General features: G+C 38.5%; 5 protein-coding genes and 1 long non-coding RNA gene across 10 annotated transcripts in view; 3 read left to right on the top strand and 3 right to left on the bottom strand.

The window, feature by feature from the left end:
• Positions 1-19,181, top strand: part of LOC120525909 (guanylyl cyclase-activating protein 1-like) — a 34,528-nt gene extending 15,347 nt beyond the window's left edge. The window contains exons 2-5 of one of the 2 annotated variants that reach the window (XM_039748591.1): positions 1,340-1,460; positions 15,710-15,859; positions 17,363-17,453; positions 18,958-19,181. In XM_039748591.1, the coding sequence (XP_039604525.1) occupies positions 1,340-1,460; positions 15,710-15,859; positions 17,363-17,453; positions 18,958-19,103 (508 nt within the window). In that variant the 3' untranslated portion in view covers positions 19,104-19,181. Of the gene's footprint in view, positions 1-1,339; positions 1,461-1,685; positions 1,881-15,709; positions 15,860-17,362; positions 17,454-18,957 lie in introns of those variants that run through there. The other variant, XM_039748590.1, reaches the window with a different exon arrangement.
• A 66,169-nt stretch (positions 19,182-85,350) lies between these two features.
• On the bottom strand, positions 85,351-105,054 carry guca1b (guanylate cyclase activator 1B). Its single transcript, XM_039749993.1, has 4 exons — positions 104,854-105,054; positions 104,572-104,721; positions 94,999-95,110; positions 85,351-85,483 (listed from the first exon to the last, which is right to left on the bottom strand). The coding sequence occupies exons 1-4, from the start codon at positions 105,052-105,054 to the stop codon at positions 85,356-85,358; spliced, it is 591 nt and encodes a 196-aa protein (XP_039605927.1). The 3' UTR covers positions 85,351-85,355.
• A 12,550-nt stretch (positions 105,055-117,604) lies between these two features.
• LOC120525906 lies at positions 117,605-120,254 on the bottom strand. Its single transcript, XR_005633042.1, has 3 exons — positions 119,425-120,254; positions 118,642-118,776; positions 117,605-117,644 (listed from the first exon to the last, which is right to left on the bottom strand). It is a non-coding gene; the product is annotated as an uncharacterized LOC120525906 (long non-coding RNA).
• A 41-nt stretch (positions 120,255-120,295) lies between these two features.
• Positions 120,296-145,044, top strand: irf6 (interferon regulatory factor 6). Its single transcript, XM_039748586.1, has 8 exons — positions 120,296-120,496; positions 126,346-126,522; positions 127,347-127,542; positions 131,456-131,542; positions 131,627-131,758; positions 142,675-143,067; positions 143,720-143,838; positions 144,581-145,044. Exons 2-8 carry the CDS (start codon positions 126,346-126,348, stop codon positions 144,800-144,802), a joined length of 1,326 nt encoding a protein of 441 aa, XP_039604520.1. The 5' UTR covers positions 120,296-120,496; the 3' UTR covers positions 144,803-145,044.
• A 13,020-nt stretch (positions 145,045-158,064) lies between these two features.
• On the top strand, positions 158,065-201,927 carry c3h1orf74 (chromosome 3 C1orf74 homolog). Of its 3 annotated transcripts, XR_005633040.1 has the most exons (4): positions 158,065-158,188; positions 161,692-161,794; positions 198,243-198,355; positions 201,789-201,927. XR_005633040.1 is itself a non-coding variant. In XM_039748585.1 (2 exons), the coding sequence occupies exon 2, from the start codon at positions 161,870-161,872 to the stop codon at positions 162,686-162,688; it is 819 nt and encodes a 272-aa protein (XP_039604519.1). In that variant the 5' UTR covers positions 158,065-158,188; positions 161,692-161,869; the 3' UTR covers positions 162,689-164,470. The 3 variants fall into 3 exon arrangements, 1 of the variants encoding a protein (XP_039604519.1); XR_005633041.1 differs by lacking the exon at positions 198,243-198,355; XM_039748585.1 differs by lacking the exons at positions 198,243-198,355; positions 201,789-201,927 and having other exon boundaries at positions 161,692-164,470.
• On the bottom strand, positions 164,882-264,416 carry LOC120525902 (TRAF3-interacting JNK-activating modulator). 2 transcript variants are annotated; one of them, XM_039748583.1, is made up of 15 exons: positions 264,187-264,416; positions 236,662-237,208; positions 235,147-235,282; positions 228,014-228,077; positions 226,487-226,514; positions 225,214-225,243; positions 220,984-221,079; positions 191,806-191,877; positions 191,580-191,720; positions 182,223-182,360; positions 177,398-177,533; positions 175,934-175,996; positions 173,754-173,878; positions 166,557-166,670; positions 164,882-165,433 (listed from the first exon to the last, which is right to left on the bottom strand). In XM_039748583.1, the coding sequence occupies exons 2-15, from the start codon at positions 237,037-237,039 to the stop codon at positions 165,290-165,292; spliced, it is 1,665 nt and encodes a 554-aa protein (XP_039604517.1). In that variant the 5' UTR covers positions 237,040-237,208; positions 264,187-264,416; the 3' UTR covers positions 164,882-165,289. The 2 variants fall into 2 exon arrangements, with proteins under 2 accessions (XP_039604517.1, XP_039604518.1); XM_039748584.1 differs by lacking the exon at positions 264,187-264,416 and adding an exon at positions 254,093-254,111.
• Positions 264,417-265,731: the final 1,315 nt, after the last annotated feature.

Genomic DNA, 265,731 nt, shown 5'->3' with positions numbered 1-265,731 from the left:
TAAATACCTTACCTCAAAACTTATGTCCTTCTTAACTGAAAAAATCTTATAACATATTTGTCATAGAACTATGCAGTGTATCTGCCTAATCATGATACTTAGTCATCTTGACGATGTAAACCGATGGACTTTTAAAATTGATCTTAAGAACTATTGAGCTCTTTCACTCCTAACTATACCCTTTATAGTACAGTTAATACTTTGTGTTAGACATTCAAGTAGGAATCTTGTGTTAATGTCAATAACACCTTACTTAAACCAGTACATAATTAGATAAAGATTAACAACAGAATTTAACCAATCACACACAGAGAGTCATAATGAACTGCATAACACAAATCTGGTTTGTTGATTTGGCCATACACTCAGAAATGGCTTATAAAATATATACTGCTAAGGCTTACAGTCAGTACCATTTTATACATACATGTGTGACATAAGCAGAGTACATTTTTGGTTTTCATTTGAGGTTGCAAGGTGTCATATCTCCAATACAAATCCTGACTTTCATGGAAAGGATATAGACACATAGCAAACGTTTGAAGAGGATCCCAGTTCTGAGAGTTGAAAGTGGTATCTCCACTAATTTGTGAATATGACCTCCTCTACATCTTTAACCAATGTTGTGAGAGTGGAGTAAGAGCCAGCACACCCAAATATGAGGTCATGGTCTTCTCTCCTAGAAAAGACATTTCTGTATATTTTAAGGTGAAGGGAGGTCAGCTGTTTGTGGTGGAGATCTTATTATAAATTCCCTGGGAAATCCTACAAAAGTGAAAGCAGAAGGGATTATGAGATTGAGCAGTCAATTAGGACAGCAGCTGCAAGTCTGAGGATGTCATATTAAACTATAGTGATGAAAGTACAGATACTTTTAGGATGGCTCTCATGGTTTACTGTTGAACCATAGACCCACGCATGGATTTTGGGGGAAGGATGAAGATGTTGGTAATCTGAGAAGACCTTGGAATTGAATTGTTGAATTCTGAGGACCAATAATTCTTTCTTTCTTTCTTTCTTTCTTTCTTTCTTTCTTTCTTTCTTTCTTTCTTTCTTTCTTACTTTCTTTTGTTTCTTATTATGTATCATGCAGAATTACACCTTCATTGCCACTTGATTTTCTCTACCTTTATTTCTGCTCACTGACCCTTCATTACTATTTGGCTGAATGCTCAACAGTCAACTGTAAACATTTTTGTAACACTTGCAACATTTTTTTTTCACCACAGTGAATGTTGAATATGCCACGTAATAATGGATTACTGGATTTGCAGAACTAAAAATAATCTTTGCTTTGCAGTCTCTTTAATCCTATCGACTTTCTTTTTTTATCCAACAGAGCTATAATTGGAAAGCCAGAGCGGAAAAAAAACAGAAATTCCTCTATTTATTTGCAAATCATGACATATGGTGGATGTGGATTGGCTGCCGAAAGCTTTGACGTGGTTCAAATATCCCAGGTAAGCAGGAGGTGGGGGACTTTTTTCATCTACAAGGTATTGATGGGATAAGTAAGCAGAGTTCAGGGATGTTTCCCTTTTTAGATCTCTATCTTTAAGGCAGACAGAAAAGCATTTTGTGGAGTTGCTTCATCTTAGGTCATTGAGCTCTTGCTTTACTCCTTGAGTGCGCACACTTCGCACAAGGTGTCGGCTTCATTTGAGTGGTTCACTTAGTATTTAACAATGGGAGGCAATGGATCGACCATTGAAGAGCTCACCGCCTGCGAGATCCACCAGTGGTACAAGAAGTTCATGACAGAATGCCCCTCTGGACAACTGACCCTCTATGAGTTCAAACAGTTTTTTGGACTGAAAAACCTCTCACCAGCTGCCACTGCATATGTCGAACAGATGTTTGAGACATTTGACATGAATAAGGTAAGCGGTGACTGTTCTTCTCTATATAAGATGGTCTGAAAAGAAATGATATGCTTGGAAAGAACTGTAAAGTAGGCGATACAGTCAAAAGAGACTAAAATGTACCTATCAGCAAGAAAAGTTCAAAGTAAAAGACAGAGAGGTTTGTAAAAAAATTGAACCTAAGATTCTAGTATTATATTATTGGATAGATAGATAGATAGATAGATAGATAGATAGATAGATAGATAGATAGATAGATAGATAGATAGATAGATAGATAGATAGATAGATAGATAGATAGATTCCAGAGAACAGTGTGATGAAATGAGCTGGTCACTAAAGGTACTCAAGGAGAAAATATCTTAAAGAAGATGTGCAGCATGAGTCATAATGGGTTATAATTTTGCTGTCTTTCTCATTCCTGCCATGGTTTCTACTGAGTCAAATGTCAGTTCCATGATGCAGCTGGCCTTCTTGGTCTATTTATTCAGGCATCCGGACACTGAGGATTGTTTGAACAACAGCTTTTCAGCCATGTTGAAAGACCTGAAACCTGGGTTTTTTTGTGTGACATGTCTTCGTTGATCACCATTTAGGATATTGGAGGAAAACTGTTTGCAAGTGCTTTTGAATTTTTATATATAGAAAAATTAAGAATATTGCCTAACATGTTATAAATATACTTTGGTATCATATTATATTTCTAGAAAATAAAATAATACAGCATAAAAACGCATCTTAATGCAATATTTTCACGAATTATATGATTTTTTTGAAAATCCTAATAGTTGTTTAATACATTTTAGTGTATTTCACAAAGTTCAATGTCTTTCTTCTCAAGGATGATGAATAAATCATCACTTTATTTCACAACCAATTTTACATTTGTTATATGCTGTGACCCAGGCGAGTCATTTTACAGTTACCAATAACTACCTGCAAAAGTTAAGAGATGGTGAAATTAAAAAAGTATAACAAAACATTGAAATAAGACTAAAAAGTATAAATATCTTGGTAAGACCTTAACAAAGGCTTCTTTTGGTCTTCATACCTCTTTTTAAACATTATTAGACATGTTATTCATCTCTGTTCAGTCTAGCGTGATGGTAAAATAATTTGTTAATGTGAAGGATTCACAGGTCTTACACTAAATATGTAATTTCAAGAGAACTGTGTCTCAGGTAAGCCACCTCAGACCACTCTGATGTTTTGTTGGTAGGTCACATTACAGAGGTGAATACACACTTTACTGCTGCGTTGTAAGTGTTATGAAGGCCAAAAGAAGTGTTTGTTAAGATCTTGTTATATAAGAGTAAATGAGTACGCATGAGATGCATTTTTTCAGTACCTACACTAAAGTGTTACCAATATCTCTCATTTTTTAGGACTATGTGGGACAATATTATTTCTATAAAAGACAAATTATAATATTAGATACTGTTGTTAATTCTCCTTTATGTATTGTAAATAAAACATAAATAAGGTAAAAATTGTAAGAAGGACAAGGTAGAAATTAGAACTACAATGCTGCTGACTTGCAGTGAGATATACTTTCTGCACTCTTTTGCATCCACTGTACTAAGATGGCACTTTCTGACTAATAATCACGACATCATCTCGGTTTGGTCAATCAGGAACATGTAGCTTATTATACAATCAAACTGTCAAACATGCAACTCTAAGTGGGCCCTGTATGGATAAGTGTTTGTGAACACTTTCTTAATTGCCCCTTTCTAGATCCTTGTATGCATCCAGTAATATCAATAAAGGCTCCTAATCATCAGTTATAATAAATAGGCTTAGACAATAAGGGAATGAATGAGAAAAGGCAGAATATGAAGCAAAGATGCAAAGAAAAGAGATGCGAATGACCAAGAGGACACTGTCGATTGACCAGTTCATCAAAGTCATGTTTGTTTTATCTGCGATTAGACAATATAAACAAAAGAATAATAAAAATATATCTCCCAAATCCCCTGCAGCCAAGACACTGCCAATTACCCTAAAATCTTCAAGTAATCAATAAAACGTAATTCCTTACAGCATACCCTGGCCTTGACCTAGTGTCCTTAGCAGATTTTCAAGCAAGGACATGCTTTTATGAATCCCGTAAAACATATTAGACTTGTTTGTAACTTATTTTTACATAACTTAAGTCAAATTAACTAAAGGCAGGTAGGTCTACTAGTCTTGTATTATATATAAAAAAAAAAAACATTTTCTTCCACATGTGGAGGACAACAGGACAACATCTGGTTTGGGCTTGAAGAGCAGAGGATGATGGGTGCATGATCAGATGCATTGTGAAGCAGGTGCAGGCAATTGGATCCTGTGTGAGGGCAAAGATGATGTGGATGATGATGAAGGTAATTGCCGATAATATGAGAAGAATGGGTTTAACTCTAGGAAATGCTTAGGATTGAGGTTAGTGGAAAGAAACCATGTGGGGTCAACTGACCAAAACAGAAATTGACTGATAGACCACTGATAATGCTAATGATAATTAAGGTTAATACAGTATACTATAATGGACTGCCATTGCACCCAGTGCTACTGGCATAGACCTTGTCTTCCAAATCTGAAATGGCTCTAGATAATTGATATATAAACATATTTATATTTAATTATATGGTTATAAAAGACTAGACTAGGGCAGAGGCCACTGTTCTTTGTGACACAGAACATCAACTGCAGTCCAAATAAGATTTCCATCTCCATCTACAATACTTGGTGGGCTGACAGAGTCTAAGTGAGTAAGAATCTATAATGAATAAGCTAAATCTAACTAGATGACTGATGAAGTATTTGCATTAGTGATGCAAATTGGATCAGAGTGTGATCTCTAAGAGTCACGCCCAAGGACATAAAGTCTATAGTTGGTACATTGCCCAGTTCTCCCTTAGCTTACATGTAACTCTAGTAGAAAAGGTGGGCACAGATTACAAATTCCATGAGCCAAGTGTCTAAGTTTCTGCATGTCCATGGTTCAGGTCACGTCTTGTTTGCACTCAAGACTTTCTCTTGAATTCTGAGGATTGATTATATATGCACCTGGGTGGGAACATGGTTTGATGAAACTAAAATATATTATATTATTATTAATATTTAATATATCCTAGCCCTGTAATTTGAATGTCATGCTCCCAAATGCAAAAATTCTTAACCATGTGTATTGTGAATCACAGAGGAGCAGCTGACATACACTGGAGATCAATGGTTGGGATAACCATGAGGAGAAGTCTGACAGCTGCTCTGTGTTGCTCACTGACACAGACGTTTAGCATCAGTTTTCCAAGCTGTTGGAGTTTCCAGACAAGCAAAAAGGGACATGGAACTCAGACAAACAGATTGGCATGATGTGCTTTGCTTTTATGACACACAGATTGGCAGATCTGGAAAAATTGTAAATCAGAGGCTGGCCTGGGCTACACAGGGAAAGCAATTTTGAACCCCTGTTGTACTTTTGTCTGGGAATTATTGCCTGCCTTGTGTAATGTATATTCAGTTCCTGACCTTAATACACTGCGGTGGGCTGGCACCCTGCCTGGGGTTTGTTTCCTGCCTTGCGCCCTGTGTTGGCTGGGATTGTCTCCAGCAGACCCCCGTGACCCTGTAGTTAGGATATAGTGGGTTGGAAAATGAATGGATGGACCTTAGTAGATCTTAGTCTAGGTCAGGGACAGGATAGCGGTTGCAAGCTAGATCTTTTATAGTCTGTTTCAGGCCACAATTATCAACTTCACTTTCCCACTAAATGGTCTATTAAGTCTCACCATTTAGTCTTTGGGCTGTGGGTGATATCGGTCACAGACACAAGCATGGCAGGTAAGGGCCACACACAAGACATTTGAGATAGGTATGAGTCTGGAATGTGAGCACTAAGAGGTGATAATAATAATAATATTTTTTTACATTGATATAGCACTTTTCTCACTACTCAAAGCACTCATGCCCTTATGAAACCAACAACTTCATTACAATTGGCAAATAGTTTTTTGCTGCCATATGCTGAAAACACCACTGAAATGGCCCTTAAAGTGTCTTCCTACATCTTGTACATGCTGCTTGAATTTGTTAGTTAAAAGACATTATATGCTAGTATCTGTGTTTTCTTTTATTAAGTGGCTTATTAAGAAAGACAACACATTCATTTTTCATGTTCAAATGTTTTTTAAAAGCAAAGTATTGAGATTTTTAAGAAATATGGCAGGATAATGATATTCTTCTGAAACCCCCTTAATCCAAATGAGAAAGAGAGTGGACATTTTGGGGCAGCAATGTGAAAAAATACAAACCAATCTGGACCAGGCTCTAATTCATACAGACAGGGGAAGGACTGGGATTTGAAGCCATGATGATTCTCTGTATTTATTGGAATGTCTCCAAGCTACAAGGAGAAGCACAGTCTAGTCACCCAGTCCATTCTCTCTACTTGCTTGCATCTCAGTGGTCATCTGTGATGGTGGTGGGCTAAGGGTTCTTTGCTGAATGTATAGCAAATAATTGTCACTTTGGATGAAAAAATATTAGATAATACATTTGAAATAAAATGTTTGTCTGTCTGTATGTTCCCTATACAACCCTACACCCACATTTAGACCACATTTTGCATAATTACTTTCTGGGACCATACGGATAAAGACTTTTGACCCTGGGTTTCCCAGAGTTTGTTTTTTGCCAACTGCTTGCTCAAGGGAAATGAAACATTCAACTACAAACTGTCCACTTTGAACTAACAGGACAAACTCAGATATGACATCATTCATGGGTACAACCACAATTCTTGAATCTAATCGGATCCAAAACTAACAAATTATTGACTCACAAGAGCAGAAACATGATAGAAAGGGCAAGTGTGGATGATGAAAGGGACAACTAGCAATAATAACAGGGTGACCATTTAAAAACACATAAACCTTTGCTTTCTTTTATTACCCATTCTACAAATATACCTGAGCAGCTCCTGATACTTTGGCTAGTATGTATAGTTTTTCAGTTTTAAGGTCGTTGTCCTGCCAGCCAACTGAGTACAAGCCAGGCCAGGAGAAACCAATGCATACACCTACCCTACTAGGAAAGTTCAATTTTGCCAGTCAACCAAATACACACATCTTTGTGGTGCAGGAAGAAACAAAAGCACCAGGAGAAAATCCACACAGACATAGGGAGAATGGCTTAACAAGGGCAAGAGGTGTAAGAAAGCTCTACAAACCACAGTGTCCTCATGCCATCAGTACATACGTTTTTGGAATGGTAAATTCATACATGACTCTGCGCATGTATTTTCACTAGATGGCAGCAATGTTTCCTTTTTATTTCATAATATTTCATAACATTCTCAAACCTTTGTAATCCAATTTAGGGTCACAGGGGATCAGAACCTATCCTGGCAGTGCTCAGTGCAAGTCAGGAGGCAGCTCCAAGATGGCCCAACATACATGCACACACTGACACTCACATTGGGCCAAACAAACTGATAACCACATCTTTGAGGACATGGGAGGAAAACTGCAATATGTGAAATAAAAGCAGAATATGGAAGACCTACACAAATAATGGTACTTCAGTTTCTGCCCACTTACCAAAAATGTATGACTGACACCATCAGAATATAATTCACCTACCTTCCGCCCAGTCATAATAAAGTGAATTCAGATAATGGATGGATGCTTTGTGTAATTTGAATAAGTTGACTTCTAAACATTTACAGTTAGACCATTAATTAGTATTGGTGAAATAAAAAAGGAATGATTTGTACCAAACTAAAGTAATAATAGAAGTATAGCTCCTTAACTGTATACATTTATCATCATGTAATTTTCTTATGTAAATTGTGGTGTAGGAACTTGTTACATGTGTCACCGGTCAGTAACGTCTTTAGAGGTTTCTAAAGCTGTGGCTGTCTTTTCTGGGTGTTTGTGTGTACACTGTGGCTTGGAACATCATGGCAGCCTTCTAATTTAAGAATAATGTTGGATTAAGAAATCATGTAATAATCACAAGGGAAATATTTCTTAAACAATACAAAGCAAGGAATTTCAGAAATCAGCTTTAGAATCATTCAATCATTTTGATTTGGTTTTGCTTTCATGATTTGGTTTTTTGATAATATAACCTTGCTTGAGATCTGTCTGGCAGTAATCCCTATTTCTCATACATAAAGTTAAATTTACTTATTTTTAATTGTACTGGTCAATCCAGTCAACAAACTATCTACTTGTCCTACACATTCCACCAACCATCCTACCAAACATAAGATAACTGTCCTTTTCATTTCCCAGTGTCTCTCTGTCTCACCTTCTCTCTCTAAATCCCTGCCACATGAGCCTTTACCCTATCCCGTTCTTCTATTTCTAATCTCAGATTGGCTCAAGCATCCTCACTCTATGGTAAATTTTATAGATGCCCACATGATCTATAAAGCACAGTGCCATGAGGATTCTAGAACCACTGCCCACCCAAGCCCACTCATTTGTAGAGACAGGAGTTGTTAACCAGTTTTGTCCACCTGTCTCCTTTAGGTTTATTCATGTGGGGTATGTCATGTATTTCAGCTATCTCCTTGTCCCCTAGCTACCCTGTTTACCCACACTAACACTTGGAGGATCCCTGTGTTAATGGCATCCTCTTTAAATGATCCCTGTCAGGTTTTTCTCTTGTCCTATGAGTTATTAGTGTCTATATACATCTGGAGGCACATTACACTATCAATCAAATGATTTTAACTTTACAAAGCAATATTAGCAGTATGCATATTATACAGTCATATGAAAAAGTTTGGGAACCCCTTTTAGTTCTTTGGATTTTTGTTTATCATTGACTGAGCTTTCAAAGTAGCAACTTCCTTTTAATATATAACATGGCTTATGGAAACAGTAGTATTTTAGCAGTGACATTAAGTTTATTGGATTAACAGAAAATATGCATCATAACAAAATTAGACAGGTGCATAGATTTGGGCACCCCAACAGAGATATTACATCAATACTTAGTTGAGCCTCCTTTTGCAAATATAACAGCCTCTAGACACCTCCTATAGCCTTTAATGAGTGTCTGGATTCTGGATGGAGGTATTTTTGACCATTCTTCCATACAAAATCTCTCCAGTTCAGTTAAATTTGATGGCTGCTGAGCATGGACAGCCTGCTTTAAATCACCCCATAGATTTTCGATGATATTCAAGTCAGGGGACTGTGACGGCCATTCCAATATCCAACCCCTTTGTAACTTCAACTTTGTGACTGATGCTTGAACATTATCCTGAAGAATTTGTTGATATCGGGTTGAATTCATCCGAGTCCCAGTCCCTGAACTAGCCACACAGCCCCACAGTATGATGGAACCTCCACCAAATTTGACAGTAGGTAGCAGGTGGTTTTCCTGGAATGCGATGTTCTTTTTCCGTCACGCAAAACGCTTTTTGTTATGACCAAATATCTCAACTTTTGTCTCATCAGTCCAAAGCACTTTGTTCCAAAATGAATCTGGCTTGTCTAAATGAGCATTTGTATACAACAAGCAGCTCTGTTTGTGGCGTGAGTGCAGAAAGGGCTTCTTCCTCATCACCCTGCCATACAGATGTTCTTTGTGCAAATTGTGCTGAATTGTAGAACAACGTACAGATACACCATCTGCAGCAAGATGTTCTTGCAGGTCTTTGGAGGTGATCTGTGGGTTGTCTGTAACCATTCTCACAGTCCTGTGCATATGCCGCCCCTGTATTTTTCTTGGCCTGCCAGACCTGGGTTTAACAGCAACTGTGCTTGTGGCCTTCCATTTCCTGATTACATTCCTTACAGTTGAAACTGACAGTTTAAACTTCTGAGATAGTTTTTGTAGCCTTCTCCTAAATCATGAGACTGAACAGTCTTTGTTGTCAGATCTTTTGAGAGTTGTTTCGAGGATCCCATGCTGTCACTCTTCAGAGGAGAGTCAAAGGGAAGCACAACTTGCAATTGACCACCTTAAATACCTTTCCTCATGATTGGACACACCTGTCTTTGAAGTTCAAGGCTTAACGAGCTAATCCAACCAATTTGGTGTTGCAAGTAATCAGTATTGAGCAGTTACATGCATTCAAATCAGCAAAATTACAAGGGGACCCACATTTTTGCACAGCCAGTTTTTCATATTGGATTTAATTTCATACAACTAAGTACTGCTTCACTAAAAATCTTTGTTCGGAAAACACCCCAGCACTCAGATGTTCCTAGGAAATGAAAGACATACCACTGTTATCTTTTTTGTTGACAGTAGAGTGAATTATTATGCAGGCTGAGATGGGTTCCCCAATCTTTTTCATATGACTGTAAGATGAATGGACAACAAGCCTACAAATACCAATGCAAACTGAGGCTTGTTGGTAGCAAAAAAATAAATGAAACTAAGGTACAGGTAGAAACAAGAATCCAGTATGTACAGACACAAGGAGGGATTTGCAAAGGACCTGATTATAACCTGATTATAATTCTTGTTTTAAGAATTAATCTTGTCTCCTCTTTGGTGTTATCATTATGTATGGTCATTACTCGCCATAACCTCCTGCTGGGTTTAAAAATTTTAACAGCTTGTCAAACAGAATTAGTTAGTTAATTTTCAAAGTCTTTCAGGATGAGGAGGAGGAAGGAGCTGGGGACTCATTGTAGGGACCTTTTGGGATCTCACCCATACTGCACTCAAATGTTCTGGATTTATTTTAATATTGACCAGGGCTAATCTTTAAACTACAGTTTGTAAAATTAATCAATATTTAAATTTAATATCTTACCAAAAGATCTCATTGCTAACCATGAGAACAGTAGCATCATCATTGTTTTAGCTTTAATTCAGGTGAAACTGATAAGTGAACTGCTTTTGCTTGTCAGAGCCACTTGAGATTTTCTTGAAAGATGATCAAGTGGAAGGACTGAAGAGGTAGAAATACTTGAGGACATCTACCATTCACACTTTGCTTTCAAACAATGAGAAAGGAAAACAGGAGAGCAAACAACAGAAGCTGAATGAATTACCTGCTCTTAAAAGCCAATATTTCTATGAGCAAACAGATGCAGTAATAGAAATTTATTTTCTGCAATCTTAACCCTTATTCCTAAGGGATCGGGATCTTTGTTATAAATGAGACACCAAACCTTTCAGACATACATTTTATTATTTAAAGGAATTAAATCAGACATTAATATGACAGTCCAACATTTATGTGCCCATTACTGCTGTTGAGATACTATACTCAGGCTTCATTTATCATACTACTTTGTTTTGACAGATACAATAAATCTGCTTTTCCATTAAAATTTTAGATTGCTAGGGAAAGTGACAGAAGATGGATAAAGAAAGTGGCATTGGTAGCACATTGTCAAGGTTAGGATGAAGCATTATGGGCGCTATGTATCAGGCATTCCTGGCTCATTAGTAATGTCAGTAATTATTTTATGTATTTATTATTAGTTTTGTGTACTTATTAAGATTTAAATAAATAAGCACTTCAATTTCAGGGGGCAGAGGGTGTAGACTAAAGTCCACATCTAGGGACTTAAAATTTAAACTTTGATTTAACTTTGCCTAAACTGCACAGTTGTAGAACTTTTGTAATTATTGTTTTTTTCATAGATAGATAGATAGATAGATAGATAGATAGATAGATAGATAGATAGATAGATAGATAGATAGATAGATATTTACTTACAACTTTGTTTGTCCCCTTGGAGAAATTTGGCTTTTTAAAGATGCTCTTTAAATAAATAAATGATAATAGGTAGATGAATAATAAAATAAATAAATACACACACACACACACTTTGCTCTAAACACACACATCAGAATGACTATTAAGCAAGAAAATTCAAAATAAAGAAATGCTCTGATCTGACACAGTCCCAGTGAGGCATTATACAGACGTTTTGCTGTCGTTATAAAGGAGCCCCAGTGGTGTTTTTTTGACACACTTCTGCTGAATTATTGGTTTGGTCCTCATTGCTACTGTGTCAGAGAGAGGGTGGGAAGCATTGTTCATAATGACACTCAGTTTTGTTTTAATTCTGTCCTTTGCTATTACCTCTAGGCAGTGCCCTAGGCCAAGCTTATTAGTGTGCCAACCGACTGTTCGGTCCCTAACCTGTGCAGCTGGGTTTTTCCCCCCCTTATGATCTGAACCCTAGACAAATTACTAATTCACCTTAATGGTGGCACCAGCCCTTCCTCCAAGAAGAGAATAACCCAATATTGTACATAAAACCTACTTGATATTGCAGCTCCACAACCTCAGTTGTACACTTAACCTGTTAGTCAAGACAGAATTATATCTTCTTGAACTCTCTCAAGTCAACAGTCAACAGTCTGCTCTGACAGAATGGAAATTCAAAGGGAAAAAGTTCAAAATACAGTAAATCTATGATCATCTGGATAAGCCATTAACGTGCTCTGATTATGTAATAAAGAGTAAGAGGCTGAAGAGCACCTCTTTGAATATTCTATAACTCACTTTGACCTTTTCCTAAGTCTGGGCTGCAGTCTCTAAGTGGCTCAGCTATTTTGGTTTAATCAGGATTTAGAGCTCAGAATGAGGATAAAGACTGAGAAAAGCAGATTAGACCCATAAGCCCAGATACTCAATGAGATGCTAGGAAACTTTGGGGAAAACAAAGGCTTCCGTTTAGAAATCATCTCATAAAAGCATCTGCAATCATTATACTCAATTTGTTTGCAAACTTCAGTTTGGATTAAATATTGTAATAAGCATTTCTTTCTTTTTCATTTACTTGCTTTATAGTCATTCTGATGTGTGTGTTTCGAGCAAAGAGTGTGTGTATATTCTATCTAATAATAATAATAATAATAATAATAATAATAATAATAATTCATTACATTTATATAGTGCTTTTCTCAGTACTCAAAGCACTATCCACACAGGGAGGAACCGGGAAGCGAACCACAATCTTCCATCTATCTATCTATCTATCTATCTATCTATCTATCTATCTATCTATCTATCTATACAGTGCCTTTCCTATCTCTACCAATCTATTCTATTAAATGGACATGAGCCTGTATTATAATATATGTGTAAAATTAAACTTACTGCTTAAAAATTACAATTTTATTTTCAGATAGACATATACTTTTCTGCACAAATAATAGGAAATGTTCACTTTTTATATTGTTTATCAAGAAAAGCATCCTTATGGTATAATTTTTACAAAATATAGAAAGGGCCTATGCACAAAGAAATCTGATTAATTTCCAAAAATATATTGTCCCAATTTTGCTAACTTTCACAGAGGCAACCTTTCCACAAAGAACATAAAAATGGTCCTGGTAAAGGGCAAATTAAATTAAAATATTGAATTTTAACTTTGGAGTTATTGACACATTTTAATGCCTGCCTTTTCAAATATTGGATCTTCATGTTGCCACAGGTCTGTATGACTAAACAGCTGCAAATAAGTTGCTTACTTTAGCATCATCAGCCTAATTAAATGAGCAGAAGGTCGACAATGTAGAAGAGAACAGCAAAAAACACCATTTAAATGCATCTCTCCTGAGAACTTTATATGGATTTCTAGCAGACTGAAAGCACTTTTTTTTTAACAATCACACAGCAGTCCATGCAGCATGAAACATAAGAACATAGGAAATTTGACAAACAAGAGGAGACCATTCTGATCATCAAGGCTGTTTGTTTAAATAATAGCTAAGCTGTCCGCATATCTCATTCTGATTCTTCTTAAAGGTTGTCAAGATTTAGTGTTAAACTACACGTCTCAGTAGTTTGTTCCAGATTCCCATAGCTCTTTGAGAAAAGAAGCACTTCCTGGCCTCAGTCCTCAGTGCACATCCTCTTAATTTTCACTGGTGTCCTCAAAAGGCAGGCATGTCCTCTTTAAACAGATTTAGCTCAAGGCCAAGCACAGAGCTCTCCCTGCACAAACACAGGCACCAAATACACGTGAGGAAGCCACGAAATCAAACTTACTCAATTAAATGCTGGTGATTGGGACTACAGATTTTCTTCAAATGTGGTCATATGATAACGGGATATCTATAGATATGGGAATTTGAAATTTTAATTTGAATAATGTTTAGAAAGAAAGAATAAAATGCAGCACCTTATGTGGCCCTTCCAGCAAAAGGCCCAATAAAGCCACCCCAGTTGGCTCCTCAAGGTACGGACAAATGTCTATGTATCTGTACAGCATTATCAATGAGGAATTTTTCATTTTTGGATATGTTTTAAAAAAAGGAACATAACTCAGCTTCCTTTTACACATTTAAAACAACATCCAAAAAAGTACAGAGATTCTTACCTGAAATATGAAATTGAAACTGCTATATAAAAAGGGATTTTGACAGTTTCTGTTTGACTCATCAGTTCATCAATCCATCCAGTTTCTGGACTTGCTTATTCCAACGCTGAATGCCTTAGTTCAGGTGCATTAACAAGCCATAAAAGGATTTTCATTGGTATTACTCAGTGCTATAAAATTGATATTTCTTGCTATTTAAGAATAAAACTTTGTTTTTTGAACACTTTTTAAATGAAATGTGAAAAAGAGCCTTCCCAGGAATTTTTATGTGTGATAAAGTAGCACATTAAAAAACATGCTGCATAAAATAAATGTTGTTTATCCTTTTTTGTGTTTTACAATGATTTTTTAGAAAATATTTCTAAATGTACTTTCTCAATTTCTTTTTACATTTAATAAATTTGCAAAAAACTCAAGTAAACTTTTTTCACGTTGTCATTATGGGGTGTTGTGTGTAGAATTCTGAGGAAAAAAAATTATTTAATCCATTTTGGAATAAGGCTGTAACATAACAAAATGTGGAAAAAGTGATGCGCTGTGAATACTTTCCAGATGCACTGTAGATAGATAGATAGATAGATAGATAGATAGATAGATAGATAGCCCATAGATAGATAGATAGATAGATAGATAGATTTGTGAAATTTATAGCAAATACTACTCTAGCTTTTGTATGACACAACAGAGTGACAAATAAGACTAGGCAACATTTGACAATCTTCAGTCAACTTGTATTAGTGATAGCCCATTGTAGCCTCATCTTCCTATTCTTAGGTGACAGAAGTGGAGCTCAATGTATAGCTGCCTGATTCAAAGTCAACTTCTGCACAGCACTGTTGTAAAAAGTTGTTAGTTTTTCGGATTTGTAGCCTTTCTTCTAAGTACACTTATTTTGGCTGTTATCCCCTGAACTATCTAAATAAGAAATCATTATTAGCCATAGAATTCTGGTTAACTACATATTTATTTTTATTTTACCATTTTCTGTTACCTTTAGAGACTATAATGAATGAAAATATCATGAGGGCAGCTGTTCTGGAAATTAAAGTATAATCACATCTGAAAGCAACAGTCATATTGTGATCAGTGTTTCTTTCCCATTACAATGGTTAGTTGAACAACAAATAAACTTCTTGGATATTTCTGCTTGCCATATATATTGAATTGCAGCCACATAATTGGCTTTTTGGTGGAGAAGTTTATTTGTATCAACAATCAGGTGTACCTAATAGATTAGCTATTGGGTGCATGTGCATGCATGTATAAACGTAACATTGTAAACCGTCTAAATCTGCACTCAACAAATGAACAACTATCTTGAATACATACTAACTGGTTATAGTTTCTCTAGATAAAAGACTCTCAACCAACAAATTTGATGGTGGTGAACTTTGGCCTTCTCATCTTCACCAGCCATGATAGTTGCCTTCTGTGCTGGTGCATCCCACAAAATCTTCTCATGAAGAACACTCTCCAATACTAAAATGAAATATGTTTCTCCTGTCCAGAACAGAACCACGTCAATCAAAGAAATATCTTATTTTACAGGATGGCTACATTGATTTCATGGAGTATGTGGCAGCACTCAGCCTGGTCCTGAAGGGGAAAGTAGAGCAGAAGCTACGATGGTATTTCAAGTTGTATGATATTGATGGCAATGGCTGTATTGACCGGGGTGAGCTGCTAAACATCATCAAGGTAAGCATACCTGTCTCCAGCTGTACAGTCTGCAACTGTCTATTTCTGAAACTTAAATGCTTTAGGGTCTATTTTACTTTGTACTGGATACATACAGTGTGATTGAAAACCTCAAGGACACTACTGTATAACTTGGAATGAAAGTGGCCAAAAGAGCCCCAAAATTGTTGTATTTATCCAAAGGCTCAATGCAGAGTTATTTATAGGAGTAGACCCAAAGTGGATTAATCTAGCACACAAAATTGCTACACCACAGTCATCTAACTAGATAGAGGCTCTATTCTTACAGATCTCATAATCAATCACACCTTAAAATTCCACTTAATCCACACTTCCTTTTCAGGTCCTATCCTTCTTCAGTAACAATCTTACTAGCTCTTGGCTCACCCCCTTGGTCCTTTAAACTTCTACCTGTAGATGAGTAACTAAAATCCTGATGCCCTTTTCCATACACCTTACTCCTCTGTTAAATCTGAGGAGCTGCACGTCTAGTGTTGCTTCACCCTAAAGAGTTCCGATCATGGTGATTACTGCTCCTGTCCTATATGGCACTTTCTAGTTATTGGCTATGTCCACATGATTATGTTGTCTTTTAAAACCAGTGTTTTTAAATAAAAATGATCATTAGTGTTACAGCATTTACAAAAGGGTTCTCCCTCCGTACTAAATTGGCCAAAAATTGAGATTTTAAATGTTCACCTACACTGGGCATGTGCTCATGGGCAGAAAAAAAAAGCTGAAGGAATGGTAATGCCACCAGCCACGGGATTTATGGCAAAACTGGAGCAACCAAAAAATGATTTGCCTTTTGCATGTGTATGCAGCATTCAAACTGTACACAACACAATTTAGATGCATACAGGTAAGCAACACAACAAGCATCATGGAAAACAATTCCTCTCTATCAGCTCTGTTGAAATATGGTTTTCTTCCATGAAGGGTGACCAATCAGGGAATGAGATGTTGTATATGAGCAGGATCTAATCAGGGAAGGGCGACGTAATAAGCAAGAACAAATCACTCTGTTTTCACTCTTCTACATTGCAACACCGAGCCTGCATTGTACAACTCTAAAGACCATTTTCCAAAATGAAAATGTACTATTGTGACGTAGCCTTGGTTTACCACCTCATTACCTGATCACACACACAATGATATCTGGAAAAATATACTTGTCATCAGAAATGTTTTCTCTTGATCCCCTCTCCTTTGCATCCACTTAAATACAAATGTCAGACCCTTTTGACCTGATTTTTGGCTTAATGTTGAGGGAAGAAATGTTCTTGTTAGAAGTCATAACTTTTTTTTTCTTCTAAGTCAGATATTTTTGCTTTCTGTGTGGTAAGCAGTATTTCCATGTGGACATAATTTAAATCAATCCTAATGTTCTGAGCATGGGTAGCACACCCTATTAATAAAATTAATGATGGATGTTATATTGTTAGCGTGTACAAAAATCACATTTTTATTAATATTTATTTTTATTTTGTGTTAACTTTCCAGGCAATTCGGGCCATAAATGGTTGCAACCATGAAATGACAGCAGAGCAGTTTACAAACATGGTGTTTGACAAAATTGATATTAACGGAGACGGTATGTAACTGTATAGGAAATCTGTGCCTTTATAAATTTGTGAACCTCATTTAAAGGGATTGTTTATTTACTTTCTGAATTTGCTATTTCTAACAGAGGGTGGTTCACCAGTCCATTAGAGATTATGCTCACTCACACACACATTACACACTGAACCGTTATTATTGAAGTGTATTTTTTACAGTGTTATACGTTGAGTGCTTATTAAGTTAAGTGACCATTTAAAATTGGTCCCTGTGCTAGGTTCATCCAATTCAGGATCCACTTCCAACAGCATTGGGAATAAAGCAGAAACCAACCCTGGACAACGGTGCTATGCCATTACAGAGCCAAATCACACACAACCCCACTGTCACGCTCACACAGGGTCAATTAATTCACTATATAAAAAGGAAGAATAAAACCATGAATCCTACAAGTGTTACGAAGATAAGTATAAATGCCTAGTTTTTTCGTTCAATTAACTTTTCATCACCTACAACCTAATTTCCAAGTTGATCTGGCACAGTTATTAAGTTATTAATTTTCCATCCATCCATCTATCTATTATTGAAACTGTTGCAGTTTAGGCTTAGGAGGAGTTAAAGCCTGTCCTAACAACATCAGACATGAGGCAGGATCCACTCCTAGACAGAAGACCAGTCCACAAACCCACTTTATTCAGTACATTGTCAAGGGGAGTGACAGTTTAGACCGGCTGCATCAAACACAAGACAGAATCTAACATTAGTTAAGGCAACAGTCCATCACAAGGAACACTAACCCCCATACAAGTCCTTGCACAGTCAAAACTGAGCAGGTTTACAGCCACTAAATAACCTAACCTGCAATTCTTTGAGATGTGAAAGGGAACTGCATAGCACAGAGAGAACATTCAAACTCCACAAAGGCAGTGCCCAGGCCAATGGAAATCTGATGTTCTGGTACTGTGAGGCCATAATACTAAATACATCTCCAATGGACTGCCCTATAATGTTTGTGCAGATTTAAATTTGGTTCATTTTTATTTGCAAAAATGTACAATTATCTTTTGAAAAAAAAATCTTATTTTTTCAGAGTAATGGTGTCTAAATGAAAGGAATATAATTTCTTAATACACTCTGACTTGGTTCTAAAAAAGCATAGTTAGATAGATTGATGCTGTACTTTCACCTATTTCTGAGCATTGCAATGCCTTATTATCTGTATTCTTTGTTTTATGAAACCTTCTCTAATTACTTACACAGTTCTGGAGGTGGTTAACTATCAGTAAAATAATACAGCCAAGCCCCATCTGCTTACATGTTACCCTATCCATTAATTACCTAGAAATATTGTAAATATGATGAGCTCAACCAGTAAGGCTTGCCTTAGATTACAATGCCTTTTATCTTCAATATGCAGAAGATTCAGGTGATGTCTAGTGGTGCTGATGTCACCAGACTCCCACGGGTGTCACTGTCCCTGTTTCAGCTGACAGTGAACTGCCTAGAGACTGACATACACACATTTTTTTTACTTATAGGTGAGTTGTCTCTTGAGGAATTCATGGATGGCATCCAGAAAGATGAAGAACTCCTTGACATTCTAACACAAAGCCTGGATCTGACACACATTGTCACTATGATTCAAACTGAGAGTTCAAAAGATGACAAAAAACTTGAGTCCTGAATGGATTCCATATTGTTCATATATATATATATATATATATATATATATATATATATATATAAACTCATATTAATTCAGTAACAGTGGTCTCCTCCATTTGCTTCCTAAAGCAATGATTGTTGATGACTGATTGTAGACAATAAGAATAAAAAAAGCTTTCAAGATGCTTGCAGCTTTGTCAAATATCCAAGTAAAGACTGGTAAACAGCTGGAGGGGACAGTCTAAAACCTTCATACGTTGAAGACAAATATCTGTGTACGTAAATGATAGTGGAGAGGCTTGGACTTCAGTGGAAAGGAGTGCAAGATGTCTTGGATTGGTCATTGGCCAAAAAAATAAATAAAATAACAGGTTTCACACAGTGATGAGCAATGTCCAACTTTGAACTAACCACAAGGTCCAGCATCCCTCAAAAAATCAAACTGAGAGGAAGAACAGAGTTTAGTACTATGAAAAGAAGAAGTAAGAGCAAGAAAAAGGCTGCATATATTACAATCGACCAGTCCTTTGGGATCACATGCAGCAGTATGCCATTACCAAGGTATTAAGATACATAAACAACAACAGTATTAAACAAATACATGAAGATTCCTATATACCACTACCTTTCTTTTAAACTGCATTTTACAATTTTAATTCACACTGCAATAGTCCCAGGCTTTGGATTAGATCTATTATTCGTACACTAACACATTACTAAACTAGAGTATACCTGTATATAACATGTACACAAACACACATGTGTATCCATCCTGCCATTCATTTTCAATGCACACTTGGTCAAATTCAGGATCATGGGAAGTGCGACCTCTCCTGAAGACTATGGTGGTACTTTAGAGGGTCCCAGTTGTATATCTTGTATATTTATGTATCTAAATATATGTTTATTAACATGGATATATATATATATATATATATATATATATATATATATATATATATATATATATATATACACAATATACTGTATATATACATATTGTCTTTTTGCATGACCTTTGGGGGAGTCAGAGCATTGGGTCAACCATTGTATAGTGTCATTGGAGCAATTTTTAGGTGAAGGGCTTGATTGTTGTCAAGCACAGGAATACTCTGGTCACAGAGGAAATGTTTGGGCACCAAATGGGTTGCCCCTTTTAGCATTCATAAGGCTCAGAAACTGAAACGGGCCCTTGATGGCGCGTTGAATAAGGGCAAATGAAATGAAACAAAATACTCAGGTGGGTCTGATCTCTCCAGAATGAGCAGAGGGACCAGAAGGGGTGGAGTCAATTTCCATCCATGGACAGTTTCTCAGTGCTCCTGGAGAAAAAGGAGATAATATCATCAGCGACAGCAACCCCTTGTGTCCTCAAGTGGGTATGCTTACCTCGGGGAATCCATATACATATATATGGATTGTGAATGAGATATATAAGGGCAACAACAAAAGAATATTGAGGCACCAGCAGAGCTACCACCTTTTAATAAATTCATAAACTGCAAGCAAAACAATGCTTGTAGCACCAATCAAAGTAAACAGGATCAGAAGATTTCTGTATTAAATTCCATGCTTGAGATGTCCTCAAGATTGCCAGATCCATAAATGACACCATTGTAAGGACACCACCCACTTTTATATCGTCTGAGGTAGAATGGGCGTAGTGAACTCTGGGTGAGTAGGGGTGGAGCTAAGCATTCTTGATCTTCTTATCTGGGCTAAAGCAGAAATAAAAGATTTGGGGTGGTATTGCTTACCTCCTTAGAGCCAGGATAATGATCCCCAGGTGTGCACATGTAACAGTATGTATACAGTATATACATATACTAAATGAAAAGAGCATTGGGTTCCAGGTGGAGAAAAACATGTCTAATGCAAGAAATGAGTTTTCTGGAAGACAGAAGGTACATTCAGATGATTACTGCTTCAGCCTTCCACAGCAAACATGTTTTAAAACAAGAAAGTCTAGTTATGAGGAAGCCATTCTTACTGCTGAGAGGGTTTTTATGTGGCCAGGACTGGAAGGTGTGGATGTTTACGACAGAGACACAATGTAACTTCTTGTCTTTGTTCAGATATGCCACTTCCACTCTGGAGAGTAGACAGGGAAAGGCTTGACTTCTTGTACATTCATGAAACCTTCCCTCGGTGTACCTTTTAATTCATATAATGTAATATATATATATACAGTAAACTAAGTGAAGTACTGCTTTCATCATTCAATATTCACATACCATGTTTTGCACCCCAAACATATCACATGTTAAGTACTAACTTAATAAACTCGAGTAAATGACAGATCGTTGCTTTCTTGTAGGCCCAGACATTATTTTATAATTGACAACCAGATGCATTATTTAACTCTTAGGGCATCTCTTACATAATAAAAAGATTCTTCACAGGATCACATTCTCATGAAATGGAACCTGAACAGTGAGGTTTTTACAGAGTCCCAGGCCAAACTGTCTCTTGACCCTGTGACCACAACACTGTTTGGTCCCTGAGGTACTGAACAAACAGTGGTCTTATAATTTTTTTTGTCTTGTATTTCCTTTTCCTTGTTGTTATTTGTATCTGACTTTCATAAACTGGGCTTCCCTGTTGCATTTAACTTGAACGCTGACTTAAGATGACCCAATATTAAAAATGTCAGAGCTTTCAAAACTCAGTATACCTTGTATGTACACCAGCTTTGGATATTCTGTCATGGACAAATACTGTATTTGAGTGCCTGCCGTCCTTGTATATTCCGGGTTCACCTCCCTTGTTTTCTGCCCCAAATCCAGGGCCACCACATCCACAGACACAAAAGACTTACTGCCTTGGATATTTCACATTTCTAACCAGGTAACAAAAACTTTATTCTTTAGTCTGAGATGGACTACCAAAAAGAAGGAATAAGACCCTCGTTATTCTGAATGTGGCAGACATAATAACAGGAGGATAAACCAAACATACGTCTGATCTATTACTTTTTCAGTCACAGACCATGAACCTCCCATTTTGCTGTGGACCTGTCCTGGTCCTCCAGTAAGAATGTAACTTTTATATGCTTCTATACATACTTATCTACTTATATATAAATATACTTACATATCATATTATAATGTATTATTATATTTTATGGAATGCATATAAGTTTAATAATAAAAGCTTCAATTAAAGGTGACAGTGAAAACACTAAAGTTAAACTGAGTTCATCAAGTGCTTCACTATTAGTTCAAAAGATCCAACTGCTTTAATCATTCAGATCTCCAGTGGCCATTTGATGAAAAATCGCACTGAAAACATGCACAAGTACCCCCTGCACATCCTTTACAATTAAACATTCTCATTCAGAGAAAACCATGTGTGTGTGGCACATTGAACACTGACTATCTCTGAAATACATATACAGAAATCATCAGGTGTTTAGTTTGTCCAACAATCCACCAAGTATATTTGATTCTGTGGCACTTTATTTGCTTCGTTTCCCTTTGTTCTATAAAGAATGGAATGTAACCTACTGTAAGTCTTTTTATGAATGTGTATATGAATAAAATGGCTGTGCACAACATTCTTTATTTTCTTTTGTCTATTTTTCAAACCAAATCCACCTTTGTGCCAGGCAAATCAGAATCATGAATATTTCTAACCTCACATCTTTGGCATATGTAAAGAAAACAGAGAATCCTTCTGTACACAAAGGGAATGTGCGTACTCTGCATCATCGGAATTCAATTGCAAAAAAACAAAAAAATGAGTAAGGCTATAGCAGATGTTAAGGAACAGGCTCCCTTTGACAAGGTGTTCCTGTTCAAAGCCTCCCTCATGAAACTTTGAGAAAGTACTTTATTCTGATGCCAAGTAAGTGAAACAAAATATCTTCTTTTATACAGATGGCCATTCAAGGTCCAATTACAATCAAACAGAAACTGAGATTAAAAAGGATCAGGAAAGCACAAGCTCTTAAAGGCATAGCAAAGGTCAGAGAAATGGAATTACAACAGAAGGAAGGTTTATATCTATCTATTATGATAGAATAAATGCCCTCTGACTCTCATATCATTTAATTTATGTTAACAGGAAGGGTCATGAGAGGCAGTCACTCTCAGTTAATCAGACGCATAAAGTAACGTGAATGTGAGTACGTACTTGTAGGGCAGTCAGTGTTTCCTATCAAACTTTTTCTGACCTGCTGGTAGACTGTGACTTCTTTATAGTGGTGTTATGGCTTGATCAGCAAATTTCGCCAAAGGATTATTCACAGCAAATTTGCTGTGTTCGCCCTTTTTCGTCTACTTATTTACTGTGTGGTAAAAATTAGGCAGCAGACAGAAAAAGGTTTAGGGATGGCCACCCAGTATATTGAGTTTACAACTAAACTGACTAACAGGTTGAGTCTGGGCTATAAATATGGTGGATAGGGGGAAGAGGTGAAGTCACGACGGCCAGTGGCAGAACTGATGTGGCAGGAAGGTGAATTCTGGGTACCGGAAATGGTGTCATCAGAGTTTGCCAGAAGTGACGTCAGCAGTGGGTGAACTGGTGGTAATGTCATTGAGAGGCAGGGTCTTCGGTTGAACTGAAGAGGAACAAGAGGAGAAAGGATCAGGTGAGTGCGCCAACCCCCGGTGTGGCTGACAAATAACAGTATTTCAGCCTGTAGACGGTCCCCCATTCGCATGTGTGTGACAACTGATAATTCGGCCTAATAATGGATACTACAGGTCTGGAGTTGTTCCTGATAGTTGGGGTCTCAGATCCAAATGGGATGCCACCCTCTGGGTATGTCTCCCGTTTAAGAGCAGGGCTTCTCTGGCTCAGTTGCCCTCATGGGGTAGTTTCTCAGTGCAGGGGAAAAAAGGAGATAAGACTGTTAGCGACAGTGTCCCCTCTCATCCCAGGGTGGACCTACATACCTTAGGTGAGCCTGGAAGGTGACCCTCTGGCATACAGTACTGTATATATGAGTGACAGTGTGTGTATAGTATTGCTATTTACAGATCCCAGTGCTGTCTTTTGGCAAGATAGGCTTGGTTATTGGTTACAGCTTCTGTCTTACTTATTGTTTTCTCTTCTGGCCACTTCCATTAATTCTGTTTGCCCTTCTCAGTGCGATGAATAACACTTTGGGTGTTTAGCCTTAAACTTTTTCTAGACAAAAATCTCTTTGTTCCGTTAGAGTTCAACATGAAAAGCTGCAGAAAACCTTCTTAATTAACACATATGTACTGTACATTTACAGTATACACAGGTTTGCAAGGGTTAGCTTGTATATAATGTGATATCAGTAGGAGTAGCCCAGGAAAAAGCTCTAATTATGGAACTATCATGTTCATATGGGCTAAATGTGCTTTGCTGGTTTTATCTGCTGTTTCATTTTCAACTTAAAATTGTGCTCTAAAGTTAAGCATTTTATATACATTTTAAAAATATCTTGCACTCACTGGTGGTTTACAATAGAGGCTAATGGGGCATGGGGCACCACTGGAGAATAAAGCCTGCAAACATACAGAGGAAGCAGCAAAAGTTTTGAGAAAAGAAAACATACCTTCTGTGCTTCCAAAGGAATTTGAAAATAATTATTTCATCATATTTTCCTCATGGTAAGGAAATGTTTTCTATTCACTTGTGAGAGTTCTCACATCTCTATATATACAAAATCCAACGTCTGTCTGTGTGTATGTCTGTCCGCTTTTCATGAGAGAACTACTTAACAGATTTAGATTGAGTATTTATTTTTGCGAATCCCAGAGAGACGCAATGGGCCGAGGGGCGTATCTTACATCCACTTATTAGTGTATCACGGTGCTCATGTAGTGGCTGGAAGTGCTGCACTGCTGTAAGGATGTAATTCACATGCACTGCATTGTGGGAGGAGGTGAGGTGATGAGTTGAGAGGCAACAGTTTTATAGTTTTATCAACAGAGTTCAGTAGTCCATTTTCCTGCATCAAGAAAATGTTGCCCTGTATGTACTCTTCCCTCACAGGGTGCTACACTCCAAACTCTTTCTGTTCTTTGATTGAATAAATCAGTCATAAGCAGAATACTGGCACATATGTATATCCACTTCAGGCACTGACTACAAGAGATTTGTTTTTAAATCCAAAATCTCGGGTGCCAGGAGCAGTGCACCACCAAATTACAAACCCCTGCTTCTTTCAGGCATCACCTGGTAGCAAATAAATGAGACCACCAGCAGACCCAAAATAACTACAAAATGCTAACACCTTCAATAAATAAAATGGCGACTGAATATTAAACAAGTTTATGGTAAAGAAACAAAAACATTCTGAAAACGATCAAGATAATTACAGTAAGTTGCAAAAACAAGAACATTTGTGAAAGAAACTTTAAAAATCCTAACACTTCTTGCTTTTTCTCTTTTTTTGTTTGTTGCAATTTGACTTGTTTGAGTTTTCATGGTTTTTTTTTTGTTTCTTTCTATGGTAATGCAGTGTTTTGCTTTGCTCTTCATTGCATGAAGGTGTGATACACAGGTATCCTCAACCTTAGCCAACAATACCTGCAGTCTTATAGCCATTACCTAAGGATGAGTAAAAACAAACACAAGAGATTAATGTTCCAACTATAAATGTTTTTATTAAACAGTTCTAACTGTACATTTTAAAAAAAATCTTTAATGTGTTCAATGCCTTCAGTACTTGAACAGTTCCGTAAAGAAATTGATTACCATGGTGCATAAAGCATAATTGAACAATCTTCATTAGAGAGAGAGAGAGGTTGGGTTCATGCACTGACTACAACACATTATACCATTATTAAAAAAGAAGAAACTCTGTTCTTCTTCCCAAAAATAACTAAAATGATCTGTTTCTACTACTCTTTCATAGAGTCAGTCTGGGGCTCAAACAGAAGTCTAAATTCATCCTCAAATATATTGGATTTCCAGATCAAGTAACTAATGAGCTGGAAATGATTACATTCTCAGCTGCTAACCATCTCCTTCTCATCCCAGGGTTTGCTCTATTCTCCCGCTCAGAAATGGTGCTTTTTAAACTTAGGACCCATCGTATAACCCAGCGACTTTATCACTCTCATCTATCCAAACATGTATCCTGACGTAAGGTAATTTAGATGCATGTTTTGCAACATTGTCATCCCACGCAATCCGAAGCCCCACCAGTCATACACACCACATCCACCTGTAGCCCATGAGTCCCAGCACTGTTAAGCACAAGCCCACGCAAGATCAATGAAACCCTGCAACACCCAAGCATTCACAACTTCTCAGACAGAATCTGCGGTGAAAACGGTGAGCATCTTGCCACTTAAAACCAATGTTAGTAAAGGTGTTTTTTTAACTTAACAAAGGAAGTATCTGCTAATGTTCTGATTACACCACAATACTCCTTTTCACTTTCTCATCTACATAGTATAGAGAAAGTATAGGAATCGTGAAAAAATTTGACCTTGAGATTTTAATGAATCTTGACGTTATAGACCTTCCTGAGTCCGAAAATATAATTTTTGAAATTATATCTGTCTTTATATCTGTATGTAACCACAATAACTTGAAAACGCTTTGGCCTAGGTCAATGAGATTTTATACACCTGCATTAAATCAAAAATAAGGAATCCTGTCAACTTTTGGGCCACTTCCAGCAACCGGAAGTGGTTACTTTAACTGAACACTGAATTTTCAAGTAAACAATGGTTATAATTACAGATTGATGATTCAAATTTTGTTTAGACATATATAATGATAGAAAGCAAACAGATATGAAATTTGAGGAAAATTACTCAACCGGAAGTACTATTTTATTTAAACAACCATACAAATTTTTTGTTTCATGGAAATATAAATGTGCACACGATATTAAAAACTTATTTTAAATATAACACATTTTCTTTCAATAACTATTGTTAATTTTATTTTAATCTATACATCAGCAATTTAACAATAACGTGTAAACATTGAACATACTATGTAAACATAAAGATGTAATAGGAACAATAAGCTGCTATGTCCCTGTCGTGTTCCTGGTAATACATTTAACTTTATGATTTTATTTTATTTCCACCATCATTATCATAATTAAATGTAGCTAGATGCAACTTTACCTATAGCAATTTATTTCAACAAATATTATATAATTAGCCAACCCGCGGCGTACCATACGCCGCATAATCAGGCTGATTTTTTAATGATTTTTAAGCACAGGGAGAACATTAACATTTGAAAAATCGGTAATGTAATAAATCAGCAAGAAAAGCAACATTGTAACAATGTACGGAACGAACCAACACACAATCACCCGTGACTGAAAACTGGCGGGCCGCCATCGCGCCTTCTCCTCCCAGACAGAGGGATGGGAGTGGACGACGCTCAGGCGCAGAGGGTGGAACGGAAGGAGAGGAAAAGGATGTCTATTCCGCTCCCTCCGTCATGCTAGTCTGCTGATTTCTCGTTCAGTATGCACTGTCTGCTCATGTGCCCACCTCCAACTCGTCACTTGAGTCGTTGTCGTCTTTGCACAGACCAGATGCACCTGTGACTCACGTAGACTTTTCATTGCTCTGTGCGGTTTTGGCTGCTTTTCTATATATAATTCACCAAGACACCCGACCACGGTAGTAGCGAGGTGGGAGGGGGGTGTGTACAATGGGTAGGGACGTAAGCAGTGGGAGCGTATGAGTTGCACTTAGTTGGAGTTCTACGGTTTGCAGCCCGAATGGGGTTCAACGGCTTACCCACGCCTCTCTGTGCCGGGTAGACACACACTCAATCTCATGCATAATTATGTATTGAATGCTAAACACTTCTGGAAAGACATGGTTGTCTAAAACGGGTTGGTGTGAGAACACCAATCACTGTTGTCCCTCCTCTGATTTTCTTCTTCCATCTTCCAGAGGACTGTTGAAATAAGGAGTGTTGGTGGGCAGGGAAACGTCTTCTGTGTTCCTGCAGGAGCATCTAAGAAGACGCATGTTTGTTGCGGATGTGAATTGCTGTATGTAGCGTGTAAAACAGTTTGCTATGGTGCACGCGGTTGTCCGTCGTAACCGAAAACTCGGTTTTTAAAGACTGCGTACTTCTTTGTGTTTTAACCTCAGTTGTAAAGGATTGTTTTAAGGATCCCATGGGATACCCCTCGCAAACTGTTTTACACGCTGCATATGGCGATTCACCTCCGCGAGAAACATGCCTCTATAAACAGTCAACGTGGCTCGGAGGTACATGTGGCCTCTACAACAGACAAATATAAATGACACCGTTTTTTCTGTGTCGTCGCGTCCGAGTTGGTGGGCGTGGCTCTGCGAGTTGTCGTCGTATCCAATGGTCTTGGAGTTGGTGGGCATGGCTCCTTCCTGCGTGCGCCATAGGTGTCTTACTTGTCGGCGGCTTAGTGAATCCACGCCCCTTCCAGCGTGCTTTCCATGGGTGTCTTGCCTTAGTGAATTATATATATAGATACAAACACATTTTCTATGTTTTTAGGTGACTATGACTCTTTTAACTTTGCACATAATCTAGGTAATGCATATGTAATCATGGAAAAATTCCACCACCATTTTCTAAATCCCTGTGTGAAAATAGAAATTTAATATAAAGTTTGATTTTAAGTAGAGATAAATGATTGTGGATCATTATTATCAATTAGTTATGATGAGAAACAAAGACATATGATATTTGAGAAATATTGCACACCTAGAAGTAGTGCTGATGACCTTTTCCTTCATCTAAGTACATGATAAAGTCGAGGGGAGCACGCGCCCGATATTCAGTTAGTGTGTGGGATTGATGGGTTTCACAAGAAGCTTTTTTATAAAACGACCTTTGGCAGAAAGATGGAGTCTACTTCTGTGTTTTATAAATCATAAAGTTTTTCATTTTGTTTTCACTGTTATTCTGCATAACCCTGTGAGAAAAGTAGCTCTTGGATCTGCCAGGTGAAACACTGAAAAAGTTTTTTGTGACCACATTTGTGGTCATTGATGCAAAGTCCTTAATTCTTCCACCATGAATTAAAACTAATACATTAAGAAAACACTTAAAGATTTTGTTTAATCCACAAATTTGGATACCAGCACTGACTTTTATACTGCCATGACGATGATGTCTCAATCCATGAACATCTGGTTGAATTTCCTAACAACATTTTTGCAACCACCTTCTCTGTAAAAGACTTTTATTGGCTAACTAAAAAGATTACAAGCTTTCGAGGCAACTCAGGCCCCTTCTTCAAACATTTTAATAATAACGTAACATGATTGACAATGTAATTGTTTTGACATCTTGCCTGAAGAAATGGCCTGAGTTGCCTCGAAAGCTTGCATATTGGGTAACACTTTATAATAACTGCAAACTATGAAGCATTAGTTAAGCATGACTAAATACTTTGTTCATCACTTAGAAAGCATCACTTCCACATGAATTGGCATTAGCAACCACTTTATAAATGCGGTAACACTTTATAATAACTGCACACTATGAAAAAGTGGTTGCTAATGCCAATTAATGTGGAAGCGATGCTTTCTAAATGATGAACAAAGTATTTAGTCATGCTTAATTAATGCTTCATAGTGTGCAGTTATTATAAAGTGGTACCGCATATTGTAATCTTTTTAGTTAGCCAATAAAAGGTGTAATTTTGCTTGGCTTTTCTCTACATTGATGATGGACGGATTAAAAGGCAGAAGTCTACGTGACCATCATCATCATCAAGCCCTTCCGTGAGAATCCTAAATCCAAAGAGGACTGTTTCATTTATGTTAGGTAGAATGCCCAGAGGGGACTGGGCGGTCTCATGGTCTGGAATCCCTACAGATTTTATTTTTTCTCCAGCCGTTTGGAGTTTTTTTGTTTTTTCTGTCCCCCCTGGCCATTGAACCTTACTCTTATTCGATGTTAATTAATGTTGATTTATTTTGTTTTATAATTGTGTCTTTCATTTTTCTATTCTTTAATATGTAAAGCACTTTGAGCTACTGTTTGTATGAAAATGTGCTATATAAATAAATGTTGTTGTTGTTGTTGTCTACATTCATAATGGCTAATATGGTACAACACCCTAGTACTGTAAAAGACATAAAATATTTTAAATTATTCCAAAGCAGGATCCTATCTTGAAATAAAAACAAGAATTGGATTCTGCACTTCAAAGATTAAATAACAGCACATAAGCATTGTAAAATAAACACAGGGAAACAAGAAAAAGGTTTGGGGGTCCACCCATATATTTGAATCAGGTGACTGCAAAAGAAGGTTTTTACAGACATGAGCTCAAACCAGAACTGAATATGGTGACAAAATGGTTGACATATATATATGGCAGAAAGGAAGTGATGTAATAGCCGGGTGGAATCCTGGGAACAGGAAATAACATCAGGGTAAGGTGGGATCCTGAATACCAGAAGAGGAAGTGATGGAGGTCTGTAAAAATGAGGTGGGCTCTTCTGTTCGTCTGCATGGGAAAATAAGAAAGAGTTAGAGGGCAGCATCAACCCCTGGTCTGGTGGGAAAATACAATTATTAGAGCCCACAAACTGCTTCATTTGCTCAGGTGTGTGACAGCATCTTTAAAATAAGCTTGAGAAAATGTGAAAAAATTAAAACAAAACCAGTTTATACATTACAATACAATACAATTTATTTTTGTATAGCCCAAAATCACACAGGAAGTGCCGCAATGGGCTTTAACATGCCCTGCCTCTTGACAGCGCCCCAGCCTTGACTCTCTAAAAAGACAAGAAAAAACTCCCAAAAAAAACCCTTGTAGGGAAAAAATGGAAGAAACCTCGGGAAAGGCAGTTCAAAGAGAGACCCCTTTCCAGGTAGGTTGGGCATGCAGTGGGTGTCAAAAGAAGGGGGTCAATACAATACAATGCACAGAACAGAACAAATCCTCAAAACAGTATATAAATAAAAATTCAACAGAATTTAACAGTAGATAATATCCCATAATATGATTTGGATATGTTTAGAGACCTGGAGACCTCATCCATCAAGCTGCCTCCCCCATTTGGCCATTCCACTGCTGAACAGAGCTGGGCCAGCCAATCTAATGAAAAGACCACTCTTTCCCGATGATTCCTGTGATCCTCCATCAGGGATATCTTTACCTTAGGCAGGCAAAACAACTTGGCAGGTGGGCCGTGGCACCAAGTGCCACATTTGAGTACCAACAAGTACGGGGACAAGCAAGAATTAGTCAACATAAAAGCAAAAAAACACAAAGAGTGGGCAGAGGCATGGTTCACAACGCAAGAGGGACAACTTCTCACAAATGTCCTTCCTTTACTTCTCTGGCTCCTCCCTTCTTGTGACTACAGTGCAATTATTGATGCTCAGTCACAGAGAGAGAAGGGAAGAGTTAGGGGCAAGCAACACACAAAATGAGGATGCCTAGACCCCATCTTGACAGGGCTAGAGCACGTCAGATATCAAGAGCTCTTTTGTGGCGTATTTACTCGTACTAAATTTCAGTACATTTATATCCTCAGATGAACCAATTTATGTAAGGTACACAAATGGAAATGAAATGGCATGTTCTTTATTAATGTTAATATCAAAACCATCCCCACAAGACACATAAAACCTGAGATTACAGTAAATATTCATGGCAGCACTCTCAAATTTGCTGCAGGGTCTGGCACAGCCCCGGCTTTCTACTTTTTTTTTGTAATTGGAACGCTGCCTGCTTTTTCACTTTGTTCTGAAACATTACACCTTCCTAACAGGCCTGCAGAACATAAAATGAATACTCTCTGTTCAGACTCCATTAAAGTTTGCAACAGTAAGAGCTTTGGAATTTCTTTTATGACATAACAGTACTATTGAATCCTTGGTACAAGACAGCTCCCAGTCCTTGCCTCCGATAAGGGGGCTGTTAATCAAGCTGGAATAAAACTAAAATCAGACAAGGAGGAAACCAAGATGACATGAAGATGTGAGCACAACTTTGTAGTCCTTGACGAACAACCCAGAACACCAATCACAGTAAGGAGGTGGACAACAAAATGCACAAAATGAAAGCATCTTACATGAGAAAGTAGCAGTAAAGATGACATATGACAGGGTAGCTGAAATGCATATAATGTGAGTCACCCTTCAATCGTAACACAAGCTTTTTATTCCCATTTCATTAGAGAGAAAATTCATGTGGACCACTCAGCCAGGGCCTGGAAAATCAAGCAGGCTTTGCCTTTGTTGTTGTGCAGTGCAATGCAGACCAAAGACTAAGCAGCCATGAAAAGGAATGGGAGCTGAAACTGAAATTCACTAAACTGTGTATTGAGGGAAAGTCTGTAAACCTAAAAGACTAAAGATGTATCCCTTTAATTACCTGTAGAAATAAGAAAACCATATAATAACAGTAATTGCAACCATCCTTTATCAAAACTGATTAAATTACTCTCTCAGAATGAGAGTGTAAAAAGAAGAAAAGATCAAGCACTGATGTGCATGGGTCTTCTCTGTGTACTCCTGCTGGCCCTTGGGTCACTCCTTGACTTCAGCTTTGTTTAACAACTTCATTTGGCTACCTTTCCACTCTTACACATTGTCATATCTTGTCATCATTTTCTCAGCACCAATTTTGGTTTTCCCTTTTGTATTGTAATGCAAATATGTGTATAACAGGCTTTCGTTATACACTAAATTTCCATTTTTTACCTGAAAAGTCTCCAAGACTTAATCATCTTCGACAGGAGCTGCTAAGTCCAAAACCTTAGTTGCAGTGTCCACCAGGGCCATCTTAATGTATTATGTGCACAATGGGCACCGGCTGGGGGCTGCAGGAACATAGGGACCCATGATGGTTCTGATGCCTACGTATGTTTCTGTTTTGATATCAAAACAGGGGCCCCAGTGCCCTACTTTGCCCAGGAGCCTATGATGCTGTTAAGATAGCTCTGGAGTCATAACTCTTGCACATCACTCTTAACATGTTTCATGGGTTTGGCTTCTTTGAGCCTGTCAAGCCGCCACTGCTTTGGCTGACCACCAAGGTATTCCCTTGTTTTGGCTAAGGTTGTAGGCAGTTTTTGTCACTGTGGTGTTCACTGCAAGCAACATGGCTGTGAACACCACAGTGTTCATGTCTGTTCATGCCAGTGTTCATGCCTGTTGTATCTTCTCAGTGATCAGTGCCACATCGATATTCATAACTCAGTCTCATTTAGTTAAGTTCAGCATCTTATGTAGTATTCTCATCTACATTGTGTGGACGGCCTATTCATGACCTTTTTGTTGTTGGTCAGCATTCCGTACCGCAAATCACTACCAGGTTCACGACCATCTTAGAAATTTTCACCTTGATGTATTCAGGCATCTTCTTATCACACAGTTTCCCATTTCCTGGGAGCATTGGAGCCAGGCTATGTTGACCCACACCCATGCGTTGTGGATCATCTTACTATCTGATCCCATCTGCGAAGTCCAAAATCTTCAGCCAAAATGGGTAAGATTAGTAAAGAACTTGAAGTAGAGGCAATGATCACAAGTACTCAGATATGTCTTTTTCAAGTAAAGTAGGTACAACAAGAAGCAGGACAAATATCATATTCTCTTCTTTAGTCTGATTGAGAGAGAAAAACACTCAACATAAAAATGCAAACTATGTAGACTATCACAAAAGATTTTAACTGCAACTGTGAGATGAAAATTAAACCTGATGCTTTTTCCAAATATAACACCATGGTTATTTACAAAGGTGGGCAATTGTAGGATTCAAAATTTGAGAAAGAATTTAGGCAAAATAAATTGTGCAAACAAAACTGTGCAAATAAAAAAAGCAGCAAAAATTTAAAATTGTTATACACCTAAATTTTAATCTTAAACTACACTGCTAAGAATTTCTTTTTTAAGTTTTTAACATATCTGTGTTTACCTGTTGGCAAGTTTCAACTGACCCAACATTTGAGTGTGGGTGCGTGCACGAGTGTGCCCAGTGAAGTCCATGATTGGTTCTCACTTCACGCCCAGAGATGCCCATCAACCCTGAACTGGATAATGGATGAAGAAATGCCACTGTTTTCTTGTATGTTTCTTGTATAGATAGTGTGGTACATGGCCGGCTTGTCATCCCGGCCAATTCCCCCAGGCCGCCAGATGGAGCCCTCCCTGCAGTATGGAGGTTCCCCGAAGACCAGCAGGGAATCATGGATTATGTAGTTTTTATACACAACCTTGATGGATACCACAGGGGCCGCAAGAGGGAGCTGCAGGGAGGACTGAAGACTTATTTTTTGCCCTATAACCCGGAAATGCGTCAAAGGAAAAGCGACAGGCTTCCGGGGTGAAGAAAAGAACGTTTTACCTGAACTGAAGTGATACAGGATCACATGGACTGGGGATTGGGAACACTTCCGGGTCAGGGAATATAAAAGGACTGTGGGAGCTCCCAGACGGTGAGCTGAGCTGGGTGGTAGGAGGGCAACGCGTCTCGTAGTTGGAGGATTGTATTTGTGATTAGTGTTTGGTTATTTAAGAGTATAGTGGAGGAGAGGGTGCTTTGTGCACTGTGGTGAATTAATAAAGTCATATTTTGGACTTTTATCTGGTGTCTGGAGTCATGGACAGGGTTTCAAGGGAGCGATAACGTCCCCTATCTGTCACAATAGATAGATATTAAAGGCACTTCACAATACAGTGGATATAGCAGTGTTAATGTTTATGATGCAGCATCTACTAGAATGACAAATGCAATGCATTTTATTACTAAATACATTTGTGTTGCACCACCTGTTGAAATGACAGACACAGTAACTGGATAGACACAGAGACATTTTTTATTAAGGTCAAAAACCAACAGAACCAAAGCCATTCTTTCAATTTTGTAGTTAAAAAAAATTATTCAAGGAGGAAGCGAGGAGTATGAGGAACAATAAAGGCAAGCTAGAATATACATGCAGTAAACCAGCAAATGCTTTGAATTTTTGAATACATTTTTCTGATGCTTATATGTATTATGAGATTGCTAGCCTCCCAAAAGCAACAAAGATTACTTAGTAATTTGGAAATTGTACTGTTTATATTAAATAGGCCGATCTCAAACAAATCTAACCAGGGAAATTCCCAAACACTATAATCTAGCAAATATTTTCCGCTTTATAAAAAAAATGATCAGGCTGATTCAAATAACTATAGGCCAGTAAGCTTATCAAGCATTACAAATAGTAGAAGTAATTTTAAAGAAAAGATCAAACAGCATACTGTATGTCTAAAATAGGAGTGTAGGCAAACGGCTGACATGGGTACAGACAGGGAAAGTAATACGCTGGAATTCTTATGAGGAAGTCAAAAGAAAAATAAGAGGTGCATAGAATATTATCTATCTTGATTTTCAGAAGGCTTTTAATAAAGTACCACATGGAAGGTTTGTGACTAAACTAAAAGAAGTAGAAATTTAAGGTGTGGTGTGTAGGTGGGTGAGGTGAAGTTTGTCTGTGGGTCTGTGGTGGACCAGAGTAGATGTAGTATATTGTCAAGAATAATGCAGCTCAGACTGTATCAGTATAGATGTGTGCATTTGGAAAGCCAAATGGCTGCAGAGTGTTTAATGGGGGATTGGCAGATTTCTCATTCATATGCTCAAATGCAATTGGCACGGTCATCCCTCATTAGTGCTCTGTGCTTCTTTAGGGAAGCATCTACACACACAAGGCTATAAGAAAAGGTGTATGTAGGTATGAAAGTGGGTGATAATGAAAAAGAAAGTCAACAAAGCAAAAAATTGTGGAAAAGAGAGGAATGAAGGAATCGGGCCCCCAAGGCAGTACAATGGAAAGGAGGAGAGTGGCCATGGACGCCCCGTGTTGAAGCGAGAAGAGCAGCACTCCAGGGGAGGATGAAACCTTGTTGAGTGGCCAAAGCAATAAAGATTGTGGGCTCCAGAGGTCCCGTGGGTACTGATGGAGGTGGCAGGATGAATGAGCTTGGCTTGATGTGTGTCCAAGCAGACACCAAAGGAAATGGTTGGAACAGGAGCCAGATGGTAGACTGCATTCTTCAAGGTCTCAGCCTAGCTGAGCATACTGATGAGTGATCAGGAGAGACAAGAGTAAGAGAGAGAACACTGGGAACGAGATTGATATGCCAGTTCTGACGGTGTTTATTTATTGAACTTCCTTAAAATCACCACTATTGGTTTTACAGAATTTTTATTGTAGACTTGAAGCAAAACACTTTTGGATACTTTCTGCCTTTCTTAATTGTATGAATATATTTGCTCTCTGCACTATGTGCTTTACACCATCAACTAGATGTTGTGTCTTAACTTGCACTAGTCAATTCTCAGTTATAGCTATGGAGACGGAAGAGACCAATTGCTGCATGGACAAGGGGGAATCAAAATGAGGACAAAGTTGGATCAAACACAAAAAACAAAAGGTTATAAGTTAGGGGAACCTTTTCAGAGTGGGGTGATGTTAAAAGTGGTGTCTCTCAGGGATCATTGCTGGGGCTGCTTCTCTTCTTAATATACATTAAACGACCTGGATAAGAATATAAGCTGGTTCAGTCTGAAGATAATGCCAAAGTACACAGAAGGGGAGCTATTGAAGAATCAGCCAAATAGTTGCAGAGGAGCCTGATCAACATACAGGCTGGGCAGATTTGTGACAGAGGAAATATAATGTAAAAAAATGAAATTTATTACACATGGGAAGTAAAAATGCTAGATTTGACTATACAATGAGAGATCAGAAAATTGAAAGTGCACCATATGAAAAGGATCTAATAGTCATATGGGATCATCTCTATTTACATCAAGACAGTGTATAGAAGCAATTAGGAAGGCTAACAGGATGTTAGGTCATACAGTGCAGTGTTTCGAGCATAAATGAAAGGAGGGTATACTTAAACTACATAGCACACTTGTGAGGCCACACTTGGAGAACTGTGTATAGTTCTGATTTCCATCTTTCAAAAAAGACTTAGCAACACTAAAGAAAGTCCAAAGTCGTCTGATTGTGGGACTGAGAAGTATGAGCTATGAGGAGAGATAAAAGGGTTGAACCTTTTCTTTTTGGACAAACAGAGATTAAGGGGTGACATGATTGAAGTGTGCCATATGTAGCACAACTCCTAGTCAGTTCTTTGGTCTAGTCATGTCTGGACTTCTGGAAAGAGCCAAGCAGATGACTCAAAATACAATGGCAGATCCTGTGTGCAACCAGCTGAGATGGACAAACATCACTCCTCTTTTCAGGTTGCTACACTGACTCTCTTATGGCATATATTATGTTCAAATTTTTAATGCTCCTTCTCACCCACTCAAGATTGCTAGCAAACAGTATCTGGTTATGGCACTTCTGTGTGGCAACAAATCTCAAATCAGACTCTTTTCATGTGTTGCTTCTAACTGGTGGAATGAGCTGTCCACGTCTACTGGCACCCGCAATGTGTTTAACCAGCATTTGAAAACTCTTGTTCTGTGAACATCTGTCTAGTTGATAATGGCTTTAATAGGTTTTTATAACTAAGGAAGGATTAACTATAGTTGTTTCTGTCTGCTTTGAACTCTTTTGATTAATTTTGTAACTTTGTCCTGTAACACTTGCTCCAAACAGTCCCCAGATTTTTATTTGATTATGTTGACCACTTTTGTAAGCCTGTTTGGATAAAAGCATCTGCTAAGCAAATAAATGTAAATGCAAGCATTTAAAATTAGGAATGGGATTAGTACAGTGGATCCCAGCTGTTGCGTTAAAATTAATTCTTTAATAAGAACACAGGGACACTGTGGGAAACCTATTAAAGGTGGATCTCACACAAACTTGAGAAAGTTTTTCTTCACACAAAGAACTACAGATGCATGAAATAAGTTATCATGTAGTGTGGTGGAGTGTAGGACTTGATTTGATGTTATTTTCAAGATTCAGGATAACAGAATAAGATTGGTAAGATTGGTATCACAGTCCCAATGTTCTAAAGCTAAGGGAGGCCTAAGAACCTTGGATGCTTCCAAGTCTCCTTGTCTGTTCTGTCAAAACCAAACTAGAAGCCTGATGCAAAAGACACACCCATGTAAAACCACCAGAAATTCATAGTGGAACTCCATCTACAAAGAAAGAAGGACCCACAAAGATCTAGTGGTTTCACTTAGGCCTCTATTAATGAGACTTCAAAACAGTGATGGTGCTGGAGTATGGCCATCTATTGTTTAAGCTTTACTGTTGTGAGTCAAGGTTCTACCTGCCTCGAATCTAATTATGTTCAAATTTTTTTTTGTATAATTTGTGGTGTGATCATGGTTTTGGAAGCTCTTTAAAAACTTGGCGTATTGTATTGTTGTTCTGACAACGGCATTTTGCGTTTCTAAATCAGAGGTGGTTACCATCATTTTGTGACTTTCCATCCATGGCTGTGACCATATTGTTTGCAATCATTATGTCCATTGATGGTCCTGTGACATGGACACAATGAGACAATGTCGTAATTATTGTCCTGCCTATAAAAGATGGTGGTGTCCAGTTCCTGACATCTGTACATTGCATCTCATTCTCAGATCATTCTTTACTTGTTATCATTAGAGGTAGTCACTAGAGCATTCCATCAAGACTTTTTTGGCACCGTATTCAGGTTTCAACCTTTGGTTAGTGGTTCTGGCTTGTTCTTTTGTAGCTATTTGTTTTCACAGTATTTTCACTCTTGCCAGTTTTTCAACTTCATTTTGCCAAACCCTCAATTTGTTCATTTCCTTGTCTCAACATTTCGGTTAATCTCATGATATTCTTAATACATACTTACGGCAGGTAAAAGTGATTCATTTCTGAGGTTTGGCTCATACACATTTGTTTTGTTTGAATGTTCTAAATTAATTTAAGGAGCCACCCAATTCTGGTATGAGTGTGTAAAGATACCTATCTTGAACACACTCTAAGTGCGCAAAATTAATAAACAAAATTGCTTAGAGATCTTTATATAGACAACATCTTATGAACACTTACATTCCAAATTTAACTTTCCAGCAACACATTTCTTTCACTATCTTCAAATTAGAAACTTTGTTAATCAGAACCTGCCCGATTTCCCTCATCTTGCACCTTTCTCTGTGCTGGAAAAAATATTGCTCAGTTTTGAGGACTCAGACAGCATTTCTGCAATATATAAAATTATTTTACAGTCCCTCCCTTTCAAAGATCCAAGAGGACAATGGGAAAAAGATTTATCACTCAACAGTTCAGAAAAGGAGTGGAAAGTAGCAATGCAGAGAATTTACTCAAGCTCCATATGTGCAAAAAATACAATTATTCAACTCATAATTATATATCGAGCACATCTGTCTCACTTAAAACTGTCCAAAATGTTTCCAGGGCAAGGTCCAAACTGCAAACGCTGCAATCAAGTCCCAGCCTCACTGGGTCACATGTTTTGGGCCTGCACCAGATTAACACCATTCTGGGCAAAAATTTTTAAGTGCCTTTCAGACAACCTTGGACTCACAATCCCTCCTAATCCATTAATAGCTGTGTTTGGTGTTCTTCCAGATGGGTTTAAACCGGAGAAGGACAAACAAACTGATTGCTTTTACTACACTATTGGCACACAGACTTATTTTGCTAAACTGGAAGAATCCTAACTCTCCTCTTTTAAGTCAGTGGGTAACTGATGTTTTATACTATCTGAATTTGGAAAAAATCTAATTCTCAGTTAGAGGATCTGTGCAGAACTTTTTCAAAACGTGGCAGGATCTAATCAATAATATTTTAGAATGAGCTCTTAAAGCACTGAGGAAATAGATTCTCTTCCCATTTCTTTTTCTTCTCCATTTATCTTTATCTGCCTATTAAACTCATCAATTTATGTATTTTTACAAGCTTTTACTCCATTGGTCATGCTCTCTTTCTCAGGGGTGGGGGCTGGTTTGTTTTTAATCCTATTTTTTGTAAAAATTGATCTATCTGTATGAAATACAGACTCTGTCAGAAACATTTGTGCTTGAAGTGCACTATTTCCATAAGAAAACACAAAGTTTTCTTAATACGTCTGCCATCTGACTTTCCATTCACATTCTGAGTACTCCTATCCATCCTTATTTCTAATGCAGTGTGACGAAAGCTGCATAAATAATGCAGGGAGTTTATATTATATTATATTATATTATATTATATTATATTATATTATATTATATTATATTATATTATACAATTTCTGAGTGTTTTTAAATGTTCAAATACAGATCACATTTCAGTTGCATTTGTACACATCAGTACACATTAAATCATAATAAAAGAACAATGTTGGTATAACATTTTCAGCAAGATATACTTTCTATTAAAAGTCTAATAATTTCTGAAAAATCTCTATTTAATTTCAATGTACTGTAAGGTTCTACTATCTGTAAATTCAAATATCATAAAGATATATATATTCTCATTTGTATGCTGCCTTATTGCACCTTACTGTTTATTGCACTTTAATGTACTAGTTCCATCCACTGTCTAATGCATCTTACTTTACTATTTGCACTATCTGGTTAGATGCTAAACTGTGTTTCGTTGTACCAGTACAATGACAATAAAGTTAAATCTAATCTAATCTAATCTAATCCAAATGTGTGTTCCAAATACACACTTTCAAGATTTTTTTTTCTTTGAACTTCTGTAAAAACAATATTTGTAATCTTGCGAGTCCCAATATGATGAATCTTTTAAATGAGGTCAGTGAGACATGTGTTTAATGACTTTGTACCATAATTCAGGATAGGTTTCTCTGTTTGGAATTTCAGCACAGACAAAATGATCAACATCATCATCAGTTAATGTTTTTGTTACAAAGTAACCAAAAAATGCATGCTCACTAAACTTCATTTTTGAAATTCTCAAGATTCTTTATTTGTCACATGCATAGTTTTACAGGACAACACGCAGTGAAATGCATCCTGATCCGCTTATCAAAAACTGTGCAAAGTTACAAGAATATCAATTAACAAAAAGTCATAGATTGAAAGATAACAGTATTGTAGAACATAATAAATAAGTAAAATTATGTGAATAAAGTAGAATTAAGTGTTAAGGTGCAATAGTGTAGTGATTATTGTGCAAAACCAAAGTTAGACTGGTGCATAGTTAAATGAGGCAGGTTGTTTGTTTGCGCTACTGCGATTTTTACTTTCTTTTTTATATTTTCTAATTTTCCTACTTTCATATCTGTTGTGTCTACAAAGTACACTGTTTCTCACTTGCTAGAATGCTCTTTCATTTTTCTAGTCTAGAAAACACAACAACCGAAGATGCATGCTATTCTCACACATGCGCAAAAACATATGCATTCACTTTCCATGCGCATATACAATTAACCTTACAAACATCATGTTATCTAACAATATCCTTTAACTTTCTCCACATGTGTATAGCACCGTTTTTTTAATTTTGAGCCTTTCTAATTTTACTGCTTTCATAATCTCTAACCTGCTCTGCATGTGTTTAGCGCCAACGTTTGTAAACGTCTTTATGAAGTTCTACTTTGTCTTTTACTCTCTGTCTTTTAATTCTGAGCCGGATCGGAGGTGCTTTTTTATCCAGTTCCACTTGTTCCGGGCTGATAATTACTTTCTTTATTTTCTGAATTTGCACCTTGATTATTCTTTTTTGCTCTTTTTTCTCTCCAACGCTTTTAAATCTCTTTTCTCTGCGCTGCTTTCTTCTTCGCTTAGATGTCGATATTTCATTTAGAACGTATGTCCTTTATATGTGCTGAGAGCCCTGAATCTGTGTGTGCTCAAATCCTTTAGAAGACTGAATGTTTTGCTGACTCTTGACTTATTTGATATTGATTATAAGTAGGGCGTGTCTTGCAAGAATCTCATGTTCCACGTCATCGCGAGACAGTCCAGGCACAAAGTCTCATGTTTAAGGTCACCGGCGAGATGCTCTGTGGCCATGGGTCTCTTTTCTCCGCGCTTTTCTTTCTTATTTGTTTAGTCGTCATCATTTCATTTCTACCTTATTCATTTCTACCATACTGACCTTATACACTTTATATGCACTGAGAGCCCTGGAGCTGTGTGAGCTGCGTGACTGCCTTTACACTACTGATTTGTTTTTTCTGCCCGTAGTCTTATTTGTTGATATTGCTTGTAAGTAGGGTGTGTCTTGCAAGAATCTCGTTCTATGTTCCCGTGAGACGCAAGTCTCTTTCGTCTCGTGGGACTTTTAAATGTCTTCTGAGAAGATCACGTATCGTAGCCTTGCTTTTGCTGTCTAGGACAGGATTGCTTTTTATAATAGAGAGATTTAATATAATCTATACTAATAAAAGGCAAAGCCCTCACTGAATCACTCACTCCCTCACTCATCACTAATTCTTCAACTTCCCATGTAGGTAGAAGGCTGAAATTTGGCAGGCTCATTCCTTACAGCTTACTTACAAAGGTTGGGCAGGTTTCATTGCGAAATTCTACGTGTAACGGTCATAACTGGAACCTATTTTTCTCCATATACTGTAATAGACTGCAGCTTCATATTAAAGCATTTAACCAATCACATTTCAGCCATCATTTGTTCCCAGGCAAAGAGGCTTTCATTATCCATTGTGCAGGCTGTCTATGAACTTAATTTAAGGAGCGTGTCTACAAACTTAATTTAAACTTACGGTTTACACCATGCTTTGTTTCCACAGTAGCTGCACTTATCAATATGCTTGTATGCGTCACTCGCTTGATATTCTTTTTCTGCCTTCTCAATTGTGTAAAGCATCTTTTCTTCAGCGTTCTTTGGAGCTCTGCCTTGTTCTCTACGTACTGCGGTCACAGTCAGTTCACGTGATTACGTGGGAGGCGTGATGATGCGAGACACAACTCCGCCTCCCACGGCCACCGAGCTGCAGTCTATTACAGTATATGGGCGACAAAATAGCTTCCAGTTATGTCCATTACGCGTAGAATTTCGAAATGAAACATGCCCAACTTTTGTAAGTAAGCTGTAAGGAATGAGCCTGCCACATTTCAGCCTTCTACCTACACGGGAAGTTGGAGAATTAGTGATGAGTCAGTGAGTGAGTGAGTGAGTCAGTCAGTCAGTGAGGGCTTTGCCTTTTATTAGTATATATATATGACAGCAACACTCATAACAGTGACAAAACAATTACATTGACAATCATGTTACATTATTTTTAAAATGTTTCCTTTTCTTTTCCATTACTTCTTTAACACACTACTTCTCCGCTGCGAAGCACGGGTATTTTTCTAGTCTATACTAATAAAAGGCAAAGCCCTCACTGACTGACTGACTGACTCACTCATCACTAATTCTCCAACTTCCCGTGTAGGTAGAAGGCTGAAATTTGGCAGGCTCATTCCTTACAGCTTACTTACAAAAGTTAAGCAGATTTAATTTCGAAATTCTATGCATAATGGTCATAACTGGAACCTACTTACGTACATATATACGGCCATAGCCTGCAGCTCAGTCGCCGTGTGAGGCGGAGTTGCGTCCCGCATCATCACACCTCCCACGTAATTGAGTGCCTGCCCATATAAGGCCGTCCGTCAGCAGCAATCCAATAGACACGCTGCCACGAAATATTCGCGGGTGAAGGACTGTGCTTATGCAAACAAAGATGAGATGGTCAGGGATAGAGTAGTGTTTGGCACAAACTCAGGGAAAGTGCGAGAGAAACATTTAAGTGCCGGGTCTTAGCTAACATTAAATAAAGCCGTGGACATCGCAAGATCGCAAGAAATAGCACAAGCACAGCTGAGAACCTTTGATGCATGTACTCTGAGCGGCTCACATGAACTGACTGTGAACGCAGTACGCAGAGAACAAGCAAGAGCTCCAAAGAGTGCTGAACAAAAAATGCATTACACAATTGAGAAGGCAGCAAAAGAATATGAAGCGAGTGACGCATACAAGCATATTCATAAGTGTAGCTACTGCGGAAACAAAGCACACAGTGGAAAAAGTCAATGTCTAGCTAAAGGAAGACAGTGTAAAAAATGTGGTAAATTGAACCAATTCGCTATAGTTTGCAGGACTGGGAAAGGTAAACCCGTACATGCAGTGTGTGATGTCTCAGATAAAGAGGAAGACGAGCTGTTTATTGATGCAGTAAGAAAGGAACCCTTTGAGGACATATCAATAGGAAAGCACGATGTAAAGCTTAAGTTTAAATTAAGTTCATTGACATGCTGCAGCCGGCATGTGTCATGTCTACAACAAATACGATATTCGCGAGATACAAGTTTAATGAGAAGACGCAGGGGATAAACGAGACTTTTGATCACTTTGTAACGGAGTTAAAATTGCTGGTGAAGGAGTGTGCTTATGCAAACGAAGATGAGATGGTCAGGGATAGAATAGTGTTTGGCACAAACTCAACAAAAGTGCGAGAGAAACTTTTAAGTGCCGGGTCTGAGCTAACATTAAATGAAGCCGTGGACATCGCAAGATCACACGAGACAGCACAAGCAAAGCTGAGAACCTTCGAAGCATGTTTTTCAAGCGGCTCACGTGAACTGACTGTGAACGTAGCACGCAGACAAGAAGCAAGAGCTCCAAAGAGTGCTAAACAAAAAACGCATTACACAATTGAGACGGCAGCAATAGAATATGAAGTGACTGACGCATACACGCATATTCTTAAGTTCACCTACTCCGGAAACAAACCACACGGTGGAAAAAGTCAATGTCTAGCTAAAGGAAGACAATGTAAAAAATGTGGTAAATTGCACCACTTTGCTAAAGTTTGCAGGACTGGGAAAGGTAAACCTGTGTGATGTCTCAGATAAAGAGGAAGACGAGCTGCTTATTGATGCAGTAAGAAAGGAACAACGCTCTGAAGCTGAACAAGCCTTTGTAGACATATCAATAGGAAAGCAAGGTGTAAAGCTTAAGTTTAAATTAAGTTCATAGACATGCTGCCGCTAAATATTCGCAGGCAAATCCACAACTTAATATCAGGAATGCCTGTTAAACATCTTAGATTCACGAGTACCGATTTGGGTAGTGAACACTTCGATGAATGAAACCTGTTGTTATCTTTACAACGGTTGACAACGAAGATGAGATGGTCAGGGATATTACGTTATTTTTAAAATGTTTACTTGTCTTTTTCATAACTTCTTTAACACACTACTTCTCCGCTGCAAAGCGCGGGTATTTTGCTAATATAATATAATATAATATAATATAATATAATATAATATAATATAATATATCCTGCTGTCTCCTTCAATGTGTTTAAGATGTGCTTGAAGACTCTCTTTTTTTGTGACTTTAATGACTTCAATAGGTTCTTACAACTAAGGAAGTGTATGCAACTTGCATTTTGTTTTGAGCTTTTCATTTGGGATGATCGATTTTGTAACACTTGTCCTCAAACAGTACCCAAAACTAATTTTTACTTGATTATATTAGACTCTTTGAGATGTTGCTATTGATAATAGTGTCTGCTGAGTAAATAAATGTAAATGTAATTAAATAATAAGATATCCACCAAGCTCAAAAATCAATGAGCAATTTTATATTGTTTAATTTTAATTGTTTCTTATTACGTGCACTTCCAAATTATGAGCCAACCATGCTAATCAAATTATAAAGGCAGGAACACAAGTGGAACCTACTTATGGGGAAATTTCACACAAATCTGAGTGAGTTTGTAAAGCACTTTGAGCTACATTTTTTTGTATGAATATGTGCTATATAAATAAATGTTGATTGATTGATTGATTGAACAGTTTGATTAACTCTCTTTTAAAGCAGTAAGTTTCCCAGGAGGCTGTGGGGGTTTTAATCCAGGCTTGCTCCAAGCAATTAGATAGAGTAAATGAACAAGCAGGAGTAAAGGTTACTCTTAAAATTATTTGCCACTGCTGTACTGCCAAGTTGCTTACCTGCCTATGTAAAATTAATCTCTGATAAAGGAGCACTGAAATCATCAGGTAGAAGGGTTGTTTCATTAGATATATCTGGCCCAGCACTGACTCAGGTGTGGAAAGTCCAGCAGAGAGGAAGTGGCTTGTTGGCTAAGGTCTCCAGGACTCTGAACAAATTTGTATCCTCATATGTGATAGTTCTGTATTTAGTGAGTAATATAATGTATTCTTGCATTTTCTTATGTAGTTTGTACTATTGCATTGTATTCTTTTGGAGGCAATGATAATTTGGCCATCTAGCCCTGTGAAGAGGATTACTTGTGTTCTGTTTTGTGTACTGTATTTGCCCCTTTTTTTGACACCCATTGTACATCCAGTCTGCCTGGAAAGGAGTCGCTCTCTGAATTGCCTTTCCCAAGACTTCTCTCCATTTAATTTCAATACAAGGGCCTCTTTTTGGGAGGCTGTCGAAAAACAAGGCCTGTTAAGGTCCATTGCGGCACTAGTTGTTTGATTTTGGGTTATGCAAAAATAAATTGTTGGTGTTGCAGGAGTACGTTTGCAGATGTTTCACATCCTGTGTTTAGGAGACTCGTTTAACGCCTTGTAATTATCATCCCGATAACTTTAAAAGAAAAGAACATTTTAGAGTATGGAAGAACATCCAGGAGAGCATTATACAACTGAAGAGAAACACTCATGGTTCATGTTCTGTGATTAATACAAACTTGCTTTTGAGAGTCTTTCAGTGTGTTTTGAATATGACATATAATTATTCCTTAAATAAAGAGGTAGTATAAATGGTCTACGGCAGTAAGTTGAGCCTGTTTCCAGTGAGAGTTGGACTCAGCCAGGGCTGCCCTTTGTCACCGATTCTGTTCATGACTTTTATGGACAGAATTTCTAGGCGCAGCCAGGGTGTTGAGGGGGTCTGGTTTGGTGGACTCAGGATTGGGTCATTGCTTTTATCAGATGATGTTGTCCTGTTTGCTTCATCAGGCTGTGATCTTTAGCTGTTTCTGAATCGGTTCGCCACTGAGTTTGAAGCGGCTGGGATGGGAATCAGCACCACCAAATCCGAGACCATGGTCCTCAGTTGGAAAAGGGTGGATTGCCCTCTCAGGGTTGGGAGAGAGATCCTTCCCCAAGTGGAGGAGTTCAAGTATCTTGGGGTCTTGTTCACGAGTGAGGAAAAAATGGAGCGTGAGATTGACAGGCGGATCAGTGCAGCGTCCGCAGTGATGCAGGCTCTGTATCGGTCTGTCGTGGTGAAAAAGGAGCTGAGCGTAAGGCAAAGCTCTCAGTTTACCAGTCGGTCTACGTTCCTACCTTCACCTATGGTCATGAGCTATGGGTAGTGACCGAAAGAACGAGATCGCGAATAGAAGCGGCTGAAATGAGTTTCCTCCACAGCGTGTCTGGGCTTTCCCTTAAAGATAGGGTGAGAAGCTCAGTCATCCGATAGGAGTTCAGAGTAGAGCCGCTGCTCCTCCGCATCGAGAGGAGTCAGATGAGGTGGCTCAGGCATCTGATCAGTATGCCTCCTGGACGCCTCCCTAGGGAGTTGTTCCGGGCACGTCCAACCGGAAGGAGGCCCCGGGGAAGACCCAGGACACGCTGGAGGGACTGTGTCTCCCAGCTGGCCGGAGAATGCCTTGGGATTCTCCCAGGAGAGCTAGAAGAAGTGGCCGGGGAGAGGGAAGTCTGGGCCTTCCTGCTCAAGTTGCTGCCCCAGCGACCCGACCTCGCATAAGCGGAAGAGGATGGATGGATGGATGGATGGATGGATGGTGGATAGTATAAATGGGCACAGCATGAATAACTTTGAGTATGTTTTGAGATGAACTGACATCCTGTCCTTGCTTGATTCTTATCATGCATGTGATCCTGTAACATGGGTACCAACACCAACATCTGAGATGTTCAGTGAATAAATTTATGGATGTATCACTCCCTCTCCTTTATCAATACTCATACACAAAATTAAGAATAAAAGAACCATTTTTACTACTGAACATTTTGCTCCCTTTCTACCCAGAACCACATTTTAACAATAGAACTCAAACTGTAAATTTGCATATCTAAACAAAGATGTAATTGCAGCATAAGTAAAAATAATTAATCAAATGTACTCATTCAGATGGCAATCATAAAAAAAATCTAAGTGAACCATAACTGAAAACGTCATAATACAAAGTGTACAGAAAAATGCATTGTGCACTAATAATATAATGTAAATGTTTAGATAAGTACCATGCAAGCATCCATAATTATGACAATCATGACAGCAGGAGGTCAAGAAATCTGAAAGGGAAAATGCAAACAAAGCTGCAGGTAAGGAAGTGGTTTGAATCAAGCAGCTGTTCTTGTCATGAATCAACTTAACATAATATATATAAAAGACAGACAAATACTGAGCAGAGGTAAAAACATTAGAACAATCTAAGTAAGAACAGGCCATTCAGCCCAACAAAGATTACCAGCCCAATCCACTTAATTCTATTAAAATAGCATCAAGTTGAGTCCCTAAAGCCTTACTGTCTACCACACAACTTGGTGGCTTATTCCATGTGTCTGTGGTTCTCTGTGTAAAGAAAAACTTCCTAATGTTTTTGAGAAATTTACTCTTAACATGCTTCCAACTGTATCCTCATGTTCTTGATGAACTCATTTTAAAATAACAGTCTCGATCCACTGTACTAATTCCCTTCATAATTTTAAACACTTCAATCATGTCTTCTCTTATTCATCTTATGCTTAAGCTGAAAAGTCTCAGCTCTGTCAAACTTTTCTCATAATTCATCCTCTGCAGCCCTGGAAGCAGCCTAGTTGCTCTTCTCTGGACCTTTTCCTGCACAGTTATGTCCTTTTTGTAGCCCAAAGACCAATACTGAAAACAGTACTCCAGATGAGGCCTCATCAGTGTATTATAAAGGTTGAGAATAACCTCCTTGGACTTGTACTCCACACATTGTGCTATATAACCTAATATTCTGTTTTCTTTTGTAATGGCTTCTGAACACTGTCTGGTAGTTGATAGTGTCTTGTCCACTTCTACTCCTAAATCCTTCTCATAAGGTATACTTTTGATTTTCACACCTACAATTGTGTATTCGAATCCAACACTGTTACTTCCTATGTGTAATACTTTACAGTTACTTACATTAAATTTCATTTGACAATCGCCTCAAGCCTGTATGCTGTCCAAGTCCCTCTGTAATGATTCAACAGATTCTAGATTATCTGCCAATCCACCTATCTTGGTATCATCTACAAACTTAACCAGCTTGTTACTTATATTCCTATCCAAATCATTTATATTTCTGTAAAATGGTAGCAGCCGTAATACTGACCCCTGAGGGACACCATTCTTAACGTCAGCCAATTCTAATAGGATTCCTCGCACCATAACCCTCTGCTTCCTGTGTCTGAGCCAATTCTGCACCCATCTACATACCACACCCTGAAGTCCCACTTCTTTTAGTTTGTGGCACCTTATCAAATGCTTTCTGAAAGTTAAGATAAATAATATCATATGCTCCACTTTGACCATATTCTTTTGTTGCTTCCTCATAGAATTCCAGCATGTTAGTAAAACATGACCTCCCTCTTCTAAACTTATGCTGAATGCTCAGTAAGACTGTTCTTGCCATGTGTTTCTCAGTCTTTCCCTTATAATTCTTTCCATTAATTTACAAAGAAAAGCAAAGCAAGCAAGTTCCACCGATTTTATTTAAACAGTTAATATATTAATTAGCGGCTTAATCATTTTGAAAACATGACAGGCTCAAATAGGCTACAGATAACAGCCAAGCAGCAAAAAGTGAGGAGTGATGGAGAGGAAAATGGTCGTTTGCACAGACAATACAAAGGCCTCAGACCTTAACATCTAATGGGCCTTCCAATAACATATGGCATTGATTCTGTAAGGCTGAAATCTCATATCACAGTATGCAACGTTACTGGTGCAGCAGAGTAGCAATTATGTTGCATTAGTTGCACACAGTCGGACAGTGCTGGAGTTTCAAGTATACAGTATTGCCTGTGTCCTTGTTTTAGTTTATTTCAAGATAACCACCAGCATAAAGTGATTGATAAATCAATACCAAATTGTGCAGTGAATATACAATACAGTAAAAATAGCATAATTAAGAGTAAAAATTACGAGTTAGACAAAGTTTCAGATTTTACATTTAACAACACAAAAAGAAAGAAATTTTCAGCCTAAATTTGAGCAAGTGAGTAACAGATATCACATGTGAAAAGAGGGCACTTCAAATCAGGCAGCTGGGCAGCAAAGCTTTATGTTTGTGTTGTTGGCTTCAGAGGATCCCTGCTATTGCATAAGCTTATATGGGATAAAAAGCTTAGGCGAGTATTCTGGTCATTTTAATTTCAGAGATTTGTTACATTAGTGGCTCAGCCTTAAAGATGGTCATGAAAGGTTACGTGGCTCTAGACTTCAAACTTCAGAAGGAGCAAACTAACTAAAATGGTCACTGTTAATACTTCACTTGTAATAAATATTGCGAATAGAGCTGATGTAATTCAGTCAAGAGCAGTGATGGTACAGCAAAGCATCTCTACACTTGACATAAAGTGTTGTTTTGGAATGTTAGATGTTATGAAAAATAATTGCACAAACATATAAAGAAGAGTTGGGCCACCACCTGGTAACTGTTATGTTATGTTATGGTAAATGGTAGTTGTTTTAAGGCTAAGCAAAAATAACAAGACATTAAATGACGGGATGGGGTCATTTGGACCAGAACAGAGTTAAAGATGGATCTTGTGATCATATTATTGTTCTTCATTTGGGTCTCCATCCTTTGTCTTCAGCTCATTAGGTCATTGCCTGTATTTCACTGAAATATTTCCATTGTATGCCATTCATATAATTCACCATAAGAAGTCAAACAAAAATCACGCAAGAATTAATAACCCAGCATTTATTATTTACTGCATATTATCAGAATTAACCATTAAGCATTTCCAATCAAGAGAAGAAAAGGTTCCACCATAAAATCAACAGAGGGACATCAGAAAAAGAGAGACACCACTAGTAACTTTCATCACGGGAGGAATGCCACCGCAGTGGGGTATTTCTCAGGAAAGTTAAGATATATCCCAGTTACTGGCATCAGGAGTCAGTGATCTCAATAAAGATCTGATATGACAAAAAATGTGGTTACAAAAAGATAAAATCTAACCAGCGATGTGAACAAAGACCTCCACAAAGTGAGTTAGTTTGGATCACCCCAGAGGTTTGGCTATATCTTCTTCTACCCTCCTGCTCTTCCTAATTCCAGGAATGACCTTTGATATTTCGTACTAAACCCTCTCTTTTCAGCTTTACCATCTCCTTTTGAACCAATTGGCATCAGTTTTAATAAACAGAAATGATATTCTATTATTATTGCTCAAATAATTGCTTATATACTGAAAGTTAATAAGAGTCAGGACCAGCATTATAATTTGCTGTGCAGCATCCTGAATGGGAGGCCAAGTGTAAATTGTCCTAACAAGGATGCTATAGTGTTGAAAAATGGGAAGGTACTCAGAGGTAATGTTTCCACAAAAGAGTTTATTATGGGAGACTCTAAGTGGAGAGAGAAAAGAGAGTCTGGGAGCATTTGCTGATTACAGCACTTAACAGCACTCACCAATTTATATAAAATAATATCTATCCCCCTACACAAGTAATTGGTAGCATGAAGTCTTACCAATTGCTGAGATCTCTAAGACTTACACTGTACAGGCCTTTGAAGGGTTGCCTAGCCCTTCATGGTAGACTGAGATTCAGGATTGTGGGGGCACCTAGTGGATTGGGGGTGAGGAATGCTACAGGAAATTCCTGACCCAGAAAATGGTTCATGTCAGACATCCAGAAGTAGCTCTCTGAGAAGTCTTTAATGCCCTTCAGGAGCCTGGAGTTGAGCGTGGAGTGTTGGCAAGAGATGGCCTGGTAGGAAGTAACAAAAAATATTGTAGTTTGTGAGGGGGAAAGAGATAGAGAGCATGGCAGAATGGGAGAATGGGAATGTGGACCACCAACCCTATAGAGCAAGTCAGGATTCCCACTGTGTTTAGATGTGACTGGAGGGGCTCTAGTTTAGGCATTTTGTTGTACTGTATTATTGTTGTCATTCCTTTCTCAATACTTGCCCTTTGTGAATTTATATATGTTTAACAAGACACTTCTTCATTACCTGGTTTCAGTTACGTTACTCTGGACTTGTGGTGAGCTTGAGAGTGACCCCTATACTGTATATGATTTTAAAACCCCAGGAGACAATGTACTCTTACATCGTTTACATTTTTCCATATGGCATTTAAAATATACCGTAGATATATAGAAGTTGTCAAACAAAGTGTCCCCTTAACTCCTTGTGCAGTCATCCATTCTTTGCTTTACCTTGGATTATCAACTGGGTCGGCCCAGATAACAATGTCATAAGAGGCTACAGCTCCAGACACAATGTTTTTGAACTCTTCGGCCCTGCCACGTCTAGTGTCAGCCCTGTATATTTTGTGACGTCTCTTGTCCAATTGGATTTTGCTCATCTCCACCTTTGCCCTACTATGTTGGGAGGGCTTAGAGGGAATTCAGGGATTAATTCTGGTCTACAGAAACTAAAAATACAAAAGGACAATTCTTCTGAGTAGGTTTTGCTACTGACTTATTGTTTCCACATGGTGTGCCAAGACACTGCGTGAGCAGTAAACAACCTTAGCCTTGACATCAAAAGGATAGCCTAGCTCTAGGAATACATTTTTAACCCTCATAGTCTCTGCTAAGAGGAGCAGCTTCAGTACAAAGCAATGGATATTCTTATATTATTATCTTGTGGAGCATGGTGCATATAATTTCTGTGCAGGATCTGAACATAATTCTCAACCAGATGATTATTTGTGAACATCTGCATGTTTTCTCATTTTATTCTGCATTATTAAAGCCCTTATGATATGGCATTCTACTACAAAAAGCAGGATTGGATAATGGATAAATATGATTCTTTAATCTAGTGAGGTTTCATCTGCTGTCATCATAGGTTAATGTAATAATGCACATATTCATCTGTTTCAATTCATTTTTTTTTTTCAATTTTACTGTCCCAATGGGAGAATTTGGCTTGTCAGGAATTTGTACAGAAAAACTGCAATGCAACATTAAAAACACATCAACAAAGACAACAGAAATCAAATATAAACTAAGCACAAATAACTAAATGTAGCAGTGAGCATAATGCTTATGGTATTGCATTAGATCAGGAGTGCCTACACTTTTTCAGCTTGCGAGCTGCTTTTAAAATGACCAGGTTGAAATGATCTACCTACATTAAAAATGCTATATATATATATATATATATATATATATATATATATATATATATATATATATATATATATATATATATATATATATATATATATATATATATATATATATATACAGTGGTGTGAAAACTATTTGCCCCTTCCTGATTTCTTATTCTTTTGCATGTTTGTCACACAAAATGTTTCTAATCATCAAACACATTTAACCATTAGTCACATATAACACAAGTAAACACAAAATGCAGTTTTTAAATGAATGTTTTTATTATTTAGGGAGAAAAAAAATCTAAACCTACATGGCCCTGTGTGAAAAAGTAATTGCCCTTTGTTAAAAAATAACCTAACTGTGGTGTATCACACCTGAGTTCAATTTCCGTAGCCACCCCAGGCCTGATTACTGCCACACCTGTTTCAATCAAGAAATCACTTAAATAGGAGCTGCCTGACACAGAGAAGTAGATCAAAAGCACCTCAAAAGCTAGACATCATGCCAAGATCCAAAGAAATTCAGGAAAATGAGAACAGAAGTAATTGAGATCTATCAGTCTGGTAAAGGTTATAAAGCCATTTCTAAAGCTTTGGGACTCCAGCGAACCACAGTGAGAGCCATTATCCACAAATGGCAAAAACATGGAACAGTGGTGAACCTTCCAGGAGTGGCCGGCCGACCAAAAATTACCCCAAGAACGCAGAGACGACTCATCCGAGAGGTCACAAAAGACCCCAGGACAACGTCTAAAGAACTGCAGGCCTCACTTGCCTCAATTAAGGTCAGTGTTCACGACTCCACCATAAGAAAGAGACTGGGCAAAAACGGCCTGCGTGGCAGATTTCCAAGACGCGAAACCACTGTTAAGCAAAAGAACATTAGGGCTCGTCTCAATTTTGCTAAGAAACATCTCAATGATTGCCAAGACTTTTGGGAAAATATCTTGTGGACTGATGAGACAAAAGTTGAACTTTTTGGAAGGCAAATGTCCCGTTACATCTGGCATAAAAGGAACACAGCATTTCAGAAAAAGAACATCATACCAACAGTAAAATATGGTGGTGGTAGTGTGATGATCTGGGGTTGTTTTGCTGCTTCAGGACCTGGAAGGCTTGCTGTGATAGCTGGAACCATGAATTATACTGTCTACCAAAAATCCTTAAGGAGAATGTCCGGCCATCTGTTCGTCAACTCAAGCTGAAGCGATCTTGGGTGCTGCAACAGGACAATGACCCAAAACACACCAGCAAATCCACCTCTGAATGGCTGAAGAAAATCAAAGTGAAGACTTTGGAGTGGCCTAGTCAAAGTCCTGACCTGAATCCAATTGAGATGCTATGGCATGACCTTAAAAAGCCGGTTCATGCTAGAAAACCCTCAAATAAAGCTGAATTACAACAATTCTGCAAAGATGAGTGGGCAAAAACTCCTCCAGAGCTGTAAAAGACTCATTGCAAGTTATCGGCAACGCTTGATTGCAGTTATTGCTGCTAAGGGTGGCCCAACCAGTTATTAGGTTCAGGGGCAATTACTTTTCACACAGGGCCATGTAGGTTTGGATTTTTTTTTCCTAAATAATAAAAACCATCATTTAAAAACTGCATTTTGTGTTTACTTGTGTTATATTTGACTAATGGTTAAATGTGTTTGATGATCAGAAACATTTTGTGTGACAAACATGCAAAAGAATAAGAAATCAGGAAGGGGCAAATAGTTTTCACACCACTGTATATATATATATATAAAACATACATTTCATGTATAAAGTATACTATATATATATATATATATATATATATATATATATATATATATATATATATATATATATATATATATATATATATATATATATATATATATATATATATATATATATATACATATATATATATATATATATATATATATATATATATATATATATATACTGAGTATACTTTATACATGAAATGTATGTTTTCATACCTTGCATAACTGAATAACCTTTATGGCACAATAATAATTCAATACATTTATGGTCACTACAGTATTTGGATTTAATAATAGTCATGTGGGAAAAGGCTGACTCGTATAAATAAATAAGTACAGCCAAATAATGCAGTCAAGGAGCTTTTGAACTCAGCCAAGTGAAAAATGAAGGCTGTCCGATTAACTGCGATTTTATTTCCCTCTCCTTTCTCCTTTCAGATCGCTTTTTGGAAGGACGTCAGTTTCGTAGCTTTTATGAAGAGTTTGAAAGTGCCTTTCCACATTTTTCTTCTTTGAAATAGCAATGATAGATTGACAGATCAGACAAACACACTTCAAATGTGACGTGAGAAAAAAATCCTCTTCCAATTCCATCCATCCCATACCCTCCCCAAACAATTTTTTTTAAATCCTTTCTTTAGTCAATATACAATGCATCCGGAATGTATTCACAGCACGTCACTTTTTCCACATTTTGTTATGTTACAGCCTTATTCCAAAATTGATTAAATACATTTTTTTCCTCAGAATTCTACACACAACACCCCATAATGACAACGTGAAAAAAGTTAACTTTTTGCAGATTTAATAAAAATAAAAAAATTGAGAAATCACATGTACATAAGTTTTCACAGCCTTTGCCATGAAGCTCAAAATTGAGCTCAGGTGCATCCAGTTTCCCCTGATCATCCTTGAGATGTTTCTGTAGCTTAATTGGAGTCCACCTGTGGTAAATTCAGTTGATTGGACATGATTTGGAAAGGCACACACCTGTCTATATAAGGTCCCACAGTTGACAGTTTATGTCAGAGCACAAACCAAGAATGAAGTCAATGAAACTGTCTGTAGACCTCTGAGACAGGATTGTCTCGAGGCACAAATCTGGGGAAGGTTACAGACAAAATTTCTGCTGCTTTGAAGGTCCCAATGAGCACAGTGGCCTCCATCATCCGTAAGTAGAAGAAGTTCGAAACCACCAGGACTCTTCCTAGAGCTGGCCGGCCATCTAAACTTAGCGATCGGGGGAGAAGGGCCTTAGTCAGGGAGGTGACCAAGAACCCGATGGTCACTCTGTCAGAGCTCCAGAGGTCCTCTGTGGAGAGAGGAGAACCTTCCAGAAGGACAACCATCTCTGCAGCAATCCACCAATCAGGCCTGTGTGGTAGAATGGCCAGACGGAAGCCACTCCTTAGTAAAACGCACATGGCAGCCCGCCGGGAGTTTGCCAAAAGGCACCTGAAGGACTCTTAGACCATGAGAAACAAAATTCTCTGGTCTGATGAGACAAAGATTGAACTCTTTGGTGTGAATGCCAGGCGTCACGTTTGGAGGAAAGCAGGCACCGCTCATCACCAGTCCAATACCATCCCTACAGTGAAACATGGTGGTGGCAGCATCACGCTGTGGGGATGTTTTTCAGCAGCAGGAACTGTGATACTAGTCAGGATAAAGGGAAAGATGACTGCAGCAATGTACAGAGACATCCTGGATGAAAACCTGCTCCAGAGTGCTCTTGACCTCAGACTGAGGCGAAGGTTCATCTTTCAGCAGGACAACGACCCTAAGCACACAGCCAAGATATCAAAGGAGTGACTTCAGGACAACTCTGTGAATGTCCTTGAGTGGCCCAGCCAGAGCCCAGACTTGAATCTGATTGAAAATCTCTGGAGAGATCTTAAAATGGCTGTGCACTGACGCTTCCCATCCAACCTTATGGAGCTTGAGAGGTGCTGCAAAGAGGAATGGGAGAAACTGGCCAAGGATAGGTGTGCCAAGCTTGTGGCATCATATTCAAAAAGACTTGAGGCTGTAATTGCTGCCAAAGGTGCATCGACTTAAGTATTGAGCAAAGGCTGGGAATACTTATGTACATGTGATTTCTCAGTTTTTTATTTTTAATAAATTTGCAAAAACCTCAAGTAAACTTTTTTCACGTTGTCATTATGGGGTGTAGTCTGTAGAATTCTGAGGAAAAAATGAATTTAATCAATTTTGGAATAAGGCTGTAACATAAGAAAATCTGGAAAAAGTGATGTGCTGTGAATACTTTCCAGATGCACTGTAAATTGGAAGGTTAACTAGATCACTGAGATAGCCGGAGTTTTGCAGTAGCTTGCACATTTGATCGTGCGTGCAGAATAACAGAAGAAAAGAGATCTCAGACTGACCGCCCTGTATGTCAATCAAGTGGCAAATGCCATAGGGAGGATATATGATAGATTAACGTTTAAAATTTTTTTTTTGAATGCAACGCGATCTACCTGCACTACCTTTACGATCTACCGGTCGATCGTGATCAACGCATTGGGCACCCCTGCATTAGATCATACATGTTACATATAAAAATTTAACCAACATTAGGACTTAACTAATATTTGAGGCAAATGATAACTGTTCACTCCATATGGCAAGTTAAACTTATTTAGAAGATTAATAGCAGATAGTATAAAAGAGTAGTTGAACTAGAGGATTTTTATCCTAGGAACCTTGAACCTGTTACTTGAACGCAACAACTAGAAATGAGAATGTGATGGACGAGTCCTCTCTGACAAAATATAATCTGCTTTTAGTAATACTTGCTTATCAGACAGGTCTGTGAGATTTAACTGTTGAGACCTTTTTACTCTGCAGCTCTATTTTACAATTTGATTTATTTAGTTTTTCTTGCTGACATTATGATTTCTAAACCAGGCCATCAAGTACATACATTACCATTCAAACATTTGGGGTCATCCAACATGTTCATGTTTTTCATCCATCCATCTATTATCCAACCCACTATATCCTAACTACAGGGTCACGGGGGTCTGCTGGAGCCAATCCCAGCCAACACAGGGAGCAAGGCAGGAAACACCCTAGGAAGGGCGCCTGCCCACAACAGATGTTCATGTTTTTCATAGAAATAAATACCTTTTATTAACAAGAAACCATTGAATAGATTTTAAAATAAAGCCAGGGCATTACTAATGTTTATAATGGTTATTGTTACTTGAATGGCTGATTTTTAACTTATTATTCACATAGGGCTGCAAAGTCCCACCATAAGAATGAAAAATCAATAAACAGATATCATTAATATCTATTTGGTTTCTCATAGACAAGAATGAGATCAGAAAGAAATAAACTGGAGACATTGTCTTTTGTCTCACACTTCTCAAATTTTCCACCTGAGAAAAAAATACTCCAGTACTCTTACAAGTGTCTCCTCTTGTGTTTCAGCAGAGATCACAGCAAAGTCACACGATGGGCTCAGATTTTCCAATTAGTGACATTTTATTTGCGATATGCAAGTATTTGCATTGTGTGCTCAGTAATATATTGTAATAAAACACTTTACTGTGATTACAAAACTCAAGTACATGTTTCTGAATAATACTGTTAGTTGCTCTAATTTCTAGTACTGTGGTACAATTAGATCATAGTCATTCTAGAAGAAAAGGCAGGCAGTGTGGCAAAGTGTTTTAAAATCTTGAACTTCCACTTGAAATTCCACTACTGACATTAAAGCAAGTCACTTCATCTGCCTCTGCTCCAATTGGAAAAACAAAAGAAATGCAACCAATTGTATCTCAAATGTAGTAAATCACCTTGGATTAAAGCATCAGTCTAATAATAAATAAAAAATGGGGCTTTGCAGTTGTATGTGAATAATAAATTAAAATCAGTCATTTCAAGCAGTTATAGCCATCATAAACACCACCAATGCCTTGGATATATTAATTTAATTTATAATAAATTAATAATATTGTAAATTAATGTAACAACAACAACAACATTTATTTATATAGCACGTTTTCATACAAACAGTAGCTCAAAGTGCTTTACATATTAAAGAATAGAAAAATGAAAGACACAATAAGAAAACAAAATAAATCAACATTAATTAACATCGAATAAGAGTAAGGTTCAATGGCCAGGGGGGACAGAAAAAACAAAAAAAACTCCAGACGGCTGGAGAAAAAATAAAATCTGTAGGGATTCCAGACCATGAGACTGTCCAGTCCCCTCTGGGCATTCTACCTAACATCAATGAAACAGTCCTCTTTGGATTTAGGGTTCTCACGGAAGGGCTTGATGATGATGATGGTCACGTAGACTTCTGCCTTTTAATCCGTCCATCATTGTTGGAGCATCATGAAGCTTTGAGTAGGTGGTGGTGGCCTACCACAAAGAAACCAGAAAAAGAAACAGAAAAGAGAGTAGGGGTCAGTACGGATTTTAGAGCCACCATGAATAGTTATTTTGAGGAAATTGAACATACAGAGTATCAGGATTAAGTTAAATTAAGATTAAAGTGAAGTTATGAAAAGGCCATGTTAAAGTAATGTGTTTTCAGCAGTGTTTTAAAGTGCTCTACTGTATCAGCCTGGCGAATTCCTATTGGCAGGCTATTCCAGATTTTAGGTGCATAACAGCAGAAGGCCGCCTCACCACTTCTTTTAAGTTTTGTTCTTGGAATTCTAAGGAGACACTCATTTGAGGATCTGAGGTTATGATTTGGAATATAACGTGTCAGACATTCCAATATATAAGATGGGGCGAGATTATTTAAGGCTTTATAAACCATAAGCAGAATTTTAAAGTCAATTCTGAATGACACAGGTAACCAGTGTAGTGACATTAAAACTGGAGAGATGTGCTCAGATTTTCTTTTCCTAGTTAGGATTCTAGCAGCTGCATTCTGCACTCGTTGCAAACGATTTATGTCTTTTTTGGGTAGTCCTGAGAGGAGTGCGTTACAGTAATCTAGTCGACTGAAAACAAACGCGTGAACTAATTTCTCAGCATCTTTCAGTGATATAAGCGGTCTAACTTTACTTATGTTTCTTAAGTGAAAAATGCTGTCCTAGTGATCTGATTAATATGTGATTTAAAATTCAGATTACAGTCAACAATCACACCTAAGCTTTTTGCCTCCATCTTGACTTTTAATCCTAATGTATCCAGTTTATTTCTAATAGCCTCATTGTATCCATTATTGCTGATCACTAAAATTTCAGTTTTCTCTTTATTTAACTTGAGAAAATTACTATTCATCCATTCTGAGATACAAGTCAGACATTCTGTTAGTGAATCAATAGAATCAGGGTCATCAGGAGCTATTGATAAGTACAGCTGTGTGTCATCAGCATAGCTGTGGTAGCTCACGTTGTGCCCTGAGATAATCTGACCTAACGGAAGCATGTAGATTGAGAATAACAGCGGACCCAGGATAGAGCCTTGTGGAACACCATATTGGATATCATGTGTCTTCGAGTTGTAATTCCCACAACTAACAAAAAATTTTCTCCCTGTCAGGTAGGATTCAAACCAATTTAAGACACTGCCAGAGAGGCCCACCCATTGACTAAGGCGATTTCTAAGAATGTTGTGATCAATGGTGTCAAATGCAGCACTCAGATCTAAGAGGATGAGAACAGATAAATGGCCTCTGTCTGCATTTACCCGCAAGTCATTTACTACTTTAACGAGTGCAGTTTCTGTGCTGTGATTTGTTCTAAAACCCGACTGAAATTTATCAAGAATAGCATGTTTATTGAGGTGGTCATTTAACTGCATAATGACTGCCTTCTCCAGAACTTTACTTAAGAAAGGCAGGTTAGAGATGGGTCTAAAATTTTCAAGATCTGAGGGGTCGAGATTATGTTTCTTAAGTAGGGGTTTAACTACAGCAGTCTTAAGACAGTCTGGGAAGACCCCCATATCTAATGACGAATTTACTATGTCAAGAACATTATCAATTAGCACGCCTGATACTTCTTTGAAAAACCTTGTTGGTATCGGGTCAAGGACGCAGGTGGAGGATTTTAATTGAGAGATTATTTTTTGTAAATCAGGTAAATCTATCCTAGTGAAAGAGTTTAATTTGTTTATAACAGGATGCTGGGGTTTAGGAGGATCCTTAGTGTTGGAGGGATATACTATGTTACTTCTAATATCATTAATTTTTTGATTGAAAAATACAGCGACAGCCTCATAGGTTTCACTGGAAGCACTTAGGAGGCATTCCTTTGAGCTACCTGGGTTTAGTAGGCGATCAATTGTAGAAAATAAGACATTACATAATGTAATGGTATCTTGATAATAAAGAGAATACATTTCTATCAAAAGCATAAACTTTTCTGGATGACCTCAAACTTTTGAATGATATTATAAGTAAATGCAAAATAAAAATACAAGATAAAATATAGGGCTCAACATACAAAGACACACCATCCTTAGACCGTAGAAGCACTGTTGTCCATTTTTGCATACAGCTTCTGCTTTTTAAATTAAAAGTGCGTAATAAAGTAAGGAAGCCACTCGAGGTCTAGAAAATTGAGGGCAATTCAACAAAATTCACTACCCATATTGATGGGTATGCCTATAACACTGGATGACAAATTTTGCTTCCTGAAAAAATGTTGTGATTATGATAGACAGTGACAGTGACATGCTGAACACAAGAATAATTTCAGATTGACTGTATCATATAGGATTTTGGAGAAACACAAAAGAAACTTTAATTGAATTTAGTGCATTTAATCATTATTCCATTAGTTCAATTCAGCTACATGTGTTTTATTGCTTATTTTCATTTGTACTCGGTTTTAAGGCATCTAATTCTTGTGTCTAACAACAGTCCACCAGCAGTGATTGATTTCACTTTCTCGGATACTGCTTTTCCAAATTTGCAATGACCTGCTGAAAAATGTTCCCATGTTCCTCACTGACTGCACCAAGATTAGCAGGGAAAAAGTCCCAGAGTGAAAATACAAAATGAATCTTTAATGACAAGTTGTGCTTCATGTTTTGTATGTTCGAAGCTTGTTGTCAGCCAGTTGAATGTAGCCAGGTGCTCTGAAGTTGACAAGAAAATTCTCAACAACATTCTTGAATGTCTTCATTGTGATTTCCCCTGGCTGCACTAACAGATCTTCAAACCATTAGTTGGTTATGACGTATTTGATATGTGGACTAAAAGAAATGCCTTCCTTAATCTTGGCATCAGTTATTTGTGGAAACAACTGTCTCATATTTCAAAATCCTTCACCCTCCTTGTTCATTGCTTCCACGATATTTTTCATTAGTCCAAACCATATATGAAGAAGACTCAAAAATATTTTTGTTGGGTCACCAAATGGTTTATGTGTAACATTTTTCCATCCTGGAATTAAATGTTTACAGAGCAGCCAGTTCTTTTTAATGTAATGAGACTCTTTAGCATGCTTTCCCATTAGTAAATGAAAAAACAGCATTTGGGAGATCCGAGCTGCTTTTCTAGTAGCAGTGCCACTACTTTAGATCACCATAGATCTTCAGTTATAAGAAGATGTCTGTTTATAATATGACAGGAAATTGCAAAAAATAGGCAATTGCAATAAAACAGTATGTGACAGGAAAATTTAGAAGTGATTTTTGTGTTCAGTAAGCCAAAACTCACATTGCGCAATCAAACGGAAATTATTACTCGGTGAAATAATGGAACAGCGAAAAGAGATCGAATATATTGTTTGGATTTAAACTTTAAGTCGGAGACTTGAAGATCGTCTAATTCGTGTTGCCATCACAGAAAAGTAGTGTTTCTTTCCAATGAAGAGGCGTAAAAGATTTGTTGTATGGTGAAATTGAAATCTCGCGAGTAAAAATTTCAAGCCCCGCGAGACAAGAGCTTATACAAAGAGATTTGGAAAAGTCCTGCGCACATTTAAAACATTTACAATCATTTCTCATTTGTATGAATGCTATTGTCAGACACAGTTCGTGTAGAGAGAAGGAAACGACATTCACTGGAGACTTGTAGATTATCTAATTAGTGTTGCCATCAGGGAAAAGTAGTGTTTCTTCCCAATGAAGAGGCCTATCTGTGAGAGTTAAAAGTTTTGTTGTTTGGTGAAAGTGAAATCCACATACGTGAGCGGCAGAGATGCAAAGTTGCTAACGTGTAGCACAGGCAGGGGGGTTTTGCAAGCAAAGCGAGCAGGGGGCAAAGCCCCCTAGTAAGATACAAGAATATGCCCAACATATTATTGAATGTGGGTCTTTATCTTTTGACAGGCCTCTACCTTTTGTGCTGCCCGCAATTTTTTGCGTCACCCAGAAAGGAAACCAGACTATAATCTGTACATAAATATTCTAGAATTTAACTTCTTTTTCTCACATGGTATGTGGTTGTGTTTTTGTTGATTTTATTCTTTTGTAGTAACATGACATTCCCTCTGCTTTACTCAGGTTTAATTCATCATTGGAATTGGGTTGACTCAAACACCAGCTGACCCTGTTCCAATCCAGCTAGGTATTAGCAAAATCCCCAGCATTTAGTATATTATTTAATTTATTAATTGGTTTTCATCTTTACCTACTTATGCCTTTACCAAATTATTATCTCATTAACAATGTAATCCAAAGCCATTTTTTCTTCAGAGTATTTTGGGGAGCCAGAGTCTGTCCTAATAGTCTATCACAGGGTCCAATGTCATAAGCTCCCACACTTGACAAGCCAATTTGGTGACACCAAACAACTTAACATGCTAAACCTTTTGGGATGTTTTATGGTGTGCAAAATATGTATATCTTTTACAAAAATAAATACAAAACAACATGCAGTATAACAATACAAACAAATTATTTTATGTTTGTTCTTAATATCAGCAACATAATGATCATTTTTGTTCTTCTTTTCCTGGCGAGGAGACCAGGCCTTACTATTCCCAGCAATTTCCTGCAGCTGCTCATATGAAAAAAAAACAGAAAAGAGATTCTAGAGTGTGTCCTGGGTGCGCCCTTCACTCATCTCCAAGTGCACATTTGCTTTTATATCTCCAAGAATGACGTCTAGGAAGCATCATAACAACATGCCCAAACTCCCCCAACTGGCTCCACTCAATTCAGAGAAGCAGCAGTTCTGTTATAAGCCCATCCTGTGTTGCTAAACTCCTGTTGTACTCGAGTGAACATCCAGAGCTCGTGAGTTCATTGGTGAAGCTGGAAATGTAGAATGACCAGCAAATTGACATTTTTGTCTGCATACTTAGCTCACACTCCCAGTACAACATTCATAAAATTGCTGCTGCTACACCAGTTCATTGGTCACTCACTACAATCACATCTACAGTCACTCCAAATTACTTGAATCCCATCATTTGAGGCAGCTCCTTGCCACTCTCCTGATGAGAATAAGCTGCACTTTTTCAGAAGAGGAGCATGACCTTTGATCACGAGGTGCAGATTCTCATCCCAAGTGAATCACACTGAGTGTGAGGGTCTAGTGTTATTATAGTTAGATGACAGGTGGGAGTGTTTCGGACCTGGGCGTACTAGGCCTTAGCAAAGGAACTTGTTAGATTTATTGCTTATTAGTATGTAAAATACTTGATATATGTGTTTCCATATTTAAATGTTAGACAGTTTACTAATTTATTGTTATTGTTTTTAGGGCTAGTCTTAGGACAATTGAATTTAAAACCACTGACCTTTCCAGAGTTGTCACCTCCAGTCTTGGAAAATAACAAAGAAACTACAGAAGGCATTACAAAAATATATATTTAAAATATAAAATAATCCTATGTTTATTATACTTCATAAATGTAAAAATAAAAATGAAAAAGTGGATCAATGTTCTACAATCTGCTAACTAGAAGTGTATTAATATCACTTTTTGGCCTTTGCTCACAAGAATTCTGATTGTGTTCTGTCTCCTTCTGACTTGTTTGCGTATCAGCTTCTTTCATTTTATTGTATGGCGTTGAAAAACAGCCATGTTAATTGAGACACAATTGTACCTCATTCTAGCTCTAAAATCAGATTCTTGTCTTCCTTCCAGTTAGAGACAGATCAGTCAACATGCTAGCAGATGTCAACTCCTTCAGGAAAAAGAACTTACCAAGTCTATGAAGTTGGCAGATGGTCATATGTTGGTTGAAGAAAATAGAAGTACCAAAGACAATCCCTCCTTCTTCATATTAGAACATTAGAACATTTTTGAAGAGGGCAGGCCATTAACCTAGCTAAGCTTGGCTATTTTATGTTGACCATACATGTACATTTTAATTCAGACATAGAAAATGGGGGCTATACATGTTCCTAAGCATCAGTGGTCTCTAGGACTGACTTAGGATGGTGAGGGGGACAGAGTATCAGGCCAGCTTGGCAAGACTGATTGTGTTTGGACTTAGAGCCTAAAAGCCATCCACCACATGAAGGCCATAAACTGACTAAACACAGCAATGGGGAGTTGAGTTGTACCTGTGCGCTTTCATTGGAAACTGGTCAAGAAGGGACAGGAAGTTGAATTATATTGGTCTAAAATATGACTGTTTGTTATTATTTTGAACCAGAGGCCATTCTGTACTACAATGCCCCATTAGTTTAAGAATGGTATAAAGCTGGTCATCTTGCCTTTACCTCTCACACACCATCTAGACATGAAGAGAAGACCATGATGAAGACAACTCTATTTTAGCAGCTATATTGAGATAAGGCATATGGCCTGTTTCAATACTCCATTCAAAGGCCATGTGGTAGCAAAGCAAAGTAGAATAAAGGTAAGCCAAGAACCGCCTATGGATGGAAGATGCACTGTTATTTAGGCTGTAAAGGTGTCAATTGCCAATAGTTAAGTAGTATTCTACTACCTTCATTCGTATTGTGGCATTTTTAGCAATAATACCTAATTAAATATGCAACTTAGCTCCTGCCTGTTTCTTTACTCTGTTTAATTGCCTGATTTTACAGATGTAGAAGATAAGATTGGAGGAATTGCTAAAGTAGCTGACTACAGAGTGATAAGTGTACGGGATTTAACACATTTTATTAAGGACTACACAATAAAGAATATTAAAGGGGAAATAGAGTGGCAGTTACTGACATTTTAGGGGAAGAGGGTCTTTTCCAAATTAGAACTGAGTAAATCTTCCATCCATCCATTTTCCAACCTGCTGAATCCGAACACAGGGTCACGGGGGTCTGCTGGAGCCAATCCACGACAACACAGGGCACAAGGCAGGAACCAATCCCAGGCAGGGTGCCAACCCACCGCAGGACTGAGTAAATCTTATCTGAGGTAACTCTGTACTTTGTAATAAATATATATAAAAGTCAATGTGTGTATGTATGTTCCAGCATCACGTCCGAATGGCTGGAGCAATTTTCATGAAACTTGCTACACATGTTCCTCATTGGTCGACTAAAAATACTGTAGGGTGAAATCAGCCGTAAGGTGGGGGGTGATCTTGCAGTCTTGTATGCAAGTTATCATCCAGTTGACATTCGGAATGACCACCAGAGGGCGAACTGGAGGCGACTGCTAGCATTCTTTATGTTTGAGTGCCACCGTGCCCCTGTTGCTTTTGAAATTAAATAGAGTTCTACACGTGGAAGTGTTTGTGTGTCTGTCTGGCCTGGAAGTGAGACGTAAAGTCGGGGTGAGGGCTCCAGCTCCGAGGATATGCAAGCGAGGCCAGTACACCAGCAAAAGGATGCCTCCTAAGAAAGACAGTTGCTTAGCTGCTAATACACACTGTCACAGGAGGCTGGGGGTTAGACCCAGCCGGGAAGCCTAGAAGGACCCGGGAGGTGGTCTTTATGTCCCCGGGCCATGAGGGGGCAACCGCCCTGGATGTTGAGGGGACCACAGAGAAGGAGCAAGGAGGCTCAAGCTCAATGCAGCCCGTGGCCACCACTGGGGGCACCTCGAGCGTCGTGAAGCCCGGGAGATCGACACTTCCGCCACACCTGGGAATGTGGGGGAAGATCCTTCCAGCGACACCCAGAGTGCTTCCGGGTGCAAGGGCAGCACTTCCGTCACACCAGGAAGTGCTGCTGGAAGAGTGTCATCAGGCACCTGGAGCACATCTGGGTGGGAATAAAAGGGGCTGCCTCACTCCAATCAGGAAGCTAGAGTCGGGAGCGGGAGCAGGATGAAGCTCCCGTGAGGAGAGGAAAGGCGGCCCACGGACATTAAGAGAGAGGCCCATGAAGAGGATGATTGGTGCTGGGGGCACTGTGTGTTGTGTGGGACTTTATTTTGTATTTAATAAACGTGTGTTTGGGCAAAGTGCTGGTGTTAGCCTGATGGTGTTCGGACCCGAGCTCACAACAAACGATGCGAGCAGTTTGGCAACATGAATCCTTCTAGCAAAGAAATGCCCAGTGTAGTTCTGACAATTTAAATACTTTCTAGGATCCCGTGCTTTTAACAGCACGGGCTTACACAGTTAGTATATACCAGGCGCAAGACAAGGACATTAGTGAGTCTTTGTTTCTTAATTTATTTTTATTTTTAACATTGTGTTTTTTAAATTATATTATTCTCAAACAATTAAAAAAAACACTAGGGCGAACTGGAGGTGACTGCCAGCATTCTTTATGTTTGAGCACCACCGCACCCCTGTTGCTTTTCAAATTAAATAAAGTTGGCCAGTTCCTAGCATCAACTGGATGATAACATACATACAACACCGCAAGACAAGCACATTAGTGAGTCTTTATCCATCCATCCATTATCCAACCTGCTATATCCTAACCACATGGTCACATGGGTCTGCTGGAGCCAATCCCAGCCAACACAGGGCTGAGGGCAGGAAACAAACCCCGGGCAGGATGCCAGCCCACCGCAGAAAACCCACACAGACACAGGGGGAACATGCAAACTCCACACAGGGAGGACCCGGGAAGCGAACCCAGGTTTATTGTTTGTTCATTTATTTTTATTTTTAAAGTTGTGCTTTTTTTAATTATCCATCCATCCTCTTCCGCTTATCCAAGGTCAGGTCACAGGGGCAGCAGCTTAAGCAGAGATGCCCAGACTTCCCTCTTCCCAGCCACTTCTTCTAGCTCTTCCGGGGGAATCCTGAGGTGTTCCCAGGCCAACCGGGAGACATAGTCCCTCCAGCGTGTCCTGGGTCTTCCCCGGGGCCTCCTCCCGGTTGGATGTGCCCGGAACACCTCACCAGGGAGGCATCCAAGAGGCATCCTGATCAGATGCCCGAGCCACCTCATCTGACTCCTCTCGATGCGGACAAGCAGCGGCTCTACTCTGAGCCCCTCCCAGATGACTGAGCTTCTCACCCTATCTTTAAGGGAAAGCCCAGACACCCTGCGGAGGAAACTCATTTCAGCCGCTTGTATTTGCAATCTCGTTCTTTCGGTCACTGCCCATAGCTCATGACCATAGGTGAGGGTAGGAACATAGATCGACTGCTAAATTGAGATCTTTGCCTTACGTTTCAGCTCCTTTTCACCACAACAGATAGATGCAGAGCCCGCATAACTGCAGACGCTGCACTGATCCGCCTGTTGATCTCACGCTCCATTCTCCCCTCACTCGTGAACAAAACCCCACGATACTTGAACTCCTCCACTTGGGGCAAGATCACGCTCCCAACCCTGAGAAGGCATTCCACCCTTTTCTGGCTGAGGACCATGGTCTCGGATTTGGAGGTGCTGATTCCCAACCCAGCCGCTTCACACTCAGCTGCAAACCAATTCAGAGAGAGCTAAAGATCACGGCCTGATGAAGCAAACAGGACAATATCATCTGCAAAAAGCAGTGACCCAATCCTGAGTCCACCAAACCGGACCCCCTCAACGCCCTGGCTGTGTCTAGAAATTCCGTCCATATAAGTTATGAACAGAAACGGTCTAACTCTCACTGGAAATGGGTTTGACTTACTGCTGGCAATGCGGACCAAGCTCTGACACCGGTTGTACAGGGAGTGAACAGCCCTTACCAGGGGGTCCGGTACCCCATACTCCCAGAGCACTCCCCACAGGATTCCCCAAAGACACAGTCGAACGCCTTTTTCAAGTCCACAAAACACATGTAGACTGGTTGGGCAAATTCCCATGCACCTTCCAGGACCCTGCTAAGGGTGTGAAGCTGGTCCACTGTTCCGCGACCAGGACAAAAACCACACCATTCCTCCTGAATCCGAGGTTCGACTATCTAATGGACCCTCCTCTCCAGGACCCCCGAATAGACTTTTCCAGGGAGGCTGAGGAATGTGATGCCTCTGTAGTTGGAACACCTCCTCCGGTCCCTCTTCTTAAAGAGGGGGACCACCACACCGGTCTGCCAATCCAGAGGCACTGTACCCAATGTCCATGTGATGTTGCAGAGGAGTGTCAACCAGGACAGTCCTACAACATCCAGAGCCTTGAGGAACTCCGGGCATATTTCATCCATCCCCGGGGCCCTGCCACCAAGGAGTTTTTTGACCACCTCGGTGACCTGAGTCCCAGAAATGAGGGAGCCCACCTCCGAGTCCCCAGGCTCTGCTTCCTCATTGGAAGGCATGTTAGTGGAATTGAGGAGGCCTTTGAAGTACTCCCCCCACCGACCCACAACTCGGCCCAGAAGTGAGAGGTAGAGTCGGGGTAAGGGCTTCAGCTCCGAATATATGCAAGCAAGGCCAGCGGGCAGCACACCAGCAAAAGAAAACCTCAGAAGAAAGACAGTCGCTTAGCTGCTAATGTACAAACGATGCGCACACATCAGCAACACAAATCCTCCTAGGAGAGAGATATACTGTAGATATACTGTAAATATAAATATATGTATCTATATATACTGTATATATATTGTCACACACATGTGAGTAGGAGGCAGCTAAAGGGTCTGAGTAAGTGTAATGAAACATCTGACTGGGGGCGGCAGAGTGCACTGACTGTCTTTCTCAGGTCCCTACAGACCTTTCCCAGGAAATTCTGCAAGGTTCCGGCACCTCAGAAGATGTCACTTCCGAAGCCAGCCCCTTTGATGAAGTCACTTCCAAAGCCGGCCCCTTTAATGACGTCACTTCCGAAGCCGGCCCCTTTGCTGACATCAGTTCCTCTCCAAACCTTTAAAGCCTCCATCTTGGGCTACTATAGCCAGTTCTGTTGTGGACTCTGTTCTATGCACATCGTGCTTCAAAAACAAACTTTTGCAGCTGGGAAAAACAATATACGGGAAGCTGCCTCAAACCTTTATGATGTCTTTGGTGTATTATTATTAGCAGTGGCGTAGCTGGCAGGATGAAGTCGCAGAAGAAACCGGGACACAAACATGAAATCAACCAGGTAGGAAAGTACCAAGGCCTAGTTTCTGGGGGGGAGTGAGTTTGGGGGTCAGGAAGGACTCAGTACAGGCTCCGCTCCCCCTTATCAAGCAGGGTCATTTTTGCTAAATCGCTTGTAATTTGACCTCTCCAAATTAGAATCATTACTGTTATTGAACTATCTGGAGTATAAACACATGTTTGGTCTCTTTGTAAAGGTGACATTCTCTAGTTTCACCCTTAGTAGTCAGAATCACTGTAGGTGTGACTGATCAAAAGTTATGCACATTAGAACTCACAGAAAAAATTAATTTTTTTGTTCTCGCCTAAGTTTTTTGTGGAAAATAAAGGCCTCTATAGCTGCAGTAGGTAGGTTGGGGACAGAAACACACTATGTACCAACAGAATAACTTGTTGACTACTCACATTTCAAATTTGAAAAGAATACCTGTAAAAATGACATTTGTACACCAGTTTTTATGTGGGCATGTCCAGGTGCTTTTTAGAGGGACCTATGGTTTATCCATTATCCACATTTTGGAACGTATCGAAAAAGTGCAATAACTTTTGAATGCTTCAACCCACATATATCAATGAGGGCTCTACTGAAAGCTTACGCCTAAAGGAATCTATATCTACATACAGTGTCACACTATTAGTTATGGAAATTCATATTCCATAATAAAAACAATAAAAAATACACATTTCAATATAAAAATAGTCAAAACAAGTCTTATGGGCCAAAAAAATATATATATTTTATTTTATTTTTTTTTTTTTAATAAAATGCCCACAAACTATTTACATTTTTTACAAACTGTTACAACACAGCTCAGCGTTTTTCCATGTGCCACTGATTGTAGCAATCCCTAGCAGGCAGAAAGCACAAGGGCATGTCACATGTCGCTCTCTGCCTCAGACTTCTCCTGGTCTGATTCATCACTGTCACGCCGCGTACATGCCTCTACTATTTCATCGAGAGTGTATTTACGTTTATCTGTACGTTTATCCATATTTAAAATGCGAAAAAACTTGGTGAAATCACAATAAACAACCATGCACCAAGTCTGCAGACTGGCCAAATGCCAGCTTCGCACAGCTCCCTTCGGTTTTGTTTACAAGTTGGCATGGCAAGTTACACATCGGCGTGCTCAGCTGCTCATTGGCTGTAAGTTTGGAGTGTCACTCACAGCATCCAATCAAACTGGTAGATTCTACCAGGGTTTGGAGTTGTGCGTCATCGTTCAGCTGTCTGTGACACTCGGCTATACGAGGCTCCAGTCACCCCCCCAGACCCTTCCTAATTGGCCAACTTAGGTGACAATCAGAAGCTAACACTTCCGTGTAACATGCTTTAGCATGGTTACTGCCGACAGAAACAAATTACGTCTGATATGACCAATAGAAGTGAAAAAAAATGTTGGAGCTAGTCTCAAGTTAAGAAACGTTTTCTGGAGTTTTTGTCCCTTTGAGGATCTATCGTGTGTTTTGGACCTAATCGTTTTACTGGATTATATTCCCTGGAGACTTACGGACAGAATGAGACCAATATTGCTCGAAAATATTGATGTTTGACTTGCAGAGAGCCTTTAAAAGTAGGAAAAGTCAACTCTTAAAAGTATTTACTTCTCTGTAAAAAAGGATTTAGTGTCAGTGCTGTGGTTGTTGTGTGTCAAAATGGTTTATATCATCGGAAAGACCAGACTCTGAGGTTTCATTTGATGTGTAGTATGTCGAGGTGCATGACAGAGGGGCATGCACACATGGCTGTGACGTCGTCCAAGTGTAGTTATGTACCGGGACCGGTACGTGTGCATGGATTATAACTTACCAAAGGGAGAGTGTGAAGGGGACGTACAAACATAGGCTGGATTCTGGGGATGAAACGAAAAGGGCTTATTATGCTCTCTCGGAGGAGAAAGCTAAGCAGCCCATTGGGGCTGAGGTCCCAGATAAATATGGGCTATCCCCAGTCCAGCAGGCAAAAATAATAAAAAACTGGGAATTTGATCCAGAGAGATCAATCCAGGCACAGGCTATGACCATATGGCTAGGGCCATTTGAACTATCCACCTGCCAAATAGTACAGCAGGTAGCCTGCTTTATTTTTTTAAAAAGCCTCCCAAAAAACTTTGCCCAGCCAGACTGGGGAGATTTCCATTCTATGGAAGAGCTTATAAAGCTCATAAAATCATCCATGCCAGTCTCGAAATCTGGGAGAGCAGAACCGTCCTCTAGTGGATTTCCTAGAAATTATGTCCTACAAAATAAGTCTCTTCCACATAAATCAGAGCCTTGTTTGATTCCGGCAGCAACATATATATCGGGTTGTGGAACATGGGGCGGAGGTTTGGAAACTGTTGTTAATCCCACGAACCTACCGGCGGCAGGTTTGTGAATTAGCTCACACCCACCTCCTTGGAGGCCATTAAGCCTCCAAAAAATTTTATAATGGATTAAGCTCAGATTTTATTGGCCGGGAATTAATGAGGAGGTTCACCGTTTTTGTATTTCTTGTCCAGAATGTTAATTACGGCAAATTCCTAGGAGGGACCATGCTCCTCTCGTTCCCGTTCCCTTAGTTGATGTCCCCTTTGAATGAATCAGGGTCGATATTGTAGGACCCTTAGAGCTCTCAGCCTGAGGACATAAATATATATTAGTTCTTGTGGATTATGCGACCCGATATCCGGAAGCTGTTCTCTTGCGCTCAGCTACATCTAAAGCAATCACATGGGAACTAGTAGGAATATTTATGCATGTCGGTATTCCTAAAGAAGTCCTAACAGACCAAGGAACACCTTTTACCTCGGAGACGTTCAGGGAAATGGCCAAGTTACTGAAAATAAAGCACTTAAACACCGCGGTGTACCATCCTCAAACCTATTGGAGAGGTTTAATCAAACTCTCAAACAGATGCTTCGCAAGGTGGTCAGCGGGAATGGGAGGAATTGGGAAAAACTCCTCCCCCTTGTTCTCTTTGCCTATCAGGAAGTCCCACAGGCCTCTACGTGGTTCTCTCCTTTTGAATTGTTATATGGACGACAACCCCAAGGTAAATTGGATATTTTGAAAGAAGGTTGGGAAGGAGAGGCTCTTCCCTCTACAAATCTAACTTTCTCTCTTTCTTTCCTAGGTGACGAAGCGGAAGCGGAAGTAGAAGCAGACAATGGCCGACAGTGAGATAAATCGCGTTGCCATCGTTGTCGAGGAACTCCAGGCACTCGACAAACAGATTCAGAAACTCCTGTCTAGACGAAGGTACCTCAGAGACTTGAAGACTCGGCTGCTGGACAAACCACACCAAACAACCGAAGCCGGCGTAACATCAACCCCACCTCGTGCCGCTCAAGTCCAAGGGCAAGTAAGCTTCACCCCCGCGCCTCGTAGGAACAACGCTGATGAAGACCTCGACGGGTTTCAGCTTTGCAGGCGGGGGTTCAAGGCTAGAACACCTCCAGCGGCACAGGCGAGCATTCAAATCCAGAATCGATTCGACCCTCTCCGCGTCCCCAGTCTGCCTTCAACCCCGGGTGATATAATCGTGGTAGGTGATTCCATTGTATGAAACCTGAATATCACGTGCCCTAATCAAAAATCCTTTGTTTCTTGTTTTCCCGGTGCTCGAGTTCGAGATGTGATGAGGCGGGCGCCGACCTTCTACCAGAAGCACAAGAGGGCAATTGGATCCATCATTCTACATGCCGGCGTAAACGACATAAGGCACCGAGAGTCAGAGGTTCTCAAGGCTGACTTCGCAGCACTAGTTGAAGACACGAAGGAGAGGACCCCATCCGCAAAAATCTTCATCTCGGGTCCACTACCTCTCGTCAGACGATCGCATGAATACTACAGTCGTCTGCTGGGTTTAAACAACTGGCTGAGAGGCTTCTGCGAGAATCAAGACATCGGGTTTATAGACAACTGGGATCTTTTTTGGGAAAGGCCGTGCTTCTTCAAGCGGGATGGACTGCATCCGAATAGATTTGGCGCCCGGGTCCTCTCCGAAAACATCGCTAAGGTAATTCGTCTATCTTGACTGTCTACTTCTACTGCTAACCCCTTACGTAATGCTACTGGTTTGATAGGACATAATGGCTTAACAGAGTCTTCCGTTAAAGTGCACATCATTAATAATCTAATAACAAATCTTAACGCACGTAAAAAATCTAGGCAGTGCGGCAAAACACCAATAATTTAATTGAAATTACTACTTCAGATCAACACTGCATTAAGACTATAAAAACGGATTGTAGATTACATAAAAAGTACACACAGAGCGGCGTTAACAAAAATAACTTAATTTTTGTTCCGATTACCATAACACGCATAAAATTCAGCTCTGCCCTTCAGAAACATTAAATATGGCACTATTAAATGTTAGAGCTTTAACTAACAAGACATTTTTTATAAACGATCTTATTAGTGATAGAAACATTGATTTTATTGCTAAATGAAACATGGCTTAATTCCAATGGGGCGGCAGTTTTAATCGAATCTGCCTCCGGATTACAGTTTTACTCGTGCGACCGCCAGGGAAAAGGGGCGGTTTGGCAAACATTTACTCGAGCGATTAAAATGTAAAGATGTTAGTTTTGGTAAATTTAAGTCCTTTGAGTATCTCGCCGTTGTTATTCATGGAGATTCTCACGTTCTCGTATTATCCGTGTATAGACCTCCTAAATATAACGCGTCTTTCCTTGAGGAATTCTCTGACTTAATGTCAATTTTAGTTACAAACTATGATGCACTCTTAATAGTCGGCGACTTTAACTTTCATGTCGACAATCAGTGTGACCAAAAGGTAAAGGAATTCATGAACCTCCTGGACTCTTTTGATTTGAGGCAGCTCGTAAATCAGCCTACACATAAAGCAGGTCATACGTTAGACTTAGTGATTACTAAAGGACTTAAAGTTGATATAAAGCAGGTCACTGATATCGGTCTATCAGACCATTTCCTTCTACTATTTAATATAGAAATAAAGATAGAAAACGCTCATGAGAAGCATTTTGTTAAAAACGCTTCTTTGACTCATCAGCAGCTTTAAAGCTTACAACTATTCTAAGCAATCAGTCCGTTTATAATGCCAGCTATAATAGCGAGGATAATGTAAATAGTAAAGTGGAAAACTTTAATTCTAAAGTAAGAACTGCTGTTGACATAGTTGCACCTGAAAAGACAGTTAAAAAATCCTCTAGTACTGTTATTCCATGGAAGACCCAAAGAGTGTCTGATTTAAAAAGAACATGTCGTAGAGCTGAGCGTAAATGGAGGAAAACTAAACTAACTATCCACTATGAAATATTAAAAGTTAAAATAACAGAATACAATAACACTGTCCGTCTTGAGAGGCTGCTATTTCTCTAATATTATAAATAACAATGCTAGTAATCCCAGAGTCTTATTTTCAACAATTGACCGTCTGTTAAACCCAGGTAACACAAAGGAATGCCCCAGAATACTTCCAGTGAAACCTGTGAGAACATTGCTGTATTTTTCACTCAAAAAATTAATGATATTAGAGATAACATAGTATATCTCCCCAACACTGCAGAACCTCCAAAGCCCCGGTACTCCGTTATAAACAAATTAAATGCTTTCACCAGGATAGATTTACCTGAATTACATAGTATAATCTCTCAACTGAAACCTCCACCTGCGTCCTTGACCCAATACCAACCAGGTTTTTCAAAGAAATATCAGGCGTCTAATTGACAATATTCTGGACATAGTAAATTGTCATTAGATACGGGGTCTTTCCAGACTGTCTTAAGACTGCTGTAGTTAAACCCCTTCTTAAGAAACATAATCTTGACCCCTCTGCCTTTGAAAATTTTAGACCCATTTCTAACCTGCCCTTCTTAAGTAAAATTTAGAGAAGGCAGTCATTATGCAGTTAAATGACCACCTAAATAAACATGCTATTCTTGATACTTTCAGTCAGGCTTCAGAACAAATCACAGTACAGAAACTGCACTTGTTAAAGTAGTAAATGACTTGGGTAAATGCAGACAGAGGCCATTTATCTGTTCTCATCCTCTTAGATCTGAGTGCTGCATTTGACACCATTGATCATAATATTCTTAGAAATCGCCTTAGTCAATGGGTGGGCCTCTCTGGCAGTGTCTTAAATTGGTTTGAATCCTACCTGGCAGGGAGAAAATTCTTTGTGAGTTGTGGTAATCAAATCTCAAAGACACATGATATCCGATATGGTGTTCCACAAGGCTCTATCCTGGGTCCGCTGTTATTCTCAATCTATATGCTTCCGTTAGGTCAGATTATCTCAGGTTACAATGTGAGCTACCACAGCTATGCTGATGACACACAGCTGTACTTATCTATAGCACCTGATGACTCCGACTCTTCGATACACTAACACAATGTCTTACTGGTATTTCTGAATGGATGAATAGTAATTTTCTCAAACTAAATAAAGAGAAAACTGAAATTTTGGTAATTGGCAATAATGGATTCAGCGAGGTTATCAGAAATAAACTTAATGCACTAGGATTAAAAGTTAAGACGGAAGTAAAAATTTAGGGGTAACCGTTGACTGTAATCTGAATTTTAAATCGCATATTCATCAGACCACTAGGACAGCATTTTTCACTTAAGAAACATAGCTAAAGTTAGACCTCTTATATCATTGAAAGATGCTGAGAAATTAATTCACGCTTTTGTTTTCAGTAGACTAGATTACTGTAACGCACTCCTCTCAGGACTACCCAAAAAAGACATAAATCATTTGCAACGAGTGCAGAATGCAGCTGCTAGAATCCTAACTGGGAAAAGAAAATCCGAACACATTTCTCCAGTTTTGATGTCACTACACTGGTTGCCTGTGTCATTCAGGATTGACTTTAAAATACTGCTTATGGTTTATAAAGCCTTAAATAATCTCGCTCCATCTTATATATCGGAATGCCTGACACGTTATATTCCAAATCGTAACCTTAGATCTTCAAATGAGTGTCTCCTTATAATTCCAAAAGCTAAACTTAAAAGAAGTGGTGAGGCGGCCTTCTGCTGCTATGCACCTAAAATCTGGAATAGCCTGCCAATAGGAATTCGCCAGGCAAATACAGTAGAGCACTTTAAAACACTGCTGAAAACACATTACTTTAACATGGCCTTTTTATAACTTCACTTTAACATAATCCTGATACTCTGTATGTTCAATTCTTCATAATAACTATTCATGGTGGCTCTAAAATCCGTACTGACCCCTACTCTCTTCTGTTTCTTTTCCGGTTTCTTTGTGGTGGCGGCCTGCGCCACCACCTACTCAAAGCATCATGATGCTCCAACAATGATGGACTGAAAGCCAGAAGTCTACGTGACCATCATCATCAGGTCCTTCCATGAAAATATGATGATTTATGTTAGGTAGAATGCCCAGAGGGGACTGGGCGGTCTCTTGGTCTGGAACCCCTACAGATTTTATTTTTTCTCCAGCTTTGGAGTTTTTTGTTTTTCTGTCCACCCTGGCCATCGGACCTTACTCTTATTCTATGTTAATTAATGTTGACTTATGTTTATCTTTTATTGTGTCTTCTATTACTCTATTCATTTTGTAAAGCACTTTGAGCTACATTTTTTTTGTATGAATATGTGCTATATAAATAAATGTTGATTGATTGATTGATTGAAATATTTTGGAATATATCGCACAGTTACACGATAGAGTTGGGAAAATTCGACCTATTTTAAAAAGTCATATGGAAGAGGCACAAGCAGCACAGGCTTGTTATTATGATCGTGGCATGACACTCCGAGAATTACAGCTGGGGGATCGTGTCATGGTATTAGTTCCCACCTTCCATTCTAAATTGCTCGCCCATTGGCAAGGCCCTTATGAAATTAAGGAGAGAAAAGGATTGGTCGACTATTTGGTGAAACAACCTAATCGTAGACCAAGTGAGTGGGTTTATCATGTGAACTTGCTGAAGCCGTGGAAGGAGAGGGAACCAGATCCCTCCTACACTCAGCCCTGCTCATTCTTTGGTCACATAGACAACCTTAATTTCAGTGAGGAATTAATTTATAGACAAAGACGGGATCTGGAATCAGCTATCCTGTCCGTCTCAGTGGTGCTGAGTGAAAAACCTGGAAGGACCTCTCTGATTGCGCACGACATAGTGACTGAACCGGGGGTTATAGTCCGGGAGCACCCCTATAGACTTCCTCAGGCAAAGAAAGCAGAAGTGGAGCTGGAAATCAAGCGGATGCTGGAACTAAGAGTGATTGAGGAAAGTTATAGTCCCTGGTCAGGCCCAGTTGTCTTGATTAGTAAGCCTGACAGCACTTGGAGGTTTTGCAATGACTTCCGTCGGCTTAACCAGGTCTCCCTTTTTGATGCTTATCCCATCCCTCGCGTGGATGACCTCCTCGAGAGACTTGGACAAGCTGAATTTTTAACCAGGCTTGCCATGACAAAGGGGTACTGGCAGATTCCTTTAAGGTCAAGACCGCGTTTAGCACTCCTAGCGGACACTGGCAGTATCATGTTCTACCATTCGGGTTACACAAGGCTCCTGCGACTTTCCAGAGTCTGGTGGACAAAGTGCTCCAACCCCATAATGCATATAGTGCTGCCTATCTGGATGACGTCGTCATCTATTCCAGCACATGGAAGGAACACGTACAGCAGGTCACTGCGGTATTGAGGACACTAGGAGAAGACGGGCTTCGTATTAATCCCAAGCTTTTCTCGGGTTGGCCGGGTACTACCGCCGGTTTGTACCTCGGTTTTCAGAGAGAGCGGCGCCCTTGATTGATCTTACAAAGAAGAGGGCTCCTAATCATGTGGTATGGACTGACAAGTCGGACGCTGCATTTAGTGATTTAAAACAGGCTCTTACTTCAGCACCAATATTAAAAGCTCCTAATTTTTCTCTTCCTTTTATTCTCCAGACGGACAATTCGGACACAGGCCTGTGTGCCATGCTAAGCCAAAGCATCGATGGTGTTTAACACCCCGTCATGTACCTGAGCAGGAAACTGTTGGATCGGGAGACCAGGTATGTAGTGGTGGAAAGGGAAGCCCTAGCAATAAAATGTGTGATTACGCAGTTGAGATACTACCTCTTGGGCCGGGAGTTCACTCTAGTGACGGATCATGCTCCTTTACAGTGGGTAGCCCTTCACAAGGAGTCGAATCCAGGGGTCACTAAGTGGTTTCTTGACCTTCAACCTTACAAGTTTTCGCTAATTCATCGTTAGGGTTCTCTCCATGCCAACGCTAATGTTCTCTCTCGTGCCCACGACCTCTCGGTGCAGGACGCCCAACCCAGTGGGTCTGGGCTGAGGTGGGGGCCTTGTCACACACGTGCAAGTAGGAGGCAGCTAAAGGGTCTGAGTAAGTGTAATAAAACATCTGACCAGGGGGCGGGGAATGCGCTGACTGTCTTTCTCAGTTCCCTACAGACCTTTCCCAGGAAATCCTGCAAGGTTCCGGTGCCTCAGAAGACGTCACTTCCAAGGTGGCCCCTTTGATGACGTCACGAAACAAACTTTTGCAGCTGGGAAAAACAATATACAGGTGGCTGCCCCAAACCTTTATGATGTCTTTGGCGTATTATTATTACTATATATATATATTTATATATATATATATGTGCCGGACAGCCGGGTCCAATGCCCGGTCGGCACGCCCCTGCTACATATGTTCCGGGGGAGCCATCATGGACAGCTCATTACCTCCCCGGACGCTAGGTGGCAGCCTCCTGGCCAATGTTCATTTCCCACTCTCCCACGTGGCTCCCTGGGACATGGAGTCCTCTATAGCCTGGTTGGGAGAGGGGGTGGCCACTAGGGGGCGCTGCCACGACTCAAGAGCCTGGCTGGACGAATCTTCTTCTTGGGGTATAAAACGAGCCAGCCTCCACCACTGAGTAGCCAGAATCGGGAGGAAGAGGACGAGGTTGCCTGGGAGGAGTGGTGGTACCAGAGAGGGAAGAGTATTGCTTGTGCTTTGGGACTGTGTTTGGGCTGTGTGGCATGGGGAAGGCGTGTCACACAGCTGAAGAAAAATAAAAGCCTGTGTGTTTTGTACACGTGCCTCTCGTGGTCTGTGCCGGTCGGGCACTATATAGCGCTTTACAATATATATATATATATATATATATATATATATAAAAGCCAAATACCACTGACTCACTCATCACTAAATCTCCTGAACCATGAGGACTTGGGACTTGAAATTTGGAATGTAGGTTACCCTTGGAATATTAGTTGCTCGCTAAAAAACGGTTTTAAAAATGTCATGGTCCAAGCGCGTTCTGTCTGTATGTCTGTCCACTTTTCACAAGAGAATTACTTAACAGAATTAGATCTGGTTATATTTTTTAATCGGCTTGAACTTTCCGGTTGATTTTGCGATTTTTCTAATCACAGTAAGTACCATAGTTTGCTTGTGGTACTGATGTATTTATGCAAATCCAACAGAGTGGCTGTGGGCTGAGAGCAGGGGGGACTTCCTCATTCATTCTACAGCCTCTGTTTAAGCTGCTCTACCTGTTGCCACGTGTTGGAGTGCACTTTGCCTCCACTTAGCTAGTGATACCTGTTTGTTCAACAGACATTATCATCTACAGACTGTTAAGGAGTAACGTTTGACATTTTAGAGAGAGAGATCAGAGCTCCATGTTGTTTTACAGGGTATCTGCTGATTGCCAGCGATATCACGGGCATGTGCTTTTCTCCCCACGCGGGGAACACTCTCCAGTCACAGCTGAACATGATCCGATATAGTGCCAACGTCTACTGATTTTTAATGTTTGGCCTGTTTCATTAAGTCAATGCATGTGTGTGTGTGTATGTATGTATCTTCCAGCATCACATCCGAATGGCTGGAGCGATTTTCATGACACTTGGTACACATGTTTCTCATCGGTCGACTTAAAATACTGTAGGGTGAAATCAACCCTAACCCACCCCCTTCTGGGTACGGTGGGGGGTGATCTTGCGGTCATGTATGCATGTTATCATCCAGTTGACACTCAAACAGTATTCTTTATATTTGAGTACCACCGTGCCCCTGTTGCTTTTCAAATGAAATAGAGTTGGCTGGTTTTGAGCATCAACTGGATGATTACGTACATAAAAGACAAACACATTAGTGAATCTTCATTGTTTGTTAATTTATTTTTAAAGTTGTGTTTTTTTAATTATATTTTTCTCAAACAATTAAAAAAAAAAACACGTTATTTTCCTCTCGGGCAACACCAGGTATTTCAGCTAGTAATCTATAGAATGTGCTCAAACGTAAAACGTACATTTAAACAAAATACTTTAAAAAGTTAGAGAACAGATGCAAAAACATCATTAGTTTTGTTTTAAAACTTTTAAATAAATTTATATCAAAATATAAGGTAATATTTGAAGACATTGTTTTTAATATGAAGTAGTAGCATATACTCCCTATACTAAATTTAAATATTCTTTAATGCCAGAGGCGCCACCAAAATGGGCAAAATTAGTCCCCACAACTTCTAATGGTGGTCCTGACCATATGCTAGCTGTAAAAATAAATACTGTAGTTCATGAACTGAATTGTGAATTCATGAACTTAATGTAGCAGGAGTACCCAAGAAAGCCCACATAGACAGTGATCAGCCCCAGCAGCTAAATTAAGCCCAATACCCATTAAATTGTTTGAAAATAAGCAATAATAAATATTTTTAGTGTTATTGGTTAATTCTGAAGCATGACATGAGCAGAATCTAGTACTACAATGGTAAAAAAATAGGTCTATAACATGTCTTCCATCCTCAGTTTAGGAGTACACCGCATTTATAGTGTAGATAAAAATAAATACACACAAATAAGTTGAGGGAAGCCAAGTCTAAATAAAGCTGTGTTTATTTACAGTCATGAAATGATAGAAAATTCACTTTAGCCCATACATAACGGGTAGTCTTACTTCTGAAGTTATTTTTCCCTTTTGAATCATTAATTCAGCTTGTAATCCACTGTTAAATTGCACAGTAGTTCCAAAAAAATAACACATCCCGTAAGTTGTGTTCATAATGTCCTCAGCCTGGGACAGATCAGCATCATATCATCCATCCAGGAAGGCTGACTTCATCACATGACAAGGCTGTTGACCTCAGACTGGTGCTGCAAGCCTCCTGCTTAAATAAACATTTCTGAGAAAGAAGCTCTCTCAATGGCAGCCTGTTCCCATGCAAACCAGGATGGCTGCTTTTCATGTCCTGTATGAATTAAAATCAACATTGTCTGACAATAATTCAGGGGAAAGTATAATATAATCATTAAAGAAGCAAAGGTAAGCAAAAAATTAAAAAAACAAAACTGGTAAAATCTGATTGCCCTGCAGATGTCATTAATGTCACCAGCAAGTCTGGGATAATGCAAGAATAATTACTGAGCCTGTAGAGCAGGAAGGTTTTACTTCAAGACAAGACCTCCAGTCATCTCAGAGCAGATGGCGTGTTGTTAAACTAAACCTGCCGGCTATTGGTAAATGATGGCAGAGGACAGCTGCTATGCATGTGTATTTTCTTTTTTAGTTTAGTTAACAGCTTTATCTTAAGTTAGCACACAGTACAATTAAAGGTTAAGTGACTCTTCAGGGTCACAAAAAGGGTGCAGATAAGACTGAGCCTATAATCTTGTGCTTTGCAGTCCGACACCTAAGGCACTATGCCAAATAATTTTTAAAACTTCAGAGTAGCAGCTGCAAAGTTAAGCATTTTTCTTGTATATAGTTTTGGAAATTTGTCATATAAAACATCTTATATTGCATTTGTCCATCCATTTTTGACCCACATAATCCATCAATTTTATATTGCATGTACATACAATATATATTGTATATTTAATGCATTATACTGTATATATATATATATATACATATATATATATATTCATCTATTTTGTACCCACATTATCTAGGTTTAGGGTGATCAGAGGGCTCATTCACCAAGTTAGGGATGCCATTAACCTAAAGCACGCATTTTTGGGATTGGGCAAGAACAAAATGGAGTGCAACATAGATGTGGGGTGAACGCATAAACTGAACACAGTCTCCTAGAGCCGTGAGGCAGCAACACTAACCACTGCTCCACCATGCCTCCCACTATAAATTATAAAGCTTCCACAAGACACACTTTCAAAAATTGAGCAAGTGGCTAAAAGGTTCAGGACGATCCAGGATGTTTGGCAGAATTCTTAAAATGAGAAATATTTTAATACCATGTTTTAATTAACTGGAAAGTAATCTTTTCTTATGTGCCTATTATTGTTAATTTATGAAAACTTAAAGCTATGTAAGTTCAAACTAAAATGTATTGTAGTCTTTGCAGCAAGATTTATAGTGTTGCTCTGCTGCATTATTTTGTTTATATGTATTTCAAATTTCAATCTGGCAGAACTTTGATACATTTACCTGTCTAAATAGAGGAGATATTATTATGTTGCTTTTGATATAGCATCTTAGAAACAACACTTCAAAGATCTGAATTTCCTTAGGTCTGAATATAAGCAACCACCATACTAGGCAAACCAACACAAAAGGCTCATAGTGTAATCTATATTTCAGAAAGAAGCACTTATGCTCTTCTTCTCATTTAAAATATTTTTTGCACGAATCTACAAATGAACATCTTCTTAGCCTTGCAGAAGCCTAACAAGTAGGGATGTGAAGGCTTGTACTAGAGAGCAAGGCCACCAATAAAAACAGAGACTTAATAAGTACATTCCACACTTCTGAAGGAGATCCTTGAATTATTCCAGCTTTCTTTGAGAAGACATAAACAAATATGAACAAGCTGAACATAATCTGGCAAACAATGACAACTTTTCACTATGGATGCTGGCAGATTGAGGATGTCTGTTTTGACAATGCAAATCCCAAGGGGTCTTTAGTGGTGTACAATCTATGGTTTTCAGGCCATACATCTCTAGATTACTGTAGAACTGGCAGCTTTATCTACTTTAAGCTATGTAGACGACCACCTGCCTGCAGACCACCTAGACACACTATCCATCCATCCATCCATTTTCTAACCCGCCGAATCCGAATACAGGGTCACGGGGGTCTGCTGGAGCCAATCCCAGCCAACACAGGGCACAAGGCAGGAACCAATCCAGGGCAGGGTGCCAACCCACCGCAGTAGACACACTAATGAAAGCAATATTAGTTTTCATGACATCTACTCTGGATACTTTCAGGAATTACCATTAAGTAAAGGCCAGCAGGTCATTCCGATTTCCTGAACACATTTTTACAGAAACAAAAGTGAAGCCAACAATTTAACAATGTACAAATAACTTTGTGGTAATCGTCAAGGACTCTAGCTATTCCGCCTCTTTTATAAAGCAGGAATCTTTAATATCTTCATGCATTAAGAGCATGGCTACTCAGCCACCAAACCTTTACGTTTTCATTGTAACCAGTTTGCTAACTCTCGACAGCTAGAGTTGTTTTTCTCTTTCTGCATTTTATTTGTTAGTTTAGAATTAACTAGAAGTATGAAGCTCAGCACAGCTCTCTATTAATGTTACGACAGGTTAGCTTAGATGGATGCCTTTGCTATTGAGCAGATTCTTAAGTATTTTTTGATTCTTCTTCTAAATGGCAGGCAATTTTTATTGAACAGGATCATTTATGAGGGACAATCAATATGCGGTTCCTCTTCAGGGCTTATTACTGCCTTCATATTGACTTCCTGGAAGTCCCTTATTTTAAAATTATATAGCCAGAGTTTATAGCATACATTTCCAAGAGGCATAATAGAACGACAGTTCTTGAGGAGAATTCTTGTTTCCCTAAAAGCAAAGCCATTTGAAACGATTCAAAATCATTTGTATAAATGCAAAACTTAATTGATGCAAAGTAATTTAGTATTTTTTGTTTCATATAATCAAGGAAAACTTTGCAAACATCCACCCATTCATTTTCAGAACATGCATATTATTAAAGGGATGCCAGTCGAGATCTGTACAATCAAAAAGTGAATATAAAACCCAACCCCCATAAGACTGAGGAAAGAAATATTTCAAAATTGAAATGTACTAATATTGTATGTGCAAAACTAATAAATAACAGGCTAGATGTTTTCATAAAGTCTTCAAAAAATATTCCAAAACAATATGTTCAACACGTAGCCTGTAACTTAAATAGGTCCCTTAAGCATTTCCCCAAGGCAGCCTTTGTTAAAATAAAGCACTCTTTCTCCGTTGCTCTGAGATCCAAAAACTTGGATTAACATCCATCTGGAGCATTTTCATCACCCACTTGTCCCGGCGTGCACCATCGATGAATTCATCCAGGGACAGTTGGCCTGTGGACAGAAAAGAGAGTGAAAAATTCAAACCTGTCGCAACTCAGAGGATACTGAAGTGAATGCAGAAACCGTAAGGACACAGAGGGGGTTGTATATTGCATGTTTATTACACATTTGTATTATCCACTTATTTATTTGTTAACCAGCTAAATTCAAATATAAAATGTAAGGTGTACCACTAAAATGCACAAGAACTCCATGTGCACATTATATGTAAGGAAAATTCTTTGTAAATTGTTATTTTACATAGTAAACACCCAAAACTTTGAAGTCAGTCGTGGTTCAGGATCTTTGATCAAAACAAGGTTCACAGATTATTATAGTCTGTTTATGCCTTTCTATGATATAATCAGCAATAGCATGACTCTGTGCTTGGTGTTGCAAAACAACGTAAGTTAGCAATCTGTGCAGTGTTGTTACGGTACAAACTTACCAGACCGTAATGTAGGAGCTTTTAACCTGCCAGATGAGCCTACCCAGCAATCTAACTCTAAATACTGTAGTAATGTAAAATCCACAAAGGAATAGTGTGATGCTGCTGCAAGCCCATTTACAGGTGCATCTCAATAAATTAGAATATCATCGAAAAGTTAATTTATTTCAGTAATTCAATTCAAACAGTGAAACTTATATATTATATAGAATCATTACACACAGAGTCATATATTTCAAGCATTTATTTCTTTTCATTTTGCTGATTATGCCTTATAGCTAATGAAAACCCAAAGTTCAGTATCTCAGAAAATTAGAATATTCTGAAAAGGTTAAATATTGTAGACTCATGGTGTCCCACTCCACTCAGATAATTAACCCAAAACCTGAGCCTTTAAATGGTCTCTCAGTCTGGTTCAGTAGGCCACACAATCATGGGGAAGATTGCCGACTTGAGAGTTGTCCGGAAGACAGTCATTGACACCCTCCACAAGGAGAGGAAGGCACAAAATGTCATTGCTAAAGAAGCTGGCTGCTCACAGAGTGCTGTATCCAAGCATATTAATAGAAAGTTTAATGGAAGGAAGAAATGGGGCAGAAAAGGTGCACAAGCAACAGGGATAACCGCAGCCATGAGAGGATTGTGAAGCACAGCCTATTCAAGAATCTGGGGAAGATTCCCAAGGAGTGGACTGCAGTTGGAGTCAGTGCTTCAAGAGCCAGCACACACAGACACATCTGGGACGTGGGCTACAACTGTCGCAGCATTCCTTGTGTCAAGCCACTCCTGAACCAGAGACAACGTCAGAAGCGTCTTACCTGGGCTATGAAGAAAACGGACTGGACTGTTGCTCAGTGGTCCAAAGTCCTCTTTTTAGATGAAAGTCAATTTTGCATTTCATTTGGAAATCAAGGTCCCAGAGTCTGGTGGAAGACTGGAGATGCACAGAATCCAAGTTGCTTGTGGTCCAGTTTGATGTTTCCTCAGTCAGTGATGATTTGGGGAGCCATGTCATCTGCTGGTGTTGGTCCACTGTGTTTTATCAAGTCCAAAGTCAGTGCAGCCGTCTACCTAGATATTTTAGAGCACTTCATGCTTCCCCCTGCTGACAAGCTTTATGGAGATGCTGATTTCATTTTCCAGAAGGACTTTGCACCTGCCCATTCTGCCAAAAGTACCAATACCTGGTTTAATGACCATGGTATCACTGTGCTTGACTGTCCAGCAAACTCGCCTGACCTAAACCCCATAGAAAATCTAAGGGGTATTGTTAAGAGGAAGATGAGAGACACCAGGCCCAACGATGCAGACAAGCTGAAGGCCGCTATCAAAACACCCTAGGCTCCCATAATACCTCAGCAGTGCCACTGGCTGATCACCTCCATTACACATCACACTGACACAGTAACTTATGCAAATGGAGCCCAAACCAAGTATTGAAGGCATACATGGACATACTTTTCAGTAGGCCAACATTTCTGTATTAAAAATCATTTTTTTATTGGTCTTATGTAATTTTCTAATTTTCTGAGACACTGAATTTTGAGTTTTCATTACCTATATAGCCATAATCAGCAAAATGAAAAGAAATCAACGCTTGAAATATATCACTTTGTGTGTAATGAATCTATATAATACTAGCCATGTGCGCCCAACTACGTTGCGCGTGTTAAAGTTGTCTCTGAAGGGCTAACTGTTTAAACGTGGCTGCCAGTCGTGAACTGGGCCCTTCATCGCACAGCAATATTTTTTATAAGGGAAACAAAATTACAAAAGAAAACCCTTGGATATTGATTCGATAGGAACGGCTACTCGGAATCACTGTCCGAATCGTAATTATTTGGAGGTGTAGGAGCATTTCTGCTTCTGTCTGTTCACAGTCCGTCTCGTTTTCACGACGCTGTCGTTTCTTCTCACGATCTCTTCTCAACCTTTCTCTAATCTCGCAGGTTGCTTTGTGGCAATCCAAAGAGTAAGGCAATATACACGGAGCAATGGTTATAAAAGGGGGACACATAGGTATCCAGGCTCTTTAAAGCATAAGTAGGGATCACTTCACTGACATGTGAGCAAGCCACGGTACAACTGTGAGACGCGCAGCACTCGCCGGCTACAACATAACAGTAATAATTTCCGGAACATGCTGTTACGCTGTCATTCATTTTACCCACTGTCTTTCTTTCATTCATATGTTACGTAGGCACATACCTTTTATCTTCAGCAATCTCATTCTCTAACCAGGCCTCAGGAGCTAACCAGCGTAACACTGTCCAACACCCCTTTTGTTATTCCGGCACATTGTTGACATCCGTGAGTAACAACAACATACTAAACTGGAAGGTGGTCTACGCATGCTTGGAATTCGCGGACAAACAAAGATTAAGATCTACATGAAGATCTCTTTAGTTAATTTAAAGCACAACAATTTGTTTAGTTTGAATTTCTGCGTTTTGAGGTGTGACTGGCGTACTACAGTCTTCAGTAGTATAAGCCTGGAGGAGATTCTTAATGCAATGTCTATGATTTAGCTGTCTCTCTACTGCCATCTAGTGCTTCTTCTTCTAATTCATTCACGGACAAACAAAGATCAAGATCCAAATGAAGATTGTATATAGAGATAGGAGTTTCACTTTTTGAATTGAGTTACTGAAACAAATTAAGTTTTCGATGATATTTTAACTTATTGAGATGCACCTGTATACTGCACAATATTAAAAACCAGCACTGGGAGAGAGTGAAAAGGGCGTATTTGATGGGTGGTCATCAAAAACAGCCATAAAGAGCCTTTTGCTCTTTCAAAGTTCATGTATGCAATTAAGGAGTAAATTAAGGAAGAAGTAAATAGTCATGCACAGAAAATAAAAAAAAATAAAAAGGAGAGCAACAGCATGCCTCATAAAAAGACAAGACGGTCTGCACTGGTGAGTTTCTCCAGACACTTTTCAGTCAAATCTGTGCTCTACACATTTACAGTCTTAACTTTATATAAAGTCAATTCAATGTTCTTCAGTTTTAAATAATGCAGGACATCAGTTCATCATTGTAATACAGTAGGTGGAGTTCATCTTCACCACATAAAAAGAATGAGATGCTAATATTCCTAATCCTCTAACAATGCCCACGGCCAAAAATATTTTAGCTAGAAATCTGTAGTGTTAATTAATGTCGTACTACTCACTACTAGACAATATGAACCAAAATTGGGGAAGAGACCTCTCTATCAATGTCTCAGGTAACAAGTGTGTTGAGGACGCTACTATCCTTCTTAGTTTTATGTTGGAGAAAGGAGCCAAAAGTGTACAACAAGAAAAAAAATGGTTATTATATGTAACAGAAACATGTAAATATGAAAACATCAACATAATCTCATTAGGAACGGTAGGTCCAGTGTCCACTGCAGTACTGATGCAGATTTAGTATACATTCTTCCTGTGACATGTTTTGAAACACTCACCAGTGCACATAAGATTTTTTTGTAATACTTTGTAATTTTTTTGTAATATTTTCTCTGTTGCTTTCACATGGCAGGTTAGACTGTCAGCGCCTGAGCCATATAATAGACACTGCTCATTGTGTTATTGTAGCCTGCCACAGCATAAGTCATAGTGACTTCCACATTAGTGATGGTGGTTTGGTTACAGAGTACCATATGCATCAGTTTTCCTTTGAAGGAAAATCTCAAGCAGTTCAGATGAAGTATAAAAAATGTCCATCACTTTACAGCAACCTTGGGTCTGCCAGTAGCAGCACAGATGATGTAGGGATGCTGTACTAACTGTACTTACCATCCCACTTGGTCCCTTTACCGGTGTTAAGTATTGAGTTTCATATGTATCCAGAACTTGCTTTGCACAGTATATAAAAACTTGAAATGTGCCCATTTGGATGCAGTTAACTGTATCCACACAGCCACCCTTTGTAATACATATGATTTTCTTTATTATTTATATCACAATCGGAACATACACCTTCTGCATATTTTTGACAATCGACTGATACACATCCCACAGTTTATACCATTTCAGTGCTGGGCAATTGGCCTCATGATAGTCATTGTTATTAGTTAAATGCAGGTATTTCAAAATGAGAGAAAAACAACACCCATTCATAACTTTGCTGAAAATGGGTGTCTGCAACAACCAGTTTGTGTACCAGTACTATTTTTGGACTGGTTTCCCACAATACCCTGCAGTATCAGTAGACTAGAAAAACCTAAATATCATCTATGGTGACAAGCTGCCAGCAACTATAACATGCAAATGGTTTTTATTCTGACTTTTACAACATGTTTCATTTCAACAACTGTTTTCTTCACCAGACTATCACTGACAAATCGTAAATAGTCCGGACAAATCATGATCAACAGATATCTTTAGACTGGGGTTACCTGTAAATTGGCAATGAGGAGTTTCAGGATTATCAGCAATAGTATAAAGACAACACCCAACATGAACATCACTGAAATTTGGCAGGTCAGAATCTACTGAACAGGTGTCAGTTTCACCTTTTGTTAAGTCTGATGACCAATTTACAACATCATTACTATCGCTTGATTCAAGCAATGATTCAGTTTCAGTTTATTCCATAACTGACTTTATGAATTTTTGTTTGCTGTTGTGTTTTTAGATTGAAGTCTCCGTCCCCCTCATGAATATTTATTATTTACCATAGTGTTACCATAAAGTATTTATGCTTTTTTGCTTTATAATGTTGTTTCATCAACTAGATGGCAGCAGAATACTGTCCCAAGAGTTATTTGGTCTTAATACTGTAAAGTGGATCATTACACCTTCCCTGAGTGTGGCTTGAGTTTAATCTTATTAAAATAAAAAGATAAGAACAAGTCTTGCTTGGGGATGATTTTAAGGAGGTTAAAGAATGTGCCCAAGGATTTTTGTGGGTATTAGGAAGTAAAAAAATAGGAGATGATTTATGAGTCAAAAACATGGTTGGAAACTAGAATAGGCAAAAGCCAGAAAGATAAATTAACAAAGCATAAACTACCAAAGGGGAAGACAGACTCATAAAACAGTGATCAAGTCAAAACTAAAAAGAAACTTAATGCTAGAGCCTACTTGGAAAAAAAAGCTATTGTTAAGGATTATCCTGTTTGGAATATCAACCAAGTGGTGTTGACCATACTTTGCACTGCTATATTTATACCAGAATTACTGTTGACATCAACGACGCACGTGTTATGAAAACAAAAATGAGAAAATCACAATGCACAATCAAAGCGGCATCAAGTAAATAAAAAAAAAAGATGCTAACCAAAATCAGCACCCTTAGGACATTAACTAAAGTGAACACTCAGGTCACAAAATCAATTCTCCATGTATAGCAACCCTAAAACCAGACAAAAACAGCTTGACGTGGAGCATTCATGTCACCTGATTTTCATGTACGATCCTATAGACCTTACCCATGCCAATGTACAAGTCAGCCCACTCTGGAACCCCTTTTAATAGAACCAAGACATTTTTGAATTTCATATTCATGCTGATGCTCAACCAATACAGACAGAGAAGGCATTGAATTAATGAACACATCTGCTCAAATGTACAGACTTAAGGTATGGTAGATGAAAGGAGGAATGTACCCAAAAAAGAGCTAGCAAAATCAAACGATGGGTAACAGGACCCACATGTTTAATGACAGAATAGGGACAGATGTGCAGCACACCAAGTTTAAGGGGCGTCACTTTCAAGCAGGTGTTTTAAGTAATAAGCTCCATCTTCTGCTCAACCTTAGAAGCAGGATAGGGTGTTTCCCTCCCATCTACATAGTACTTGGCAGAAGCTTCAGCTTTCAAGTGCTCCTGAACCCCAAACCAGAATTACAAAAAACTGGCTACCAACGAATAGGTAAAACCACAATTCAAAATAGGGGACATGAAACCATACTTGCTCTCAAATGGGGAGATTTTCAGAGAAGAATTATAAAATATATTCTGAGATAAATCTGTGAAAAGTAACATATTATACCAGTTGGACTGAAAAGAGTTCTAAAAAATTTCTGTCAGTTTTAATTTGCTCTCTCAGATAACGCATAAACTGTAGTAAGTTTGACCTAAATACCTGTCTTTGAGCAAAAACATTACTGGAACTTAGAAATAAACTGGGGGTTTGGGCTGGTCACAATAACATAGGATGGACTTAGTAGCTAAAACTACTGATGAATAAAACTGTCAAACAGCTTTTTGGTACAGGGATGAGGCTTGCAGGGAACAAAATGAGAAGTTTTCAAAAAGCAATCTATAACCCCTTAAATAGTTGTGTGACCTTCAGACGAAGGTAAGTCTATAATAAAATCCACTGTAATATCCTCCCATGGCTCTAATGGTGATGGAATAGGCTGTAAAAATCCTAACCGAATTCCAGAATGTGATTTTTAGATTGGTTGCACATATCAAAGGCTCTCATAGAGTCTCTAAGACCCCTAATCATATTAGGTCACCAAAAGCATTGTTTGAAAAATTCTAAACATTCAGTGATACTAGGACAACCTGCTTTAGCAGGCATGAACGTTTTTCCGTCAGGTGTAGTAGAGGAGGGGAGGGGAAAGAAGACAAGGAGACTAAAGGGAGTCTTGAAGGAAATTAAGAAGTCTAAACAGAACTGCTTCTATGATTTTTTTCAGGGGGATTATATTTTCAGGGTGAGGGGTAACATCATAGGTTCAGACATTCTAGATAGGCCATTAGCTTTTAAATTGCCTTCACCAGAACAGTGAGTGATGGGAAACTTAAAACATTTAAAAAAGAGATTCACCAAGCTTGATGAGCATCTAGTCATTTAGCCAGTACACTAAATGTTTTTGACAAATGCTAACTTGATAGGCATCTTCACTGGTCAGCTGGCTAGTTCTGCTGAGATGATCATAACTTTTTAGAAAAAGGAGGGATGTAATTAATTTGTATCAGGAAAATCCTGAGACACAATGGCCCCAACACCTAGATTAGATGCATCCACTTCTACTTGAAAAGGTAGAGACATATTGGCACTAAGTGGGTATTATCATAAAAGGAAATCCTGGGATGAGACTTTCTCAGAGATAATTTCAACTCCCGTAAGAGATAATTTCAGGTTTCATGAGACAAGACTTTTTGCCAAGAGATTTTGACAAGTCCCGCCCTCCTCTCAAACATTTACAATCATGCCCACAGTCCACTCACTTCTCATTCGTGTGAATGCTATTGTCAGACACAGTCCCTGCGCTCTCAGCTCCAAGCGGGGTCAGAAATAAAAGACAAAGAGTACAAGACAAAGTAGAACATCGTAAAGAGGTTCAAAAACGTTGGCACGATAGACAAGCAGAACAGGTTAGAGATTATGAAAGTACCAAAATTTGAAAGTCTCAAAAAAGTAATAAATAGTAAATAGTAAAGATTGCATTAGTGCTAACAAACGGAAATTATTACTCGGTCAAATAACAGAACAGCGAAAAGAGATTGAATATATGGACATAGGTGATATGACAGAACTATGTAGATATTGTTAGGCTTTAAACTTTAAGTTGGAGACTTAGATCGTCTAATTTGTGTTGCCATCAGGGAAAAGTAGTGTTTCTCCCATATGAATAGGTCTATCCACGAGAATTAAAAGATTTGTTGTTTGGTGAAAGTGAAATCCATATACTCAAGTGTAGAGACGCGAAGTGGCTGGCGCATAGCACAGGCCAGGGGGTTAGCAAGCAAAGTGAGCAGGGGGTGAAGACCCCTAGTATGGTATTTTATAATGACCAGAGATGGTATTAAATTCTGCATTCCACTCAAAACCCTCCTAAATATGGATTAAGTTGTGCATACTTTGAAACAGTGATTTGATCAAGAAAAGAAGAAATGAATGGCAGGAAGCAATTCTTTTTAACTTAGATTTTATTTATTTCTTGATTGTAAATGCATGAACATAAGCTTCTGATTTTTTTATATACAAAGAAAAAGCCTGCTCCAATTGAACTATGAGATGGGTGTCAGGGTCTGCTATTTTGAATATTTTTGCATCTTGCCTAGGGATGTAAACATTTTCCTCTATTGAAGTTATTTTACCCCGAGGAATCTATTAGTTTAATATAATCTTAAGTAATATTTCTGGTTTCGATTTTCATTTGGGCCATTTTTCACTACCTTTTTAATGATGCTATTGTTTATTCCTGCTGCCAGGACTGTCCAGGAATGGGCGTATCCTCAGCGGTTGTGGTCCTGTCAATCATGAGGCAATGGGATAACAGATCATCTAAAGGTATACTTCTTTATCTGACTACACAGATTCCAAAACCCTTCAAACCTTTTGAAAAATGTTCTTTGTTCGTTTCTCTGCATTTTAAACTTTCTGCAGTCCTTCTGACTTGATTCTTGATTTTGGTGACTGATAGTTATTCTCCTGTTCTGACCCTCACTTCATTTTTTTTTACTTTGTGTTTTTCTTCTGATTGCCCTTTAAAATTCTGTGACTGTTCGGCATAAATTGGGTGAATATAAACTTTGGCAAGATTTATAATGCACATCTTAGGAAGTAAATCAAATTCCATTAAAAAATAAAATAAAAGAAGAAAGTACTAGATTTACAGTGTTATCATGGTTATCACAAAAGGGTGCCTATTAAGCAATTGTTCTCCATCCACTATTGCCACAAGCCGGAATATAAAAAAGGAGATGCCTTTTACTGAAATTAACACTGCAAAATAAGTAAATAATACTGTATGTGTTGATCAGAAAGGTGTAACTAGAGGGAAATACGTAGAAGATGTGGCCAAGGAAGGTTGAGTGGTTGAAGAGATTCTTCACAAGTATTTTATAATCCTAGTAAATTTTAGAAAGACTGAATTGGGAGTAATATATGCAGTGTACTGTGCTGAACAGAATTATACCATGTCTTGAATAGGCTGAGGAAGAAAATATGCTGACTAAGCCTTTCAATTGCCCGAATATCTAATTGTAAATTCTTGATTCCAGTACAATCTCAAATTACCTTCATTTTTTAATCCAACATGACTGCCAATTTTGTCATTGCTGAATCCTATCTTGCATCTGTGTTTTTCATTCATTACAGTATATATGAATACAAGATATTGAGCTTACCATCACCATTTTCATCCACAAGCTGAAATATCCTGTCGACTACCTGGTCTGGAGTCAACAGGTGGCAATCATCTGTGTCAGCATGACAAGCCTTCTTCAGACGATATATGGACTAGAACAGAAAAGAAAAATCTGGTAGGGATACAATATGTACAACATATTACCAGCTTTTCTAAAAATAGTACCAAAGAATAATCTGTTCAACAACAATCTGAAAAGCAACGGACAAGGTTAGTAAAACCATTTTCTCAACAACAATCTGAAAAGCAACGGACAAGGTTAGTAAAACCATTTTCAAAAACACATTGTTGTACATATTTATAAACCATTTCAGAATACAAGATTCAATCATAGTTAGTAGATCATTTACATAATCTATAGAAAGTTGTCTAGTGTAGCTTTATAAATTTATAAATCAAGATAAAACTCATAAGGAAAATTAACACATTTAATTTGTAAAATAAGAGTCGTCCTGAGTCAAGATAGTACCATTAATTTGTGTCACAAAGTCAGTGTTATGTAAGGGCTGTGACTGCTTTATACTTTACACGTCATGCACATTTTAGATGCTTCACAAGAACAAAATGATTATGTGGGAGTGAAAGCAAAGAAGTGTACACATTGTGCATCAATTTTTTTTTTTGTTCTTGCATACTTAAAGACTACTGTTTGCGATCTTTCTGCAAAGAAAAGAAAAGTGATATTTGACAAAACTTAGTGTCTGTAGTGAGCACTCAAAAGGACTGGTCAATGGCATTAGAAACAGTCATAAACCTTTCTTCTGGCTAGCAACTACATTTTGCTATGGGAAGTCCTAAGTGACCAATAGACGGTGTGTGAAGCTAAAACACATCATGATACAGCCAGTCTCTATATTACAAAAACTATGCACTGTAAGGCATGGGTTTAACAAACAGAACAATAATTTCATTAAATCCTTGCATTGCAATGACCAGTGGCTTGAGCTACAGTATGCTGATCTGCACCACTGATAGAACTGGAGAGTTCACAATCATCCTCCTATCAGCAATAGGTGAACTAACAGCAAGTTGAAAGCAGTGATTGGCTTCGCCCTGACCAGCTCAATCTGGTCTTAGGTATGCAGATTTGTGTCTACTTCTTGTTGATAATACAGCATTGTCAAACCCACCTTATCCAGTTCAAAGTCATGCAGGCTGGCAGCATCAGGAGCAAAACAGAAGCCAACCAGTCCATCGCAAGATCAATGCACATACACACTCACACTGAGATAGTTTTAGAATCAATTACCTAAACACACGTCTTTTGAGATATGGGCAGAAATTCAGAGTATGCAGAGGGAAACCCATATATAAATGGAGAAAATGAGCAAAGTCCAAACAGAAACCTGCACTGCACCCAATCAGGCAACATTGGCAGCCACCAGGAAATCACCATCACACACCATTCTCATGCTTAACCTCTGATTTAATAAAAAGTCTGTACCACGGTCCTAACCAATGGTTACAGTCTCTGGGCAATGATCTGTGATTGAGAATTACTTGTGTTCTGTTCTGTGCATTGTATTGTATTACCCACTTTTTTGAAAACCACTGCACACCCAACCTACCTGGAAAGGGGTCTCTCTTTGAACTGCCTTTCCCAAGGTTTCTTCCATTTTTTTCCCTACAAGGGTTTTTTTGGGAGTTTTTCCTTGACTTCTTAGAGAGTCAAGACTGGCTGGGCTGTCAAAAGGCAGGGCCTGTTAAAGCCCGTTGTGGCACTTCTTGTGTGATTTTGGACTATATAAAAATAAATTGTATTGTATTGTATTGTATCTAAAGAATAAGATCACAAGTACAAGTAACTGAATTGAGGTTCCTGCTTGTTGTGCTCCTCGTGAATGGATGAGGTCATCAGCAATACAGGAAAACCCAGAGATAAAACAAACTGCTGCTTCTCTGCTTCAAGGGGAGACCATTGAGGTGGCTTAAATATGTAGTTAGAATGCCCCTTGGTGCCTCCTATGGAGATGTACAAGGCATGGCTCACTGGGGAAAAGCTAGATAGACACAGGATGGAAATGAGGGATTACATCTCTCAGATGGAGTATCTGGAAATTCCCCAGAAGATGTTGGAACAGCACATTTAAGAAATATTAGCCTTGGCCATCCAGCACAATGTTTCTACCATGACATTCTCCAGGATAAGATAAGTAAAAATGATAATTACGATTCATATCAACACAGGTGGCAAGGTAATTAGTGCTGCTGCCTCATAGGAACAGAATCCTAGGACCTTCTAGTTTGAAATTTGCATATTCTTCCAGTGTCTGTGTGGGTTTTCCTCCCAAAAATGTAAATGGTAGGTTGACTAGTGAGTGAGTGTAACTTTTATGTATGCCCTGTGAGTTCAATAGCGCCCAATAACCTTGAATCAGATAACAACATCAGACAAATACCATAGATGTATAGAAGGGAATTCAGTGTCCTTTAAATACACATAAGTATCCTTTTTATTTTCCCTACTTACAGTAAAACCCTATTATTCTGAATTTGATGGGACCTCACTACAATCCAGATTGGTGAAAGTCCAGATCAGCCAGAAGCTGTCTTTTACGTTCCAGGTTTAATTGAAAGGTTTTGATTACTTTCCAATTTTTTTCCAATCAGAAACAGCTTCCTACCCCTAATTCAAGAGTGATCTTCCCCTGTATCAATACGAAAAAGCGCTTTTTTTCCATTGACACTGTGACGCTTTTTTTCTTTTGTTGCCACCTTGTGTTAAGCCAAACCGCCAAAAGTAAATTAATGCATGAAATATACAAGTGCAAGCAGCCAAAATGAGCTTTCTCTGATGGGTGGCTGGATTCGTCCTTAGAGATAGGGTGAGAAGCACACACATCTGGGAGAGGCTCGGAGTAGGCTCTCCACATCAAAAAAAAACAAAATATAGGTGGTTCAGGCATCTGATCCAGATGCCTTCAGGATGCCTCCCAATGGATGTTTCACTGGCAAACAAGCTGGTAGAAGACACAGGGCTTGCTGGGAAGATTATATCTCTTAGATGGCCTGGGAATGCCTTGGAATCCCACGATATGATTTGGCAAGTGTAGCTGGAGAAAGGAAGGCATGGGCTTCACTGCTAAGACTGTTGTCCCCACGACCCAATCTTGTGATGGAAAATGAATAAATGAATGAAATCAAAACACTACAGCAAGTAAAGAACTGAGGTAAGGTGTACATGTGGACAATGCTAGTGGAAGCTGTCAACTGCTTACAATAGCTGAGTGACTGATTTGTGTTGCCAAAGCAGAGGAAAGGGCCTAGTGAGGGCCTCATTTCCAAGAATGCATCATTCATCTCCCTCTGCATTACTGATCATGTACACCACAACATTCATTCTTATCCAGCATACAGACAGTTATACATAAAAATATACATGGATTAGTTGTAGTCCCTTTACTCCTGATCTTCTTGTTTACAATTAAGTTGTTAATATAAACTTAGCTGCGTGAGCTCATACTGGAAAATATATCATACAATTTGTCGAAAACAGCTCAGAAGTTAGATTCCTTCCATTTATTTTTTTTTTCATTAGAATTCTTCCCATTATGGAAAATCCAATCAGGAGTCTGGATTAAGAAGGTTTTGCTGTAGGCCAGAAACACAGAGGTGATGACTAAACCCTTTTTTAGCACATGCTGTTCTGCAAGATGATACAGCAATCATCACAGCTTTACGTAGGGAAAGTCATGTGTTGGACACAAAATGTTTTGTTTAAATGGTTACGTATGATGCATGATGATTACTGATGTCTTTATATTGTATTTTATATTGTATTCTATTGCTTAATTCTTTATTTACTTACTTCTTGTAGCCTGAGAAGCTTTTTTGTAACTGCACACCCTATATATGTTGGATGACTTACAAGTCATCAGGTTCAAATGGCAATAAATATTTTAAACAATGTTTTTGAAGAATTGAAAAAAGACATTTCTGCATAAAGCTTTCAGTTTCAGAAAACATGTGTAATCAGACAATTAGTCTTGAAAGTGCCGGAGTGAACGTTGTCAAAAATGGGTTCTCCAACGCTTCTGGGGCAAGAGGGAGGTAATACAGTTTTCTGCTAGTATCATGATAGTATTGTACCACAGCTGAAATGTCAAGATGGAGGTGACTGAACGGTCAACACACTGTCTAATGGCCAGTCACCAATAAGGAAGGCTTATAACAATGGTTTTGACTTTTTGAAAGCACATGGGGAGAAAACTCTGTACACCACAGGTCCTGTTCTGATTTAAATATCAGGCAAGCTTGGCTCCACAAGACTTGTAAGAATCCTCAAGGGGATCAACAAAAATAAAGCAGAAATACTTGAGGGTAATACCTGTTTCAAACCATTTAGAACCACTAAGCTTTTAAATAATTTAAGACCAGCAGAGGATTTTGTGTGTTTTTAAAGGCTGCTGCACAAAAAGAAATGTGTTTTAGGTTAAATGGGTGCACCAAACGGACTCAGTGTGAGTATTTGGAATGCCATGCCCTGTGAGAGAATGACACCCCATCCTGGATTGGTATTTTTTTTTGCTATTGTCCTACTACTGCCACCCTGTACCCTGAAGCATAAAATCTATTCACTAAATATATGTCTAGATTGATAATCATTAAAGAATTCTCAATGAGGCCCAGGAATTGCTCACAGTATAGCACAGAAAGGCACAGTGATGAACCTGACATCTGAGTTTAGCAATTCTTCAAAGAGTGCAGAAAAATGGTATCACCTCCAATATTATGTTACAAATAAAGATGACCAGAAGGGCATTGATCACTTTTTAAAACAGAATCTTTACTAGCAAGACTCTATCCAGAATGCCTCCATATCTACTGAAATTCAGTTGTTTAGTTAAGCTATACAGTTACTAGGCAATCTTATGCAGAAGAGAATCTTTTAGTTGAGTTATACTATTTGAAACCAAATGTATTTGTTTAAAGTTGGGCAGAGACAGAACACATTTTTGGCACATGTACAGCTATCTTCTGCAATGAATTCTAATTTTCCTTTTCAGCATAAATGTTCACATTTTACCATTTGGCTGTGAGAACATTAAAACAATTTTGACAAGAACAGGCCATTCAGCCTAACAAAGCTCATATCCATCAAATTTCTCCAAAATAATATCAAGTCATCAAGCATCTATGGTTATTTGTGCAAACAATAACTTTCTAATGTTTGTGGAAAATCTAATCTTAACCAGTTTTTAATCTGTGTTGAAGATAAAATTTGAAATTAGACTAAGCTGATGAACTTAATTTAATGTAATAGCTGGAACCCATCATATAAATCCATCCATCCATCCATTTTCCAGCCTGCTGAATCCAAACACAGGGTCACGGGGGTCTGCTGGAGCCAATCCCAGCCAACACAGGGCACAAGGCAGGAACCAATCCTGGGCAGGGTGCCAACCCATCATATAAATGAATTTCATAATTAAAAACACTCAAATATGTCTTTACTAAAACAGAAAAGGCTCATCTTCTTCAGTCTCTCCTCATAGTTCACACCTCACAGTCCTGGGATCAACCCAGTTGCTCTTCTCTCGGCTTTCTTTAATGCTGCTATGTTATTTTTGTAAAATGGAAACCAAAAATGCTCTCCAAATGAAGCCTCACTTATGTATTGTAACTTAAGCATAACCTTCCTTGACATGTACTCTAGACATTGTGCTGTATAACCTAATATCTATTAGACTTCCTAAAGTCTCGATGTAGATAGTGACAAGTCTACTATGACTCCTTTTACCTTTTCATAAGTTGTACTTTCAAGTTTCAGTCCTCCCATCATGTATTCAGATCTAATATTTTGATTTGTGTAATACTTTACATTCAGTTTAATTTGTTACTGTATAGGCTAGCTAAAAAATGAATCTAAACAGTTCATCTTTATGTAGCCTTTCTTTTTGGCCAACAGTAACTTCATGTTGCCTATTCAAGAGTGAAATTAAAAGAAAGTATCAAGACTGGATGTTTACTCACAGAAAAACAAAGAGAGGTATCATTCTCTGTGATTGTGTGGAGAATTAATATTCTCCCCATATTCATTAACTTTAGGTCCATAAGCTCCCTGCAACATTCTCGCATGTGTTTCTAGGTTAATTGACTAACTATTGGCTTGTTATGACTGACTCCATCTTAAACTATCCATCCATCCAACTATCCAGTAAAGGAAATAAATCAGCTCTGGAAGTGGTTAAGAATATAATATAATATAATATAATATAATATAATATAATATAATATAATATAATATAATATAATATGCCCTGTGGTGGGCTGGCGCCCTGCCCGGGGTTTGTTTCCTGCCTTGCACCCTGTGTTGGCTGGGATTGGCTCCAGCAGACCCCCGTGACCCTGTAGTTAGGTTATTTAGATGGACTAAAAGCCAGAAGTCTACATGACCATCATCATCAAGTCCTTCCGTGAGAACCCTAAATCCAAAGAGGACTGTTTCATTTATGTTAGGTAGAATGCCCAGAGGGGACTGGGTGGTCTCATGGTCTGGAATCCCTGCAGATTTTATTTTTTTCTACAGCCGTCTGGAGTTTTTTTTTGTTTTTTTCTGTCCTCCCTGGCCATCGGACCTTATTCTTATTCTATGTTAATTAATGTTGACTTATTTTCTTTTCTTACTGTGTCTTTAATTTTTCTGTTCTTCATTATGTAAAGCATTTTGAGCTACATTTTTGTATGAAAATGTGCTATATAAATAAATGTTGTTGTTGTTGTTGTTAGGTGAACTGGTGATTTTAAATTGGCCCTAGTGTGTGTTTGGTGTGTGTGTGTGTTCACCCTGCAATGGACTGGTGACCTGTCAGGCAAGTTTTGTTCTTGCCTTGCAATCAATGGTGGCTGAGATATGCTTCAGTCACCCTCCACCAACCAGAACCCTGGTTTGGAATAGGCAGGTTAGATAATGACATGACATAATAATACAATATAATATTTAAGGCAGTAGCGGATGGTGTGTCAGCCTCACTGTTGCAGCATTGTGGGTTAAAAACATGTGCGTGGTCTTTGTCTGTGTACAATTTATGGGTTCTCCCAGTGCCCACAGAGTTTTTTCTCTGGGTATTCTCATTTTCCTCCCACATCTTCAAACATGTGTGTGTCAGTTACAAACGGACATTGTGTGAATGTGTCCTGCAATAAAACTAGCACTCTCTTTAGGTGCTAGGGGCTTTCTTGCCTTATGCTTTGTGCTGCAGGGATAGGCTCAAGCCCTCCATGACCCTGAGCTGTAGTTTGACAATGTTAAGATAGATAGATAGATGAGAGCGAATTAGCAATTTTCTAAACACTAAACTTTACATTAACAGTAGGGTAGCCATCAATGTGCAGCATTCACTTGGATGATGTTATGTTATGTTATGTCATTCATACCCCCTTAATCTAATTCAGGATCATGGAGGTTAGAGGTCATTGCTATGATATTATATTATGTGACTTAACAAAACATAACACAAAATATTCAGCCTGCTTAATCTAATTCAGGGTTTCAGGGAGCAGAAGCCTATTCTAACAGCATTGAATACAAGACATGATCCATTACAGGATGGGCTGCCAGTTCATTGTAGTGTATTATAACATACCCCCAAACTCAAATCTGCTTAATCCAATTAAGAGTTGTATGGGGGTCAGAGTCTATCCCAGCATCATCGTTCACTCAGTCGGCATGATATAGCCCTGAGGTTCTATTTTCAAACCTTAGTGGTAAAGATAAGAGATACCTGTCATACCTTAAATCAATAATCATGCAAAGCTAAGAAGCCATATGAGGTAAGTGGTTTCTACCTTGACAATGGATGTTTTAAAGGCATGATGCACAGAGTGTGGACATCAGGCAAACATCAGATCCTTTGACCACATACTTTCTTTGCTATGAACTTCTTCTTGGCAATTGATTACATACTACCATTTCTTTATGCACACTAGTGTTCCTTTGCTAGACCACATTAAAATGAAGGTAAATTGATTTCTGGAGAATAAAAATCTAATGGTGACTGTGTGTGCTTCATAAAGCGATGCATGTTTATATTGCACACTTTTTGATAAGGAATTCCACCACAGTAATGTATGAAGCTACATGCAGCATTGTTGTATATTATTGAGATTTTTCAAAGTGTGATGTACTACAGTTCATTTAGAGAACTGGTAACATGACCATTAAAAAATGGATATAATGTCCTGTTATACTTGTGGTAGTTGCCAGATTTGCCCATTACATACTTCAGACTCGCTTGTCGGGTAGCCTAAAGAATACCTTTTGTATTTTCACATCATCCTCTACATCCACTTATCTATCTGTCAACTTGTCAACTACATTAATTCCTGGGTCGGGACTTTACTGGTTTATCAAAGCTTTGATCTCATTCACAGAGATTACTGACTCCCTGCTTCCATATCTTTTCTGCCTTACTGCATGGGAAGAAGGTCGGGCAGACAATTAGATTAAGTGTCACTTTCTATTCCTGACAATTAGATTACGTTACTTTTCTATTTCTGTTGACTGTGTGGCCTTGGAGCTAATTTACCTTAATGTAGGGGTGCCCACGGTTTTTCGGCTTGCGAGCTACTTTTAAAATGACCAGGTCGAAATGATCTACCTACATTAAAAATCATATATATATATATATATTATATGAGTATACTTTATACATAAAATATATGTTGTTGTACCTTGCATAACTTAATAACCTTTATGGCACAATAATAATTCAATACATTTATAGTAACTACAGTATTTGGATTCAATAATCTTTATGTGGGAAAAGGCTGACTCGCATAAATAAGTACAACCGAATAATGCAGTCAAGGAGGTATCTCTTGGAAGGACTTCTTATGCTTAATGATCAAGTGACTCACCCGGATGATGCTTCAGTGTGTCTGCCTTTGCTTTTGAATTCAGCTGAGTGAAAAATGATGGCTGTCCGATGAACAGCGATTTTAGTTCCCTCTCCTTTCTCTTTCTCAGATCACTTTTCAGAAGGAAGTCAGTTTCATAGTTTTTATGAACAGTTCGAAAGTGCCTTTTCACATTTTCCTTCTTTGAAACAGCAATAATAGATTGACAGATCAGACAAAGCACTTCGATTGTGACATTGTGAGAAAAAAAATCCTCTTCCAATTCCACATCCAGCCCATACCCTCCCCCCAAATTTTTTTTTTTTTTAAATCCCTTCTTTAGTTAATATAAATTGGAAGGCTAACTAGATCAAAGACGGAGTTTTGCAGTAGCTCTCGTGTTTGATCGTGTGTGCGGGATGACCAGTGTGTTAGAAGAGAAGAGATCTCAGACCGGCCGCCCTGTATGTCAATCAAGTGGCAAATGCCATAGGGAACATATATGATAGACTAACGTTTAAAAAATTTTTTTTGAATGCAACGCGATCTACCTGCACTACATTTGCGATGTACTAGTCGATCACGATCAACGTCTTGGGCACCCCGCCTTAGTGGAAAAGAAGTTAAACACTATATCCTTACTAAGAAATTGTTATCATTTCATGGAGTGTTCAATAGCCAGAGACACTGGCCAGTTGCAGATCATTGTACAAACCTCCACAATCTCCAGCAGTTCTGTCTTGTCAATACAGCCATTGCCATCCTTGTCGTACATCTTAAAAGTCCACCTTAGCTTGTGCTCCAGTTTGCCTCTTAACACAAGGTTGAGAGCTGCTACATATTCTAAGAAGTCTATTGTATTATCCTGTAAAGCCAGAAATAAATAAACAAATAAGATGAAATTAAAGAAGTTATGTTAAGCTCTTCTACCTCAGTCATCTGACATTTGTTTCTTATTGCCTATCAACTTTAAAAAATCATGCAATCAAGCTCTTACCCCATTTTTGTCGAAGGCACGGAACATGTTCTCTATATATTCTGATAGCTCCTGGTTCTCTGACACCCCAAAGAAGCCTTTGAATTCATGCATGAAGAGGGTCCCACTGGGACATTCAACCACAAACTTCTTGTACCACTCTTGTAGCTCGGCGACATCAATCTCCACCTTGCTGTTTTCTTCGCTCAGGAGCTGACCCATGGTCAGACAACAAAATGCCACTCTCCAGTTTTTGGATTTTTGCTACTTCTCTGCCTTTTTAAGTGTCCTACTTTGTTAAAAGTAAGGCTTCTTTTCTCCACACTGCTTGAAAAGGAAAAATATTACTCACATTCTTGCAGTCTTTTGTAGAAGCACCACACTTTGCTTTAAAATCATTACTCTTTATCTAGACACAAACTTTACTAGCCTACTCTTATCACTCATCTTCAGCAGACTACCACCTATCTGTTTTTGTTAGACTGATGCCAGGGATTTGATACGTCAGCTGTTATCAGAGTCACTTAGCTGACAATAAGATCATTAGGAGATTCCCTGAGCTGCGTCATGGAGACCTTTGCATTCTCCTCGATGTCTCTCTCCCCCGCCACCTGCACCAAGTTCAAGACTCACCTCTTCCGATGCCAGTGACCCTCTGGCGAGAATCCAGCTCGCTGACATTGCCTTTCTCAGAACAGAACCTTTAAACAATTAGCCATGACTTACCTATCACTGCATCCTTAAATCTTAGGAAAACAAGTGTGGGGGGTTTCCCCTTGCAAGTTCATGTGCGGCCCTTTGTGTTACTGACCTGTTTGATCCATTTCTGTGCCTGTCTCAGAGAGGGTGCATTGAATGTCAAAAACTTTCCACTGTCAACATCAATGTGTCTTACTGTTTCACTTATAACATATGAGCCACTTTCAGAGGTAGCTTCATTCTTAGAAGTCTATTCTCATCCATTGAATCCCATCTTAATTTTTGACTGCTTCACTGCTAATGTACTGTAGACAAATGTGCCTGTTTAATCTTGATCAAGATGCCATTGTAGAATATAGCTGTTTCATCTTTGCATTTATATAAATGTCCTTGTGTCAGATCTGATAATCATTTTCAGGTAAAGGAAGAAGATAGATGAACATTCTAAACGTGATATCTACTCATCTAATATTAAGACTGCTTAATCCAGTTTTTGGCCTTGGATCTACAGCCTATTCCAGGAACACTAGGTGAAATGTGGTATTGTTAGTTAATATTGTGATGATATTTGGCAGGTTAGGGGTGTCAAGATCTCCAGAGGTGAAAAGAAGAAAATGCGTACAGCTTACAAGTTTGAAACTGGCACATTTTAATCAGAATGATTTTGAATGGACCATCTCCCACTTTTGAAATTTGGATGACTTAATGTACAGCATGAAATCATTCCCTGGAAGGCCAGGGTGAGACACAGTGGTTATGAAAAAAGTGTTCCCACATTCAACACATTGCATTTCTTGTCCCTGTAATGACACAAGGATGTACCGTACCACTCCTCGTAATGGCCAATTAAGACATTAAGGGCAGCTATGTTCTTTAAAATAGAACATATTTATTTATAAATATAAGTTTTAAAAATGCAACAAGTGCATATTGGGAAGGAACCATTTATCCATTAACTGCTTAATCCATTTCAGTGTCAAGAGTCTATCCTGACAATACTGGATGGAACCAGCGCTGAACAGAGTGCCAGTTTAAGAATACACATAGACAGGACCATTATAGAGTCCATTATTAACCTGGCACACACATCTTTAGGTTGTGGGTCCAAGCTCAAAGTACCCAGAATGTTGTAACTTTACTATCCAAGAAGGATCATTGGTACAAAATGCAACACTTTTCGGAAAAAAAATAATAAATCCCTATATGCCTTTCTTTAACCTACAAATACAGATAGTTAAGCTCTTTTTACAGGTTAGATGACAACTGAATTTATATGTGTTTGTAAACATTCATCTCCCTTTCTTATTCCAAAATGCATTTAAATTGTGCCCACTCTGCCTCTCTATCAGTAATGTGTTGTCTCCTGCCTACCATCTTTCAATCAGAGTCTCTTCCAGGAATCAAACTTTAGTATTAACCTCCCAAGGATGGTACCTTGTGATCCATACTAACAGAAAAATACATTTATGACCAACGAATTAAAAATGGTACTAGTAGTGGTAGTAGTAGTCATGATATTGTCATGTGTACAGAGTACAGTGAAATTCATACTTGCCTGTTTGACTACCACTCTCTGGCACCAAGTTAAACAGGAACACATGAAAGTCCTTAAGTACATTTTATTTAATAGTAAACATAACCATCTTACCTTACAATTCCAGGAGTTTTACTCCTAACTCTTTAACCATGTATATTGGCCGATTCTTTTTTTTTTTTTTGGACACTATGGGTTGTTTTCTCATGCTGAAGGCATGCCATTTGATGTACTGGCCCAGTTAAGCAATAATGGGTGTTGGCATAATTGTGCTTGTTTTTGAACTGGTGCTTCCATCCCATCCAGGGTGCCTTGTGATCCCATGCTGCCCATATGGTCACTTAGTCCATTGCACAGTGGACCAAATGACTTCAGACAATGGGTGGGTAACTGATTTGTATTTCTGGCTGAGAAGTTCTGCCAAAGCCTTGTGGGTAAGTAAAAGGAGAGCAATCCATGAACAATTCAGCTGATGGCTGACCCTGGAAAGGTACTTGCATTTATGTTTATTATTGAACCAACGTGTCATCTCCTCTAGCCAGCCCACAATCATGACGCCTTACTTTTCAATTCCCAGACTCTGCACATATGTCTGAGCAATGTTACCAATGGGATACAACAAATCATATCCTAGAATACCAGAATGCCTTGGGTGGAATTTAAGAGGTGGTGAAGGCAGCCTGGTGCCCTCAGCTGATGCACTATATTACTAACATAAATCTCCAATAAAGGGTAGGTACGTTTTCCTCAAAAGTTGTTTTAAAGCTTCAGCTAAAGTCATGTAAATATGTTAATAATCAATGAAAATGATAATTAAATTGATCCTACGCCAAGCAACTCTCTCTTGCACATCACTTATCCTTAAAACAAACAGAGAAACATACTGTATCACTTCAATGATGGATAAGTTTACTGTTTAGAATGAGAGAAGCCACTTCAGCAAACATATCCTTAATATTCAGTCTGAGCTATTAAAACAGCAGCACAGTCATGTACTGTACATGTTTCCGTGTACCTGCAGCTTATGCCTCAAAGTGCTGTGTATACAAACAGCAGTATGGCAGTCTGAGCAAACATCGGAAAAAATATTCAATAAACAAAAATGTCTCTTTGAAAAAGTAAATTCAAAATTAAAAGTTAAATAATGCTCCACTATCAAAAAAGTTAACCCAATTCTAGAATGCACCAGGATGTTACACCATGTGTGCACTTTATAACTTGTTTAAAATATAACAGACATTCTGTACTTATTTTGGTACAATTACAATAAGTGGACAAACTACAAAAAAGTTAATATTTTCTGTTATTTAAATAGAGTTAACAGTACTCAAATACTTTTTCATAATTATAAAGTTTTAAACATGTGAATGTAAGTGAGATACAATATACTGTAATGTTACATTTTGAACACCTACCATATTTGACTTGGGATACAATGTAAATATGTAGCAATATGGCAGTGACTCTAAAAATATTGCATTTATGTTTTATGTGTTCACTGGCTGTTCAAACTGTTCTCTATACAGCCTCCAGTTAATCCAAAATGCCGCTGCAAGAATTATTACAAGAACAAGAAAATATGAACACATAACTCCAGTTCTTAAATCCTTACACTGGCTCCCAGTTAAGTTTAGGGCAGATTTCAAAATCCTCCTTTTAACATATAAAGCATTAAATGGCCAAGGTCCGGCTTACTTGTCTGAACTTATCATGACTTACAAACCTGAGCACATTAAGATCTCAAGATGCCGGTCTGCTTAGGATTCCAAGGATTAATAAAATAACAGTGGGAGGTCGAGCTTTTAGTTACAGGGCCCCTAAACTGTGGAATGGTCTTCCTGCTTCTATAAGAGATTCCCCTTCAGTCTCAGCCTTTAAATCCCGGCTGAAGACTCACTACTTCAGTTTAGCATATCCTGACTAGAGCTGCTGATTAACTGTACATACTGCATCTCTGTTGTTAGTCATTAGCACTATAACATAAGTAACATGATAATTATATTTGAATACTAACCCTCACCTATTCTGTTTCTTTTCTCGGTACCCAAATGTGGCAATTGGTGCCACGGCCCACTTGCCAAGTTGTTTGCCTGCCTATGGTAAAGTCATCCCTGATGGAGGATCACAGGAATCATGGGAAAGAGGGGTCCTTTCATCGAGCAACGTTTCAGCCGTGGAATGGCCAAATGGGGAGGCAGCTAGATGGATGAGGTCTCCAGGACTCTAAAATATCCAAACCTAATTATGTCATATCATCTACTGTTAAACCGTACTTCTAAAATTTTTATTATTATGCTGTATTAAGGAATTGTTCTGTTCTGTGTATTGTATTGTATTGACCCCCTACTTTTGACACCCACTGCACGCCCAACCTACCTGGAAAGGGGTCTCTCTTTGAACTGCCTTTCCCGAGGTTTCTTCCATTTTCCCTACAAGGTTTTATTGGGAGTTTTTTCTTGTCTTCTCAGAGAGTCAAGGCTGGGGGGCTGTCAAAAGGCAGGGCCTGTTAAAGCCCATTGCGACACTTCCTGTGTGATTTTGGGCTATACAAAAAATAAACTGTATTGTATTTAATGTTTGGTCTGACTCCTCCCCCATGATGCCCACCCTCAGGATATGGCTCATCTTAAACTAGATAGATACATTTCAACTAATTTAGGTAAAATTTGTTAGGCTTGGGCCCTTTAATTGAAATGGTAGTCTTTCTAAAATTGAAAATACATCCGGTTTTGGGAAGAATGAAACCAATAGAAATCCTGAGATTCCTACTTGCTATTCATAAAACAAATCTACTGCTTAGTTTCTATTAAGTTTAACTTATTTTTATATAGCGATTAATTATATAAGGTTAAACACTGCACAACTGTTAATGACAGAGAAACACAAAACAGATAAATCACTGCTGACCCACATGGATGGCCTCTTGCTGAATCCTGGACTAATCTTCCACATTGAGCCCCTAATCTTCTCTCATCCACCTAAATATAGACCGTATAACAAGGCAATAAATATCTCAGTAAGCTTTGACACCTAGATAGAGACAAAGTCGGCTAGGAAGCCATAGAGCTAATTGGCCAGACAGAGCTATGAAGGTGATCAGAAGCTGAGAGTGAATTTCAAACAAACTTTTTTTCCAAAAGGGTTTGATTATTTTTACATAATCTTTTAGTTTGATCTCATCATTCAGCCACACCTTCTTTTTCTCTTCTAACCCATTTTATGAGTAAAAAGAAGCCACAGCCTAGTCTATTGATAAAAAGCTCAAGGCACCAGCAATGAAAAGGACTGAAGCCCACATGAAAGGGAACAAAAATGCTTATGTATTCACAGTCACAACAGGAGATACAAGCCAACTTCACAATATGCTTTTGATGTTTGTGACAATATTGATGTTTTTGGAGAATAAAAATATAGACAAATGGTGCACATGGAAACTCCATGTAGAGGTCAATACAGTTGGGAACTAAACCAGGATCTTATTTGCTGCTGAGGTAGCAAGTGTACAGTACAGTAGTCATTACTACCTTATCTTTACTTTATATTACACCAATATGCAACTCTATCACAAACTAACATACAATTACAGTCTCAAACCCACTTAAACCAATTCAGGAATGTGGCCTATCAGCTGCACTGGGCAGAAAGCAGGAACCAACTCTGGACGAGCACCAGTTCATTGGAGAGTCCGCTCATGAACACACTCACACTCCCATGGCACCAATCGACCTAACCTTCTAGTAGGGATGTGCAGGGAGGCCATTTATCTTACTTAAATAATTAATAAACAATACTGACACTAGATGGTTATACTACAGTTGTGCTTTTAGGATATCCATATAGTACTGCTGCAGTTGATTTTAAAATGCAAGGTTTAAATATATTTTATTTACAAACACTGTGTTTTGTATTTAAATGAACTGTACAGTTTTTGTTTATTTAAACAGTAAAAATCACGCCACTACAGTAACTTATAGAATATGCTGAAGTATAAGATACTGTTTTCCATTTAAATGAACAATGTGATTTGTTACTTAAACAGAGCAGATTTTCATTTAAATAAATACTTTGGCAAAATCAGTATCCTGTAAATCATATGCAACAAATACATAAAAGGCTGCAAGTTTTCAATGCTTACAAACATAAATTGTGAATATTGTGCCCTGTGTGAGGCTGAAGATAGGGTGAATTTGAATTGCTTGTATTCGACACTAGGTGAAAGATGGTATTGTTAGTTAATATTGTGATGATATTTTGCAGGTTAGGGGTGTCAAGATCTACAGAGGTGAAAAGAAGAAAATGCGTACAGCTTACAAGTTTGAAAGTGGCACATTTTAATCAGAATGATGTTGAATGGACCATCTCCCACTTTTGAAATTTGGATGACTTAATGTACAGCATGAAATCATTCCCTGGAAGGCCAGGGTGAGACACAGTGGTTATGAAAAAAGTGTTCCCACATTCAACACATTGCATTTCTTGTCCCTGTAATGACACAAGGATGTACCGTACCACTCCTCGTAATGGCCAATTAAGACTTAAGGGAAGCTATGTTCTTTAAAAGAGAACATATTTATTTATAAATATAAGTTTTAAAAATGCAACAAGTGCATATTGGGAAGGAACCATTTATCCATTAACTGCTTAATCCATTTCAGTGTCAAGAGTCTATCCTGACAATACTGGATGGAACCAGCGCTGAACAGAGTGCCAGTTTAAGAATACACATAGACAGGAGCATTATAGAGTCCATTATTAACCTGGCACACACATCATTAGGTTTTCATTTAAAAAAATATTTTGCCAAAATCAGTAGCCTGTAAATCATATGCAACAAATACATAAAAGGCTGTAAGTTTTCAATGCTTACAAACATTGTAATTTTCTACTGCCTTTTTGAGGCTGTGCCAACACACAGCCTCTTTAAGATTTTCTGGCTCTATGTTATCATTTGATTTGAAATCAACATATGGACAAACTGTACTTGTTAACTTTGTCTTTTTTTCTATGACAGTTGTGACCAAAGCACTGAACTATGGCTAAGAACGGAAACTATGCAATCATCGTTCAGGAGAACGGTATCTAAAACTCATTTCTGGAGCTTTGGAGAGCTAGCGGAGTGCATGGTCCTGATTCAAGTAGAGTCAGTGATACCTCTAGATTGTTTAATAATGTTTTATATATTTATTCTTTACATACTTATTCATTTTAAACGGGTTCACAAAACAGAGAAACTTTTCATGTGACTTATAAATTTACTGTTTGAAATTTATCTTGAGGGAGGTTATGTCAAGTTGTATAATTTTTATATTTCTTCTTACACTTGTTCGACAGCCACTCCTGATGGTAAAAAGTGAAATACCTGCAGTAATGTGTAATGAAGCAAGTACATGAGATAGGGTGGGGTCAAATGCAGGCTGGGCTGGATGACCAAGTACTACCATATAAAACAGGTATAATCTTAGATGTGTATTTACTGTATTTATTCAGCTTGCTAATTATGACATACTTTATTTGTTTTAATGCAGTAGTAATCATTCATTAATCACCAAACAAGTCATTCCTTACAGTACCATAATGCAGGAGGAGGTCTCGTTATATGGTGACAGTGTGGCTTCTGCTTCCAACCCATCCCATGCTTGCTTCTGTAGCTGCATGGCATCTTCATTCATAGCAGCTCACTTCTCATGCTTCTTCAAGTGGAAAGTAAGTGACATTATGTTTATGTTTGTAAAATTCAAAAATAAGAACAACTTCAGTATTTGACTCCTTATCCTCTTCCAATCCAACCCCAAATGATCGGTCAAACAGACTTAGTAGACAAAAAAAACAAGTACAAAATGAAAAACTTTCCACTGCACCTAAGCAATGATGATCAATAGCTGCCATTGATGTTTATGCATCTATATTTAAAATGCATAAAGTACTACAGTGTTGTATGCAAGGATGGACAAGATCAATATTTGTTTTTTTCAGCTACACTAACTCTAATAACCCTATTTCTCTGTCTTTTTTTTAGTATGTCAACACACCACATTTTGAATGAATCATAAACAATTTAGTTTTTCTTAGACTTAGGGTACAGGCCAGGGAAGCAACTTTTTGAGTATAATCTTCAATATGTTTTGGCAATTTATACTTTGCATCCAGTTGTCCAATCAGAAATCTGAAGGAAGACGGTCAGCCCATCAGTCTTTCACTCACTCACTCACTTTCACACTTAATAGGAAGATCTTCAGTGATTTGTTTAACTTTGAATTTTGAACTCTTTTAATAGTTAACTTTGCACCGTGCAATTACTCTATGCATGTATTATTGTTTATCTTTGTAAGTCAACTTGGAAAAGCATTTGCAAAATAAAGAAAATAATGATTATGATGATGAATGTATGGCATGATGGTGCAGTGGTTAGCTGTGCAGATATGACTCCTATGTCTGGTCATTGTAAATGTAGAGTTTGCATGCTTTCCCTTATCTTCATGACTTTTTGTTCATGTATTCCAGTTTTCCTTCCACATTCCCAATGATTTCTACGGTAGGTTAGTTGTCCGTCTCAAATTGGATCTGCATGAGTGTGACAGTGCAAGTGTGAGTGAGCACTGTTATGGACTAGTGCTCTGTCCAGAGTTGTTTAATTTTGTGCAGTTGATGCCACCGAGATAGCCCCCTTCCCAAGAACAGAATGAATTATGTTTGAGAATGTTATGCTATAATAATAATAATGACCTAAACTAAATGGAAAGCTGCAAATTAGTGCTAACCGTAAGGCCATTTAAGTATGACGTCAAGTAATGAAATTATTTGCACATTTTTATTTTGTTCCATGTTTAAAGAGATGTAACATATATAATCGCTAAGATCTCCTGCCTTCAGCATGTGTATAGCCTCAGAGGCAATCCATAATATTATATAATTAGTAGATATGACTAATTAAATATTCTATAGATACAGTAACTATGGATTATATTAATTCTCAGTTTATCAAAGAACATTGAAACTCCTTTGTTAGCCATGAGAATCACTGGTTGGTCAAAGATAATATTATGTACCTTGAAATGAGAAACAGGAAGCATCTGCATAACAGATTTAAATATTTTTATTGGTAATGGTCACAATGAAGGTTTAAATATTTATTTTATGGTGTTATCAACACTTTCAGCTTATTTTTGTACATATAACGCTGTCATTGATTTATTGCAGTGTGCTATATCAACTTTATTTTCATATAAAAGTTAACATATAGGTAAGACAGTGGACTGGCATCCTGTCTAGGGCTGGTTTCTGCCTTGTGCCTAATGCTGCAAGGATAGGCACTGACACTATTACAACCCTTAATTAGATTCTTAGCATTCTTCTTCCATTTCTCTGTTAACTTCAGTTTATGTAAAATTTCAAGAAAATAAACTTCCAAGTTAGTCTGGTCAACCCACAATTAAGGATCAGAAAATGCTCTCATAAAATATACATGACTTCGTAGTTTTGTGTGAGACCCCAAAACTGGGGTCTGTTACTGGCAATCCTGGAAAGATCAGATGGGCAAACCTGGAGTTACAGCGTAGTGCAAAGAAGACAGAACAGGGAAAACAGGCTTATGAGGAGTTAGCAACAAAAGTTAGATATAAAGTTAATGCTAACACAAGGGACTGTGAGGACCCATGTTCAATCAACATCCTTGATCACTCTAAACCCAAGAGCATATTGCCTAAGTGGAAAAATCTGAAAACACTTCTTTTATATTATACCAGTGTATTGTCTATGGGCAGTGCCCATCAAAGAATGATCTGTCCATTGATTATCATGCAAGTTAATCGAGGTCACAGAGGTTGGCAGCATTTGGTAAAAGTGATGATGTTATAGCAATAAAGTGCTATATGAAATAAAGTGTATTTGATTGTAAAGCGCTTTGAGGTGACAATTAAAGCTAAATGTAAATATTTTATAAGATGTTGTGATAGACGGCTGCACAGTCGGGATGCCTGGGACATGGAAGGACTGGGAGAGCACCAATACGTCCCCTGGGACACGAGAGGGCGACTGCCCTGGGGCGCAGGGGAGCCACAGGATCAGAGCTTGGAGGCTCCACCCAGCTGGGGCACATGGCCACCACCAGGGGACACCCAAAAGTTCCAGGGAATATGGACTGCAGCACTTCCACCACAACAGGAAGTGCTGCTAATCCCAAAGGCAAATACATCCGGTGTGCTTCCGGGTGCTCATGCAGCACTTCAGGGTGTGGCAGAAGCTCGTCAGGAAGCACCTGGAGCACATCCGGGTACTGGATAAAAGGGGCCGCCTCACTCCATTCCGAGAACCGGAGTTGGGAGGTAGTGTGACAGAGCTTTGCGAGAAAGGAGTGGAAGCAGCAGGAAAAGAAGAGTGTAGCAGAGGACTGTGAGAGTTGTGTGCATTGTGCTGTGTCGGAAGAAGAGAAGAACAATAAACATATGTTTTGTCAAAGCTGTCTTAGTGTCTGTTCGTGGTCGAGGCCGGTCTTCGCAGTGAATATCTCTTCATTATAAAAAAAAAATCTTGCGATGATACGAGACCTTTTTCCTGCGACAAGACGTGATCTTTTGAAGAGAGACAGAGAGACACTTTCACGTCCCGCGAGATAGGCAAGTCACATCATACTTAAAGCCTTTGGAAGCAAGTCCTATGATACACATGCAGAGCAGGTTAGAGATAATGGAAGTAGGAAAATTCAAAAGTCTCAAAAAAATGAGAGTAAAGATCGCATTCGTGCAAACAAATGGAAAATATTACTGGGTGAAATAACGGAACAGCGAAAAGAGATCGAACAGTGTTTGAGGCTGTCTGGGGGAGAAGAGAGACAAGGCAGTGAGACAAAACGACAGCTACTGTACAGGCTTTTAAATGTTCCAAGTGCCGCATGACATGCAGATCACGCGGCACACCAGCAGCAGCAAGCCAACAGCTGATGGAGCAAAGAGGAGGTAAAAAAAACAACTGTTATTTGTTTCCCATTGTATCACCATTTAAGAGGGGTTTTGGAGGAGCAATCACATCTCCTTGGGGACGTAGCGCTTGGCGGGGGATGAGAGGTTGGCAAGAGAAGCAAGCAGGGTGTGACGCCCCCTAGTATTTATTAATATCTAAATGTTTTCAGAGACTTCATCCCTTGTTCTTAACACATAACTCTGACACCACAAGATACAAGGCAGGGACCTTTGCTGTAACAGGTTATTCCAGGACACACTCATATTTAGGCATGAACCTAACATGTATGTATATTTTTGAGACGGGATAGGACACACATACGAACAATGGCAGAGCAACAGGGCTTGTAAACAAACTTAGATCCAAGGGGCCATGAGGCAGTAATGTTGATTGCTACACAGCCAAGTCCCCTTCTGAAGCAGTAATATAATTAAGTTGCTTTACAGTAATTTAAATGAAAATTATGAAAGAATAGCTAATTTGGAAAAAAGTGTAGGAGCCTTTAAAAACTGGTCATATAAAATCATCATCAAATGGCAAGCACAAAAACAGACAAGGTCCATAGTGACTTGAAATCACAGAGGTACAATTCTTTATGTTTTAGAGAATAAAGCATGGGCATGTCAAGTGATTTGTTTAGAGTCACACAGTGTGCGGATGGCTGAGATTTGTCTGCCGATAGCAAGTCTAAAACACAACAATTACACCACACTTAATAATATAAACAAAATATACATTTTGATTACTTTTTGAAGTTTAATCCATTTCTGCTTGATGAACAACATAAAATGTTTTTAACAAAGTTTCTAAATGTAATAAAAACAAACTAGCCAACCCGCGGCATACCATACGCCGCATAATCAGGCTGATTTTTTAATGATTTTTAAGCACAGGGAGAAAATTAACATTTGAAAAATCAGTAATGTAACAAATGAGCAAGAAAAGCAACATTGTAACAATGCACGGAACGAACCAACACACAATCGTCCGTGACTGAAAACTGGCGGACCGCCATCGTGCCACTGCCTTGTCCTGCCAGACGGAGGGATACGAGTGCACTGCGCTCAGGCGCGCCACGGCATAACAAACGCTGCATAATTATTTTATTGATAGTTGAACACTTCTGGAAAGACACAGTTCTCTAAAAAGGGAGGTTTTGAGGCTACAACAGAAAGTGAATGAAAAGATGGAACTCTGGAGAGAGCAACATATAATTGTCCGTGAGTGAAGAAGACGCATGTTTGTTGCGGATGCGAATTGCTGTATGTAGCGTGTAAAACAGTTTGCTATGGTGCACGCGGTCATGCGTCGTAACCGAAAACTCGGTTTTTAAAGACTGCTTACTTCATTGTGTTTTAACCTCAGTTGGAAAGGATTGTTTTAAGGATCCCATTGGATACCCCTCGCAAACTGTTTTACACGCTGCATATGGTGATTCACCTCCGTGAGAAACATGCCTCTATGAACAATCAAGGTGGCTCGGAGGTGCCAGGAGTTGGTGGGCGTGGCTCCTTCCTGCGTGCGCCATAGGTGTCTTACTTGTCGGCGGCTCAGTGAATCCACGCCCCTTCCGGCGTGCTTTCCATGGTTGTCTTGCCTTAGTGAATTATATATATAGATTATTCTGTAGACAAAAAAAATATAGTCATTCATTATTCACATCTAAAGTAGTGTAGCACTTCTATTAAATTATAGATGTGCACTAACTACTAATATTGTGCCAACTGTCCTGGTGCAGAACTATCAAAAGTGCTATATAAAATAAAAATGTAGGCTGTAAAATAAATAATATAACATGAAATAAAGACTGGGTGATCTGATGGCTGTACATTTTTAATGAATACTGTTAGGGTTTTAGTTGTCTGACTAACAAACACTTCTGCTGGCATTAACTTGGAATGTGTTGGCACAGTGCCCACTGTAGGCCATTCTCCTTCTCACAAATCCCAGTCCACACCTAACAATATGGAAGGGAATTGCATGAATTCATAATAAAGTGTTTATTAGTGTCTGCAGTAGAAGCCAAAGCAAAGTCTCCTATGAAAAACAGCAGCCTGCTAGATTTGCTGTACATTTTGAAAGAGCTGCACAATTTACGCAGATCTAGATGACACAAGATGATAAAGCAGTATACAGTCATGTTGTCAGAGAGCAATAATTTGCCTGTAGTAGAGTCTAAATTGCTCACAATGCCCTGTGGCAGTTTCAGGGTGTGGTGATGTGTAATTCCCCTGACCCAGCTGTGAATAGGCTCTATTCAGCAAAAGGAAACCAGACACATTCTCCAAATTCACAAAAGTAAGTTGCTTTTTTTCTGGATGTCACTCAATGCTTTTTCATTGTCCAAATCCAGGACTGAACCTTTCATTTTCAGATCATCATTCTCATGCTGAGTCTATTAAACTACTATAAATAAACAATACAGTTATGAAGATCACTACAAATATAAAATGTAGGAGCTTCACACTTGAAAAATGGAATGACAATGTAGATTGTGACACCTGTGAGTATGCCTCAGTCAACCAAAATATGTTTTAGATCTTACCTGTCATATTGAGCATTTCCTACAAAAGCACTTAATGCAACAATATAACAGCTGAAATAAATAACACAATACTTACACTGTCTATGCCGAGTTTCCATGTACCTCCTGTATCCTTACAGGTTCTTGCAGATTTCAAAAGGCATTTAAATTAGATTAACAGGCAACTCATTTGCATCCAGTGCTGTCAGGTTAAACTCCCATGGCCATTACTCTGAATTGGATTAAACAAGATTGATAATGAATAAAGGAGTAGCTGATTACAATGAATGCATTAATCAAAGCCAATATATGAAAGCCAATAGTGCTTTGTTTTCTATAGTGCCTTTCACATGGGACAGAACTTGAAAGAATTTTAACAAATGATTTAGAATCAAGGACTTTAGGAATACATAATCAGAAGAGAATGCATTGAGCTGTGCAAAAATTTAAAAGAAGAAGTACAGACAGCAGGCAGATCCAGGGTAGGAACTAAAATTAGGAATTTTAAAATTTGAAAAAAATAATAGATGTAGTTTTAAATGTACATAAAAAACGTACTAGCATGGTTACCTGGTGCTGTTCAGCATGGAAAAAACTTCAGGAGCGGTCACTAAAGAAATTTTCGCCACAAAGCCAAATTTCATTGTCCAAACCTGACAAGCATAAAAAATGCCTCCTTGGGGCGCTTCTCTAAAAAATGTTGTGGGCATACTCACTTAATAAAGTTTCCCAAGAGGAAATTTTTTGAAGTGAAAAATGACCTGTGGTCTTCCTTTGTCCTCTGTGCAAGAATTTGCAGAGATAGGTCCAATTGTGTGGATTTGACACTAGACAAACAAACACACATTCACATTTCTGCTTTGGACTATTACACACTTACCTTGCAGCTTTAACCAAGGTGACTTAAAAGATCACTAATCCATAGAATTTTCTTACATTTTTAACTTTTGAAGCCCAGGCAGGTTAAGCAAGTTGGAGGCAGGAACTGAACTGGCAGACTTCTTGTTTTGAAATCCAACACCTAGACCTTAAGCCACAATTAATAATATAAAAAATAAAAATTGTGATTGCTTAATTGTTCTGTTTGCTGTATTTTATTTTGTAATTTTACAGTGTTAATTTAGCGTGGGTGTGTGCAAGATGTCTTGTGGCCTGATCAGAATGAATAACTGCCTTAAACTTGATGTTGTCAGAATATGCTTTGACTCACTGCTGTCCTTAACTGAAAAATATATGGGTTCAGATAAGTGGCACAGTGGTTAATGCTGTTGTCCCGCAGCTCCAGGAACCTGGGTTTGAATACCAGCCTTAGTACTGTACAGTCTGTGTGGAGTTTGTATGTTCATCCGATAGTCGTTTGGCGATTTAACCAATTTCCCCATTATTTTTTTTTTTTCAACCTTCGAAAGACATGTAAGTTAGGATCATTTTAAATTGGAATTTATTTGGTAGCCTTGCTGGTTAAGTTCTACTGACTTTGCCACTACACCACATCACCTGGCACTTCTTCAACACTACTTACACTGGTATCAAAATACTGTTACTAATTTTATCATTTTGCATTTTCTCCTCAACGTAGTCACACTCCAATCGTTTATTTTCATGAGTTCTGTGCCGGCTTTCAATGGTTCCTCCCTTTTGTACACCCCTCGAGTGAGCTGTCTGTAAATTTCCCGGATTCTCCAAAGGTGTGTCCTGCGCTCGTGACGTCATCAGAGTACCTGGCCAGCCAGGATACGCCGCTGGCTGAAAACATTGAGAAGAACTCAGCAGTTCTGTTGTAGTTTTGCTGCTAAAGTTGAACACATATTTGCGGAACGTAGCTGGAGTAACTTGCTGAATTAGACCAATACTGTCAAAACGAGTCGGTAGGTACACAGAAGCGGACTTCGAGAACGAAAGGCGACGAGGGTCCAAAATTATCACGAGAAGCTTCCTGTTTTCGAACTAAGGTAACAACAACATCGAGAGACGAGCGGGCGCAAGTTGTGCGGGGAAGTTTCTGTATTTCTAAGTTTGGACTCAGAGTAGAGGTACCTGAAGCTCTCAAGAATGACGTTGGCGGCTGTATCGGGAATCCCGGGGGCATTTAAACATTAGCCACTCATTCAAACTCTTACCGGTGGAATGGACGGAAGCGCCCATTTTTCAACGTCGGCCCCCATATTTAACTCGGGTTTAGATTTTTTTGGTTTAATTGGCAAGAAAATGTGATGATATGACCTTTGAAAGAAACATCGAAGGACGAAAAGCATGACAAAGGCATCGCCGAGGTGTCATTGGGGTCATTGGTTGCCCTTTGGGTTTGACGAACGACAGTAAAGCAGAGCTCACCTCGGTGTAAATAGTTGGTGCGCCCGGCCGTTCCACTGTAGTTTATAAGATTATTTTAATGGTTAAGTAACTCTGATAATCAAACTAAGTCAAACTAGTCAAAATGCCAACCGAAACTCGGCAACAACCTAAGCTCTAACCGGTTGAATTAAAGGCTTGATTGTGGGCAGGAACGATCGTCGTATAACGTGCAGGGGCGGGGCCGTGACTGCGCCATAGCCTATATCATCCACTTTAATAAAAATGGTAGGGTGAACGGATGTTATTACAGTCATTGTGTTTGTTTTTGAGTATTAAAATATTTGTAGTGTTTAAGGGGCTGATTGCAGCTGCCTCTCATTATCCCTTGCCACCAGAGTCATGGTGTGGTTCTGCTGATTAAAGTGCTGCTAGGAGTTTCGGTCAATTTTACCGTTTCCACAGATGCCTTTATGCTTTTGAATTGTGTTAAGTTAGCGGGACAAATTGTTGATTGGTTATACAAAGAACTGTAGTATTGTGAGAAGGTTGAGACGCACATTTTCCGGCATAGTGTGACCTCAATCCATACTTTGTATGGCGAATTTCATTATTGGCACGCACCATCAGCACATTAGAGTTACAGTGAGGTATCAAAGTAAGTCGGAATCAAGTAAGAATCGAGTTGCAAGAATGCAGCATGAGGTTCTGGGAAAGGATTTGATAAGGTGAATCGTAAAGCACTTGCCTAGATTGTGCTTCTGACTATTAATGGAGGAAGATCAGTTTTAGAAAGCAGGCATAAAAATTAGGCTGTCAGCATTCGCTTGCAACTTAAAAAAAGGCAGGCTCAGCGGAAGGGACATAGTTAGAGAATTCCTGAGAGCTGATGTAACTTGCCGGTACTGTAACTGTAGAAATATGAAAGTGTGGATATTTCTGTGCCTGTAAAATTATCGTTGATCATATGCTTTTTTCATGTGCTATATAAATTTAATGCATTTGGTGTCTTGAGTATTTAACCTTTGATTGCATCTCTTCTTTTTACACCCTTTTTCATGGTGAGGGTCGAGCTGTGTGTTTAAATGAGCATGATTTTTGTAGTCAGTCAGTCAGTCAGTCAGTCATTTCCCAACCCGCTACGGGGGTCTGCTGGAGCCAATCCCAGCCAACACAGGGCGCAAGGCAGGAACAAATCCCTGGGCAGGGCACACACACCCACACACCAAGCACAGACTAGGGACAATTTAGGACCGCCAATGCACCTAACCTGCATGTCTTTGGACTGTGGGAGGAAACCGGAGCACCCGGAAGAATCCCACGCAGACATGGGGTGAACATGAAAACTCCACGCAGGGAAGACCCGGGAAGCGAACCCAGGTCTCCTTACTGCGAGGCAGCAGCGCTATGACCCTGTGTGGTGTTAAAGCTTAATAGTCCATAAAGACTGGCTTGAAAGTTATGATTATATCGTATTATGATAAAGATTATAAAAATGTGTATTTGATAAATTAAAATAAAAATATTATAATTAAAGGTCATTGTAATTTATCAATTAACTCATGTAAACAATTAACATGCACTGTTTAGCAAGACTAGTCAAGTAGCCTCCTTAGTTTATTTTTGGAAAAATAAGTCAAAAAAGTTGATTTTTTTTCTGTAAGAAATTTTACTATTGTAACAGAAAAATGAAACTACTGAAATATTAATATAAATATAGTAGTTAAGGTATGTCTAGTGTACACTGTTGCAGATTTAGTACACATCCTTTTTGTGATATGTACTGAAACCATCACCAACACACAGCCCAATTTCGCTGTCAGGACAGTACATGTGTGTCTCTTTTACACACATTTTCACTTGCACACGAGAAAGTAGAATGTCAGTGCCTGATCCACACGACCAAAGCACCCCTTTGTGTGCTTGTAGACTACCACAGTGCAAGGCTTAGTGGCTTCCAAATTTCTCCTGACATGAACTACAGTTGCTGCATTGTGAACAGGGCTTAGGGGGCTAATGTCTTTCTGCTTCATCTCAATCATTTTCCCCTTTTTCCATGCTGCTGCTTGCAACCAACTACATCATTACACAACTGATTTTAAGAGGCATATCACGTTGGTTTGGTCATACAGTCCTATATACATCAGTTTCACTATCTGTGTCGATGTTTGATGGTCAAATCACATCGTCGTCACTGTCACTTGATTCAACCGATGGTTTAGTTTCAGTGTGATCTAAAACTGGCTTTTCAGCTTCCTGTTTACATACCATTGTGTTTTGGTTGAACGTTCCACCCCACTTTTGAATATTGATAAGTTGTCATAGAGTAGCAAAATGCATAAGAATAATTATGATTTTCTGGGTGCATGATTTGTTTTTTCTCCACTAGATGGCAGCAGAATACTGTCCTGAACGTTATTTGGGATTAACACTGTGAAAGCAGATCATTGCCATCACTCCGAGTCTGACTTGGAAATAACTGATGAGGGTGCGAAAGCATGACCATATCACCCCAATCCTGAAAACCCTTCACTGGCTCCCTGTTCCACTCAGAATTGAGTTCAAGGTCGTTCTCCTCACCCATCAGTGCATCTGTGGACATGCCCCCCTTTACTTACAGGAACTCCTTACCCCTCATACCGCCTCACACACTCTCTGCTCTGTACACACTAGCACTCTCCAAGTCCCTAGAACCAAGCTTCGCAGTATAGGTGATAGGGCTTTTTCATCTGTGGCGCCGAGACTGTGGAATGCCCTCCCTGACTACTTGAGAGCCCCACAGTCGACTGATGTTTTAAACAGAATCTAAAAACTCATCTTTTTAGAAATTATTTTGTTAAAGCATACATAGGTTTCCTTGTTTTATTATTTTTGTTTTTTACTCTGTAGCACTTTGAGATTTCTAAAATATGAAGTGCAATAAAAATAAAATGTATTATTATTATTAAACTAACAGAGGCCCAGGATCTTTAAATTGAAAATGTTACCCTATCAGTTTGTGACAGGGGGCAGAGTGGTATACACTCTATACACCTCTAATTGCATGGAACTCATCATTCTATCCCCTTTACCCCACTGTGACCCAAACAAAGGCATAGATATGACAGGATAGTTTATTTAGGCATATTTTATAGTATATTTTATAGAGGTCTGTAATCATAGTGGTTTTGTTAATTGTCTGTTCTTTGCAGCATAATTTCATAACTGTTTCAAACTGGAATTATTTTCACATTTTAAGTCCTGTCCAGCCTTCTTTCCACTATCCATTTTTCATCATATTTAATCAATTTATTGGTTGTGGTGAACAATGGCCAATCCCAGCAGCACTGAGCATAAGGCTGAAAGCAGCTCTAAATATGATGGCAGAATATGGTTGGGTGCACCCACAATTTTTCAGAAGGGGCCAATTTAAACTCACCAGCTAAGATAATCTGCACATTTTTGGGATATGAGTTAAATACCCATGAAGATATATGACAAATATACATGTTCATCATTGATAGAGTCTGGTTTAAAGTCCAACTCATGATTATTTGGAGACTTCTAGGTAAATGGTATTGAGTAAAATATTTTCAAAACTTTATCATCGCTCATCTTGTTTAAGTGTTCACCTGTAGAAAATGCAACACTTGACTGACAATTGGTACAAGCAGGTTCAGGCAAGTGTAGTCTGAGTCTTTTGAAAATGTGTCCACATCCTGTGCTCTAATAGGTGTGCTATTATTCGTGTTTTTTTTACAGTGCACTAAAGAGTGAATGGCACTGAATTAGAGACAACACAATAGTTATTTATTGGGCTATAAAAATATTCTTCAATAATATAATGGAGAAAGTAGGTACAGAAAATGGATTTGATTAAACAGAATAGGTAAGGCAGCAGTGATGATGTGCGTCATGTGACTGTCCCAGCATGACCGTGTTGTTACCGTAGTATATCAGTATTAAAATATTCAGTGCTAAAGGTCATACTCTCATTACTGTTTTTTATGCTAATTTATTACATTGGAAAAAAAAATTATCCCAGGTTATATCTTGAGTTAGAAAATTTTCAGTTTACCTTTTTTTTTTCCTAAAGCAGTTCTTATAAGTAGTGTTTTTTTTTTTTCTCTCAAAGACATTCTTTTTTCCTACACTTCAAGTATTGTTTTTTTTACCCTTAAGGGGATTGATTTTTCGCTTATGGTTTTTGGTGCATTCTGTTATTCAAACACCCTTTTTTAGGTTTCTCCCATGACACTGAATTGGATTAAACAAGCTAGAAAATGTCATGTCATATCATACTTGCAAGAAATTAACTTTAAACCTTTATTTTCTTCTTTTACTTATAAAAAGCATATTCTGTGAGCAGGGTGGCACAGTGCAACAGCCCACAGTCACAGATTCAACTTGATGACTGTCTCTTTGGAGTTTCCTCATTTTATGCATTTGCTCTGGTTACTTTGGTTCCCTGCTACTTCCTTAAAGATGAGGTTGTATTGTTGATTGGCATCTAGTAATATGGGGAAGTGAGTGAGTCCAGCAATTAACTGGAAATTCATACTGGGCTGTTTTATACTTTGGAATACCAGGGCGCTCCAGCTGCCCCGACACAGACAGTCGGAGACACAAATGTTGCACAGCGCATGTTAAATTTACCTAGCGGGAAACGCTTTCTCCCCATTTTCCACTTGTACAGCACAATATCAACAGCAAAGCACAGTCCTTTCACCTCCAGACCTCCTCACAGACTTTGTCCACTTTCTGACGACTCTGGCCATTGAGTAGTGGCAACTGGCCCCTTTTATAGGACACACGGAAGGACTCCAGGTGCCCAACAACCTTCTTCCGGCAGCACTTCCTGGTGTGGTGGAAGTGCTGCCAAACAGGGCCTTGTAAACATCCAGGCACCCCCTGGTGGTGGCCACAGGCACCAGCAAGGTTGACCTTCCATGCTTCAAACCTGTGGCCCCACTGCAAGCCAATGAGGCTCCCGTCTATTGTCCATGGGAGACAGTATCCGGAATAATCCTTTTGTGTCAAAGGCGTACCTGGCTGTCCGCCACACTACATCTTGCCTAATGCAGCTTCATTACCCCTTAATCACTGAATTGGAATAAGAGATTTAAAAACTTTGGGTTTTTTTTTTGCTGTTTTGGATTTTGGTGTCCTTGTTTCTTTCTACTGAAATAGAAAAGCAAACAACTTTCCTGCTATTGTGTGTTCAAGGGTAACATTCCATATTTTATTTTCACCACATGTCTTTTCCATAGAATGTAGTATATTGAAACATAGTTTATCTCTGATCAGTTTCACAAAATTGCAAAGTAAATCAAACCCCTCATACAGTTTTCTGTAACCTTTGACTTTTTCTTGAAGTGTTTATATATGAGCAGAGACTTTGCATTCACCATTTTTGTCTATTATGCATTATTAAGAAATGCAGTAGTACAAGCAGGTGAATGGGCTTAGTTTTTGCAGTTATGTAAAGATTACTTCAAAATGGGTTCTTACTTTTTCTTTTCTGCTTCAGATGATGGCTATTCATCCACGGAGAGTCCGTCTGAAACCATGGCTAGTGGCACAAGTTGACAGCAATGCTTTCCCTGGACTTGTATGGATTGATAGAGAAGCAAAACGTTTTCAGATCCCTTGGAAGCATGCAACCCGACACAGTCCACCACAGGATGAAGAGAACACCATCTTCAAGGTGGGTAATCAGAATTGGACTATATGGTACATTGTTACAGTTCCCGTAAATATTTGGCTGCTAGAGCAAGTTGAAGTTTACTGTGTAATAAACAGTAAATGTTCTCCTACAACATGTATCAAATACCATATGTATTTTAACTCTTCTATCAAAGCTTGCCTTTTTGCTTTCTCCCAGTGTTTTGAAAATGGTAGTCCTGTTGATGACAACTCACAATTTAATTGACAAGTAGTAGTTTGTAGCTCCTTTTCACTCTTGAGATGATTTGGCTAACATTACATACTGTATAATTTTAATTTGGGTTACATGGTAGAACATTCCATGACGTTTTGTTAAGTTTGACAAGAGCGTCCCAGTACATCCACTGATTAAAGGCTATACAGGTATATTTCTCACCAGGCTAAGGGGATTGTGTCTCTTTAGCTTTGAACAGAGAAGGACTACATGAGGATTTGATCCAAGTCTTCTAAATTCTTAAAAGCATAAATGAAGTTGACGAAGCAGAAAACTTTCAACAGTAAATGATGTGCTCAAGAACATTGGAAGAAATTCATGGGATATGCATTCAAGGCTGAAAGCAATCAGCACTTTTCTAAACAGAGGAGTTACGAGAGTCTGGAATAAGTTATTTATGTAGTTGAAAGATTGATGCAGATGGCTTTTAAAAATTAGCTATCAGGACAGCTAACCCAATATACTTGGTGGGCATGAAATAATATGTTATTTTTTCCGTTCCTTTCAGGATTTGATTCCATATTTTAGATCTCACCATTTTTATCATTTTTATTAGATACATTGTAAACAATTTATGTTTACACCTGTAGGCATGGGCTGTGGAAACTGGCAAGTTCCAAGAAGGTGTTGACGAGCCTGATCCAGCTAAGTGGAAAGCCCAGCTTCGCTGTGCCTTGAATAAAAGTCGTGAGTTTAAACTGATATATGATGGAACTAAGGAGGTACCCATGAATCCAGTGAAAATCTATGATGTCTGTGAAATCCCACAGCCTATCAGCAATCCTGGTAAGTTAGACATTTCCTTTGGTGCTAAAATGAGATTGCATTTAAAAGCTTAGAATGGTCTTCTTCTAACTGCTTGAGTTTTTTTTTTTTAATTCTACCTTTCCTAAAACAAAAATAATGCAGCACAGATGTATAGTTTTATTGCACTGCAAGGATAACTAAAGATGTTGTAATGTCATAAGTTCCTCCATTTACTGTTCAAAGCCAAAACTAATTTGATTGTGACACATTTATATCAGATTATATATTGCTGTTTATTACAAACTGCTTTTATAAAAACAAATGAAGATATACAGTAGATTATAGAAATCTTGGTGTCCCTAAACTGATCTTACTGCAAAAAAAAACTTTTCTTTTTATTGCTTAAGGCACACCTGCACTCTTTACCGTCATCTGCTGCTTATTGTAGCTTTACTCCACATTTATCATAGTAGAGAATATAACTAAGGTCATGCACTGGGGCTATGTGCACTTGGGACAGAAATAAATATGGAGATTTTAATTTCATGTTTCATGTCTGTTGGTGGGAAAATGAAATTGGATATCGGTTAGCCCTTTTTTCTCTCTCCCATTCCAAAGACATTTGTGCTTGGTGAACTGACTTTTCTAATTTGCACTTTTACAAGTGTTTATGGGTGTATGCTTGAGTGTCCTATGTTGCAGTGACAGGTGTCCCATTGAAGGTTCAGTCTTTTCGTGATGCTGATGTTCCTAAGATTGACACCAATCCCTTTACCAGTTGAACTGATTTGGGTAGTTCAAAGATGGAAGGATGTCTGCCCGGTGATCTCTTGATATATTTGTTTCTCTGAGTGATGTGTAACATCCTAAGGAATCTTGCGTACAGGCTAGGAGCTGCTAACAAGGCAGCATAAATGCAGCTCTGAAGAATATGTGTGAATCAAAATCTCTCTGACTATTTTTTATGACAGTAGTTTAGAATATTTAATTACAATTTCACTGACTTCCAGTGTATTATTGTCGCTACTAAAGCTGACAGTAAAGTTTTTTATTTGTTTGCGTTTATCTTTTTCCACTTGACATCCAAAACCCTGGTAGGTTAATGCTACTTTTAGTTATATTTTATGCAATACTATTGTTCAGCATTTCTAACAGTGGGCTATTGTCCTATCATTTCATTGTCTTCACCTTGTTAAATACTTTGTATCTAAAAGACGGGAGAGAGTATCTGTATAATCCAACACAAAAGTATGAACAGGAAAACATCTGTCAAATATGAGATTATGTTTAATAGCAGCAACTCCAAAATGAGTCTTTGTTGACAGGTCTTTGATAACTCTTCACACCAGGAATAATATGATATTCAGATTTTTCATAGCAGCCTAAATACATTTCTGTCAAGTTCATTAGGAATCTTTGATAGATAGTAACTTTCCATCTCTTAGCACAGAAAAGGGCTACATGAGGATTTGATCCATATCTTCTAAATTCTCAAAAGTATTAGAAAATTGAGAAGATGTGTGTGTTGTTCATAATGGCCATCAGCTTTGTTTTTTTTCTCTCCTCAAGTACCAAATCCAGCAGGTCAAGCATGCAGCCCATAACTGAGCCTGCCCCTGTAATTAGTTTGTTGATTCAGTAGGCTTCTCTTGAAGTGATGTTACCAACCCAGCACACCACAGTGAAGAAAAATTGCACTGGCTACCCTTGTAGAAAATGTAAAGAATGTCACTACCCAAGTTAAAGTAGCACAGTCTTCTAAGAAAAATAGTCTTCTGTGCCCTTTCTTATATAGTCCATATACAGTGCATCCGGAAAGTATTCACAGCACATCACTTTTTCCACATTTTCTTATATTACAGCCTTATTCCAAAATGGATTAAATTCATTTTTTCAGAATTCTACACACAACACCCCATAATGACAACGTGAAAAAAGTTTACTTGAGGTTTTTGTAAATTTATTAAAAATAAAAAAACTGAGAAATCACATGTACATAAGTATTGGCAGCCTTTGCTCAATACTTTGTCGATGCACTTTTGGCAGCAATTACAGCCTCAAGTCTTTTTGTATGTGATGCCACAAGCTTATCACACCTATCCTTGGCCAGTTTCACCCATTCCTCTTTGCAGCACCTCTCAAGCTCCATCAGGTTGGATGGGAAACGTAGGTGCACAACCATTTTAAGATCTCTCCAGAGATGTTCAATCGGATTCAAGTCTGGGCTCTGGCTGGGCCACTCCAGGACATTCACAGAGTTGTCCTGAGGCCACTCCTTTGATATCTTGGCTGTGTTCTTAAGGTCGTTGTCCTGCTGAAAGATGAACCGTCGCCCCAGTCTGAGGTCAAGAGCGCTCTGGAGCAGGTTTTCATCCAGGATGTCTCTGTGCATTGCTGCAGTCATCTTTTCCTTTATCCTGACTAGTCTCCCAGTTCCTGCCGCTGAAAAACATCCCCACAGCATGATGCTGATACCACCATGCTTCATTGTAGGGATGGTATTGGCCTGGTGATGAGCGGTGTCTGGTTTCCTCCAAACGTGACGTCTGGCATTCACACCAAAGAGTTCAATCTTTGTCTCGCCAGACCAGAGAATTTTGTTTCTCATGATCTGAGAGTCCTTCAGGTGCCTTTTGGCAAAATCCAGCCGGGCTGCCATGTGCCTTTTACTAAGGAGTGGCTTTCGTCTGGCCACTCTACCATACAGGCCTGATTGGTGGATTGCTGCAGAGATGGTTGTAATTCTGGAAGGTTCTTCTTTCTCCACAGAGAACCTCTGTAGCTCTGAAAAGGTGACCATCGGGTTCTTGGTCACCTCCCTGACTAAGGCCCTTCTCCCCCGATTGCTCAGTTTAGATGGCTAGCCAGCTCTAGGAAGAGTCCTGGTGGTTTCAAACTTCTTCCACTTATGGATGAGGCAGGCTACTGTGCTCATTGAGATCTTCAAAGCAACAGAAATTTTTCTGCAACCTTCCCCAGATTTGTGCCTCCAGACATCCTGTCTCAGAGGTCTACAGACAATTCCTTTGACTTCATTCTTGGTTTGTGCTCTGACATGAACTGTCAACTGTGGGACCTTATATAGACAGGTGTGTGCCTTTCCAAATCCTGTCCAATCAACTGAATTTACCACAGGTGAACTCCAATTAAGCTGCAGAAACATCTCAAGGATGATCAGAGGAAACAGGATGCACCTGAGCACAGTTTTGAGCTTCATGGCAAAGGCTGTGAATACTTATGTAAATGTGATTTCTCAGTTTTTTTATTTTTAATAAATTTGCAAAAACCTCAAGTAAAAAGGTGTTGTATGTAGAATTCTGAGGAAAAAAATGAATTTAATCCATTTTGGAATAAGGCTGTAACATAACAAAATGTGGAAAAAGTGATGCGCTGTGAATACTTTCCGGATGCACTGTATGTTACAATGATTCCCCCATTATCTCCAAAGAGCATAAAACAAATTCAGTCACAGTGAGGTTTCTTTTTGCACTCTAAGGAGGGGATCCAAGACTAATCAACCGTTTCTTGAAAGTACAGTAAGTTATGAATGAGACTTTGACAGAGCCTTCATATATTTGCTACATAAGTACTTATATCCAAAGTCCTTTAAGTAGCAGTCAATCCATCCATCCATTATCCAAATCGCTATATCCTAATTACAGGGTCACGGGGGTCTGCAGGAGCTTAAACCCCAGCCAACACAGGGCTTAAGGCAGGAAACAAACCCTGGGCAGGGTGCCAGCCTACCACAGAGCAGTCAGTCTGTTGTATATAATCTCAATTCATAGATTGCTGCAGTAATTGAAAATATATTGATCCTAGATTGTTGACATAAGTGAAAATATTGACTGATGGTTACTGCAATAATTGTAGATATTAATCCCTTTATACAGTTTTAAAATGCTCAAGTTTCAAAAAGCTGATACATCAATACTGTTTACTACATTGACAGGATCTACGGGCTCTGCACCTTGGGAAGATGAGTTAGAGCCGGATGAAGACGATGATGATTTGTCGGGAGCATTAAGGAACATTGCAGGTTTGTTATTTTTGTAGAATTCAACATAACTTCTAAAAATGCTGCACATCAGTCATATATTAAAGCCTTCCTCATTCTTTTCAGGGTCTCCCTTAGACCCAGCCAGTGTTGGAAGCAGTTGTCCTTCCAGAGAGGACGAGCCTGTTAGTATGGAAGAACATTCACCCCTAGATGGTATATTCCCGTCACCTGAGATGTGGATCAGCTCCTTGCCAAGTAAGTTCATAGACTGTTGGGTATGTAGAGTAACAGGTAGAGATAAAGGCTTCACTGTCATTAGAAATACAAGTACTTGCATTTTACTTCTCATTTCCAGTAAGTTATCCTTGTGTATTGTTTGACTTGTTTATATATTAAGCTTATTTTTTATTTGCTTTAATGAAGTGATCTATTGAAAATTCATTAACTAGAAACTTGCCAGAAAGCTTTATTTGTGGCTGTGCAGTTAGAGATCATTAATTACTTATAACAAGCAACAACAACAGAAAAAGTAAATAAATAAATGAATTAAAATCACACTAAATCTTTGTGAGACAACTGCAGTAGAAGGCAGGAGATGATGTTTCAATTACAGTACAAAATGTAATGTTGCTTCAAGGGTTGGCATGATACAGGAAAATGTTTCCTAAAAAAGGGAAACCGTGCACCAAACAGTATATAACTTTGCAATGCTATAGGAAATAACATGTAAACTTGGTATAATAATAGCTGATAGATTGGGGCACAGAGGACAAATGATTGCAGAAATGTGCATCATAAATTGTCTTTGTTGTGTACTATAAACTCCAATTTTTTTGGTGTAAGAAATTCCTGAAGTGACACTTATTTTTTTTATGTAGTTGGTTTTGGTATAAACAAAGGTTTTTAAATACAAATACTTCCTTTGAAAAATTTGTAGTGTTGTACTCTCTACTTTTCAGCCATTTGCAGCTCCTTTATTACATTAGCAGAATAAAAGCTGTTAATATTTAGGCATGTAATTTACCTCTTGGCGGGTATAACAGTTAAAAGTAAAGGTTGACAGCTTTCTTTTGCTGAACCATATGTCTTTTGCATCTAAATTTCTTAATAAAGTTTATCTAATCTAGTGTAGTCTTTTCTCTATTCTAAAATGAACAAAACCAAAGAGAGGAAAAAGAATGAGAAAAAAAAGTGCAATCAACACATAGAAATGTTGTTATAAAGTTGGAGAGGAGGAGTATAGTAGGTAATTGAAATGCAGTTTACGCAGTTGTGAGCAGGCTGGTAAATCTCTGGAAATCAACCATGGTTTCCAGAATTCATGGCATAGTGCCTTATTTAGAAATGAATGCAGTATGACACATTCTATTAAATTCATCTGTACATCCATCTTTTTCCCCAAACATTATTATTCTGTTACAGGATTATGGGGCAGATTTGATATTTAAAGTCTATGGATTAAATACAGCCAAATATAGTGAAACTGCAAAATGTTTTATTGGGAAAAATCACACCGCTTCCTTTTGGCAAAGTAAAATCACCTGTTTAAATGAAATGTGAAAACACTGACAATTTAAAGAATAACCTTAAAGTTTCATAATTCAGTGTTTCAAATGGATTGACTTGCAATTAAAAAAATAGCAGAAATTTAAAATTGCCAGAGAGAACAATACATAAGCAGAGCAGAACACCATCTCCAGTGCATTACCATGGGTTTGTTTGTCACTTTGTGACTTGTGCTGTGAGAAAATCTCTGGTCCCCTGTGATCCTGAATTGGATTATGCAGGTTGAGAATGCAGGTATGATTCATACACTGGAGAAATGATTTGGGCATTCCAGCATACAGGGCTGAGGCTAAATCAGAACTCATTGCTTATGTTTGTACATAAAAGCATACCATCCTAACTACACGTTGCTGAAGGGATTAATTTAGAAAATTCAAGTGCAAATAGTGACACTTAAAAAGTGAAGGACTTTTCTAGAAGACATGATGGCCATTACCCAAGATTAAAAGAGAATTGAACTGCATTTAGGTATTGTAAGTAACATTACTGCAACTTAATTTTGCCTGGCAGCAGTGTATTTAGGTTCTCATTGCAACAAGCCAGATTTGCAGCTAATCACAAGTGTTTGCTTTTTTAAGTGTGGTTGGTTTTCCTTTTGCTCTCCTATCCCACTGATTTATAATTAACCTGCAGTGTAAAGTTCAGCAATGACAGCGGCACTTAGCCGAGGGTAGCACATTCACTCTATGAATTGCTGGTTAATATTTTTCTATTCTGTTTTTTTCCTTCCCTCCCAAAGGAGACTGCATAGTAGCAACTAGATTTTTTGTTATTTTTTATTTATCATTTTTATGGTTCCACTGAGCACACAGAATTGCTCATTAACATACCTGCAGTTAAATCATAAATCTGTTAATAACACATAAAAGCAGTGTAGAGCCGTTATGTAAAGCTTAGAAGATATAAATACAGAATCTGAAACCGTATAATAAAGAGTAAAGAGTATAATCTTAAGATATATTTTTAAAGTTCCATCTTTTACATGCAAAACCAGGGAGGAGTGAATTTTGTGGATTTTAAATATTATCTAGTAATGGCATTAAGTAGCGGATGGGTTGCCAGTTAATTGCATTTTACACACACAAATACACAGTGGTATCCACACTTACTCACAGTTGTGCTGTCTCGGAATCCACAATTAACCTAACCTGCCACCTTGCTTTTGATTAGGTCAGAGGAAAACCCATACAGACATGGAGAAAATGTGCAAACCATTTTTGGAGCATAACTTCACAAAGTATTTTACAAAGTAAAGAAGAGTACAAGTAATAAGACATAAATAACAAGATCATTATGTCAGAATCACAATGTCAGAAATAGGAAGGAAATGAATTTTGCGGAGATGACTGAATAGTAGAAGCTCTGCAGTGGGGACAGAAGATTCATATTGGGGAATATTGGCCTCTTAATTGTCTGTTTGGAATTGGCATAATTTCAATGTGTCTGTGTGGGATTTTGTTTCCCTAAGTACTTGGGTTTTCTTCCAACAACCTAAAAAATGTGTGTGGTTGATTAACTGTTGACTCCAAACTGGCCAAACAAGGGTGTGTAGGCTGTAAACTGCATTAAGCAGATTTTCTACATGAAATAGAAAAAATAATTACAGATATTGCAAGTATAAATACATCTGAGAAAAGGTGAGTTTCTTTTTATTTGTGATGTGAATGTGTCTGTAAATAGAGATTCTTGAGTATTTTATGTAATATCTTGATTCATGTGACCCAAAACCTTTGTAACATGTTAGTCCAAACAGCATTAAGGCATAACACTAGCTAAGTGATAAAAACTAACAAAGATTAAAAAAAAAAAAAACTTCATAAACCTTTTTCAAACTGTTCCAGAAAAGTCTTTCCATATTACTGATATTTCTGTTTCTCTGATTGTCCCCAACCCCACCACTTAATGCTAGTTATTAATGCTGTAGTTGTCATCTGATTACTTGTGCATTATTGTGAAGTTTTTCAGTCTAGCCCCCCAGCCTGGGTCATAAACATGGCCTGTCCCATCTCTGCCCCACTTTTTTGTGTTAACAATACGGCCTTACTATTGACTGTTCAAAACAGCTAAGTGGATTATAAATATCAATAAGAGCACTATAACTTATGTACTGTAATGTCGGGAATGAAGTTACTCTGAGTGGGCATTCATCTGTTTTCCCAAACCCACTTAATCCATTACAAGGCAATTACACCCAAAGGCTATCCTGAAGAGCACTGAAGGAAAGGGATTATAAGACCTGAAAAAATGAGCACAGAAATGAAGAAAACATGCAAACTCCTCACAGATAATGACAGAGTTTTGAATCAACCCCCGCTCCCTGAGGCAGCATCCCTAAACCCATTTAATGGACCGTAGGTCATAAAAATTAAAATTACTGCTGGTCTCTGACAGACTGAGATTTGTTTTCTCTCCATTTTAACATGACGGCCCACATAACGTCTTAACCATATGTGATCAGTATTTGACAAACAGTGAGACAGCCTTATTTTTCTAGATCTCTCTTTGACTCACTATTGAGTGTTGATCATAGTTGATCTCCAAATGTACACTGAAATTGGTTTAGATTAGTGGTCAGTTTGACTCCAGTGGGTGAGGTTATTTCTAGGCCTTATCCTGGAATCACTTGAGTAGTTAATATGTGCTCTGTTTAACTGGTAAATGCATAGAGGCATCTAGTGGCCCTGGTGGGAACTTCACCCCTTTGGAAAAAATTAGTCTTGGAAAACGGCTTCCACGCAGCCTTCTTTCTTGCAGGATGGCTTCTCTGCCTTGGTCTCAAAGTACTCTACCAGACTCCTTCCAGTCTTCCATGGTTTAACTTTCTCTGTTACTGAGGGATCTGTAACATTAGATATGTTTCCAATCCTTTTGTATGCTGGAATGATACTGCATTCTGCCTCATATGGTGCCACCTTCTCTTAGTCTTTGGAGTGTTCCTGTAAGAGTCTTTTTTTTCATGGTTTCCAGATCTATTAGCCTTTGTCAGTCCATAACAGTGTATAGCAAATAGTTTCCTGTTCCACTCTTTGGCCCCAGACATACTCTTCCCCAATCCTGTGCAATAATAGTATTAACCATATCAGATTAGCAAGAACCAATATTAATATGAAAACCTTACCAGATACTTATAATTCATTATGTTATGGTTGTTTTTTTCATTTTTTTAGTCTTTTTAATTAATTTTATCAATGATACGTTTCCGATTTAGATATAAAGGGATTAATAGGGCTTTTCATACCTCTCCCAGACTAGAATTTATGAAACTAGCAGCACTGAAGAATTGACATTGCCAGCAGCCTTAACTTTTAAGACAATTTACTTTTTTTTTTTTGGCCCTCTGCTGGTGAAAAACACATTTTGCAGTGCAAGCATGTGAAATAAACAACAGTAGTGATGTTTCTGTATTCTGTGTTACAGCCCCACCAGATGTGCAAAATAAGTTATAAGCTTTCTGTGGTAATTTTGACTTATTAAAATGTTTAGAACAACCCCCCAACTTTTCATTTTAAGAATTTCTTTCAGTTTTACATCATATACTCAATTACATTTACATAAAAAAGATAATCTGACCTAACGGAAGCATGTAGATTGAGAATAACAGCGGACCCAGGATAGAGCCTTGTGGAACACCATATTGATATCATGTGTCTTCGAGTTGTAATTCCCACAACTAACAAAATATTTTCTCCCTGTCAGGTAGGATTCAAACCAATTTAAGACACTGCCAGAGAGGCCCACCCATTGACTAAGGCGATTTCTAAGAATGTTGTGATCAATGGTGTCAAATGCAGCACTCAGATCTAAGAGGATGAGAACAGATAAATGGCCTCTGTCTGCATTTACCCGCAAGTCATTTATTACTTTAACGAGTGCAGTTGTTTTTGTTTTCTTAGCATTAAAATGAGGACTGGCATTTTTAAATTCATTTAAAGCTTTCCATGTCAGGCTATGTTATGTACTCTGTGATTCCCAGTGAGTTTACATTTAAATACGAGGGCTAGTGTGTAAAAGGGATGGAGTGCGAGTGCTTTAATAGAGAGGGCTACACTATGTACTGTACTATTAAAGCTCAGATTGGTTTTGATGTAATTTATTTTGTATATCACAATTTCTACTGATGAGATAAGAGATTTGTTTGTGTGTGTGTGTGTGTATACTGTGTGTGTATATATATAAAAATATAAAATATATATATATATATATATATATATATATATATATATATATATATATATATATATACTCACACACACACACAATGGGTACGGAAAGTATTCAGACCCCCTTCAATTTTTCACTCTTTGTTATATTGCAGCCATTTGCTAAAATCATTGCCATTCAAGAACAGTCACAGAGTTGTTGTCGATTGCAACTAGTCGTCCTATCCCTGCAGCTGAAAAATACCCACACAGCATGATTCTGCCACCGCCATGCTTCACTGTGGGGACTGTATTGGACAAGTGATGAGCAGTGCCTGGTTGTCTCCACACATACCGCTTAAATTTAAGGCCAAAACGTTCTATCTTGTTATTTCTCACCATCTCAGAGTTCTTCAGGTGTCTTTGAGCAAACTCCATGCGGGCTGTCATGTGTCTTGCCTCTCCTAAGTGTGTGGAGACAACCAGGCACTGCTCATCACTTGTCCAATACAGTCCCCACAGTGAAGCATGGCGGTGGCAGCATCATGCTGTGGGGGTGTTTTTCAGCTGCAGGGACAGGACAACTTGTTGCAATCAAGGGAAAGATGAATACGGCCAAGTACAGGGATATCCTGGACAAAAACCTTCTCCAGAGTGCTAAGGACCTCGGACTGTGCCGAACGTTTTCCTTCCAACAAGACAATGACCCTAAGCACACAGCTAAAATAACGAAGGAGTGGCTTCACAACAACTCTGTGACTGTTCTTGAATGGCCCAGCCAGAGCCCTGACTTAAACCCAATTGAGCATCTCTGGAGAGACCTAAAAATGGCTGTCCACCAACGTTTACCATCCAACCTGACAGAACTGGAGAGGATCTGCAAGGAGAAATGGCAGAGGATCCCCAAATCCAGGTGTGAAAAACTTGCTGCATCTTTCCCAAGAAGACTCATGGCTGTATTAGCTCAAAAGGGTGCTTCTACTAAATACTGAGCAAAGGGTCTGAATACTTAGGACCATGTGATATTTCAGTTTTTCTTTTTTAATAAATCTGCAACAATTTCAAAAATTCTTTTTTTTGTCTGTCAATATGGGGTGCTGTGTGTACATTAATGAGGAAAAAATTAATTTAAATGATTTTAGCAAATGGCTGCAATATAACAGAGTGAAAAATTGAAGGGGGTCTGAATACTTTCCGTACCCACTGTGTGTGTGTGTGTGTGTGTGTGTGTGTGTGTGTGTGTGTGTGTGTGTGTGTGTGTGTGTGTGTGTGTGTATGTATGTATGTATGGCTACTTCCAGCAGGATAATGCACCATGTCACAAAGCTCGAATCATTTCAAATTGGTTTCTTGAACATGACAATGAGTTCACTGTACTAAAATGACCCCCACAGTCACCAGATCTCAACCCAATAGAGCATCTTTGGGATGTGGTGGAACGGAGCTTCGTGCCTTGGATGTGCATCCCACAAATCTCCATCAACTGCAAGATGCTATCCTATCAATATGGGCCAACATTTCTAAAGAATGCTTTCAGCACCTTGTTGAATCAATGCCACGTAGAATTAAGGCAGTTCTGAAAGCGAAAGGGGGTCAAACACCGTATTAGTATGGTGTTCCTAATAATCCTTTAGGTGAGTATATATATATATATATATGAGTTTATTAATATTTCTAGCATCAACAAAGGCGTCACTGTAGTTTTATTTGCTAGGCTTGCCATCACATTCCAATGCCTTGAAGAGTAGTTGTATACCTCCACATAAGCGCCTCCATTTTCGACAACTTTCAGCCACCTTCGGATGCAAGCCTCTCCAACGTTTTGCAGCATCTCTTCCCCAACCTCGCTGCAGGCTGTGCGGATTCTTTCCTAAAGTCGTAACAGGTTACAAGGCTTAGTGGTATACATCTTGCTTTTGTTATAGCCCCACAAAAAAAGCGCAAGGTGTAAGGTCAGAGGAGAGCGGAGCCCATTCAAGGGGACTGATCCACCGGTCAGGAAACAATGTTCAGGAAATCTCTGACTAATCTGGCAAAGCTGGGAGGGGCGCCATGGTTAAGGGTATGGTATGCTTATAGAAACTGCAATGCCTAATTTGCCATATGCTGATGCCCTAAGTCTCTTGAATGATACCTGGAACGAAATAGAATAAAGGAGCTGTAAAGTGACTTTTGGTACACCCTGTATAATAGCTTAGAGTAAAGTGATAAATGGGGGAAAAAATTAAACACTTGTAGAGATCCCATAATTAGGGGATTACACTGAAAACTGAGAACTAAAGTAATATACTTCTTTGGGTTGCTTTAAAACTAGGCAACACTACAGCTGCTTTAAAATATAATTACTGATTACCTAATCATCATGTTCACCTGCTTCTTCAAGATAGACGGGCGAAGTCAGTCCCATTTTAAAATCTAGACACATCAATGGGTGTCCTTTACAGGTACAGTATTTCCAAAAAGCAGACTGCATGTTTTCAGTGCACATGCTGCCTTCTTGTTCCTTTTAGTAGACCTGTTTCAGTGTGTCTCTCTGCACAGATCTAAATGCAAAACCAAACATGCAACTGTTGTCTCATAATACCAAAAAAAAGTCACATGGTCTTGTTGCTTTTATTTTTATAGCCTGCTATAATTAATTTTCTTTTTTCTGTTTGTTTGTTTGTGGTTTTTTTTTTTTTTTAAATAAGCATGCTTTAGTAAAACAATACAAGCATCACATAAACTACAGTAGAATGGTGTGGGAGGGCTGTGGTTTGAATCTAGTGATAACATAAAGATTAAGATTAAGTCAACTGAGGTGGTTTGGGCATGTAGTTTGGACTGATGTGGAGATGTGCTAGCTTTTGTCTTTTGTCTAGTTTGAGAGCTCATTGGAATTCTTAAGGAGGGAATCAATGAAAAAGCTGATAAGGCCAGGTTATTATCTCTCCAACTCTACATATTGACCCTCACCAGGTCATAAATAATTGATCACCATAACAATGTCAGTTCTGTGGAATTTGATTTGGTGACAGTCATGCATACATTGACTTCACTGACAGTAATAAAGATAATACATCAAAGCGAATGTACCTGAGCTGGTTACTAGATACAGTAAATGGAGAGTGAAAAGAAGCTGGACAAGGTGTGATGGGTTGGAAAAGATCGTAATTGTTTATAAGATCTGTCTGCAAAAGCAGTGAATCTATATTAGGGACATTGTGACCACTGTTTTAGAAATGGGGTAAACCATTCTATATAGATATTTCTTATTCTTAGCAGAGACAGGTTACCATATAAAACTGTGGAAGAAGGTTAAAGAATTTTCGATAACAGACTTCTAGTAAATGCCATTTGCTTCTTGTAACACTCTAGAAATCTTTGGCCATGATCCCAAGGCATGTCATTTGACATCATTAAGGCGATAAAATGCAGAAATTGAAGTTTGACATGCTCTCTGTCTTGGTGTTGTCCTTTACCACCTGTTTCCTGTCAGATGAAGATCCAGTATCCAAATTCACCAGAACAGATTGATACTCATATTTACCACTTTGTGAGAAAGGTTGAGTATATTTAAGGAGTAATATATTGAAGTGTTCAGTGACAATGTTCAAGAATGTCATGAATCCTCCTAGGCAAATTAGCAGGAAGTCAAGAACATGTTGGTGAGGAAGGTTGTCGTGAGTCGTTTAGACACATTCATGCAGCATAAACTGGATGTCCTTGGAATAGGTGTTAAAATTGCAATCTTAAAGTTTCGAACTTCTGTATGCTTAACTGAGAGATTACAATTATCTGTGAAAATAGAAGCAAACTGACTAACAAAAAAATGACCTATCCACACAGAGGCAAGATACAGTATTACTACTCTTCTGTGAACAGAGAAGCCACCTTACATCATAGTATATAACATTGTATTCCCAGACCCCCCTAATCCAGTACAAGGTTATAGGGCCTAAAGCCTAAACTGGGAGAAACTAAACTAGAGTACTTGGGAGAAACTAAACTAGAAGTCAGTGCATGTTTTACATCATTTTTATAAATAGTAAAGGGCTGGTAAAAGCAAACACCCAAATATTTATGTTCACTCTGCCTCTTCGTCTTGTTTGCACATTAGGCATGAATTCAAGTCCATTTAGGTTTTCTGGAATTAAGGAGTTTTCTGCAGATGCATTGTGTTTTACTTCATTTTCTGTAAGGAACTGAAGGCCTTGCTTCACACCTTTGCTGCCACAGGTGCTTATTTAATTTTTCATGTTCTTCCTGTATAAGCCTTTCTTACTGCATGCTGAAAAACAAATTTCCTGGATGTAAAGTGAAGTTCATTGGACATAATTTAAAAATTTGTGAAGATAAGCCTGCCAAATGGAATACTTAACAAAGAAAACATATGGTCAACACTGAAGGAAACTGAAAATTGAATGCTGTTCTGTTTGGCAGTGTTTCTCAGACCTCTTGGTAGTCAGTAGTAATTATTTCTGAAAGATCGTATTGCCCTGGTCCTACCATTTCATCATTTTCAGTTCCACTGCACCTACAAGAAGTAACATACAAATTTCTTCCATTTCATTTTTGCTAATTCAGTAACCTAGCAGTTGAAGTTGAAATTAGCATAATGTAAGCAAATGTCTATTTTATTTTTTAAGGTGCATATAAAAAAGATTTACAGGTTTAATAGAAGGTTCTTCCTTTTACACAATTTGGTCCTGGACATTTCGTGACATATCCATAAATTTTAGTCTCTGCTATAAAATTGTGTTAGCCCCTTGTTTTACTTTTCTTCTTCCTGATTATTGTTATAGGGTGGGTTTAAGCCTACACACTTTTTTCCTCACTGTGCACTAGTGAGTGAAGTACTTGAATTTAAAACTAAGTTTGATCTTTATCAGTAGGTGTCCCTAAGCAAATCTCATAACCTGCTTTTGTACAAATTTGAGATGTTGTTCACTGTGCAAAGGCAATATATAAAATAATGCTGATTTGATTTGGAGGCTCTGAGTAGCCTGGGAGAAGCACTGCCTCCTTGCAGTAAAGACACCAGTGTTCACATCTTGGGTCCTTCCTGCATGGAGTTTGCATGTGCTTCCCGTGTTTTCTCCTATAGTACAAAGACATGTAGATTAGGTGATACTAGACCTATGGGTTTGGGGTGTGTGTGTATGTCTGTAATCATAAGTTCACTCTACAATGGAGTGGCTCCCTGTCCAGGGATTGTTCCTGCCTTGCATCCCTTGCTTTCTGGGATAGGCACCAGCTTTCCTGCAAACAATTAACCTTAATAAATTTGAAGAATAAGAAAAAAGAATATGCTCTTACACTGCATGTTCATGTATCTTTTATCTGGCATTATAGAGAATTTATTTTTAAAATATATGTAATTTTTCCATTAACTTAATTAAGCAATATTTTCTCAATATATTTACTAATTTCTGAATAATCAAAATTTTATAAAATAATGAAATATTTTCCAACTTTCTTATACAGTGACTGACTTAGAGGTCCACTTCCAATACAGAGGCAAAGAAGTATGCCCCCCTATCACCGTGAGTAACCCTCAAGGCTGCCGTCTCTTCTATGGGGACCTGGGTCCCATGATAAATCAAGAAGAACTGTTTGGGCCAGTTAGTCTGGAGCAGCTTCGCTTCCCTTCCACGGAACACATCACAAATGACAAGCAGAGGCTCTTCACCAATCGTTTACTAGATGTCATGGACCGAGGGCTAATCTTAGAAGTTAGTGGGCTTGATATCTATGCCATCCGCCTCTGCCAGTGCAAGGTCTACTGGTCTGGGCCCTGTGCCCCCAACTCCAACTCACCAAATCTCATTGAGAGGCAGAGGAAAGTCAAGCTGTTCTGCCTGGAGACCTTCCTTAGTAGTAAGATGTTATGTATTTGTACTTCTGTTCATAGTGTGGGTCCTAATTTTATAAGTTTATCCAGTGTTTAATTGATAGTAAATATAAAGCATTTGCTGTTAGCAGTTTGAATAGTTATCTTGGACAATAATATATGTTTAGCAGAGGTCCAAGTGATTTATTCAGTAAAATGTAATTAGTATGGATATTGCAGCTAAGAAGTAATTCTTGGAGAAATGCAATTTGTGTCCATATTTACCAAGTGCATCATAGATATATGGATGTAAGCCTTTCAGTGTAATTGTTTTGCTGTGAGTATAACTTACTGTACATGAAATAGAAGAGATTAGAGCAATACTCTGACACCTGCCATGATTGCGTCAATAGTCTGAGTGGGGCCAGAATGAAGCCCTACCTGGCTCCTGCCAAACGTTTTCAGTATTAAGATCTGCAAGAGAACAAGGAAATTATGAAATGATTGAAACAGGTTGTATGATACCCCCATACTGGGAAGGAAAAAAAAAACTATTACCAAGTTAATGAAGTTTGAGTGGTAGTTCTATAAAGATAAAAAAGAGTAATTTACCTAACTTTACAGTAACATATGAAGCATTTTGCTCTCACTACAAAGGCACTTTTACCTTTCTATTGTAACTTCATTTCCTTATTCCAGATGTGATCACCCAACAGAAAGGCCAGTTGGACAAACTGCCCCAGTATGAGATTCATCTTTGTTTTGGAGAAGAGTGGCCAGATGGGAGACCTAAAGAGAGAAAGCTGATTACAGTTCAGGTAGAAAAGTCAAATGAAGTGAAATAAATTGCTTTTGTTTATACTGATACATATTTTTAAAAACATTAATGTGCTAGATGTTATGTAAGTAAGACCCCCAAAAGCTGTCTGCATTTCATGAACAGCACTGAAAGGTCACTGCCTTAAGGGACAGAAGGAGCTCTGGTTTCCTCAGTATCCGGCATATTCATCTGGAATCCAAGCACATAAAAAAGGCTTAAGAGAAATGGTATTGTTGGGCATATTGCAACTAAAAGGCCAGTTTGCATCACAGGTCATTCATTTTCAAATGTGAAAACCTACTTCATGCTGGGAATTTGAGTAGGACACTTTGTAAATACTTCTCATGTCCTACAAATTCTTATGTTTTTCAAACTTGTAATGCAATTACTAGGGTTACTTCTGCGACACTGAGATATGGACACTGGCCACTTTGAATCCCCTCATCACATTAAAGTCGGTGCACAGCAAGCACTTCTCTGTGGGGGAGCTCTTTATCTACTTATACCAAATGGGTCAATTGTTAGTAGATTTTACAAGAATGAAAAAAAAACCTAGAAAGACACCTGATCAGATTTTATATAAGCTTTTTTTGTTGTCTATAAAGCTTAAAATCTAATTTACTTTTGATATATAATAATATATATATGAAAGTATTCAGAAAAATATATATATAATTCAATAAACACTTAAACAAACTATTTCCAATTTCCCAATTTTCTATCTCCCTTTCTCTCTTCAGGTTATTCCAGTGGTGGCACGCATCATCACTGAGATGTTTTCTGTGGATTCTATGCGTTCATTTGACAGCGGCAGTGTGCGTCTTCAGATCTCCACCCCAGATATCAAGGACAACATTGTGACCCAACTGAAGCAACTGTACCGCCTTTTGCAAAATCATCAGGGACATGAAAGTTGGCCAGTCCATCCATCTGCCAACATGCATCTCTCTCCCCCACTTTAAACTAGTGAATCCCACAATAGAACAGACTTGTTGCACCACTGTACCTTATAATTAACATGAACACTACAGGGGCAGACTTTTAATTAGTACATTTTAGTTTGCTCTAGTCTGTCTTATTTAACCATAAGAGGTGGTCACTACTTCCTACTGTGAAAAATGAGGAGGCTTTTATGATATTAGACTATTTGACTCAAGCATTTGAGTCATTCATATTGGCAAGCTATAGTCTTGTCCACTTTTGAAGCTGTATATATATATATATATATATACATATATATATATATATATATATATATATATATATATATATATATATATATATATATATATATATATATGTATATATATATATATATATATATATATATATATATATATATATATATATATATATATATATATATATATATATATATATATATATATATATATATATATATATATATATATATATATATATATATATATATATATATATATATATAAAATTATATACACACAGATCTACAGTGCCATGGATAAATCCATTAAATTGCTGCTTGGCTCGAGAAGTACTCTTTGAGTGTACTTTTCAATCTCATCTCTTTAAGAAAAATCATAGTTTATGTTCATAGATTTCATTTTGCAATGTTTACTTATGATTTTTTTTATTAACTTTGACTAATCATGACTAAATGAAGTCATGTTCAGGAGACTTTACAGCAGCTACTCATTTGTGGTATTTGTTTCTGGTGGATATGAAGTCCGTTACTTCATCAGACAATATTGTATGCAGCCTGTTGGTAACCCCATCGGAAAGCTAATTTTAGAGGTATTACATTAGAACATTAGTATAAAAAGAGAAACAATTTTGCTGGGGAAAGGAATAGCTCTTAGAATTGGCATACTTCAAATTAAATGTATAGTGACACTTTTTGTGCCCATCTCATACTGTTGCACAATTGCTTCTCTGTTTAAAAGGCTTGATTCTAGTTAATTTTAATTTATTTTAAAAGGATCACTTTTTTCTGTCCCAGTCACTGTTAAATGTCTAATGGGAAAAATTTAAAGGGGCTCTGTTTTGTCTTATTTTATCATGTATTTTGATGTTTCGATTGTATTTAAGAAATGTTTGCCTGTACAGTCAAATTTTGCTTAATAGTATATTTAAGGTTGTGATAAATTGGGAACAGTAATGCACTTACATATTTTATTTTACTTTTAAACAGTGTAAATGGAGCATTTGAATAACATTGAGCACTCGGGAATGTGTTCACCTCTGTGCCAGTGCTTTTGTTCATAACTTCATTCCTTACTTATCAGTAACACCTTCTAGGTCCTGGCAGAAGTGGCATTACAGGGTTCGCAGCCATTGTATCTCATGGCAGTGAGAAGGAAAAGCCGTATTTCTTTAAGGCAATCTGAGCATATGTTTTAGAAGAACTGTAGACCCCATCCATTGAACAGTCGTGGTATACATGGCTTTACTTTTCTGTGTGTACTCAAAGTTAGAGTGATTACTTTTATGAAAAATATTTGAAATTAAATATTTTAGATGTTATAATTAAAAAATGTATTAAAATAATTGATGTGTGCTATCATTTGCTATAAATGTTATATTGTGTATGTTTAATAATCTACAGGTACAGATACTGTACAGTGTATATATATCTAGTACAACGATTGTATGTGACGTTTTTATGTCACATTTATTTGTCACGCTTTAAATCGGGCTTATTTTAAAAAACCTACATATATGTTTGGTATCATTCTTTTCAGAACTTATCAAACTTTAATGTGATGTTGTTAGATTTTCAGATTCTTATTCTGTTTTTAATTATAAACTAAAATATCACGAAAATCGTGGGTTTTAATATCACGAAAATCGTGGGTTTTAATATCATGAAAGTCGTGGTTTTTAATATCAGGAAAGTCGTGGTTTTTAACTTCAAAAAGTCATTATTATTTCAATAATTTATTTTAATAATTACATAAATGACATTATTTTTGATTGAGTAAGCTTTCTTTCACAGGAACAAACTATTAAAAAAAACTATTCATAACACCAATGTTTGTATTTAGGTGATTTAGTTAGCTGAAGGTCAAGTTACAATGACCCATTGCATACCACTTCAGTTTTCACCTGATTTTTCCTGTTACTTAAATGAGTCATTTTTAAAAAAAAGTTTTTTATCTATAAGAATCTCAGTTAAAATGAAGGGATCATTTATTTAGTCTCTTATAAATACTCGTCGAGCATAGTGGACCTCAGTTTAATGGGAATACTCCAATTGATAAGAGAGTAAATATTTTATTCCCACTTCATGATTTTTGCTCTGTTAAATAATAATTCATTTTTTCTCTTACAAATTTATAGAATTTCTTGATTTTGGGGGTTGGGCCCCGAAGTCGCCAGGGGGCTTGGCCCCCCTAGTGTGTGTGTGTGTGTGTGTGTGTGTGTGTGTGTATTTTATATACATACAGTTGTGCTTGAAAGTTTATGAACCCTTTAGAATTTTCTATATTTCTGCATAAATATCTAAAACATCATCAGATTTTTCACTAAAGTCCTAAAAGTAGATAAAGAGAAACCAGTTAAACAAATGAGACAAAAATATTATACTTGGTCATTTATTTATTAAGGAAAATGATCGAATATCACATATTTGTTAGTGGCAAAAGTATGTGAACCTCTAGGATTAGCAGTTAGTTTGAAGGTGAAATTCGAGTCGGGTGTTTTCAATCAATGGGATGACAATCAGGTGTGAGTGGGCACCTCGTGTTATTTAAAGAACAGGGATCTATCAAAGTCTGCTCTTCACAACACGTTTATGGAAGTGTATCATGGCACGGACAAAGGAGATTTCTGAGGACCTAAGAAAGAGTTGTTGATGCTCATCAGGCTGGAAAAGGTTACAAAACCATCTCTAAAGAGTTTGGACTCCACCAATCCACAGTCAGATAGATTGTGTACAAATGAAGAAATTCAAGACCATTGTTACCCTCCCCAGGAGTGGTCGACCAACAAAAATCACTCCAAGAGCAAGGCATGTAATAGTCAGAGAGGTCACAAAGGAACCCAGGATAACTTCTAAGCAACTGAAGGCCTCTCTCACATTGGCTAATGTTCATGTTCATGATTCCACCATCAGGAGAACACTGAACAACAATGGTGTGCATGGCAGGGTTGCAAGGAGAAAGCCACTGCTCTCCAAAAAAAACATTGCTGCTTGTCTGCAGTTTGCTAAAGATTACGTTGACAAACCAGAAGGCTATTGGAAGAATGTTTTGTGGACAGATGAGACCAAAATAGAACTTTTTGGTTTAAATGAAAAGTGTTCTGGTTGGAGAAAGGAAAACACTGCATTCCAGCATAAGAACCTTATCCTATCTGTGAAATGGGGTGGTGGTAGTATCATGGTTTGGGCCTGTTTTGCTGCATCTGGGCCAGGATGTCTTGCCTTCATTGATGGAACAATGAATTCTGAATTATATCAGAGAATTCTAAAGGAAAATGTCAGGACATCTGTCCATGAACTGAATCTCAAGAGAAGGTGGGTCATGTAGCAAGACAATAACCTAAGCACACAAGTTGTTCTACCAAAGAATTGTTAAAGAAGAATAAAGTTAATGTTTTGGAATGGCCAAGTCAAAGTCCTGACCTTAATCCAATCGAAATGTTATACAAGGACCTGAAGCGAGCAGTTAATGTGAGGAAACCCACCAACAACCCAGAGTTGAAGCTGTTCTGTACGGAGGAATGGGCTAAAATTCCTCCAAGCCGATGTGCAGGAATGATCAAAAGTTACTGGAAATGTTTAGTTGCAGTTATTGCTGCAAAGGGGGGTCACAGCAGATACTGAAAGAAAAGTGTCACATACTTTGCCACTCACAGATATGTAATATTCGATTGTTTTCCTTAATAAATAAATGACCAAGTATAAGATTTTTGACTCATTTGTTTAACTGGTTTCTCTTTATCTACTTTAGAGCTTGAGTGAAAATCTGATGGTTTTAGGTCATATTTATGCAGAAATACAGAAAATTCTAAAGGGTTCACAAACTGTATATATAAAAAAATGCAAAGTTGACTGAGTCATTCACTCGTCAAAAAAAGCACTATTCCCCATTTAATTAAAGAACTGAAATTTGGCAGGGAGGTCCATTTAGGCTGGTGTGTATTGACTAAGAAAAGACAGTTCGATATATCATTATTTAAGGGATACAGCCCACCCCAAATTTATATATATATATATAAATAATAATAATATATATTTTTTTATTTCTTAGTGCTGCTTGGTAGTAAACCTGTAACGAGTGGGGTATTTTTTTTAGCAGCGCATCCTCTTCTCACTTCAGCTATGATTGTGTGGAGAAATTGGGTGTTCAGTTCATGCAAATGAATGCCGCAAGCAGAACACCACCACTGTACAAATTCACACTGTAGTCTCACAGAACAATGGGGCAGACAGCAAGTTAAAATAAAAAAAAAAGGGGTCAGCTTTTCTGCACAGAAAAAACAGGCAAAGGAATGAGCTACTGGAAAAATGAGATGTGAAGTGAATGGAAAAAAGTTAGTGAAAGACCTAGAAGAATTGGTAAGCAAGTGGCACCCCTGGATACACATGGTACACACAGTATATACCCTGTCCTGATTGCTGCTGCTTACACCTCACAATGCAGTATAAAATGCATACAAATTCAAGCCAGACTGGATTTTCACATGCTCTTCTATACATAAACTTCAAAAATGGGGTGGAGGGAAGCGGCTTGGCGGCGAAATACATGCAGTACTGCAGAGATTTAAGGTGTCCCCTTAGAGCAGGGGTCCTCAGTCACTATCCTGGAGAGCCACAGTGGCTGCAGGTTTTCCTTTCAAACAGTTTCAGTCTTAGCTGCTAATGAAATTTGGTATTTAACTATTTGGCTTGTTAATGCTTCCATTCATCCAAGAGAAATTTGAATTGCACTGTAGAGTTTCCTTCTCTAAGAACATCATCCAGGTGTTTTGTGGACCAGAACAGATTTAAACTTTACACTCCTTCCTATTCCCCTTTCCTTTGTTTCTAAACATTTTTTACACAGATACTTCATGGTGCATGTGCACAAGTTTAAAAGGAAGCACGTTAACCAATAAACCAGCAGCTCTCCAGCTATCTGTTTTTCATTTTTAACTAATGTCGGGTTAGGAAAACAGGGAACAATTCAAACTAAAGGGTTCTGAATTGTAACATGCAAGATAACTAAAATTAAACCCAAAAAAATGTATTGCTTTAGTAGTAAATATTTGGGTTCTAATTGAGAAATTGGTTGAAATGAAAACCTTCAGCCACTATGGACCTCCAGGACTGTAATTGAGGACCTCTGATCTACAATGTAACTAAAATTTGTCTTTGATTAATGAAAGCACTAACAAGGCATATATACCGAGTTTCATTATCAGTAAGGACAGAGTTCTAATTAGGAAACTGGCTGGAACGAAAACCTGTAGCCACTGCTGCCCACCAGGATCTTGATTAAGGACCCCTGCCTTAGAGGTTAGACTGTGATGTGCTGCTGTGCTCCAGTTTGCATAGCAGAAACAGAACTGCCAGTGCAGATCACCAACCCACGTCAAGCCCTATGTAAAACACAAGCCGGGTGCAACCACATGCTTTGGTCAGTGTAAATGCATGTGATCCCCCCACTGACAGAACTCGGAAGAAGTGGTCACTGTAGTACTGTTCATGATATTTCTTTTAAGCTCTTTGTATCTGTACAATGTGTAAAATGTTGAGTTCATTCCAAGGGCCACATAAATGTGTAGCCTGTAAACGTCCATGTTGTATGTAATAAAAAGTTATATTAAACAATAATTCATTGTATACTGCTTTTGATCTAAACCCCACAAACTGTTTTAATGGCGCAAGACAACAGTTTAAAGTTTACATTTAAATCTGACTGAAGCAACCAATCTTACAGGATCTACTTACAGGGTGAAATTGTACTTATACCCAAAATTCCTATTATTCCTGTTAATTACTGAACGAATACAGTTTCCTCTCAGATTGTGTTTTGCAACGACCATCAACAAAAGTGAAGTCACAAGGAAAAGCAAGTATTGATCTACAGCAGTAATGTTTTATTCATACAATTTTAGATAGCATGTTCAAGAATAAGGAATAGTATTAGCTGCTGAGTGAAAAAAACAAACATTGTATGCTGAAAAGTATTAAGTTACTTACATAATATAAATATAGCGCAGAGGACACTTTTTCTTTTGCATCTCTTACTAATATGAAAAGTGGTTGCCTCTTACAAGATTTAGATAAAGAATAACGACTGACACTTTCTCCTGCCTGTGTTTTATTGCTTAAATCGGGGCATTCCAGTGAGGGGTGCCTGTTTAAAATAATATTCTTCCACAGTTCGTAACAAGTGGGATACAAATTCACCTTCTACATAGAAATGGAAAACAAATTTAACACTAGGAACTTACATTTTCTCACATTATTATATAAGCTGATAAAAAAAATGGATGAATTGATGAAAAATATCAGCAGCTCATTTCTGATTACAAATGATGTTGATTACCTGATAACAAACTATAATGTGTACTTATTTGATTTTGGTGAGCCTTATTTCTCTAGAAACTATCTCTTCTAATATTAATAGTTGTCTTGCTCTGCAGGTTGCACTTGATGGCCATGACTACTGATTTTACGTTGCCTTCATCAATGAATGACATGTACCAGCTACTGTTATTAGATATATTAATTGTGAAGGATGGCTGGCCGTTTATCCCGGCCAATACCCCCAAGCCGCCAGGTGGAGCCCTCCTTGCAGCATGGAGGTCCCCAGAAGACCAGCAGGGCATTATGGACAATGTGGTTTTTATGCACAGCCCTGCTGGATGCCATGGGGACCACAAGAGGGAGCTGCAGGGAGGACTGAGGACTTCTTTGTGACCTATGACCCGGAAGTTCGTCATAGGAAGAGCGACGGGCTTCCGGGGTGAAGAAAAGAACTTTTACCTGACCCGGAAGTGATTGAGGATCACATGGACTGGGGATTGAGAACACTTCCGGGTCAGGGAGTATAAAAGGACTGTGGGAGCTCCCAGATGGCGAGCTGAGCTGGATGGAAGGGTGGCAATGCGTCTGGGAGCTGGAGGATTGATTTATTGTAGTATTTGTGTGAGTTTAATGAGTATTGTGGTGGAGAGTGTGCTTTGTGCACTGTAGAGATTAAATAAAGTCAAAGATTGGACTTTTACCTGGTGTCTGGAGTCGTGGACAGGGGTTCAAGGGAGTGAGAGCACCCCCTATCGTTCACATAATATAGATATTACCAGAAATAAAAGTGCTTAGATTTGCTTTCATCTGGAAAAAAGTGTTCAATACAATAGTTACAAAACATGATATAAATTTGCAAAAAACTTGGATTTTTTAAATAATGTACACATGTACTATTAAAACATCTCATTTTTTTAGAAGAGAAAAGATTTCCATAGCATGGCACCAGTTGTGGAAATGGGTTTCCCCTGCAGCAGGAAATGACAGCAGGTACAAGAAATAAAAAAGTGTGATAGAACAATACCCAGAAGCTTTTTAAATTTTGGGCAGCTTTATTCATCCACTAGTTATATTTCAAGTAGCAGGACAGGGCAAATGGATTCCCCATAGAATAGCAGTGTCTCAGGTTCCCACATGCTTCATGGAAGCTGGAGTTCGGCACAACCCTGCTGAGTTCCAGGGGTTGCTGCAGGGACTGTGGGGCCCTACTTTGTCGGCTTCCGCCTCACCCAGAAGTGCTTTCAGACCATGCTAACGGGCTACTGGAAGTACTCCCGGGTGCAGGCTAAAAGAAGCCCATTGCCACTCTCCAGGAGCCAGAGTCGGGACGAAGAAGGACAAAGCTTGCTGAAGGACGAGTGGAGTCAAACAGAGTCAGAGGAAGAGAGAAGACTGAAGACAAAGTGCTGAGTGCTTTATAATGTGCTGTGGTGCTTACTTGTACTGTGTTGGAAAGGTGGGCAATGGTTGGAAAGTATTTCCCACAGTTGAATAAAGCTGGTATGCTTATAAACTTGTGTCTACATCTGTGTCAGGTTTGGGGAGCTGGTCTGCCCCCTGCAGGCCTCAGAAGGTACAGTGCTATGCAGAACTGTACTGAATACCTAACTATGAAAATGAGCTCCCTCTGCATTTGTTATTCTACAGCCAGAATAACAAACACAGGGTACCAAAAAAATAAATGTAAGTAATCTGCTAATATTGTAATAATAAATACAGCAATAATTCAACACTTCTAGGATACAAAGGAACTAGCTATGGGAATGTTTAAAAGCAAGAGACTGTAAAAAGGGAAAGTGGATGAGTAAGTTGTTTCACTTCAAACGCTGGCTCCTGCTTAAACATGCTTCTTACTCATACGTGAGACTATTTTTCCAGAAGTCTGCTTTATTTAAGAAGTAGCCACAACATCTAGCAATGTCAAGTCATACAATAATTTAAGAATATTTGCTATCTCTTGCCCTACATGTTCCTTCAGCACCTTTCCTCTGTGTTTGCATGTGTGAACGTCTCTTAACTGGCGCTTCCTTTCTCAAGCGGGTTCCCAAAATGCCTGTCATTATTTCTGAGGTGTCTTTCTCAATTCCTGTCCAGTTTTGTACTTTTATTCCTTGAAGGGGACTCTCTCAGCAAGCTTCCTATGCCTTTACTCCTCCTCATATGTCTCATATTTGCACATCCTCTTTCTTTGCATCACGAAAGCCAAACTGACCAATCAGATTACTCTGAGGGACTGGACACACATACCTTAGTGGTTTATTATATAGAAGATATTTTAACCAAAATACAAATGTGGGATGTTGTGAGCATATGACTGGATACATGAAATTTGGATTATGCAAAATAAGTAATCTGAGATGTGTTTATGGATGTTTTCATGTTATTTGCTGTTGATCAGGCTGGGTCTGTATTGAAGCCTATTATATCAGCAATGTTGTGATCCCCTTTCTCCATGAAAACAGCTTAAATTTTTTTCCTGGCCATCCCTACAAACAATGCAGGGTAGGTAACAGATAAAAAAATATATTTTTATGTGGAATGTTCCTTTAAATGTCTTTTGTACATAGTTGTTGGGTGCCAATAAAGATTATTTTATAACCCCTATTATTACTGATATTTTATTACATTTACGTTATATTTTACAAGTTTGGGTACTAATGAAATCTTGTTAAATAATAAACAAGGGTAAATGAAAACAGTCATTTGAAAATTACATGGAAGTCACAAGGGATAGAAGCGGATGCTATACAACACATTTGTGATGTCTTATGGGTAATCTAATTACAAAGAGTGCACTACTCTGTCGGTAGTCTAGTTCAAGGGTGGGCAAACTACGGCCCGCGGGCCACATCCGGCCCGCCGAAGATTGGTACAAAATTGCCCAAATCAAATCATATCATAATTATGACTGCATTAATTTGACCTTGTCCTGTAATGCCTGGCGTTCCACCAGGTGGCGCATTAGGCGCAGTGATACATTGACTTGGTTTTTGCGGAGCCCGGGTTACTCTCTGTTATTAATCTGCTACTGCTCTGATCCCATTTGCAACAATGAATGGGACAAAGAAATGAAAAGTCGACAGTGAGTGCCGAGTGTTTAATGAGGAATGGACAGCTAAATACTTTTTCACTGAAGTCCGGTCAAAGGCTGTACAGAACAGTATGTCTTATTTGCCAAGAAACCGTTGCAGTTTTAAGGAATACACCATCAGCCGTCACTTATCCACCAAGCATGCTAATTACGCTAACAACCAGTCAACACAAGAACGGACGGCCACCGCTCAGAGGTTGGCAGCTAGTTTGCAGGCTCAGCAAAACACCTTTATCCGACAAATTGCCATCCAAGAATCAAGCACGAAGGCATGTTATGTGCTGGCATTCAAATTAGCAAAGACCAGCAAGCCAGAGTGGGCCATTGGTTGATTTGACATGGAATGACCCAGATCTGCAAAAGCTACAGCCTTGATCTAAAATATGTTTGAGCGGGAACAGCTACTGTATAAAATAGATGACTTGTTTCATCTTTCTGAAAAATGAACATCAGGATGACACATAATTATAAAATCCATTTAGCCACCTGTTACAAGGAAAATATGAGTAAAGAATTTTAAAATTAATTTCCTTGATGGTATTGGGGACAAGGAATAAATGCAAGACAACCCACATGTCACTCAAATTCAGTTTGAAGTAGGAAACCTTCCACTCAACACAAGCTCTGGAAGAGGTATGATCTGAAATGAAAGCATTTCTAGTAAAGAAACTATTACATTTTTATTCATAATGTAGATAACATTAATTAAAAGGTAGTAGTTAAAGTTCCATAACTAAAATGTGCTTTCAACAACAATGTTAATCTATGCAGAAATTCTCATTTGTTACATCCACGCTATTTTGTAAGCAATACTAGGCTGGGTTAAACAGGGTTCCTACTATCCTTGCTGAACAAACAGGCCGTAGCCAAATGGTACTCGATTATGTTTACCTCTTTTGTAAGTCCCTTTGGATAAAAGCGTCTTCAAGCCAATAAATATAAATGTAAAACATGTCATTCTTTTACAAATGGCACTTTGAAAGTCGGAAACGATTTTTCAACAGACCAACCTAAAATGTTTTAGTACAATTGTAGCTCTACCTTGAGCTAAGTAATTTCCTTATACAGGTGATATAAGCTCTTTCTTACGGAAGCGTATTAGGGGCACGGTGAAAAAAAAATACGGACACAGTGAAGAAAAAAAAATCTAAATGTCTAGATTAAAGTCGACATGTTGACTTTATTCTCGATATTTCCACTTTATTCTCGCCATTTATGTTGAGATTAAAGTCGACATTTTCACTTTATTCTAGTATTTTTTTTTATCAGTAGAATGTCGCAAACTAAACTTCATCTTAAAATGAATGTTTAATTTACTAGATTTTCTAAAACCCCGTCATAAATTAATGTAGCACATTAAATGCTTTATATTAAGTGTTCCCCGACCCAGTTGTTAATCTCTATGCGCTTCTTAAACTGACTTCCTCTTGCACTGAGAGGCGCCGGCAGCGATCGCCGCACATTGACTTCATGATATTCCTGCTCTATGAACATTTAAAATACTTGATATGTTCTTCACGATGAAATGCATTAAAGCATGTATTACTGTAAACATGGGTGGCGGGGGGCATGGCGGTGTGGCTGTAGTGCTGCTCCCTTGCATTAAGGGGTCCCCAGGTGTATGTTTAGTGTAGTGAACTTTATGGCAGGTGTGACGAGGCTCCAAAAAACTGGATATATGAATGGGTATCGCACTGGTTTAAACCTCCAGTTCCTATCCTTTTTTTAAAGTTCTGAAAACTCCATCCCAGCAAGCACCGTGCCCCCATATGCTGTAATACATTTTAAGTTCTGAAAACTCTGAGGTCTAGGTTTATAACTTGTTTTAATTTCACAAAGACGTTTATTGTGTGGTGATTGGTTATGTGCAGAAAGAAAAAGCAAGGATAGGAACTGGAGGTTTAATACGCCAGATAGAGACAGCACGGATGCAATAAAGAAAACATGCTCAGAAGAACATCCATTGAATTCTGCGTTCGTGTCTCCGACCACCACATCACGAACCCAACATGTACACGATATTCCAGTTAAACCAGTGTGATACCCGTTCATATACCCAGTTTTTTGGAGCCTCATCACACCTGCCATAAAGTTCACTACACTGAACATACACCTGGGGAACCGTTAATGCAAGGGAGAAGCACTACAGCCACGCCACCGTGCCCCTCGCCATCCATGCTTAATACACGCTTTAATGCATTTAATCGTGAAGAAGATATCAAGTATTTCTCTTAGTATTTTGAATGTTCATAGAGCAGGAATATCATGAAGTCAATGTGCGGCGGTCGCTGACGGTGCCTGTCAGTGCAAGATGAAGTCAGTTTAAGAAGTGCGTAGAGGTTAACAACTGTGTCGGGGAACACTTAATATAAAGCATTTAATGTGCTACATTAATTTATGACAGGGTTTGAGAAAATCTAGTAAATTAAACATTCATTTTAAGATGAAGTTTAGTTTGCGACATTTTACTGACAAAATAAACTACTAGAATAAAGTGGAAATGTCTTTAATTTCGACATAAATGGCGAGAGTCGAGTGGAAATGTCGAGAATAAAGTCAACATGTCGTCTTTAATCTCGACATTTAGATTTTTTTTCTTCACTGTGTCCGTATTTTTTTTTCACCGTGGCCCTAATACGCTTTCTTTAAAACGGAATCAAAATGCGTCTATTAAACATCCATCCATCCATCCATCCATTTTCTAACCCGCCAAATCCAAATACAGGGTCACGGGGGTCTGCTGGAGCCAATCCCAGCCAACACAGGGCACAAGGCAGGAACCAATCCCAGGCAGGGTGCCAACCCACCGCAGGTCTATTAAACATGTAAATTGCTAAATAATACTTAAGATAGTTCTTTTTTATATAATGAAGAGGGAATGATTCCCAAAATGTGAAGAAATTGGCATGGATTTTGACTGTAGCATCTGGCAATCCTGTTGTTAAAGCTACAAAATCATCAGAAATACAAAAATCGCAACGCTCATTAAGAAGTTCAGATATATAAATTATGTATTAATCCCCTCTTTTATAAATAAAGATTTATTTCCCCGATATAGATTCTCTTTGACTCAAATCATTTGGGTATAGGAACGTTTAAATACAGTTTTCCATGAATCGAGTCTCTCCTTGAGAAAATCAGAACGTCTAATTGGGTGCTTTCGATGCTATACATTGATAACAAAATTTTTAAGTTGCTACAAAGAAAACTTACGATCGTCCATCTGTTCTTGTTGTTTCAGACTGGCCTACCCCTACTACAAACCCAGAACTTTAGGTTCCTGGGGGTATGGCCAAGTTCACTAGGGTCCCTGATCTTAAAAATTTAGAGTAGATGCCTAATCTTAAAAACAAGTGGCGTCCGTTTTTAGAACAAGAGCCCGATCGTCGTTACAGGTCCTTAAAAAATCACATACTCATTACAACTCGTAAAGGAAACCGTTTACTGAAACTTGTCAGCATTAAAAGAAATCGTATACGAATAATAATCTAGAATGGTGTGTTACATTAAGCCACAACACACACTGCGTGTTTATTATCATTGTCGTGTTAGATAACACAAGGTGGCACTGGCAGTAGAAAGCTTGGAGAGCCTCGGTGATGAACGGAAATGACCGAATGATTAAAGGGCGGGGATTTGAGGGCATATCCGGTAGTGACAGAGACAAGACGACCTGTTTTCGTCATGTTGCGCGACGGAAGTACTGACAGTGTTTCACGTTTTTTCGTTTTAGCTTCGCAGGAATTTTATTTAATATTTAAGGTAACCATCCGCTCATTTTCTGAAAGTTGTAACTTGTCTGTTCTGTTTTGTTACATGTACTAAACGTCTGTGTCAATGTTAAGTCGTTCAGCTGAATAATAGTTTATTGACTTTGTGCTTTCCAAAGTGAAATGCTTATCCACTTTCATTGCTTTTAACATAGTACAAGTGACTAAAAGACTTTTCTTACGAAGAGCTGAGATATTCAGTTATAGCTGGTATGGCCGGACAAGTGGCACAGTTTCTCTCTCTCTCACACACACACATACTAGGGTTACCACTTTTAATACAAAAAAATAAGGGACGCATACTGCAGCGGGGGCCACATCCCTTGGGGGCCAAGCGCAATTTCATTCTCAAATACGGGACGATTCCGTATTTTAAAGGACGGGTGGCAACCATAACACACACTCTTGTAATTGGTTTGTAATGTGACCAAAGATGAGGTGATGTACTGCATAAACCACAAAGCTGCGTGTCCACAACCGCTATACATAGGGATGGGCGATTAGTGGACGATTCGTTCTTTTTGATCGACTGTTTGCAATGATTCGTGATCATGAACAAATCGATCCAGGTACCTCAACTGGAGTGCTAAAGTGGAAGTGTGTCCTTTCTGCCTGATGTAGTCAGCGTCTTTCGTTAGTGATACGGTCTTCCTATATACGCCAGACTATATATGAATCATAAGAATCGATTCACTTAAACGGGAAGTTGGAAAGAATTGACCCAGTACTGTAAATCGAAATGGCCAACGGACAACACCCTGATCACTGTACGTGATTGCATCAGGTTAATTTTAAAGGTGTATAAGAACATTGTACTAACCTTTTATATTCTGTATACAATTGCACTGGAAGTAATCACATTATATATAAGTATCAGGGAAAAAAACAACTAGGCAAGTGTTATTTGCGCAGTCAGAAACAATAATGCACCATTTCATATTTGAGAAAAGTGGTCCAGTCATTCAGAAGTAAAGATAGGGGTACATTGTTTTCCATGTTTAATTGATAATGGCGAGCAAGTTGCTGCATTTCTCTGTGGTTTTATTTTAAAACTATCGGAGTTACCCATCTGACAGGTGGATTACTACCTCAGAAATTCGGAAAAATAGAGTGACATTTGATTTAAATATTCATTCCACTTTACAATACATACTGATATTTTATTTATGGAAATATTGCAAATTTAATTGAAATAAAAAATGTTATTTATATAAAGTCATCAGCTAAATAAACATCAAATGTCAAGAAACTGCTTCATTATAAACGTTTTGTTTTTGTGTTTCGCAGAGCATATATAAGCAAAGATCTGCTTAACATCACTCGTGAGCAAGCAACATAAAGCTACACATGAGAGAATCAATCTGTTCTTAAATCAGTGCCTGCAATTTCCAGTGTCTCAACTGGTGATTTGGTTATGCTGATTGCAAAGTTAGACATTTAAAAGAGAATCAGAGAATCGCAGGTATTCTTAGGATGAAACTGATTCAACCTGCTCCATCGCCAGTCAATATTTCAGCCACTGTTATGTGGCTGCAGAAATCTATAACTTTCATTGTACAATTTTAAATGGTTATTTTACTGTTCTTGGCTTTCAGAATCCTTATCAGACACAATCTTCTGGCATCAGCAGATCTTGGATTTAAAGTGTCCCTCTTTCTAGAGGGCATATTATTTGAAAATCATTTTAAAAAAAAAAAAAAAAGAAATAGTAGTAGCAAAAAATACTGACAATTTTTACCCAAACATGAATGGCTAGATCTGACGGGGGTATCCCATCAAAACAAATGTTTAACTGTTGAAGTCCATGAGTATGCCCTTGGGAGTATTACTGAGGTAACGGATACATTGCTTTTCAAGCAGGTCTACCTTTAATTCCTAAACTTTCATGACAATATGTTTGTCTGCATCCTAGATTTGGTACTGAAAATTTAAGAATATAATGTGTCGCATAGCAAGATTTCTCAAAGAAACCATCTATAAACCCCTGGAGACTGCAGGCAGAAAAAAGTAGCTTATACTGTGAAAGGAACCAAGGCAAATTTCAATTAGCTGAGTTCAGTCGTTCATGAGTGATGTCCAGACAGACAGGCATTCTCAACTTGATTTATATTGATTTTTACTGCATTATACTGTTACGCGTGAAAGATATTATTTTCCATTTTCCTGTTCAGAGTGTGTAATTGTTACTTTATTGACATGCACATTACATCCATTATTGTATGGCAGTGTGTTAGTTCTTCACCCGGTATATTATTTTGTTACCTAAAATATGTGTTCATTAATAAACTATGAATTTATTTTAAATTATTATATGGGTTCTCTTCACTCCAGAATACTCTTAGAAACCCCCTAAAGTGTAACTAAATTCATTCGGATTAAAAAGTGATGCAAAGCTTCCTATGTTGTTTATACAAAAGTAGTTAGCAAGAAATAGACATTCTTCTATGCATTTTCTTGGACACGTTTATTCCTGTGCTGGGCTACAGGAAGCCAAGTATGGATTACATTTCATTACAAAGTACACTCATACACATAACCTCATTTACTTATTGTAAGGCAATTCAGAGAAGCCGGTTTTCTCAACATATCTGGAAGCAGAGTGAGTGCAAAGGAAATCCAGAAAAACACTAGGGAGAATGTGAAAACTTCTAATGATTACCTGGGCAGAAACTGATCATTGCTTCCTGTATCTGCTGATTGATAGCACTTTCGGTTTCATCCACCATTAGTTATTTTCAGCAGCTTTTGCTAAAACCTGGGCCAAAATTATAAACAGTCTGTTTTTAATAGTACCTCAAAACAAAAACACTGTAGAACTATTAAAATAACAATAATAATAAAAATACCTTGTCTAACTCGGGTAACATGTTCAGGGCTGCAGGTAGGTGATGTCTGTGCCATTACAACCCTGTCACTGAGCAGAGCACCATGAGACACAGACACACCTACTGGCCCGGTTATAATTACAGTACCAACTAATACACATTTTTGGGATGTGGCAAGAAATGCATTGCAGACATAAGAAAAACATGCAACCTTCACACAGGCAGTGACCAGGGCAGTATTTGAACCATCAGCTCTAGAGCTGTCATGAGCTGGTGCCAACAGGTTTTCAAACATGTAACAAAAAGTCTGGAACATATTTGTTGCTTGTATCAGTTGTGGAAGTCACTCTTTTTCATTTTTATATTTTTATTATCACGTGTGTGTATATATGCAGAGTTGTATTGATGTGGATACCTTTCAGCTTTCAAAAATATCACAGTTTGCTTCCTTCATATGTGTAATGATTAAGTGCAAAAAAGCAACATATTTTGTCTACTGTTTTGTAAAGAATATACAGATTTAAAGCAAGGAGCCTGAAGTTGTTTCCAGTAGTTATTCATTTCAATGCATATAATTTTGTTATGAATTTGTTTTACTTAAAGTAATAGATATTAAAGATGCATTGTCACTTATATCCATATATAATGTGTGTCTCTTTCCTTGTGACAGAACAAATCTAATTTGTGATCAGTGTAAATCAAACCTTTTTGTCTACAAACATCAACGTATTTCTGGCAGCACTGAATGGAGTTACGGGTCTGTGGGCAGTGAGGTGAGTGTTCTGCTCTTATGTGACCTTGACACCTTTCTCTTCTTTAGATGATTTTCTTTCTATCTGGCGCATACTATGAATGTGACTGCACCAAGAGACCTTCCAGTTGCAATTTGTCATCAATGTCTGTCTGTGAAGAAGCGTCGCTTGCCTCCTATTGCGTGCCGGAGCCTTGTCACCCAAACTCTTGCCGTGGAAGCTGGGATTAAGCCAGCACTGTTGTATGACAGCAATGGTGCCAGTTCTGAACAAATTCAAGATTATTTACAGAGGCTGCAAGACGCAGGCCTGCTCAGTCAAGATTTGTATGTTTTGGATATTGATGAGAGCATTCTGATAGTTAACTTGGAGTGTATTGTTCGGCATCTGGAAGACATTCTTCACCACTCCCAGGTTGCTCTTGTTGATATTTCCTGTTCCTTGGCCCAGCCAGCAATAGCCTCTTTGGAAGTTATAACATCTGTTCATGGACAGCTTGCAGTTCTCTTGGAGTCATTTAAACTATTAAAGTCTATTCCATCAAGAGAGCAGAAATTGTTTTCTATTGTAAACCTCCGGGATACATTAGGACTTGACTGGAATCTCTGCTCTGTGTTTGGCTTTCTTCTTGGCTACCCCACAGTGTACTGGTTCAACCAAGAGAAGAGCTTTGAGAACAACCTAACAATGGCACCACTGCGAGTCATCAGCCTGTCTGTTTCATGCCCATTCATTGCCGGAAATGTAGACATCCCAATTTACTCATTTAGCTTTCCAGATGCCCTCTGGCCAGCAATGAAAGAAAAGGTAGAAGCCTGGGTCCAGAACAGACGAGACATAATTAGTCAAAGACCAAGTTTTACAAGTATGAATATTTCAACTGAGACGGTCTGCCTTCCAGCAGTGACATTGTAGCAAGGGGTGGTGATCAGTGTAAGTTTTTATTTCCCTTCTTCACCTGGCTGGAAAACTGTAAATGCAGTCTGTAAACAAAAATTAGTATAGATTTGAAAGCTGACTGTAGTTTTAAACTTGAATGACTTGTTTGATTATTTAAATATGGAATGTATAATTTCACTGTAATGTGTCTCTGTGGTTTTCAAGTATTGTTTTAAATACCCAAATTAGAAATGTACTGAACACTGCAATGCTATTTTAGCATAAATGCACAAGACTCAGTAAGCCTGAATATAGCATCTGGGGAAAACGAGGAGTGAACAAAAGGTAACATGTAAAGGTTTGTACCCTAAAGGGGAGAATTACTTTCACTGAGGGGTAAAATCAGCCCAGCAGACTTACTTAAGCAAAACTGCATTTTTACATTTTGCAAAATGTTTTGCAGCCAGCACGTAATAACTATTTATTAATTTGGTGCTTGATTCATTTATTTTCATTGGGAAGTGAATTGGCAGTTTGTGATAGTTTTTTTATTATTAGTAATTACTGCCTTTTAGCATACCTGTACATTGGTTTAGAGTGCCGCATCCAGAAACTTCTTTGGAACTTTTTACAAAAAGCAGGTTAGCAGTAACAGGTGAGAATAATAAAGTGCTGGTTGCTTAAAGAGTGCAGTGGCATATGCCCTTTTTTCTTTTCATCATAAAATAATGTTTTTGGAAGAAACTTGTCAATTAACAGTGTTATTCTTGTATTAGATGGATGGATGGATGAATATTTATTGGTAAATAATTCTTGTTCTCAAAGTAATCTTTTAATAAGTAGTATACACCTTTTAAAAGTGGATTCATTTTCTTGAATATATTGATGCATTCCTTTGCAGTTTGTGTTAGAGACCCACTCAGTGTGGTTTATACCCTCTATCTAATGCAACTCAATTTTAATTAAAATAAATTTAAAGCCTTTAAGCTTTAAGTTTTCTAGGAAATTTAGAGTAGAAACCTGGTGGGCCTAGTTTGGCTGTCTTAATGAGCATTCTGCTTTGTGGTTTCAAAACCACATTGAAAACTTACCATCTAGATGTGAGCAAGCATTATATTGATGCCATTTCATCCATGTTAATTAAGTCTTTTAGCTAAGATATGTCCCTTATTCCAAGAAGAGACTGTATTCAAAAAAGTTAATATAAGCAGTATGGGTCATTCATAATTTATGGCAATATAAAGTTTTTTCCTATTACTAAAATTACACAGAAATAAAAAATCAAATGTATTTAGATGGTGTGGTAACTAATTTTTTAACACAATTTATAGAACCCTCAGTTAATCTTTAATTGTCAAAGGCTGGTATTGGTATTAGTCATCAGGTTTTAGTCCTACCTAAGGTATTTTGTGTGTATGTATGTATGTATATATAATATACGTCCCCCGGGCCACATGAAGGCAGCCACCCTGGTCTGTGTGGGGGCAACGGGAACAGAGCTTGGAAGCTCATCCCTGTTGGGGCCAGGGGGCACCCGGATAATTATGGATCCCCGGAAGGGAGTCCAGGTACACCTGGAGTGCTTCTGGGCACAAGGGCAGCACTTCCGCCACACATCAGGAAGCACCTAGAGCACATCCGGGTGAACTATAAAAGAGGCCACCTCACTCCTTTCAGGAAGCCAGAGTCGGGTGAAAGAAGACGGAGCTTGCAACAGGTGGAGTAACGGCGGCAATAGAAAGTCCAAAGAAATAGAGACTGAACTGAGGGTGGACTGGGGCACTATATTGTGTGCGCATTGTGGATAGCAAAAGTAAAACCTGTGTTTTGGAACATTCTGTGCCTGCCTGTTTGTGCTCGGGTCCAAAGTTCACTATATATATATATATATATAAAGTTCAGACTTACTTTGAGATATGACCAGGATTGCCAGCTGATGGATTAAATTGACAATATATGTGAATATCAAGAAAAAACTGAATTCTGCAGAATTAAAGCTACACACACATATATTGAGGAGACAGACTATACTGTTCCATAGAAAAGATACTATTCATGCTTCAAGATGTCAGAGTTTATGCAGTTCATATAACACTGCATTTCAGTTTTCTCTTTATTTGAAAAAGAACAATTCAGTGTCATACATAGTCTATTTACATCTCATGTAAACAGTGGTTAAAAAAAACACTTCTGCTCTGTAAATTGCACCCTATATGTTTTTTCTGGCTGTTATACTGTAGATTATTCATATAATACAGGACTTCTTAAAGAATTCTTGTCAGTTTATGTAAATGCTGATAAATAAGCATAGGCAGCTACGGATCTTGGGGGTCACTGGGATAAGGCTTTGACTTGGCAGTGATCACACTGACAATTTATTGCTTGCTAAGCAAAGTAAACAGTGTCTGTACAGTCACAGTATATATAACATTTTAAATTGCATATTGTTGTGGAAAGCAAGGCTGGTCTAGTTTATAATCTTCATTTTTAACTACGTTTTCCTCACCACCTCTTTTTATTACTGCCACATCAATCAGTAAATATTCCTTGGACTAAATGTGCTAGTTTCCATCATGATAACTCCTGCTGAATCACCAGGTTCACTGTTGTTCATTCAGTGCTTATTAGAATTAAGGCTCAGGGTAAGAACCATACAGCTTTCATATCAAGAGACTTTAGCCAGTTACTGATGTGGTCGCAAACATCAGGGCAGAAGAAGGACACCGCCACTGCTACAAAGAGAATAGCCATTGGGAGTAAAATCCACTTGCTGCAGCATTTCTGAAAAAGAAATTTGAAAAATGTTAGACTGACAGACTTTCAAAAATACAGCTAGAGGTGTTTCTCTGTGGTCTCCAGTTAAGAGCCTATTGAACTACTGTTCTTGTTTGTCTTGAAGTTTACAGCAGCTTGGTTTACTGTTGGCTTAATAAGCTGGTAGTATATCCTTCCATTTTTCTTTCTCTCCAGATGATGTAATTTACAGTTACAGGAAGATGGAGCCACACATTTACAATTTGTTTGGAATGTGACAGTGTTCATATGAACATAGTGGGAACATTCAGGCTCCATTCAGAGGGCACTCTAGCTTTGAGTTATCCTTGTTCCTGAGCACTCAGACAACAGCAGGTGACATGACTTGATTATGGTCACGTGATGCCAGTAGCCAGAACTAGCTCATCATTGCACAGTGTCACAAGTCACTGCCTTAACCACAATGCCTCATTGCCTGCATTCATAAAGTGGTGCATTTGGGGCAACAACTATCATGACACTAATATTAAATTGGGAAGGTTAGAAAATTGACAGATGGCTGTGTAATTCAAGTATGTATTGATACAACTGTTTATTTGAACCATTAGTCAAGTGGACTGGCTTAAAGTCTAAAGTTCATGATTATAACTGACAATTGACAGATCACTTAAGTTTACACTGTTAATTCTTTTCTTTAATTCATAACTAGGTGCTTACCATATGTCTTTCAATCGTAATATATAAAAGGCAGGAGATTGCACTATATCCATGTAATTGCAAAAAATCTTGCATAGTAGTCTTTTTTTTGTTTTAGCAAACAATCTTAACTGTTGATCAGTGTGGCCAGGATTACTTATTTTGGTTTTCTAAAAATTAACTGTTACAAAATTTACCTCTACATATTTAGGACTTGGAGTGGAAGCATTGAAAGATATAAAACAACATCCAATTGTAAAGCATCATCTAAGCTTGTGTTAGCTTCATTTTACAATAAGATAGGCTTTGTGATGACAATTCTTCCAAGCCTGTATTTTTTCACCAATTAGTTACTGACCTAATCTCGCTTCTCTGTTGCTTTATAATGTAAAATGTAGCTTATCACTGATTCTAAAAGAAAAAGTCTACATTTACTATAATAGGTCCCTCTCACCCGGCTTTTCTTTCTCTGAAAAGTATTCAGCTCTTCTCTACATTGCTGAAGCTTCCTCTGACAGCACTGGTACTCCTCCTCTAGGGCTTCAAGCTCTCCCCGCAACTCGGAGCACTAGGAAGTAAAGAAGAAAATAGGAATGGATACGAGGACAGCAAACAACCTTAAAAGCATCATTTAAAAGCACAAGATAGATTTGACAAGAAAATTTTACACAGTAATTACAAGTTTGTTTCTGCATTCTGCAATTTTCACTTAATTTTGGCTTTCAGTATTTCATAAGACAGGCTCCAGTCCTTAAAAATGCAGTTCTGTGTTCTTACCGCATGGCACCAAATTCTTCTGCATTGTAAATCCACACAAAGTTATGCATGTCCATAATAATTACAAGTTAATATTGTTTTTTGAAAATTTTTTTCTATAGGTGTTGAGCTGTAGACCCTAGACATTTGATTTTCATAAATATTACTCTGTAGAACATTTTACCACACCTTGGAGGCTGTGGCAACAAGTGTTTGATGAACTTTATAATAACAGTGAAATATAGAAACAAGAGTCCTGTTTCTTTCAAGGATTTTTCCTAGTCAAGAGGATCTTGCCAAATATAGCAGGTAATACATTGTTATAAATTAAATATTTGCTGTATAGCTACCATATATTATTGAAATGTAACAGTACAAGGTATTTTTAAGTTTGCTGCCTTAAAGCATAAGATAATAGAAAAAAGTGCACTAATAAATTAGAAGAATTGGCACATGTAGTCATAGTAGGAGGCACATTGTGTTTGGCTTCACAGTAAGTATGTTGGCTTCAGAAGAGAAATTTCAGTTAACAAATGGAAAGCTGTCAACTGAGTTCCATCCAACAGTAAAAAAAAAAAAACTAAAACATGTTAGTGAGGATATGCATGTGTAATCACTTGCCATTTTGAAATGCCAACAATGTTTTTCTCGCAAAAATGGTAGAGAAACACAAATTGAAACCAATGCCAGTCTAATAGTTAACATGTAGTTTGAAGATACCAACATTTTTTATACTGGTATATACCAATGAGCCACTACGTTAAAACCAGCTGCCTAATAATGTGTAGGACAGGTCCCCCCTGTGGAGGCATGGACTCCACAAGTCCTCTGGCCTCTGAAGGTGTCCTGTGATATCTGGCATCAAGATGTTAGCAACAGATCTTTCACTCCCTACAAATTGCAAACTGAAGCCTCCATAGACTGGACTTGTTTTTCTAGCACATCCCACAGATGATCAATCGGATTTAAATCTGGGGAATTTAGAGGCCAAATCAATGTCTTGAACTCATTGTCATGTTCCTCAAACCATTCCTGGATAATTTTTGCAGGTGGAGAGGCAACTTTCTTTAGGTAAATGTTTCCATGAAGGGGTGTATGGAATTTGCATCAATCGTTAGGTAGAAAGTATGTGTCAAAGCAAAACCACATGAATGCCAGGACCCAAGGTTTCCCAACAGAATATTGACCAGATCATCACACTGACTCCTTGCATTCTTCCCATAGTGCATCCCACTGCCATTTATTCCCCAGGTAAATGGCAGACACTCAGCTGACTGTTCACATTATCTAAAAGAAAACATGATTCATCAGACCAGGCCACCTTCTTCCATTGATCCATGAAACAGTTCTGACATGTATGTGTCCATAGTAGGCATTTTTAGTGGGGAATAGGGGTCAACAGATCTGGGGCTACTCTGTACCAATAACAGCAGACTGTGATGCACTGTCTGTTCTGACACCTTTCTCTTTTGGCCAGAATTAAGTTTTTCAACAACGTGATACATTAGCTCTTCTGTAGGATTGAACCAGATGGGCAAGCCTTTGCTCACCACACATATCAATGAGCCTTGGGCACCCATGACCCTGTTGCCGGTTCACTGGTTGTCCTTCCATGGACCACCTTTGGTAGGTACTGCGCAGTGGAAACAACTCACAAGACCTGCCGTTTTGGAGATGTTCTGAGCTGTTCATCCAGCCATCACAATTTGGCCCATATTAAAGACACTCAGATCCTTATGAAGTCAATTCTTCTTGCTTCCAACACATCACCTTCAAGAACTGACTGTTCACTTGCTACCTAATTTATCCCACCCTTTGACTGGTGAAGTTGTAACCTGTCAGTGGTTTCAGTGTGGTGGCTGATCGGTGTAAACTGGGAAAGTTGATAATAATGAGCATACAGTTGTCCTATAAACAAAGCTCAGTTTTGGGGAACATTTATCAAAAGAGTTTGCAAGAGTTTAATTAATATCTGTGCTGGACTTTAATGGTCAAAGCCACAGCAAATTGAATCACTCCCTACCTGCTAAGGAGAGAATTAGTATAATTTCAAATCATATTTATAAACTCCAAAAGTAATAGTATATTGTTAATTTAGTAATTGGCACAAGCTTGCCTGGTTTTACTGCATGGGACTGCACAAATGTAAGTGAAAAATAAACTAAAATCTTAAATCAGTATAATAAAACCTTGCCTCATGTGCAATACTTTATCAACCATGACAGGCCCTCAATTCCCTTAAGTAGTAGTAGTATTCAGAATCGCTCGGCTTGGTTGACAGAATGTCAAGAGTGTTTGGAAAAAGCACTTCTGTGACAATTTTGATGAGATTAAAAAAAGGAGACATTTATTAAAAACATTTGTGGTGAACAATTTCAAAACAACCTGAGGGAAAAAGATGATTTTCATACTCCAGCATGTCCCAGAGTAATAGTAAATCACACAAAATGTTTTTTATTTTTCAGCGTCACTTCAAAGGTTTTTGTTATATTTATGTTAATCTTCAATCAAGAACGATGGGAGTCATCTGTATTTACAGAACATTAATAATAATGATGTATTTGCATTAGCATTTTTCTAAACTCAAAACGCTTTACATAGTCGGTGGGAAACCACTTCAGCCACCACCACTGTAGACTGACTATCATAAACTTCAAAGACCTAAAGGATGGGATTCAGAAGACTTGTAGATACAGTTGTATAGCTATAAAGAAAATATATGAATATGAACACCTGCATATCTGAACCCTGATAAAAATCAGCAAATTAAAACCATTACTGTCATGGGGGTTTACTGTATTTATATGGTAAACTGTATAATATTGTAGGATGAATCACCAGTCCACAAAGGATATCGACACTTCATGCTCCTGGCTACCTTTCAGTCCCTTTAAAGGCTTTGTCAAATTAAAATTATTTTAAAATGAATATGCAAGATTTTGTGTACAAAAATATATGTGAAGTGCCCTACAGCACCAGAGTCCTGGGTTTCATTTTTAGCTGGCCACTGTCTTTTTGTAACTTGCATGTTCTCCAAATGTCAGAGTGGGTTTTTCTTTGGGTATTCCTTCCATATGCCAAAGATGTCTATTAGGTCAATTAGTGACTCTATATTGGTTCAGCGTGAGAAAACAGCATCCCAAGGTTGATTTCTGCCTTGCACATTTAAAATTGCCGGTATTTGCATTTTGCAGGTACTGTATTTTCAGTATTAATCCATTTTGGACCATACATTTTTTCAAAAGTTTTGCTTCCTGAATAATTTTTGGTGATTTTGAGAGACAGCTTTGAGCTGAACACTATTATCATTTTCGATTGGCTGTATCGAACGAGGCCCTCCAACTTGCAGGGAAAACTTGGGGGTTGGTGGCAGGATTGGCACTCTGGCTACTGGAAAAAAAACTCACACTGTTAACAGTGTGTTGCAGAGGTGTCACCCATTGCACGGCTGCACTACAGTCCCCATCCAGGTGGTTTGTCGTGTGGTGGGTGCAGAGAAACGTGAAATGAACTTTTACTTAATTTAGTGTGTTTAACTGCTCAATGATGCTGACATATTGCATTTAGTTCAATTGAGCTAAAAATGTATCCGTGCTGATTTTTCTTTGTACTCCGCATCTGATGCTTCTTATTTCTATGTCCAACAATGGTCAGCCAGCATTGATAGATTCCACTTGTCCAGATCCCGCTTTTCATTCTTTATGAGAGTCTTTAAAATGGCTGTCACATTCGCAAATGATACAACAGCACTTTTTATACAGTATGCTAGCTGCATTCCTAGTAGCAGTGCCACTACTTTTAGGTCACCACGGACATTCCAGTTGTAGTTGTTGTGCTGTGTATGTGTACATATAGTATGAGAGGAAATCACAAAGAGTAAACAACTGCAATAAAACAGGACAGCACAGGGGGAAAAAAAACTGTGATATTTGTGATTAGCAGGCCAGCATCCATAGTGCATTCAGGAAGCAAAATCTTCATTGTCCAGTGTCATATTTGCATGAATGAAGTCCCCACTGAGTATGGAAACAAGTCAAAATTGTAGTTTCTTGCTAATGTACAGAAGTAATTTGTGATTTTGATGAAATTGAGGGCAAATCAATCAATATCACATTTTACTGGTGGTAAACTAAGTGTATCTGCATTGTAAAATAGAGTCACTTAGTGTACAGGTGCCAGTCATAAAATTAGAATATCATGACAAAGTTGATTTATTTCAGTAATTCCATTCAAAAAGTGAAACATGTATATTAGATTTATTCATTACGCACAGACAGATGTATTTCAAATGTTTATTTCTTTTAATTTTGATGATTATAACTGACAACTAATGAAAGTCCCAAATTCAGTATCTCAGAAAATTAGAATATTGTGAAAAGGTTCAATATTGAAGACACCTGGTGCCACACTCTAATCAGCTAATTAACTCAAAACACCTGCAAAAGCCTTTAAATGGTCTCTCAGTCTAGTTCTGTAGGCTACACAATCATGGGGAAGACAGCTGATATGACAGTTGTCCAAAAGATGACCATTGACACCTTGCACAAGGAGGACAAGACACAAAAGGTCATTGCTAAAGAGGCTGGCTGTTCACAGAGCTCTGTGTCCAAGCACATTAATAGAGAGGCGAAGGGAAGGGCAAGATGTGGTAGGAAAAAGTGTAAAGCAATCGGGATAACCGCACCCTGGAGAGTGGTACAAAGTTATGTTCTCTAAATGAAAGTAAATTTTGCATTTCCTTTGGAAATCAAGGTCCCCGAGTCTGGAGGAAGAGAGGAGAGGCACAGAATCCACGTTGCTTGAGGTCCAGGGTAAAGTTTCCACAGTCAGTGATGGTTTGGGGTGCCATGTCATCTGCTGGTGTTGGTCCATTGTGTTTTCTGAGGTCCAAGGTCAACACCGCCGTCTACCAGGAAGTTTTGGAGCACTTCATGCTTCCTGCTGCTGACGAACTTTATGGCGATGCAGATTTCATTTTCCAACAGGACCTGGCACCTGCACAAAGTGCCAAAGCTACCAGTACCTGGTTTAAGGACCATGGTATCCCTGTTCTTGATTGGCCAGCAAACTCGCCTGACCTTAGCCCCATAGAAAATCTGTGGGGTATTGTGAAGAGGAAGATGCAACATGCCAGACCCAACAATTCAGAAGAGCTGAAGTCAACTATCAGAGCAACATGGGCTCTCCTAACACCTGAGGAGACTGATCGACTCCATGCCACGCCGCATTGCTGCAGTAATCCAGGCCAAAGGAGCCCCAACTAAATATTGAGTGCTGTACATGCTCATACTTTTCATGTTCATACCTTTCAGTTGGCCAACATTTCTAAAAATCCTTTTTTTGCATTGGCCTTAATTGATATTCTAATTTTCCGAGATACTGAATTTGAGACTTTCATTAGTTGTCAGTTATAATCATCAAAATTAAAAGAAATAAACATTTGAAATACATCAGTCTGTGTGTAATGAATAAATCTAATATACAAGTTTCACTTTTTGAATGGAATTACTGAAATAAATTAACTTTGTTGTGATATTCTAATTTTATGACCGGCACCTGTATGTCTTTTGTATATAATCTAATGGATGTTATTTTCTCTAGTGATGCTTTGGTGTCCCAGAATGTCATGAACCACCAGTTCTAGTCTAGTTTCAGTCTATTAACCTTTTCAGCTACATTGCCTTTTGAACAACTGCCCTGAGTAGGGTGAGTTCATTCTAGTCTGCTGACGCCGAAGCTTGCCCCAGACCATCAGAAGGAGGCATCAACTACAGTATATATATATATATGTGTGTGTTACATAGTTTACTGTCAAATAATGCAAAGAGTATGCGACACTTGTTTCACCCTTATTTGGTAAGTAACCACCCATACAATGAGATCGGGACTCAGACTACTAATGCTATGAATGTAATTGCTCCGATCTCCAAGCTGTCAAATAAACGAACCACATGCCGTAGTGCAGTGTAAAGAGGCTTTGCCTCTGACACTGATGTCCGAAGTTCGATCCCCGCGAGGGGTGCAGTGGAGTGTGTACATCTGATGAGCCCAAATAAGGGTGAAACACGTGTCGCATACTCTTTGCATTATTTGACAGTAAACTATGTAACATTCTATGATCTGCTCCTCGCAACTAGCATGTTATCACCTTTCTGCTAGGCATGCTTTTGTATATTCATGCACTCTAACTTTAGCAATTTGATTTTTGTAATGGGTGTCTCTCTTACAGGGTCATCACTGTTGAGTGTGCACAACACTGAGACATTTGTACTTGCAAGTGCTAAGCAACGTACATTTGGTGATGTAGTGTTTGGCAACTATAACTGCTCTCTCTTCACCCCTTCCATTTCTTTTTTTTTTGTTAATTTCTATTTAGCCATAAGTCACTTTCTGTCACAAGCTGAAAATGAAGGCTCTGCTCAGAACTTTATCCATTCTCTTGAGCTCTGGTCCCTCTTCTTGTAATTTCAAGCCATTCTGGTAAAATCTCAGTTGATCAGCATTCTAGTATGTCAAGTATTACAAAAGAAGGGAAAACAGGAAATAAAAAAGTACATCCATTTTCCAAGTTCATATTCATAGCTGTTTAATATATCTGAAAACAAAGTAAAGCTGTACAGAAGTGAACTGGATGTTAACACACACTGATTTTACTGTTAATAAAATGAGCGTTACATCTCAAATACAGTAATGCTCCCTAAGTAAACTAATCTAGATATGAAAAATGGTTTACAGTACTCTTCCCCAATACTTCAAGAAATATAAACACATTTGACTCATAATAGTCAGCATTAAAATACTGTAAATTCTGTGAGCCTTTCCGCAATGTCCCCTTTGGCTATTTACGTTGCTTTAGGGATTTATCCCGTCTAGTGTCTCTAAACCTCACTCTTACTTCCTTCTCCTTTGCCGTGAGCTGGGATTCCATCGCCTGAAGTTGGCAGAGGATCTTCTCCTTCTGCATGTCCTTTTCAATTTCACCAGATATCGACGGTTCCTTACGTGCTTTATGGTTCAGAGCTGCATTGCAAAGAAGTAGAAGAAGTATATTAGAAGTGGAGTACTGTACCTGTATAAAGTATTTTCTTATCCATGCTCTCATTTTCTGAAAAGAGTGCTAAATTTGTCTACCTGCATGGCATGAAGATTAAAGCTTTTGGCTCCAGGGTTTGATTCCCAGCCCCATAACAGTGTGTGGCAATTTTCTCTTTGGGTTTTCCACAGATGTGCCTTGTTAATTGCAATGGTGACCCTTAATTGTTTAGATATGGGAGAGTGAGTGTGGTGTGTGCACAGCTGTGTCCTGTGAGGACTACTTTACCATACAGTGCTCCCACCTTGTGCCTACTGCTGCCAGGATAGGCTCCATCAGCCCATATTCTTGAAATGGATTAAGGGCAAACACAGTAACATTATAAGAGAAAGAATAATTATGTAAAAAGAAATGAATTAATACATGTGCAAATGAACAGGACTCTCAGCTAAAACCACTTTAGGTAGCTTTCCTGGATGCACAAGTAGGACTCTGGGATGTTTTATTTATTTTTATTTTTCATGTCAAGAGGCTAAAAGCACCCCCACCTTTTCTTTTTCCCCCTCTTGCATACTGACCAAAATTTCCAAATTATATTTTTTGGCACCCCACTTATAGCCATACCAAGCAGGCTCAAGTTTAAGAAGCTGTCTTAGACATCATGTACTTTGGTTTCTGGCCACAAAAGCGGACATTGCCTATTCTAATAGGCTTTTCGTGAAACACCAGGCCTGTTAAAGCAGATTTAACACGTATGCAGACATCCAGCTGCACTTTTCCCACTTGCATTCCAAGCCAAGTGACTGAACTCCAGCTTGTACCAGGATCTGCCTGGACTTCATCTGATAACAGAGGTGTAAATCAGGAGTGACGTGACATCTTTCCAGAAGCCCCTCTGTAGACCTCTTGAGCCAGAAGGCACAAAATGGATTCGAGAAAGAATAAACAACTTGTAATTCAAGGGATAACAACTAGGATGGACATAATAACTCTATTAGAAGACCCTGATTTTGTAACTGGAAGTGACCTTAATCCAATCAGGTGAAGTTATACATTCCCTTAAAACTCTCTGAACCATCCTGAAGAAGCTCTCTGGGATAATCCCTGGGCACTGACTGAATTCCCTGGGGATTCTCTCAGGAAATGTGCAAAATGACATTCTGAAATTTAAAAAGTTATGAGCCACTCTTAGAGAGTGGAGTCAGACAAATTCTTCTCTTGGTGACCCCGAGAGCTGAGATCCAGTTTGCCAAGCTAAACACTAAACCAGTCTGAATGCTGAAAAGCAGTCGTCACTTCAAGAAGGGAACTTCAGCATCTAAACTCTTACGCCAGAAACTCCTAGACTTTTCCCTAAGTTGTAGACGATACAGCAAAGGGTCTAACTGAGGAGGAAAACACTGCACACTATGGACAAAGTATCATGTAGCAAAGAAAAAGAGTGCACTCCAGCACAACAAGAAACCTCCACGTGAACCCAGAGCAACAATAAAGCAACAACTCCACGCAATATTGGACATCTTTAAATACTTGGTATCATGGCCTATTTTTTGGTGCCGAGATAAAGCAGAACTCTGAACCAGTAAACAGCCAGCCTGTATGTTTGCCTGTCTAGTATGTCTGTGTCCAGTCTTGTATGTCAGTATATATCTCAACGAGAACCCTTGTATTTATTAATAAATTGTATTATTCTGTTCCTTAAAACAAGTATACCTTGATAATAAATCTAAAAGCTAGAGACCCCATCCTATAATAGAGAAAAGGGTATGGTATATGAAGTAGGAGCCTTACTGAATTATTTGAATAATTACTGGTAATACCAAAGACAAAACTGGTAATTAACCAACTTAAAATTCACTCATGTTCCTACATTTAAATTGACTGCCCTTTGGTGGGCAAGTTAAAAATTCTTTTTTAGATCCCACAATGTTAACAGTCATTGTTTGTGGAACTCTTCCTGTACATTTATTTGAATTTCTCATTTAGTTTATCCCTCATTCCCAGATATGCCAGCAACCCAGTCAAGGAAGCCATGTTCTTACTTTGAGCGCTGCTTGCTGCAGACTCCAGCATCACTTGCTGAAGTAACAACTTTCTGTATTCACCTTGAAGAAGAACAAAGAGTGGGATTAGGCACTATGTGTGCAGTTACTCACAAACCAGTTCTGACATTTACTGTATATTCTTTATTTTTCCACTATCAGATCTTAAATCTTCTTCCTTCCTTCACATTACACAACTTCAAGTTGAAGGGGATATCAATCAATCTCATCATCAGAATATGACCATTTATATGGCTAGAAATTGATGTCAAAGTACTCGACTGTGTGATGACTTTCCAGAACATTTTCACATTTGCAAAGAATCTCCTGCTCGCCCCTTTTTCTGACAGCCAGTAGTGTGCTGCCTGATGAAGTTAGTGTTGTACACAGGATGTAACGGTACAGAGAGTTCAGCTGCAATCTTGGCCCTTTTTTCTTTTTTCCATTCTGTCATGGTATGTAAAGCATGAGACATTAGACAGATGAGCCTTTCTTCTATTTGTGAGGTTCAAAACACCTCTGTGCTTATTTTGTCATTGTTGCATTATATGCATTGGACTTCTGGGTAGGTGCTCGTTGGTTGACATTTGTCACGTACACACAGCCCACCCCTACAACATAAGAGAAAATCAAAGGCATGATTCTATCCAGTGAGATACAGACTAGTTTGATTGAGTCACTGAGTATTTCACACTTGTGACTGCTGGTCATGGAAGCACACTGCAACTGCTGCCAGATTGGAAAATCATTCATTGGTCAAGAGTCCTGTCTGCAATTCAGAAGCTCATTTCAGTGTTTTTCCTCCGCATGCACTGCTCTAATATTATGGAGCCTTTTATTTAAAAATACTTTTGTTGAGCATTGTGGCATAGTAGTTAAGGCTTTGGACTTCAAGCACCTGCCTGTTCTCCAATTGGAAACACAAAAGAAAGGTAACCAGTTGTATCTTAGGTGTTGTAAGTCACCTTGGATAAAAGTGTCAGCTAAATAATATGTGCTAATAACACATATTGCCTGTTGAGGGCATACAGCTGGCTGACTTGATGTGTGGATTATGTGACACAAGTAACGTGTGATTTTTTTTCATGGATGTTTTTATATTCTTTGCTGTGATCTAACATTGGTCTCTATACTTGTCTGTTCTATCAGAAAGTTTATTATCTCCATTCTCCATGAAAAATTGTGATTCATTTATTTCTTGACATTCTCTACAAACTACATGGAGTGTGTGCAGAGTATTCCTTTAACTGTCTGCTCCAAGCACAACTTGAAAATCCATTAAGAGCAGGTCCGAGTGAGTACTGTCATGATTCGCTGACTTATGGTTGAAGGGTGGGTATTCTTATTTACTAATGATTTTTTAAGTTTTACTGTTTAATTGCATCAATTTATATATTTTTCAATAAAAATTCGATCACAAAATATGTGATCAAAGTTTTAAATGAACATGATGGGTGGTCCTACCTTCCATACAGTTGAGTTGTTCTCGTGTTTGCCAACTGTCTTCCTCCAGTATATCAATTTTGGTTGTGGCTTCTTTATAATTTTCATGTAATTGCAGTAGCTGCTCCTGAAGTCGATTCTCCTGCTTCTGTGTCCTCTGCAGGAACAGGAAAAAATTACTGTTTTTTTTTTATCTCTCTTAAATTATCCCAAGGCTACTTTGTTCAGAGAGGATATACAGTGGTGTGAAAAACTATTTGCCCCCTTCCTGATTTCTTATTCTTTTGCATGTTTGTCACACAAAATGTTTCTGATCATCAAACACATTTAACCATTAGTCAAATATAACACAATTAAACACAAAATGCAGTTTTTAAATGATGGTTTTTATTATTTAGGGAGAAAAAAAATCCAAACCTACATGGCCCTGTGTGAAAAGTAATTGCCCCTTGTTAAAAATAACCTAACTGTGGTGTATCACACCTGAGTTCAATTTCCGTAGCCACCCCAGGCCTGATTACTGCCACATCTGTTTCAATCAAGAAATCACTTAAATAGGAGCTGCCTGACACAGAGAAGTAGACCAAAAGCACCTCAAAAGCTAGACATCATGCCAAGATCCAAAGAAATTCAGGAACAAATGAGAACAGAAGTAATTGAGATCTATCAGTCTGGTAAAGGTTATAAAGCCATTTCTAAAGCTTTGGGACTCCAGCAAACCACAGTGAGAGCCATTATCCACAAATGGCAAAAACATGGAACAGTGGTGAACCTTCCCAGGAGTGGCTGGCCGACCAAAATTACCCCAAGAGCGCAGAGACGACTCATCCGAGAGATCACAAAAGACCCCAGGACAACGTCTAAAGAACTGCAGGCCTCACTTGCCTCAATTAAGGTCAGTGTTCACGACTCCACCATAAGAAAGAGACTGGGCAAAAACGGCCTTCATGGCAGATTTCCAAGACGCAAACCACTGTTAAGCAAAAAGAACATTAGGGCTCGTCTCAGTTTTGCTAAGAAACATCTTAATGATTGCCAAGACTTTTGGGAAAATACCTTGTGGACTGATGAGACAAAAGTTGAACGTTTTGGAAGGCAAATGTCCGTTACATCTGGCGTAAAAGGAACACAGCATTTCAGAAAAGAACATCATACCAACAGTAAAATATGGTGGTGGTAGTGTGATGGTCTGGGGTTGTTTTGCTGCTTCAGGACCTGGAAGGCTTGCTGTGATAGATGGAACCATGAATTGTACTGTCTACCAAAAAATCCTGAAGCGGAATGTCCGACCATCTGTTCGTCAACTCAAGCTGAAGAGATCTTGGGTGCTGCAACAGGACAATGACCCAAAACACACCAGCAAATCCACCTCTGAATGGCTGAAGAAAAACAAAATGAAGACTTTGGAGTGGCCTAGTCAAAGTCCTGACCTGAATCCAATTGAGATGCTATGGCATGACCTTAAAAAGGCGGTTCATTCTAGAAAACCCTCAAATAAAGCTGAATTACAACAATTCTGCAAAGATGAGTGGGCCAAAATTCCTCCAGAGCGCTGTAAAAGACTCATTGCAAGTTATTGCAAACGCTTGATTGCAGTTATTGCTGCTAAGGGTGGCCCAACCAGTTATTAGGTTCAGGGGGCAATTACTTTTTCACACACGGTCATGTAGGTTTGGATTTTTTTTTTCCCTAAATAATAAAAACCATCATTTAAAAACTGCATTTTGTGTTTACTTGTGTTATATTTGACTAATGGTTAAATGTGTTTGATGATCAGAAACATTTTGTGTGACAAACATGCAAAAGAATAAGAAATCAGGAAGGGGGCAAATAGTTTTTCACATCACTGTATGACGTGTCCTCCTGGACAGTCAGTGATCAGTGAGTGGCAAAGATCACTTTTTAGGGTATTTCACAAGGATTCTTGAGGTCAGCTCCTAAGTTTTTGAACTATTTACCAAAATATGAAAAGCTAAACCAAAAAGCAGAATCTTTTTCTCAAAACCCCTTTGGATACTGTAAATATTCGAAGTTTGGAAGCTGTTGTAATGTGAGTGCCATCTTGTATATCATGACCCCAGTGGTGTCATGGGTCACATGGCATGTGAATCATTGCCTGGTAAATGTGCTACCAGACACAAAACATTGGTGGCCATGAAAAACAAACACAAAAATGAAAGCAAAATGATGTAATCAACACTGATAAAATATAAGCAATCATAGACTAGAGCCAGAAGTGCATAGATAATGCATTCCTGACACCGGCTGCACACACGGTAAGAGTCGGCTGTTGTTATCACCAGGCTGTAGCCTGACTTGATTCTGTAGAATTCTCTCTTGTCAGGATTTGTTCTTGGCTGCTCCAGTTTTACTCCCCCATCCCAAAGGTGTTGGTGTTGAGTTAACCGGTGAATTAACTCTGACCCAGTATGTGTTAGAATTAGGGCTGGGCGATTAATCGAAAAGTAATCGAAATCGACATTCAGAACCAATAATCGATCAAATTTTTCCAGGTCGATTATTTCGATTACCTTCCCTTTAAAAACACTACCGCGTGTGGAGTCACGTGGCCCCGCTCCATTACATTACGTTATTCCGCCGACATGTCGAGCATGGAGAGCTTAAACACTGACACAACTGAGCAACAAGAGCAGCTTGTACCAAAGAAAAACGCAGTCTCCGTCATTTGGACACATTTTGGCTTCAGTAAGGATGACATTGAACAAAATTAAGTCAGATGTAGACACTGTAGAAAAACAGTTTCGACGCTCAAAAGTAACACCACCAATTTGTTTCAACACTTGAAGCACAATCACGTTACTGAATATGAACAGTGCATGGCTCAAAAAAAAAAAAAAGAGACTGACAAGCACCCAGCAACAAGTGCCTCCACAAAGCAGATGTCAATAACACAAGCGTTCACAAATGCCACACAGTATGAGAAGAGTTCAAGAAGATGGAAAGAAATAACTGACGCTATTTGTTATTACATCGCAAAGGATATGACTCCCTTGGCTACAGTGGAGCGAAGCGGGTTTAAACACCTCGTTAAAACTCTCGACAGAAGATACACTGTGCCATTGCGATCACATTTTTCTAAAACTGCGCTGCCAGACATGTACAAGACATGTTGTAAAAATGTAGCTGCTGAACTGAAAAATGTTCAACACTTTGCAGCCACATGTGATCTCTGGTCAAGTAGAACGATGGACCCATTCTTGAGCCTTACTTTGCACTACATTGACGACGATTGGAAGCTGCGCCAGAGATGCCTTGGGACAGCATATTTTCCAGCCAATCACACGGCAGATATGATTGCGCAAGGTCTGAAAGATATGCTTTCTGAATGGGACCTCGCGGAAGAAAAACTTTCAGCCATTACGACAGACAACGGTGCAGAGATGAGCAGTTATTTGGTGTCCCCCATGCTGGATAGTGAGGCAAATCCACTGGACTGGTGGAGGAAGCATCATGTACACTTTCCCACTCTAAGTAAGGTGGCAAAAAAGTATCTCTGCATACCAGCTACTAGCTCACCATCAGAGCGGGCGGAAACATTGTTACATGCCTCAGGTCCTGCCTGAAACCTGAAAAGGTTAACATGCTCATGTTTCTTAGTAAGAACTTAAGAGTAAATTCATGTTCATATAGTGACATGACAAGATCGCTAAGATCACAGTGTTTAGAGAGTTCCATTTTCATTACAACAATCTGTTGTTTACATTGATACATTGCACATTAAAATATTTGTTTACAGAAGATGCAAGAAATGCACTGTTTAAAATATTATTTACAGGATATATAAGAGTTATTTTATTTAGAAGAGATACTGCTTATTTTCTACTTTTAATAAGAAAAACATTGAAAATAATTTATTTTGTTTCCAAAAGTGCAAGTTATTTTTTTATTTTTACTTTTTCATAAGAACAAAGTGACTGTTCGTTTTAGGCAATGTGTGCTTTAATTTCAGTTGTTCAACATTGATGTTCAATAAATAATCACAGATAGTAGATAGTGTGTTTCCTTCAATTATTTTAAAATCAAGTAATGCACCCTTCATTCAAAAATCTCTCACTTGTAATATGTGAGCATATTTACTGTACAAAACTTGTCCGTGAACTATGAGGGCAAAAAAATAAATAAAATAATCGTTCATTAATCGTAATCGATTTAAAATGTTCAATTAATCGAGATTTTGATTTTAGGCCAAATCGCCCAGCCCTAGTTAGAATGTATGCGCACATGTCTGTACCCTGCAGTGGACTACAGTGTCTAGGCTTGGTTGTTGTAACAAAGTAAACTTCTGACGGGTAGTTGTGTGTTTTAAGATAACATGAATTATTTATGCTTATAAAAATGAAACAAGCATTGGGTTTTAAGCATAAAAATATTTTATGGAGGTAATTCATTTTTGACAAACACAGAAAAAGCAATGTATATACAGTAAATATAAATTGCTTTAATCAGTGTGATAGCCCCATCTTTTTACTTATTGTTACAGTGTCTTATCGGTATAGAATTTTTTATCCTAATATTGAGTAGTATAATTATTTAACAAATTGCACATTCTCTCCTACCTGGATGCATTCATATGATGGGTACTCATATTTATGATTAATGCCTTTACAGTATCTTAAGGACATGCAGCAAATGGTGTCTTTGAACTGGCCCAGAATAAATGAGTGTCAGCGTTTTTCTAAAATGGATGGCACTCTTTCAAAGCTAGTTCCTGCCTGGCACCTAATACTGTCAGGACAGGCAATGGTTCTCCATTACCCTATTTCAGGTTCTCATGGCAGACACTTGTTTTTACACATGAGAGCTGAGGGCACACATTTGCACTTACCTGCAACTTGTCCTGCAGAAGATGCATTTCATTCATAGTTTGACTGTGCTTCTCATTTAGTTCATCCCAGCTGGCCTTCATCTTTTCATAGGAAGTCTTCCAGTGAGAACTTTCTTCTTGGCATGTTTGGAGGGTTGTCTGGAAGACCAAGTGAGAATATCAGTTCAGATAGTTGGTGGATATTTTTTTTCCACTAACATCTTTATTCAACACATTTATATGAATATGAGCTGTGTTACATGACTAGGACAGGTTGAAATCTAAATTATCAATGTAGACCTCAGCACTAATGTTTGTAGTGCACCATCTGTTATTTGTCATTTGGTATGGGATTCGTAAAAGCAGTGCTAATGTTTGTGTTGTTCTATTGGAATGGCAGAAACATAGCAACTGGACAAACACATAGGCAGACATTCTTTTATGTGATTTGATTTTGATTGAATATACTTTGTTAATCCCAAGGGTAAATTGTCTTTAAGGTGCATATTCAAGCAAATAATTTTCTGCTGTCCATGCCAGGGTCAGTAATATGCCCATGATGTTCATGAGTAAAAGGCAATCTTCAGGAGTTAAAATAAATATAAACTACACTGAATCAGTAGAGGCTGCAAGGCATATAAGATTGCAGCAAGATCTTTAGATTACATTTCACAAAGTTTCCAAGTTACAGGAAGTTCACAGTGAGAACAGAAAAGATCAAACAAACTGTTACGGAAAGTCCCAAAGGGTTTGAGCAGTTTTAGTAAATGATCAGCAAGATGGGATGCAGAATAGTCCTGATGTAATACCTTGTAAGGTAAAAGACAGGGATCTCTATTAAATACAGTAGAGATCAGGAGATGAAGCATAAGTTACAAAATATCTAAAGGTCAAAACTGTGAATCTCATCTGTCAACAGCCAAATCACTAAACAAAGAAGTAGTCAAAATAACATTGCATAAATTCTGAAACCACAAAGACTACAATACTACGCTCTCAAGGTTTTTAGGTTTCTGTCCAATTTCAGATAAGCAGGTAGTGCATGACCCTTGACCTTTACACCCTCTTTTCAGTGACATCACTTTTCCTGACGTCTGGTTGGCCTGGGTAGCAACATGGCTACCGTACACAAGCTAAGCGTAAAATGGTGGCACTCACATGAATCAAAATGGCATTGCGATAAGACATTATATATATTCTTAGCAATTTTAGCACAAAGAAAATTATAAATTCTGCATATTCTGGGCCCCACAAAAGGCATAAAAATATTAAATTGATGCTAAATAAACTATAAATTATTAAAGAAAAAACAGGATCATAGAAAGTGACAGGGAGAATGAGAATAAAGTACGGAGGCAAATAAAACCAAAAGAGGTCAAACAAAATTTGTGGTTGAAAAGAAATCCCAAAAACAAAAAGGATCTTAACCTTTCAAAACTTTCCCTAAGTACACAAATTAAGATGTTCTTTTGAGTTATACTTCTTCAATCTCCAAGCTGCCTGTGGCCAGTTTATAGGGAAGACAACATGGTAGCAACCAGAAAAAAAAACCATACAAAATAGCATCAAACACAACTACAGATAATAAAAGTATTAAGATCAATACTCCACACAAGAGAAATTATAAAAAGCAAACTACAGGTACTAAGCATGGTGGAAACCAGGAAATGACATACAACATGGTGTCAAAAATAACTGTACAAAATAATAATATTAAGAACAAAACCAACACAAAAGAAACTTTAAAAAAGCAATGTAAAAAGACTAAAATTAGAATTTATGACACAAACATAGCTCGGCTTTATACACTGAATTGGCAAACAATAGGCAACTAAACAAAAATAAACTGAAATCAAAATCAAGCAGTCCAAAAAGTCAAAATCAAAAAGACATTACTCTCACCAATTATTATGTTTGAATAGAATGAACAAAAGTTGGACATAATGTGTTCATCAAATGGCAGAGAATCAAAAAATAATTCTTTAGACACAGGGGAAAAAACTGACATTTTTACCTAAGGATTTTTATCAAAATCTTCAAGGACAAAGCCAAAATCAAAACAAATTTCCTAATTATTGTTTTTGTCGATTGCTTGAGAGCTAAACTCTCACAATGTCTTTAAAACATTAGCTCTCTTATTATCTCACGGCTACCATCATATCATGGGTAACACGGCCCAGCAAGCACACAGTAGCATAGCAACTAGACACAATAGAAGGTGGTATTCATGGAAACAACCATACAAAATGTTGGCACCCATTAAAAAACTATACAAAATGATTACATGATGTCACCTTAAATGATAAAAATGTGAACAAAACAAAAGGAAATAAAATTAATAACATAAAATACAAAAGAAGTACACAAAAAATAAATTAATAACATATTCCTGACACCAATGACTCTTGCCTTTTATAAATACACTAGCAAAATACCCGCGCTTCACAGTGGAGAAGTAGTGTGTTTAAGAAGTTATGAAAAAGAAAAGGAAATCATGCATTGACAAAAGTTCCCGTTTGCTTGGAATTGAAAGTGTGATTAAATGCGTTATTTTTAGCGCGTTATGGAGTACATGCATCGAAGCTTCTCAGCTGTGCTTGTGCTAAGAAAGGGAAAATTTTAAAAATAACGTAACATGATTCTGCGTTAACCTAATATTTTTTCATACGTCCCAAACCAAGGAGATGCGAAGGTAAAATGAATCGGGTAGCGCACGTACATAGTCAGTACATCCCCTCTCGGGAATCGAACCTCGAATGTCGGCGTTAGAGGCGAAGACTCTACAATTGCGCCACAGAATCGGGTAGCGCGCGTACATAGTCAGTACATCCCCTCTCGGGAATCGAACCTCGAATGTCGGCGTTAGAGGCGAAGACTCTACAATTGCCACAGCGTGTGGCTTGTCTATGCTAAAGTATGTATTGTAGATCGGGGTATATATATACATTTATATATATATACCCGTGTATCGCAGTGGAGAAGTAGAAGTTATGAAAAAGAAAAGGGAACATTTTAAAAATAACGTAACATGATTGTCAACGTAATTGTTTTGTGACTGTTATGAGTGTTGCTGTCATCAAGGATTTGATTATCAGCATTTGTTTCAATCAGGTTCGTATTTGGAGGATGTGTTGTGTTCAAGTTACATTCCGTGTTTGTCTAGTCTATCCCTCACCATCTCATCTTCGTTGTCAACTGTTGTAAAGATAGCAGGTTTCATTCATCAAAGTGATCGCTACCCTAATCGGTACTCGTGAATCTAAGATGTTTAATAGGCATTCCCAGTATTAAGTTGTGGATTTGCCTGCAAATATTTAGTGGCAGCATGTCTATGAACGTAATTTAAACTTAAGCTTTACACCTTGCTTTCCTATTGATATGTCTACAAAGGCTTGTTCAGCTTCAGAGGTTTGTTCCTTTCTTACTGCATCAATAAACAGCTCGTCTTCCTCTTTATCTGAGACATCACACACTGCATGCACAGGTTTACCTTTCCCAGTCCTGCAAACTTTAGCGAAGTGGTGCAATTTACCACATTTTTTTACACTGTCTTCCTTTAGCTGGACATTGACTTTTTCCACCGTGTGGTTTGTTTCCGCAGTAGGTGAACGGCTTCATTTAATGTTAGCTCAGAACCGGCACTTAAAAGTTTCTCTCGCACTTTTGCTGAGTTTGTGCCAAACACTATTCTATCCCTGACCATCTCATCTTGGTTTGCATAACCACAGTCCTTCACCAGCAATTTTAACTTCATTATAAAGTAATCAAAAGTCTCGTTTATACCCTGTGTCCTCTCATTAAACTTGTATCTCGTGAATATCGTATTCGTCTTAGGCATGACAAAAGGCAGCGGCAGCGTGTCTATGAACTTAATTTAAACTTAAGGTTTACACCGTGCTTTCCTATTGATATGTCCTCAAAGGCTTGTTCAGCTTCAGAGGATTGTTCCTTTCTTACTGCATCAATAAACAGCTCGTCTTCCTCTTTATCTGAGACATCACAAACTGCATGCACAGGTTTACCTTTCCCAGTCCTGCACACTATAGCAAAGTGGTTTAATTTACCACATTTTTTACACTGTCTTCCTTTAGCTGGACATTGACTTTTTCCACCGTGTGCTTTCTTTCCCCAGTAGCTGCACTTATGAATATGCTTGTATTCATCACTCGCTTCATATTCTTTTGCTGCCGTCTCAATTGCCTAATGCGTTTTTTGTTCAGTGCTCTTTGGAGCTCTTGCCTGTTGTCTGCGTACTGCGTTCACATTAAGTTCACGTGAACCGCTCGGAGTACATGCATCAAAGATTCTCAGCTGTGCTTGTGCTATCTCGTGCGATCTTGCGATGTCCACGGCTTTATTTAATGTTAGCTTAGACCCGGCACTTAAAAGTTTCTCTCGCACTTTCGCTGAGTTTATGCCAAACTTGGCAGCGTGTCTATTGGATTGCTGCTGACAGACGGCCTTATATGGGCAGGCACTCAATTACGTGGGAGGTATGATGATGGGGGGACGCAACTCCGCCTCACACGGCGACCGAGCTGCAGGCTATGGCCGTATATATGTACGTAAGTAGGTTCCAGTTATGACCGTTGTGCGTAGAATTTCGAAAATGAAACCTGCTTACCTTTTGTAAGTAAGCTGTAAGGAATGAGCCTGCCAAATTTCAGCCTTCTACCTACACGGGAAGTTGGAGAATTAGTGATGAGTCAGTCAGTCAGTCAGTGAGGGCTTTGCCTTTTATTAGTATAGATTTTGAAATTAAGATAGGGACTATGGCATCAAACACCCAGGTACTGTATAACACAGCACTGTATCCATGCCTGTTCTTCAATGGCAATGACAGTAATTTCACCAAAACAATGAAAAACAACAAAAGTAAAAAAAAAAAATAAAGACAACTGAATATTTCAAATTATCCTTAAACAAACAACAAAAAATAATGGCCATGGATCCTCAGAGATTTGCTTTTGTATTCCTCTCCTTCATTATCAATTGGTCATAGTTTAACAACTTAATTCCTGAACAGATTTTGCCAGGTTCACAAATGTAAATCAATTTTAAACTACTTAGTCTTCTGTCTGCTCAAACCTCATGACATCTTCAGATGCTGACTCAATGCTGTGCCTTCCGGGTCTGTTTTGACTCAATTCTGACACCACTTTTTAGGTTCAATGAATGTTAGGTTTTTCACCCTAAAACCATTTTTAAGTTTATTGACAATGTTAACTTGTAGCAGTGATAATCCTAGTTCTTGAACAGAAGACATTTAGGATGCTTTTATGAGATGTATACAAACTGTACCTATCCACTAAAGTAGCTAGACAGAGAACTAGGAGGGCACTATAAAACATTTTTTTACATATAGATAGATAGATATGACAGTTTTTTCATACAGTTAGATAGAAAGTCACTGTATAATAGTTTTTATATATAGATAGACATATGGTAATACTTAATTTGTCCCAATGGGGAGTGTAGCTTTTGCACAAACTAAAGAAATATAGAAATACAGTGGGTCGATATTGATCCTAAGGACATGGCATTGTTCAAAATGTACCAAATGTTCTCAGCTGTACAAATATGTTACATTTAAAACTTTTATTTTTACTTTGTGTAAAATTTAATTTGATTAAAATTTTACCATCTCTGAGCTGAAAAGATTGTATTTAGGTGGATTTTATGGGACATGAGCACTCTACCCTAAATACAGTAGAAAATTGATTAAAGTGGGTCAGAATTGACATGGCAAGGTAAACATTTTTAGAAGCTATACAAATTAAGAGATGTTTATTTATTTGGTGAAATGTAGGAAAAGTCACAAAGTTTCATTCTGAACGGATGAAATTTAGGGTGCTTTTACTGATTTCACATACACAAACAGGTCAAATTTGACCTAAAGATGTTATATGGGGTTAAACAAATTTTTGGGTTTATGTGCAGTCATTAGGTAATTAGTTATTTTTAAAATTTGTAATTGCATTTACCTGTGAACTTATTACAGCTCTCAGAGCCTGCACTAATTGAATAGCACTATTCAAAGATAAACTAAATTTAATTTTTATTGAATTTTATTAATGGCAGCAAAACAACAGCCAGGCTTAGTTGACTTCCTGAGGTTAGTATTAGTTTGAACCAGCAATCCTTTAGTGTAAAGTCTTACTCACTGAGTCAAAAAAAAGGATATGTTTATTGTTAAAAAAAGCACTTCAAATTTCCCTTTTCTGAAGTTGCATCCAAGCTAATGGATTGACCATTCTGATAAAAAAGTCTCTGTAGAGCAAGTGGAAAATAATACTGAGTATTTAGCAAGCCACACCGTGACACTACATCTCAGTAAATTGACCTTGTGCCTGCTTCTGAAAGCCAAGTTTTATTTGGAACTCCTTATTGTCATCTTTCTCCTTTGCTCGAGATTCTCAAGGTGTGAAAGTCTTTGAATCTAAAGTGTTGTAGTAAGGCCTTAACTGTATCAAGCTCAGCTTTTTCACATTTTAAGAAGGAAAGCATTTGGTCAGGAATAGATTTAATACTAAAATTGAAGATTCTGAAGGGTTATTTCATATAGGAACCAAAATAATTCTGTATAATTATACAGCCTTTGAGAAAGTTGAACTTAATAAGAGCACTGAATGTCCTTCTGCTGTTTTGTGCTACAAAAAACATGCTGGCCCAGAGAGGAGCAAGCAGGAGCATCCCTAGACCAAATGTGAAATCCTAAACAGTGTCAAACAGTGGAGCTCACCCTCAGTAATGTGCAGGGAATTGCAAGGTGACCACCTTCAGACTTTTAAAGTCTCCAGAGTGAATGTGTATGAAATCTTCCAGACAAATTACTAAAACCTACACTCAAGGACACTGGTGGTAAATAAGGAAAGGTGCAAGGAGGTAACTGTCATGCTATAGCAGGCATGTCAAACACGCAGCCCGCAACAGAAATCTGTGCGGCCTGCATGACAGATCCTAGTTAGCACTTGTACAAAATGATTACTATCGTTTGTGATTGAATCATTCTGCATCTTCGGTGTTACTTATTGACTTTTCTTACTTCTGCCTTCTGACAAAACCGTGTTTTCCCATGGCATTATGGTACCAGAAACGTCATCTGCTAGTATAGCCACGAGCCTTGACCAAAGTTAATGAGCCGCAACGTCACAACTGAAGTGCTAGGCTGCAGCAGCGGGCAGCAGGGGCGGCCTTATGCATGTGTCAAACTGTGCACCTGCACAGGGCTGCCACGCCAATATATATTAAATATAAAACAGAAAGAGAAAATAACAACATAGCTGGCGGCAATGTAGCCGAAAAACACTGTGTTTCTTGTTAATTAGTACGCTGTATTTACTGATGTCGCTAGAGTCGGAGCAGTAAGCTATATGTGGTATTGTAACATTTTGCCGTAATGAGAATATCATGGACCGCCACTTGGTTTTCAAGTTACAGACAGACGCATATAGAAGTGCGTCATGAGCACGAGGCAGCTATGCAGTGTCCGCAAGGGGCCACCGATTCTTTCTCTGCCCAGGGCCTCCACGAGCCTAGAGCCGCCCCTGCTAGGCTACACTACTGGCTGGGCTTCTGAGACTGGCCACTGGGCAGAACTGACCATCAAGAGTAGTAATAGCCTGCATATTTTCACATGTTTTTGCTCTAGTTTTATGTAATTTTGTGCTAGTATTGTAACGAACAGTTAGTGCAGACTACAGCTGAAGATCTTAAGTGGATGCTAGAAGTTGGTGAGTTGTTTATTAACACATTTTTGTGATTTTGAGCTTGTAAAATTAGTGTAGGTCAGGTGGCTTTTTGCATATCGGCTTATTTTACAATATAAACTTTGAAGTAAACTTAGTAAAGTAAAATTAGATTTTTGGAGGATTTGTTTTCCAGCTTGAATTACTGAGCAATGAATTCAGTGAGGGCAGCGCTGCTGCCTCGCAGTTAGGGGACCCGGGTTCGCTTCCCGGTCCTCCCTGCGTGGAGTTTGCCTGTTCTCCCCTTGTCTGCGTGGGTTTCCTCCGGGCGCTCCGGTTTCCTCCCACAATCCAAAGACATGCAGGTTAGGTGGATTGGCGATTCTAAATTGGCCCTAGTGTGTGCTTGGTGTGTGGGTGTGTTTGTGTGTGTCCTGCGGTGGGTTGGCACCCTGCCCGGGATTGGTTCCTGCCTTGTGCCCTGTGTTGGCTGGGATTGGCTCCAGCAGACCCCCGTGACCCTGTATTCGGATTCAGTGGGTTAGAAAATGGATGGATGGATGAATTCAGTGAGCGTTTTCGTGATTTCAGTTCACACGAACAGGACTTTGCGCTGTCCTCTTACAACGTTGAGAATGCGCCTGAGAATATCCAAATGGAATTGATTGAACTGCAGTCAGATTCTATTCTGAAGGCAAAATACAACGAAGTTGGTGTGCCAGACTTGTATGCTTACCTGCCACCCTCGTATGTGCAGATCCGTAAGTTGGCATCGAGAGTATTGTCTATGTTTGGAAGCACTTACCTTTGTGAGCAATTGTTTTCGTTAATGAAAGCTACCAAAACCCCACATCGCTCAAGACTTACTGTCGAGCACCTTTCATCCCTCATAAAAGTTGTAGCTGCGCAAGATTTCAAGCCTGATATTGAAAACTGGTTACTAACAAGAGGTGCCAAGTGTCGGGATAAAGTGCTATAGCACCTTGGGTGTCTTGCTTACTAAGCTATAAGCTGGCAAACATCTTGTTTATTCTTCACCCGGGCGCTTGGTGCATGACTTAGACTTACTTAGAGCTCCTTTTGTTGAATTTTTCTTTTTGAATTCAGTTCTCCTTTTTCATTTCTTTTTTGTCTTCCTTTGAACTCAGATTAGCCCAAATACATTTTCTTACTTGAAAAAGTACTAACTCAGAACTTTTTTTGATGTACTTCATATTTATCTTTTATCTAAGAGGATATTTTCAAACTCAACACGTTACTGTTAATGATGTTAGACAGAAGTAAGATCAAGTCCAGCAACAACCTTGATAAACACAATTTAAAAAATGTCTTACTTCTGTTCGTAAAGAATACCTAATTAGGCTGTGTTAGAAGAACCAGCTCTCAACACTGTGAAGGTAACTGGAGTGTGGCTCAACAAAGTTTTTAGAGAAACTTGTTAAAAAAGTGAAAACATTCCAGCTAACATATTTTATCTAGTACCTTTCAATCATGAACACCATCCAAGGTGCTGTATCAGCATTAAGCCAAATGTTCTGCATGTATATAAAAGTGCCAGGAAGGTCTAATCAGGAAATCTGCTGTTGCCCACCAGTGTCAGAGCCAAGTCTGGAAATGCTGCTAGCTACTCTCCACTACAAGTAGACAGGATTAGGGTAACCAGTTAAACTGACCAGGGTAAAGAGCTCACCTGCAGACTTTGTAGCTTCTTCTCAGCAGCTTGCTTCTCTTCTAAAACCTTTTGTAAAGACTCTTTTGCTTTCTCTTCATACTTTAGCTTATGTGATTCCATCTCAATCATTACTGCCTTCAGTCCTGCCCCGGAGTTTCCCTGTGGATTAGAAAAGTAGGACCAGTTTCACTCCATAGTGTTCATGCAGTAACAGAGCATTACTTGAACTGAATTCTTGAATTACCTGCATACAAAGATGTAGCTGTGACTCAAGGGATCCTAGTCTGCGTTTCATAAGATCTTCATTGCACTGAGCCTGTAATAAATGTAAAAAGATTCTTTAGTTAGAGAAGTCATGATTAATATCCACAAATACATTCTTCATTAACATTCGTACTTTCTCTGTATTCTCTTTTTATATTGTTGACTAGGGGGCTTACCCCCGCTTGCTTCGCTCGCCAACACCCCTGGCCTGAGGTGCGCGCTGACCACTTCACGTCTCTGCTGCTCGCGTTGTGAAGAGAAGGACTGAATGAACCCCGAGGAGACTCGGTCACTCCTTCGAAACCCCCTCTTAAATGGTGATACAATGGCAAACAAATAGATTTTTTTTACCTCCTCTTTGCTTGATCAGCTGCAGCCTTGCTGCTGTGCCACGTGATCTGCATCTTGCGCAGTGCTCTGAACATTTAAAAGCCTGTACAGCAGCTGTCTTTGTCATCTACTGTTTGTCTTTTATGTCCGGCCCTGAGCATGGTTTAATCTCTTCGCACAAAGTCTAGTCTCGTGGGACATGAGTTCTTGATATTTTTTAGTTTATAATTTAAAAATGGAATATGAATCTGAAAATCTAACACCATCACATTAAAGTTCAATAAATTCTGAAAAGAATGATACCAAACATATATAGGCCTATGTTGGTTTTAAAATAAGCAGATTTAAAGCGTGACATAAAAAGTCACATAAAATTGTTGCACTTTTAGGCTTAGGATTTTATATATATATATATATATATTGTCACGCACGCGCGCATGGGAGGCAGCTAAAGGGCTCGAGTGAAGGCAGTTCTGAGGCATGCCGGGATGTGGCAGAGTGCACTAACTCTTTTTCTCACTTCCCTGTAGACCAAACCCGGGAGGCTCCAACTGGCTCTCTTGACATCACTTCTGGGACCGAACCAATGGAAACAGACCTTACCAGCTCCGGCCCCCCTGATGTTACATCCGGGCCTAATCCAATGAATAATGAACACGTGCCCGATCCTTATGACCTCACTTCCTGTCTTCCCCTTTAAAAGCCTACCCTTTTCCCTTCTCCCGCAGTCTGGTTTTAGACTCCATTGTAGGCACTTCAGTGCTAGTTGCTTTGAAAACGACTTTTGCAGCCAGGATACCAAATTATATGGGTGGCTGCCCCAAAACTTTATCTGTCTTTGTCTCATTTTATTACAATATATATATATATACTAGCAAAATACCCGCGCTTCGCAGCGGAGAAGTAGTGTGTTAAAGAAGCAATGAAAAGAAAAGGAAACATTTTGAAAATAACGTAACCTGATTGTCAATGTAATTGTTTTGTCACTGTTGTGAGTGATGAGTGTTGTTGTCATATATATATATATATATATATATATATATATATATATATATATATATATATATATTTACACACACACACATAAACATATATATATATACATATCTATACATATACACATATATACATACATATATATCTACATATATACACACACATATATAAACATATATATACATATACATACATATCTACATATATACACACACAGCTATTTCAGTATCAGTGCAATACGCTGTTTGTTAAAACAGTTGACTCCGCTCTTACGTGCAATAAAAATCAAATCATTCAGTTGTCTTTGCTCATATGTCATTTTAGAGCTGGACGCCTGGCATCTTTTTTTGGCCACAAGTTCATTTCTGTTTGGTGTGAGGTTTCTGTGTTGTGGAGATTCTCAGGATGGATTGCAGGTGCTCATCAGTGAGGCGACTCCTGTGTGCTGTTTTGTTAGTCTTTATCACTGAGAAGAGCTTCTCACACAGATATGTGCTACCAAACATGCACAAGGTTCGAGCCGCATGTAGACGGACTTTTTTTGTTCTTCAAAGTCACCAAAGCGCCGTGCAAACTCAGTGCGCAATAACTCTAGTAAGCGGTAAGTGTTCGGCAAGGCAGCTGAAGCGCTGCATTATGGGATCTGTAGTTTATTGTGTTACCAGCGCTTCATATACCGGGCTTTAATAACAATAATACAGTATATAAAATGATCTCGGGCGGATATAATTACACGCCGGGCGGATGTGGCCCACCCTTGAGTTTGACACATATGGACTAAATAGAACTTGAAAAGATATATTTTTCAAATGTGATCGCGCAATTCAGATAGAGTTGGCGCACTACAGCCTGCATCCTCCCTCGCTCTTCCTTTTTACCGTTCATCTAATGAATACACTGAGTATGGCTTTACCAAAACAATCATTGATGGCAAATAAAGTATCCATTATTCGAGTATGTAGATCGGTATATATATATATACAGTATATATATACCAGCGTATCATAGAGAAGTGTGTTAAAAAGGTAGAAAAAGAAAAGGGAACATTTTAAAAATAACGTAACATGACTGTCAATATACAGTATTTGTTTATTGAGTGTTGCTGTCATCAAGGATTTGATTATCATTATTTCTTTCAATCAGGTTCATATTTGTAGGATGTGTTGTGTTCAAGTTACATTCCGTGTTTGTCAATCGTTGTAAAGATGACAGGTTTCATTCATCGATTCGTTTCTTACTGCATCAATAAACAGCTTCTTATTTATCTGAGACCTGACACACTGCATGCACGGGTTTTTTTTACACTGTCTTCCTTTAGCGGGACATTGACTTTTTCCACCGTGTGCTTTGTTTCCACAGTAGCTGCATTTATGAATATGCTTATCAGACGCTTCATATTTTTTGCTGCCTTTTCAATTGTGTAATTCGGTTTTGGTTCAGCGCTCTTTGGAACTGTTGCCTTTTATCTCTGCACTGCGTCAGTTCACATGAGCCACTCGGTGTACTTGCATCGAAGGTTCCCAGCTGTGCTGGTGCCATCTCGTGCTATGTCCATAGCTTTATTTAATGTTACCTTAGTCCTGGCACTTAAAACTTTCTCTCGCAGTTTCGCTGAGTTTGTGTCAAACACCACCCTGACCATCTCATCTTCCTCTCCATAAACACAGTCCTTCACCCGTGAATATTTACCCGTGGCAGTTTGCTATTGGATTGCCGCTGACGGACGGCCTTATATGGGCAGGCACTAAATTACAAGCGCCAGCGGCAGCCTGTCTATGAACTTAATTTAAAGTGTAGGTTTACATCGTGCTTTGTTTCCGAAGTAGCAGAACTAATGAATATGGTTGTATATGTCACTCGCTCACTTCTAATTGTTTCGCTGCCTTCTCAATTATATAATGCATGTTTTCTTGAGCACTTTTTCGAGGTCTTCCTGGTTTTCTATGTACTGCGTGATTACGTGGGAGGCGTGATGATGTCGCACGAAACTCCGCCCCCACGGCGTTGAAGCTCATCTCCATTACAGTAAATGGAGAAAAACTGCTTCCAGTTATGACCATTACGCGTAGAATTTCGATATAAAACCTGCCCAACTTTTGTAAGGAAGCTGTAAGGAATGAACCTGCCAAATTTCAGCCTTCCACCCACATGGGAAGTTGGAGAATTAGTGATGAGTCAGTGAGTGAGTCAGTGAGTGAGGGCTTTGCCTTTTATTAGTATAGATATATACATATATAGAATAGATTAAGCACATGGACTAACAATGTTATTTTAGCCGTGCTGATATGGGTTGTAACAATCATATCGAACCATAGTGTTCAGTTCACAGTATATGCCAGAGCTGAAAACTGAGACTACGTGGCAGTGGCTCATGGAGGCCATTCTTGAGAAAGGCAGTGAGGGCACTTTGGACAAGCTGCTTTCTAGAGACTCCTTGAAAAGAAAATGGAGAATAGAATAAAGAATTGAAAAAGACAGCAAGGAACAGGAATAGGCAGGAAAGTCAAGCTGTGGGCAACACACATAAAGGGCAGAAAAATAGGAAGCACTTCTATTACAGAAAGGCTAGTGGAAGAAACTGTTCAGTAGATCACACGGAGACCCTGCAGTACTTATAAAACAGTCTGGCAAGTGACTCAGAAGGTATTCAGAACACTTTCTGCACACTTTATTTTGTTGTATATTTTTCAGACTGAACCCAAGAAGACTTGAAACTAATTGCTGCCAAAGGGGGCTTCTACAAAGTTCAGAATTAAAGGTCTGAACACCTGTATGAATAAGAGATTTAAGTTTTTGATTTTAAATAAATTTATAAACTCTTTTGAAAATTTGTTTTCACTTTATCAATATGGGTTATTGAGTGCCAATTTATCTATTTAAACCAAATCTACAGCACAGTGAAGTGTGCAGAAAGTGAAGGGGTCTGAATACATTCTGACTCCACTGTATGTACACTCCTGACATCCTAAAGTAAATGCTTAGACTCTTTAAATACATTTTGCAAGGTCTGCACGATATAGATGTATCATTTATTTATTTGTCTATCTATTGATTGATTGTATTATTTGTCCTATGAGTCTGTTTCCTTGATTTTTATGATTCTGCCACTAAATGCATCTAATATGCCCTTGAGAGTAAGTTTATCTAATCTAGTCTAATCCAATGATGAAGGTAAAGCAATGCGCTGAGTCTCTAGCCTTCTTTTCCCATTTTTCACTTCAGCATAGCAGTCAACTGACGCTTTTTACCTTCAGCAGATGTACTCTGACACAGAATTAATCTGAGTCTTATAAGGCACTAGCAGTACCCCGTGACTGCGCCCACAAAGTAATGAAACAGGACAAACTTTAAAAATCAATAGACATTGGCACTATATTTAATCATTGTCAGCTCTGACAGGAGAGTGTTCCCCACGTGGGGAGAAAAGTACATGGCCATAATATCTCTGGCAATCAGCAGCTACCCTCTAAAACAACATGGAGCTCTGATCTCTCTCTCAAAAATGTCAAACGTTACTCCTTAACAATCTGTACATGATAATGTCTGTTGAACAAACAGGTATCGCAAGCTAAGCAGAGGCAAGATGCACTCCAACACGTGGCGACAGGTAGAGCAACTCAAACAGAGGCTGGCGAGTGGATGAGGAAGGCCCTGCCCCCTGCTCTTGGCCCCCAGCCACTTTCTTGGATTTGCCTAAATTCATCGGTACCGCAAGCGAACTATGGTACTTAGCGTGATGAGAGAAGTCGCAAAATCAACCAGAAAGTTCAAGCAAATTATAGAAAACAACCAGATAAGCAATTCTCTCGTGAAAAGCAGACAGACATACAGACAGAATGTGCTTGCACCACAAAATTTTTAAAACTGTTTCTTAGCGAGCACCTATGGGTCAAGGGTAACCTACATTCCAAATTTCAAGTCCCAAGTGCTCATGGTTCGGGAGAATCGGGAGAGTCAGTGGTATTTGGCATTTATATATATATATATATATATATATATATATATATACAGTATATATATCCATCCATCTATTTTCTAACCCGCTGAATCCGAATACAGGGTCACGGGGGTCTGCTGGAGCCAATCCCAGCCAACACAGGGCACAAGGCAGGAGCCAATCCTGGGCAGGGTGCCAACCCACCGCAGGACACACACAAACACACTCACACACCAAGCCACACACTAGGGCCAATTGAGAATCGCCAATCCACCTAACCTGCATGTCTTTGGACTGTATATATATATATATATATATATATTCTCCCATTTTATGTATGTTTTTAAATATTTCAACCAAGGGCAGCACACCCGTGCAGTTGTTATACCAGTCATTTGCATGATGGGATTTACATACGCTACTTTTGTGGATGTCACTGTTTTTTAGGTATTCTGTTTTTCCCATATCTCAAAAACCAATGTTTATTTTCTTTTCTTCAGCTTTTTTATTTTTACTCTAGACCATTTTGGGTACCCTGACTCTACTGTAATGTATTTGTAACCAGTGTACAGTATAGCATTCTGGGCTTGCAAATGGAACAGTGCTTTAAATGTTATTGAATTAACCGCATATGTAAATAAGTGTGCTCAGTCATGGACTGGGGTCCCATCCAGAGTTCATAGCCCCTAAGCTAGGCTCTGCCTCCCTACCTCTCATAACAAGTAGGTTGAGAAAACAGATAAAAATATACTGTATATTTCCATTCATTGCTATATAGTGGTATTTTTTTAAATTTTTTAAGTGGTTAGAACAGATATTTGTTTTCATCATTTCTCTGCCATACAGAAAAGAATCTGTGCTGGGTATATTTATTAGAAAAAGTGTTGCGGAACACGCAACCCCAAATTCACATTTGAGCAGTTCACTAACACACTCAGCCCTTGAGACATGGAAGAAAAGGCTGTGCATATGCTTGAAGAATGTGCAAACTCTGCACAGCAGTGACCAGACCACAATTTAGTCCTTGTCCCAAGGAGCTGGGAGGTTGTAGTTTTAACCACTGCACCACAGATAAAATGTTAAAATGTGTCTAATTTGAAATGTTTCAAAATATCCTTCTGTCTATTTTCTGAACTGGTTTCTATCCATTACAGATGTTGAGTCCATACTGGCAACATCAGGCGCAAGAGAGGAGCTAGCCATCAGCAGAATGCTAGTCCTCAGTCACTCACACAGGTCCTGTTTAGAAGTTACTAATCTCGCTGAGGTAAATGTATAGTATATATATATCTGGTGACAAGCTGAGTGAATTTTGCTTAAAACTGGATGGGATCAATGTCATGAAGGTAGCGCACAAAGTAGGGGTGATGATTTTGAGCTGCTAAAAGCAGAGTTTTTTTTGTTAACCAGAACTGACAGACAGAAAGCTTCAGTTTATAAAATAAACTGTCTACCAGGGTAAAGCTGTGATGGGGCCTATCAGGCCTCCCCATTCAGAAGCAAATCCAAACACTTTAATTATAGTTATGTTAATCATCAAGGGCCAAGTACCTTATATCGATCAGAAATAAGTTAAGACATACTAAACTTGAAGAAGACCAAGGACTTCGATGGATCATCAATGAATTTTGGCCCTCAAGGGGGACCCTGCTCCCCCAACTCTGCAATGTGTGGCTTTCCCGCTGCTGTCTACTGCAGAAAAGTCTCCCAAAAAGACCCAAATAAGACAGTTCTGTGTTGCATATATTTAAAAATAAACATAACCTATTGCAAGGGAAAAGCATTTCTGTACACTCAAATTATACATTGGCATTTGAAGACTTCATTGAACTATTGGTGTTTTATTCGCTCTCGGTTATTCACTTGCAATGATAATGTCAGAGTCAATGTAAGGCTGAAAGAATTGGCATCTATGTTTATGAAAATACAAATTGCAAAATATACATTCAACGTAAACTGTGTATCACTCCCCATCACAAGGAGGCTCATGAGACAAAGTTATAGTTAAACCTAACCTACATGTGTTCAAGATGGGAGGAGAAGCTTTGTATGATCGATTACAATACAGTGTGACAGCATTGATAGTATTTTAGTTATATGTTTGGACAAGATATAATTTTCAAATTAAACATATTTCACATTGTACTGATTACTAGACTAAGATACTATATCTGTCAGTATATAGTGAAATGTTAAATTCTCCTTAAGGGTATGTATAACTGAATGTTCACCACTATGCTATAGGGTAGAATTGCTAACCACTGTGCCACCCTGCTGAGTAGTATTCCATAATACTTTTTACACAAAAAACTTTTAAATGCAATAAAAATACAAATGTCTTTTGTTGACTCCTCTTCCTATCATGATTTGATCAGTTATTTCTGCTATCTTTCAAAAAACATGCCTCAAGCCTTCTGTATTCATGTTTTGTAACACAACAAATAATACTGTAGCTGACTAAAGCACCTTTGCCTTTAGTTTTGTGATGCTTTCTTATTTTGAGTGCTAACAAGGGAAGAGTGGGTGATGTCATATGTTCTTTGTGGTGAAGATTTCACATAACGGAAGATGAGCCTTGGAGATTTTTGCCTCTACTTTTGATTTAAAGTTATTTATCTGTCTTCAGGACTCAGTGGAGCAAAACGCTCAGACAAGTTGGGTAACATCCTGCAGTTAGTGGAAAACAAAGCTTGTGATTCAGGAACTGAAAATATGTGTGATAATTACCACAGGTAATATATATCTGCATTTGGTGCCTAGACACATCTGCAGAACAATTTTGATAGCAGTTTTACTTTAAAACTTTAAACTGGACATCTACTTTTTAATTTCTAATGGACATTCAAGCAGTTAGGTTTGTGCCAGCACAAGCAGACAAAACTCCTTAGTGGCATTACTTAAAGCCAGGCAGAAGAATGTTAAGACATGGTTGGATGAGAAAAAATAGGACTCAAAAAGCAGACAAGAATGTAGCCATCAGGTAATGCAGAGGTTAAGACCAGGGTCCCCCAAAGGATTATTAATATTAGTAAAATATAAAGGGTTGTTTTTTCTGGCAATTCTTTTTATGGCTACAGCTAATAAATATGTTAATAATCAACAAATACAGTAATTTAATTTTTCCTGTGTAAGCAACTCTTTCTTGCATGCCAATTACCCTTAAAACAAATAAACATTCTGTATAACCTAAATTACAGATTAGTTTACTATTTCAAATTTAGACAGAGAGAGGTCACTTCAACTTGTACATTTTGTATATGCTATTTTCCTCTTTTACATGTCAGATAGTCACTCCTGTTGGCAAAACAGATACTCAAGTAGCTATTTAAATGACCGCAAAGTTACTTAGACGTTTCCCTGTGCCCACATCTTATGCTTGAATGTTCCATTTGTACAAGCAGCAGTGTGGTGGTCTGAACAAACCCCAACCACACATCACTCACACCACTGTGACCAAAAATGTCCCTTTGATGAAGTAAATAAAAAATAATATAATAATAATAATAAATAATGTTGCTGCTTTCCAGTAATGCATTCATTTTCTAAATTTACTTATCAAGGGCAAGGAACGCATGGAAGCTGGAGCCTAATTCAGCAAGAATCAGGGGCAAGACAAGAGGCCAGCATGCACACCCATGCACACCCATACACACACACACACACACCGGAGGCCAGTTTATCATTGGCAACCCACTTAGCCTGCATGTCTTACAAAACAGTTAACACAGAGAACCTCAATATCATGCCATGCATACACTTTCTAACTTGTTTAAAATAGGAAAATGTCTGTTTTACCAGAAGCATAATTAGAAGATAACCCCCACCAAAAAATATGGTGACTGTAATTTCAATATCGTTAACAGAGCTTTTTCATGAATTCAAAGTTTTAAATATGTTACTGTGAGATTTAGGTTATATTGTAACTTTATGTCATGAACAATTAATAAAATATCACGTAGGATATGATGCAAATATGTAGCAGTACAGATGTGACTCTAACAAAATGCAGTTATGTTTTATGGATTTTCTGACTCCCCCGAGCCCAACTGTCAAATTCCACCAATGGATAAGAGTTGTCACAGTTAGGCTCAAATTGGCATTCGTTATCAGCATCACCCAGGATAGATATCATACACCATAACACCATTCAGAGCACCTAAATTGTAAAATATCTTTAAAAGCCATTACAGAACCCAGCATTAACACATGTGCAAAGATATATTTTAAAAGTATATCTAAAATATAAAAAGATCAAATTTCCCTCTGGGGACAAATAAACTTCTTTCTATCTATTGTGACAACTGTTGCCGGCCCAATAGCTGCATGAAGACAGCCCGGTAGGTAGGTCTGATGTGTATTCCATCTGGCTGCAATAGAGTCCAGCTGCAAGCAAGACAGTCTGAAGCCTCAGACCTGAGACATTTTGAGGCCCATAAGATAACGTCCCTGTCTGTGGCATCTGTTTTGACTCCGCCCGCTTTCCAGGAGCCACTCCCCTGTTTCACCAGTGTACTGATGCCCATATAACACACACCTCATGTCAATTTCAATTCCTTTAACTTCCTGCTCTGAAAGCAATGGACTTGGTAGTTTTTTGGCCTGTGTATTCAGCATTTATTAAACTTCTAAACTCTCAAGGTCTCTCAGTGCTGCATCCAAAGCAAAACTACAGAATGAATGTGTCTTTTGTTTCTCCACAGATGAACCTGCTCGAGAAAGAAGGATTTGTGTTCTTTTAATCTGAAGAAGGAAGCTAAAGCAAGATGATTGTCCACGTTGCAGCTTGTATTTTGTGTGCTGAAGTAAAAGCTTCTATTTTAAATAAAGCCTTAAACTAGTTCCTGCCTGTTCAAGAATAATTTTTTTTCCTTGGAAACCAGGCCTTATCTTCCTGTCTCTCATGCAGCTCTGTTACCCAAGCTTAACAAGTGACACCAGGTAAGGTGCTGCACAGATGGATCCTCAAAGACAGATGTTTGCTCAAAGGGAACAGCCTCAGAATGTCCTCCTTCCACCTGATCGGTAGGAAATGCCTTTGAGGGCTGCAGGGAAGTGCTCGTGAAGATAGCTCCTTTGGACGAATCTGAGAGTTTCCTCTTTTGCTTTGAACAACAGCCATGTTGATCACTGGAACAGGCGAGACTGGACTGCCATCATGGCCCCTTTTTTAACCGGGGGATGCTCTGTAGGTTATGTGAAATATCCCTCTTGAGAGATTTGATGATAATTATTTCCTGAAGGAGCAAGATCTTCTTCATACTTCTATGAGCTCCCTGGCCAAGGGACGTAAGTTCTGTCTGTGGCAGATCGGTAATCGACTGACTTGCTGAACCTTATCAAAAACTGACTCCAGGGAGACTCGTTCGTGCACATTATAGAAAATATTGCTGTTGACACAATTCTATATGCAGTATGCAACGTTGACTCACTGATGGATTTGACCCTCAGATAGGAAGGGGCCAAAGCCACTTGGAGGCAGAGGGTATACCCTAGTCTGGCTTATGCTCCTGTCCAACCGTCCCTTCCATGTCCAAAGGCCAATCATGGGAGCTACTTTCCTCAGCCCCAGCCTCCAGCTCGTCCTTTCCTTACCTCAGAGCAACTTGTGGTGCCAGCCCACTCTCCTGTCTCTCATGTTCAAGCCGAGGCTCCTGGAGTCATTGACGTCACTGGAGGAGGCCCTTAGGCTGGTGTCCCAAGCATTTGACGCATTCATTGAAATTCCACAGTTGGGTCTGAATGTAGGTGCTTTCATTGTGTTCATGGGAATGGCAAAGAATATGAGACTTTACTACGTCTACTGAAATATAGGGGGAGGATCTTTGATTTGGACTGCGGTATCAGACTCCTCACCCTGGCCTCCCTTAGTTGGGAAGAGGAATTCTCTATTCCCACGGGTCTTTGCTGCCTGCAAAGCACCTCTTTCTTTAGTAGAAAGGGAGGGGCTTGTCGCTGACAGAGTTGGTGAGGAAGCCGGCTTGGGAGTTGAACCCAATTTGTCTAGTGTGGATGGGGAAAACGGTCCCTCACCTGATTTTTTGTGCCTTCAGCCTCCTCGGCTGGAGCTGCTGGTTCCTGTTCTAGATGTGCATTGGCTTACACACAGACAGAGTTTGTGCGCTTGCAACAAGCCAACAGCAGCTTCAGTTTTGCATCTAAACAAGCATGTGTCGTGGGTGATTGCTGCTGTAATGAGTGGCAGGCTCATGGTTCAAAACTCTGCACTTTTCAGTTTCAGAATGGCTTCTTTTTCGTCCGTCCGTCCGTCCGTCCGTCCATCCATCCATCCATCCATCTATCTATCTATACAGTGCCTTTCCTATCTATATCAATCTATCAGCCCAGTGTCTGATAACAATGTATGCAAGGCTCCTGTCCAGCTCACACACCTACACACGCTCATTCTTTTGTTACCAATTATCCAAATTTACACTGTGGGGATGTTGCAGTTAAAAACAAAAACTGACATAGGCAGAATTAGAAATCTCTGTATGAACAATGACTGGAAGCAAGATTCATAGATAAACAAATAGAAGCAAATTTTTAAAAAATTCAAACCACAGAAAATATAAAATAGCAAAGTAGAAAAACAGATGAACAAAGTAGAATAAAATTCTTATGATTGTACTGGGCTCCCTCAAATGCTTTGGTGTTTTAAAAGAAAAACATAGGTAGACAGACAGGGCCGGATTTACCTCATACTGAGATACAGGCAAGAAGGATTCCTGAGCCCCCTTAACCCCATTCCTCTACAGACCAAAACCCAAATCATATTGCATTAAAATGTCTTTCTTTTAAATGCTTTTTAAATCTAACAGTAAACCACTTAGGATATGAAGAGGTGCAGTGCCTGTAATATATTATTTGTAATTGTTACTGTCATAATTATTTTTATTTGTTTACTGTTGACATCACATACCCTATCTGGTTACACACAGAACCATAAAAACTACCATATACCCTGTTGCACATAGCAAATGAGAGTGATATCTTGTATGTAATCAAAAATTACAAAAAATACTTAACACTTAATCCAAAATACAAATCTTAGCTTTGTCAGACATGATGTAAATAAACTCACAAATGTCATGGAGGACAGGTAATTTGTCCTTCCACAGATCTACTTGGGAAGATGCTCAAACAGGAGGGGAATGAATTCTCTGATCAGCTCTAGGCACCCCAAAGAACCACCACTGTTTGGAGAAGAAAGTCAGTTGTTCTCCTCACAGTGGCAGTTATGCATTACAGTTTGTTACATCAGAATGCTTGATGTGCAGTTATTTCCTTGGTTAGACTGGAATCAATTGTAGCATCCATTGTTTCACACAATGCATATGTTAGCCTTGCATTAATGTGTTCATCTAACCCTATATGTTCAAATAAGTGGTTAGAAATGTTTTACCAGCCATCATATACTGAACTAAATGGGGTGCCTTTTTTAAGAAAGAGGCTCACAGAAATAGCGGTACACAGGCCTAGTTGATAGGGAGTACACTAACCGATCTCTCTGGTGGATTTCTCTGCTTTTCATTCGCTAATAAAAGTTAAGCTCCAGTTTGTAGTCCCATATTTTCTAGCAGAGTCAGAAAAGTCACCATTATTTTGGCTGGGATTGTTAAAGGTGAAGTAGTTCCTAATATTTTAATTTGCTGGTCATTGTGCTCGATCTGAGAAATAGTTCACCAAACCTGCATCTGCCCTTGATTTTGATGACATGCTGCTAGTTTGCCCTCAGTCTTGTGTAGCTTTAGTCGGCTTTGATGCTTCAGATGGAGAAATGACAAAATAACAAATCTACGTGCTCAGACTCCTAGTCATTGTTACAATCTACTCATAAAACCGCCCCATGGCCACTTGATGTTTGTTCAAAAAGTTTGTTCTATCTCTCTCTTTTTTCTTTTAGCAGTTCCAGAAGTCACAGATGTTTTGTTTAATGCAGGCAATACATTATATAAAAATGACCAATTTACTGACATCACTGAACAGGATATACAGTAGCAGTACAAGTCAAAAATATTGATGAACACAGACTATTTAACAAAAAAAATCTTTTAAGCAGGCAATACTACAAAGCATTTTGCCTTGCTATATTGTTATTTAAATTTAAATATATTAAAAAAAAAATTGCGTCACTGACATACTATAATCAGGTCTCCCAGGTTGGGCCTGCATAGTCTGGTGCCTAGTTTGCTTATACATGAATCCTGTACTTTACACAGATGGTGCAGGAGCTATTTGGAGATAAACGTAACTTGACATGTGCTTAGACAAATACGACACTGTGTCATCAATATAACATTGATGGAATTGTTTTGTTTTTTTTTTTTTTCAATTAAAAGGACACAACTGTTGCCGGCAGTCTTTCATTTGACCAATATTTATGAGTAGCACAAACGCAAAAAACAGGCACTATGCACTCTGCATCACAATACTAACTTTTTGCTGTAGTCTTTTTCAAATAGTAAAGGTGAAAATTTTGGAAGAGCACATATTCTTATGCAAACAATTACTGCTACATATTAGAAAACGGGACTATCTAAAATATGAATGTTTAGGAAATTATGTATATGCTAAATGCACCTCACATCTGCATTACACACTGACAGGAATATCTTTTTTAAAATGATGCGGCCTGTTATCCTAGTTTATGTTTAGACAGCTTGGTATTGCTTTCTTTGCTACAATATGTGGATATCATAAATTCACTGTACTATTTTTCAGTACAGTTAACTATGATTTTGTCAAATATGCATACTTGGGGGACATCTTCAGGCTCTGAGAAAGTAAGTGATACAATCCCAAGCACAGAGTAGGCCCTGTCTCTAACCACCTCTTCTTTTTCCACCCACAGTTCCAAGGCTTACCAGCTTGAAGACGTGTGACTATCTCTTCTATCCAGAAGCTCCTCCTCTTCTGGGTTGGGTTGGCAATGTATAACCCCTGAAGTCACAGACATCAGGGATCATTCAAGGACAATTCTTTGTGATCTTTAACCCTTAACTACTCATACCGTACTTGTACATAAGTACTTGTGCGTTGTACTTTATGCACCAGTGTTAAAATGGCTATTTATATGCACGCTGTGATGTTGTAATATAAAATATTGCAATTTTTTTCTAAATTGTACATGTTTTTAATTGAATACCATATTACTGAATAGTATGGCACAGTCTAGGACTATCTCAAAATAAATCTGATCCACTTCTCCAGTGCTCATTCGTCATCAGTCACACTTCTACCCACTGCAGGATTTGCACATGTATCACATTTCACTTCAGTTCTCTTCAGTTCAGTTCACTTCTCATAGTACTTATACATACGTAAGTACCCGCGTGGTATACCAAATGCATCATATAGAACTTGCGACTGTGCATCCACTCATAAAACCGGCTGTGGGCACAATGGAGGAAAACCATTGCAACACTGTACTTGTAGTGAATCAAGCTGAGGATAGATGGTGGATGCTGCTAGTAGGTTCAAGTAAAAGGACGCTGGACAAAAATAACTGAGATTGGTGTACAAAATACAACAGCATTAGTAGTTAAGAGCTCAGTAACATTACTTTCTGTTTGGCTTGATGCTAGTGTTGCACCTGTGTGTGCCACTTATTTTCCTTCTTTTTTCCCCCATCATTATTAAATGGGTCCCAACCCTTTACTTTAACATTTCCTCCTTGTGCATCTTACAATTTATACTGTGTTTTAATCACCCTGCTAGTTTAAAAATCAACTTACTTCCATGAGATTTTTGCATGCAGGCAACTGCACAGTTTTTGGACTACTGTTCATGCCGCATAATCAAGTTGTTTTGTCTTAAGTCCTTGAAGCTGAACAGCTCTTCTGAATGTGACCAGCGATATATATTAACATCTCTTTTTTTTAGTATATAGTGTCACTGCCAGCAATGCACAGAGAACTTTCTGCTGCATCTTCTTTTGTATAGATAGCAAGCCCTTAATTTAAAAATTGCTCCAGGGCACTGTACAATGGCTGACTCTGTGCTCTGAACCCCAAAGGACATACAAAAAGACAATTTGGCAATTAATAAAGTATATCAAAATGAAAAACAAAATCTCCATGTGCAGTAGCATCATAAAGTCATTGCAGATTAGACGAAACTCCGACAGCACATACTTGATTCTTGGCCAATACACTGGACTGCTACACCATCATATACTGTGACGTACAGGGGCAGTTGGGTGACAGATAACTCGGCAAAAAGACAACTCGGTGAAAAGACAACTCAGCGAAAGACAATTTGGCGACATCCTTTACTAGTTAGGTAATAGTTAGGTTCAAAGAGATTTTTTAATAATATTTAAATGACAACGTGAATTTAAATTTATAAATGTTGAGAGTAAAGATATTCCTTAAGCCGTACTCGCAGGTCACCTTTTGTATTCTAAATATCGTTATCATACGATTACAATCAATACAATTTATATAAAGGACTAGCAAAATACCCACGCTTCGCAGCGGAGAAGTAGTGTGTTAAAGAAGTTATGAAAAAGAAAAGGAGACATTTTAAAAATAACGTAACATGATTGTCAATGTAATTATTTTGTCACTGTTATGAGTGTTGCTGTCATCAAGGATTTGATTATCATTATTTCTTTCAATCAGGTTCGTATTTGGAGGACGTGTTGTGTTCAAGTTACATTCCGTGTTTGTCAACCATTGTAAAGATAACAGGTTTTATTCATCAAAGGGTTCACTACTTAAAACTGTACTCGTGAATCTAAGATGTTTAACAGGCATTCCTGGTATTAACTTGTGGATTTGCCTGCGAATATTTAGCGGCAGCGTCTCTATGTAACTTGTGGATTTGCCTGCAAGTATTTAGCAACAGCGTGTCTATTAACTTGTGGATTTTTCTGCGAGTATTTGGCGGCTGCGTCACTAAGTTGTTTCCGTCTAGCTGCATCAGAAAATGTACCACGACATCTGACACGCCTCCTTTTTACTGTTTTCTCACAGCTTGGATTGCTGCTGTCATAATCGGTTTGAGTTTCATGGTTTGTTTCAATTACGTTAGCATTTGCAGGACTTGTTGTGTTGAAGTGACATTCGGCATCTGTCAAGCGTTGTAAGCATGCAACCGGTTTCATCGATAACTTCGCATCCAGCTTTTGAGAGTTTAAACATTCATAAACATCAAAGTGTCCACTACTCAAATCGTCACCTGTGAATCTAAGATGTTTAGGAGGCATTGTCGGTTCTCCAGAGGTGTAAAATATTTGGCCATTTCGGTACACTTGAAAGCGACAACCGAACAATTCAGCGGCAGCCATCAACTCACATGCAGATCCATAGGTGAAGGGCTTAAGCATTTCACTCTTATAGTGCTCCTGTGTAGTATAATTATCTCCTGAACCGTCATCAGTCCACACCTTGAACCTGTCCCAGTCATTCAATACATAAGACACAATGTTCCTCCAGATATCAAGAGTGAGCCTGATATGGCCGTGCAATATGTAACAAAGAGAATGGAAAACGCAGGTGGCATCTCCAGGCATGGAAACCACTCGGTAAGTGACAGTTCTTTGACCAATGGTGATCACCTCGATAGACATGTTAATGGGGGTACAGTTGGAACGGTAAAGGAAATGGGTACCTGAACAGTAAAGTAAGTCTAAAATACCTACAATACCTACAATAACTATAATCGTAATAAACGAACAATAAAACAGCGGAGAAGCCGTGGATTAAATAAAAAGGCTGCAGTTATCAGCAGGGAGATATGAATACCGTGGTGATAAGGAAGGGAATGAAGAGACCGGAGCAACAGACGGCCTTATATTGGCAGGCAGCCATTTACGTGGGAGGCGTGGGGATGGGAGACGCAACGCCGCCTCACACGGCGACCGAGCTGCAGGCTATGGATGTATATATGTATGTAAGTAGGATTCAGTTATGACTGTCACGCGTAGAATTTCGAAATGAAACCTGCTTAACTTTTGTAAGTAAGCTGTAAGGAATGAGCCTGTCAAATTTCAGCCTTCTACCTACACGGGAGGTTGGAGAATTAGTGATGAGTGCTTTGCCTTTTATTAGTATAGATTAGCAATTTTGGTTGCAGAAGATAATGTAAGATAGAGTTTGTTCCATCTGCAAAATAAAGTTCGTTCGTCAATTATATAAATTAATTTTCAACATTTTAAATCACGCTGTCATTTAAATATAATGAAAAAATCTCTTTGAACCTAACTGGTAAAGGATGTCGCCAAGTTGTATTTCGCCAAGTTGTTTTTTCGCCAGGTTGTTTTTCACTGAGTTGTCTTTTCGCCGGGTTGTCTTTCACCTAGTTCTCCTTTCGCCTAGTTGTGTTTTCGCCGGGTTGTCTTTCGCCTAGTTGTCTTTTCGCAGAGTTGACTGTCGCCCAGTTCCCACTGAACCATACTGTGACGCATCCACATAGTGAACCTGAGAGAACTGCATCATTTACTAAAATACTTTAAGATCATGATATATTAGCACGAAATTTTTGCTTGCATTTTTATTTAAAAAGTTATGGCAAACCCCTGATTTTGAGCACAGCCAATCAGTTATACTTTGTAGTGACTCCCTTGAACATGTAACAAATTTAATTGTTACTAAATACTTGTGAGCTTTGTTAGGCTAAATGGCCTGTTCTCATCTAGATTGCTCAGATGTTCTAATGGAAGTATTTGCACTTCAAATAAAAAGTACAATTTACTCCATAATCTACTCCAGTTGAATAATGCTATTAGTAATTTGTTACTTTCCTCAATTGCAATTAAGGGAACAAACTCTACAGAAAATTAAAAAGAACACAGCCAAACATAAACATTTGAAGTGATGGCAAGTAATACAAATGTGAACGTCTTAGAAATATTTGTGGGAAAGATAAAAAAATTAAAAGTAAGAATGATGCACTGATTGTGACGTTTATTTGAATAAAAGCCTACAGTTATCGGGAGTCCCTCATGACTGAATTTGAAAACCACCAAGTTAACTGACGAGTCTAATTTGGCCCTGAGTGGTTGAGAACATGCCATGGAGAAGCATTGGTTCCTGCCTTTATTCAAACCTGCCATGACAGACATTATAAAGAAAAATATCAGCGTTAAAGAATTGGAATTATTTAGATTATTCAAAACAGAAAATATCAAGACACCCACACCTGTTTGATTACTTCCAGCTAACAGAATATAATAAAGTATTCTAGTGTTGGAAGTATTCACTGCACTTTCAGCCCTCTGAAAGTAGACGTTATTAACCATCTGCATCCTGTTGTTCTATATGTTCATATCTGAGCATTGTGCATATACGAGTAATCATGCTGTAGTCTTTTGTTCATATTTTTTGCAGTCTTTTAGTGAATTTTATTAGAATCATACTATGAAAAAGAATTCTGTCACCAGAAACGATAAATCACCTACTAAAGAAGTTTCCTTCATAAGACATTCAGTGAATCAGCAGAAATAAATATCGTTAATGTGGCTTTTGTTGTTTTTTTCTGTTGATTTTTCTGCAGCATAGACAAATCCAAGATTTCTTATATTTTGTAGAAACAAACAGATGAAAACACTTTTTTAAGAATCTGACTTGGAAAAACAGCCAATATCTGACCTGTTAGAATCCTGACTCCCTCGGACCGATATGGCAGCAGTAACTAGTGGAAGTGAAGAGTGAAAACACACTGGTACTGAGTAACGCCTACTCTTCCTGTGCTTTTCCGTTTTTTTACATAAATGTATGCATAAAAAAAAAAACGCTCAACTGATGTGTGACAGGAAGTCAATTAGCCACAAAGCAGTAACTGACATCTTAAAAGTACATCTGAATGTGCCTCACACTATCTTCAGAGGTTGCCTCTGTTTAATTGGATCTGTAAATGTATCAGCCAAAAGGTCACTCACTTGAAATTCAGTAGGTTTTGTTTGTTCAGTTGGTCATACAAGAAATGAATTCATACACAGAGCCTTTGACAGAGAACACGATCAGCAGGTGCTTTTATAAAGAACACAACACAACAAAGTCAGACAGGAGAAATTCTTTGAAAACAAGGTGCAGCAGGTGGTAAAATATGCAGCTTGGTGACACAGTCACACTATGTGTGATTCCTAGGCCTGATCACTGTGTGTAGTCTACACAGTCTCCTCATGTCTGGCTGCATTTTAATCTTGGTATTCAAATACGTACAGATTAGGATGCCTGTTGACTTTAAACTGCATAAGTGTAAGTGAGTGTAGATGTGTGTGTAAGTATGTGATAAGTGGTCCGTGGCGTTGGGTGAGTTTTAAATAAATAATCATGCACACATGACGTTTTCAAAGGGAGAAGTGGGGGCATGGAGTCAACCTGCAAAGTCATATAAGGTAATAGAGGTGGGATGAGCCGAAGCAGTGAGGAATGAGCAGAAGAGGCAACAACAAGTGGGTTAGGTGCAAGACTGTTTTAAAAAAGCTGGAGGAGGACATTTTAGAATTTTAAACTTTTAATGGGCAAATTATTTACTACTCTTTTTAGTGTCGTCTTAAAGTTCATGTTCTTTTAATGTCCTGTTTTAAAGGAAGGGAGCTTGGCTTTTGTTTTATTGAAGACATTGGTTTTAGTGCAGTGAGCCACCATTTGCACTGGTTTGAGGGGGAGAGTGGAGTTTTCCTGTGCACCTGGCGGCCTTGTGGAGGGAGATGTGTGATAAGTGGTCTGTGGTGTCGGGCGAGTTTTAAATAAATAGTCATGTGCAGGTTAAAGAAGCTCCCAAAGGGAAGTGGGAGCATAGAGCCAACTTGCACCGTCACAAAGTATGCCCTGTCCAGAGTTGGTTGCTGCTATTTTACCCAGTTCTGCTAGGAGATATGGCTATATGAATGGTAAAGTCAGTTAAATCTATTTTAATGTATTTTACACTAGAATAAGACACAATGAAAACCAATGATTGCAAGGAAGCAATAGATCATTTCAGATGCAACGCACATATGTAAAAAAAATATATTTTTTTTATTACTTGTATCGTGATTTCATACTGGTTCATGAGTTACATTCTGTATTGGCAATGTTTTGAAAAATTAACCATTAAAGAAAAACTAATGAGACCGTCTAAAATGCGGCACTAATGTACATTTTTATATGTTCCACCTGGACTTGTAAGGAAAATTTCAGTTGTTGACATACAGGATATGCTCAAACCACAAAACAAAACATCACGTAGCATTTTTTTTTATTTTAAACCACAATCTATGCTCAGAAGGCTTGATAGGTGAGATCTAAGCCATCTTTCATAAAATGAACTTAATGTTTTCAGAGCAGGCCTCTGCTTACAGATGCTGACCTTTTACTTTTATAATCGTTGCAAACACTGAGTTTCTATCATTTTCTTTCCATTTTTTATACTGTTCTATGATTAATCAGTGAGATGTCTTCTACCCTTAGCCATGTGCACCCTGTTTAGTTCCAGGGCATCGAGTCATAACCGAAATGTACCAAGACAAGTGAGCAGACAAGCAGTATTCAAAAGTACAGCAATAGTTTATTATAACAGTAACAATCAAAGTGCTTAAAAGTGCCAGCAGTGCATTTTAATAAATAAACAAATCCATAAAATCATGCCAAATAAAAATGTCACCTTGTGTTGCAGATAAATATGAAAATTCAAAAAATATATTTAAAATCACCAAGGTGTCAAGAAGTAAACTTCTCAGCCTCTCCCCCTCTATCCTTGTCAGGACATCGGGGATCTCAACAACTCAGCCCACAACATTCCAGTCCATTACGAAGATCTGAACTGCCACCTGCAGATGCCAAAGCTTCCCAGGGAGTCTTGCCCTTTGCATGGATGCCACTATGCACTCTTGGGAGCTCACTCTGTTACATCTGCTCTGCTGCTCAGTAGACACGACTATACAGTATGCCCACAACTTAACTTGTAAGCATTGCCAATGCTGCAAATCCATATCTCTCTTTTTCACTCTCAGACAACTTTCCTGCAAATGACGACATTCCTTTCATTTCTTTTTAAATATAAACATCTCTGTCTAGCAGCGACCCACCCTCCCGTTAACCTGCCTCACTCTCAGAGGGTGCTTGATAATTACTGTGCCGCCACTGCTTAAACAGTGATTACGCCTTAAGCGAGTGCATGCATTAACGTGCACTTCACACAACTGAGAAAGCTAAGCTGCTGCATTGTCGCCTAATGCATTAATACATTTATACAATAAAATACCCCACAGAGCCATCTCACCACAATCAGAATTTTATGTTATGTAGTAGATTTTAATATTCCTGTTGAGATCAACTGCTTTCTTACAGCTGAATTTATCTCAACTTTGGATTGTTTTGACTTGACACAGCATGTGGATTTTGCCACTCATACTAAGGGTCATATTCTTGACTTGCTTTGTTCAAATGGCTTGAATAAAGTCTCTATCTCAGGTTCACTCTTTGGTATTTCTGATCATAAGCTTATTGAATGTAACTTTAGCATTATTACCACTACATCTGTCAAAAAAAAGTCTGTCTCCTATCGCAACATTAGGTCTGTTAATTCTGTCTTCGTCTCTTTCTGAATTGCATAGTCTTCCCTCTCCTGAAAACAAGGTTTCCCTTTATAACAGCTGTGTTTCCCAATTGTTAGATAACTTTGCTCCCTTAAGGACTAGGCATGTTCCGGCCTCCCGTTCCTGTCCCTGGTACACAGATGAGCTCAGAGCTATGAAAGCCACTAGCTGGAGTCTTGAACAGCTTTATAAGAAAACGGGCCTCATAGTTCATTCACAGTTTTACAATAAGCACATACTTAAATATAGGGATACCCTTAACACTGCTGGCTCCAACTATTATTCCTCTGTCATAAATGGTGCTAAGACTAGGCCTAGAACTCTTTTTAGAACTGTTATTAAACTCCTCCAACCCCCTCCTCCAGCATGCCTCAATACAGCTGAACAGTTTCTTACATTTCTTTAATACCAAAATTTATCAAATCTATCACAATTTCCCCTCCACACCACAATCACTCACTCACTCATTCTGATCTGCCATCTCCATCATCAGGACTTGTTTCTTGCCTGTTGACTCTCTTGCCATCTCCGAACTTAATAATAAGTCTAATTCCTCCTTCTGTCTGCTTGATTCTGCCCCCAGTTCTCTGCTTAAGACATGCTCATCCATAATTAGTATTCCTGTTGCCTCATTGGTAAATGCATGTTTCCTTTCAGGTTCTGTCCCTACTGCCCTCAAAACTGCTGCAGTTACCCCAATCCTTAAAAAACCTGACTTGGATCCTTCCTTTCTCTCCAGTTACTGGCCTATCTCTAATCTCCCTTTTTTGGGTAAGGTGATGGAACGTGTGGTTGCTACACAACTCCATGCTTTTCTTCTAGATAATACACTCTATGAGCCTTTTCAGTCTGGCTTTCGTACACAGCACAGCACTGAGACAGCTCTTCTCTTCTCAGAGTAGTCAATAATCTTCTCTGGTCTGCAGATTGCAGTTTCCTTAATATTTTCCTCCTTCTTGACTTAAGTGCTGCATTTGACACTGTTAATCATGAAATCATCCTGTCATGTCTCTCTGCTGTAGGCATATCTGGCTTAGCCCTTCAATGGCTCACATCATATCTTTCTAATAGGCAACAGTTTGTCACACTTGGCTGATATAAATCCTCCACCTCACCTGTGTCTCGTGGTGTCCCTCAGGGTTTAGTCCTTGGGCCATTACTTTTTCTACTTTATATCCTTCCTTTGGGTCAGATTATTCGCAGACATGGCCTTAACTTCCACTGTTATGCAGACGATATACAGCTATATCTTAGTACAGACTTCCCTACAGATTCACCTCCCAGCACACTCACTGACTGCATCACTGATCTTAAGCTATGGATGGAAAATAACTTTCTCAAACTAAATGCCAATAAAACTAAAGGTTACTGGTAGGTCCAAAATCCCAACTTTCTAAGGCATCCAATTTCTCTGTGTCAAACCTGCTCCTGTTCTCAGAAATCTTGGTGTTTTGTTTGATTCATCACTTAACTTTGACCTACACATTAGGTCTCTTTCCAAAATTTTATTCTGTCATCTCCGTAACATCGCCTGCCTCCATCCATTTCTGTCTTTTAATGATGCTCAAACTCTGGTTCGTTGTTTCATAATGTCTCATATTGATTACTGCAATTCCCTCTTCATTGGCCTCCCTGCAAAATCTACACAGAAGCTACAGTATAGAACTCCACAGCTAGAGTAGTCCTCACCCACACAAAGAATTTTGCTCACATCTCTCCTGTTCTCTCCCTGCTTCACTGGTTACCTGTTCCATCAAGGATTAAATTCAAGATTCTGCTTCTCACCTTCAAAGCCCTACATAACCTTGCCCCCCTCTACCTCACTCAGCTTCTAGCTTCTTACACTCCTTGTTGCTTTCTCAGGTCCTCGAGCAGTAATCTCCTTACTGTCCCATGCACCAGACTTTCCACCTTGGAAGGCAGGTCCTACAGTGTTACGGCCCCTCAACTCTGGAACTCTCTTCCTCAGTCTCTCTGGGATTGCTCCTCTTTCTGCAGTTTTAAATCTCAACTGAAAACTTTCCTCTTCCATGAACTTTTGTCATCTGTGTAATTTTTTTTAGTTCTGTATGTAAAGTGACCTTGGGTTTGTGAAAGGCACTCAATAAATGTAACTTACTATTATTATTATTATTCTAGAAGGGTCAGGTTGGACTTGCACACAAGTTTGTTTTTTTTATTCAACTGGAAGGGCTGCCGGATTTGTTAAATAGCAAAGTTAACACACTAATTGTATCAATTATTTTTGAATTTTAGTAGACTATGGGGTCTGAATAATAATTTTCCTTTTCTCATTTCATAATTTGTGCTGCTCTGTTCAAGCAATCATATCTATAAAAACAGGCAAGTCAAGGCAGACTGGATTTCCCTGTCTCCATCAAAGGTCTCCAGTTTATCCTGGATGCCAAAAAAACTTATCTGGCGTTCTGATTGTTAGGGAAAAATACTTGAACCCCGATTTCTATTCTTGATCCCCGATTCACTTCTGCAATAGAATACAAAGGCTTCCTGAACTCCTGCAAGTATGCAAGAAATCAATTTAACCTTGACATCTATGGAGTATATAATGCAAGAGGTTAGTCTTGCACTGTAATCACAGATATACTAACAATTCTTTCTTCAGACAAAGCATTTACATTTATGAATATACAAGAGCATCTTTAGCATAAAGCTGATAACATGCAAACCATAGGCAAGCGCATATTCTTTATGAAGTAAAGCAGGATGATATAAACATGAATAATGGAACATATTCATGATGATTAGATTCAAGGTCAGTGACTTCTTCCTAGAGAATTGTTTTCTTACTTTAAAGCAGATAGGTCAAAGTCAGTATAAAGTGTTTCTGTTATTTTGGTATAATCATATGGAACTTTTTCAAGGATACGTTCTGTCCACACCTATCTTTCAGAACAATGACTATTTAGTTAAAACATTTACAAGACCTTGTGAGCCTAAGAGTCCAAGATGCTAAAGTGTTATAAAAAGATGTTGTCCAACATTAGCCCGAGAAGTGTGAGGTCCCTACTCACACTGAACAAGACCCAGAATTTTACAGAGGAGACAAATTTCGACCACAAATGTTTAAATCAAGCCATCTATTTTCTACAATTATTTTTCCATTACAGTGTGGGAAGGAACTGGATCTTAACTGAGAAGTGTCAAATGAAAGGCTGGCACCTTGACAGAGTGCTGAACCACTGTATGGCACTCTTACCTATGTATCCAGGCCAATTTAAAGTCAGCAGTGAGTATAATAATGAACATCATTAGGACGTAGGACGAAGCCAAAATACCATGGGAAGACCCACACAAAGAGAAAAATAACATGCAGACTCCATACAGATAATGACTGAGCTATGCACTGCACCAGTTGTTTATATTTAGTAATAAATATAAATTTATAGCAAACACATTTAATTATGATGCTGGTTAGAGAATCTCTAATATGTTCCTACCAAGCAAACATCATTCTGTCTTCAGTGGACTTACTGATTTGAGAAAGATTTTATTTCTAGTTTATGTTTAATTGCTCAGCTCTCTTGCAGTTTATCATTAATCATCTATGCAAAAATTTCTAGAGTTCAGTGTTTCTTACTCTCTTCTGGACACATTTTTTCTTCCTTCACAACTATCACATTACATCTTGCTTCGTTCAGCTGAACTATAAACTGAAAGCAGCTGGTACAGACTCCACCTGCTGGAATTCAGTTTTTGTCGATCAAAACTGCACCGACTTCATGTACACTTATTCAGCCAACCAGTACAAAGCCTTGAAATCATCTCCTCTTACCCTGTAAAAACTTGTGGAGCTCAGAATATCCTCTTAAAAGGGTTAATTTCATGTTTCCAAGCCTCACATGAATCATCTTGTCAAACGTTCACTCAGCTCTGTGGCCCTCTATGTCCACATGTCCTGCAAATACTAAATGCACGCTAAAGGCCAATTTCATCTCTATGGCTCCACGGTGCCATGAAATGAAAATTTAAGTTCAACTTCATTTGTCACATGTACTAAGTAGAATGAAATCCTTAGAGGCATGCAAAAAGGTATTCAGGTGAATCAGCGTAGTGTGATATGCCTTACCATCAGAGGTGTACAAATTAAAGTTTTTGATACAGTCCCAACATGAAAGACTTAAAGAAGTCAGTGCCCAAGGTGCAGTGAGCACTCGGTGAGCGAGTGCAAAGTTGGCTTAAACATCAGAAGCAAAGGGTTATGGCGCAAGGAACGTTTTCTGAATTAGGTGGTTAAAAGTGGTATCCCTTGGAAATCAGTGCTGGAACCACTGCTCTTTTTAAAATACTTAGATGATCTTGGCACAAATATAAAAAACAAGCTGGTTAAGTCTGAACATGATACTAAATTAGGCGGAATAATAGATCATTCAGAATCTGACAAATCATTACACAGGTACCCAGAAAGAAAACAGTTTTGTGATGATTTGCAAGAGATGGAATTTAAATGTAAAGCATTCCATGTAGGAAGTAAACTGCCACGTCCGAGAATATACAATAAGAGGCTTGAAACTGGAAAGTATTTTACATGAAAAGGATCTGGGAATCATAGGAGACTCTTAACTTTCTACATCCAAACAGACTACAGAAATTTGTAAAAAGGGTAATAGGATGTTCAGTTTTTAGCATATTGTGTATTGCACAAGATAAGGAAGGTTATGCTTATGTTTTCTAATGCACTGGAGAGGTCTGAACTTGAGTGCTGGTTTCCATATTACAGTGGTGCTAAAGAAAGTACAGAGAAGACAGTTTTCACATGCTGTGATTAAGATTTACTAAATACAGGCACCTCTAATTTGTACAGATGCAAAACAATTTAAAAGAGTTTGTTTGGCAGTAGGTAGAGTACACCCCACAGGTCACTATATACAGTATATGGTATATATTTAATACTTTTGTTTCTTGATAGAGAAATTATGTGCCTTACTGTTGGCTACAAATGCTGCAGTCCGTAAATGTTGCACAAGTTTAGAAGAATAATTTATTTCTCATACTCATTAGGATTTCTAAACCAAGGAAAGATATTAACTGTAATATAGAAAATTATTTTGTACAATAACTTCAATTTACTGCATACTAACTACAAAAAGCACAAGATAAAATAAAGTCTCTTCTTTATGATCCCAGTTTCAGTGTATATTTAACCTTCTTGTTACCTTCTCTAACAATATCTGAATAGCCTATCCAGGCAGTAAGGGAAAAAATGTACCTTTGACAGGGAATGTGCTGCTAAGGTTTTAGAAATTATCCAACATCCACTGTTAAAAAATACCTTGGTAGCCTGCGCAGCAGTTTTGTTGTAATGTAGCTACAGCATGAACCTGGTTAAACTGCTTACACTGTGTTGGATATTTTGTCTCAACTTATGTAATTTGCTTGAAACCTAACATTCCAATCATCTTCAGACATACGTACATGACTTGCTCAGCTTAGCAAAACACCTTGCTTATTCTATCCTATAACTGACAATTAAATGATAAAGATGTTGTAAGGCTGATTGGTAACTGCATATTAAAATGGTATGTGTTAAAAGGTCCTTGGCGAAGGGCAATATTTAAATAATAAAAACATGTCCCAAAACATTGAGACTCCAAACGAGTGCTGGTGTCTGCATGCTGGGGTTGATTGGAGTGCTTGGCTGGTCGCACATTCACATGCAAATGCGAGCAGGTCAGTCAGATGCCTCATTCACACCTCAGAGTAGGCAGAGAAGAGCACCTTCTCCCAATCAGGCATTATATGGCAGAAAGGGGAGATCAAAAAATCAGATCAGAAAAGGAGGAGGGAGAACACAAAACAGATTAAGGAAGAAGACAAAGGCAGGGTCAGAAGAACCTGTGCAATAAAGAATGGAGGCAGGTGGTGCGGGAGTGTGACCCCAGGAAGTGAGCGGCAGGCCTGCGCTCAAATGCGGGGATGGAGAAGGAACACTCAGCACAGCAAAGAGGAGAAGGAGCGACGCTGTCTTGCAGCGTCTCCCTTCAGACGTTGACAGACTAGGTGAGGAACACATACATGGGTTTTGGAGGAGAGTTCTAGGGACACTGATGGACTGGAAGTAGGAACCTGAACCCGGGATTTAGTGGATAACTGGACCTGTCTGTGGGCAGGACCTACAAGGTCCTGAGGGGATAAGCTGAGGAGATGCCAGATGTTAGGAAGAGGCATTGGGTCTTGTGATTGTTTTAACAGAGAAACCAGGCTTTGATTTTAACCATGTTTTAAGTGGATTTTATTCACCACATGGCACCTGTACTTTAATGGATTATTTAGTAAAGATGTTGTACTGCTCTTTTTGAACATTTTGGTTTTGCTTGTTTTTTATTAAAATCATTAGGCACTTCAACACCAACCCCTTGCTGACTGTGTGTCCCTATTTGCCTGGCTCATTTCATATTATAACTATCCTGAGTTCAAGAGGCTCCCAGAAGCAACCAGGGACTGTGGAGTGGACCTTGACTGTCACATGATGTGAATGAGTGTTGGTGTGTTTATGACTGTGCCTAGAAATGCACTGACCACCCACCCAAAGATGTTTCCTGTGTTACACCTAATGGTAGTTTCTGTAGTGGAAAAGTATGTTCAAAAATATATGGATGGATTAACAGATGGGCACGCGGATTGCTTAGTTTTGTACTTTAAAAGTGTATTTTTGTAAAGCACATATCAAGAAGATCACACTTTAAAAAGGTGATGATATACTCCAGTCGAATAAGTAAAATATTGTGTAAATAGGAAGAAGTACGACTCTAAAAGGAGAAACAATTAATGATCATGAGCATAATAAACAGTATTGACTTATTTAGTAGACCCTTTTATCCAAAGTGTTACCCAAATCCTTAGTGCAATATGACATTTTTTAATGTATATTTAGATAATAGATAATGTAGGAGGCTACTTACAATGCATCACTTATAATTAATGTGCATTCAAATAAATAAAAATGCATCACTCATCTGAGTGTTTTTAATGGTGCCTTAGCATCAGTGAAGCCCACATTACATGTTACTTTTCATCTTCATTTCTTTGTGTGACACCCAGGGATTTGTTCCATGAATCAATGCGTTTTTTATTTCTTTTGCTTGACATGCTTTTACTGAATACAATAAAAGGTGCTATGTTAGAAGGACAATCCATATTTATTCATGTAAACCTGACTTTCTACATTGTGAATGTCAGGTTTGGCACCATTCTTGTAAAACAGGAACAGGTAATGCTAATGTTTTTTTACTGTAAATGGGTACTTTGGTTTAAAATGATTTCTTCCACTGAACAGTCCCCAATAGTTTTATTATTTTATTTTATTTTTTGCTGTATGAAAATAAAAAATAAAATTACTCAGATGGGGTTACCTTCCACAGCTTCTCCGAGGAGCAAAGTAAAGTGGAAAGAATGTGCTGCAGCAGAGCCAGCTTCTTTTTGAGTGCCTGTTCTCGCACGAGGGCCTCCTGTGGAAGAAAACGAGAGAGATGAAAATAGGTAAATGTCTTAAGCTGAGACATTTTTAAATTGTTGGAGTTTATTTCCTGGCTCTCTAGTGCGTACCCAATTTTTTCATAAGAACACTAAGCACATGTCATCAAACGTGGGAGGAACTGAATCCATATCACTGCACTCATACACTTGTTAGATCTATGTTTTATGGTGGTAGGGTCAAGGTAGTATATTCATAGTACACTGTATTTCAATAAACATCTTTTACCTTCACAGACACATGGACAGGAGGCAAAATGTGTTTGGTCTGTTTGCTCTATAGCACAGAACCATGCAAATATAAAAAAAAGAGTAAAATCCTGCCAGCCTTCCTGAGGTTCTTCTGTGTGCACTGCTGCATCTCATTAACCTTTTCAACTTTAACTCCCCACCACATATTAGGAACTGGCTTTTCTGCAATCCAATTATAAAATCAAAAAGATCACAGCAGTTCTATAGAACACATCAGAGAGTGAACAAATTGGAGTTGGGGGTGTCCCTGAATAATAAGTCAGGAAATAATGGATGTAAACACTTTTACCACCACCCTACTTAGTATATTTATTTGCCTATATATGTGTAAACAAAACAGCATAGTAAAGAAACATTTAACATCACTGCCTAACAGTATTTCTCTCTCAGAGTTAATTCCAACCTGGTGCCTGTTCTCTATGAGGTGGGGCAAGTTTCCTCCAGTAACTCTATTGTCTTCTATGGTTTGATTGTCTCTCTTAATTTCTCCAAGTTTGTACCAATATATTTAGCCGTCCATGTTTTTCTTTTTCCTATTTTAAATCTATATAAAATGTATTAATATAAATGTATTAATATAAAAAAAAAAATTTAAAAATTAAAGGAACACTTTGAAAACACATCAGATCTCAACGGGAAAAAAAATCCTGCTGGATATCTCTACTGATATGGACTGGGTAATGTGTTAGGAACAAAAGAATGCCACATCATTTGATGGAAATAAAAATGATCAACCTACTGAGGGTGAATTCAAAGAAATCCCAAAAATCAAGGTGAAAAAATGATGTGGCAGTCTAGTCCATTTTGCCGAAATTTCATTGCAGCAACTCCAAATCATACTCAGTAGTTTCTACCGTCACCACGTGCTTGTATGCATGCCTGACAACGTCGTGGGGGGCATGCTCCTAATGAGACGACGGATGGTGTCCTGGGGGATCTCCTCCCACATCTGGACTAGGACATCACTGCGCTTCTAGACAGTTTGAGGTGCAATCTGGTGGCGTCAGATGGACTGAAATATAATGTCCCAGAGGTGTTCTATTGGATTTAGGTCAGGTGAGTGTCGGGGCCAGTCAATGGTATCAATTCCTTCATCCTGCATACTCTCGCCACATGAGGCCGGGCATTGCCGTGCACCAGGAAGAACCCAGGACCCACTTTACCAGCCTAGGGTCTGACAATGGGTCCAAGGATTTCATCCCGATAACTAATGGCAGTCAAGGAGCCATTGTCTAGCCTGCAGAGGTCTGTGCGTCCCTCCATGGATATGCCTCCCCAGACCATCACTGACCTACCACCGAACCAGTCATGCTAAGCGATGTTACAGGCACCATAATGTTCTCCATGTCTTCTCCAGAACCTTTCACATCTGTCACATGTGCTCAGGGTGAACCTGCTCTCATCTGTGAAAAGCACAGAGCATCAGTGGTCGACCTGGCAATTCTTGGATTCTATGGCAAATGCCAATCAAGCTCTATGGTGCCAGGCAGTGAGCATATGGCCCACTAGAGGATGTTCGGCCCTCAGTTCACCAGGATGAAGTCTTTTTCTGATTGTTTGGTCAACAACAGGCCCGTGGCCTGCTGGAGGTCATTTTGTGGGGCTCTGGCAGTGCTCATTCTGTTCCTCCTTGCCCAAAGGAGCAGATCCAGTCCTGCTGATGGGTTAAGGACCTTCTATGGCCCTGTCCAGCTCCCCTAGAGTAACTGCCTGTCTCCTGGAATCTCCTCCATGCCCTTAAGACTGTGCTGGGAGACACAGCAAACCTTCTGGCAATGTTTATGTGCCATCTTGGAGAAGTTGGACTACCTGTGCAACCTTTACTACTACTAGAAGTATTAGAACTCACACACACTCACACTCAAGCACTGTAGGCTTACCATGAAGTTTCAGACATACAGTACATACTGTAAATACACACATTTATTTCCTAACAGCATTTCAGATGTCATCTTCTCTCCTGTCACAGACCAGTATCCAGGCATGTCCATCATATACACATATGAATGCACCTTCACACAGTCACAATAGGGAAATTAAACTAGCATGCATATCTTTTGGATTTGGAACACAACAAGGGAGAACATAGGGAGAATGTGTAAACACAGTGGCCTAGTTGGAAATCAAATATAGATCCCTGATACAAAGAGTTGTCAGCATTAGCCACTTCACCAAATAGTTCTATAGCCCTTCAATATGTGATTTAAATAAAGCTGGTTCAGAAAATCCATACAACTGTTATTCCAGCTCATGCTTCTGTTTAGCACCCCATCTCTGTTCTGCTTGGCCCATCATCGCTAACTCCTGTCAAATCTGCACTCATCCTCGGCGTGGTGATTGATAACCAACTGTCCTGAAGGACCTCGTTGTTATGGTCTCTCACTCTTGGAGATTCACTTCATACAATATCCTCAAGATCAACCCGTACTTGACTGAGTGTGCACTACAGCTCTTGGACCACACTTTGGGCCTGTCAGGACGGGGCTACTTTAACACTCAACTGGCAGGTGCACTGGCAAGTGTCACCAAGCCACTGCAGATGATTCAAAATGCAGTAACATATCTGGTGTTCAATCAGCTGAGGTGGGCACATCACTTCTCCTTTCAGATCACTACATTAGCTCCCTGTAGTGACATGTGTTAAGTTCAAATCCGTAATGCTTACCTACAAAGTAGTCAACGAGTCAGCACCTATATACAGTATATGGAGGCACTTGTGAGGTCCTGTGCTCCTTCCCAAACACTCAGGTCTGCTGTTAAAAGGCATCTGCTGATGCCACCTCTGTGTACTATCAAATCTCAATCCAAACTCTTTTCATTTGTAGCATCAAGATGATGGAATGAGCTGCCCAACTCCATTTCAAATTGTGACTCCCTCAATGTGTTTAAGAATCTCTCTTATCTGGTGAATTTCTGTATAACTGATATTAGCTATTGGGTTTTATAGCCCAGGCATTGCTCTAGCTTGTATTTTGCTTTGGGTTTGTCACTTGCACTGGTCAGTTTTGCATGTATACTCTGTGTGTATGCATTGCTTGCCCTTTAATGCTTGTTCCCAATCAGTTTACTCAGTCATGTTGACCTCTTTTGGAAGTCGCTTTAGATAGAAGCATCTGATAAGCAAATACATATAAATGTACTGTAAATATAGAAATGTAAGTCCAAACAAAAATACAATGGTTACACAAAATACTCTCTTTAGTGAGTGTGTTTTATCTGTGGTTCCTCTGTGGTTGCAGCCCCTACGGTCCACAAGATGTTTGTGATGGATAGGCATAAAACTCAATCTTCTAGTAGTGAATGTCCATTGTAAAATACATAAATAGCACAACAGAAGCATGATATGAAAAATGGATGCCCTTGTAAACAGACTTGATTTTCACATTGCAAAAGTTGCACAGCTGCATAACAAAAATAGTTTCATCCATTTTGTTTATCTGCTTTCTCCCAGTCAGTTTCACAAGAACCCTGGCAGCAAAGGTAGCAATAAGCACAAGGCCTGCATATGCATCTCAAGGACGCACTCACGCACATTTTCATAAATAAACAGAAAGCCAATTGAGAAGTGTCTACATGATTTTGGACTGGGTTTATAAAAAGAAAGAGAAAGGGAAGAGAATTCAAACTACAAAAAGCACCAAAGCCGGGGTTCGAATAGTAATACATTTATTTAAGAAAGCATTAGTATTGAAGCTGTCAGTGTGATATAAGGACTACATAACTGGAAATTAAATAATGTGAGCGCTACAACAAACCCCTTGCCTCCCAAATGTGTGCCATCTGAGGTTAAAACAAAAACTAGGCTGGCTTACTCCAGTATATACTGTAGTCAAAAAGAGAACATTAATTCCACATACCTGTAGGTAATCTGAAAGCTCAAGAATTTCCTGCAAAGAAAATGTAAAACAAAAATTAATAAAAACTGACTGTGCTGTTGAAGCAAGGCCTGCAACAATAATAGCAGGATCGTCGTTGTAATCTATAAGAAATCAGAGATGCAAAGGAAGGGGTGGAGTGATGGCACTTTTTCCATTTCGCAGAAACCACACTGATAAAAAAAAATAGCTGAAATGTAAATTTCTCATCAACTCATAATCACTTTTTAGATGGATCATGAAAATATTTCTGCTGAATTTTCTTCAATTGGCCATGTATGCATGTATGAAAATACATCAGTTTATACTACTGTGATGCACAGGTATCCCACTCAGGGTTGCATCCACTAAAAACTGTTGGGGATAATCATAGGCAATCACCCACTGAGTTAAGGAGAAAAGGATCCAGAGTGTGGGAGGATGTTTGAGGTAGGGGCTGCTGTGGACAAAATTAAACTAATCAAGACCACATAAAAGTGATTACAACAAAATTTTTCCTTTCATATGAACTCACAATTTCAGCACACAAAGGAAAAAGCACACAGCCACTTTATAGATGCAAGTATTGGCTACAGCTTTTAGTTTTAGCAGTATCACACAATAAGAAACATTCCCAGACAAAATACAGTGTCCAGTCTCTAGCATTATTATGGAAAACTATGGAGCATGGCAATAAAAACTGATGTCTGATTTGAAATTTTTGAGCTAGCATCCCATGGCATGATAAAGGTCAGTTCATCACAGGTGACTGCTCCCGGCATTGTAATTTTCTATGTTACCTTTGCCATCACTTGATATCTAATTTTATTTAATTTAGAGTAGATTCTTGCATTATACCAGCTGCTGGCAGGATAGATTAGGACCCGGAGACCCTAAAGTGATTTCAATGAGTCCAATAATGAGTGTATGAATGAATTGAACAATCTGTAATATATTTCTGGCCAGTTGCCATTTTTGCTTATTTGCTTTCAAGCTCTAATGCCTCTAATAAATGTTGTTAGCTATTATTGAAACATATAATACAGTATTTTTTCATGAAAGACCCTTATAAATACCAACTGGTAGTAATCTTGCATCACCTTTGGACCATTTTTAATTGTCTTTAAAATCTTGCCAATCATAAGCTTGAGATGTTTTGGCCTATAATTGGGACTTGTTGCCTCAACTTTATAAACTTCAGAACATGAATGAAATCACTGGGTTCAAAGAACAAACAATGGACAGTCACAAGAGAAAAATGGAATGTTATCCTTACCTTGTCCAGCACAGCTGCCACACCATTCCTGTTACCAAAAAGAGCACAATGTAAGCTTCTCCATTCAGATGATCTACTTAAGCCCCTCCCACCTTTCACTTTAATAAAATGACTATCCAGATGCACCTTTGGTGCAGAACCTCAATGATGGGGAAGTGGGTGGAGGGTTTGGTTGTGCTGGCTTTACCCAAGACAGGAAATTAATAAACTGATAGATTGCTCCTCATATATGCAAGGGCCTTCAACTATTTTTAATTCAGCTGGTACTGCAATGCGACTTCTCTTGGATGACTGCACATAAGGAAGAGGTACTTGGCCATGTAAACTATTAGAGAATGTCTTAGTTTTAGTTGCCTAGGCCAGGGATTTAAGAAGGACACCACAACAAACATTAATTCATCTTTTTGTTTTTCAAACCTACTCTTTCTACTACAGTGTCCTGGGATCGTAGCAGCATATTCAAAGCAGGAGCAAAGCCTGGATACTGTAGCATTTTGTCACCTGGTTCATTTACATAAAAACCCATAATAACTCACAAAGAATCAACCATCCAACCCACTATATCCTAACTACAGGGTCACGGGGGTGACTGCTGGAGCCAATCCCAGCCAACATAGGGCGCAAGGCAGGAAACAAACCCCGGGCAGGGTGCACACACACCCACACACCAAGCACAATTTAGGACCTGCATGTCTTTGGACTGTGGGAGGAAACCCACACAGACACAGGGAGAACATGCAAACTCCATGCAGGGAGGAACCGGGAAGCGAACCCAGGTCTCCTTACTGCGAGGCAGCAGCTCTACCCACTGTGCCACTGTTCCGCCCACAAAGAATCATTTTAAAGTCATTAATCAACCTAAACTGTGCATCTTTGGAATATGGCAAAACACTCAAATAACAGGCGAAAACCCACATTGGCACAAGGAAGAATGTGAAAACTCCATAGTGACAGTGTCCAGGCCTGTAATCCAAAACCATGATTTTGTAGCTGTAAGGAAGCAGTACTAACTATTGTGCCATTCTGCTACTCCCCAAAGAAAATTTCCCATATTCTGTTTCAAAAAGTGTCAAGGAATCTTTCATAGCCGTACTGTAGGCAGAAATCCAGAGTGCATATCAAAGATGCTGTTTTACCTATCAAAGCACCAGTATGTTATTCCCCATGTAAAAAGAAAAATGGCCACAACGCTAAACTGGATTAAGTTGGTTTCACAACAAGTAGGGATGAACAGAAGACAAGACCTTCTTTTAGTCGAATGGCACGGATTGCTCCCCTTCCAGTTGCCTGATAAGCATCAAGAACACCCCGTAGTCAGAGTCCATTCCACATGCATGCCGTCTCAACAATTTATTTCCCCACTCTCTCCAGTTCATTTGCTAGGATCTTAAATCTCTTGACCTCACAGCACAGGTCAATATAATCCTCTGGTTAAGAATTTTTCCATTTATAAAGAGAATAGTCTTAGCATTTGTACGCGCAGTGTTAAGAAACATGATTCATACATTTCATTTTTTTGTTACTTACTCTGTTTGAATACTTGATTCTTGAGTGTTATAGAGTGTTCCTCTGGAATCACATGTCTGAACTCCTGAAAATGTGAAATAAAGAGTCAGAAATATTAATACTATAATAAGAGAGTTTGATTTTCAGTAATTAGTCACTTTTTATGAATGTGTGTTACTTCTGAGGTCAGTCATATCTTTTTCTCAGCACTGTTTCCTTGTAGGGCAGCATGGTGGCGCAGTGGTAGTGCTGCTGCCTCACAGTAAGGAGACCCGGGTTTGCTTCCTGAGTCCTCCCTGCGTGGAGTTTGCATGTTCTCCCTGTGTCTGCATGGGTTTCCTCCGTGTACTCCGGTTTCCTCCCACAGTCCAAAGACATGCAGGTTAGGTGTATTGGTGATTCTAAATTGTTCCCAGTGTGTGCTTGGTGAGTGGGTGTGTGTGTGCCTGGGTTTGTTTCCTGCCTTGTGCCCTGTGTTGGCTGGGATTGGCTCCAGCAGACCCTGTGACCCCATAATTATGATATTGCAAGGTGGATAATGGATGGATGGATGTTTCCTTGTACGAAGATGCTCTTCTGATGGATCTTCTGCAGAATTATTCTAAGAATAAACATGGACAATTTCTACTTATGCCTGAGTATTTGTGGTATTGAGCATACAGTTTGTTTTCAAAATGGCCTATTATCAGCTAAAACATCAAGATAACTAACTTGTGAAAGAAGAAGCCTTTCTTAAGTGTACCTATCTAGTACCCAGAAGGATTCTTTTTCCTCCAAACAGCAAAATACTACACACATTTGTTAGTGAGATTGCAGTACATTGTTCCTTCATATTTTTCTACCACACATTCATGTTACAAATGTCCCATTCTTCCTCATTCCAAAGGTGCTTTAATGGATTGACAGTTGTTGACTGTGCAAGCCACTGGAATAAACTGGAGTCACTGTCATATACAGTGTATGGAATTTATTTGAGATGATACATACTTTTTTTGACTTGGTGCTTCCTAGTGTAAGTATTCATTTAATAAATTGTAGACTGTGCCTACAAAGGGATTCAAATGGTCAGATATATTGTGGGTGTGGGATGCAAGAGACTCTGAGTTAATATTAAAAAGCATAATGTATACCAAAGAAAACATTACACTAACACCACCAGTTTGTACTAATTCAAGTGGTTTACTTCAAATTCTCATTCTGTCATCTGCATGTGACATCAGAAAGTGAGGTAGGCTAAGCAAAGAGTCATTATTTTAATTTAGTTTTGATGATCATGTGCCCAGTGTAGCTTTAACTTTCTGATGGCATTAGTTTAGATTAGATTACATTAGATAAACATTGTTAATCCCAAGGGGAAATTTATCTGATAGAAGCTAAATGTGGAGTGGTTTCTTCTGCTGTAGACCATTTTTGTGCAGGTCTTGGTGTGTTCTGTGTTCTGAGATGCCCTTATGAGCACTACTGTTGTAAACAGCTGTTGTGGTCTTTGTATTATCTTAAATGGTTCTGGTCATTCACCTCTAATTTCTTTTATTATTAGGTTCCCTGTAGCATATTACATTATATTATGTGTTTAAACCAATTCTGCATTCATGTGCGCACATTCAACTCACCCAAATTGTAATTCTCATGATTAGTTTTTTTCAAGCTCAGGCAAATTATATGAAACTCTACATTAAAATCAGATGCATTTATGGATTCCTTTAAAATTCGAGCATATTAGGGAGATGCATTCTTCCTTAATAAACCTGCGATAAATGTCCACTAACAGATCTGTTCTAGAGAGAAATTTCAATATTTTGTCACTTACATTACTTCCATGAATTTGTCTATGATCCACAATAAGCAAACTGGCTTTCAGGTACTTAGACCTACACAAAATCCATTTGCATATACTGGCACATTTGCTATCTTACACTCTTTAGGAATTCCGATGTATTTGGAGATTTCTGAAAAATACAGGCTAAGATTTTTACATTCTCCCAGTAGCTTCTTTAAGCACTTTTGAGTAAAGGCTGTCCTCTTGGGGACTTTGCTTACACTTTACAGGTCAGGTCAAGTTGGGGAGCTTGCACTGGTACAGTGTGTTGCCGCACCCACCACACAACAAAACAGCTTGGGATCCTGGTTGGCAACCCCCCAGGCAGATACACAGTCCGGTCCCACCCTCCAGAAATTACCATCTATCTGCCACAGCCAGGTGTTATGTGGGTGTCCTCTTGGCCTGGTCCAGCCACTTGGGTCCTCAACAATGACGATCCTGCAAGCCGGATCACCCTCAGGGAATCGCGCCTCATGGCTGTAGTGTCATAACTGACACTCCCTCACAATGCAGGTAATGTGCCTCATTCGGGACTCCTTGAGCAACTGCTCATTTGACACAAAGTCAAACCAGCAGTACCCAAGGATTCTCCGAAGAGACACAGTGCTTTATCTCAGGTCACTGGATAGCATCCATGTCTCGCAAACATATAGCAAAACAGGAAGCAAAAATTTCCCTGCAATGCCAGGAGGACAGCCTTACCACCAGCCTGTAGAAGTTCACCCCAGATACCACAGATCCCTGCAGCCTTCCCTACCCGCAGCGGGTTCACCACCTGTGCAATCTCAGTTAAATTGGGTGTTTTTTTTCTGTCTTGCTGATATTAATACACTGCATCTGCCTCTTATCTCCTCGACCTGCTCTAATAGTGTAATCATCTCAGTCATCGTTTGTGTGATTACAAATATTGTTTGCCTTTTGACATACACTTTTAATTTCCCCTTCTCTTTGTTGCTCATATGTGTTCTTAATCACTAAGATTTACAGTGATGCCTTTCGTCCATTGTAGAGATGTATTTTTTACAGTTATTTTCTTTCTAAGTCCTTGTGCTAAGACTGGACAGCTTTCTTTTTGCTTTATATTTTTGGTATAAAATTGTTATGTGTTGTGTAATATATACTTTTACATCTACATTTTGCTTATCAACGTTTCTAGATATTTTAACAAATTTCATTCTTTAAAATAATACTCCATCCAAAGTAATTTATTTAACTGTTTCATATGTTTTAGTAATGGGTGATAAAAAATTAATTTCATGCTTTTATGGAAGACAGAGATAACAATGTCCCTGACACAATAGGTTTCTATGGAGACCAACTCTGAATCAAGAGCAAACAATATGAAAATGCTGCAGAATTCATATGCCAGATATCCAGTCTTTTGCTCACAACCTCCCAAACACATGTATCTTGGCTAAAATATTGTTAAATAAACCAATTCCGGAAAATCCTCTTATGAATGGCAGGGTATCACATTCAATTAACTGAACCAAATTGACACTGGTCTGCATATATAAATACAATAAAATATTATACATTGGCAGAGGTTCACGAATCAACACCTGCTTAGTTAGCAATGTAAAAGAAGTCTAATCACTTCTGCTGTTCTAATCACTTATTTATATTTTTGGTCTTTTTTAACCTGTTCAGTATTCACTCTGTTAAAGCTGTTAATTGTTGTGACATTAGGAGATCTCTATATAGATAATGGTGGAGTGGTACCTCTGAGGCTAGGGATCTGCACCAGCAATTGGAAGGTTGTCAGTTCAAATCCCATAATCTCCAGAAGTGACACTACACCGCTGGGCCCTTGAGCAAGGCCCTTAACCTGCAATTGCTTCATCCTGGGTATTACGTTAATCTGCATCAAGCCATGCAAGCAGGTCCTCCAACTTATAAGGAATCCTTAAGGTTGGTGGCAGGATTGGCAAAGCAGCCACCATCAAAAACCTCACAATGTTCCGGTGTGGTGCTGAGGTGTCACCTATTGTATGGCTGCACTCGGGTCCCAATCCGGGTGGTTTGTCATGTGGTGGGTGCTACATGCTATCAGCGCATGCACCCAAATTCTTCATATTGATAATGCATTTACATCTTTTGAACTACTATTATATATTCTAAATTTAATCTTCCAGTGTAACACTTTTTTCTATAAAGAAACTTTGAAAAAAGCAATCCGTGGCAGAGCGACGGGCACTGAGCAGGCTCCTGTCAATAATGGGAAATCCACTGCATCTACTGAACAGGATCATCTCCAGACAGAGGAGCAGCTTCAGCGACAGACTGAGGAGATCGTTCCTCCCCCACACTATGTGACTCCTCAATTCCACCCGGGGGAGTAAACATTAATATTATACAAAATTATTGTCTGTCTGTTATACTTTCATCGTTATCACTGTTTAATTTAATATTGTTTTTATCAGTATGCTGCTGCCGGAGTATGTGTATTTCCTCTTGGGATTAATAAAGTATCTATCTCTCTATCTCTCTATCTATCTATCTATCTATCTATCTATCTATCTATCTATCTATCTATCTATCTATCTATCTATCTATCTATCTATCTATCTATCTACCTGCCCCACTTCCCCCATATTCCTGAGACAATACTGGTTGGTATGGAAAAAGATTCAGATAGCATTTCCAAAGAATATCAACAAAACCTCAAGGAACTTAGTTTTTAATGATCTTACAAAAAATGTAATCAAAATTTCAGAAAAAAACTAAAATTCAGCCATTTATTAAATACATTGTAGTTCACTTAGCACCAACCACACCATAAATCATTGAAAAAATTGTTCATCATTTATATACATAGCTTGTGTAATTTGTCTAAAGTCTACACTGGGCACAATCCAGCTTTCTAGTGACAACATCTGCTTCACTAGGTCATATGTTTTGGGAATGTCCTATGCTTAAATCATTTAAGATCAAAATATCTGTATATCTTTCGATTGGCCTTGTATTTCCATCTAGCCCGCACCAACACAAGCAAATTTTAAAATGCATCTTTCCTTCCATTGACGGGAACACTGAAATGGTGTTTTGGACCATCCTCCTAGTTCTATATATATTTGTCTTGCAGAAATGACAGTTTACCTTTACCTAAGTCATTTGTTCCTGAATGAAATTAATGGGCTGATGGAAGGATTACAACTCAAGAAAAATCTTTCTGTAATCAAATGTGAATTTGAGTACTCATCAATATTCTCAAAAGAAGATCCAGTAGTGCTCTTGAGCTTACGAACATAGACGTTACAGCTCCCCTAACCCTGAAGAACAGTAATGTTAACCATGAAACATGCAAGGACATTGGCTATGAAAGTTTGAGATGGTTTACATTGGTTATTCAGGCAGTACGAAACTAGAATGAAGTACCATATAAGAGAAACAACTGGATTTTCTTATTAATTTTGTCAGTAAAAAAGATCCAAGATAAAGCACCAGAAGTGTTCACAAATCTGGGCTGTATCCCCAGGATATAAATACTAATACTTAAACTTGTAAATCTGACATGTGTTGTAGGAAGGCAATATTTGACCCTAATGACAACTAGGCAATGAAACAATGCATTCCAACTTTGGAAGTGTATCAATAAGCCATGTTTTATTTGATTTTACCATGCCATGGGGATCAGATATGAACAACTGGTATTGTGTCTTTAGTCATTTGTATGTGCAGTTTATTTGTCCTTTAATTGTCTTCTGTGGTCAAAAGACAAAACAGACTCAAAAGAGTCTCAGGTAATGCCCAAATAATCACCTTTGACCAGTACAAGAAAACATAATAGAGAACTGACTTATGGTAAATCTGGGTCAGTTGCACTGGCGTTTGTTAACAAGCCATAAAGAAACATAACACTGGGATATGGTCTTGTGTGAATTATTTATATTAGCATATCTGGTACACTCCAGTAATATGAGAAACCAAACTGCACTTTTATAGTTGTTTTTTATCACTCCACTGTTTATCCCAAATAGCTAAAACATGTCTCCACCTTTTACTACAGGACAAAGTGTATTAGGTCAAGAAAATAATATCCATGTACAACCCTCAACAACAAGAATCAATCACATGTATATGGTCTCCAAAAAAAGGCTCTCATGTTGGCTTATATTTAGGAACAAATAGAAAGGTCTGGGTTTAGATGAGGAATGACCCTTTACCCTTATAGGGGTATCTACATCATTTACTTGCTCCACCAGACTTTTTGGAAACAGGTACTAACTATATATTTTCCACTTTGGGTGAGCAGAGATAGCAGCTAGAGAAGAAGTATTGAAGTGTTTCTGGATTACATCTTGCCTGAAGAAGGGGCCTGAGTTGCCTTGAAAGCTTGCATATTGTAATCTTTTTAGTTAGCCAATAAAAGGTGTCATTTTGCTTCACTTCTCACTGGATATATGTGTGAATAGCATATCTCTTAAACAGAATATCAGAGGAAAATGTTGCTATCAGTGATGGATGGAGCCACCACAAAGCTGCATAAGTAAGCAAGGATACAGCAACAGCAAAACGTAGAGCTTAGTGGAAGGTGGAATGCTTATTGGATAGAAGACAACAGAAGGTGAAAGAAAGAGTTATTGAAATAGTATAATAGTATAAATTGGTAGAAGCCAATTAGATGTTCAAGGGGTAGTTAGAAATCTAAACAGAGTATACAGTAGCAGAGAATACTTTGTTAGTACTGAAACTTAGTAAAGCAAGGTAGTTCAACTCCTGGCTATGTCCCTGTGTGGGAAATTTGCATTTTTTCCCTGTACTCATGACTTATGGGTTTCTTACTGTCCTCCTACATACAACCATATTAGATTGATTGTAGACTTCAAATGAGTCAAGGTGTTTGATTAAATGCACAAGACTAATCGATTTACTGTAATTCACAGTAATATTTGGAGAGCATACTTATAACAGAATTTAAACAGAGTCTGATCTTATCCCAAAAGTTATTATACCTCAAGAGCATGGCACTTCTGCATTCCATTAAAATGTATTACTAAGTCATGCCATGTATGGAAGGATATTCAGCCCTATGGGACAGAACTATGCTATGTAGAAGAGTTCAACTTTATTAGAGTATACAGTATTACCTGATGGCCATGCTTGCTATTTGAGATCAGACTCTGATTTCTGTCAGATAGAAAACTTAACAGACCTGTGGAGAAGTCTGTTTTCTGTCAGATGTGCCATCATATCATATCATTTGATACCCATAGCTCATAACCGATAGTGAAGTTGGGGAAATGGATGTACAGCTTTGTACCAATATTTGGCTCCCAGTTCACCAATAAAGTCAACTGTAGCATTTCCTAAGAAATGTAAATGCATTTACCTCGATCTCTACTTTTAAGGCTTTCTTGGACTTTCTCCGATGTATGGATGCGAGATACATAAGTGGTCAGCACGCCATCTTGTTCCTGTAAGTTCAACCGAGTCTTGTGTCGTAACTGCTTTGCAAACTGTGGGACCTGTGAACAGCAAACGTGCATACTTTTGTATGAAAGCATACCCCCAAAAAAACTGCTAAAAGCAAATTATACAAGGACATAAACTTGTAGACAGTTACCATGGGAAAAAGAAGAGAGAGAGGTTGGGAGCATGCGCTGATAGCACATTGTCGCAACCACCACATGACGAACCCCCTGGATTCAGACCCAAGTTTAGTGGGTGATACCTCAGCACCACAAAAGAAGAAGAATGGAAAACAAATCACACTTGAATGGGGGGAAAAAGGAAAGAAGGGTCTGGATTATCTACATACTAACCACCACTAGATAAAGGATAACAAATGTTATCCTGTATCCCATTATCCTTCTATGGCAGAAGTAGAAAACAGAATTAAATAAAATTGAATTGCTAAAGAAATTCAAAAAATTGAGGAATGCAAAACATAATTACAGTATTTGAAACGGACATCACTGAACAGCCACTAGTGAGTCATGGAATCTGTATACCTTTTTAAGGAAAAAATGAAATAAAGAAAAAGAAGGAAACACTGACAACATAAAAAGAGTCAGAAACAATGCATATTCAAGAATGCAAAATAGGATCTAACTAAACAAATATAAAAAAAATAAAAAGACAAATAAGAAATTAGTATTAAAAACATTTGGAAAATAATCAAATGCCTTATAGTGCATGAGTTTTTATAATAAATTAAATAGGAAAGAAAGGTTGCATTCAGAATTCTCAGCAGAATTTGACTGAGTATAAAGGGACTCACATAATCCAGTACACGAGTCCAATATAAGGGGATGTGCCTTTAAGACTGAAGCCTGGAAGCACGTATACTTATGATATTGAGTTTAAATTAAAAACAACTTTGGGTTATTTTACATATGTGAGTAGCTGCTTTTACATTTATGAACCTTAATATCGTCCAAGTTAAAGTCAGTCATACATGTCTAATACCAGCAGAGGGTCGTCTGAAGTTCACACATTAATAACTTTACTTTTCTAAATTTAGCTTCACATTTAAGTGCATCTTTAATTGCAAATTTTTTAACCACAGAAAATGAAGACAAGTAAATAGAGAGCATTTAAATTACCATACGGTATAAGTCTACCATTTCCACATCAGGATGATTTGATTCTGAACTGAGTAACGATAAATCTTGATTCATATCACAAGTCATTTATACAGCACTACTGGATAATGCATACAGTAAGTAAATATGGGGAAAATTGCAAATTGCAAAGGTTTTCATGATTCCAGACCAATACCTAGAGAAGAACTAGCCGCTAGTAAATAAATGTATTTTGGTCAACTAAGTATTTTCATGGTTTTACAATAAGCAGCAAATGGAATCATTTAGGACTAGACATAAAGATCTTTACCCTTCATTACCTTGTGACCCTGGGAAGAAGTGAAATCAGGCCAAGAAATGTGGAGGTCTTCTGCTCTGATCAGTGACCGTCTATTCATTAGGTCCTGTGGTGACCTCATTTTTGCTGACCGTCGAATAACTTGGTTATCGTCCATCCTCGTATGTTCTTGAGGACTTTCATCACTGATAATTTTTCTTCTCTTTAAGAACTCTTGCTGCCTTTTGCATCGCAGTCCATCTTGCCATTCTCCATCCCGTGCTTTACCAATGCTGCGGCAGGTGGTGATATTCAACCGTTCCCTCAGGCTCTCGTGCTGGGTGACACGAAGCTCTAGCTTTTGTTCAATGTTAGACCAACATCGCTTTAGTGGCCTTACTGGGCTTTTGCTGTTGCTCATTGTTTATTAATTACTGGATTTTCTGACAGGAATCCAAAGAAAAAGCCTCCTTTTTATAGATCACTTTATCCTTACCAGTCTGTATAATACTCAGTGGTTCATGAAAGTACAGAAGCCTGAGAAGTCACTGGCTCATTTTCTGAAAATGAAGTGAAGAAGTTCTCTGTATCTAAAAAGAGAAATGCACACACATATTGTGGGTTATGGACAATTCTGTGAAATTTTAACCATAGAATTCATATACAATATCAATACTGAAGAACCACTTAAAAAGCACTATGCCATAAAAATGTCAGGAAATGATTACATTATATGTGAAAAGACTGAAAAGTCACAAAACTCAAGAGAAAAACAGGGCTCGACTTTTGACACTGTTTAAACTCTTTTTTTGAACAGTATTTTATCAGTCAAAGAAAGTAACAAAATCATCAACCACAGATTCTTAACTATTTCAGTTATTTTCTGTGCATGGGTACTACTGTATAAAGATTTGTAAGAAGACTTGGCAGGAAATACTTACAATGTTTTGCTGCCTAGTTGTTGTCTATTTGTTACAATATTTCTGCATTCATCCATCCATTTTTCTTATTGTACTAAGTCCAATAGAAGGTTGTGGGGAGCCTGAAGCCTATCTCAACAACTTAAATGCAAGGTAGGAACCAACCCAGTCCTTCATCAGGCCCTCATTCACACAACCACAACTGTTCACACCACAGACCAACTTACAACTATCTATGTGACTAATATGTGGAAAGAAATTGGAGGAACAACAGGAATGTGCAAGTGGTAAGTCATGTATTAAACCAGACCCTCGAAGCTTTGAAGGTTAAGTACCGCAAAAAACATCTTACCTAGGTAATAAATAGTGGAATGCCTTAAATATCCTTAAATTTAGCTAATGATAACACTACATATATTTTAAGTCACCTTTATTGTAAACCAAATGTCAAGTTGATATTTGAGTTGAAAGTAGAGTGGAATAGAATCTCATTCAGCAGGAGAACAAAACTCAAGACCTACAATAGTGTACAGCTAATGGTGATGTCAAAATACATTTTTGAAGAATGTCAAGCAGCCACTGCAGCAGACAAACAAGGATCCAAACCAAGTCTTCACATAATATGTGGCAATCTGTGTTTTATTAGGGAGTCTTAAAATGTTGAGTAATTTCAAATTGTTTTCTACCAGCTGAAAGCTTACATGTGTTACATGCAATGTGTCCATCAGTCACTCAGGTCAGCTGCTTTTGTAATGGTTAAAAACACAGTCTATCAACATAAAACCCTACCTTAATTAATGGTGTGCTTTTAAAATATCCAAAAATGAAAGGTGATGAATGACACAGCTAGTCCAGAACAGGCATCAGAAGTTGGCATGCCAGTTTAATGCCAAAGCAAAAGCATAATACGACTCCTTTCAAGCTAAATCAAAGATGTATCAGCAGAATCTGGATTGCGCTCCACAATGGCTGTGAACATAAAGGTAGATCAGACCTGAATGTGTCCATTATGTGCACTGCTGTAGCATTTACGTCCATCACTTTGTCTCTGGTCAATTGTTTCAGGACCTGTCAAGCTGTACCTCTGAGACCTTCAAGTTATGTTCCTCTAGGTAGGTCTAACAGACATTGCCCTTCAGTTGTGAAGAACAGCTGCAATCTAACTCTTTATACAATCAAGTCTTTATCAAGTCCCTCTTAGGTGCACTGAGTCTATCAGCATGACACCTTTGTGACCAGCATCACCTTTGTGTACCTTTGAAAAAAAATGCTTGAAATAAAATTGCTGAACAGAATGACTTTTCAGCCATGAATTTCACAAATGGGCATGTCAGCAGAATGTGGATTATAAACCAAAAACCTAACACCTTCTTCTTCTTTACACGTTATTGGTAACCATTTTGTTATCAAAAAGTTATAAAAAAATGTGTCTACTATGGCCATAACAATACCTTCCTTATACACACTGGCATTAAGCAGAATTTGATAGTTAAATGGGAACTTTCAATTTAAAAGGAACAGCAAAGCAAATCTTTTGAGTCAAAATTATGTTAACATTTGAATGGTGGAGACAATTTATTCACAAAATATACTTCTTATGTGCAAGATGAATATACAGGAATGTCTCAACCTGTTCGCCATCATGTTCAACACAAAAAATGTACAAAGTATATACAGTAAGTATATACATAGCAGTACCATTAGTGTTAACATAATTTTGACTCACCCTGTATTTGTATACATTATTTTCCGAAGCCTAATTCAGATGATAGTGTGTAATCAATCTATCTATCTATCTATCTATCTATCTATCTATCTATCTATCTATCTATCTATCTATCTATCTATCTATCTATCTGTTTCTTTATTTTTGTTAACACTTGTGCTTGATGTGATAAATTCCCCAGGACCTTTGCACCTTGCATAAAGAACAATTTCTCAAAACAATCAATAGCAATTCTACTGTACATAAAGACTGGTTAGTGATGCTCCTTCATAACTGTAAAGATTTAATAAACCAGTATATCTGTAGTAGTTTACACAATACTTGTCTTATTTGAGGTTTTCTGTCATCTACAGTAAATATTAAATGTAATTTAATGGCTGAATGGATAAACTTGTACGGTTAAGATGTCGGTACCTCCCTGTTATTTTCTAGCTGATGTTGACATTTCGGCAATTCCCTCTAATAGTTCACTTGATAATTTCGCTATTTGTGCATTTCGTCAATCGTGCTTGGAAAGTACCTATGGTCAAAATTTAAAAAGGACAACTTCAGTATAAAACCGTTTGGAAATATTAGGTGAAGAAAGCAAACAGGTACAAATTTGTAAAAAAAAAAAAAAGTAATTTAAAAATTACTTTTAATATGTGATGTGGATGCTCCAAAACCCCAAGAAAACATGTAAATGACCCGAGAATCTTTAGCTGCGTTGATGTGGTGTTTGTGCAGCGACGTTCTTGTGGTGTTCACCTGCGAAGAGTTGAGCTGAAATATCTGCAGAAAACACGCCATAAAAATCAAAGAACGACAAGGCAAGCAAAAAGCTTACCCTTTCTGTGTGTACTAAATAATGTTACGTTTTTTTCAGTGTTAAAATATGGTGAGTAATTTCACTTTACTTACTGTATTGTTATTATATAATGCTTAATATAGTAGCGACAGACGACACTGACGTCCCAGGAGGCTCTGCGGCGCTGCACCTAAAATTAGACTTCATTTTGATTTCTCTCATGTTGGGGTTCACACAGTTGTGTTTGATATTGGTGTATAGCTTTTGGCAATGGGAATGTTTTATTGAACTTTAAACGGGGGGTTGAGTTTGTCTGCCACCACTAACTGATGCTGTCTGGTATATGAATCCCGGTATCGGGACTAAAGAAAAGGCGTAACTTGAATATCGCTGTTCGTTCTGTTTGTATTACATTATTAATATAAAGGAAAGAGTAAAGAAAAAGTATTTTCCTGATAAATCGAGTGTGTCTGTTTGTCACAAATTAGAACATACTGCATATCAACATTAGTCGTTATGCGGGTTAATACGGGTAGGGTTGCTCCCAAAACATGTCATTTGTTAACTTAACGGACTTTAGGTTTTATAAAGACGATGTTTTACGGACAAGTATAATTAACTGACATTACGCAAAAATTGGACACGCCCGCCCGTGTTAGTTAGTTAAATCGGAGATATACTGTACCCCTTTTAACGCTTTAGAAAGAACTTCGTAACCTGTGAATAATATTGTCCTAAGTAATTGTATAGTAAGTAAGAAATGCAATATGAATTAGTGCATTTCTAAGTGAACACGATTTCACATCATTTAATCGTTTACCTTTCTTTCTTTCTCTTTATTTTCTAACACATAGTTGCTAATCTGTGCTTGTAGTGCCACAGCAGAAACCCAAGTGAAAACGAAAGCCATGGGCGTCACCGTCCCCTGAGTTTCTGCTTCCTTTGTTGCCTCTTGTTGGCACAGATGTTGCTAATACAGTAAGTGTCAAGTGCTGACCAAAAATGCCACGTAAAAATGGGAAATTCTTTTAATCTGTTATTTTTTTTCATGGATTTCTGCTTACCTGATTTCTTCTTATCTGTCAGGGTGGTTGCTTAAGATTGAGTTTTTTTGTATACCCAAAAAAAAATCATGGGTACAACAGGTGGTATTCAAATTACAAGCTTTAGAACTGGATGGGAGAGATTCCAGTGTAGCTGTCCTGCCCCAGGCAAGCATTCGTACATATCCCGTCTGAAAAATAAATTATACAGTACAGCATGACCGAAATGATGGTGCTGGTGAGAATGCTCCCATCTGCCGTGTGTGTTTATGGTTTGTATCAGTTCTGAAGGCTTTTTATAATGTTTTTGTAAAATTTTAAAATCATACAAGGAATACGACTATTCATTCACATGTTGTCATACTAATTATTGACCGGTGAATGTGGGTGCCTTCTGATGGTCTCACTGACCTCATTTTTGTCTTAAATGAATCACCGTATCCCACTGTAGCTGTGCTCAGGGTTTTTTTTTTATCATGGAGCGCTCTCATTCAGAAGCCCAATCAGTCGCTTACGTCGGCGTATTCTTCCTTTGGTTCTGCTGGCTGAGACGGCTGCTTTCCTCTCTCTGCCGTAACTGCGAGTCAGATTTTGAGATCTTGGAAATGCGTTGTGCCAGGAGGCGCCCATAACAAAAAGAACCCCGATCTACAACCTGTTTTAAAAGGCGACAGTTCAAAGAGATGGCAGTGATGTAAATGTGATCGGTTGTTAAATTACCATGATATAGTCTTATTAAGAATACAATCCATTCACTCGAAAAAGTCCCGACGTCGGAGTGGACGAACGAATTTGTAGGCCTGCCCGATGAAAAAGTACAACCCGTTATTTACGAAAGTAAATGGCGGTGAGAACACTGGACGCGTGACGCTTCAACCCGACTGAGGATTTTTTCTTATGATATTTATAAGGTAAAAAGGCCATTACTTATTTAAAAATATATAAATTTTTAATAGAGATTAATGGCTTTCATGTCATTTTAACGTGTGTAGCATTCTACCTGTTTTACGCCATGCAGACACGAAAGTCGCATGAACATTCTTCAGTCTTCGATCATCATACAACCAAGTAAATTGACCTGTGATCAACTACACGACCACTTAGAACATGTAAAAAAATCATCTCAAAACAACCACTTGAGTGATCTGCACTGATCCTTAATAATATACCAGAAGGCTGGTCCGCAAGAAAGAAGACAAGTTAAATAACAAAACTATTTCGTTTCACGACCAAAGTCCCCGCGACTGATTTTTCGTGACTAACTACAAGAATGTTGTTTGTACGGAAGCGTGGGGCCACGGAGAAGAGAAAAAAAATACGCGGCCCTAATACGCTTCCCTATGTTTGAGTTTCTTCCTCAGCGAATTCGTTTATGCCTGTAAGGACAAACTTCGTGTTTCTTCTTTTTTTCATCGATGACGCCATTTTGTTAGCCTGTATTGCTCACAATTCGCCTCAGCTTTTTAGTCATCTGGACAGATGTATTTGACGAAATCCACTTTTTAATTTCGGAATTGGAAACTCTTTACCTCACTTGTGTCAGTTCCTGCTCTGACATGCACCGACCTCCCTCCTAGCCATACCAAGTAAGATCTGTTTTAAAAATCAATGGCTGATCACTACAACTGAATGTTGCTTTTGATTGAGTCAGAGCTACTTCATGTACTTCTGTAAAGAAAGTTGACATATTAGGCAATGTGATTTTGTAATGTAGGCCTACGCTTGGAGCAATGCTCAGCAGCAGGGCCAAAATAAAATTGTTTTTTTATTACCAAGACACATTCACAGGACTAGCATGAGTGGATCTCGTCAAACAAAGCTGTTTTTCATTCAAGTAAGAGTTATTTTTGTTCATGCCAATTTTGTTTTTTTTTTTGCCTTTGCTCCGAGGAAATAGGGCTGTGTACATTTTGGATAACCTAACCCTATGGAGCAGGAGCATTACTGTTGGGCTGGAGTCTGGGATGTGTCTTACATTCGTCAACTTATTGGTAAGCATAGAGTGGTACAGACATTTACAACTATAACACAGTTAACATACAAATCAATACTCAATAAAAATAAAAATCTAATTTAATACATCAATCTGTTTGCACCATGCAGAGCTTGATAACATCATACAATGTATACAAAATGTAAATGTAAACTCTATAGATTTATTTTTTGAAAGTAAAATACTTTACTAATAAATTATACCTTTTTAGTTGTTTCATAAATAAAAGCATAGTGGCTCACTTTAAACAACTGCCTGTCTCTAAACTTTTCACTTAGATAGCCCCTCTACAGGGCCACAAAACAAGCGCCTGCTCTTCAGAAGTCATGAAGTAGCTGCACTGTAATGGCATTCACTTAAATATTTAATTTAGTAGGGTAAATAGCTTAAAATGCTAAATCATAACTTTAAATGTTGTGGCCATTCAAGTTAGCTGAATGAATACATCTGAGTAAAAAAAGGAAAATATCTATGTAGGGGCCACTTTGCTGATGGGAGTTGTGGGGGAGGACGTCCTCATCAGCATGGCCAGCACATTCTCAGGATCAGTGCACAAGCCCACTGAGCTGAAGGAGTGTTCCTACGAAGCAAGGGATGTGTGAAATATGCAGGGGGTCAAGTTTACAGTTGTTCATATGGAAAAATATATGCAGGTTATAATTGCTACATGCAAGCACATTTTAATAATAATAAGAAGAAAAATAATACAAATAAATAATGTAATAATAGATAGATAGATAGATAGATAGATAGATAGATAGATAGATAGATAGATAGATAGATAGATAGAGAGCAATTTTCTAGACAATAAACTTTACATAAAAAGTAGGGAAGCCACCAATGTGCTGCATCCACTTGGATGATGAGACAGCAGCATTTTTTGCACCAGTACTCTCACCACAATTTAGCTATTAGGTGGTGAAGATTTTATGTTATGTTATTCTTACCCCCTTAATCTAATTCAGGATCATGGAGGTTGGAGCTCATTGCTATGATATTATATTATGTGACCAACATATTCAGGCAGCTTAATCCAATTCAGGGTTTCAGGAAGCTGAAGCCTATTCTAACAGCATTGAATACAAGATATGATCCATTAAAGGATGGGCTGCCAGTTCATTGTAGTGAACATACCCCCAACTCAAATCTGCTTAATCCAATTAAGAGTTGCATGGGGGTCAGAGTCTATCCCAGCATCGGCATGATACAGCCCTGAAGCACTATTTTCAAACCTTAGTGGTAAAGATAAGAGATACCTGTCATACCATAGATCAATATTCATGCAAAACTAAGAAGCCATATGAGGTAAGTGGTTTCTACCTTGAAAATGGATGTTTTAAAGGCATGATGCACAAAGTGTGGACAGCAGGCAAACATTAGATCCTGTGACCACAGCAACTTTCTTTGCTATGAACTTCTACTTGGCAATTGACTACACACCACCATTTCTTTCTGTGCACTAATGTTCCTTTGCTAGACCACGTTAAAATTAAAGTAAATTGATTTCTAGAGAAAAAAAATCTAATGGTGACTGTGTGTGCTTCATAAAGCGATGCATGTTTATATTGCACACCTTTTCTTAAGGAATTCCACCACAGTAATGTATGAAGCTTCATGCAGCATTGTTGTTTATCATCGAGATTTTTCTAAGTTTGATGTACTACAGTTCATTTGGAGAATTGGTCACATGGCCATTAAAAAAAGGATATAATGTCCTGTTATAGTTGTGCTAGTTGTCATTTTTGCCCGTTTAAGACTTCAGACTAGATAGATAAAGAATAAAGTCTGTGTTTCGTGTGCTTACAACTGTAAACCTACTTTTGCCCACCCCTGTATTTGAAAATGCCTCATCTGCACAGGCGTAGCTTCCACGTGCTAGGAATAATTCCTGTTTATTTATATTTTTGAACATTGTTTTTGATTTTTGTTTTATATCTTTACTGTTATTTAAGTAACTTCATCATGTTGCCATTTTATGTATTGACGTTTTCCATGAGTACCACCATTGTGTTTTCCTGATTTTGAGGGTGCCACCATTTTGTATGCCTGGTTATTGTAATGCTGTGTGCTCTTTTGGCCTTGGAGCCCCTGCAGATATTGTTTTTTTTTTCTCCAGCATCTCACACCCAGAGTTATTTTATGTTTTCTGTCTTCCCCATCCATATGAACACAGCATCTGGTATAGCGTTAGAGACTTAATAAAATAAATCTATATATAAGGACTCTGTTGTTTCTATTCCATTAATACTTTGCTTAACTAAGTAGATATGTTCTGAGAATCTGCTTTTTATGAGAAAGCTTTTTTTCAGAGGTGAAATTAAAATGGACAGAATATTATGTGTTCTTACACTATGAAAATAATACATGTATGCAGTGAACAAAAACTAAAATTTATTCAGATTGAAAGAAACAACATTGCTTTTTGAAAAAAAGTATCTAATATTGACTGCTTCGATTATTGTTTTCTTTCATTTAATAGCTGTGTATATGGATTCATTTTAAGTAGTTTTTGGTGGAAATTTTGTTGGTATTTGGACACTGGATCTTGCCTCTTCACCCATTAATTTAACACTGTGACTTCTAGCAATAGTTAAAATTTTTCGAGCCAAACATGAGACACCAAAAGTTTTCTGTAATTTATTCATTTTGTTATGATTTTTATTGATTAAACAAAGTTAATGCTTTTAGACAGAGGCAGGAGCTTATGTTGTTACAGCATATCAATTCAACGATTTAAGATTTTCTCCATTTGTTTCTATTACTGTGTGTGTGAGTTAATTTTGATGCAGTGATATCAGCACAATTTTTTGCAGACCTTTTAATTTTGTCCAATAGATTTAAGACCCATTGCTACATTGCACTTTTTTTCTCCAGCCTCTATGCACTTATAATCTTTTAACATGATTTCAGGTAAAACTGATTTTCTCTTTTGTTATTCAGACATATTAAGAGGGCATGCAGGTTCTGGGTGTCACAGAGCAAGATGTAGAGGACAGGAAGATATGGAACAAGATGATCCACTGTGGTGGGAGCAGGCACAAGAAGAAGAAGAAGACTAAACAAACAAATAATTAAGAATGAATTATTACTTAAGGTAGCATTGAAACTAACAGAATCAGCTTTTCTACACTCTGCAAAATATTGCAGAAAAAACATTAAATATGTCAATGCATGTAAGTAGTACTAGGGTGTTGTACTGTGTTAGCCATTATGAATGTAGTGAAAAGTTAAGCAAAATTACACCTTTTATTGGCTAACTAAAAAGATTACAATATGCAAACGAGGCAGAAGAAGAAGGGGCCTGAGTTGCCTCGAAAGTTTGCATATTGTAATCTTTTTAGTTAGCCAATAAAAGGTGTCATTTTGATTAACTTAACAAACTGTTGGGACACAGTTCACTATGTGCAATATACACGATAAACACTCATTATGTATATAGAGTTCATTGCGACGTTGCTCATCATCTGAATGATGGCGCACAAGTTTAACAAGAGTCAGAAGTTAGCTTTGTTTTCTTGTCGCTTCGTAGTATGAGGATTCATTAAGGGAGGTATTGCTGTACTTGTCTGTTACGTAAGTGTGTATTGATTTACTGTATTCTTATCTATTATTATTTATTTTTATATATTTTCCTTTCTTGTCACTTTTTCTTTAACTTCCTGTTGATCACATCAAACTACATCCAATGTATGAAAATGTACTCTAGAAATAAATGTTGTTCTTATAAGTTGGATATTCCCATTAAGTGGCCAAACTTTGAGTAAATTTGGAGAGGTCAAGAGACAAACACTCAAGTAAATAACAAAAATATAGTTAGAAACAACTTTTGATTTGGAATACTTCTTTGGACTTAAACTAAGGGTTTTGTTTAGCATTTTTTGTTTTGATAATGTTCTGAAATGAAACTGACTTTAGTTTTAACATTTTACTGCTCTTTCATTCACTTCTTAAAGATACACTTGCTAGTCACTTTATTAGGTACACCTGTTCAACTGCTTGTTAACGCAAATATCTAATCAGCCAATCACATGGCCGCATCCTAATGTATTTAATCCTATAGACATTGTTAAGACAACCTGCTGAAGTTCAAACTGAGCATCAGAATGGGAAAGAAAAGTGATTTAAGTGACTTTGAATATGGAGTGGATGTTGGTGCCAGACAGACTGGTCTGAGTATTTCAGAAACTGTGAATCAGCTGGGACTTTTACACACAACCATCTCTAGGGTTTACCAAGAATGGTCTGAAATAGAGAAAATATATAGTGAGCAGCATTTCTTTTAGGTGAAAATGCCTCGTTGATGCCAAAGGTCCAAGGAGAATGATTTAAGCTGATAGGAAGGCAACAGTAGCTCAAATAACCACTTGTTACAACTGAGGTATGCAGAAGAGCATCTCTGAACACACGACTTGATGAACCTTGAAGCAGCTGCACAAGACCACACCAGGTGCCATTTCTGTCAGCTAAGATCAGGCATCTGAGGCTACAATTCACACGGGCTCACCAAAATTGGGTAACAGAAGATTAGCAAAACATTGCCTGGTCTGATGAGTCTTGATTTCTATTGCAACATTCGGATGGTAGGGTCAGAAGTTGGCGTTCACAACATGAAAACGTGGATCCATCCTGCTGGTAGTATAATGATGTGGGGGTTATTTTCGTGGCACACTTTGGGCCCCTTAGTACTAACTGAGCATCGTTTAAATGCCACAGCCTTCCTGAGTATTGTTGCTGACCATATCTATCCCTTTATGACCACAGTGTACCCATCTTCTGATGGCTACTTCCAGCAGGATAACGCGCCATGTCACAAAGCTCAAATCATCTCAAACTGGTTTCTTGAACATGACAATTAGTTCACTGTACTCAAATGGCCTTCACAGTCATCAGATCCCAATCCAATAGAGCACGACTGGGATGTGGTGGAATGGGACACAAATCTGCAGCAACCGTGTGATGCTATCATGTCAATATGTACCAAAATCCCTGAAGAATGTTTCCAGCACCTTGCTGAATCTATGCTATGAACAATTATGGAAGGCAAAAGGGGGTCCCACTCGGTACTAGCAAGGTGTACCTAATAAAATGGCCAGTGAGTGTATGTGCTCATTTCTGATGCTTCCTTAAAGATAATCCAACCCAAATGGACACTTCTTCTGACAAATCTGAATCTAAAACAAAGTGTGGTGTAGTGTTTAAGACTTTGAACGTCATAACCTCAGGGTTTGTGGGTTCAAATCCTGCTGCTGACACTGTGTGACCAAGAGCAAGTCACTTCATTTGCCTGTACTCCATTTTGAATTAGAAATGTTGCCAGCTGTATCTCAAGTGTTGTAAATTGCCTTGGATTAGTCAATAGGCAATGTGGAACATTTTTACCAAACTTCAGTAGGGAATGTTTTTGTCTGTCATTAATTTTAAAAGATAACCATTTATAAAACAAGTGCCACCAAAATTTTGTTTACCTTTTCATCCAAGAGAGACAAGGCAAAACTACAAGAAGCTCATGTGGATTTTTTTTTTTTGTTGACATAAAGCAAAGCTAAATCAGAGCAAGCGCTAGCCCAGGGTGAGACACCAGTCCATTTTACGGTATACTTATTAACATTATTTTGTCTCGTTTTAATCCCCATTTGCTTACACTGAGTGGAATCAACAAGTCAAGTCAAGTCAAGTTGGGGAGCATGCACTGGTACACGACGAAACAGCTCGGGATCCTGGTTGGCAACCCCCCAGGCAGACACACAGTCCAGTCTCACCCTCCGGAAATGACCCTCTATCTGCCATAGGCAGGTGTTACGTGGGCGACCTCTTGGCCTGGTCCAGCCACTAAGGTCCCCAACAGTGAGGATCTTACGAGCTAGATCACCCTCGGGGAAACGCGCCACATGGCTGTAGTGTCATAACTGACGCTTCCTCACAATGCAGGTAATGTGCCTCATTCGGGACTCCATGAGCAACCGCTCATTCGACACAAAGTCAAACCAACGGTACCCAAGGATTTTCCAGAGAGACACAGTAGCAAAGGAGTCCAGTCTTCGTCTCAGGTCACTGGATAGCGTCCATGTCTTGCAACCATATAGCAAGACAGGAAGCACCAGGACTCTAAAGACTTGGACCTTCGTCCTTTTGCATAGATAGATAAAATTTTAATTTAAACATTCTCTCACTTCACATACTTTCTTTTTATATTTTAACCACTGGTGGCATGTGGAGTCTACTCATGGACCTTTCAGTTTTAAGATCTGAGCGTGGGAAACGTGCTATATACATAAAATGTAATATTATTAAGATTTGTAGCTCCTGTGTTAAATCCATGGAGGAAACATAAGAAAAAATCAACCTTTAAATCATCCTCACAGATTGTCTTATTTAGGTAAAGTGGAGGCCTAAGGAGTTCAGCATGGTCATTTTAATGAAGGACGGAAGGGAGGGTCCACTGTATAGAACTGTTCTTTATGTACAGTATGTATCAGTCTACTGTGAGCTTCTGTATATGGAAACACACATCCATGATTAAAAAAATGAAACAGGTGGAAGAAGAAGATCCAAGCTACAATATTACTTGTGGCCCCGGCCGGGGCTGGAGCCCGCCGGGACGCCCAGGAGGACGTGAGGAGGGCTTGTGCCTCCTCCAGACCGCGAGGCGTCCGTCCTGGTTCTGTTGGGGGCCACGGGTTGAGGGCATGGAAGCCCTTCCCTGTAGGGGCCCGTGGTCACCGCCAGGCGGCGCCCCGATGCCGGTTTATCCCGTGCGGTTGCCGGTCAGGGCTGGAGCCCGGCCGGGACGCCTTGGAGGACCGGAGGAGGGCGAGTGCCTCCTCCAGACAGAGTGGGGGCGTCCGTCCTGGTTAGGCAGGGGGCCTCGGGTACAGGGCTTTGAAGCCCAGCCCTGTAGGGACCCGTGGCCACCGCCAGGCGGCCCCGGTGCCTAATTATCCGGGAGCCCGGCACTTCCGCCACACCAGGAAGTGCCGGGGGGAAGACTTTGTGTGGCACCCGGAGAGCTGCCAGGAAGACAGCCGACACTTCCGCCACGCTTGGGCGTGGCTAAGGACGGAACACCTGGGGCTCATCCGGGAGCCTTATTTAAGGGGCCGCCTCCCTCCAGTGAGGGGTGGAAGTCGGGAGGAAGCAGACTGAGCTGGAGAGCGAGGACAGGAGGCGGCCAGGACAAAGGCACAGAACTGTGGGCCCTGGACTTGGGGGAATCAGTGCTGGAGGCACTGGGGTGTGTGAGTGCACGTGACTTTATATTGTATAATATAGTGTAAATAAACAGTGTGTGGGTTGAAAACATGTTGTCCGTCTGTCTGTGCCGGGGCCAGCGTTCACATACTATAAAAACCCCAGAAACTCCTTATCACCCCCTCCTCTCCATTCATCACACAGTTTATTCAGGACATTCTGAAAACCACAACAAATATAACAACACGATGAGTCAGTCCAATGGAATGCTCAACAAAGGAGAAGTTTGATTATTTCAAAAAAACATTACTGCTGATTCCAAGTCTGTAACAGTAAACTGAGCTACATCATATGCAAGTGACTGAATTTGAACGACCCATTTTCAAGCATAGATGTGAACTGTCAAATGAATGGAGTAAGTGGACAGATCTCAATATTTAGAAGGCAACTAAAGAGAAAAAAGTGAAGGACTGAAAATTACTCATCTGTTTTATGCTTCAAATCATTTGGATGATAGCCTGAGGAAGGAAAAACATCTATAATATAAGAATAACCTCACATGGCAGAGTTAAGAAGCTGTGAAATTAAAAGAGATCTGCTACTGGCAGGAATTGTTTTGTGATTAAGCAATTGGGTTGGAACAAAAACCTGCAGCCGTCCAGGACCAACGTTTCTCACCCCAGTCTAATGGAAGTCTCAATAAGAGTACTAGTTCTCAACGTTTAGCCCCTGTGCCTATTGGTTTTTGTCTAAACCCACGTTTTCTCTTACTGGACTCCTACTTCAATTACCTCAGTTTCCCTCAATTTGCAGGTCAGGTCAAGTTGGAGAGCGTGCACTGGTACAGCGCGTTGCCACACCCATCACATAACAAAACAGTTTGGGATCTCAGTTGCCAACCTTCCAGGCAGACATGCGCCACATGGCCATAGTGCTGTAACTAACGCTCCCTCACAATGCAGGTAATGCTCCTCACTTGGGACTCCATGAACAACTGCTTGTTCAACACAAAGTCAAACCAGTGGTACCAAAGGATTCACCAAAGAGACGCAGTAGTGAAGGAGTCCAGTCTTCGTCTCAGGTCACTGGATAGTGTCCATGTCTTGCAACCATATAGCAAGACAGGAAGCACCAGAACTCTAAAGACTTGTACCTTCATCCTTTTGCATAGATATCAGGAGCGCCACACACCCCTTTCCAGCAATCTCATGATCCCCCCATGCTCTTTCAGTCCATCTACTGAATTCATAGGAAGAGTCACCAAAGGCATGAATGTCACTGCCGAGGTAAGTAAACCTCTTGAGAAGGTCGACACACTGCTGATGGTTGTGCCCAAGAGGTCATTAAAGGCCTGAATCTTGGTTTTCATCCAGGAGACTCACAAGCCCAGACACTCAGACTTCCTCGCTGTACCTCTTGAGCACACAGATCAGAACCTCCATTGACTCCACAAAGATCACAGCATTGTCGGAAAAGTCAAAATCATTGAATATTTCTTCACCAACAGATGCCCCACAGCTGCTGGACCCCACAACCCTGCCCAGGACCCAGTCCATGCAAGCATTCAACCGAGCAATAACACACCCCTGAAGAACCTCAGAATCATCTGGGAAAAAAACGCAGAGGTTCTACTTCCACTCTGCACAGCACTCATAGTACCAGTGTATACTGTATACCAGCCATGACATCCAGAAACTCCGAGGGGATTCTGCAATATCGCAGGATGTCCCACAGAGCAGCTCAATCAACTGAGTCGAACGCTTTACAAAATCGACAAAGGCTGCAAAGAAAGTGACGATATTTATGTTTGAGCTCAATGAGAACCCTCAGTGCCAGGATGTGGTGTAGATAATTGATCTCTTAGGTGTAAAACCAGACTGCTTCGGTTACTGGTTGGTGAGCAGGTGATCATGGATCCTATTAAGGATGACCTTTACCTGGCACAGAGAGCAGTGTTATCCCCCTGTAGTTGCCCTAATCCAGGCAATCACCCTTCCCTTTATTAATAAGGAAAACAAGTCCTGTTTTCCAGTCAGTTAGGAAGACGCCCATCTCCCAAATGGAAGCAAGATTGCTTGCAGTGCCAGGAGGAATGCCTTACCACCAGCCTGATAAAGTTCACCTCGAATACCACAGATCCTTGCAGCCTTCCTTATCCTCAGTTAGTTCACCACCTGTGCAATTTCAGTGAGACTGGGTGGTTCACAGCTAATTGGAGGATCTTCCTCAAGAACTGTGGACCCAGAAATATCCAACAACCCAGCCGGAGGATCAGCTTTAAACAGCTGCCCAAACTAGCCAACCCAGCAAGTCACAACTGCAATGTCATCCATAAGGACTGTTCCATCAGCTGCCCTGACTGCGACTTTCTGAGAAACAGTTTTGGATTTGTGTAATTCTTCAATTTCTCTATAATCAGGACTTGGGTCACTAGACCATAGATGGTATGTCACTTGCTCACAGATTCCTCTAACAAATGCCACCTTATCTGCCCTCAGAGTCCTCTCAGCCGTCCTTCTCAGTTCCTAGTACAGACGAGACTTGCCATCCAATCATACACTGTGGCTCTTCTCGATAATATCTAGGGCACCCTCTGAGATGAAACACCTCCTTCTGGGAACACCAGCAACACCAAACATAGCCTTCAGCAACCTTAAGGGTTTTGTCACGGAAGGTCACCCACATCACATTAGGGTTGTCAATCGCACACAAGTGTGCAAGCTGCATACAGACTCATTAGAAACAGCCTGATTTTGGAGTCTGGTCAGGTCGAGCCTCATTCTCAAAGTAGGTGGTAGCCTACTACTCTGAATCTTCAGAGTAACAACAAGAAGACTGTGGTCAGAATTCACAAACTAGGCACATCTGTAGACCCTGCAAATCTGTAAGATCCTCCAGCGTCTGCCCACGAGGATTTGATCAATCTCCTTCACCACACCACCAGTATTTAAGTACCAAGTCCAACAATAGGGTCCTGGAACCAGGATCCAGCGATCCACAACCCCTGACCTTTTGCAAACTCAAGGAACATGGTGCCATTTTCACGACGGTCACCAGACCCATGGGGACTGACACAATCCTCATAACCTGCCCTGTCAGTGCCAGTGATGGCATTGAAGTCACCCATGACCAGAGGAGTGTCACCTCATGGACACCCATCCATCAAGGAGCAAAGTTGCGAATAAAATGTCTTCCAAGCTATCACTCAATTTACAACCATCTAGAAATTATAAACTGGTTATGCTGTATTTTAAATGAACAATGCTTGAATGTAAATGTTAGATGGGTAAGAACTCATTGTTTTCCCTTTTGAATATTTTTCATTGTTCAATATTCTGGATATTTAGAAAATTATTTACTAATAAACAGAAGGGGGTAACACTTAAGTAGCTTCTCCTTTTGGAGTCATTTGAGTTGGTTTGTGCTCTGTTCAACATTAAGTGTCTGTATTCAGACACAATTAAGAAACCAAACTCCATGGAAGAAGTAATAAAAAAAACAAAGTAATCACTTAAAGATACAGAAAAAAACAAATATATCTTAATTTTCTATAAGTGTAAATCTTACATTATTACACTTTTCTAATGCAAAATGAAAGGAAAATATGGATTAGCTAATTAAACAATGAGATCATATAAAGGAAACAATGATTGACTGATTGAGAAACTGGTCGGAACAAAAACTGGCAGCAACAGGAGGTCATGAGGACTGAACATGGAGAACCACTGAATTAGAGGACTTGGCCTCTGTCTATGTGGAAAAACAACTCATTCACAGTTTTGATTGGGCACACTTGTTTTTCTCAAGAGATGCATACATTGTGAATGACATGTCTGTCCAGGATGTTGCAAATCGAATCTGGAAGAATGACTCCTCAGTGTAGTTTACATGACACCAGCATATAGGTGAAAGGATACACACTCACAGCCCTGGACAGGATTATCTACAAGGACAAGAAGCAGAGTATGATTGATGCATTTGTCAGATGGTAACGGACTATAGAGCAACAAACATGTAATTCATTGTGGGCTTAAAGTCAGTGTTACAACACAAACCAGTAGCCTCAAGCTACACTTGCAAGTTCGAATGCAACATCTCACTCACACCTCATCATAGAAGAGGACTTCTCTGAGGTTGAGAAAGACTGTGGTGGACAGCAGAGTGGCTTGATTCCTCTTCGATGATGAATCTCATTTGGGACAAATTGATGAGTGAAGAAAGGTATGCCGAAGAATGGAGAAAAGCGTTTTCTAAAAACATGAAATTGTCAAAATGTTTACACCCCCAGCACATTATGTTGTCATTTAAAATGCTGCAGCATATCACAGCAGATCCCATTTAATTATCAATGAGGCTGCTGTGCTTACTCAACAGTTTGGTGGCCATCCCTGCTGTCACTCTTTTAAGGTCACCAATAGGCAATGAGGGTTTTCAGTACAATACTTCACAGTTGCACAACGTTTCTTTCTTTAAATTGCTAATGCCAAAAGCTCATGTGAAGAGTGGGAATGTGGATTAGAAGATTACATTCAACAATTTTTAGAGAAAATGGGTTTGAGTTTGTGCAAAAGTGCATATACTAAGTTTTTCTTTACTTTTTCAGCTACTGCATTTTTCAGAGGCCACATGCTCTCCCAAAAATGGTTATTTAGTTTCATACCTAATTCCAAGCCCTCATATACCCAGTGTAATACACTGTAGGTGGCAAGTGACTTCACAGCACTTTTCTTGACTTCTACTGCTGGTTAACTTTGCACATGCAAGGGACTGTAAAGACTTGCATCACATCTTCATTATCAGATCATGAATCGCAAGTAAAAAGGAATATGAGCATATTGTTTTCTGTTATTTTGTTCTTCACTCTTACATTATACCCAAGTGTTTATGTTTAAAGAAAACAGATCCAAAGACTGGATGGAATGTTTTAGATAGCAGGAAAGAGTGACAAAAAGACAGTAGCAGCATGTGGTGGCTGATCTTTATAACATCTGATTGTCATTTTTGTGTATGCACACTAGTCTAATAAATGATTTGATAACCACAACACCCTTCTTACCCCTCTTACCCTCTGTCTTCAGGTTATTCTGGCAGGTTTTTTGGCTATAGAAACGATCTTGTGCCTGAGCTGCAGCTCTAGCTTATTTGTTAGACCAAAAAGAGACGTGTCTCATGGCTTGAAAAATGATTCAGTGTTTGCAGTAAGCAATAAGCTTTTCATAGTGCAAGCTTAAATATTTTCATGTGTTTATAAAGGAAGCTATGTGAACTGTACATATGTAAATTGTGAAAATATCACACATTTTTAAATATCACACATTTATCAATGTAATTATTCAAAGCAAAAATCACAGAGACTTACTGACTACTGGTTATAACTACTACTCACTACGGTTATTTACGCTTGAATATCTGCTTTGGGACCATCTCAGTAGAGTGCTGTTCATTCTGCTGCATGCCCTGAACACTGATCTCTATTTATAATGCCTTGCACCCAGACCTGCTCTTGGGTTACTTTTCTTTGGCCAGAAGCCTAATTACTCCTTGTTTGACCTACCTGGTGACTTCCTGCCGGTCCTCTTAGACTGACATCGATTGAAAGTCTTTTTTCCAAGTCACCCACTACACTAACATGAGATGAGCCTTATTGACAGAGTATCTTTACCCACACTGAATTCAGGATTTCCTCATGTGTCCCCTTGCAGGGATTGTCCCTGTACTGCGCCCTCTTTCTCTCAATGAGAAACTTGCTACACTTTACAGTTACATGTATTCTGTGATGAAGAAGTGGTTGGAGGGTTGAACTTGAATGGTAAACATCTCAGGTTCACATCGTGCCTCTGGTGAATATGCTGAAGTGCTGGAATGGCGTTGACTATAAAAGACAGTATATGGAGTGCCCTGAAATGGGAGAGAGAGAGAGGTTAGGAGCACATGCTGATACAGCGCATTGCCGCACCCACCACATGACAAACCAACTCAGGATCCTAGATTAGTGACACCTCAGCACCACACTTGTTCAGATGGAATGGACCAGTGTGAGGTTTTTAATGGTTCTTCCACCAACCCCCAGTTGGAGGGCCTACATGCAGGGCTGGATGCAGATTAACGTTATACTCAGGACGGAGCAATTGTCAGTTAAGGGCCTTGCTCAAGGGCCCAACGAAATAGAGTCACTTTTGGCATTTATGGGATTCAAACCGGCAACCTTCCAATTACCAGTGTAAAATCCCTACCTCAGAGCCACCACTCCGCCGCTTGAAATTGGGGGGTTTGGGGGTGAACCATGCAGAAAAAGTGTTGTAATTTCTACATGTAACCAAAATAAATGCAAATATCCTTAAATTAAAGTCTGCAATATGCGCCTTAGTTACATCTGAATGGTTTGATATATAATTTTAAACTGAGAAGCAAAGGAGTAAATCATGGAAAAAAATGTCTTTGTCCCAAACATTATGGAGGGCACTGTAAAATAGCAATTCACGGATGTAGCTGAAGCTTTTATCCAAAACAACTTACAAATTACAGCAGTAATAATTATTATCTTCCTATTTAGACAGCAGAAGTGTTCGCCATTGAGGTGACCTTGCTAAGGGTCACTAATTTCAAAATTCCCTAAGGGTCACATAAAGTGTCAGAGACTGCAGCAGTAACTGTGAAGTTTTCCCTGCAGCACCTTAGCTACTGTTATGACCTTTTACTTTTCTTTACTTGGATGCAGGTTTTTTCTGTACGTTTTATCTCTCTATTGGGTTTTGCAACATGTTTTATATTATTAAAATAAATTGGCATCATTTTGGACACTGTATTTTTTATCCTTGGTGTCACCATTTTAGAGCTTTTGTTGTAATGATGCCAGGATGATATAAGCTTTGCAATAAGATAAATGTTCTGCAATGAAGTCCCTGCTCTGTCTGAGACAGTGGATAAATCTTTAAAAGTTTTTATGTTTTCTTGTTTTTGTTCTCTCTATGTACTAACTAGGTAGGGTGTCAGCAATTTAAAGTAAACTGGAATCAAAAGATGGACCATACATGTAATAACCAGCTAAGGTCATAACCAGGTGTCCAGAAATCAAATAAACAAAGGCCAGGGTGTGAGACAAAATCAAAGATCAAGAAATACACCAAAAGTATAAATACACCAGAGTAGTTCACGTAGCTAAAGCCAAAATAGTGTTATGATTTGATTATGTTATAAATATGTTACAGTTTTATTTTGTTTTTTTTTGTGCAGTCAGGTTCATGTAAGAATTGTGAAGGTTGCTGAATCTTATTTTTATAACATTTTAATGTCAACATTTTTATTTAATGATGTTTAAAATATTTTAACATTTTTAGCAATGCCATTTTGTCTTCTGTTAATACCCCCATTTTGAGTTTTATGTGTGTATGGTTGCTAGCCATGTTGCTATGCGGGACGATTAGAGGTCATGACCTGTGATGTCATGAGTTTAAAGGTATACAAGCCAGCTCAAAGACTCCTTGGATATCCTAATTATGGATTAAAATCTTTAATGGCTAGTGCATATTGTATATCAATCTTTAATTTACGACTTAGCGCTTTGCTTTCTTTTGGCTTTGATTTCTGGTATTTTGCTTAGGTTTAATGACAGACCAGTTAAAGTTCTCGGTTTTGAACTTTGCAAGGCTTTAGACTATGTTTCATCTCCTGATTCTTTCTCATTAAAAATCTGCCCCAATATTTTCTGTGACAGAATAGCAATAATCAAGGACGACTTTAAACAGTATTATATATATATATATATATATATATATATATATATATATATATATATATATATATATATACAGTATATATATATATATATATATATATATATATATATATATATATATATATATATATATATATATATATATATATATATATATATATATATATATATATATATATATATATATATATATATATATATATATGTATACAGTCATGGCTGAAATTATCAGCACCCCTGGAATTTTCCCAGAAAATGCACCATTTCTCCCAGAAAATTGTTGCAATTCCAAATGTTTTGGTATACACATGTTTATTTCCTTTATGTGCATTGGAACAACAGAAAAAAAGCCAAATCTGACATCATGTCACACAAAACTCAAAAACTGGGCTGGACAAAATTATTGGCACCCTCAATTTAATATTTGGTTGCACACTCTTTGGAAAAAATAAACGAAATCAAGCGCTTCCTATAACCATCAACAAGATTGTTACACCTCTCAACTGGAATTTGCGACCACTTTTCTTTTGCAAACTGCTCAAGGTCTCTCAGATTTGAAGGGCACCTTCTCCCAACAGCAATTTTGAGATCTCTCCATGATTGTTCAATCGGATTTAGATCCGGACTCATTGCTGGCCACTTCAGAGCTCTCCAGCAGTTTGTCTTCAACCATTTCTGGGTGCTTTTACAGGTATGTTTGGTGTCATTGTCCTGCTGGAACATCCATGACCTCTGACGCAGACCCAGCTTTCTGACACTGGGCCCTACATTGCACCCCAGTATCTGTTGGCAATCTTCAAATTTCAAAATGCCTTGCACGCAGTCAAGGCATCCAGTGCCAGAGGTAGCAAAACATCCCCAAAACATCTTAGAACCTCCACCATGTTTGACTGTAGGTACTGTGTTCTTTTACGCCGTAGGCCTCATTCCATTTTCTGTAAACAGTAGAACGATGAGCTTTACCAAAAAGTTCTACCTTGGTCTCATCTGTCCACAAGACGTTCGCCCAGAAGGATTTTGGCAAACTCCAGTCTAGCTTTTTTATGTTTCCATGTCAACAGTGGGGTCCTCCTGGCTCTCCTGCCATAGCGTTTCATTTCGTTCAGATGTCGCAAGATAGTTCAAGCTGACACTGTTACACCCTGAGTCTGCAGAACAGCTTGAATATGTTTAGAAGTTGATTGGGGCTGTTTATCCACCATTCGGACTATCCTTCATTGCAGTCTTTTATCAATTTTTCTCTTCCGTCCACGTCCAGGTAGATTAGCTACAGTGCCATGTGTTGTGAACTTCTTGATTATGTTGCGCACAGTGGACAAAGGAACATGAAGATCTCTGGAGATGGACTTGTAGCCTTGAGATTGTTGATATTTTTCCACAATTTTTGTTCTCAAGTCCTCAGATAATTCTCTGCTCTTCTTTCTGTTCTCCACGCTTAGTGTGGCACACTCAGACACACAACAGAAAGGTTGAGTCAACTTTTCTCCATTTTAACTGGCTTCAGGTGTGATTGCTATATTGCCAGCACCTGTTTCTTGCCACAGGTGAGTTCAAACGAGCATCATATGCTTGAAATAAAATGATTTACCCACAATTTTGATAAGGTGGTAATAATTTTATCCGGGCCATTTTTGGAGTTCTGTGTGATAAGATGTCTGATTTTCACTTTTTTTCTCTGATTTTTTTTGTGTTGTTCCAATGCACATAAAGGAAAAAAAATGTGTATACCAAAACATTTGTAATATATATATGTGGTGGGCTGGTGCCCTGCCCTGAAATTTGTTCCTGCCTTGCGCCCTGTGTTGGCTGGGATTGGCTCCAGCAGATCCCTGTGACCCTGTGTTAGGATATAGTGGGTTGGAAAATGACTGACTGACTGACTATATATATATATATATATATATATATATATATATATATATATATATATATATACTATTTTTAGCGGTCAAGAAAAACCTGAAAAAATATTTGCTAAAGTTCGGATTACTACGTATTCTCTGATGATACACTTTTTGAAGATGAATTTTTTTACTTCAAGTTTGGTTTCTGTGTTGGGTTTGTCAAAAGAATAGTCTGACATTCTGGTTGTTGTACATTGCTATCTACTTTTGACTTTGTTTCATTTTGTGGTCTGTCGCATTAAATATAACCTCCCTGAGGCAGTATAGCTGCTAGGCCACATAGCCTTCATTTATGTTCTTGTTCATTTCTTATTGTATTTTTACATATTACAAAATGTTTAAGTGATAATAGCGTTGCTTCATTCCTCTGCTGTTATCCTGGACCTCAAATTCTGCCAGTTATCAACACATTTTTTGTATTAAGGGACATATTTGACTCTCATGCATCAGCCACAATTTAAATTTTTTCTCTCTTTCCACAAAACATTTTAAAGTTGGACTGATGTCACTCCCAGCTGTGTTTACATGCTTGCTATCCAAGCTCACAACTATTTGACCCACAGGGGTATTTCATACCTGTACTGCTAACCCACTAGCTCTATAATACGCAGTCTCAAACCAAAATGAAATCCTTTTTTTTACAGGACCTATGTTATCTCATGCTGACTTTTCCATTGTGAGTTATGACTGACCTACCCACTAAAGACCTTTCTCTTAATACCTGCAGAGGTCCCACCATTCTAAGGTTTAAATCCAGACTCTTGCAGGTTGTACTTTAAAGCCAATATTGCTCAAGAAATGACATTTTCTTCACTCTCTTTGTCTTGTCTTGACCTCTCTTCTCATCTTACCTTCAGCTTAACTATCTAATTTTTTTTATATTATGCTACTTGTAAAGCATAGTTTGTAACAGTAATAACTTTGCTGTCCAAATCACTAGTGATACTATAACTAAATCAACATTTATTTCATGCTCATATGAAGGTTGTAGCTCAAAGTGCTTTGCAAAATGTCAAAGAAAACAAATTAAAATTAGATAAGAATAATAAAGAATAAATACAATGCAAAAATAAATAGTACACACTTACAAAAGATAGATATATAATTAAGAGGAGTAAAGTCCTTAAATATGGAATTGTTATTTAAGTCTCTAAAGAAGACAAAATATGAATATACTGTAATATATATAGTCACTACTACACACATAAGTAGGGGGCACTCTCTGGGCTTGTGCACTGACTGTAATTCCACCCCTGGACAAGAGATGGTTCTGTCATTCACATCTTCTGTCATTTTCTTTCATCTACACACCAGAGAATCTGAGACTTGATGACTTCCTTTAGCGGAAGAACCATCCTGATGGCCACGACTACCAGACACACAACAATCCCATTAATGGATTCACATCTGGAAATACGTTTCTACCTTTTTTGTATTTCTTCAACTCTTGCTACTTTTCTTTCAATATATGGAGAACATTGTCAGGTACCCCAAAACTTTGTGTTTTGTGTTGCATCTTATATTTTACAGTATATTTATATGTCAAAAAGTTTATATTTATGCTGTATACCAGCGTTTCTCAACCTTTAAGTATTTGCGACCCGAGTTTTCATAACAGTTTTAATCGCGCCCCCCTAACGTTTTTTTGAAAGGAGCCCACTAATACCAATTTGTTCTTTTTCAATTAATGATATATCATAGATGCATATTTTATTATACCTAATTAACTTTTATCAACATTTATCTAACTTTATATTTATTTTTCTAGTATCAGAATGTAGTTTAAGTTAATTTGCTTTGGTTTCAATTGATGTATTTTTCATATTTTTGATTCTTGTTTTTTTTTTTTCACATCTTCGTGCCCCCCTTTTTGTTACTTTGCACCACCCTAGGGGGCCCGCCCCTCAGTTTGAGAACCACTGCTGTATACTATATATACAGTGTATACAAACACACATACACATAGCCTACAGTATATGTATGAGTGTGTTTGTATTTTTTAAAGTTAGGGCAGGCACAATAAGTAGGATTTTAGAAATAGCACCAGCATAGAATATTTTAAATATGGGTGGATATGGGTACCAAAGGGACAAAAATTAAACTAAATTATTGAGTCTTCTGTTGGGAATCAATGGTTAAGTTGAATGTTGTATTTGTGCTTTCAGCATTTTGCGAACATGACTTAGCTGTGTCATAAGAGAGACTGAGGAGTGGCCCCTTCAGTATCTCACTTGATACTGTAACACATTTGTGAGCAGCTTAAAGTGGACTGGCTAAAGCAACTGAAATGTTTCGATATTTTCCTATTGGTTGTGGCCTTGCTTTTCTCACTAATCATTGTAATGCATTTGAATTTGATTGGAGGCTCCCATGGCTTCCACAGCAAACACTCATGCAAACCAACCTTTTAACAACAACAACAACAACATTTATTTATATAGCACATTTTCATTCAAATGACGTAGCTCAAAATTAACCAGTGTCCACACATGAACTCCAAGTCTATTGACAATTCTCATTTTCTGTACTCAGTTTTTAAATCTGAATTAATCTAAATGTTGAAAAATGTTGCAATGACTCTGTGTCCTTAGCGATAGAATGTATTTTCTGGTTTTTTTAGATAGATATCATAAATAATAGCTAGCTAGCTGTCTCTTTATCTTTAGTTGTCTGGTTTAATTAGCATTTTTGCAGGTTAGGAAACAACAGTCATAGCATTTTGAAATCTAGACAAGCTTCATAATCTGTTTGAGCTTCAAATGTATAAACATTTTCATTTCTTCACTGTGGGAAATGAGACTACAGTATATCATTGTCTGGGAAATCAAAAATGATAGAAGCCTCAAGAGGCAAGAGCTGGTTCCCACAGTGATGCACTACATGTTTTCATGTTCTGGCGTAATGACATCTTTTATTGGCTAACGAAAAAGATTATTATGATTTATTGATGACATCTTGCCTGAAGAAGGGGCCTGAGTTGCCTCAAAAGCTTGCATATTGTAATCTTTTTAGTTAGCCAATAAAAGGTGTCATTTTGCTCGACTTCTCTCTACATTCACAATGGCTAACACGGTACAACACCCTAGTACTATGTTCTGGCCCTTAATGGGTACCATAGATGCCTGCCATATAGTGTATAAAAAGCTTTTTAAGATGGCGGTTATAATGAAAAGTGGTATAGTGATTCAGCTTTGATTGAGGCGTTGTTTGGTATGTGAATTTCAGCCATTATAAAACTCTAGGGCTGAGATGCCCCCTGCTAAAGGAGGTAGGATGTCATCACCTTGTTTCACGGCATATTCCTTGTTTTGGTTCTCCTGCCTGCTGATACATTATCAATTTTTGCTTAAATCTTAATAACGTTTTCTTTGGATGGCTTTTGTGAAGCAATTTACACATCTTACATTGAAAGATGTTATAAATAATTTAAAAGCTGTGTCAGTAGTTCAGCTGAAGGGGCCTTGTGGCTTAGACTTTGACCGAGAGCTGCTAAGTCTCTGACCCTTGTCTCCCTATGTGACCCTGGCAAACTGTTGTATTAAAACATCCACTTTAAAATACAAAAAAAGAAAGAAAAGAAAAAGAAATGGCTTGTTCTGATCATGAGAGTATATGAGAAGTACACTACAATGGAACTTTTTTCACCATGTAAAGTGCTGTAAATAATATATATTTTTGTATTCATATTTTTATAACACCTGTCTAAATGTGTACCACATGCACAGCAATACTTATATGGATTAGATTTAGTGATATAGTAAGTGATTATGTTTTATTTGTTCATTATTTGTGTACAGTAATGAGGTGGCTATAAGTTTTGAAAGCACTGTATAACTTACAGTTTTCATTTTAGCATCAAAGCTTGAAAGTGCCGAACAACTATGGAAAGAAGCCTAGATAGTGACAGTCCTTGCCAAGGCATGGTGCTGAAGTGCAGATCTTGCTAGCTTTCAATGAAGCAGAAGGGATAGGCAGTGTCTCTTGCCGCATTAAACCGTTTCATTTTTGATATTTTTTACACAGCAGCTGTAATTGGTGGGATACAGTTGTTGGTTTTGTTGTTCTATGTGAACGATCTAGGTGGACATCCTTGGTCGCATTGCTTTCAGCTGAACCTAAGCTTACTGATGAAAAAGTCTGGTCAAGAAGGCCCATCTGATGCAGTAAGGCGCCGCTTATGACATTTTGCTAGGTAAGGTGCCAGCGGAAGGGGTGAAAGAAACAGAAGAGAGACAGAGAGCGAGAGAAAGAAAAATAAAATGAAATGTTTACCTTTGTCGAGCATGCAGTTTGGTGTTGTCGCATCAGAAGGCTGGGTAATGTCTTTAAATGTGAAAGCACAAATGTACAAATTAGCAGTTGAAAAATGAAAAAAAAAGAAAAGAAAAGAAACGAGAAGGTGCTCTCCGTCCCCTCCAGTGAGGTGCAGCTTTCAACGGCTGCAGAATGAAGCTGCTGTGACTGGAGGTTGGCCCTTTTTTTTTTTCTTGCAGGAAATGAGAGCAAACCGCACAACTTCAAGCCATGTTCCTCTATCTCACAGGCGCACATGCTGTCCTGCTGGTGATGTCATGACTGATTACGCTGTTCAACTGGGGCCGGTCTTGTGGTTTGGGGACACTGTGGCGATGGAGTGTGGAGGTTAAGCTTACTTGGTTTTTGTTATGGCTACTTTATCTTTGGTTTCATTTTTCTTTTCAGACACACCTAGTGTCCTAGGCTGGTCACATGCTTTTTGAGATGTTCAAAATGTCTCTGTTAATTTCACAATAAATACATTAGAATATACAACCTGTTATTATTAAAAATATATATTTCTGAATAGTGCCTTCACTTAGTGAATGTCATCCCATGTCACTATACAAGCAAGCAGTTAAATGAAAGTTCTTTACATTAATATTTGGTACACATGCACAAAAAGTTGCGGTTTAGACTTCAATGTCAGTAGGCCACACTGCCTGCCAAAAATAGTGCCATCCTGGTGAGAATAAGAAGAAAGTCGAGCACTGCAGTTGCCGCTTCTGCCTTGTTTTATTGTGTCATTTTTGTAGGCCATGTGACTTAATGGCTCAGTAGTTGCTTTGCACATCGGCAGGTCTCAACCTGAAATGCCATCGGTGTCTCCCAATATAAATGACATCAAATCAATCCACTTGCTTGTTCTATTGTTTTTTTATTTTCATAAATGATGAGGGTTTCTGCATTTTTTTTTTTTTTGCATTGCATATGTGAATTAAAATTGTTAGTGTGTCTTTCATGCTGAAAGGCACTATATGAAATAAAGTGTACAATTTCCCTCATGAAACATTGTGGTGAAAATGTAAACCACTTTGCACCTTTTATTTAACCTTTAAATATGCTATATAACATACATTCAGGCTTTATTAATCAAGCAACCGGCACCACCTTGCTTTAATACCATATTGTATAATTATGAATATTTGTAGGCATTGATTGAAAATGTGAAGAACTTCACTATTTATTTTTTGGTAAAAATGTAAAACAGCTCAATGTGAAATCATTTGTTAACATTAACTAAACCTTTATGATATGATGTGTGCATCCCATTACAACCCCGCTTGTACGTTTGTAAGGCGTTCAAGTCTAGATTTTAAGTTGTATCAATATTAATGTGCACAGAGAATTTCATGAACTTCATCTCAGCCATTTTGGAGTAATGCATTTTATGCCCCCTACCCCCATTACCATCATCTTTCCCAATTAAATTTACGAAATGCCACATAGCCTGGATTTTATGTTGGTTTAGCTTTTGTTATTAGACATGCAAAATTTCATTAAAATTGACTCAGCTGTTTT

This window comes from Polypterus senegalus, chromosome 3, assembly GCF_016835505.1.
Source record: "Polypterus senegalus isolate Bchr_013 chromosome 3, ASM1683550v1, whole genome shotgun sequence".
NCBI classification, from domain to species: domain Eukaryota; kingdom Metazoa; phylum Chordata; class Cladistia; order Polypteriformes; family Polypteridae; genus Polypterus; species Polypterus senegalus.
The sequence above is the reverse complement of the archived record's forward strand: the minus strand, read 5'-3'. Positions and strand labels throughout refer to the sequence as shown.

Coding starts and splice junctions, on each gene's coding strand:
- irf6 (XM_039748586.1), top strand. CDS start 126,346: ATGATGGCTATTCATCCACGGAGAGTCCGTCTGAAACCATGGCTAGTG. Junction 131,543..131,626: donor AGCATTAAGGAACATTGCAG/GTTTGTTATTTT, acceptor CATTCTTTTCAG/GGTCTCCCTTAGACCCAGCC. Junction 131,759..142,674: donor GTGGATCAGCTCCTTGCCAA/GTAAGTTCATAG, acceptor TTTCTTATACAG/TGACTGACTTAGAGGTCCAC.
- c3h1orf74 (XM_039748585.1), top strand. CDS start 161,870: ATGAATGTGACTGCACCAAGAGACCTTCCAGTTGCAATTTGTCATCAA.
- guca1b (XM_039749993.1), bottom strand. CDS start 105,054: ATGGGTCAGCTCCTGAGCGAAGAAAACAGCAAGGTGGAGATTGATGTC. Junction 104,722..104,853: donor GTGCCTTCGACAAAAATGGG/GTAAGAGCTTGA, acceptor CTGGCTTTACAG/GATAATACAATAGACTTCTT. Junction 95,111..104,571: donor AACTGCTGGAGATTGTGGAG/GTTTGTACAATG, acceptor TTTCTGTTCTAG/TCCATATATCGTCTGAAGAA.
- LOC120525902 (XM_039748583.1), bottom strand. CDS start 237,039: ATGAGCAACAGCAAAAGCCCAGTAAGGCCACTAAAGCGATGTTGGTCT. Junction 166,671..173,753: donor TCACGGCAAAGGAGAAGGAA/GTAAGAGTGAGG, acceptor TTTACTTCCTAG/TGCTCCGAGTTGCGGGGAGA. Junction 165,434..166,556: donor TTCAGAGAAAGAAAAGCCGG/GTGAGAGGGACC, acceptor TTTCTTTTTCAG/AAATGCTGCAGCAAGTGGAT.